General features: G+C 46.2%; 2 protein-coding genes across 5 annotated transcripts; one reads left to right on the plus strand and one right to left on the minus strand.

Moving 5' to 3' along the window:
• Window positions 1–69,667: 69,667 nt before the first annotated feature.
• LOC147689340 (large ribosomal subunit protein eL15) lies at window positions 69,668–85,285 on the minus strand. Its single transcript, XM_086942147.1, has 3 exons — window positions 83,806–85,285; window positions 70,611–70,747; window positions 69,668–70,024 (listed from the first exon to the last, which is right to left on the minus strand). Exons 1-3 carry the CDS (start codon window positions 83,975–83,977, stop codon window positions 69,719–69,721), a joined length of 615 nt encoding a protein of 204 aa, XP_086798273.1. The 5' UTR covers window positions 83,978–85,285; the 3' UTR covers window positions 69,668–69,718.
• A 746-nt stretch (window positions 85,286–86,031) lies between these two features.
• On the plus strand, window positions 86,032–242,235 carry NKIRAS1 (NFKB inhibitor interacting Ras like 1). 4 transcript variants are annotated; one of them, XM_086942150.1, is made up of 4 exons: window positions 86,032–86,159; window positions 201,088–201,215; window positions 226,626–226,867; window positions 241,188–242,235. In XM_086942150.1, the coding sequence occupies exons 2-4, from the start codon at window positions 201,122–201,124 to the stop codon at window positions 241,428–241,430; spliced, it is 579 nt and encodes a 192-aa protein (XP_086798276.1). In that variant the 5' UTR covers window positions 86,032–86,159; window positions 201,088–201,121; the 3' UTR covers window positions 241,431–242,235. The 4 variants fall into 4 exon arrangements, with proteins under 4 accessions (XP_086798276.1, XP_086798279.1, XP_086798277.1 ...); XM_086942153.1 differs by lacking the exon at window positions 86,032–86,159 and adding an exon at window positions 176,279–176,355; XM_086942151.1 differs by lacking the exon at window positions 86,032–86,159 and adding an exon at window positions 196,281–197,609.
• The last annotated feature ends 1,558 nt before the right edge of the window (window positions 242,236–243,793 follow it).

The following is a 243,793-nucleotide window of genomic DNA, read 5'->3' on the forward strand; positions in this document are numbered from 1 at the left end:
ACAAAACTCCTTGGTGTCTTCAGACATGTGAGGCCAGTGAAAGTGAGGGACAAGCCTGTCCCAAGTCTTATTCTGGCCTAGGTGTCCTGCTAAAGGAATATCATGGGCCAAGGTGAGAAGGAAACCCCTAAATTGCAGAGGTATGACCAACCTCCTGGTTGTACCAGGCTTGGGGTCTCTAGCTTCTGTATAAAGGAGTCCATCATCCCAATAAACTTAATGGGCACCTTGTGCATTCCCAGCAGCCTCAGCAGCAGCCTGCTGTCTGAGGGGTTCAAGAGAAGGACAGGTTTACTGAGCCTGCCCCAAGTCTGCCCTAGAAGGTCCCCCTGTCCCCAGAAACTCAACCTGGTCAGGTTCAAGTTCTTCAGAGACAGTTCCTTCAGGGGTCTCAAGACCAGCTTCCTGTGAAGGCTGATCCTCACTTGTAGGCAGTTGGGAAGGCACAGCCTTTACCCTCCTGTTCTTCTTCTTGGAAGGTGCTTGGTCCATTGTTCCAGGATCCAAGACCTGAGGTTCAGAGAGGCACTTTTTGGCCTGTGACCTGGTCACAGCAAGGACATGTGATGATATCCCTAACATCTCTGCATGAGTCCTGTACTCAACTTCTGACCATAGAGAGCTCTCCAGGTCATTGCCCAACAAACATTCAACTGGGAGATCAGCACTAACCTCAACTCTTTTTAGGCCAGTTACCCCTCTCCAGGAAAAGTTAACAATTGCCACACTATGGGTAGTGGTGACATTGCTGGCATTGGTCACCAGGTAATTATCACCTGGCATGTATTGTCCAGGGTCCACAAAGTTAGGTGTCACCATAGTGACACTGGCACATGTGTCCCTGTATGCTTGAGTCACTTTGTTATTAATCAAAGGCGTCTGTCTGTATTTGCCCAGATTACTGGGACTGATGGTAGGGATCAAATCTATGTCCCCCTCACAAATCAGAACAGCCTGTGTAAGGGTTCTGACTAAGTCAGAATCTCCTTCAGTTCCCAAGGTGATACCCACTACCCCAGTGATTCCCAAAGTGTGCGCCGCGGCGCCCCGGTGCGCCGTTATGAGGAGCCAGGGGCGCTGCGGCACGATGTGGAAATTGTAGCACTCGCTGTTGGAGGCCAGCTCATATTTCTTTGAAGTGCTAAAGAGGCTTCAACAGCTCCTCCCAGACCTGCAGTCTATCAATTAGCCCCATTGTCATTCTGTCTGTGGCGATTCTGTCACACAGAATGACAATGGGCCATACTGCAGTTACAGAAGCCTAGCGCACGCACAGCAGGATTGCATTACCTTGGGGAGACATGGAGACTTGTTATTTCGATTTTTCATTATTAAAACTGTTCTTGCTATCCCACATTCTGTCCGGTGTTCAGAAGAATTAATGATAAACAAACTAATTTCAACGTATGTGCCACTGAAACAGGAGCCATGCTTTGGGGTTCAGGGTGCGCACTTTACTTTCAAATACCCGGCTAATGGTAACGACTTCTGAGTTATTTACATGCCTGCAATTATAAGACCATCATACAAAAAGTCAGTTTAACTCTGGCGATTAATGTATCTCCTTGAGAGATATCTAAACGTTGACTAATCCAAGTTTTGACTCATCATAAAATAGAGCAGATGGACATGTGCCTCTTGCAAATCACAGAGTGTAACATGCTGCTTAAACAATTGTTTTTATGTAGATGGTTCAGGGTTGCTTTGGAAAATAATAAAAAAGTATTAGTAAGGACAACCCCCAACCACAATGTTATGTTTTGAACCCTGAGTTTGTATTTCTCCAGGCTAAAACGCTCTTAACATATAATTAGGAATTGAGCACTTATGTGGCTGCAGTTTTTTCCTCACAATTATTGATTTGCCACATAACCCATTAACTGTTGCATAATCTGCAGATTTAAGCAGAAAAAATTAGTTTCTAGCACAAAGGATCAAACGTTTCTAAAAAAGTGGCGAAATGTATTCACGCGCCATGTGAATGGTAGTGTATACGTGTGTGCTCTCTTGTGCTTTGCTATGATGACTTGAATATGCTCTGCTGCATTTGCTATTTGGATGTGCGTGTACTCCGCATCTGCAGAAATAATTTGTGCTTTGCTGCAATTGTAGCTACAGCTTGTCTCTGGTTTGCTGTATTTGCATTATTGCAGTCATGCGTGAACTCTGTTATATGTGCTGTATTGGCATGTTTGTGCTCCGTTTAAATTTACTACATTCATTAATATCCTCCTCTTTGTGGTTCAATATGCTTGATTAGCCTTTTGCGGTCGCAAACAGCATGATTCTGCAAATCAGACCGTTTGCAATTGAAAAAGACTTTGTACATATGGCCCTAAGTTCCTTTCTTGTTTACTGCACGGGGAACTCAATACTAACTACATACTTGTGGGGTCGGTGGGTGCAGGGTCAGAGGCCTGGTGGAGAGCGTTGGGTGGGTGCGAGGCAGAGGGGAGAAGGGTACAAGGCAGAGAGGAGAAGGGTGCAAGATAGAGAGGCGAAGGGTGCAAGGCAGAGAGGCGAAGGGTGCACGGCGGAGGGGAGAAGGGTGCAAGGCGGAGGGGAGGAGGGTGCAAGGAGAAGGGGAGAAGGGTGCAAGGAGGAGGGGAGGAGGGTGCAAGGAGGAGGGGAGAAGGGTGCAAGGCGGAGGGGAGGAGGGTGCAAGGCGGAGGGGAGGAGGGTGCAAGGCGGAGGGGAGGAGGGTGCAAGGCAGAGGGGAGAAGGGTGCAAGGCAGAGAGGAGAAGGGTGCATGATAGAGAGGCGAAGGGTGCAAGGCAGGGAGGCGAAGGGTGCACGGCAGAGGGGAGAAGGGTGCAAGGCGGAGGGGAGGAGGGTGCAAGGCGGAGGGGAGGAGGGTGCAAGGCATAGGGGAGAAGGGTGCAAAGCAGATGGGAGAAGTATGCAAGGCAGAGGGGTGAATGGTGCAAGGCAGAGGGGAGAATGGTGCAAGGTAGAAAAGGGTGCAAGGCCGAGGCGGAGGGGGAGGGGGCGAAGGGTGCAAGGGGAGGGTGAGAAGGGTATAAGGCAGAGGGGAGAAGGGTGCAAAGCAGAGGGGAGAAGTATGCAAGGCAGAGGGGTGAATGGTGCAAGGCAGAGGGGAGAATGGTGCAAGGTAGAAAAGGGTGCAAGGCCGAGGCGGAGGGGGAGGGGGCAGAGGGTGAAAGGGGAGGGTGAGAAGGGTGCAAGGCAGAGAGGAGAAGGGTGCAAGGCAGAGGGGAGTAGGGTGCAAGGCAGAGGGGTGAATGGTGCAAGGCAGAGGGGAGAATGGTGCAAGGTAGAAAAGGGTGCAAGGCGGAGGCGGAGGGGGAGAAGGGTTCAAGGGGGAGGGTGAGAAGGGTGTAAGGCAGAGGGGAGAAGGGTGCAAGGGGGATGGTGATGAAGTTAAAAATTCCCCCCCCCCCTCTGGAAACATTTCTGCGGACGCCCATGATCAGAGCCCACCCCACGTAAACTTCTTGTAACGCCACAGAGCTCCTTGAGCTTTTCTCTACTCTGGTTACTTTTAGTGGGAGTGCTTTATACTACTCTATGAAGGTGTTGTATGCATTGAGATGTACTTTATAAGATCTTTGTGATTGCAAATAATGTTTTATGATAGTGATGGCTACTCTCTGAATCCTTCATCACATCTAGGCCTGATTCTTTATGTAGACCAGTGGTTCCCAAAGAGTGCGCCGCAGCACCACAGTGCGCGGGTAAAAAATGGTGGGGAGCCATGGGCAACTGCCAATTAGGTCAAGGGAGCCACGGCTCAAAAAAGTTTGGGAACCACTGCACTACCCCCTTAGTTTGTGGACCAGCACTGCTAGCTGTACTAGTGGGTGCAGGTGACTTGGGGGCTGCAGTGCTGGGGTCTCCACCCTTTTTACACTCACTTGTCCAGCGAGAGGTGTTTTTACAAGTACTACACCAGGGTTTTCTTTGACCTTCTTTCTTCTTCTTCTTGGAAGTTTGGGTCCCACCCTCTGTATTAGTTTGGGGCCCTGTTGAAGACTTCTGGTCTTTAGCTTTCTGCTCCCCACCCTTCTGGTCTGTTTTCTTCTGGTCACCACCCTGGTTCTGGTTCTGGTTCTGGTTCTGGTTCTTTTGCTTAACTCTGGTTCTAACCCATTTATCTGCCCTCTTTCCCAATTCTTGGGGAGAGGTCAAATCTGAGTGAACCAAATGTTGATGCAACTGCTGGTTCTGACAATTATTTTAAATTTGTTCTCTCATAAGCAAATTGTACAATCCTTCATAGTCTGTAACCTTGCTTCCCAGCAACCATCCCTCCAGAGCCTTAGTGGCACACTCAACAAATTCAGACCAGTCCTGAGTCTGTGTCTTCTGGGTGTCTCTGAACATTAACCTGTACTGTTCAGTTGTTAAACCTAACCCATCAATCAGAGCACTCTTCAGGACCAGGTAGTTTCTAGAATCCCCATCACTAACTGTGAGGAGTCTGTCTCGGCCTCTACCTTCAAAGGAGAGCCACAAGATTGCTGCCCACTGCTCCTGAGGGATCTGCTGTACTTTGCAGGCTCTCTCAAGTGCAGTCATCCATTTGTGGATATCATCCCCAGCTTTGTAGGGGGGCACAATCTTACTCAGGTTTCTGTTATCAAAAGACCTGTCTTTATCCTTGTGGATAATGCTACCACCAGTGGGTTCTATTACCCCACTCTCTCTAGGCTGTCTTGCTCTAGCAAGTTTCTCTTGGGCCAGGGCAACTTCTAATTCTTGTCTCTGGATCCTAAGCTCAGCCTCTCTCATTTTGGCCTCATGTTCCCTTCTCTGAGGGCTAGTCATCTCCCTTCTGGAGTGACCATGAGAACCTCTAGAAGCCTGGGAGGTATTGGATTCACCTGAGTGATTCCTCCTCCTCCTACGCTCCTGGTTAAGTCCACCTGGGTGCCTGGGCAAGGTCATCCTTGCTTCAGTCCCAAATACACTTAAGTTAGCCTGGTTAAGCCTGCTGACTAGCACCTGACTATTTCTGCCATCATCAGAATCACTGCTCCCCCCTTCTGTCTCCTCTTCTTCTTCCTCCTCCTCCTCATCTAACTGAGGAGCTCCAGTGACTTGGTAATCCTCATATACCTGGACTATGGGGACAGGGGTATCAGTATTGTCATCTTCAGTGGGAGAGCCTCCATCAGCATTCCCTGTGGGGTCTGCTTTAGAGGTCTTTAGAGCCTCAGACTGGTCTAAGAGCTCTCTAAGGTAGTCTGTAGTAGGGGATGGCCCTGTCTTCAGACCTCTTAAGGCAGGGTTCTTCAAACTGTGGGGCGCGCCCCCCTGGGGGGGCGTGGCACCATCCCAGGGGGGGCGCGCGCTCCACTCCGATCTTCCCTTTGTGCAGCGCGATGTAGAGACTCTCTGTGAGGGCGGGCGATTTCTGTCAGAGTGGGGCTGCAGGGGCCTAAGAGCTGAACAGAGCCTCATTAGCATGCAAATGGTCTCTTAAAAAGGTGTGAAGTGCTCGGGTGCGGCTGGCTGGCTGAATGTGTGTGTGCCCAGAAGCTGTGTCAGCCCGGGCACACACAGGCATAGTGAGAGGGAGAGGGAGGAAGGAAGGAGACAGAGACAGACAGACAGAGGGAGAGCGAGGGGGGGAGGGAGACAGGCAGACAGAGGGAGAGCGAGGGAGGGAGACAGGCAGACAGAGGGAGAGCGAGGGAGGCAGAGTGAGGGAGAGCGAGGGAGAGAGACAGAGGCTGACAGAGCGAGAGCGAGGGAGAGGGGGGGAGGGAGACAGGCAGACAGAGGGAGAGTGAGGGAGGGAGACAGGCAGACAGAGGGAGAGCGAGGGAGGCAGAGTGAGAGAGAGCGAGGGAGACCGAGGGAGAGCGAGGGAAACAGAGGGAGAGGGTGGGAGGCATAGCAAGGGAGACATAAGTAGAGCGAGGGAGACAGAGGCAGCTAGAGGGAGAGCAAGGGATGTCGGGTGGAGCCGGCCACCAGACGTCCGTTATGTTGCCATGTGGGTGAATAGATGTATGGGTGGAGTGGTGGGTGGAATGGTGGATGTGTGGGTGACATGGTGGATGTATGGGTGGGGGGGTGGATGGATGAGTGAGGGGATGGATGGATAGGTGAAGGGGTGGCTGGATGGTGGGAGAGAGGATGGATGCATGAGTGGAGGGATGGATGGGAATGGATGGATGTGTGTATGGTTGGAAGGGTAGATGGATGGGTGGAGGGATGGATGGATCAGTGAAATGGTGGATGGATCGATGGGGGGTGGATGGTGGACGAGTCGGTGGGTGGATGGATGAGAGAGGTGATGGATGGATGTATTGATGTATTGATGGGTGAAGGGGTGAATGGATGGATGGATGAGTGAAGGGGTGGATGTGGGGATGGATGGAGGAGTGAAGGGGTGGGTGAGAGGTCAATGGATGGATTCATGAGTGGATGAGTGGATGGATGGATGAGTGGGTGGATGGGTGAAGGGTGGATGGAGGGATGGGTGGCTGGTTGAGGGGGGAATGGAGAGAGAGGGGGAGGATGGATGGATGGATGAGTGAGGACATGGATGAATGATTGGCAGAGTGGATGGGCAGGTGTGTGCATAGATGGGTGAGGAGAGGAGCATGGAGATGGATGGGTCAGAGAGTGCATGCATGAGTGGGGGGAGGGTGGAGAGCGGGAGGGATGGATGGGTGGGTGGATGGATTAGTGGGGGGTTGAGTGGGTGGGCGGATGAGTGACTGGGTGGATGGATGAGTGGGTGGGGGGATGGCTGGATGGGTGAGAGGGTGGGTGGGTGGAAGAGTGGATGGATGAATGGAGGAGTGGATGGATGGATGAATGGAGGAGTGGATGGATGAATGGATGGATGAGTGGATGGATGAGTGGGAGGATAGCTTGGGTGAAGGGGTGAGTGGTTGGATGGATGGGTGGAAGAGTGGATGGATGAATGGAGGAGTGGATGGATGGATGAATGGAGGAGTGGATGGATGAATGAATGGAGGAGTGGATGGATGAGTGGGAGGATAGCTTGGGTGAAGGGGTGAGTGGTTGGATGGATGAGTGGATGGATGGGTGGAAGAGTGTATGGATTGGTGAGGGGATGGATTGGGTGAAGGGATGGATGGATGATGGATGGATGGGTGAGGGGGTGGATGGAGGGATGGATGGGTGAGATGATGGATGGAGGGATGGATGGTGGATGGGTTTGCAAGTGATTGAAGGGGTTTGGATGTGGATGGGGCACAGATGGAGGGAAGGAATGAATGGTGGGGGAGTTGGTGGATGACAAGGTGTACATGATGGATGGGAAGGGTTGTGATGACTTCCTTTGCCTTGGAGGATTGTGTTTTGAGCTGTGTGGTACACCTCTGTCATTCTGCCACACCCACTCACAGGCCTGCAGTTTGCTAGGCACTCTTGTTGTGTTGAGCATTGTTTGCCGGATATGGCCCGTGGTGTGCGCGTTGCAGTCGATCATGTGGTGTGCCGGATTCCCGAGGTTTCGGTCGGGTGGTGGGGGGGCCCAACATTTGGGGGAATTCAGCTGGGGGGGCTCAACCTGGAAAAGTTTGAATACCTCTGTCTTAAGGCATAAAGCTGCCTTAGTTCCTTAAAGGAGAATATAGCAAATTTGGATGGTGCCTTTGGGGGTCACTCTCAACATAGACATTCCCAGTGGAACCCTCTGCTCCAGACATTGCTCTAGTGTGGGTGGATATGTTGCAATTTAGCTACACTGGTGTTTACCTACTAAACCTATCTAGTAGTTGTAGTCAGGGTGTGCTACTCCCTATCCTCTACAACAACTAAGTTCAGTAGAACTTAAGTATACTAGTCTTGTTTTATATGTACCTAGCAGGTACCTGTATGATCTTTCAAATGATACTCTCAAAGATTGTAATGGTAAAACAAACAGCAAGCTCAGATCCCAATCCGCTGCTCACCAATGTGAGAAGTTGGCCTGGTATATGATGCTCACTAGTTCTAGTGATCACCTAGTACCATGCAAAGCAAACCTTATGTAAGTCAACCATATAGACCAGTTATCCTAGTGGTAACGTGGACAAAGCAGTCTTAGGCTAAACTCTGAAAGGCATGTGAAGCCAGCTATATTACCATACACAACTCCCTTGAATACCAAATGAAAGGACACCACACAGATATATATTCAAAATATATATTAACTACAAATATCCCCTAAACTCTTTATGAGCACAGAAGCACAAGCGTTAAACAAAACACAGTTTAAAATACACAAAAGTTGCACAATATGGATGAGCCCTAGGGGCCACCTAAACCATATACTAAGAAAGTGGTATAAGAGATGCCAGGGCCTTGGGAATCGCTGGAGCTGATCAGGACCAGCAGTGACTAAGTCTGGAAAGGCCCGCGGGACTCGGGTGCAGTGTTTAAAGTGCACGCACTCACCAATGCAATGTCTATGGTGCGTAAAAGTTATAAAGTTAGTTAGTTAGGAACCTTCCGAGTGACCTAGAAAGCTGAAACTTAAGACACAGGCCCTTGAGGTGTGTACCAGTGTGGGAACACCGGCGTTGCTGAGTTACCTCACCCACAGGACGCGGGTGCATAGGGTCAAAGTAGTGTCGGGTTTCGTCACGCTGGTCGATGGTGCTTGGAGCTGAAAATGCTGCAGGCGGCTCGATGTGAAGAATTCCGGTGGATCCAAGGGTGGATCTGAAGTTGTGAAGACCTGAAAGCAGAGGGGACAGTGTTCAAAGTCACTAGCCAGTGACTACCGTGGAACCAGATTGGAACCAGGCGATGTCTGGTGCAAACAGGCGATTAGGTGTAGCTTCTCTCTGCAGCCACGTGGACACGAGGGGTCGAGGACGCCCAGGAGTCAATCACGAGCTGTCCCACGCAGGCTTCTCGCTGTTGGCGGTGTCGGCAACTTGATTGGAGCAAACAGGACTTGGCTAATGCAAGCCACGCAGGAATCGAAAAAGGCTTATCACTCGGACCAGCAAGGTCAGAGAGGGTGCTACCTTTTACAGGAGCGAGGGCCAGTCTGGAGCAACCAGACCCGCAGTGTAGTTTGTCGGTTTCGTCACCAAGATGGCCGCTGACCACGTGGCTAGTGGCCGGGATGGCGCGTCGAGTGGCACAATGCAAAAGGGCCCCACGCAGATCGTGGAGATGCTGGGGGGCTGATCTTCGGTGCAAGGGCTGCTCGGTGGTGGGGCTTCTCAGTCCCCAAAGCACAACGTCGAGGGTGCCTCGGATGCTGTGCAGTCAGCTTTTCGGGGGTCTTCCAAGAGGTCCAGTCCCACGTCTCTCGGTGCCTCCACGGGTCCCTTCTTTGCAGGGACTGTGGATCGGGCTGTGAGAAGTCTGGGAGTCTGGGTCTTGTCAGGCTCTGGGCTCAGGCTCCGACGGGAGGCGGCAGCAAAGCAGACATCGAGTTGCTGGTTGGTGCCTGTGTTCACAGGGTGGCCACTCCTAGGCCACAAGGGAGATGCTCTTCAGTCTTCTGTGCAGCAGAATGTCGAAGTCCAGTCGTCTTCTTAGTTTCAAGTTGATTCAGGATGATCTGAGGTGCTCTGGCACTGCTCCCACTCTTATTCCCAATCTGAGGGCTGGATCACCTGCTAGGTCCCTCCTCTGGGTGGGACCAGGAAGGGGGGCGGTTACACCCCCTTTCCTTTGTCCAGCTCCTCGCCAGGCCTGGGTCTGGAAAGTCCCAGGACCGGTTTGGACTGGCTTATGCATGGGGACACCTTGTGTGCCCCGGGCATGTCTCAATCTATTCAGCCCTGTCCTACCCAATACACAAAATCCTGTCTGGGGTGGTGCTCGCACCTCCCAAGGCAGGAAACCCTTTGTCCAAGCCTCTCTCGCTGGAAGGACTCCCAGCAGCAGGAGGTCAGACTTGTGTCTGTGGTGGCAGCGTCCATTTTGTGATGCTGAGGCTCTGGTTAACTTTAACCGGGGTTAAGGCTACACACATGTTGTGTCCCTCTAGAAGGGTGGAATGCTATCCCCGTCGACAGAACTGTCGAGGGGATAGTATTCCAAATCGTATGACACCTTACTTGACATGTTTTGATAAAGCCAAACCAAAGTTAGCATATAACTGTGAGGATTATAATGTTTCCTGAGGTGCCTACGCCTTACCAGAGCGACCAAGCCGTATGCACCGGTCATACCGCTGCTGGGCACACCGACCCCGGCGGGGATCCTCACGGAAACGCGCTTGGAAGCATGGACACGGGCGGGGGTGGACACGTTGAGCGACCTGTACGCTGAAGGGGAATTGCTTACCTTCGCAGCCCTGGCTGACAGCGCAGATCTTCCGGCTGGGCAGTTCTTGCAGCACGCATCGCTACTGCGCACGTTCACAGCTTCCTGGGGTGACGTGATGGAAGAACTCCCGATGCATTGCTATATCCAGTACCTGCATGTCATGGGCAACGGATCGCACATCATACATTGGCTGGCGCAGGCGTTACAAGCACACTCGCAACCTTCTACACAGCCACTGCGTGACAAATGGGCGGCGGACAGGGGTCGGGACTGGACCGATAAGGAGTGGGCGATGGTCTTGGCGGGACCGACCAACATCCCTGGAAACCCCCGCTTTAAGATTATACAGTACTATTTGCTCCAGCGCGCATACCTATCGCCGGATAAGATCAATAGGTATTTCCCGCTTGCGGATGCGGCCTGCCAGCGCTGCTCTCTACCGGGAGCGGACTTGCTACACATGCTGTGGCACTGCTCTGAGGTGAGGGAATACTGGGAAGTAGTCCTGAAACTCCTCTTACATGGAGCCGAAGAGAGGCTACCACACACTTGGGAAGCGTGCATTCTGGGGTTATATAAACGCACTAAGTCCAACAAAGTGCAAGCGCGCTTTTGGGACATGGGCCTCATCACAGCCAAACGCCTGCTTACCAAGCATTGGAAATCTGCTGCCCCTCCCCACACACAGCACTGGCGAACGTCCTTCACTAATTGGGCGCAAGCGGAAAGTGCTGTGCTCCTGAGAGAGGAAACGGCTGGACTACGCAAGTTCCCCATCGCCCAGCTCTGGGACGATCTCCTCAAGACGTATCAGGAGGCCTGCCAGGAACAGGAGATGACCTAAGGCACGGGTACTCATAGTACGGCCCGCGGGCCAGTGGCGGCCCGGCAAGCCGTCCCTGGCGGCCTGCTGGCCTTCTAGACATCGTACCCGTGTTGTATTTTTAAAAAAAAGGAAATCGTGTCTTCAAACACTGCTGGTTGCTGCAGCGCGAGTCTAAGAGACCCTGCTGCTCTGTGGGGGCTGGCCGCCAGGTGATTCCAAGGATAGTGGAGCTGCAGGGGTCTAAGAAGAGGTTAAGTACAGCAAGGCCTCATTAACATACAAATGGTATTTCTAAAGAGCTGTGAAGTGCTCGGGTGGGGCTGTGTGTGCCAGGAGGCTGTCTCAGCCCAGGCTGACACACGCAGGGTGAGGTGAAGAGGGTGACAGAGGGAGGTAGTGGGACTTCCCACGTGGCATAAACAAAAGGCACACTTTGCATTTCTACAGACGTTTTACATCGGGTATCCCAACAGAGGAAGCAAAATCGTTTTTAGAAAGAAGATTGCAAGAGCACTAGGGGTGTCATGGCCCGTTGTACTAGTTCAGTCTTAAATTCCACGTGTTATATTATTCGAGAAACCTTAAAATGAGACGTGTTTGACAGAATCATTGTTTATGTTTATACATTTGTTAAAGAATGTATGATTGTTTGACTGCGGTCTCAGAGAGGTAAAGCGTCAACACTGGTAAATAAAAACTCTGCAGGAACTTGCTAGCCATAATTGTACTGGCATATGATGATGAGTGTGTGCGTTTATGATGAGGCTGGACGTGTCGGCATTCGCAGGTGTGTGAATGGATATGTTTCTGGGTGTATGAAAGTGCTAGTCTGAAGGGTGGGAGTGGGCGTATACTTGTGGCTAGTAGCACATAATGGAACCTGAGTGGTCATATATAACTTTTAGTGGGCAGCTGTACGATGGTGAATGTGCTATCCTAAGATGTTAGGTGGACGCATCTACAGTGAGTGTGATGGCATACTATAGTAGTGTGTTGGCATATGATGAAGTTATTCATGTTTTATATTGTGTTGTGTGCTACATTTTGTTTGAAAAAGTGGGTAACATAGCAAGACTGTATTGAAGTTGTGAGAGGTAAGGTTAACTGAGTATGACAGAACTGTGATATAAATCAAAGGTAGAACCTTAACTCAATAATTTCATCACTTCTTACATTTTAAGAAGACACTATTGTTAACATATTAGCTACCTTTAATTCCCTTCTGACTTCACATTTTTCTGTGAATCTAGGAATTTTTTGTGCATATTTTTTCACTTTTGTGTGCTGGGTTACAATGTTGCTTTTGTGGACGTATGACCTTGTGTAGTTCTACATATATATGGTGGTGGGTGCTTTTGTGTATGTTGGTGGTTGTGTGGATGTATGAGGGTGGGTGTGGGGACTTATGTTGTTACACATGTTTCTGAGTTGCATAGACGCATTCCAAACTTGCCTGCAGTCAGTGCATGTTGAAGCGCTGGTGCGCTTCCATTCGAGTAATTATGTTATTGCTGGCAATTCCTGTAGTGAAGGAGTATTGGGACCACTCAGTCCAATGCAGGTAAGCAATTGAAGCTGCCAAAGTATTGCGGTCCTTCAGACAAGCAGCGCTAGTGCTTAGGGCAGTGTCTTTAGAAACCACATTGTTTTAAAAACAGGCAATGTTTCTCAGTCCCGGTGTCGCAATGAACAAGATGCTGGCACTCCCTTTTAAGAGAATTATGGTAATGGCAGCCCCTCACAGATAAATGTGCTGGGGCACTGGGAGGGAGTAAAAGGGAGGGAGATAGAGGGAGAGGGAGGGAAAGGAAGAGAGAGGGAGACAGACAGAGGGAGGGAGGGAGACAGACCGAGGGAGGGAGACAGACAGAGGGAGAGAGACAGACAGTGAGAGGGGGAGGGAGGGAGAGGGAGACAGAGGGGGGGGACAGAGGGAGGGTGACAGACAGTGGGAGGGAGACCAAAAGAGGGAGACAGACAGAGGGAGGGAGACAGACAGGGAGACAGACAGAGGGAGGAGGGAGACAGACGGAGGGAGACGGAGGGAGAAGGGAGACAGAGAGAGGGAGACAGAGGGAAGGAGACCGAGGGAGGGAGACAGGCATATGGAGACAGAGGGAGGGAAACAGAGAGAAGGAGAAGGAGACAGGGAGGAAGACAGAGGGAGACAGACAGATGGAGGGAGGGAGAGGGAGACAGACAGATGGAGGGAGGAAGAGGGAGACGGAGGGAGGGAGGGAGACAGGGAGAGGGGGAGGGAGGGAGACAGAGAGAGAGAGAAAGAGGGAGACAGAGAGAGTGACACAGACAGACAGAGGGAGACAGAGAGGGAGAGGGAAGGAGTGAGACAGTCAGAGGGAGTGAGAGAGAGGGAGAGGGAGTGAGTGAGACAGAGAGGGAGAGAGAGGGAGTGAGACAGTCAGAGTGAGACAGAAGGAGAGAGAGAGAGTGAGACAGAAGGAGAGAGAGGGAGTGAGACAGTCAGAGTGAGTAAGACAGAGGGAGAGAGGGAGGGAGGGAGAGAGCTAGAGAGGGAGGACAGAGAGAGTGATAGAGAGAGATAGAGCGAGATAGAGCGAGAGAGAGAGAGATAGAGAGAGAGAGAGAGAGAGAGAGAGAGAGAGAGAGAGAGAGAGATGTGTGTATGCGGGGACTGGTGGCTCAGTGGACGAAGGCGTCCGCTGCAGGGACCTGTGATCAACCTCATGGTCGCAGTTTTTTTGTTGCTCTAGCCCCGCCCCCTCCCCCACTGACCCCGCCCCCACTGGTGCGGCCCTCGGACACAAACCACACTGTAAATTTGGCCCCCGAGAGAAAGTTTGTGAGTACCCATGACCTAAGGCGACCACCGCCTGCCTCACAGACACGCTGGACGCACTCACACGCCGAGACCTTGCCCGGGTGTGCACCATCTCCCCCCCCCTGCACCCCCACCACACACAGCTTCTGTCCTCCTAACCCTGGTCCCCCTGGCTGCTTACCCCCCGCTACATCACACAATGATCTCCTTCATGCCCCCCTCCACCCATTCCCTGACCGCGATACATTACCCGACCCCAGTTCTCCCCTGCCACTATGACGCGTGGGGGATAGTCTACCCGCTGGTCAAGTTCCCCGACCAGACTTACACTTGGCTCTCGATATGGACACTGAGGATAGAGCGAACACTAGGCGGCAGCACACTACGAAACGCATGCTACACCTGGAGTACGAAGAGGTACTGACGCTTAGGGCTCCGGCGCAAGCAGTGGACATACACGCGGCAAGGCGAAGTGAGCCTGTCCTAACACTGACTGACCGCTGCGCTTGGGACCTGAGGATTAGTGTGCACGCCCAGCTGCCACACATGTGGACATCGCTTTTAGGGCTGCGAACTGAACTTGCGAGCCTTCACCGGTAGTTTTATGCCTCAGTGAGCTATACCACACACTGATTGTCATGTACGGTAGAGCATTGCAAACGCGAAACATACCCACAACCACCCCGAGACCCACGCATTGCTATGCACTTATACAGTTCTACACACACCTAGGTAAGGTCCCGGGGAATAGGCTGCGACGACCACGATGCTTGCCTGAATGACACATTTCTACTGTTGTTACACTCAAAAGAAAAAAAAAGAGAAAATTAGACTGATCACTTATTATGGACAATTCCAAATGACAATACTGTTTCCATCATGTATATTGCCGCTGGACCCCCGGGTTACCAGCTAAATGGCTGTGTCATCCATACCGAATAACTCTGTTTATTGACTATTTGATTCGCCCCTCTCTGGACCATGCAATACACCCTGTATGATGATGGACAAATGTGAAATAAAGGTCTTCCAAAAACAAAAACAAAAAAACAAAAAAAATAATAATGCACTTAAGAGTATATGGTATGGCAGTATCCCGGAACAGCTAATGCTAGAGCATCATCTCCCATATTTCCAAGCACTCTGCCTCCAGGATTGATGAGGCCTTCCATAGGAGTGGCTGATAGGAACATATGTGTCCAGTTAAGGTTAGATATAGGGATACTATACCTAAGTAAGAGGTGTTTACACCAACTTACCCCAGCTGAGTGATCAGCCAGTTGTGTCAAATATGGAGGCCAGGCCAGGGGTGGCAAATGCATGCTGCAGCCCCTGGTAGGCCTTGGATGCACCTATGCCCTGGGTACCTAGGGTACACTGTTACAGGGGCCAATAAGGTGAACCAGTTCCAATTCGTAATGCACCTAGAGTGCATTGGCAGTAATTTAGAGAGAGAACAGCAGGCTGTGGGTCTGATTAGCAGGCCCTGAAGACACATTAAGTCATAAACCAGTGAAGCAAAAAGCAAAAATTTGGGGTGACCATAGGATAGCAGACCCTACTCTCCTACATCCACCACAGATTCGCATGCCTGGGAAGGGTCAAAATATGCAGTGGTGGTGTCAGGAAAGAGCACATCCTTTATGGCTTGGAAGCTGTCTCAAAGCCTACGTCCATCCAAATTGTCTTACAGAAGACAATCTAGTCATGCCTAATAGGTGAATGTACGTTTATTAGCACAGTTGCTCTAAATAATATGTATTTGGCCATATTTATATTCACTGCCACGGCATAAACATATATACATTATGGCCTGCTAACATGTGAGGCCCCCAATGTGCATTGAAGACTCATGTAAATGCCAATGGCAGATGTCTCAGGCCGTATCAGAAAAGGCTTCTGTAGCTCCTCAAAACCTGCAAGAACGTGGAGCGCTTCACAGCCATGTCTGTATCCTTGAATGCAACCAAATAATTTGTGTGCTGGGCCATCCGCAGCTTCTGTCTTGGTGCCTGAGAAGACGTTGCTGTGTACAGGTTCATGGGCAGGGAGTGGCATAACAGGCGCTACCGTTTTGGCTCGAAGTTGTTGCATCACATGTAGTCAAGGCGGTGTGACTAGGTCATTCCTAGAGGCACTCCCCACCCATATTATGTGGTGCCAAAATTGGGTTGTGCTGGAACATACGAGGTCAGCAACCGTCACATAAATAAGTCATCAACCAGTAAATGCCTCAGTGCTGCAACCCTCTTTAAGACCCCACTACTCTAGTTCCAGGTCATTGAATAGAAGCTGCATGTGTGTATGTGTGTTTACCTAACATCATGTCGTAATGGAACTGCATGTATTTAGAATGTTTTGTTTATATAACACTCCCTCCACTTATTACCAAGTTATCTCTTGGCCTACTTTCTTCGCACCTTCCTAATTACCTAAATAATTCTGTATCTTTATTTTCTTTGTGTTATCTTTCTCCTGCTCTTTGTCTCACAAAATATCTTCTACACCTTTTCCATGTGTTCTTTCCTTTACACCTGCTGTGGCTCCCTGAACCCAAACCCTTCAGCACAATCTCCCTCTGTGCTTGCTGGTCGCACAGACATTCCTTTATGCCGTCCCATTGACTAAATGTTCCTTCCACGCCAATGCTTCAAACAGTACCAGCACATCATCTATACCTGGATGTATAACCCCTAAAGCTCCACCCAACCAAGATAAAGTTCCTGTTATTTGACAGTACCAAAAACAGTACAAACTTGGCTCAATAACACACACCATGATGGCTTTGAATGGCAAGTCACTTGGACTCACAATGAACACCAAACTTACACTCAAGGAACACATTGCTAAAATACAAAGAGAGCTTGGTACAGCTCTGTGTAAAGAAAGTGGAACTGTGTTTTATTTCAGAGAGCGACTTAAGAACGGCTGTTTAAGCCTTTTTATTCATGCAACTGGATTGTGGTAATGCCTCACTCCATGGCCTCAGACTTCACTCCGGGACATCTTAGTACATTCCACATGCTACAGCATGTCTCATCCAGGGCCTGAAGAAATATGATCACATCACCCTCATCCTGACGGAACTTCATTGTCTTTCCTTGCCGGCCCACACCATCTTCAAAGCAAGCTGCAGCATTTACAAAGCTATCATGACCAGCACTGCCCCCCAATATCTTACAGACAAGCTTACCATCTCTGGTGGGTCTAGCCAAAACAATAGCAAGGAAACCATCACGCAACAGAGTAAGAGTACAAAAAAAGACAACAGACCTTTCCCATGCATTCACCTAGGTTCTGGAACAAAATCTCTGTATCCGGACCTCCACAACGCTGCACCCCTCTAGAAAAGAAGATGCACCTCTTTAAAGAGCACTAAGAAACACTATGCATTTACAGTCCACAAACCAGCTACTTTTCCTATTACTTTGTGCTTGTCTTTGACCCTGTGCAGTGCTCCGCTGCCTTTTGGATAGGTGTGAGCTATAGAAATACTGCTTTCATGCAAACATCACTTCAATCAGATTTCTCCCCCCCCCACTCCTCTTCATCCAAACCTCACACCACCCCTTTCCATCACCGTTATGGCTAATCCAATCACATAAACATTCTTACAGTTCACACCATCACACAATCCTCACTTCAAATCTCCTCCCTCTACCCTACCAATGTAACAACTTTCTACTTCTTAACCAAAACCCCTTCCACTCTTCCCTTTTACCCACAAAAACCTTCTCTTTTCTAATCACTGACCGCCCTCCTCCTTTTTTCTTTGCTTTAGAGGAGTACCCTTTGGCACCTCCTATGGCAAGAGTATGTCTGTGCACTTTGGAAAAAAGGGGACCCCTATATACTAATAGTAATACACTTGCTATACATAGGGAAACTAATCAGTTTGAGAAAGGTCTATAGTCAAGTGAAAGTACAGGAACTGTAAAACACTATGTGTAGTAACCACCATTAATAATTAGTAAGTAAACGAACTACCCAAACGAACAGTTATATTAAATTATTCAATTTATTTAATCAAGAAAATACCTTTTTTTATTTTTTAAAGGTGTTTCATCTTTGTGTACATATAGATCTTTTTTTTCATTTTATATATTCATTTATCATGTGACTGGTTTGCAGTTCATAAGAATATAAATTTAAAACCATCAAACAGACATTGGACATAGAACAAGACAAGTGATATAGGCAATACGGCAAGGTAATTCACAACGCGCGTTTCGGCCAATTAGCCTTCCTCAGGTGGCCGTGTATTGCAGGGGACAAAAATATCCAACCCGTATGCTAGCAGAGAAAGGCTGCTAGATGTCACCATTCATTGCTTGAAGATAAAGCTAGTTTGAGCTGGAATAAGACGTGATGATCAGAGCCATACTTTGACGGTTTGTTAATTGTAATATCGTGAAAGATGAATTTTTTTTGTAGCGTGAGTGTTCAAGGACTCTCGGCGGCCTGATCATTGCACGCTTAGGACTATATTAAAATATTTGTCGCGCATCAGTTTTCTGAATCCGTCGCAAACCAAATCCTCAACATATCCGGAAGTCATTTGTATCCATAAGGGAGAAACATCAGGCCCGTAGTCTAGCTTACACGTAAAAGACCCTCAAGCGAGTCGCCGAGACCACTACTGGGAATGTTATCACGCTACAAAAAAAAATTCATCTTTCACGATATTACGCAGGCCTGTCAACAGTACGTAGCCTGGCAGTGCAGGCTTTAACTGCAAATTCGACCTGTTGAAATAATCCCTTTTATATATTTATAAGTCACTGCAAAGTAAGCCTTACTGACATTTCAAGCTAAGCGCATGGTATTCAAGTGTAGGACATGTAAAGGTAAATGTTACAGCCCCTCAAAACTAACCCTGTAGCAGGGTTGGCTGTTTCAGGGGAAAGTAGTGGCATACAATATTAAGTATAATTAATGTGATCTCAGCCTAGGAGACAGCTACAAATTTAATGTTTGGACTTTTTATATATGTTTATTACAAGCCAAATTCACTGGTGAAGTCAAATTTGTAATAATATTTTGGAAAGAGGAGTTTTAAAAAGTCACCTCTGCCCTGCCAGGAGTTCCTGGAAGCTAAATCGGCATTTTACCCTCTCCCTTCTGCCAGGCAGTAATTAGCATTTCAATAGGCGTGAGTGAGGTGTAAACTTATGCTGAGACCAGGGACAAAAGGTCTTTTGTTTGAGGAGGTGGTGTTGTGCAATTGACAGTATGGCCTGTAGGCTGAACTCAAGGACTTACTGCTTGGATATGGATTTACCTTGAATAAAGGAAAAGACGAGGCATTTGGCAAAACACGAACAATGTGGTTTACCTAAATGCTGCGGCCGGTGGAGCCTGGAATGCGTCTGCTCAAAATTTCTTGATGTACCAGGGGGCAAGGGGGGGTGGGGGGTAGGTAGTGTGGTTCAGTGTGTATGTGTCCAGATGTCCTGTGTGACGAGTGCATGATCACTACATGTGGTGTGCATGTCTAGTCCTGATTGGTTGAGTGTACCTATCTACATGTGGCATATAGCTTTGTGGTATTTTTGGGGAACACAAGCCTTTGGTCAAGTGGGTTTTATGGGGAGAGGATGTAGCCTTATGGCTAGAGCAGCCGACCTCGAAGCTGGGGAACCGAACTCGTGTCTCGGCAACGACTCTCAACATGATTCAGGGCAAATGACTTAATCTCCCCGTGCCTAACAAAAATATGAATGTGTCAATCTGTAACAAAACTGGTGCTCATGCAAAGCGCTCTGATACCCAATATCTTCAGGTCCAGTTTGCACTATAAAAAACACAAAAAAAATAAAACAAATTGTGGTAATTTAATTCGGACTTGTTTGTGGTACAACTATCTTTCTGTGGAATCAATCAGGGTTTTCCCTGGGTGTGTGTTTGCCTTTAAGTTATGGGGGACTTCACCAGTGACCTGGTATTTGATAATCGTGGGCATTGGTCACAGGATATGCCTGACTATGTATCTCTAACTCAGGGTTGATGGGGAGGTCACCTTGGGTGAATCCGACAGCAATGATATGAGTTCATTGGAACTCCTAAAAATAATATGGCAGCCACTGGTATCAATTTTATCGACATCAACATGGCGCATAGATTTGTCATCTTGTACATTGATATAGTTCTTATTAGCAACAATAATATTATCGTACAAGATGAATTATTACATACTTGTTTGCAGCGGACTAGGGTCCGGAGACCGGGTTTCTTTTTCCTTCTGCTGCTGCTCTACTGATCTCTTCAGCGCCGGGACACCTCTAGTTGAGATAGCTGTTGCGCTTTACAAGTGTCCGCATTATTATTATTGCTGATGTCGGCGACGCTATGCGGGCACAAGTTATGTTATACATTGATATGCTTCCTGAGACATGAGAAGACTGTACATGCTTTCCCTCCTGTACCCAAGACAAAGAAGTGGAGTCCAAGGGTTGTAAGGCTACCTCCTGTTAGAGCTGCACAGCAAGCTACAGGAGACATTTGTATGCACCGGCTCAGCTAACCAGTGGGCCTCAAACTGCAAACCTGTGAGTCTCTATGTGCCTCATCCGAGGTTCTGGGGTCTTTAGAAGTGTATTCCTTTTCTGGATTGGGACTGAAAGGACTATAATCAGAAAGTAAAGTCTTTGACCAGGATGAACTTGGTTAGTGTATCTGACCTGCACTCTTTTGCAGCCAGTGTCAAATTCTACCACATCACTGACTATCATCTGCACTTTGTGCTTACTAGTCCTGTTTCCACTTAAAGTTTAACAATTCCTATCTTCTTCTTCCCTAATTGGATTTAAAAAATGTTGGTGTCCTTTTACTTATTACATTTTGACTCTATTTTTCTAATTCCGTTTGAGATATTTATTGTTTTGCATTTCAAGGTTATTACTGTTTTAGTGCTGCTTAAGTACTTTACATATTACCTCCATGTTAAGTTAGCCTGTCTGTTCTGCGCCATAGCTACCAGAGGGTTGAGCTCAGGTTTATTTAGTGACTTTGGTGGTGCCTTCTGACAAGGATTGTGATTATTACTTGAGGAGGGTAAGGACCCCCTCAACTAATAATCCAATTTCTTACAATGTTCACCAGAATTGCTACCCTAGTGATAACTACCTCAAGCTTCGTAACTATGTACTCTGATGAGGCTATTCTTAGTTCATTTTGACTCTGTGCCTTTGACAAAGTAATTACCAGGCATTACTATTCTGAGGTGGCTTACTTAAGCAGTACATATATCAACGCTGACACCTCTTAACCTTACACCTAACTATATACACATTTCACTTATAACCATGACCTTGATGTGCAATTACTTTGTGTTCCTTCAGAGGTTCAAAGCCTACGTTTTAATTAAACTATTCCTCATGTTTCTAACCATGCTTAAAGACAAATGTTAAAAATATTTTATCGTTTTTTGGTCAACAGAGCTTGATTTTCAGAATCCTTCTCCGTAAAAAGAACCTGTGCTGCCACAACCTCTCCATTGAAGTAACAGCTTTTTGCAATATAGTCTCCTGACTCTAACAAGGTGCTGGCCACAGCAACATTGTAGCATGATTGCCTAAAAGGATGCTGTGAAACATGAGAAAAGCTATACATGATGATCCAAGATAGTGCAAGTGTGCACATTGTAGCATGATTGCCTAAAAGGATGCTGTGAAACATGAGAAAAGCTATACCTGATGATCCAAGATAGCGCGTATGCACACCCAGACACACCCACACCCGTCCCTCCCACCCCTGGGAATTTCAATGTAATGGATTTGACCAACGTTTACTATTCCTCTTCTGAGCCATAAGTGATAAGCTATGCTTGACAAGCCTCTTGACAAAATGTATGCTTCATTTAGGAAGTGCATTTCTTGTTGCAGAAGAGCACGTTTGAATGACGGAGTGAAGGACAAAGGACAAAGCGAAATCTAGAGTCAGGAAGCTGGTGATGCATGACTTGTGAATGCTTCATCTAGTACAGGATAATACACGTTTAAAGATACATAAAAATAGATATACTATAAGCAGATAATAAGTTAATTCTTTCTAAAATACTCAATTACAAGTAAACTAATAAAATCACAAGCACTAGATTTTTTTTTCTTCATTTAACTAAAATAAAGGCTATGGTCCCTATTTAGATCTCGGCGGATGGAATACTCCATCACAAACATGATGAATATCCTTAGTACGATCTCCATAGGATATAATGGGATCGTGATATGGCGCAGAGGATAACTGTCACGTTTATGAGAGAGTATTCCTCTCCACCAAGATCTAATTAAAGCCCTATATCTATTAAAATCCACTTTCCTTGATTCTATTCAATTTATGTGGTTCAGCACTGATGGAAAGTGGTTTTCTTGAATAAGACAAATGTGGTCCTAAGAACAAATTCAGTTGAGTCCTAGCCCTGCAAATGTATGTTGATGATTAAACTGTCTGGTATACGAAGAAAATGCTCCCCTTAACTTTGGGATTGTTCCTACTTACTCACAGGTATGTGTAGCCAATATAATTAGTTCTGTGCATGGAAAAGGTACACCCTCAATATACTATAACTATTCAATAATGTTTACAAAACTGTTAATGCTTGTAAAACGTGCCCTCTTAACCTTACCAGAGAAATAAATAACTATACTATTGTGCTCTGAAGTGCAGTATTCGTCCTACAATTAGAAAACAATTGCATACTAAAAATACCGCTAGCATGGTCCATAAACCGTATACCATGAAAAGCCCTGTGATTATATAGTACAGGGTAGCCTAAAGCCTCCTCCCCTGCCACTGAAGCTAAATGATTATATATCAACGATCTCTGGGATTTCTGGCGGACCTAGAACCCTAGCATACACAGATGAACAAGCTACATTTCAGCAGACCTGGTGTTCTTGTCTCAGAACTCTTGTTCCATGTGTCATTTTTTGGCTCCTGTACTCATCTATAGGACAAGACGTGTGCTAATAAACAACAGCTGCATTCTTGTGTTATGTCTAAGTGCTAGTGCCTGGCCAGAAAGAATAACAAGGGAAATTGTTGTTTGACCTGGTCTGTTAAGTTCAGACTAAAGCCCAGGAAAAGAACGGAAAATGAAAACATATGTAGGTTCCATGTGCAAGTATAATGTGGCATAAAGCAAGCATGTTTATATAGTAAAACATGCAAAAAGAAAATGAGGTCTATAACGTGCATAGTTAGGCTAACATAGGGAAACTACAATGGGCTATGCAGGAAACACAACACCCTCCCTATGGTCAGGATAATAGCACTAGAGAGGACACTAAATATGATCATTTTAATCAGAAAGTAAACACACCCAAAGCATTGTTTCAGAAAGAAATTGACTGTGAACAGAAATGATAGGGAAATGACAATTTGGAAAAATAGTAAAATTAAGGTGCTTCAGAGAAATCCAGAGTGCCACTCGCCATTTCATAGACCAAAGACTACATGAAGGAATCAGACTCCGCACATGAGGAATGGTCAACAGCCCAAGTCACGCACTTCAATAAACAAACATGCTCTCCAATCTCAGCCGATGCTGAGACAATTACCGGGCAACATGCATCCGTGTTAATAGAGCCTGTGCCTTGTAGTCCATGTGCCGATGTACACGTTTCCTCATAGGCCAAATGCTCAAACCTTGCATTGTGATGAAGTCGCAGGGCCAAAAGACAGTTCTGAAAATGGGTCACTAAGGGACTCATTAGCAGTCCAAAGTCCAAAAGTCCAAGGCAGCGGGTGTTTGCGAAGGGGCACCAGAAGAAGTGGAACACAGGTTGCAAACAGATATGCCAGGCAGGCAGATAAGCTAAAAGAACAATCAAGATACAGTTCCCGTAGTAGAAGCATTCCAAAGATTTGAAACATACCCTCACGGTTCGCAAAAGGAGCATCCATTGCAGAAAAACAGGAACAGGATGAGAATGCCACAAATTAGGAATAACTGCAACGGGAATCCTCCGAAAACGCTAGAGAAAATGGATTGGATAAAGGCGGGATTACTCCAAAAATGGTCTGAAAAGAACTAACAAGGCCGGAGCCTACAACTTAAAAAAAGTGGTGCAGGGTCGGCCATACTAGTGGCATTAGAGATTTGATACAGTAATTCTCTGAAATGCAGGGGAAGGTTTGTATATAATAATGATTGTATTTCACTAGAAGTTCTAGCCAACTCTGATTCGAAGGTCTCACAACCAGATGTAAGAGCTACTTCTTGCTGACCAATAATGCTTTTAGTCTGCTCAATTTGTTGAAATCTGGCTTCAAAGTTGGAATGGAAGGCCACAAGGACCTATTTACATTCTCATGCGGAGGGGGAAACAAGACATTGTTGCAACAAGTGACTGACTGGTAAACTAACAAAATGTACGGGACTCCAGCCTACATTCCGCAACAGTCTTGCTCACTAAGCATAAAATAACTCCTGTTAGAGAGTATCGTAGCGAAAAGGAGAATTGTGGGAACTGGAATTCCTTTTAAATTATAAGCCAAATTAGGTACAGAAGTGTTTCAAAAGATTTTTTGGATCCGCACACACTTATTCCCAAAACACAATTCAGTTTATATGTGACTAATGTCTTTCATAGGGTTAAACGTTACAAGAAATAATATTCTCGGACATATGTGGTGGAATTTTAAATGATTCTTTATTCTTTTACTCCTCACAAAGTAGCCTACTGGGGGTGAGTATACTGGGGATGAGTGTCTGTCATCTCCTTGTGTTTGCCTTAAGTTGGCAGGGTATGCCTAGACGTGGGCCCCTTGCTCACTTTGCCACTGGATTCAATCTATCCTGGCTGATGAGGGGTGAAACCCCGAAACCGGTCCTAGGATGCTTGTTTCCATCCAGGGAGGACCTGGCATGGCAGTTCCGGCTGGACTGTTCCCATAGGGCACAGGGTCAAGACTGATTTGCATATGGCTGGGTTCAAACTGGAGTGGCATGGTGAACAAAAAACGATGGATTTAGGCCCAGATCTCTGTACTAGGGTTAATGTATGACATTGTTCTGCATTCTGTCCATCAATTTTTCTTTTTTCATTTGTCAGCCCAAGTGGGACAGGTATGCTCAGACGTCGGTCCCGTGCTCTCCATGCTTCTGGAGTCAAGCTTTCTTGGCTGATGAGGGGGGAAAACCCTGAAACCGGTCCTAGGATGCTTGTTTCCAATCCAGGGAGGACCTGGCCTGGCAGTTTGGTATGGACTGTTCCCGTTGGGCACAGGGTCAAGACTGATTTGCATATGGCTGGGTTCAAACTGGAATGGCATGGTGAGCAAAAAAACAATGGATTTAGGCCTAGATCACTGTACTGGGGTGAATGTATAACATTGTCTGCTTTCTATCAATTGTTCTTTTTGCACTCTAATTTAGAAAGCATAGAATGTACAGTGTTCACATCCCAATCACCTGAATGTAACCCAGGTAATAATACATCACCCATAGAAACTTCGAACACATATGGTATCTGCAGGTTTTCCATACAACCAAATATGTTGAAAGGAACTTTATCCCAAATAAGTCTATCAGTCACTGGAATGGCTGCAATGTTAGCAAGGGACAAGTCTCTTTTCAGTTTATGTGATGAAGAATGAGGGGACAACACCTTGTCAACTGGTCAACATGGCGTAGCCATGGAGAGGGAGGAGTCGAGGGTGAATCCTAGGTTGCGTGCATTGTCGGTGGGTGTTGGTGCTGCTCCTAGTGTGGTCAGCCACCAGGAGTCGTCCCAGGCTGAGGGGGTGGGTCCGAGGATGGGTACCTCCGTCTTGACCGAGTTCAGCTTCAGACGGTTGCTCCTCATCCAGTCGGCGACGGCCTTCATTCCCTCGTGGAGGTTGGTTTTAGCGGTGTGTGGGTCCTTGGTGAGGGAGAGGATGAGCTGGGTGTCGTCGGTGTAGGAGATGATGTTGAGGTCGCGCTGGCGGGCCACTTGTGCGAGGGGGGCCATGTAGATGTTGAACAGCGTCGGGCTGAAGGATGAGCCCTGGGGGACGCCGCAGATGATGTCGGTGGCTTCGGATCGGAAGGGTGGGAGGCGGACGCTCTGGGTTCTGTCGGAGAGGAAGGAAGTGGTCCAGTCAAGGGCCTTCTCTTGGATTCCGGCTTCTAGGAGGTGTTTCTTTAGAGTGCAACGGCAGACCGTGTCAAAGGCGGCCGACAGGTCCAGGAGGATGAGGGCTGATGTTTCGCCATTGTCCAGTTGGCGCCTGATGTCGTCTGTGGCGGCAATGAGGGCTGTCTCTGTGCTGTGGTTTCATCTGAATTCAGACTGGGGCGGGTCCAAGATGTTGTTGTCTTCCAGGTGGCAGGCCAATTGCCTGTTGATGATTTTCTCGATGACCTTTGCCGGGAACGGGAGCAGGGAGATGGGCCGGAAGTTCTTGAGGTCCTTGGGGTCCGCCTTGGGCTCCTTGAGGAGGGTTTTGATTTCGGCGTGCTTCCAGCTTTCCTGGAATGTCGCTGTTTCGAAGGAGATGTTGATGACCTTTGGTAGTTGGGGTGCGATGGCTGCGTCTGCTTAGTAGAATACGTGGTGTGGACACGGGTCTGATGGAGATCCTGAGTGGATGGAGTTCATGACCTTGCGTGTCTCGTTGACGTTGGCCCAGGAGGTCAGGCGGATGGTGCTGGTGGTGTTCGCAGGGGAGGTGGAGTCTGGCGTAGTCGGGCGGTTGTGGTGTTGAAGCTGTCGTGGATGTTCGCGATCTTGCGGTGGAAGAAGATGGCTAAAGAGTTGCACAGTGAGATCGGGATGTCGTTGGCGCTGGGGTTGGAGAGTTCCTTTACGATGCTGAAGAGCTCTTTGCTTTCGTGTGTGTTGTTATTCAAGCGGTCTTTGAAGGAGGATCTCTTGGCTAATCTGATGAGGTGGTGATGTCTGTGGGTGGCGTCCTCGTAGGCTGCGTTCGAGGAGCCATATTTTCTCCAGTTTTCGGCATGCGCATTTGGAGGTCTGGAGCTCGTTGGTGAACCAGGTAGCTCTCTTGCTGGCATGGCTGTTGGAGGGTTTCTTGAGTGGGGCGGGGGTGTTGGCGCAGTCGTCGATCCACTGTCTGAGGTTGCGGGCTGCGGCGTCTGGGTTGGTGGGGTCGTGGGTTGGTGGGTGGGTTCTGGTCGAGGGTGGTGATCAGCCGGTCTTCGGTGACTTTGCTCCAGCAGCGGCGAGTCAGCTGTTGGGTGCGGTGGTGCGTGGTTGGTTTCTTGAAGGTGAAATTAATGCAGCGGTGGTCAATCCAGTGGAGTTTGGTGGTGTAGTTGAAGGCGACGTGGGTGCCTGTGGAGAAGACGCAGTCCAGCGTGTGGGTGGGTGCGGTGTCGAGTTGTTTGAGGCCGAGGTTGGCAAGGTTGTCAATCAGGGTGGCGGAGTTGGCGTTGTTGTTGTTCTCGAGGTGGAAGTTCAGGTCCCCGAGGAGGATGTAGTCCGTGGAGGCGGGTGCGTGGGTGCTGGCGAGGTCGGTTGTGGAGTCGCGGAACAGTGCCCGGGGTCTGGGGGTCTGTAGATGAGTGTTCCTCTGAAGGTGGTGTTGGGGTCGGTGTGGATCCGGAAGTGCAGGTGTCCGGCGGTGTGGAGGGTGTCGTCTGTGTGGGTTGCGGCCTTGAGGATGGACTTGTGGACTATGGCTATTCCTCCTCCGGTTCCGTTGGCACAATCCCTGCGGGTGATCTTGTAGCCGTCCGGGATGGCTATGGCGATGTCGGGCGCCGAGGAGTCGTTCCAGCAGGTCTCGGTCAGGAAGGCCACATCTGGGGCGGAGGTGTCGAGCAGATCCCAGGGCTCGACTGCGTGTTTGCGTGCGGAGCGGGTGTTGAGGAGTATGCAGAGGAGGTGGTTGGTTCCAGTCCTTGGAGGTTTGGTGGTTCTGTCGCAGGTGAAGATGCAGGTGCGGCAGGAGAAAGGTCCTTGGGTCCGTTTTAGGGTGGCCTGGAAGCAGGTGTGGTTTCAGCCGGCGTTGAGTGCGTGGAGGCAGCTGGCGTCGTCGTGGAGTCTGGTGTCGTGGTGTTTGTGGGGTTCAGGGGTTCTGGCGCTGGGGGCGGTCCAGCGCAGACGGGCTTGCCCTAGGCGCGCCTTTGGCACACCAGCGGCGCAGCCGCTGCTATTTGAAGGGGTGCTGGGAGGGAGGAGCACCTGGGAGGTAGGAGATGGCGAATGGGCAGGGGGCCGCAGCGGCGGGAGGTGAGCAGTGGGTACGGGGGGGGACGAGGGAAAAATCGGGGGCAGCGAGGGGGACAGAAGGCAAGAAAACTAGCACAATTAGGGGAGCAGAAGGCAAGAAAACGAGCACAATCAGGGAACAGAGGCAAGAAAAACGAGCACAACCAGGGAACAGAGGCAAGAAAAAAAGAACACAATCAGGGAACAGAGGCAAGACAAGCATTTGCAATGCAATAGGTCTCGCATTAGGAAAGTTTGAGCTGTTGGTATTGTAAATGACAAATTTTTATTTATGTGTTGGTTTTGAAAATAGCGAAATTAATAGCTTTGTCATTTACAAAGACAGTACTTTTAACTTTCGCAAATGTGACACCTATAGCATTTGTAATGCAATATGTGTTGTATTACGTGTCTTAGATGTATTGATATTACAAATAACAATTGCTTTTAATTTTTTTAAATAATTAATACTTAAATAAAAGATATTGTAATTTATAATGGAAATAGCTTAAACTTTTGTAAATAACTTTTGTGAAGATTATGTTAAGTGTATTTTATTGTGACGAAAATCCAAGAACAGAAGTGAAATATTAACATTTTTTTGTGACATTTGTAATAAAGCTCGAAACATTGAAAGAACATATTTGAACCAGTTGTTGTTGAATGGTTGCACAGATTGAAGCTGTGGTGGCGCTGAATGATGTTGTGGTGGTGACGAGTGATGCTGTGGCATTCAGTGATGCTGTGGTAGCGTATAGTGATGTTGTGGTGCCCGAGTGTTGCTGTGGTGGTGCTGCGGTGATGCAATAGAGTGTAATTATGTGGCGTGTAACTATGTGGCACTGAGTGGTGTTTGGAGTGTATGTTGCGTTGAGCACACTGTTATTATGTAGCATATAATTATGTGGCACTGAATGGTATTGTGTAGAGTGTATGTTGAATTCAGTAGAGTAATTGTGTGGCATGTAATTATGTGGCACTGAGTGGTATTGTTTGGAGTGTTTGTAGCATTGAGTGCATTGTAATTATGTAGCATATAATTATGTGGCACTGAGTGGTATTGTGTGGTGTGTGTGTTGCATTCAGTAGTGTAATTATGTGGCATGTAATTATGTGGCACTGAGTGGTATTTGGAATGTTGCATGGAGTGCAGTGTAATTATGTGGCGTGTAATTATGTGGCACTGAGTGGTATTTGGAGTGTATGTTGCATTGAGCGCGCTGACATTTTGTATCATATAATTATGTGGCACTGAGTGTTATTATGAGGAGTGTATGTTATGAGTGTAATTGTGTGGCGTGTAATTATGTGGCATTGAGTGGTATTGTTTGGAGTGTATGTTGCATTGAGTGTAGTGTAATTATGTAGCATATAATTATGTGGCACTGAATGGTATTTGGAGTGTATGTTGCATTGAGTGCAGTGTAATTATGTGGTGTGTAATTATGTGGCACTGAGTGGTATTTGGAGTGTATGTCGCATTGAGTGCAGTGTAATTATGTGGCGTGTAATTATGTGGCACTGAGTGGTATTTGGAGTGTATGTTGTGTTGAGCGCAGTGTAAGTATGTAGCATATAATTATGTGGAACTGAGTGGTATTGTCTGGAGTGTATGTTGTATTCAGTAGAGTGTAATTATGTGGCACTGAGTGGTATTGTGTGGAGTGTGTGTTGCATTTAGTGGGAGCATTTCTGAGAGCCCCTACTTATTATCTCGGCCAAAGCATTGCTAACACAATGCCTTAGACGAGACCTAAAAATTAAGGACTGGTTATAATAACTACAAGCACTTGAATATATACAAAATATAGGCGTTAAAATAGTGAATCCTGCACCATTAATGCACATAAACATGGCAACCAGAGAATGAAAACCCGAGCAGTGAATAAAGTAGCGTGCCTCGGAAATAATCCAAAGAGACAACACTCAACACCACCAAAAGTGAGCCAACAACAAAAGAACGCTCAGATTGCATCTCAAGGTAAACACTCAATAATATGAACTCCTGCACCACTGTATTGCAGACCAACCAAGTGAAACACAAATGCATGTTAACTGGTAGCTTACGTGCTGAACACCAAGATCTAATGTTGAAGATGTGAACTGAATGTTGCTATCTGAACAGAAGGGGAAATGAAGTATGATTGTTCAAACAGACATAAATGAACAAACGCTGGTACCCATAATACCAAATTAATGAAATACCCTACCTTTCTGAGCATGTACGCAAAGACGCACCACTGAAGTCTCAATACCCCGCGTACAAGGAAACGTCTGATGTCGTGAGGTAAAATGGGAATGGATCCTATTACAACAAGACCTATTGCATTTCTTACTTGAAGAGAGCTGCAGGCAGCAAAGCGTGCTTCCAGGAGCTGTCCTCGTCTCCATTGTGACACTCTCACCCATCCATTCATACCAAGGTGCAGCTTCCTGATACGTCCTGGGGACAGGGCCATCCACCAAAGAATGTAAATCCAACTTAGATTTGTCTCTCTTTCTGTTCACCTACTGTATTGTGTCAAATTAACTAACACTCGGGTCAGTCGTGAAATATGTAGGTGTAATTCAGTTCACAACACTGCACTCCCTCAGTCTCTATTCCTATTTTGCTTTTTAATCCCCCTCTTCTTGGTCTTCCAGAGTCACTGCTTTCTTGTTTAAGTTGCGTAACCAGAGGAGATAAAAGAGACACCAGCCGTATCTGAACGCTGCTCTCTGATACCTTGCGTCACTTCCACCTGCGCTCCGAGACAGACAGATCTCAAATGAAAGAGAAGACAGCCTGACTCTTATCTTATTGACTCCATAGGTCCGCCCGGCTTATCAAGGCAACAGGTCATTCAGTAAATGTTTTCAGTTCCCTAAAATCCTTTCTTCCTCTAAGTGCTCACCCGTGTTCTCTGATTGTGTGCAAATGCGGTTGTATATGTTTGTGGCCATGTGTGTGTGCTGCATGAGCAGATGCATCTATAGCGCCACAGAGATAGCTCCTGGTGATGCCCGCATTGATTTCCTATGCAAGGACAGGATGGCGCTCGCAGATCCCAAGTATAATTAAAGCAAAATCTGGGTTGCTGCTTCTTCATACTCAAAATGTGTCTATAATTTCTGCATCTTGCATTCTGCGAGCTAATGTAGAAACAATTGCCTGTCTATCTTTTCTATAAGTATTCGGAGACAAACAGCTTCGTAAGGAGTCGGTTTTGGTCTGTCATTTGAGTATTTTTCACATGCTCGATGGTTGCAACGTTTGAGTCACTGCCTTCTCGGAACAAATCTGTAAAAACAGATTAAAACGAGGCACCCGAGAAGGGCACCGCAGGTAAGACTGCTCCCGGAGGAGGAAGGCAAAGCACTTTCTCTTCTGACGTCCGCTTCCACCAGGCCGTGCACTGCTCGGAATCCGGGCGTCGCTGGGAGGCCTTGGTCAGCTTGCGACAGGTGTATCTGGAGCGAAGTTGACTACGAAGTGAGTAGACACAGGTGTGAAGGAGTAGAAGAGAGTCCAGGGCTAAAGGGAACCCCAGTAGGGAGCGCGCTCAATTCTGTCCATACATTTGGACTCGTTAGGATTGGATAATACCGTCAGCACAGCTACCACATTTTCAGTTTGTTTACCAATGATATTTCCAGGTTTTTAGTGCGCATTAGGGAACATTTCATTGCATTACGCCTGCCCATGACTTTAAATGGGACAAAAACACCAAGTTCATATTGTAGAGTGCCGCCGCGCTGCCCGCGGCGACCCGGAAGCTCTTGGCCGGCCGGCCAATCCGCTTGCGGCCGACCAGAAGTCCCGCCTCCCGAGGTCCACGAGCTGCCGGCGCATGGAGCGCCCTGCCGGTCCGGGGTAGCCCGGGTCCCCAGGAGGGGGCCGGGGAGAAGGAGGAGTGTGGCGCCTGTTGCGGGGCTCCTCTGACCTGAGGGAGCCCCGATTTAGAAGAGGAGACGCGCTGTGAGGAGCGGAGCGCGAGAGGAGCCCCGCCGGAAGAGCGCAGTCGGTAAGTGGGGCCCAGGGCTGATGTGAAGTGCGTGCGTGCCTGTGTGTATGCCTGTGGGGGAGGGGAGGGAAGGGAAGGGGGGGAGTGTGTGCGCGCGTGTGTGCGCGAGGGAATGTGTGTGCGCATGCGTGACTGTGTGTGATTGAGAGAGAATGCGAGGCGGGGGATAGTGTGCCTGAATGTGTGCCGTATGCCTGCATGTGCATGCGCGCGCCTGTGTGTGTGTGTGTGTGCGTGCGTGCATGCAGAGGGGTGGGGGCTGCCTGTGTCTGTGTGTGAGCACGGGATTTGCTTCGCGCATGCGCAGCTACCAGACGCTCGCTCCCGAGGTGAAATCTGACCTCGTCAAAGCGCGCGTCTGGTAGCTGTCCACATTCCTAAATACGGGCCACAATAGGTCTGAAGCAGACACCTTCAATGCTCACGCATTGAGGGTTAGGTCTGCTCGACCTAAAAAACTAGCACAATTGGGGCAGAGGCAGGAAAACCGATCACAATCAGGGAGCAGAGGCAAGATAAACAAGCACAATTAGGGGAGCAGAAGGCAAGAAAACTAGCACAACCAGGGGAGCAGAAGGCAAGAAAACAGGCACAAATCAGGGGCAGCGAGGGGGCGCAGAAGGCAAAAAAACAAGCGGGAACAGGAGGCAAGAAACCGGGCACAGATAAGAATGTAGGCACAGGGGGGAGACAGGCAACGGTGGTCACAGACACCAGAAGACAGTATGGGCAGTACAGGGAAGACAGACAGACAGCGACAGTGATACAAACCTAAGGCCTACCACTGGCCACCAGGGATGAGGCGCAGGTGGTAGCCTGCGGGTGGAGGAGGGCCTCAACTTCTACAGCAGCGGTGGCTGGGTCAGGACCCACAGGCGGAGCTGTGTGGTGGGGGAGCGACCTACCAGCAAGGTCAAGGGTCGCTCCCCCAGCAGAACGTTCTGGGAAGTAGTGGCCGTTGATTAGTAGGAAAAAATAGTCACAAATCCAATCCACATGAACAAGAATACCAAGGAAAGTTAGAGAAAGACATATATCCAAGGAGGGTCTAGATAAGTGCATTTTAACCATAAAATAAAAACACAAGTCTGTGCTGGAGGTGGATGCAAAACAGAAGAATTATCAGAAGAAAAAGCATCTTGATCCATATAGTACCCAGCGGTACTCAACTGAAAAACAGGAAGTTGGGACTTTTCAGTAGGACTTGAAAAGTCCAATTCATATGGATTCAATAACGGTGGATCTTTATAAATGACGTCTGTTGTACTAGACGTGATGGTAGAAACAGGTATTGTGTCAAGGAAGCTGTCAGTGGAGGACTCAGCTCAGGACCGGCACTTAATCGTCATTAACACAGTTATAACACTCTGCCCCATGGTGGCGCTCCTCATCTAATTTAGAGATGAGAAGAACAACAGTTGTTTATACATTAATAAATACTCATACCTGCCTCCCCAGCCATTCCTTGAGCTTTAGTGACCTGGAATATTCTGAACTGACGCATTGCAGTCGAGAGAGATGGATAGTTGTTGTTTTGGTACCATCATTGACAGCGATGACAGGGCAATGGGTGGTGCAAGCTGTAGTGGCCTCCTGGTCAGCGTCCTGGCACTTATTATTTTACAAATTAAGCACTGCCCGGGGGCATGCAAGAAAAAAAGGGGGAGCCAATCGACCTCCGCCAAGAGAATGTCATAAGATGAAGTTAAGTTGTCCCAAAATATTGCTTTAACGGTGCGCTTTATGTCACCTTAAATATGAATATCCAAGTGATAGGATCTATGTGGTGAGGTCACGCGGGTGTCCGCAGTCTCAACTGTAATGTTTCAGTTGCTTTCGCTACCAGAAATTGGTGGGGATTTCGGCATAGTATGGTGACTTCTGCCACACTGTCGAGGAGGGTCACCGCCCAACTTCTGTTCAGGAGGGAGGGTTCTCACTGTCTGTGGCATGTTTAGCTGTTAAAGCCGCAACTTTGTTCTTCTGAAAACGGCTTTATAAGGAGAAGTTCTATCCTCTTTGTTTATCTTCAGGTCAGACAAGCGTTGTGTCTCCCTTTTTGGTTTCACATACTCTTCTTGTCTGTGGTCTGATCACCCACCTCTGTCAGATGAGTCCTGAAAGGAATGAGGGGAACGGGGATCAGGAATCTGATACCTGTCAGGAGTTTAAATTTTTGTGCGATCATGAAAATCGAATCGACTTTCAGAGGCCTCTGGGGGCAGAGAACCTTTGCTTAGTCTACTTTTCTGCTGTTGTGGTTTATATTTGTCCCAGGGATTTTCGTAGGAAACTCATGGGTCTCTTTGGCATCCTTGTCCGAACTAGGCTTGCCAATCCGTACAACTGAAGGTCTGGTTCCCAAACTAAACGTCCTAAAGACGTATACACAATAGCAATGACAACTGCCACCTCTGCAAGTCGCTGGGGTATAGCCAAAGGCGCTGCATAACCTTTAATATTATGAAGAATCATTTTACGAGACAATGGGAAAATCCCCAACAACTTTCATCTCCAAATAGAGGGCAGGATCTGCCCCATGCTCATTCTATATTTGTTTGAGGGTATTCGGTAGAACAGCCATCGAGGGAGTGCCATGATAAAGAGTGTAAACATTGGCAAAAATAGTCACCCCAGGTATTGCAGCCTGCTAGTGGGGGAACCAGGCCATTAGATAAGCACAGCCAAACTTCTGTGCTTGTCTTGTGGTCCTGTACGGAGAAACACAGCTTCAAGTTATGTATTTTTTGGGAAATCCAAAAGGGTATTTCTTCAAGATCTGTGGGTCGTTTCCCCATAAACGAATGAACAATTACAGGACAATAGCATGAGCTGCAGGCACTTGAGGTTGTCCTTGCAGGGTAACTAGCTGGTCCGGCCAGCAAGGCACATGCAATTAATTGGGTCAGGCGTTTATATAAAACTAAAAGGACATTGTATAAAGGGTGAGTCTGCACTAGATTTAGATTACCTAAATCTGGATACAGGGTATAGCCCGCTAGTGCCTGTCATGTGGCCCCATCAGTACTTAAGGGGCATATTTAAACAGTGCCAAGCCCATGGGGAAGGGCACCATTAAACCAAGTCTGATGCTCCCAGACGGTAATAGGAATTTCTATATGTGTCTATGGCTGATAGACATTAGAAACCACTGGGGGTATGGTGTAGTCATGAAAAGTATTATCATTAGCATCGACAGCCGGGAACGTGACCCAAGAGTAGAAAACCTCTAAGCGTAATGCTGCGTCTGCTTCAATTACAAAAATCACAGCAGCTCCTACGTTAGGAACTATGTGCTGCGTAAATGTTGAGTTACTGCTGGGCGGCAATTAGCAGCAATAGCTACGGGTTGAGCCATAACTAAACCAACATGATTCAAAGAGTAGTATAATCAGGGTGTAAAACCTTTTAACTTTCAAGCTTGAAAAATCAACAGCACTAGGTGCACCATAAAAAGTGTGGAGGAGAAATCTCTAACACCGTGGACGTCTCCGAGAAAAAAGTGTAAGGGTAGTGCGGAAAAGCACAAGCACTACTCAGGGTTCCCTCAAATAAGTACCTCATCAAACATTGGTGGAGCCATGTTGTAGGGATACTGCTCAGAAACAAAACTATATTTGAGACCATAGAATATCAGTACCTAGGGACTGAGTCACCACACCACTTCAGTATATTGCCCTCCTAACCTCACAGTTATATTCCATATAGGTAGCCCCTTATAGGCTCAGGTAGTCACCTAACCTTTTACCTATATTCTCTGCTTCATAACGGTTCTTAATACTGACCTTTTACCGATTTACGGTAATGCCTAAAGAGGACATGGGGTTTTCTCAAAAAAAGCTTAAGCCTCATTCATTATGCAGGAGGATTCTTCGAATCACAGCAGGTCTACCATCTCCTGCATAATAACTATGTATAAGGATCATTTCTTCCATCATCCTTGTTCGACATGACAAATCAAGGTATATCCCCAGGGGGTACCACTTTGGGTATATATACACCATATCTTGCTGAGGTAGTCAGAGGAGAAAAGGACTTCCATGCTGACACACTGACGCGAGATGCTGAGGTTCCTGCACGCAGACACTCCAGCTCGCAGTGGTCTGACATCCCTTGCAGGGTGTCCATCTCAAGACCAAGACAGGGTCCCAAAGTGTCTCACTTCAGGTAATGGGTTGACTTTATCCTAGAGGGATTCTTGGCTTAACACTCACATACAAGCTAGGTACACTTAGGTACATCTAGTTAGGGTCGCATTGTAGGAGTGCGCATTCTACTGTCATGTATTTTATATACTTGCCTGTATTCATTGTTTTAGCATGATGGTAGAAATCTACCATCCTTTTACTCAATTAGGACTTGTAGTCATTTATATCTGTTACTGTCTAATGGTTATTTCAGCACACCTATTTCACACAAGAATGATGCTGGTTCAATAAATGCGTATTGAAAAATGTCCCCACAATTTATCCTGCGTATCTCTCTGAGGCAAAGTGAGCATGAGTGACTGAGCAAAAAGTAATATCCTGTTTCAATGATCCCTGAGGGATCAGGGTAGTCATGTTCGATAGTTGCCAAGAACTATTCTCTCCTTGGTAAATGGGATTTCTAGTGGCACTGTGAGTTAGCTGGTATACAGGATAACATACCCGATAGAAGTGTCTAGAATCAGTCGGACACCAATCCTATAGTGTATGTTGTCTAAACGCGCAGATCCTATATAAGTTTATATGAAACAACAACACCAGAGAAACAATTGAATTGGCACCCCACATCACTCTGGACCCACCCAGGGATCGTGGTAACAGGACACACCAAATCACTTCTCACATGTACTGGTCCACAATAAAACAAACAGGAGACACAATGAAAGTTTAGAATATTTATTTAGAAGGGGTTGGGAGCACTCTGCTTCACCTCCCAGCACAGTTCACCCTTTAGCATTATGGTAAATGCAGTTCACTTTAAACGCTTACTTAAAGTTTTGCTGCAGTGTTTCACCAAATTTGGTGCAGGTAGTGCTGTAAACCTCTAGACACGCGTTTCTGGATAGTATCCTTCATAAGTAGAGATTTTTTTTAAATGTATTTAAACTATCATGCTCTGAAATGCAGTATTTGTTTCACAATTAGAAAACAAATACATACTAATAAAACAGTTAGCATGGTTAAGAAACCGAATACCATGAAAAGCCCTGTCATTATATAGTACAGAGTAGCCTAAAGTCCCTACCTGCTACTGAAGCTAAATGATTACATATTAAAGATCTCTGGGATTTTGGCGGACCCCGTACCTTAGCCTGCACAGATGAACGTTCTACATCTAAGCAGACGCTGTGTTCTTGTCTCAGAACTCTTGTTCCATATGTGCTTTTTGGCTCCTGTACTCATCTATATGACAAGACACGCATAAACAACAGCTGCATTTTTGTGTTATGTCTAGGTGCTAGTGCCCGGCCAGAAAGAAAAACAAGGGACATAATTGTTTGACCTGGTCAGTGGTGTTCAGACTAAATCCCAGGAAAAGAACGGAACGCGAAAACATGCAGGTTCCGTGTGAAAGTACAATGTAGCACAAAGCAAGCATGTTTATATACTAATGTGTGCAAAAAGAAAATGAGGCCATATTGTGCACAGTTAGATTAACATAGGGAAAACTACAATGGGCCATGCACGAAATCCACAACAATAACACTGGGTTGTACATGCATAAAGATGTCAGTAACGGGGTGAAAACAGCATTTGAAACACTACTACTGAAGAAGATGGGCTTAAAGGGGACCGTTCTCTATATGTATGCTCTTCTTTTGTATGCATCTAAGTGCCTAGTCTGGTCTCACATGAAGGGCTGGGAAAAAGCATTATGTAAAGAGATCATACAACAACTATGGAAGGGTAGCTACACAGGTATTCTGTAAACAATTACAGGTGTTCTGTAAGCAATTAAAACAAGTAATTTCACTATAAGATATTTAATGGATAGTAATGTAGACCAGTCCTCCAAAACGGAAATATCCCACTACTGACCCAGGTTCTTGGAGGGCTTGTGGGGCCCGTTGCACGACAAAAAACATACGGTGGGAATGCCTGTCATTTGCATTTCCTTTTCCACATTTGACTGGGAGAGTTGCAGATGCTGCTTCAGAGGAGTGCCCTTAATCAGCAAAGTTGAAGGGACGATTGTGTTGTCAGTCCTTCCAGTTTAGGTCTGCGTGGCCCTTGCAGCACTCATCTTTTGAGTTTGGGGAACAAAAACTAGATTGCTAGAGCTAACCCCAAGAGAGGGATGGGTTGACTAAAATTAGAGTTTGAGACCAGGAGAGATCAGCACAAGGAATGTTCTTAAGCCTCATGTGTTGCCCCCTCAATGTGAACTGTTACACCCTGGAGGATTTGAAACTCTCCGTCATTTTATCTCTGCATTCTTCATACAGGACTCCCACCTTGCACACGAGCACTGTGCTCCACAATGCTGGTCTCAGAAGATTTGTCTCAGAAGGAGCTTCTCACAATCAGTCTTTTTCTGAGGGTCAAAGTGAAGATTGAGTGTAACCACACCACCGTCAAATTGTTTTCTGATCTTGTACTTGAAATTGTCAATAATATCCGGTGAATCCCCCTCTAAAACATTAACAACTTTTCTTTCATGGTGGATTGCATATGGTTAGCCCGGGATTCATTTTGGAGACCGGCACTTGTTTTTAGGTCTCGCCTGTCAATGTGCATGCGCATTGAGCTTGCGAGACTATGGGGGCTTAAACAGACTTTAACCAACTTGCGATTCCATGGCGATTACCTTGCAGTGCCCGTCAAATTGGAACTCAATGCGCAAGCGCATTGACATTAAAAGCGCGTGCACATGAAAGCGACAAGGCTCCCTCCCACGGCAATCCCCAACCCCATCCGCCAGCACCTCCCCTCTCTCTCGCACATGAAAGCTACAAGGCTCCCTCCCACGGCAATACCCACCCCCAGCCGTCAGCACCTCCCCTCTCTCTCCCCGCACACAGACAGGCTCGCATTCCTCCACACCCAGGCTGCCATTTCTCCTCCCCCTCCCCAGGCAGCAGCTCCTCCCCTCTCTCTCCCTTCAGTTTCACGGACGTGTCTCGTCTTAAACCCTCCAACATGCACAACTCACATACTGAAACACACTCGGACGTGTCTCGTCTTAAACCCTTCAACATGCACAACTCACACACTGAAACACACAATTTTTTAAACAAAATTCGGCAGCCTTCGACATCTGTTCCCCAGCCCCCAGCCGCCAGAACCTCCCCTCTCTCACCCCGGACACAGCCAGGCTCGCAATTCTCCTCCCCCTCCCCAGACGCCAGCACCTCCCCTCTCTCTCCCTGCACACAGCCAGGCTCGCATTTCTCCTCCCCCTCCCCATCCGCCAGCACCTCCGCTCTCTCTCCCTGCAGTATCACGGCCGTGTCTCCTCTTAAACCCGCATTTCACATCTTCGCATTGAATACTAAAACATGTTGGAAGCATCATGTTCTTAAAAGAATTTGTATTAACTAACACACATTATTTTGCCTTGTACCGAAAACAAAAAATACACTATCTACATGTGTGGTAGTGAACGGCAGCGTTCAAATGCTGGTTGCAAGTTGCAGTCCGTTCCTTTCTGCTGCTACTCCGTTTGTATCGAGTGCCAAGGCTGCATATTTAAGACCAGGGCTTCAAACAGAGCCTGCAAAGGGAAGCCGCATTGAAAGCCCCCTCAGCCACCCACCCCATCAAGCCACACGAAACAGATAGAGGCCTGCCATTGTATTTTGATTTTGTTGGGGTCACCAGCATTTGATAGCTGGCTATTGGCATTGTAATTAATTGTTAATTATCTAAACAGATAAATGAAAGGCATTGTCATTTACAATGGCAATAGCTTAAACTCTTTCCAATACAAGACCTATTGCCCCCATCCGCCAGCACCTACCCTCTCTGTCCTTGCAGTATCACGGCTTTCTCTCGTCTTAAACCCTTAAACATTGTCTCGTCTTAAACCCTTAAACCTGCACAAATCAATTTTTGACCACTGAAACAGACTATTTTTTAAACAAAATTCACCAGCCTTCGACATCTGTTCCCCAGCCCCCAAACGCCAGCACCTCCCCTCTCTCTCCCCGGACACAGCCAGGCTCGCAATTTTCCTCCCCCTCCACAGACGCCAGCACCTTCCCTCTCTCTCCCTGCACACAGCCAGGCAAGCACAACACAATAAACAAAAGACTTGAAACTGAAATCGCCGCCAAAAAACAAACGACTTCACAGACGAATTACAAATGAAATCGCCGCAGGCCCGTCTATACCCTCATGCCCAGCTCTCAGCATCCATTTTAGACATTCATACTCTAGGCCCGCATCACAACTTCGAGTCACTGTAGGGGGGTATAACTTTCAGTACAAAAAAATTGTGTACAAACAGGCAATGCAATACAGCCGTGCTCACATTCAGCTGCATACATCAGCTCATATCATTTAGCCACAACTTTCACAACCTTTACGTCTTACAACAGAAATCAACAATCCTCTCTCCCATTCAGCAGCATACATTGGATACATTCAGACTCTAGCCGCAAACATACAGCCTAAACATTTAAAAGAAGACGTGCAAACTCCTTAAAGTCCTCATCAGCCAGCCTCTCTACCATTGAGCAGCATACACTCAAATATACAGCCCAAACAAAGGAAAGAAGACGGGCTAAATCCTTTAATTCCTCTTAAGCCATCCTCTCTCCCATTTAGCAGCATACATCAGCTCATACCATTTCGCAACACCTGTGTATAGATTTAGGTATTTACACAAAAATCATACAGCAGCTCTCTCATTCAACATCATATATTGGATACATTATTTGAAATCCTAATCATCCAGCCTCTGTCCCATTCAGCACCATACATCAGCTCATACCAATTCGCCACACCTGTGGCTACGTTTCTGTATTTATACAAAATACATCCAGCATGTCTATCATTCAAAAGCATACATTCTCAAGACATACATACATTAGCTCATAACATTTAGCCACACCTCCAACTTGATTTAGGTATTTATACACAAATCATACAAATTCTCTCACATTCAACATCACATATTGGCTGCATTCACACTCTACATTCCATGCTTGCATCATAAGGGAACAACTTTAAGTCACAGTAGGGAAGTATACGTTTCTGTACAAAATACTTGGCCACAAACAGCCAATGCAATACATCTGCTCATACATACCATTTACCAACACCTTTGTATACATTTTGCTTTTTACACACAAATCAATCACCATCTCTCTCACTCAACATCATATATTGGATACATTATTTACAATCGTAATCATACAGCCTCTGTCCCATTCTGCAGCATACATCAGCTCATACCATTTTGCCACACCTGTGTCTACATTTCGGTCTTTACACACAAATCATCCAGCATCTCTCTCATTCAACATCATATATTCGATACATTATTTTAAATACTATTCATCCAGCCTCTGTCCCATTCAGCAGCATACATCAGCTCATACCACTTCGCCACACCACAAACAGAAAAATGAGAGCAAGTTCGAGGCACAGGAGGGATGGCTAGCTTTACTTTCAAAATCCACCCTCCAACTACTAATCCACCCTCCAACTCCAAAAGTAAATAGCATTAGGCAACATTTAATTCAATAACAAAACATCGGATTATACACTTGTAGGTATTCAAAAAAGAAAACGTAATGCATCGCGAGGACAGTGCACCAATTAATACATAAAAACGCAGAAAAGGATTGTTAAATATAACATTTTTTAGAAAAAAAAATTACATCCAAAGAAAAAAGGGAAACATCTAAATACACAGCGAGTAATACATCAATTTAAAAGGGGACAAAGACATCTAAAGGACACAAATTCACAACATAAAGCAGTCACTAAAGTAAGGGGAAATAAATAAACCATTAAACAATGGTGGAAAGAATCCACAAAACAAAGAAAGTGCGTAATCACAAGAGCACGAGACCTCACATCCTAATTGCAATTCTTCCATCAGTACAAGAAAGTATTCCACTCAAAGTACACAACAAAAAAAATACAATTTTTAAAGGTGGCTTCATACTTATACTTTGCCACAATTAATGCACATCTGTACTCGAAAATTTAAAAGGAGGTAAACATTGTCTCTAATAAGCAAACACAGACAAAATCAATGCGCATCTATGTTAATGCAAGCCAAGCTTTTGCAGTGCAAATTGATGTGTACCTTACAAAAAAATGATAACTTTTTACATGCATTATATAAACAAGCATTTGCAATGCAATAGGTCTCGCATTAGGAAAGTTTGAGCTATTGGTATTGTAAATGACAATTTTTTTATTTAGGTTTTGTTTTTGAAAATAGCGAAATTAATAGCTTTGTCATTTACAATGCCAATAGTTATAACTTTCGCAAATGTGACACCTATAGCATTTGTAATGCAATATGTGTTGTATTTACGTGACTTACGTGTATTGATATTACAAATAATAATAATTTTAATTTTTAAAGGTACCGCTGGCACCTAACAAACAGGGCACCTTTATAAAATGTATTGTTTGATTTCATTTAAAACTCAATGTTTTGGATTTAATTAGAATTATGTTATTACAGTACTACTAAAACCATAATGCACTCTTGGGCTACCACAGGAAATGATGTCATGTAACGAACATGTGAGAAATGTAGCCAAAAACTAAGGGGCGTTACCGTGATCAATATCTCAGGTGAGATCGAAACTCGTTGGTGTGTGTTTCACATTTGGAGTTGATGGAATAAATGAGCGAAAGTTTTGAAAAGCATCATCGGAGAGCGACCTATTTTTTCTCCCTAGAGAAAAAGTGTGATGATTATTAGCGGCATGGCTCAGCCGCGAGGTTCCGCACAGCTACAAGCAGCGCCACACAAAAAGAGATACAGGATGTTTATTAAATGATATCGGACTTGGGAGATCACCGACGGAAAGAACTATAACAAAAAGGATACCGTACGGCAGAAGAGGCAGCGAGACGCCGACTGAATTACCGGTGAGGATGCGCTGAAAACCGGAGGGTGGAAGACGCTGTGTCCTCGCTGCGAAGACCGGTAAGCGCCCGTGTGCCTGCGAGCTGCAAAAGGATAAAGAATGTGATTATTGTTTGAAATTACACTTGGTGAACGTCGGTCAGCGCGTGACATATAGTGACATTGGGGCTCAAATAAAGATTACCTACTTGACAGTGTTTCATCGGAAACCGAGGGGCGATTAAGAGTGAGCACCATCGATGTGTTAAGAAGAATAATAGTAGCCAATATTCAAGATCTTCTTTTATTTACATAACCCCGAATCATAGAGGAGATGCGGACGCAGCCGCTGACCAGCTCACACCACTCGAACTGCCCCCAACTACCTCCCACACATCAGGGAATCCCCACTACAGTTTGAACCACAACACATAGGCAGAGCGAGGGTGCACGAGCACACGAACACAGCTGTGCAGTGTTCGAGCATAGGAGTGCAGGCAGCAGGTTCCTGGCTCGAGACACAACACTTCTCCCCCCTTTACAATAACAACAAAAATAACAACAAAACAGGCTGGGTTCAAAACCCAAGACTCTTCTCCCCCCATTACAACAAAAAAATAATAATAATAAATAAATAAATAAAAGATAAAAAAACAATGCTGTACACACCTTTTATATTACAACTTCAGTTATAACCTTGTCAACATTTTCCTGCATGGTATAAGTGCGAAAAACCTTGGACCAAACCATGGTTTCTCTTGTTACACTTTTTCCCTTACTTTGGTCAAAATTTCTCTTGGTCTGAGCAGGAGTTCAGACAATTTTAATCATTTCATCACTGTTCGCATAACTGGCTTTGTTTACAACAGCATTACTATCACTCCCTCCAATATAATTAATTGGAGTAGTTGCCATATTGTAAACAGACAGAATAAATGCACCAATTACTTTTTAATGAAAAGAAAAAAATAAACCTTGCATCAGTTTGTGCACAATTAAATCAATTTTCCTATAAGTAATGAGGATGCTCCTTAACGTTTTTTAAAATTTCACAATATAACACTTAAATATTTTATAATTTGATTTAGCACCAAAGAATTTATAGCATGTGTTATATCTATCTGAATACTTATTAACTTTACAGTCTAATTATTACTAGATGGTAATTATAATAACATTTTAAGATCGATTATAGTATAACTTTAATATGCGATAGTGTGCGTATCAACACGCAATACCTTTTCTTCAAAAAACATGCAATCTGCTTGTCACTGATGCTTTCTTGAAATGACACAAGTGTCACAGATGGTTTGTCGAAATGACACGCAGTGTGCGTGTCACTGATGAGGTAATGTTTTCCGGAATGACACCTTGTGTGCGTCACTAATGGTTTGCCAAAATGACACGCAGTGTGTGTGTCACTGATGAGTAATTCAGCTTTGTTAGTACTTATATTTATTTAACGGAAGAGTTCCGATGTGCTTCCTGTATGTTGCTAGGTTACCGGTTTTACAAAATGGAGTTACGTTTCTTGACCCCCTGCGTGACCTTGCACCGGTGTCTACGTGCTTGACGTCGTCAATTGTGACGATGTGCTGTAAATTGCGTCCATTCTTCTCTCCAATGCAGCTCAACTGGAACGTTCCAGTCTTCATAACACGCCAGTTTCAACGTCAGGTTATCACTTTTCTTATTATTTCAGCTTCAGTTTCAGAAACGTTCATTCCACAAATTTCAACTAGGTGTTACTAATTGTATCATCAAAGTTCAGCGACATTAGTGTTCAAATCATAAACGTATTCCATGACACATTACGGTAACACAGTTCCTTCCACATACACTTTTAATATGAAATTCCGTCAGCATCTGTGCCCAATTTCCCCGACTTTCGGTTTCAAGTCCAATAACTTTACGTTAAGTCAAAATATATTTGTGACCTTTAACGTGCAGACGACACACGCAGTACGAGCTTGCAACATTCAGAGATTGGATGACTAACAAGTTCATGCGTGTCAGCATTAGAATGCAGAAGCACCAACAGTTGAATGTCAGGTTGAAAGATGCACAGTGAGTAAAACGATTCTCAAGAGCTTAAATATCACGTGCATACGTTTAAAATTTGCAAACACCTACCTAGGTGTGTAAATCCTCGTTGGATGCAGTATACCATAGTCACGAACCTCACAAATGATTTAACTGTTGAGATAACTTTGACAGTAACCATGACACGCTGTTCCTTCCTCTGTCGTTTTAAAAGGACAACTCAGTATGCATTCGTGCCAAATTCAATCGACTAGCAGAATCACTTTAAATTCAAATCAGTATTTGTAGTTCCATTTACGAATCAATCCGACTAGCGGTATCAGCGGTATCACTTTGCAATTCAATTTACGGGTGCAGTATCAAATCCAGAAACGTAAGCCTTTTAACAGTATCAGGTATCACTTTGCAGCTCAATTTAGGGTGCAGTATCAAATCCAGAAACGTAAGCCTTTTAACAGTATCAGGTATCACTTTGCAGCTCAATTTAGGGTGCAGTATCAAATCTATAAACGTAAGGCTTTTAACTGTATCAGTTCCAATTGCGCTTCAATTGAAAATACGCTTCACTTTTCACTCAATTACGTAAGCATTAATTTACAAACGTAAAATGTGACATACACCCTGTCAGTATCAATTTCCAGTTTCTGAAATTCACTCCGTGTCAATTCCGAATTCAATACACGGTATCATAAATTCACTCCGTGTCAGTTTCATTTTCAAACTGTTGTATTATATTCAATAACGTATCCTTCACGGAGCGTTAAATCACTTTAACCTTTAACTTGCAGTATTAAATTCAATAACGTAATGAGCATTCACTTCACCACAATATCAGTGCATTCACATATACGCTTCTCTTCCAGCTGCGCTTTAAACGAATTACGTTAGCTTAAGCTTCCAACCGCACTCAGTGACTTACGTCGGATGTTCTCAATTGGTGTTCTTCAATTTCACCTTCTTCCTTGAATTCATCATTTCTCCTCTTATTAACTTGAAATTCGCCTTCACAATTTCTTTAATAAGTTTCTGCTTGCGTAGGTTCTTCTGGGGTTATGTACCATCGTCGCCATTGTTAAGAAGAATAATAGTAGCCAATATTCAAGATCTTCTTTTATTAATTACATAACCCCGAATCATAGAGGAGATGCGGACACAGCCGCTGACCAGCTCACACCACTCGAACTGCCCCCAACTACCTCCCACACATCAGGGAATCCCCACTACAGTTTGAACCACAACACATAGGCAGAGCGAGGCAGCACGAGCACACGAACACAGCTGTGCAGTGTTCAAGCCTAGGAGTGCAGCAGCAGGTTCCTGGCTCGAGACACAACACGATGCACAAGTTACGGCGACAAGAGAGCTTTCAAAGTTTACAAATTCCAAATTATTAACAAAGCGGAAATAGGACTCCAAAAAGGAAAACATTATGGAATCCCTAAAGGCAAAAAGACTAATATTGCATTACGAATTCGAGGGTGCCTACCGCTGTTGCCCCCAAAAGAAATCACCGCCGCAGCCCTGCTCCGTGAAAACCGGAAGTCAGGCACTTTTGGCCGAGACGGGGGCGGGGCCTGCAATCCAGCAGGAAGTTCCGCCCGCCGCCGCCGAGGAAGCAGTGAAGCCGGCCGACTCCGACCAGCGCTGCAGAGGAGACACGGGGAACACGCCGAAAGAGCCCGGTGAGTGGGAGTGGAGGGGAGGGGGGGCCAGGGCTAATGTGAAGGCCTGTGTGTATGCGTGTGTGCGTGCGTGTGTGTGTGCATGTGTGTGCGCATGCGTGACTGTGTGTGATTGAGAGAATGCGAGGCAGGGGATAGTGTGCCTGCGTGTGCATGCGCGCGCCTGTGTGTGTGTGCGTGCGTGCATGCAGAGGGGTGGGGGCTGCCTGTGTCTGTGTGTGAGCGAGGGCTTGCGCCTGTGTGTGTGCGTGGGTGCATGCAGAGGGGTGGGGGCTGCCTGTGTCTGTGTGAGAGCCAGGGCTTGCACCGCGCATGCGCAGCTATCAGACTCGCGCTCCCGAGGTGAAATCTGACAATGGGAAAGCGCGCGTCTGATAGCTGTCCACTCTCCTAAATACGGGCAGCATAAGTTGTCGAGCTGATGCATTCATGCTTCGCATGAATGCCACATCAGCTCGACCTAAAAACGTTACTGATGTGTTTGTTTTTTGATTCAGCGTTAACAACAGCACAAATCAACATTACATAGGGCAGGATTAGCTTCTCAAAAAACGCTTCACAACATTAATACATTTGAAGTGTACAATATTCACGGAGAAAAAATAATCACTTATAGGCAACATCACAACCACTCACCCACCCTCACCCTCAGCCTCACACACCATCACTCATCCTCAAACTCCCTCACATCACACACCATCACTCAACAACACACCCTCAACAACCTGACCCTCACACACCCTCACTCACCCTCACCCACACTCACACACAGTCACACACTCAACCTTAAAACTCGCACACCCTCACTCACCTTCACACCCTCACAACACTCGCCCTCACTCACCCACACCTGGCATCACACACTCACACACCATTACCCTCACCCCCTCATCTTCAGACACCCTCACCCCCTCACCCTCACAACCCTCACACCCTCACTCATACTCACACAGTCACCCTCACTCGCCCTTACACACCAACAAACACCCTCACACCCCCTGACCCTCACAATCACTCACACCGTCCAAGTCCACCCTCCAACTCCACCCTCCAACACCACCCTACAACTCCACCCTACAACTACTAATCCACGCTCCAACTACTAATCCACCCTCCAACTCCAAAAGTAAATAGCATTAGGCAACATTTAATTCAATAACAAAACATCGGATTATACACTTGTAGGTATTCAAAAAAGAAAACTTAATGCATCGCGAGGACAGTGCACCAATTAATACATAAAAACGCAGAAAAGGATTGTTAAATATAACATTTTTTAGAAAAAAATTAAATCCAAAGAAAAAAGGGAAACATCTAAATACACAGCGAGTAATACACCAATTTAAAAGGGGACAAAGACATCTAAAGGACACAAATTCACAACATAAAGCAGTCACTAAAGTAAGGGGAAATAAATAAACCATTAAACAATGGTGGAAAGAATCCACAAAACAAAGAAAGTGCGTAATCACAAGAGCACGAGACCTCACATCCTAATTGCAATTCTTCCATCAGTACAAGAAAGTATTCCACTCAAACTACACAACAAAAAAAATACAATTTTTGAAGGTGTCTTCATACTTATACTTTGCCACAATTAATGCACATCTGTACTCGAAAATTTAAAAGGAGGTAAACATTGTCTCTAATAAGCAAACACAGACAAAATCAATGCGCATCTATGTTAATGCAAGCCAAGCTTTTGCAGTGCAAATTGATGTGTACCTTACAAAAAAATGATAACTTTTTACATGCATTATATAAAAAACGTTACTGATGTGTTTGTTATTTGATTCAGCGTTAACAACAGCATCAATCAACATTACATAGGGCAGGATTAGCTTCTCAAAAAACGCTTCACAACATTAATACATTTGAAGTGTACAATATTCACGGAGAAAAAATAATCACTTATAGGCATCATCACAACCACTCACACCCTCACCCTCAGCCTCACACACCCTCACTCATCCTCACCGTACATCACACCCTCACACTCTCACAACCTCACACCCTCAATCACACTCATACCCTCACACACCATCACTCACCAACGCACGCTCAGCCTCACTCACAACATCAAACGCCCAGACACTCACATCCACTCACACTCACAATCACACCGTCCAAGTCCACCCTCCAACTACACCCTAAAACACATAAATAGCGTTAGGCAACATTTACCCTCACCCCCTCATCCTCACACACACACTCACAACACTCACACCCTCACTCATACTAAAACAGTCAGGCTCAATAACTCTCACACACTGTCACACACCCTCAAACACCCAAACACTCACATCCACTCACCCTCACACTCACACCGTCCAAGTCCACCCTCCAACTACACCCTATAACTACTATACCACCCTACAACTCTACACTCCAAATACAACTCCACCCTCCAACTCCACACATAAATAACGCACAATGCACCAACACAACAACACTCAGCACATTAACATTGTCACACTGCAACACTACAACATTGCTCAGCAACACCAGAACAACACCCAATAACACCACAACATCACTCTCAAGGACCACATCATCACTCGCAAACACCACATTAACACTACACAGCCCCACACCAAGACTCCAAAATACAACAGTACTCAGCACCATCACAACACCACTCTGCATCACCACATGGACAAAACAACAACACCACAATGATACTATTGTTTAATAATTAATGCGGCTGTGTTGGTAAGTGTTGCTAGGCTGCTGGAAAGTGATGCTGCATGTGTTGTTAGCTCTCGCCCTCAATATACCTATCTAACTATCTATATAAATCACAAATTAACAACAACATCTATACAATAATAGGATTACACCACATTTAAATAAATAATAAACAATACAATGTATTCATGTAATGATGGAATAAATAACACAGCAAAAATAACACCTACACAATAAGATCTTGCTAACACATAAAAAACTCTTGTACATTACAATTAAAATACCATTCCTGTAGATACGCCAAAAAAACAAATCAATTTACACCCAAAATATGCACTTGGAAAAAAGGACGGAAGTAATACACTCATGTTATTAAAAATACAAGACCAATACTATACATACGATACCTGAAATAATAACCCAACACCTACTTAATATATACCGATTCTATCGAAGCATGACAATACTTTAATACATTACATTATTAATAATTAACAACTCGCAAACAAAGGGAAATACTATTAGCAAAAACAAAAAAGTACACAAAATCAATAAATGCATACAATACACACTTTGACTATACCTTAAAATCAATACATTGCTATACATTACATAAAATTACATTACAACATTTCACACTCACAATTTAGAACGTTCAATACATATTTAATAATATACTAAGTACATACGATAACGTAAAAAAAGTTGTGATACACAAAAGTCTAACATTAATTTTAAACTGAAAAATTTAATCAAATACATCTCTACATAGTCTACAATACATTCACATCATACATTAAATAGTTGTAAAAAAAACCTACCTGTCAAACTACGCCGGAAGAAGACAGGAACAACAACACGCCGCCCCCCACGAAAGTTCCCGAACATCTGGGGATTTCCCAATTAACGCATGTCAAACGCAACGCTAAGTCACCAAATGTAGCCCCGCGATTGGCTAAGGATTACGTCATACATCAAACACACTCAAAATACACAAAAAGACTAGAACGCTAAACACTTAACGTAAATCACGTAAAGGAAACACATAGCGCCCGCCATTTTTATTTCAATAAAACTTTATACACAACGTTAAAACAAAAAACATTACAACACATAACACATACTTAAAAATAAATACATACAAGGACATGTTAGAGAAAAATACATACATGCAACACAATAACACTCACACATCACATCTGACAATTGCTATAAAACAACAAACACAAAGCATAACGCTACAACATATAATACACAACATAACAAACATATATACAAAACTATTAATACACACCATCACAATAACACAACAACTCAACTATGCAAAACACAAACAACACTCAGCACCAACACATCAACATGTCAGCAACAGGACAGCACCACTCACAAATAATCCAGCATTACTCCCCGTCAATAACACATAAGTCAGCACAACGACACCAACACTCAGTTACAACACAAAAAGACTCAGCAAAAAACATGCATCCTTTAACAAAACACCAACATTACTGTACAACACCACAGCAACACTCAGCACCAGCCCAGCATCACTCAGGGGCACCACACATCACTATGCGCAACAACAGCATATTTCAAACACCACAGCATCACTTGTACACAAAACAACATCACTCAGAGCAACAACATCATCAATCTGTCCAGAAAGATATATATCTATATATTCAAATATATACTACAAATGTTTCAAACTTTATTACAAATGTCAAAATAATATGTTAAATGTTTTCACTTCTAATAATGTTAACACTTTAAAAATTGTGAAGGCAACACATGTAAGACCGGGGGGAAATATATATTGTAACTTTACTAATGCTATACATGTCACATGTGCAAAAAAAAAAAATATTGGCATTTAAAATATATTAAATAAGAGTTTTATTTTGAGCAAATAATAAACAAAAATGTTCAACACTAAAAACTCAAACTTTCCTATTGCGAGACCTATTGCATTTCCAATGCTTGTTTATCATCAGACTATGACAGAGTCAGAAAGAGAAAGGCAGAACAAAGAGAAAGAGAGAGCAAGCGAAAGACGGGACACAGTGACAAATGGAGAAAGCATGGATGAAAAAGAACTTGGAAGAGTGAGATCAAGAGACACAAAAGTGTAGGCTGTGAGGTTTATCTTCTAAGAAAAGGTTTGGCCACTGTACTTATTTTTCTAAAAGTGAAGCACTGCCCAATGACCGTTCTGTCAGCTGCAGCAAAGGCTTCAGGGCCCAGCCATTATCTGCTTAATTACGCCCACTTCATTGCATGCATGCAAGCAATCACATTTTCAGCTTATTAAACTCACTAAAGAAAAACCTGTTTCTGCAGCTGTGTTGTGCATTAAACCATTTCTGCTGCAGCATCTTTAGGGCCACTGGAATTATGCGGCAGGGGAGGACCAAATTATGCAGTAGGATTGACTAAATTATGCAGCAAAAATAAGGCAAATGATGTGGTATAAAAAAGCACATTTTGTGTTAGCATCTCATTATTTTGACATTTTACACACTTTAAAACTATCTGGGCATAGGTTTGGCCTCAGTAAAACCACTTAAACAACCAAATACAGAAATAAGCTACAGAAAGGCCTTCCTCTGCGTGATAACGTGTGTCCATGTTCTTCATAACTTATGATCTGTTTGAGCTAGAAACACATTATGTTTGCTGAAGTCTGCTGATTATGCAGCAGACTATTGAATATGTGGCATCTATAACTAAGCGGAATCGCCACGGACGCAAGATTGCCTAATTCCAGTGGCCCTGACCGGTCTCCAGTGGCCAGTCTCCAATGTACACAAAGGATGCCCACTCTTAGGCTCTATTACTTGTAAATCTGGGGCAGCGTCAAAAAGCAATGGGTGTTGCGTTGGAACGCCACAGCAATATTCATTGCACATCCTTTTCACTCAGATTCCTGCATGGAAGGGTATCATATTTACAAAGAGGCGTTAAGCCATGCAAAGCAGTTTAATGGCACTTTGTTAATATGATGCAGGGCATTTTCAATAGTAACGTTAAAAAAAAATTGACGTTCCGGTGGCGCAATCTCCTTGTACATATGCCGTCAGGTGTCATGAAAACAATTAATTGAAAATAGATTTTTTCCCCCAGAGAACGCCAATGCACACTTCTCCAACACCCAGGAGTATGTGTCCTGTGCCCTCTTGCAGTATATTTCTAAGGGTGTACTTCTGTCCGCCCATGCTTTGTGTCTCCCTTTTAGGATGGTGGATCTACACTGTTGTGACGCAAGCGTCCACCAGATAACTGTGACATAAGTGGATACACCTAGTTGGGTAACTCCACATCCTGACTAGGCCTCTGAGTGGGGAGTATATTTCTGATTCTATCAACACTCCAAAAGGTCGCACAGGCAACTGTTGATTAAAATAAATATTGAAATGAAGATATGCCGTGCTCCACCATCCAAAAAAATGATCAAAATTGTGGATTTATGTGGCGAAGCCGCCTGGGCAAAAGGCAACGCATGTCTGCGAGTGGAGCACTGGGCATCTTTACTTAAGAGTTGCTTAATCGGCAGTGGTCAGAGGGACCTGCTTTGAAAGGTCGATGTGTGGACGGCAAATATGTGACCTGTGCCTTGACGGTACCAAAACCAGGGGAAATATTTCAGGTCTTTATTTGTGCTTTAACATTTTATCTCTAGGTGTAAGAGACTTAGGGTCATGGGATACGTCGCTGGAACCACCAAGCACCATCAAGGTCCAGCCTACATTTCATACTTCAGAGATACAACTGCTACCTAAAGTGGTCATTATTTTAAAATGGCTTTCTGGCCATAATACTAGTGTAAGGGTGTCCAACGTTGGCACACAAGTGACTAGACTATTCCAAGTTTTCAGAAACTCAATGACTGAGTTAATAAAATTAAAATTCATTATATTTAAAGGTACCTCGTTGGACAGCTTGAATCTCTGCCGTGGTCCTCAGACAAATGCTGGACACTCCATAGTAATCATGTGTGTTTAAAAGCCTTTGCTGTATCTATTCTACACCACCTTTTCTATCTCAAATTGCGCCTTGGATGTCCCCAGGGTTCCTCCCATGCCTAGTTCTTCACTGACCCCCTTTCCACAAGTGTTCTGCTTTAGGATGTTGTGTTTGCAAATGCTGGAATGACAGAAGAAGCCATATGTACCTTTCTCCTCACACCCATTAGTTCCGTGCAAGCCTCTTCTTATGACATTGTTTCATAATTACCCCTGAAGATGACGTCTATCCAGTTAGGTAACTGGGGCATCCCAGGTCAGCCTGGAAGCCCACAAACTTAGCCACGCCTATCGCTGTACCTCCTGCCGGCCCCAGCACACGTTATGTAACTGTGATGGTTGCAGGCAGCCAAGCAAGTTGAGCAAGGACAGAATGAACAAGGACTGTTTGATTCTCCTGATGCAGCAGATTAAGTGTACACGGCAGCTTATTCATTTAAACATGTGTAACATAACCTCAAGTGCAGTCTCACTTCTATCCTTTCAACCAATCGGAGGCAATCATGATACGTGCCAGTTTTCAATGTGTAGATGCAGGAACTCCAAGACAAGCTAAGCTCAGAGTTTACCCACACCCACAAAACGTGTGCAGTCAGCACACTCTGATGTCCTTCAAAGCAAAATATCTCACTGGCAGCCTTAAGTGTAGGGAGGTTCCAGGTCACTTATTATTATTATTATGCAATTTGTATCGCGCAAACTAAACCCGAAGGTGTCAAGGCGCCTATCAAAAACAGATCAGAAAGTTAGCAGAGCACCACTACAGGTATGCGCGTACAAAGAGATGGGTCTTTAAAGCAGATCTAAAAGCTTGGAGAGTGGGGCGGGACCTTACTTCAAGAGGGAGAGCATTCCACCATTTTGGGGCCAGATTGGAAAAGGCCTTGCCCCCCCCCATCTTGTCTTCCTGACACGAGGCACAGAGAGAAGTTTATGTGAGGAACGAAGATTCCTGCCAGGATTGTACTGAGACAGGATAGATCCAATGCCCGTAGGGCTGGTTTTAGCTAAGGCTTTATACACCATGCACATGGACTTAAAGAGGATACGGTCCACGACGGGAAGCCAGTGGAGCGTCTTCCGGGCATCGGTGGCAGAGGCACGTTTAGGTAAGTCGAGAACAAATCTCGCTGCCGCGTTCTGGACCACCTGCAAGCGCTGTAGCTGACTCTTATTCAGTCCAGCATACAGCGCATTGCAATAGTCCAGACGACAGCCCAGAAGTGCAACGGCCAGTTGCTTTCTTGCCTGAAGGGACAGATAGTGCCTGATTTTTCTTAATATATGGATGATCCCCCAACAGGTCGATACAGTCCTGTTGACCTGTTGGCACATACTAAGGGTGGGATCGATCATAACCCCCAGATTTTTTGCTGAGGAGGTAGGATCGGGGCAGGCACCCAGTGAGTTCGGCCACCACTCAGCAGACCAGATCTCTTCCTTTCCTCCAAACACCATCACCTCAGTCTTCTCCCCATTCAGTTTCAATGAATTGTGAATCATCCATTGGCCGACTGCCTCCATACAAGATCTAAAATTGGCGGCAGTCGACGTAACTGACTGGGAGAGAGAGACGAGGATCTGGGTGTCATCCGCATAGGAGGCTACCTCCATCCCGAAAGATCTAATAAGTCTGGCAAGGGGGGTCACATAAATGTTAAAAAGGGTAGGACTAAGAGCTGACCCTTGCGGGACCCCACATTAAACAGACAGGGATGGAGATAGGAACGGACCCAGCATCACCCTTTGCTCTCTATGATCGAGAAAAGAGGAAAGGAGTCCCTGGACCGCCCCCCGGACCCCAATCTCCCTCAGTCGAGATGTTAGCACCGAGGGGGATAGGGTATCGAAGGCAGCCGTGAGATCTAAGAGGTCACTCATTCCAACAGACTACCTGGACACCCTTGTTACCCTTCACCGCAGCCCAAGGGCAAGAACCCAATCACAGACCAACTGGTACATAGAGGAACACAGGCTGATGAAACGCCACTGCTAGCAATTGCAGTGCAAGTGGTAACCAGTCCCACACAACAAAGTTGTCTTCAAATCCACCTTAAAATGGTACCACCAGCGGTTCAGAAAAAACAAGCATTTACAATGCAATGGTCTCGGCATTATTAAAGGTAGAGCTATTGACATTGCTCTTGACTTTTTAAAAAAAAATCATAAATGGCATTGTCATTTACATTGCCAATAACTTAATCGTTTGCATATGCGAGACCAATTGCATTAGCACCCACACACAGAATAAGTAGTAGAGTGAGTAGTTGATAGTGAGTAGGAGAGAGTTATTAGTAAAGAGTATTAGAGAGCGAGTAGTAAAAAGTGAAAGAGTATTATATAGTGAGAGAGTGAGGCAGGATATAAGTCCCTTGTAGGTTTATATTAAACACAATTGTTTTCTCAAGCACAATGCAAGTGCTACACAGGTGAAACCTAAAATGAGCACCAGGCATTAGCAAACGATCACCTGAATGGAAATGTACAGATTTGCACTTAGGCCCTGACAAATTTGGTGGAAACCGGATACTGTAAAATATCCAAAATATATATGTTCACAAACCGACGCACTTACTGCCCTCAACACTCTGCCCTCTGCCCTCAACACTCTGCCCTCTGCACTCAACACTCAACACTCTGCCCTCTGCACTTTGCCCTCTTCCCTCTACACTTTACCCTCTGCCCTCTACACTTTGCCCTCTGCCCTCAACACTCTGCCCTCGACACTCTGCCCTCAACACTCTGCCCTCTGCCCTCAACACTCTGCCCTCAACACTTTGCCCTCTGTCCTCAACTCTCTGCCCTCAACACGTTGCCCTCTGCCCTCAACACTCTGCCCTCAACACTTTGCCCTCTGCCCTCAACTCTCTGCCCTCAACACTTTGCTCTCTTCCCTCTGCCCTCTACACTTTGCCCTCAACACTCTGCCATCAACACTCTTCCCTCTGCCCTCAACACTCTGCCATCAACACTCTTCCCTCTGCCCTCAACACTCTGCCCTCTACACTTTGCCCTCTGCCCTCAACACTTTGCCCTCTGCCCTCAACACTCTGCCCTCTACACTCTGCCCTCTACACTCTTCCCTCTACACTCTGCCCTCTAGACTCTGCCCTCAACACTCTGCCCTCAACACTTTGCCCTCTGCCCTCAACACTCTGCCCTCTACACTTTTCCCTCTGCCCTCTACACTTTGCCCTTTGCCCTCAACACACTGCCCTCAACACTCTGCCCTCTGCACTTTGCCCTCTGCCCTCAAGTGTGCCCTCAACACTCTGCACTCTGCCCTCAACACTCCGCCCACACCTCATCAGAGCTGTGTGAATAATAACTGCCAGCCCCGTGCGTGAGGTGCATCATCAGAGCTGTGTGAATAATAACAGCTGTGAGCCCCGTGCCCAAGGTGCATCATCAGACCAGTGTGAATAATAACAGCTGTGAGCCCGTGCCTGAGGTGCATCATCAGAGCTGTGTGAATAATAACAGCTGTGAGCCCCGTGCCCAAGGTGCATCATCAGACCAGTGTGAATAATAACAGCTGTGAGCCCGTGCCTGAGGTGCATCATCAGAGCTGTGTGAATAATAACTGCGTCAGCCCCGTGCCCAAGGTGCATCATCAGACCAGTGTGAATAATAACAGCTGTGAGCCCGTGCCTGAGGTGCATCATCAGAGCTGTGTGAATAATAACTGTCAGCCCCGTGCCTGAGGTGCATCACCAGAGCTGTGTGAATAATGACTGCGTCAGCCCCGTGACTGGGGTGCATCATCATAGTTGTGTGAATAATAACATGCTGTCTGTAGATCCACCGATATGAACCCCCTGTAACCCATCCTGGAGATTGATATATGCCGTTTCCGGGGCTCTTTAAGCTGCCCCTTGAGGAGCCTGGCTGTTGGTTTTCGCACTGCAGTGGTGTTGGGGGCTTTGCTTTCCTTGTGTATGTGCTCTGATTGGGACTCGTCCGTGTTCGCTGTGCCCCTTGTGTAATGTTCGCTGCTGTTGAGTTGTCTTTGACCTTAGGTGTTCCTTTGTACCTTCTCTTGTTCTGTTGCCACAAACGTGTGCAGGTGGGAGTCCGGCATGCAAGCCGGTCTCAGTGGGTGGTTTGTCGTTCGTGGCATGTGAGCCGGCGGAGCCCGGTCCTTTGACTGCTCTGCTGCTGGAACGTCTTGCATTTGCTTCCATTGTTTTATGGCACCCTGGGCATTACTCGTGCCCTCGACCGGGTAAAGGCATCTGACTCCTCACCTCAGACCCCTGTGTTCATGGTTTCATGTCTGTAACTCCGAGCTCCGCCTGGGGTCTTCTGCTGTTTGGGGAAGCTGGCGTGGGGTGCCCACACTTCCACTGGGAATTGTAATGTACTAAATGACGCGAACAGGAAACTAAACTATTTTCAGTAGAGAAAGTGGTTGAAAAACTGAAGCCTTGAACTGGGGTGAAAGAGGGACGTGCGCTTGTCCTCGGGGCACGGGTCTGTAGGGCTATACTTTGGCTGCCCACTCTGAATGGTGACGCGGTGCGGGCAGGGGGGACATGCTCGAGCAGAGAAGTTGCGCTCTCGCATTGGTGTTGTGCATGTATTTCCCAGTAAGTAATACAAGTGGATGCATACATGGAGCCCGTCTCCCCTGCCTCTGAGGGCGGAGGTGTGCAAAGATGAATCTGTGTGCTCAGCGTCTGTGCATTGCTCCGTCAAACAATTTTGATATTTTTTTTCACATTCTGGAACTTCTCCCTTGACTTTTTTTTTTAGTAGTAAAAGCTTTTATTCGGCATTTTTTGTCATAAAGCCAACACACATATAATACACATACTTATCGTTTAAAAATTAGTTACAATGAATAAGACTTTACAAACATTCATATTGAGCAAAAAACGCTGATCGGTGCAAAATACAATTATGGGCAAATTTGTTAGTCATAAGTTTTAAGGGGAATATACTTACCAGGGTTTTTTTACTAGACCAAGTCAATTTTTAAAAACAGTTATATATAATTATAAATAGTTAAAAAGCCAGAAAATAAAATCAATTAATCCTACAATGGCATTCCAAGCTTCTTTCTAATTATACAAACACCATGGAGAAACCTACTCAGACCAAATACTATTAGCCTACTGTTCGAGGATCTAACTATACGTTCTGCCTCTTTGTATGAACGTATCCCCAGATTTTTACACAGAGGTATGATCCATTTTTTACGAGATGAAACATACAACGGACAAAAAAAAGAGGATATGAGCCTCATCTTCTTTCAGTTTTAAGTCACAAGAAGTACAATAAGGATCTTTACTTGCACCTCCCCACCGGCAAGAATTCGATTTAATCTGTAGAACTGTAGAATTTGAGGAAGACAGATTTAGCCAGGGGTGGCTCGATTTCGTCCATAAAAGGTTCAAAGGAGGGGTGATCCTTAAATTGCAAAAATGTGGACGTTAATGATCCAGTGGCACGTTCGTATACGTGACTGTTCACATAGTTCCAGTAGGCAGATTTTACTTGGTTCTTACAGCTATTTGGCAAAGTAATAGATATAGCTGGTGTTTCCCAGAGATGTGATAGACCTATTTCTATAAACCAGTAAGATACATGTCTCAGCCACTTGATTGAGTTAAAAGAATCCAACTCCCTAATTTCCAGTAAGCCTGCTCTATAGTCAGCCAGTTCCGGGGTAGACCATAATCGCACCCAGTAGAGCAGTGGTCGCAACCGGCATATAAAGTCAGTGCGCTTTACACTAATATCTAGGTAGACCGGCACTAAGGGTGTGCTTAAGGGCAGTCTTAATAGGCATCTAAAAAACATTTTCTTCAACGTCAAATGTTTTTTGGGAGTGAGGCCCCCAAATCTCGGCCCCATACAAGGCAGCGGATTGAGCTTTTGCTTTGAACACATCAATCGCAGGAGTTATAGCTTTAGATGTACTCCCACCGTGAATCTTTAAAATGGGGAGTGAGTTCTGTGTAAGTGTTAACCTGCTTTTGTTGAGTTGGTTTGTCCAAGACATTCTGCTATCCAGCCTAATGCCCAGATAGTCAAAAGAATCCACATACTCAAGTTTGTTATTATTTAGGGCCAGATTCTTCTTAAAAGATTTGGAGGGATTAATGGCCATATATTTCGTTTTGGATGAATTCATTTCTAACCCCTTCATTACACAATAGCTGTTAAATTTATTTATTAAGTTTTGCAGGCCTTTAGGAGTTTGGGATATTAGGATGGTGTCATCCGCAAATAGTAGTGCTGTGACTGCCTCGTTGCACAATTTAGGTGAATCATGGTTGCATTGAGCTAAGTAGTGGGGAATATCATTTACAAACAGTGAAAAGAGGGTTGGGGCCAATACGCACCCTTGTCTCACCCCCCTTTTCACTGGGATGGATCGAGTAAGTGCTCCATTTCTACCCCACCTTACTTTAGCAAAGTTGTCTGTATGCAGTTTTAGGAGGTTAACCAACAATTCATCCGGGACACCCATCTTCTTTAAACATTCCCATAATAAGTGGCGGGGAACAAGATCAAACGCTGAGCGTAGGTCCATAAATGCAACATATATGCTACTCTTCTTTATCTTAACATATTTCCAGCATATACACATAAATCTGTACACTTGATCCACAGTGCTAGTCTTAGATCTAAACCCTGCTTGGTATTTGGAGAGAATTTCAGAATCATCAATCCATATTAAAAGCCGATTTAAAATGTGTCTGGCAAAAATTTTCTGTAAGATATCGATTAAACTAATCGGTCTGTAATTACCTGGGTTGTAGCGATCCCCTTTTTTAAAGATGGTTATTATTTCAGCCCCTTTCCACGTTTCAGGGATCGGGGTTCCCAATAAAATCGAGTTGCACAAGTAATTTATATAAGGGCACCATACCTCAATATTATGGGTGAATAGATCACCAGGTAGTTTGTCCGGACCTGGAGCTTTACCTGCCTTTATTGCTTTTATTGCACACAGAGTTTCATTGGTGCTAAATTGCACAGGATTAGTGCACTGGGTAAAAAACCCAGAATCATTGTATTCGCCAGGGGACCCTGCTTGATCATACAAAACCACAAAATGGTCAAACCAGACCTTTTCGTCCAGAAAGAAATCCCTATTGGAACAGCCTTTTTTGTCCCTTGACTTCTCCTTGCTGCTCGAACTCTAAATCACGTGGAAGCTGGTGCAAGAATTGTTCAGACAGTAAAGTACATGTTTTGAACATCAGTACATGTTTTAAACTGTTCGAGGCTTTTGTTGTTTCTGGTGTAAGGAAGGTTTTAATATGTATTCCTTCTCGTGTGCGCGCCCAGTACATGACCACTGCTCCGGTTTAATGCCACAAACGCAGTGCCAGTCATACCCCAGCCCCCCCCCCTCCCACGAGTTTGGGGGAGAGGGCTCGTGCCTTGTAAGATCATGGCAGTGTTTTCCTGCCGCACCGATGTGCGTTTCACTGTTGCCTCACCGCGGATCCCCCCATCCGACTTGGGGTTTCGGGGCACACTCTCCATTGCTCTACGGTAGCAATGCCAGGCATGCCTCTTCCTATATTTTAAAGAGGTGTCTTTTTCACATCAGTGGCCGCTATCGTGAAGATGCCAGGAGGAGCCTTGCAGCGCTGCTTTGCTGCAGGAATGTTCGGGGGGCACAGAGTGAGGGAAAGCACATATGCCTTTCTCCGAGGTCAAGAAGAAATGCCTCGGAGAAAGGCACCGTCATTTTGGGATTCGGGGGTTTGTTTTTAGGTATGAGTGACGGATGACGTCACAGGTAGAAAGAACCTAAAAACACGCCCCCGAATCCGAAAGAGACAGGGCTTTATTGGAGTGACTCCCTTCTCCTCCAATGGCTGGCCTCAGTTTAGGAAGCCAGCCAATTGAGGAGAGACGAAAAGAGAGGCGGGATAAAGCTGCCACTCTAAGAATCAATAATTCTCCGGACTTCCGGTTTTGGCCTACGGTCCCTCGACCTAACAAGCGCGCAGCTCTTGCAGAACGTGTTGATGCCAACACAAATAGCAGCAAAGAAGGCTTCACCATTAAAGAATTCACTATGCCTCCTGTTGTCTCCAGTAAAATCACCCCCATCTCAAGACCTCTGCAAACTATTGGAATTCTTCTGTTACAAAATCACCTCCGTAAACAACAACTTCAACCCTTAATCAGACCCCTTCACTCTAGCAACTCAACTTCCCACCACGGCTGAAGAACAAACTCTGACCTCACGAGCTACAATCACCTATGAGGAGAATGCAGCTACAATGAAGACCATTCACTCGAGCCCCATCGGTCCTCTGCCCACACCACAATGTCCCCGAAAGACTCCGACTAATAAGCAAAGTACAAACACCCATTCTAAATGCCTCCATCGACTCAGCTACTTTCCCGGACACCTGGAAACATGCCACCGTCATTTCCCTCCTCAAGAGGTCTTCTACATACCCAGCCATGCTCGCTAACTGCAGAACCGTCTACGCCTACCATACCCAGCCAAGGTCTCAGAGAAGCTAAATCAACGCCTTATTGGTCATCTCAGCAAAACACCAGCTCCTCAACACCACACAGTCCAGACTCCGGCCCAACCACAGTACAGAAACAGCACTCATCGCCACCACCTACACCATCCGTGTGCTCCTTGACAAATGAGATACAGAAGACCTCATTTTCCTAGGCCTCTCAGCAGCATTTGACATGGTCTCACACCCCATCATCATCAGGTGCTTACAGAAGATCTGCTTCCATTGACCTGCAGGTTCTGCTCCTTAATGGATAGAACACAAGCTGTAGGCATGGTAGCCCACTGCTCAGAAGCCAGCAAACGCATCTGTGGGTTCCTCAGCCTGACCCTCTTGAACACATACATCATCACTCTGGCCAACGGCATTTGTGTAGATATCAACTTCCTTTCCTATGCTGATACGCAACCTACACTCTCCCTCTCAGCCAAGACCTCCAACACAAGAAAAAGGTTCATCACCTGCATGACCGAAGTCACAAACTAGATGAAAGCCCTCTGTCGACAAGACAGAAGTAGTAATCTTCGACAATAACACCACCATAGATCTCCACATGGTGGCCAGCTGATATCGGACCCCCAACAAGCATTCATGCCAAAACCCTCAGAATGATAATTGAAAGAAAACTGGACATGACCTCCCAAGTAGATGCTGTGACCACATTCTGTTTCTACACCCTGAAGATGGTTCAGAAGAGTCAATTGGTTTCCAAGTAGCACGAGAAAAACCGTTGCACACTATGTCTTCACCAGCAAACTAGACTATGGAAAAGCCCTCAACGCAGGAATCCCCAAGGAACTCCCCAAAAGACTGCAAACCTACAGAATACAGCAGCCAGACTTATCCAAAGTGTTCCACACAGAATCCACACCTCCGGAAGATAAATCTTTACCCCTTCTCTTGCGATCTGGCTAGTCCATTCTTCCAGGATCCAGAGCTCCTTCAGTGCTACGTTGTTTGGCCTGAGCCCTACTGACAAAGGCACTGGATGAGATTCCCAACCTTTCTGTATGCGTCCTAAACTCCACTTTGGACCAGGTAGACCTTTCCAAATCATTACCCAGTAGATAATCCACAGGTAGGTCTAGGGATACAACTGTCTTTGGGCCAGTTACCCGCTCCCCAACTGAGATTTACAACTGACATGGAATGATCTGGCCTGACACTGCTTGCATTGGTCACTTTGTAAATTTGACCAAGTAGGATTTGTTCAGGAGACACATGTTTCTCTGCCACAATAGAGGTACTGGCCCATGTCCCTGTAAGCAACAAGTTCCTGACCATGATGAGGCTGTTGTCGGTCTTAGCCCAAGTTAGTGGAACTTACAATTAAGGTAGCAAGCTCTATACCACCATCACAGACTAAAACCGCCTGTGTGTGCCAGAACTTGCTTCAGTACCCAAGGTTAACCCTACTAAACTCTTGCTGGAACTACTATCGGCGCTATTGCTAGGGACACTAGGTGTCTTGAGTAGCAGTGGTATCCGTACTGCCACACTTAGAGCAATTGGCATCCTTTGCCCTATGGACTTTCTCCTTACCTTAATAGCACCAGGGTTTCTTGTTGGAAGAGGCTTGGCACCCACCCCAGACAGATTTTTGGGGACTTCGAGAAGACTCTTTATTGTTTAACTTTCTCCTCACCCTTCTCTTGGGTCACAAAAGAATCTTGCTTCTTCTGGTCACACCACCATGAAATTTCTGATTCACACTGGTGCAGATCCACTAGTCTGTCTTCTTTCCCAATTCTTGGGGAGACGTCAGATCCAAGCCCACTAGGTACTGGTGCAGTTGTTGATTTTGACAGTTAAGGATGTGATCTCTCATCAGAAAATTGTAGTCCGTCATAATCGTGCACATTAATTCCATGAAGCCAGCCTTCCAGGACCTTACCAGCACAGTCTACAAAATAGGAGTGTGTGCCTTTTGTATGTCCCTAAACTTAACCCTGTATTGTTCAGTGGTTAAACCAAGCCCATCTATGAGGGAATTCTTCAAGACTAATTATCTTCATCTCTTACAGTGAAAAGGAGGTCTCTACCTTTGTTAGCAAAAGTGAGCCACAGGATAGTTGCCCACTACCCCTAAGGAATCTTCTGTACCTTACAGACTCTCTGAAGCAGTGATCCATTTATGGATTTCTTTTCTCGCCTGGTAAGGAGGGAATATACTGCTCATAGTATCAAAGGAATTCTCCCTAACTCTAGATTCACTAGTGCTGCCACCATGGGATCCTCATCCCAAATTCTTCCTAGCCCTCTCAACCTCTAGGGTCTCCTTATCTAGGCCAAATGTTCCTTCTTGATTCTGAGCTTGGCTCTCAAGCTTGAGCAGATGGCATTCCCTTTCCAACGTGTCCTCCCTCTAGCTAGAGGTGGAGGTCCCTAGAGAAGTGTTAGAGGAGGTAGAATTAACAGAGGGCCTAGACCTCCCCTGAATTCGTTGCACCCTCCCAGGAGGAATAAAGGGGGGTCCTACCTCTAGGGCTTCCCTCGTCACTAGAACTATTCCCTTGGGGATTAGAGTTTACCAGTGACGGGTCTTTAGACTCCTCCTGGTCAGGCTCATAATTGAGGTCACTGGGGTGAGACAGCCCTGACTTCTGGAGACCTCTCATACCCACATTTTGACCTACCTGGATTCTAGAGGTCATCCTGCAGGAGCAACTCTACAAGCTGCTTTGTGTTAGGGTTGCTACCCCAGACCACCGAATATGGAGGGTTGAGCCTCACTGGACTCGCCCACTAAAGACCCGGTGCTAGGTTTAGCACTTACCTACCCTAGTGAAACTAAGCTAACAAAGATTGGAGAAAGAGTTGTTCTAGACCCTCAACTACAAATTCAAAAATATCAGTAGAACTTACTTGATCCCAGTATTTTATATGTGCCTAGGTAGGGGTGTTTTTTCATGTAACCTTCACCTTGATTAAATGGTAAAACAGTGCAGGCTTTAATCTCAACAACTGCACACCAATGTATGAGGCTTAGTATATGGTGCACACTTATTCGATTGTAAGGGTAGAAAGATCAAAGTGGTAGCTCTGGGGAACAGCCTTCAGGCTGAGTGTAAAGCAGCTTGTTTTACCAACTATTAATCAGTAGTGAAAGTTAAATGAAAACAAGCACAGGCGTTGCCAATAGGTCTCGCAGTAGGAAAGTTGAAGCTATTGGTTTTGTAAATGACATTTTATATTTATGTTTTGTGATTTACAATGCCAATACTTTTAACTTTAGCAAATGTGACACTTAGCATTTGTAATGCCACATGTTTTGTATTGACGCAACTTAGATGTATTGATATTACAAATAACCATGGCTTTTAATTTTTTTAATTATTGAAGGGTGTTTGTTTTATTGCCCATCCTGCTATGATGTTTGTTTCATTGCCCACCCTGCTCCCTAATAAACAGCCTTTTTACACCCTTCTAGAAGGGGAGAAAGTAAACTGAGATGGGTGGGAGAGAGAGATAGGGAAGGAGTGCAAGAGAGAAGTATAATGGAGGGTGATGAGGAAAGGTGATGAGTGCAAAAAAGTATGAGCGAGACACGAAGATATAAAAGACGAGAGGGTGTGTTAGTGAGAGAAAAACGAAAGGAAGGGAGTCTGGAGACAGATGCGGGCAGCATGGAAGACGGGGGATGCAGCGAAGCAGAGAGGATAGAGAGCAAGGCAGAGAGGAAGGCACAGTGATGGAGAATCGGAGAGCATGGAAGTGAGGAGTGTGGGCGGAGAGAAGGGGAGATAAGTAGAGAGATAGAGAAAGCAAAGGAGACAGAGAGGGAGAGCGAGAGAAGGAGAGAAGGAAAAAAGTGGAGTGAGGGAGAGAAGGGGGAAAAGGATGGATGGGAGAAAGATAGAAAGAAGGAGAGAAGAGGATGAGAGAGAAGTGCAGAGAGGGAGACAGGAGAGAAGGGGATAGAGGGAAGGAGAGAGAGCAAGAGAATAGGAGAGAGGAGAGAAGGGGAGAGGGAGATAAGGAGAGCAGTGAAGAGAAGGATACACCCTGAGTTAGGAGAGGGGAGGGGTGCTACAGAAAGAAGTCTTCCAAGTTCTGTTCATATTAGAGGTCCTACTGGGACATGCCAACAACATAGAAGTAGGACTATTATTTTGTAGCGACAGTGGGACACCGTGAATTGACTTGACAGGACTCACCAACATATAAAACACATGGACCAATTTAAAGTCTTCAGCTTTTCCGAAGACGAATTTAACAAATTAGTTAACGGTAAAAATAAAACCATTAACACCGTGGTAATAACAGACAGTGAGGAAGAAAAATGGAAAGACCTATGGAACCTAAAAAAGAAGACTATTTGTGTTGTGTAATAAAATTGATAATAGTTTTTGTTTTATTTGACAAAAGTGTTTCTTGAAAAGGATTCTTAATTTTTAACTGTGAAAATTGTTTCATGTCTGTGGAGCATAATAATGCAACAGTAATTGTTTTTTTAAACAATTTTTTTAAACAACCTTTTAATTGTTGAGTTTCTTCTGAATTATGTAATATGAATAGAGAACAATAAAGAATTGTTTTTATAAATAAGTGTTTACACCATTATTAATTTGTTATAATCCAAGGGAGGCAAAATGTTGTGTACTAAATGAAGCTTTAAGTGAATGTAAATTTGTTGATCTCTGAACATCTTTGATACGTGTTTTGGCTCACCATATAACCCCTTCTAAAAAACAATCTCCTGAGACTAACGTCTCTCTCTTTAGACTACACGAAAAGGGAACCTGTCTTTTTTGTCTGTTCTAAGAAAACCCCTCCCTTTTCGATTAAGGGTTTCTCCTTCTAAGATTTGAAGCAGTGCTACAGAAAGAAGTCTTCCAAGTTCTGTTCATATTAGAGGTCCTACTGGGACATGCCAACAACATAGAAGTAGGAGTATTATTTTGTAGCGACAGTGGGACACCGTGACTTGACAGGACTCACCAACATATAAAACACATGGCAATGTGTCACTAGGAGGAAATTAAATGCAGCTTAGACACATCATCATTTGTGTTACTGAAACTGCTTTCTGGTCCGGATTCCATACCAATCCCGCACCGCGACATAAGGATATGTATCACCTTTTGTGTGTTTCACTTTCACCAAAAATGCCAAATATTTTCGAGGGCAGTCGTTGACTATTCGGGGCTCTCCTGGTAAACCCGGGACGTTTGCAGCGCTATATAATCCCCGTTCATTCATTGTCCAGGCTCTTACCACCAATTAATGTTGGCGTCACTTGTTCCCACAACTAACATCTCTTCACAAACCTTACGCATTCGTTGGTTTGTATTTTGGTGTGAGACGAGACGGCGGGGTATTAACTATATGTTGTGATCATTTTTGGGGGCCAACAAAGGGCAGTATTTTTTAATTAAATGTCAACGCGAAATGTCGAAACGGGTTCAGAATATTAAGATTGATAACAGTGGTACAGATTGTTAGGTTTTGGGGCCACGAGTTGAGGGGCTAGCACTGTACCTGCCGTTTAAGATCCTATTGTAGGCGTTACGTACATTCCACTCAGCATTTGGCCTTATAATCTTTATGGCATTGCAGCCCGGGGGTACCGAGAAAAGGTAAAGGCATTGCAGCCCGGGGGTACAGAGAAAAGGTAAACAGTCACACCTACCCCACAGTCGTGCTTTCCTCAGCAGGGGGGAGACACATATGCAAGAGGAGAGGCAGGGGGTGCCCAGTCCCGCAAGCCCTCACCTCTATCCCCTCTCAGAGAAAGCTTTGTAAACACAAAGTACTGTGTGATATGCAGAGCCCCCAGGGCACAAACAAAGAGGCAGAAGGGGGCCATTTGAAGCGATAAAGGGATAAATATTCAAGGAGAGGCAGGATGAAGCGGAGGGAAAAGTTTGAACTGTTAAGAGGATTAAAAGCGGCCGCCTCTCTCTCATCCGAGCCCCACCTCCCCTCCAGAGAAAACAAACCTTCAAAAGAGCTCTGAGCCTGCTCGGCGGACCTCTTAAAATGGGCGGGAGACCTGGCCAGATAAAGGAAAGCACACACAGATGAGCTATTAGGGGGGGGGGGCAAGAGAGGGAGGGCTGGGTGGAGACGTGCGTGGGTCAGAAGCGGAGGAAGAAAAAGGAGAGGGAGGGTGAACAAATGGCTCAGATATATTACAGAAAAGCTTGAGATGGTGAGAAAAGAGGCAGACCAGTAAGTGTGTGAGAGCCCGGGCTCACGTATGCCAGAAATCAGGGGGAAAAAGGGGTCACCCCAAGCAGGGGCAAGGATGGGAAATTTGTAAAAAAAAAATTAAAAAACGGGAGATGGTGCTAAGGAGCACACGTATGACAGTTACTAGAAACAAGCAAGGATGACATTTTTGTGACAGTTCTCCTTTCAACCCATTTGAAGGACTCAATTAGTTCAAGTTCCTAGTGGCCGTTTTCAGTTTTTTGTATTTTTTTTGTTCCTCAAATCACGGTCCACCGCGTTACTTGACGAGAAAGAAACTGGTGCCGTTGCATTTATCTCCCGCCCTCCCCTTCGAGGAGAGCCTATATTTGTTAAAAGTCCATTAATCCCGTATGCGTGTTTATGACCTGCATTGTGCTCGTGCCGGTAATCGCAGTGCTGCGCGAGAGACTGCTCGCTCCCTGACAGACTGGCCCAGACAAAGCCGGAGTGCGGCTTCGAGGAGACAGCACGCCTCCGGGCAGGCCCAGCCTGGCTCCAGGATTTGTAAACAGCCACATTCCAGGCTGTAATCACGCAGACAGCAGCTCCTGTCTGATCCGAGGCAGGAAGTGCCCGCTTTGTGCTGCCAGCCATCACAGTGGCACACGCAAGAAGGGTTTAAATTTAGCCCAGGCTTTCCTCTCAGCAAATTATGGGTGGTGGTTTCTCGAAATGCAAGCGACCGTGACAGCCCCATTATCAAGCACTCGCACATTCTTCTGATAAACAAGTAGGTGAAGGAGGCCGAAAACTGCCAGTGGAATTATTAAATGACGGCTTCTCTACTGTGAGCGTGACTGTGCATAAACTATTTATGTGCTTTTACTACGTTTTACTTGCGTTTCCAGTTGTAAATAAACACGTTAAAAATGTTTGAAGCGAAAAGGTGGGAGGGAACACGGCCTGGGGGAAGCTGGCGGGGGAGGAGAAATCCAAGTAAGGCTGTGTGCAGGGAGAGAGAGGGGAGGTGCTGGAGCTGGGGGACAGATGGCCGTGAAAGTTAATGGCCCAAAAGCGCGTGCCTGTGGCCACGTGAACTCGAAGAAAACCGCATGAAAAAACCTGTGGTTTCACGAGTATTTTGAGCACTTTAATTCTCGCCATTTCCCATTCCTTCGGAATGGAAAAGGCGAGACCTAAAGAACCACACAGTAAAATTGCCCCATTAAACAAGCATTGCGACCCTCAGAGTAACCGCATCACTGGTCACTCACGCATGACCCCCAAAAGACTTAGCACAAGGGTCTCACTGCAAGCACCATACACCCTTCAAACCAAGCTTCTCAGTGTAGCATGCTACCTGTCCAATAATGCACTTTAGCACCTTGCAATGGGATATGAAGCGCTGCACAAATTGAATTTTATGCGGAATGAAAAATTATGCACATATTTTCATATTTCCTTGCAGTGATTTGCTTCTGCTGCATACGCTCAAAGGTTAAATTATATGCTAGACACTTAAACTTAACTACTGCACAAATACAACAAAGAAAAGGCCTTTCAAAACCAATTTTATTCGAAATATCTTTAGAAGCACAATAGGGTTTAACGGTAACGATGGAGCTGAAGGGTGTTGCGTCTCCTCCAGGCAGCACGACGTGAGCCTCCAATGGTAAGGTGGAACTTGTGTCCCTTGCCCAAGCCACGGCTCTTCTTGCCAGCTGAAGTGAGCCCACGCATCTCCCTGTGCTTGTGGACTGCTTTGGTGATCCATTGGATCTCTGGGTTGCGTCTGATGGCTTTGTGGAAGGTATCAATCAGAACCACTTCGAAGAACTTGTAGGTGGAGTCTTCTCCGACCCAGTATGAGCTCAGCACTCTGAGACCTCCACAATGGCGACCAGCACGCTCCTGCAAGTGATAATAAGCTTTAGAAATTGCAGTGGCTCTCAATCAACCAAAGTCTTTTCATCATAATATACATACAGTGGAATATATAGTCAGCTCGAGGTACAGTCAGGTCTCCTCCACCTCAAAAATACATTTCATGTGTCTAGGATCTATGCTAGTATGAAAATCTGCTTGAAAATGTAGTTTCGAGTTGTGAAGAGAAAATAAACAAGATGAAGAACCACAGGATTGAATAAAGAGCAAAAAACTGTTTTGGATTATTCAGATTAAATCTTTTAATATTTTGCATGCAGAAAGCTCCAGATGATCAAGGTGCACATCTACCCGAGATAGTATACACTACAAGTGCCAAGACGTGGGAGACTACAGTAAAGAATGGCAGTGATTTATTTTCCCATACGGGCTCCATATGCAGTAGAAATTAGATTTAAAAGCCTTGACAACACCTGCAAGCCTGAACAAGAGTTCCAAGAAGCCCAGAAGCAAAAGAAGTTATACAACACAAAAATGGCTTTAGACAAGTAACAGACTTCTGCCTAAAGAACAGCTCACATTAACTCTTCTCACAAAGGGTACCGTTTCTTACCTCAGCAACAGACTGAAGGCTGCGGGCAAACTTGATCTGGTTAACACCATGGTGCACAGGTTTGCCATAGGTAGCACCCTTGGGGACAGGACGTTTACGACCACCACGGCGAACACGGACACGATAGATCACATAACCTATAAAAGAAGAGATGACAAATGCATTATTCAAAATATTGCTGCGAATTTGAAAAAGTCTATACTTACAATCTACGTAGCCTTTGGCTCACTGTTCCCACCCCTTTTTAACAGTATATGTGTGCTCCACAGCTTTTAAAACAAGCATTTACAATGCAATGGTTTTGCCTTTGTTAAAGTTAGAGCTATTGGCATTGCTCTTGACACTCTGAAGCTCCACTCTGAAGCTCCACTCTGAAGCTCCACTCTGAAGCTCCACTCTGAAGCTCCACTCTGAAGCTCCACTCTGGCTGAACATAACAGTCTGCAGTTTCACACGTTACATTTGTGTTAGCTGCATTACGTCATAATTTATTGTCAAAGGCTGGTTCAAATATGTTCTTTCAATGTTTCAAGCTGTTTTCAAGCGTTCACGCTTTATTACAAATCACAAAAAGATGTTAATATTTCACTTCTGTTCTTGGATTTTCGTCACAATATAAAACTCTGAATATAATCTTCACAAAAGTTATTTACAAAAGTTTAAGCTATTGCCATTACAAATTAAATACATTATTTAACAAAAAAAATAAAAGCCATTGTTATTTGTAATATCAATACATCTAAATCACGTAAATAAAAAACATGTTGCATTACAAATGCTATAGGTGTCACATTTGCGAAAGTTATAACTATTGGCATTGTAAATGACAAAGCTATTAATTTAGCTTTTTTAACAAACACATAAATAAATAAAAATGCCATTTATAAGACCAATAGCTCAAACTTTCCTGATGCGAGACCTATTGCATTTCCAATGCTTGTTTTTGTTTCACTTTTACTTGCGGCGTTACACAGTGTCCTTGATAAGTCAGTAAGCACTATGTTTTTTGAGTCAGTCGATTTTGATTGACCGGCAGTCCTCAGCTAGTCATAAATCCATCATTTAGAGGCCAACCCTTCATTTGCAAATAGCCGTGCTATTCGAAGGTTTCTGACTACACAGTTAATCAAGTACTAAGGCATCTTTTCTTGACCTGGACTTTTCAGCGCTCAATATGGGGGAGTGTCACAGTGATCATCAATTGCCAGTGGCGCTTCTGTTTATTGAATGTGGCAGAGCAGCCCCGTCTGTGCTCTCCACGAAATAACTGAGCTGTCTGGAAGACTCAAGTAACCAAAATAGTCGCTGCTAACATTTTTTGTTTGCACAGGTCGTTATTTCATATCCGGACTGGGCCGACACGGCTGTTCAAACTTCTGAGGTCGATAAACTGAGTGCTGGTAATGTGCTGCTAATGTGTGCAGTTATTTTCCAACACTTAGAAAGGGACGAATTTGAGATTTTAGGTTCACAGATGCCAAGAAGGTTCAACGTGGAGGCATAATCGTAAGGTAGGTTCAACAACATTTTGCAGCCCACGCCCATCTGTCAGTCACGTTCAGCAATCAAACACATTATACCCTGTGCGGCTCATCTGTGCGGTACACTGGTCATGCTTTCAGAATAAACAAGCATTTGCAATGCAGTAGGTCTCGCATTTGCTGGGTCTGAGCTCTTGGCATTGTAAATGACAATGCCTTTGTTTTGTTTTTTTAAATCTAAATAAAAGACATTGTAATTTACAATGCTAATAGCTTAACCTCTCGCAAATGCAGGACCTATTGCACTAAATGCTTGTCTTGTTTGCTCGCGGGCGCTGCGGGGGAGGGGCATTGCTGCTTAGTGCGATAAGTTTCACTTCCTGCTAGTTCACCGTTTCGGCATGTCGAGGGTCCGTGAGTGGAGCCGGATATGGAGGTAAGTGCGCCTGGTAAGACCGCAGCCAAGGGTCACTCCGCCTAATGCATATTTGCTATTATCACAGCCCTTCCCTCAAAATACACTTGCTTGAATCACTGTGCCAGCGATGGCTTTGTGCCGATACTAAGGATGTCTGTTGTTCTGCTGCTCTGTGAACGTTCCCATGAGAGGTCATGGGGTCATGGGTTATCAGCCGTTTACAAGTCACAGACTCCCATGGCTGGAAGCTTATGACCCAGCTTTACTTTGATATTCATGGCAGCCCTGGCAGCTTCTTTTCCCCTCCCTACCTCCTTTCGCTTTTCTTCTTGGTTCCGACAACTTCCGTTTTGTTTGTGTGAGTGGTAAGGGGGCGGAGGGCTTGGTTGAGGGCAAGTGTCTGTTACGGAGCTCTCGCCACGAAGCTCCGCCCCCTCCCCGGCTCCACTCCTCAAACGGTGATTTCAGATCTGTATGCAATATTAACAAAGCAACGCATGGCCGCCCGTGCTTTCCTCGTACTCACTAGTGTTAAGAGGCGGTGGCTTCCGAGTTTCGAACAGCACTTCGCGCTGCAGGAGGTCATTGACAGTCACTAGTCAGCCCACTACCGAGCAGACTGACCCGGACCCAGCCCAGTCCATCCAGGGCTTTCAGTGGCATTCATCACAGTGTCTCACCGGAAGGCGGGCATCAGAGAGAAGCGGGAGGGGGCGGGAAAGGGGAGGAGAGAGCTGACGACGGCCGGCCGGAGCAGAAGACAGGCACCAAAACAAGCGGGAGGGGGCGGGAAAGGGGGAGGAGAGACGCTGACGACGGCCGGCCGGAGCACGAAGGCGGGCACCAGGAAACAAGCGGGAGGAGGAGCAAGGGAGGTGCCGGCAATGCCGGAACAGAATCGGGGGCGTTCCCGGCGTCGCGTGACGTCGGCAAAAGCCAAAGAATGTCGGGAACGCCCCCGTGTCTGGTCCGGCATTGACGGACAGGCCCCTCATCCAATGGCTAGGCTCCATTTATGGAGCCAGCCAATGAATGACGAGGGCTGACCCAAAGCCACACTACAGTTCTCATTAGGTTTTTGCTGCGCAAAAAAGATGCGCAGAGCGCATCTTTTTGGCGAGGCAAAACCTAAAAACGTAGACCTATAGTTGAGGCTGTCCTTACCCTGACATACTGGTTGGCTCCAATCTGTAACAATCCTCTCAAACAAGAGGCTCCTTCAGCAGTATACAAGCAACTGTATTTCTCTAAACATCTGTTCGCTGCACCCGTTACTATGGTCATTGGACCATTGTAGATATAAGGGAACAGTGAAAGTGCCATCTACAACTGGTTCCTAACCAAGTCAAACATCTGGTGGGAGATACACCAAGACATACTTTACACGTACAGAATACTAAGACAAGTGAGTTTCGAGCTAAGGTGGGTCACTGGTGAAGGGAAACCCGCAAGAGTAAAACGCAAGTACACTATGGCCTTGTGGATTCAACTTGCATCTAATACTACAGCGCAAAAATAAATACGCAAACAAACACAAGTCAAAATAATTTCCTAGATCGTACGATACCTTATGTACCCCTGAGAAATAGTTAAAAAACTTTATCATGGGAATTTTTCCCTTTCAGTTATCAAAAGCCTCCTTTCCTTCAGATTTACTGTTTTGCTGCTGGTTCTGGGGGCAGAATTTAAAGCAAGACCTTCTGACCTTCACAAAACTTTTTCACATAACACAGCATGCAAAGATTTAACTTATTGCATTTATGTTGTGCATACTACCATTGCCAAGGCAGTGAAGCGGTTTACCGCGAGTAGCACGCTACTCCGGTACCCAAAAATGATTAGTATAGTGAAATTTGAGTAGTGGACATGTGATTTAGTTGGATTGAAAAGCATTTCAGATGCAATATAGTTCCTCATGCATTAGAATGCAAAAACTTCAGAGGAAACAGCATATTCCTAGGTGAAGCCAAGACGCTTTAGACATTTTATAGAAGATTTAACGTTCATACAAACGGCTGCTTTATTTCATACTCAATGCCTTGCTCCAAACTAAGTTTTTTTTTTACCAACGCCACTGAAGTTACCAAGTAAAACTTTGAAATGAAGCTTTAAGCACCTGTGTAAACTTCTAGGTGGTCAATGGAGTAGTAACTGCCGCACCGAAATTGCGTTATCGCCTAGCCTTACAAAATGGTGCCAAAGCAGAGGTCTGACGACTTCTAGGCCACTCAAGATGGACGCATTGCCATTAGAATAACAGCGCCTCTTTTCCACAGAAACACTCCTGATCTATTTTTCCTTTGAATTTTAAACTGCTCCCTTCCTTAGCCTGGAGCTCTACCTTGTGGCCTGTTTTTAACAATGCACCCACCTTGAGAATCTGTGCAGATAGGTAACCCGATACTTTTAATCCTGAATCTAGCGATCCTCACCTTATGCAACCTTCCCCCTCTCTGCTCCTACTCTTTCCAGCTTCTGTCCTCTGCCCCCATATGCCCTTGCCCTCACCCTGTTTTCTGTGAACCTTAGACAGACTTCCTTTTGTCTCTATGGTTGTCTCTTCCCTTATCCTCACTCTCTCTCCTTCCCTGCCCCCCACTTCTTTCTCGTCTTTCACTCCTCCCCTAATTGTATTGCTGATGGTTTGATTTAATGTTTACTTGTTGATCTTGTATATTGTTGAACTACATTGATGCACTTCCTGTCGTCTCTCCTATCGTCCCCTACCGCATCCTCCCTCTATTTAGGTCTCTCCCTCCCTCCTCTCTCAATGTTTTGAGACTGAACTATTGTGTCTGCCTGATGGAGCTACTTGGTTTAGCTATAGGGGAGATGGGCCTTTGATTCCCTCCTTGGTCGTCACCTACCCAGTCAGTCTTTAGGCAGACCTTTTTGTCTCTCCTTATTATCTCTTCCCTAGCTCCTATCCTCTCCTCTGAATCTCTCCCCTTGCCTGCTACTCTGCCTACCCCCTGTCCTTTGTGCCCTTTGACTAAGCACTCCTTCTACACTTGTTGGGTAAAGATCCAATATTTATACTCTGGAGTCTCAGCGAACCCGCTGAGTGAGTCCACTGCGCCAAGGGAGTCACTCACACTTGAGGTATGGTATGGCACCCCTTGCCAAAGCACTCCCTCTCCCCTTTTTGGGGAAGGATCCAGTATGTAGGCCTTGGAGTCTGAGACCTCTGAGAGTCCACTGCGTAAAGGGAGCCTCTCGCAATAGGGAAGGAATACCACTTCCCCTGGGATCACAGCTTACTGGACTTGACGTTGCCTTGACTAGTCTACCGGTTTGTGTCCCAGTCACCCTTGCCCTCTTCTTCCCATGCTGTGGCTCACCCTTCCCTCCCTCTTTCCCACCTTCCTTATCTGTCTACTTTCTCAACTCCAACCCCCCCTGAATATCTCACCTTGCCTTTTCCCCTTACGTATTTGTGCTTGTTTATCTCGACCTTACAAGTAACTATGTTGCCATGCTCTATGAACTGTGTAACCTTTGTAACTATGTAATCTGTAACTAGGATCTGATGCTCATGTAAGGCGCTCTGATACCTCCGGGTCTAGCCAGCGCTATTTAAACTTTTTAAATTAAAATTAGAACCCTGAAGCAATCATTCCTAATAAAGTTTCTTTAACAAAAGTAATCAACTGCATGCAGCACTTTTCTCAGGCAACAGTGACTAAACCTTCTTTGGAGCTTTGTGAGTAAAAGTTTATGCAAGGAAAAGATCTTAAAGCTGGAGTACATATTACGAACTTGGCAAGTAAAGTTCCCATTCCGCACACCCCTCTGAAACAGAATCGGGTGGAAATTTCTAAAGAACAGATAACCTTGAGTACTAAAGCATGGTGGCTACTAGCACAAATGGGTCAAAGTCTACAAAAGAAAATTTCAAAGGCTTGCATGTCAAACTGGCCACTACGAACTGGATCACGAAACCAGACAAAGCAGAACTAGGATTGCCACAGGAATATTCCATAAAAAAAAGACATCTTTCTGATGGCATTCCGAGTGCCTCAAGTAACTACTAGGCAACCCTATGACAAAAGTAAACCCAAATCTCGAAACTAAACTGTCAACGTAGGGAGCAAACCAACACCTGCATCCCAAATATTAGAAACACTAGTAGACATCCAGTAATATTAGATACAATGAAAGCTTTTGTTAGGTAGCATTGCCAGGTAGTTGATCAAGCACAGTAACAACCAAAACCAGCAAGATCGGAAGGAGTCTATCTAGCAAACCTTACTTTCAACCCTACTTCTCACACGAGGACGTCAACAAGACAGAAGCAGCTACAAAAACAAGTTGTGACCAAAAGCAGCCACATCCTTCAACCTCCGAAGGAGGTTTCAATTGAACCGGCGATTTAGTACAGGATATATAATTGTGTGTTCTATTCTGTATCGCAATACTGTGGTGCAGGGGTCGCAAATGTTTTCCCAACAGGCTACAAGTTTACTCATTCAACCTCTCACTAATATGCAAGCATTCACTCTGCTATTTCTCTCCTAAATACCAAAACACATGAATTACTCACAAGCGGGAGAGAATGGAGCAAGGTATAAGCAAGTACACTTAAAGCTCTTTTTGACCTACCGCTCATACAGCTGCTCTTTTTAGCTACAAAGAATAGAAGCCAATTATCAGGGTGAATGAAAATGGCATACAAAAAGAATGCCATAGGAGCTTAACTCCAGCCGAAGGACACTTGCATCTACAATGATGCAACCACCCTAAGAGCTACATCTGTAGCCTAAAACTGCCACTGGTCTGATAATGTACATGTAAATGAGCTTTGCACTCAAGTGACCAACAACCAACCAATGAATAGTGCTCCAGATCCCATACAGCACATCCTTCTATGGAAACTGGGCATGTGGACTAGGAACTGGCTGTGAAAGGACGTTTTTGAAATCGTGAAAATGGACTGGCTTAAACTCCCTTTACCCACCAAAATAAATATCATGCAGGAAAAGCTTATGTATGCTTGTTCAAACCAGACATGTCCTAGGGAATATTTATTGTAAACTATCACATAACAGACATGATTCATCCAGAGTGAGGAATGGCCGAACTATAACCTGTGAGAGCTATGGCCATCCACTGGGAGAACGCGGTTGATCAGACCATCTTTACACTTGCTCTTTACCCATCTTTCAGGCTTATGTTCTGAAACTGCTTATGTGAAACTCTACTAAAGAACATGCATGAAGTTTACACTGCCACCTAATGATATGAAATGGGGCCCTGCCGTCACCTGGTCCTATTCTCTTGCCTGCCAGATTGTGCTCCTTTCTCTTCCCACAGGTCCCAACACCATCTCTGCCCAACCGATATGAACCACTCCCAACAGTTCTGATCTCAGGTACCCGCAGCACTTCCAAGTGTCCCTACCTTTTCCACAACTGTTCACAGCATCCCAAAAGCCATTCTTTCACCTGTGACTCCCTTTCGCCGCTATTACTAACCCCCTACTAATAACCCTCCCATACAATATCCCAAACATTTCAGCTCTGAATCTCAATCTTCACTGCTGCTTTCAGCTGCAGACAGAACACTACACAGAACCAGCAGCTTGGCATCACTGCATGAACAAAAACACTTCTGAAATCTCTGTAATTCAGACTCAATGGCAGATTGACCTATATGCAAATGCCAGTAACATAACATGGGCGGAGATGCGAAATCTGGATGAAAATTGTCAAGTCTAGCTAAGATCAGTCCACGGGGAAAGACTGGGTTGGTCAGGGGATTAAGTATCCGCTTATATATATATATATATATATATATATATATATATATATATATATTAGCTACCACAGGTAATGTGCTGATAGAGCAAAAAAACGCTTTAAGGATAAACACTAAACTTGGCAATAATGTAGAACTTTATTCAAATAACGTGTTTACCCCTCCCCCTCAATTTGGTATAAATCCATTCAGTAGTTGAAAATATAAACATTTGAAAAAGTTGCACAGCAGGATTAAAAGAGTAACTAGTGTACATAGTCAGTTTCAAAAGCAATTTGTTAATTGGCTTAGAACTTTGGCTAGGTGTGTCGAATATGCCTAAAATACGGCATACACCATGTATGTTCAAATTAATAATGATATTCAAATGTGTCGTCCAGGTTTATGTTCATCTGCTAAATTGGTACTGTGATGAATATGCACAAAATGTGTTATAAGCCAGAAAGAATTCGCTTTCGATTAGTGTGCCAAACATTTCACTAGACCATAAAGACCAGACAGTTAGGAGAGGGGGGAATTCAATTTTCATTTGCTTAGAACTGACACTGATCAATCTGTCAAGTTTGGCAACTAGTTAGCAAATGTACATTAGATTGTGAAGATCCAATTTTGAGCTGTAGAATATTTTCTTTTGTAATATATTTAGCACAATTTGACGGACATGTATGAAACTTAGAATGAATTTAGAGTGTCTAAAATTCTAATTATTTTTATGTCCTTCAGGATCCACCATGGCATGGCCAAGATTGTTCCTCTACCAACATTGGCACTGTTTCCCACATTAAAATGTCACAAAAGCGTGCACGGTTTGGTTTCTGAAGCGTGTGTGATGAGTGAATGTGTGTGGTGGGGGGATAAAATATTCAGTTTAGAACGAACATGATTTGGCGAATTTGCATCAAATGTGGCATGCAGTTAGCAAATTACACCTCAGTGCAGGTATTTCAGGTTTTATTCTGATACAATGTGTGTGTGGTGGGGTGTTAAATAGAGCCATAATTCACCTTTTAACTGTTATATATGTGAGAACATGCGGTAAAGGGGATTATGTAGCACTACACTAGATAATTCCCTAACAAATCAGAACATTTATGTGCAGTGCTAATAGGACTGCCATAAAGTTTGATTTGTAATGGTCTACACTCAACTGCTGGTTTTGTATTCAATCAATTTTCTTTTCTTCATTCTGGAGAGTAATGGCAAAGTCAGACCTTGCCAACACGTGTTTTGAGGATGTGTTTGCTTTATGCACCAAGTGGAGTATGCCATTTGCAGCCACTTGAGCGTGGGAAGGGGCCATATTTATGAGGAAAAGCATCAAAGGGCGCAACAATGACACTCATCCCTTAACAATGGTAATAGCACAGAACATAATGAATGTCCACCTGATTTAAAATAAGTTAAACCAAGATATAAGAAGTTGCATTTATTCATGGTAAAACGCAGCCACAACGAAGGTGCCTTGTGGCTATTGAGGGGTGTTAGATCATGGTAACATGCAGTCCAAACAAACCAGTGAACACTAGTTGCTGCACTGTGAGGCAATACACGGTTTACTGTATTGTGGTGATATGGGATATTGCCCTTTGTACTCCTGTAATGTACGACTACATCAATAAGCACAACTGCTCTATATAACGTTATTGAGACTTATTTTCGCTGCAATAATATATAGTACATGTTCACATACATCGAGGTTGGATGTTTTTATTGCACAACAGTGGTAAAAAAAAACCCTTAAACATTTCGCAGGGACTCATGAAATCTGGCTTTCAATCGCCATGACCGTTCCTAATCCTGGTGAGACCTACCGTTTAATCGACATTCCATCAATCAAAACCTTAAAACTCTAATCTAAATTATCACAACTTGCAGAAAACCGAATCAAGAATCTCTCCCTTCTATGTAAGGGTTTTTAAAGAAGGAAACGTTTTTCAAAAATTCAACGTACTAGCAACATTTAGTATTTGATCGTCATTATAGACCAACAGGACAGGTTTCCACAGGTGGTTCCTTAAAGCAAACTACTTCAAAATCAACGTGATTTACTACTCACAAAAATGCTTCCAATATCAGAAAAGGGGCCTCATCCATAGAATGTACAATTGATAGAACATGTCAATCAACCCATCTTACGTCTAAGTATAGAGATAGGAAGTTGACAAGGGACTGTCTAAACAACCAGCCAGGTAATGGACAACCGTTCAACCTTGAGGAACTAGACACAGATTCCAAGCAAGCCCCGACAAGCACACTGCTGGCCTTCACAACCAACCTACTGTCACCATCTATGTACACAACTGGCAATAAATAACTTGGGTCGAGGGAATTTACAAAAAAAAGGGTCCGACATTAAAATATGTACTGAGAGTGGGGAACATCAATCACCCTGCGGTTTAATACACACCACAGAGTTGAGCACTGGACAGTCGTGCAAATTGATGGATTGACAAATGAACGCTGGACTGGTTGACAAAGCAGACAGCTTAATGACAAAACCAACCCAACATTAAGGCTATGTTGAACAGTTCATTTAGGATTAACATCGATGAAATGTACCCCGCTCTTTATTTTTACTGTACTTTCATTGCAAAGTATTTCTAGTAGTGCTGTGCATTTTTAAGCTAATGTCTCTGCAAATGTGTTACTACCCCTATCTTCATCGCGTGGTATACAAGGGGGGCACATTGTTTGGGAGCTTTGGCGGTTTAATTTTCCATTTCAGTCAAAGTACCTAAAAGGAGTGACAGTCTGAGCATCGATATTTAATTTTGATAAAACGTTGCTAGGTATCTAGGAAAGATAGGGAACGCTACTGTTTAATAATACATTTGGACTGAACTCCTGAGGCTTGGCGCACTACTAGCACCGGAATAGAAGGGTTAAAAATAAAGTTAAGTTTTGCTGTAGTCCACGGGTACTCGTAGTACGGCCCGCGGGCCAACAGCAGCCCGGCAAGCCTTCCCTGGCGGCCCGCGGACCTGCACATATCGTACCGGTGTTTTCATTTTTTTTTTTTTTTTTTTAAAGCGTGTCTGCCAACACAAGTTGCAGCAGCGCGACTTGGAGACTGCTGCTCTGTGGGGGCTGGCCGGGCGATTCCTGCCATACTTAAAGTGGAGCTGCAGGGGCCTAAGAGGTGAACAACAAAGCCTCATTAACATATTAATGGTCTTTTAAAGACCTGTTAATGCGCTCGGTGCGGCTGTGTGTGTGTGTGCTCCGAAGCTGTTTCCACCCGGCCGATGGAACTTCACCACAATCTAATTTGCACCTCATCTTTTTTTGTAAATCTTATACGGTGTATCACAAAAAGTACATCCTCCCGCTTATGGAGAAATATAAATTCACACGATGTCGCACTGCCTTATACTTCCTTCCAATGTTGTCTGAATATTATGTGTGCTATTGCCTTGCGTCCTACCTTTGTTTGCCATTAATGAGCAGGAGATCTCTTAATGATATTAATCATCAGTTGTATAGATTGCCCCAAGACATATAATGCTACCATGCGCCCGACAAACATTTAAACATATCACCTGTAGGAGCGTTGTGAACCCCCGCTTTTGCAGTTACACTGGGAGTGGGATTTTTGGGGTGTTTCTTCTGTCTGAAACTCAGCAGACAAATGCTCATAAATAACGCAAGCAGGAGTAAGGAAACAAGAAAGATGAGTAAATGCAAGAAGGAAGGAATATTGAAAGGTGGATGAATAAATGGATGAATGACTGGGTAGATGTATGGGTGAAAGGTTGAGTGAATTGATAGGTGGATGGATATGTGAAAGAATGGCAGAGGGATGGATGAATGAGTGACTAGATAGGTAAATGGATAGGTGGACGGACAGGTGAAAGGAGGGAAGAGTAAAGGGTTGGATGGGTGAATGTATAGGTGAGTTAATGGATAAGTGAATGAACAGGTGGAAGGATGGCAGAGTAAAGGGGTGGATGAATAGATGGATGGACAGGTGAAAGATCAGAGAATGAAGGGATTAATATGTGGATGGACATGAGATGGGATGGCATAGCAAGGTGGTGGATGAGTTGGTGAAAGGATGAGTGACTAGATGGCAGAGTGGAGGGATGGGTGGATAGAAAAGTAGATGGATGGATGGGTGGATGGAAGAGTGGATAGATGAATGAATGAAAGATGTATGGCAGAGTGGATGGATGGATGATGGACAGACAGAAGGATGGATGAGTAGGTAGATGGATTAGTGGCAGAGTGGATGAATGAATGGAATGGCTAAAGATGGAATGATGGATTAGGAGAAACTGGGTTGTTGGTTAAATGTGGGTGGCCCCTGTTCGAGTAGGCGGATAAAGTTATCACGGAGCATTACGAATTTTAAAATGCTTATCTTTACTCATATTTAACCATGTGAAGTTTAGGAGGGTGTCATGTGCTTTACTGCAGAGTCCCTTACACTTGAGTCTACTGCATTCAAGACCCTATTAGCTTTGATTCAAGAATAGTTTCTGCCTAATACTAATACACTGGTAATAAATGTGAATTCTTCTTACTGCAGGCAAATTATGGAACAAATCAAGGAGTGACAAAGTGAGGGAGGGAAAGGGAGACTGGGTGAGGGAGTGAGAGGGAAGGAGGGAAAGGGAAAAGGAAAGGGAGGAAGGGAAAGGGAGGGAAAGAGTGACAGTGAGGGAGGGAAGGAAAGGGAGTGACAGAGTGAGTGAGAAAGGGAGACAGAGTGAGGGAGTGAGAGAGGGAAAGGGAGGGAGGGAAAGGGGGTGAGGGAGTGAAAGAGGGAAATGGAGACCGAGTGGGGGAGTGAGAGAGGGAAAGGGAGTGACAGAGTGAGGGAGTGAGAGAGGGAAAGGGAGACAGAGTGAGGGAGTGAGAGAGGGAAAGGGAGACAGAGTGAGAAAGGGAGGGAGGGAAAGGAAGGGAGGGAAAGGGGGCGAGGGAGAGAGGGAAAGGGAGACAGAGTGAGAGTGAGAGGGAAAGGGAGTAACAGAGTGAGAGAGGGAAAGGGAGAAGAGTGAGAAAGTGAGAGAGGGTAAGGGAGACAGAGGGAGGGAGACAGAGTAAGGAAGAGTGAGATAGGGAGGGAAAGGGAGGGAGGGAGAGAGAAAGAGGTGGGTATACCGGGTCTGGTGGCTCAGTGGACGAAGGTGTCCGCTGCAGGGACCAGTGATCAACCTCATGGTCAGTTTTTTTTGGTTGGTCTAGCCCCGCCCCTCCCCACTGGCCCCGCCCCCACTGGTGCGGCCCTCAGACACAAACCACACTGTAAATTTGGCCCCCGAGAGAAAGTTTGTGAGTACCCATGCTGTAGTCGATACTACAGTCGTAGTGTACCCAGTACCCTCGTCTATTACTTAAAACAATACACTGCGGATTGGAATATGCAGCTGAAAACTGCATGGAGTACAACCATTTGTTGGGCACTCAGTTTAACTTTGCTTTGAGCTAGCCCAAGAAAACAGACATGAAACCTCTTCAATGCTCTCTGAAAACAAGAAAGTCAGTTAGAAGGGGTATGTTAAACGAACATGGAAACAAACATTTAATCACGTACCCTGTTTGGCCTTGTAGCCTGCCCTGCGAGCCTTGTCTGGGCGGGTGGGACGGGGTGCCCGGTGGAGAGCAGACAGCTGGCGATACTGCCAGCACCGAACACGCAGGAGGAACCGCATGACGTCCGACTGCTTCTTCCTCCATAGCTCCTGCATATATTTGTAGGCACCCATCCTGGATTATTCTGTTAAAAAATACGCATTAGTGAAAATTAAGGCCTACGCAAAACTGAAATGTTTCAATCAAATGCATAACAGTAGTCGCCTACTAAATTCACTAATTTCCAAAGTAAGACTAGTAACATGCAACAGTGTTCAGGACCTCCAACACACAAGTATGCATGAGACACAAGTAATTGTAAATCAAAATCACAATGAGTGAAAGGATGCCGGATGAATGTGCTGCTCTCGTTGTGGCTGGGCAGCATTAGACATTACTGCCAGACACTTCAATGAATACGCATTAATGGCGCGTTTATCTAGTCAAGCCCAGGTACAGCTTTTGCACTGCTTCAAGTATTTGGTCCACATTTCCATAACTGATGCTCCTGGAAAGTCATTTACTAGGATTCACAAGCACTTGTCTGGTAGGGTGACACAAGAATGTGGTTCTATGTTAGCACAAAAGCTGCACTGCAGAGACACGTCACGTTGTATATGACCACTTCCCCACAGTAAGCTAGTCTACCAGTGTATGGTAGCATCTATCTGGAACACCGTACTACGAATTTGAACCAGTTATGACACACCTAATGGGTGCAGGCATGGGGCAGGTAATCAAAGATATACAGAACTGATGCAAAAGCAAATTCTATTTAGGAAAAATTCTCCCTAAATACACAAAGTTTACATTTCCCCTTATTTAAAAGTAGATATCCTTTACATATAAAAGGATATGAAATGCCTCAAAAGTGTAAAGGCGCTCATCTATAAAAGCAGCGAGGAACTCAACTCCAAAGCAACAGCAGTGTCAGTCTAGCCCCTCCATAGTACGAGGCACTAGATCATGTGTGACTTTTGATCATTTAACCGCTCTTAAATTTATACTGAAACACAGTGCAATTACGTAAGAGGCAAATTTGAACACCCTTGCATTGAAAATGATGGTGGCTAAAATAAGAGCAGAGTTATGGTCACACATGACCGGGAAAGGGGACACAGGATAGTTTTATACGGGACACATCAACATGAGAAGAACGTCCGCGCGTTACAGCACAAGCAGGAGGACCGCTTGAGTTTTTTTTTCATTTACTTAGCTGTAACCCCTCCACAACGCTCCCTCACTTTTGCATTCCGCCTGAACAGCTTCGCGCACCCCGACTGCAGAAAACCACCCAGACCTGCTTCACTAGGACGTGATAGCATGATGGTCAAGGAGCGCACAGCCTCTATTTCTAGGTTTCGATGACCAATAATTCGCACGGATTGAATAGGATTTCTCGGCTGCCATATCTCAAACCCTCCATTACCTGAGGCTCACCAGCCGGAAAGGAAGAGACTGTTTCCCAGGGTGCCATATGATGACGGAGTTCCGTCACTTCCTGTTGGGAGAGATGGGAAATGTAGTCTCAATTAAACATAAGCGCAATATACAACATATATGTGGCGCAAACAACCATGCACTATAGTAATGGGTGGGCCTGGGTATGATGAAGGCATTATTTTCATTTGGGGTCCAAAAACAACAGTTATAGACAGGTGAACAGACACAGGCCATCACTTGATAGCTGGGGCATCCTTTGCGTTTCAAGCCTCGCTTTGAATTTGCCTCCAATACGTAGAAAGCGAGAGAGGTTTGGTACTTTAGGAATATAACGCAATTAACGTTCATTCAATAAAGGCTTTTGGAAGACGACGCTTTCAAACAGCTTCTATTAGACGTGTGCGGTGTGCGCTCTACAGAATCCGCTCTGGGCAGAGTTTGGGACCGCTGTGTTGACACAGGAACCATTTTAGATGGAACTTTGATGTATTGGATGCGAAGGGGCTATAACGTGGAAAAACACAGCGGCCATCTTGGAAAGGGAACGTATGTTCCTTATCATGTAAATACTAGCTTTATGTTTTGATGACATTTTGGGAGACTCTGAATTCGGCACATTTATTGCGTCCCTATTTTATTGCTGACGTTTAGTCTAAGTCATGTTCATCCCTGTGCCTTTTCTATATCGTGTGGGTCTCCTATACTTTCTCTTTTTCCGGTGTTGTCTCTTTTCTATGTCTGCGCTGTCGGTGTGTAAATCCCTCGTTGATCGGTCAGTCAGTGGCAGAGCTGGGTACGGTTCAGCGAGCTGGGTACGGTTCAGCGGGACGTGTCCGGTGCTGTTGGTTGCTTGGCACCTCCACTGGGCAGGAGGTAGGTTTGTTTTTCATTCGGCAGTTTTCAGGGTGGGATGGATGTATTTTAGGATGGTAGTAACTCAGGATTTATGCATATTTGGGGTCAGAAAGTTCTCCGTGTGTTCAGAACTACGCATTCGGTAAACAGGAAAAGGTTAAGCAGAATACCTAAACTTATTGAGGGCAAAAGGCTATATTTCATAATTAGGGCTCCCGGTTTTATGCTATATATTTTTTTGGGTCATTTTCGTCTGTATTTATCCATATTTCTTTTTTGTCAACCTTATCTGTCTTTATCCATATTTATGATGAGTTTTGTGAAAAAAGTAAAGCTGAAACTGGTATGTTTCCACATTTATTTACCAATAAATATACAGTCATGCTTGAATGCCTGCCAGGTTTCAGTGATATGAACATCCACACACACATACATGCCAACATTTCAGGAGAGCAAAGTGGGAGATTTAAAAAAAAAAATCGGGAGAATGGGACTTTGAATCGGGTTACTGGCATGTATGGGCTTTGGAAGTGGCTGCTGCAGGATCGGACATTTTAAACGCAAATGCACGTTTTTTTGTTACCTTTCAGAAGCATGGAGCATAATGGCAGGCAGAGAGGGTGATACAAGGGTTGGGCACGGGCCTGGCAGGTTGTTGGCAGTGCATGCACCCCCCACCCCCCTGTGGCAGCCTGGGCTAAAACAGCCCCCCCTCCCCCACCCACTACTTGGCAGGTCTTTAAAAGACGATTCCCTTGTTAATGACGCTTTGTTGGTTTTTCACCCCTTCGAGAGCCCCTGCATCTCCACTTTTTGCTGGAAGTATTAGCACTTAACATAAAAGGAATCAGGTTTTTGCTTGTAGGAATCGGGAGGCGGGAGACTAGCCTTCAAATCGGTAGTCTCACGCCTGAATCGGGAGGGTTGGCATGTCTGCCCACAGAAGATAAATCCATGCACTTATCTTAAAATACCAACATATCTGCAACCATGAAACTTACCTCCGACTGTATGAATAGTTAGAAATTACTCCATGTATTTTTAAAAAGGTTTTATTGAATGAAATAGTTTTACTGCAATTGCCAATTTTATTGAAATTATGTAACATTTGGCTGAAACATTTTAGATTATTTTATGGACATGTTTTATTATGAAATCTGTTAGATTTGGGGGTCTCTGGTTGGCACAGGTAGGTACTTGTGACAAGCAGGGACCCTCTCCTCCAGTCAGAGAAAGGGGATTACACTACTAAAATAACCCCTGCTCCCCCTCAAGGTAGCGTGGCGAGAGAAGCCAAGGCTTTACTTCAGAGGCGATGTAAGTTAAGCAGTTGTGACCACATACAGTAACCCAGTGACAACACTACAAATGTACACAACACAGGTTTTATATAAAAAATAAGTAGACTTTATATAGAGTTACCACAAGACCATAAATGACAAAAATGCACACTATGATTACTTTAAGATGGTAGATTTAAGCTTAGTTCAGTTCAGTTCTTAGATGCGACACTCTGCGTCAATGTACCTTAAGTTGCGTTGCGCTTCCACGACAAGCAATGTTGCAGTGATGGGAAATGCGGCAAAGTTCAGGCGCAAAGAAATAAAGACGTGAAGATCTTACAGATGCGGCACGCCTCTCGGGGATGCGAGAAGCTTTCAGTTCGATGCGTGGACTGCAGCGGCGACACCCTTACGATGCGACGGCAACAGCTCCAGCGGCGACGCTCTTCTTCACGATGCATGAAGCTTCCGCTGGATGTAACAACTACAGCGGCGACATCCAAGATGCGATGGCAGCATCTCCGACGGTGGCGCGCTTCTCGGGGATGCGAGGTGCTCTTGGTCGATGCGGTGCAATGTGACCGTTCCAGCGGCGGCACCCTCCTTCTTCGGAGTTGCGATGGCAGGTACAGCGATGCCGAAACGCTCCGACGTTGTTGCGAGATTCTTCCCCTGATGCGGTGCAGTGCGACAAGAACAGCGGTGACACCCACCTTCTTCGGAGTTGCGACGGCGACATGCTTCCTCTTCATTGCGGCACGCTTCTCTCCAATGCGGTGCAGTGCGACAGTTCCAGCGGCGACACCCTCCTTTCTCCGGAGTTGCAGCGGCAGGCACAGCGACGGCGACATGCTTCTTTTCGTTGAGTCGCACTTCTAGCTCCTTGCGACACGCAGTCCCTCAGAAGGCCCAAAACAGCAACAGGCACTTCCACAAGAACTCTGGGGAGCTGGGGGTGACGTCTGTTGTCCCTGAGACTTCAGCAGGAGGCAAGCTCTTTTCCAAGCCCTTGGAGATCCTACACAAGTTGAAAGCTAAGTTGCAAAGTTCCTTTCTCCTTCCTTTGGCAGTAAGGCAACCACTGCAGGCCAATCCCCCAAGCAGCACTTCAGCTTGGGAATAGTCTCTCCTCAGTTTCTTTAGGTTCCTCTCCTCAGTAAAGGTTTCTTCTTGTAGTCCAAAAGTGATCTAATTTCATGGGAGCAGGGTCCCAATATTTTTACCCTAAAATCCTTTGTTCTCTGAGGGGAGATGGGCCTGTGCCTAGTCGAAACCAGTTCCTGAGCGCTATGTTTTCCAGACCTCTCCTTTCCTTTCACAGTGCAAGGCAGAAACATCAGACACCCAACAGGAGGTGGAGCCAGCATTGTGGAAGGCAAGTACAGTCTTGGAGCACTCTGTTGATAGTCTTCCTTCTCTTCTTTCAGTGTGTAGGGCAGAGACATCAGCCACTCCCCATGGGGTGGAGCCAGCATTGTGGAAAGCAGGCACAGCCCTATTCAGAGTTCAGGTGCACTCCTCCCTCCCATCAAGATGCAGATCTCTCTATTCACCACTGGGTGACTCAGCTTGTCTCCTGGAATTCCCCAGCCCTGTCACTCACAGAAACCAGACATAGGAATACACAACCTAGCAGAGGCAGGTTTGAATGGTTAGACAAGCAAAGATCTACTTTCTAAAAGTGGTATTTGCAGATGCATAATATTAAAGTAACCTTCACTAAAATATGTATTTTATTATTCTGAGATCAAGCATACTAAACTCAAATTTCTACCATGTTCTCTGAGCCTGTTAGGATTTTAAAATGTAAAGAACACCAAAGGGGTGCTGTTGGTCAAAATGGAGTAGAGAGTGTCTGCTTTCTCCTCAAAAGTGTGTGTATGAACTGAAGAGTAGTAGGAGAAGAGAAGAAAAAGAATACCCATCAGCCCACCCGTTGGCAGAACTTCATCATCTGGGATTTATTGAGAATAGGTTGGTATGCACTAGATTGCTCACTGTTGTTGTTGTGAGTAGGTTCTAGTAACAGATCCACCAGAGATGGGACAAGGGGCCCAAAGGAGTGATGGTGTGAAGAGCTGAGGGCAGAAGCTTGCAGTGCTCAGGGAATATGTGCTAGTGAAAAAAGAGTGTATTAAAATTGACTAACATGGTGCCAAGTAATGACTTTTATTCTGGTGGTCACCATGGTGACAATGTTAAAACACAGAGTGTGGATAGAATTTAAGCAAATATTACTATCCAGGTGGAAGGTTAACTGGTCGATATGTTTCAGCCGGAATTGACTTTCTTCAGGACCTATGGTAACAACACTACTGCAACTATTAACCAAAAAGTGTGAGTTACATACCATGCATAGGTAGCCTACCATCTGACAGATCAGTAAGTGGTAGCTTCAAAGGTCATGGATGTAAAATCGCCTCTCCTAGAAAACAAAACAGTATATACAGACACACAGTATAACAGTAGAAAGTATTAACCAAAAAGTGTGAGTTACATACCATGCATAGGTAGCCTACCATCTGACAGATCAGTAAGTGGTAGCTTCAAAGGTCATGGATGTAAAATCGCCTCTCCTAGAAAACAAAACAGTATATACAGACACACCGTATAACAGTAGAAAGTCGCTAAAATGCAATCAGACATCTACACATCCAACGAGACATTACTCTTTTATTGTTTTATTAAAGTAATCACTCACCCAAAATTTGCTTGGGAGTGGCCTCACCTCGCCTGGCACTCGCTCAGGTAATGAGGCCCGCTCTGAAGAAATGAAAAAGAAATACCTTAGGAATCTCTTCTCTAATATAGGTTCCATTTCATAAGAACCCTTGGTGTGAATCAGTGGGCATGAAAAGGACAACGGTACTCGGCTAGCCCAGCAAGCCTAATTTTGTTAGGATTTTAAAATGTAACAATTCTAACTGTCCATTCTGGCCTATGGAGAACAGGTAGCCTTGCAATAGTGAAAATCGAAAATGGCTGTAATTCACAATTAGGACATGCCACACACATCAGGACTTGTTCTGCCTTATACTTACAATGCACCCTGCCCTTGGGCCTACCATAGGGGTGACTAATATGAAGAAAAGGGAAGCTTTAGGGACTGGGAAGTGGGTGCACTTGCCCAGTGAGCATGACAGTACAAAACTGCACGCAGGCTCTGCAATGGCAGACCTTAGACACATTTTACAAGGCTGCTTCTGTGGGGGGCACAACCAGTGCTGCAGGCCCACCAGCAGCATTTGGAGTACACGCCCTGACACTCTCAGTGCACTAGACTAGGGTCTGACGAGTAAACCAAATAGCCAAATATGGAACCACTGAATAATACATAAATTTACAATAGGGAGCACTTGCACCGTGGCACTGAATAGCAGTGGCACAGTGCCCAAAGCAACTAACACCAGCAAAAACACATGAGGCAACAGAAAAAAAATGAAAGGGAGACCCACGCCAATGGTGCCAGGTCTAACGCAATCTTTTATGGCCTTTGGCCGAAATAAAGTATTTATAAGAAATAAAAAAATTAAAATATACACATTTCACTATCTGTTTAAGCCTCTTTTGTAAAATTCCTTTCTTTTTTTAACTCCCCTATCAATCCACACAGTTATTGGCCTGGCAGTCATGGCAAAGTGTATCTAGAATCACTCAACAAGCACCCAATTTCCGTTTTTTTCCAAATGTAAAAATAAATACAGACAAGAAAATATGGTTTTCTGTCTATTTATCTTTAAAAATCAGTAAAAACCGGGAGCCTTTGTTATTATATGTTCATTTAACGAATGAGAAATGTAAATCTGTATAAAAAAAAAAAACCTCACCATTAACCTTAAATATCAGTGTTTTGTATAAAGGTTAGAAGTCCTTGGCGTAGTACTCCTGTACTGGTTGAAGAGTACTGGATTGAAAGTTTCCTGTGAGTGCTTCATGGGTTATCTGGAGGTGGCTGGATTGGAAGGCCACTGGATATGCTACCCTGCTGGTTCTCTCTTGGTGTACTAGTATGCAATATCAGTGTGAGCCTGAGAATTTGAGGACATGGGGTGAGGTGGATATGTCTAAGTGAGAGCTAACATTTCATAAGTATAATTAAGTGTGGAAAAGAAGGCTTCTGGAAAATGTATCCGTTGCATACATAGATGTTTATTAATCTAATAAGGGAAGGAGGGAGAGCAGGTTGCCTGTAAAGGCATTTTTTTGGGTCTTAAACATTGCGTTCATGAGACATTAATTTTTCTTCAGAGCACTTTTACCGTGAATCGATAGTTAGTATCCCTTATAACCTTATAGTTGAAGATATAGTGCTACTCATTAAAGAAACCACTTTTAAAAACAGATTATATTGTGAAGCACGCTTAACACACTGCATAATGATGGAGATGAATTCAATAGGTGGAAAGAAGAATGATGATGAAATGGATGATGCTGTGTGTGCTGTAACAAATATGGAAGCAAAAGTTATGTTGTATCTGTAAAGCATTGCCCTGCAACTTGGAGACAATGCAATCGTGTGGGACATCTTGCAAAAATTGGTAAAATTAAATAGGATACGAGTGGGTGTGTTCATAATGTAAAATATGTTGAGTGAGAGTGATGAAATTCATAAAAAGTGTTAGAGAAGGGTGCACTTCAGCTAATGTTCTAGACCTGTACAATCTCCTTGTTCAGAACTTGAAATCTGCAATAGGACGGTGCCTGTCTTGTTAAGACTGACTACCATATGTGTTGGCGGCCATGGTCCTGTTTCAGAAGTTTAATAAAACTCTGGCAATGTTCTTTGTTTTCATTTTTTTGTATGAACCATTTTTTATTGTTTTCAAATAGAAAACCTAACACTAAAGTGCCCATTGGATATCATTTAGCCTTATGGTGCTGCACCACCCCTCCGCTAATTCCCCTTGGCCATCTCCTCTGTGTCGCAACTCTCGTCCACTCTTGGGATTGCATGGGCATCTGTTTAGGTTACCTCATTGAGGGCTCGTTAGTCCACACAGAATTACAAGTCCGTAGACTCTTGCTTTGGTACTAGAACCACAGGATTATACCAAGGACTACAAAATCTCTCAATAGCCCCCTAGGTCCAACATCTTGTCAATTAATGTATCCCTGAACCCATTCAGACATTAAGTACATTTTACCCTTTACTGGTGGACTTTTCCATCCCAACAAACACACCTGCCAGATGCGAATACCCTGAACCAGCTCCCAACATGGGGAGGTTGTGTGGTCAGATCGGTAAAACTAGTGAGAAAGTCCACCAGCTTCCCTGTGACTCAATCCAGCTCTGTACTCCCCTATAAAGTCTAACCATGTCAGCAACTTGGGATTCCCCTCCCTTCAAACCCATTAACTATGTTCTAGGAAAATTTGAGACAAAAGAAGACCAGACACAATTGGCAAAGTAATAACAGGTTTACTCCGTATACGGCCGAGGAAATCAGTCAAGTCCTTGGAGTTAAAACCATGCAGGCAGTGATGTTTATGCGCTGTTACCGCAAACTGACAGAGTCAAACGTTCAGTACATTTAGAAACTAAGACAAGGGAAATCTCCCATGTGGGTGACTGTTCTCGGAATTCAAGCAAAGCAAAAATATGTTTACATGACCGCACAGCACATGGTTATATCTTGCTAAAGGCTAATTGGTCCAAGCTATCTGACCTTTACGTATGGTTTTCTTTTGCCAAGCTACCTGACCTTTACGTGTGGACATTTGGTTTTTGGCAGAAGCGTGCACATCTCTGTATATGTTCTATGGCAGGATAAGATACCTGGTACCTCGTCCTCGGCACATGCTCAGTCCAGGCTTGTCTCATCCTTTGTACGTGTTAAGACAGGTGTTAGGAACCACAGAGGGGAAGTGAACTCTTATGTGGTTGGTGCATCTCAGCCCTTTCCCTCTGATGGATCCCTTGAGGAGGTGTAGAGGGTGACCAGGTGCTACTATGGCGTCTACCAGGCAACCGGGCGGCGAAGGTGAGGTGTGACCGAGTAGGAGTGATAACAAATCTATGCATGTATGGTATAAGGAGGAAGCAGATAGTATTAGATTTACAAAAATTGAAAAAGTTAGACATACCCTTACCTTATGGAAGACATGCAGAACGGGAAACAATTATTAATTTGTATATCACACTAATCACCTGAGAGGGTATCCAGGCTCTTGGGCAGGTGTGTATATTTGTGGTCCCCAAGGAGCCTATACGAAGAGCCAGGGCTTCAGCGTCTAGCAGAACTCAAGAAGTGAGGAGAATGCTCTGATGTGTTGAGGGAGGATGTTCCATGTCTTGGGTGCAATGTATGAGAAGGAGCAACCTCCAGTTTTATTTTTGCGTATGTGTGGAATGTGTGCAAGTGAGTGAGGCAGAGCATAGATGCGAGGCAAGATGGCGGACGCAGCAGCGTCCGAGTGAGCAGCAGGCGTGGTGCTCTCGCCTAAAATCGCTTTCCCATTGCAGTTTCTTTCTGTAACGTGTGGAAATATGGAATACGGAGCGCTGAATTGCGAAGCAGAATTTGAGACCCTTTAAAGCTGCCTGGGACTCCGATATCGTTCGGTAGCAGCGGAGAGTCTACAACGGACCAGAATCATACCTGGGTGGAGTGAAGTTCCGAAGCCGCTGCCCCAAGTTTGAAGCACCTGGGCGGATTGAGGCAGCGAAGCTCCGGGGCGTGTGGGAATGCAGCTATCTTCCGCGGAGATACGTGCGGCTGGCTGAGGCTGTTTGGACCTCGCCACACGGTTTGGAGCAAACTTTGAGGCAGGGGATTTATGCGTGAGTGCGGAGCCTTGTTTTGGAGGAGAGAGCCCACAACGGAGTAAAAGCATACCTGTAACTACGGAGCAAACTTTGAGGCAGTTCGAGGCTGAGACTGCTTGTGACAGCTTGTAGGGAGTGAGCTCACGACAGACTCTAAGCACACTTGGTTCGAGGTGGAAACTGGGCTGTGGAGAGTCGGGGGAAAATAGCGGAGCAGTGTTTGAATATCGGAGCACCAAATACTGAACATTGATGTTGATGGACTAACACTGAGTTTGATTTGGCACGATATTGCACGGAGCAAGAGAGGTTTTAATAACCGGGGATGCGGTTGGATCTCTGGTGTAGCTTTCGACGCTCGCAGCTGCTGGCGTGGCGGTTCCCCCCCACTGTTTCTGTTCGGAGTTGGACTGCGGAGCAGGGTACTGAAAGGGGGCTTGCAGGATACCATCAAGAGACGTCCAGAGGCTTGTGCTCTCGGTCTCAGCCTTGGCCTCACCACCATCGGGGAAGGAGCTCTCGAAACAGGAAGGCTCCCAAGAATCCCACTTCTACCACAGCATCTAAGAGCCAGAAGCCGAAAACGAGAGCAGCGACAGCGGCAGCTGTGGAGTCTGGGCAAAACACAGGTAGTGCTAATTCAAGCTTAGGTGATATCATGGCTACTCGGAAGCAATTATCAGCTCCAAATATAGGGCCAAGTTTAAGCTCTCTCCCTGCCGAAGTTAGTGATTCCACTCCAATTTTCGACAATACAGGCAGTAATGGGGGATTCTGGGGCCTGTAGATCTGGTGCAATACCCAAAATACCGGGGATGTTTAAAAAAAAAAATCAGCAGGTTGATAAGACTAGTCTAGTATCCGATGACAATCTGATTGCTCGGGACATTGAAACTATGCCTCAGAATAGCCCATCCACTCAGATTTCTGCCTCTTTATGTCCTGGTAATACTGGCAATATACCAGAGGCTTTACTAGTGGGAAGTAACATACAGGAGGCACCGACCCCATCGGGGGGACACGGATTCCATTGATTCAGCAGGGAACTTCTACTCTGATCTGCCCAATGCACTGGAGTCAGAGAGTTTAGACGGAGATGAAGAATGGAGGGATGATGTGAGTGCGAACAGTGCGAATAACTCGACACATGAATCATGGAGCTCAGCGGGTGAGGAGAATGGCAGTCCGGAGTGGGCCGGGGAGGAAACTACGGTCCTCACATTACAAGGCGATGATGTTTGTTCACCAACAACCACACCCGCAGATGTTGTAGACGGGCCACAGATTCCGGAAGTCACTTTGGGTACATTGTATCAGGTCATGCTCCAGCATAGGGAGGATACAAGAGCAGAGAACTTGCGCACTCAAGGTGCAGTCCGTAGGCTGCAAAATAACCTAAGGCGTGTGGCCAAATCTTGCAATGAAATCACCGCTAGAGTTGTGGAGGGCGAAGGTAGGATTTCGGTGATTGAAGACACTTTGACTCAGTAAAAATCACAGCTATCATCTTTGGAAGGCATAAAGGATAAGATGAACTGGAAACTGGTTGATCTGGAAAATAGATCTAGGCGTAACAACCTGCGAATTTTGGGCCTACCCGAGGGAAGCGAGGGGGGGAAATATCAGGCAATTTGTTAGTGAACTGTTTTTGGAGGCTTTTCCACAACTCTCCCACTGGAAATGGGACGTGGAGCTCCAAAAGTCCCATAGATTCCCTTTTCAAAAGAACACTAGACCGGATGCAAATGTTAAACCTAGGGCCATACTGATTTGCTTGAACAACTTTTTGGCCAGAGAGGCGCTTTATGATTTGGCCAGACTGGATCGGAAACGTAGGGGGAAAGGCCTGGAGTTTTTTATTCGCCCTCACTACTGCCATGCCACTGTCCAACAGCGCTGGCAATTTCTCCAATTAATGCCACTTTTTCAGGCTAAGGGCGCCCAGGCCTTTCTTCTTAACCCCTCAAAGTTGAAAGTAATATATAAAGATAGATCACACTTTCTAACATCTGAGGGGGCGGCTCAAGACTTATCAGCCTCATTATAATCGTTACTCAACTTTTCTCTATCTGCTATGGTTTTTTAAGTGTTTGTTCTCTTCTTCTAGTGAAAAAGAAAGGAACGTATTTTTCTCTACTTATCATTTACGTCATAAAGTGAAAATGTAAGTGTGCAATGCAATGGGAAGCGACCCGCGAGGCACTAGATGCTTCTCACATCATCAATGTTGGGGACTATTCAGTCCCTTTGCCCTTTTTGGGGAGGGACTGCGGGCGGGGAGGGAGGGGCAGGGGGGCTACTGGGAGGTTGGTGGGGGTTGAGGGTGGGAAGCAAGGTCAGAAAAATTGGAACCAAGAGCAATTTATGGTGTGATGTGAAGTTGAACATGAAAATGAGTTTGTTGATGATATATAAAAAGCTTTTCTTTTTCTGTCCTAAAGAGGAGATTCAGATTAATATATGTATATTAGGGGGAGACCATGTTTCTGTGACCGAATAAATTACCAAGATGGGAAAATTGAGGATTTGTTCGTGGAATATATGTGGACTTAATAACAAAAAGAAAAGGGAGGGTCTGTGCACAAATAATACAGAGCATGAAGATAGATGTATTATGCCTCCAGGAGACGCATCTTACCTGGAAGGATAGGCACCTATTTAACGAGTTGGGTCTGCATGTGTTAGGGTGCACTCGACAAGGCACCACTACAAAGGGAGTGGCGATTCTTATGAGAAGAGGACTGGGGTGCCTTAAACGTATTAAAGTAGGCCAGTATGGCAGATGGGTGATTCTTGAGATTAGCATTAATAATAAAGTTTGGACAATATGCTCAATTTATGCTTCAAATTCTGACAATCCCGACATTTTGAATTTTTTAAGCTTAGAGTTGGCTGATTGGCCATCGCCCTTAATAGTCTCTGGAGATTTAAATATCCACCTGGATTTCGGCTTCGATATACGGGGCGATTTAACTTACCCAGGTCTAAAAAAAAAGACTTATAAGGCTTTGAGAGGTTTAGTGGTGGACTATGGTCTCTGTGATGTGGGGTTTGTTAAAAATTCTTCCTCACCCGGTTTTACATTCTTTTCTGCCCCGCACCAGAAGTTGGATTATTTTTTTATTCCTGTTGGACAAGTCAATATCACTTCATGTGGGATTTTTCCTCGATAATTTCAGACCACAATCCGATCCTGATATTGGTTAAGATAGAGGCGGGATGTATGGCAGAAGTAAGACCCTGGTCATTCGAGCGGAAACTCCTGGCAGACCCGCCCTATATAGAATACATGAGCAATTGGATTAGGGAATTTTTTGAGTTTAATAGAGGAAGCGCCTCGGTTCAAAATGTCTGGGACGTTTTTAAAGCTGGGGTGCGCGGGGAGACTTTATCTTATTCGATCAAGAAGCAAAAGGAAGTTCGGAATAAACTTGACTCCTATTATAAGGCGGTACAGGAATGGGAGGGGAAGTTAGTTAATGCCATTCTGTTATCACAAGATGCGGAACATATTAAAAACACTCTAGCTATTCACAAAGCAAGGTTATACGATATATTTGCGACCAAACTGGCGGAGCAGGTTGCAGTCTCTAGGTCGCAGGTTTACGAAATGGGGGAAAACTCGGGCAGGATCTTGGCGAAAAAGATAAAGCAAAAAGAGGTATTTAACACCATTAATGCAATACAAGATGAGACAGGCCATGTCTATAATAACCCTGAGGAAATCATGGAGGTTTTCAGGCAGTTTTATGCTAACCTGTATGAGCAGGATACTCTAGTTTATTCTAGGGGTTCTATTTTGAATTTTACTTCTTTAGTTAACACCTCAAAACTATCTGTCGTGCAAACTGAGATTTTGGACGCCGATATTACATGGGAGGAAATTGAGATGGCCCTGTTCTCTCTTGCCGCTGGCAAAGCAATGGGTCCTGACGGTATCCCTTTGGAGTTCTATAGGCTATTTAGACATATATTAAAACAAGATCTGTTGTCCACCTTTCTGGAAGCACAGAAAGGAGTAGCTCTAGCCTCTTGGAGGCATTCAATTATAATGACGTTCCTTAAAAAAGATAAGGCTTCTCTAAATCCAGCTTCTTATAGGCCGATTTCGCTGATAAACGCTGACAGTAAAGTCTTCTAAAAAATCTTAGCCTCGCGAATTGCAGGGATAATTTCTTCTATAGTGTCACGTTGGCAACATGGGTTCATTCCCAATCGAGATACCACGGATTATGTCCAAAGGGTTATTGCTCTTATGGACTGCGCACAGGGTACTAATACGCCTATAGGGGTCACCCTGTTGGATGCCGAGAAGGCATTCGACAGGGTGGCCTGGTCGTATCTTTGGGATCTGCTTGCTATGAAAGGGTTTGGCCCACGTATGATTGAGTCATTGAAAGCTCTGTATGATTCACCAACTACCTGTATCAAATTCGGGGCAAATAGGTCTTCCCTGTTCTCTATCCATCGCGGTACAAGGCAAGGGTGCCCGTCCTCGCCACTTCTTTTTGCTATCTATATTGACATCTTTCTTAACGAGTTGAATCAAGCGGAGGACATATCCCCATTGGAGGTGGCGGGCACCAGGTATAGAGCATTGGCCTATGCGGACGATGTGGTGGTGATCACCACAGATATCGCAAAAGCAGTCACAAAGATCGAAGAGATTGCAGCTCAGTTTGGTGCTTTCTCCGGGTAGAAATTGAACATATCCAAGACTCCAATCCTATTTGTTGGCCAGAACCCCCCTGCGCATCTTAATATAGTCTCGGTGGCAACATATTAGGAATCAAGATCACCACCCCGGTCTCAGCTATCCCAGAACTTAATTTTAATCCCGTCCTCAAAAAGGCTAATTTTACACTGGAGCGGATTGACCATCTCCATCTGTCTTTATACAAGAGGAATAATGTATTAAAAATGCTAATACTCCCGAAATTGTTATACTTATTTAGAATGGTGCCTCTCGAGTTTTCTATTACCTTTTTAGGTCTCTCCTTTTCCATTGGAAAATGGCGAGAATTCAAGTGCTCGATCCACTAGTCAAACCACTGCAGTTTCGACTGCAGTTTCTTCACAGTGCATGTGAAAAGCGGGAGAATCACGTGACCACAAGCCTCTCGTGAACGAGCCCAGCCAGCCCATTTCCCCACAGGCTTCCCCATTGCATCACCACATCAAAGCCAGCCATCTGTTGTTTCCCCAGCGTGGTGCCGCCAGCAGCTTCACTTCAGGCATCCACTCCCCCCTACTTCTCACGGTCACCAGGCTGTGTTTCGCATTTCCCCCCCCCCCCCCCTCTCTCCCCCCCACTATCATTCTGCTATGCAGATCGTTTCTTTTCTCTTAATTCTAAGAATAATAAGCGCAAACTCGACCAACGTAATTGGAGTGCTTTACTTGTCCTAAAATGCCGTGTTGTCTGTCCCTCGAGCTTGCCGTTTTTTTCCTCCAGGTATCCTCCCTTGTTATAGTAGTGTAGCCACGTGTCTCTTCTTTAAGCAACTTCCGGGCCAGATCACATAAATTTGGCACTGGTGCAAAAAATAGCGCACATGCTTGTTTGCACCCCTTAGCTGCTTATGTTATATAAATTGGAGCAAACGCACTCTGCAGTCCATATTACATAAAGGCTCCTCCTCGCCTTTCGCCGTTCTGGGTTCTCCATCCCCAACGTAACCTCACCCCTCCTCTTTTCGCCGTTCCATCTTTGCTCTGCCTCCATTTGCCCTTTCTCTGCCCTCTGCCTCTCCTTCCCCTCCAGTCCACTCCACCTCAGTCTCTCCTTTCACGTATCCTAAGCCCACCTCCTCTGTTTTTTTCCTAAAACCCCAGCGTGCGCTCGGCCTCATGCCAGCATTTCTCCTCCCCTAATTATTCACTGCACGGCCGGCCAGCAGATCAAAGGCTGCTGCTCTCCGTGCGTCTCGTCACCGGTCCTCCCTTGTAATTATTTACTTCACTTTAGTTTAACAGTTATTCTTCCTCATCTCTGGTACACGCAGTTGAGTTTCATTGACCTTTTTTCCTCTTAAACATTAGTATAGCGAGAACAATCCCAGTGATTTTCAAAATGTGGGCACTTAATGTTTTGTTCTCGTCAAAATCCCAATGTGTTTTTAGCTTTTACTGATCTAACAGTTGCTTGTTTTAGTTATAAAGCCAATAAAATGGGCTATTGTGGTAATAATTCCTGTTCTTTACATTATGCCACAGTTTTGGATTTGAGGTTTTCTACAGTGTGGTCCGTCGCATCTAGATGCCAGAACACTTAGTTTACACAGTTGTTTAACAAAAAAGTATAAGCAAAGTATAAAATCAGAGCCACACCAGTTATATTTACATTAAATTAATATTCTAGAACCCAGTTTATTGAACTTGGTGTATACCTTCATGTTTTAGTGAAGGAGGAAAGTGTTTTTTAAAGGTCTCGTGCTTTTCTTCCAATAGTTAATTAGTTTTTGTTTGATCTTGGGTTATATAATCAAGAACATTTCAGGAGTTAGATTATCCCTTTCAATGAAGGCAGCACACGCAACGCCACTCAGACACCCAACGCCACTCAGACACCCAACGCCACTCAGACACCCAACGCCACTCAGACACCCAACGCCACTCAGACACCCAACGCCACTCAGACACCCAACGCCACTCTCGCACACCCAACGCCACTCTCGCACACCCAACGCCACTCTCGCACACCCAACGCCACTCTCGCACACCCAACGCCACTCTCGCACACCCAACGCCACTCTCGCACACCCAACGCCACTCTCGCACACCCAACGCCACTCTCGCACACCCAACGCCACTCTCGCACACCCAACGCCACACTCGCACACCCAACGCCACACTCGCACACCCAACGCCACACACCCACACTGTGCAGTGTACAATAGGTCTCGCAGTAGGAAAGTTGGAGCTATTGGTTTTGTAAATGACAAAGCCCTTTATGTTTTTAAAATGAAAACAAAAATAAAATGCATTGCTATTTGCAATTGTAATAGCTCCAACTTTCCTACTGCGAGACCTATTGGCAACGCCAGTGCTTGTTTAAACAATTGGAGAGGATGGCTACTAGATTTGTATGGGGCTACAAACGCCAGTCATATAGCAAGATGATTCTTCCGAAGACGAGAGGGGGGTGGGGAATCCCACATTTCTTGTTTTATTATGTGGCGTCTGTATTGCAGTTCATTACCCCTCTAATAATAGGCGTTAAAACCCAACTTTTGGAATCCCATGCTCCATCTATATATGAGTTTGCGCTAGCGGTTGAGGCACGTGGTTGTCTGTTAAAAAATGTAGAACCCAGCTACTATAAGAAAACAAAATTTAAGACCTTAAAAGCAGCGTTATGGGCCTGGAAGCTAATAAAGCGTCATGTAGGGATTCTCAAAATCTTGAGATATACCCCTTTGACATCAGTACACACTTTTCCTGCTATTTTTAGAGATTCTATAATGCTGAGATGGCGCAATTGTGGTATTAACTGTCTTGGGGATATTTGGCAAGATAATCATATGATATCCTTTTTAGATCTCAAATTGAAGTTTAATCTTACAACATCTAATTTTTTTAAATACATCCAGCTACATAGTTTTCTTAATACTTTAACGCCTCTGGAATGCTCTGGGTTACACAAGATTCCTCTGATTGATAGCTTATATAGCAAAAAAAGATTGTTTTTTTCTATAATTTACTAATCTCAATATGCCTTGATGATTTATCAACGGTGCAAAATAGATGGGTTGAGAAGCTGGGGTCTGAGAATACTATGATAGAGGATTCAATCTCTATGGCCAACTCTATTCTCTTGACCGGTAGAACCCGCACACAGCATTATATGGCCCTCTTTGATCTTTATTACATCCCCCAAAAATCGCAAAGTGGGGAACAGCAGGGGGTACATCATGTAGTAGATGTGGGTTGTTCGCTGCTGATGCAGCTCATATGTTCTTTTGTTGCCCACATCTATCTTCTTTATTGTGTGCAATTGAATCTTTTATTTTCGTATTGTTTGGGTCCCCAGTAAAATTAACTGCGGAGGTAGTACTGATAGGAGGTGGAGGGGACAATAGGGCCACAGGTACTATGGTGGGTTATTTTGAAAACTCCTTCGTCATCACTGCGGACCATCACATGCACAGACCGGCAGGTCTGAGCGCCTCTGAAAAGAGGAGGTGGGAGGGGGGGTTGGAGGGGTTGAAGGGGGGAGGGGAGGGGAAGTGAGGAGGAGGGGGGTTGCGGGGGAAAGAGGGGGGGCAGTGGGGGGAGCAAAAATGAGACATTTAGAGATGGAAAAGGGTTTGATGTCGGTTTATAGTAGATTCATGGATAATAGACAGGCTAGAAGCAAAAACTAAGTACATATCTTAATGTATGACATTATTGACAATCAATGTAGGGGGCTTAAATGACTGGAAGAAACGACAGAGATTGAGCCACTTTGCTAAGTTAACAATATTGACATATTGTGTATACAAGAAACCCATCTGCCTTGGGCTAAAAGGAAGCAATCATCTACAATAAGAGGGGTGGCCATTATGGGGAAATCTAATCTGGGGGGGGGGTCAGACGTACCAAAACGGATGGGTCTGGCAGATGGGTTTTGGCGGAATTGGATCTAGGCATTACATTGTGTGTGACCTATGGAGCAAATGAAGATGAGCCAGCAGTATTTGATGAGTTAGAAGAGGAGTTGGCTAACTGGGGTACCCCTTTGGTATTGTGTGGAGACATGAATATTTCGGCTGATTGGAGGCAGGGAGGCAAATATATAGGACGCAAACATAAGGTATATAGGGCATTAGGCTCTCTTTTACGGTCTCATGGTCTGTCAGATGTTTGGGGGGAAAAAGTACCCAGGGACCCGGGTTTTACTTATTTCTCATATCCAGCTCAGAAATATTCCAAGTTAATTATTTTTTTGTTTCGACGAGGGAACTATGCAAAGTTAGAATTGCCAAGCTCCCAAGAATAGTCTCGGATCACAATCCCCTGATAATGACATATAAAGTAGATAATATACCCAGGAGAACAACTAAATGGACATTTGAAAGGAAACTTCTAAACGATGATAGGTTTGTTAAGCACATCAAACAGTGGGCGATGGAGTTCTTTGACATAAACAGATATAGTTCATCTCGGAACGGAGTTTGGGAAGCCTTCAAGGCATCTTTAAGGGGGGAGGCGATCAGCTGCTCCGCCAGGCTAAGGAAGGAGGATAGAAGCAAGGTGGAAAAGCTTAATTCAGAGTTAGTAGTTTCAGAGAATCGGCATACAGAGGAAATAGGATCAGGCAAGGATTGGAGTGAAACGGCTAAAACTATGGCGCTGATCAAGGGAGATATCTTAAAAGTGGTCACGCAAAAGGAGACTAGAGAATATCAGACGTTTCGAGCAAAACGGTATGAGACAGGTAAACAAGCCAGTAGAGCACTAGCGCTGCGTATAAGGCAAGAAACCAATAAAAACAACATTCATAAGATTGAAGAGAATGGAATAGAATATACGGATCCGAGAGAGATAATGGGTGTGTTCCAAAAATTATATGATCAGGAGGCCGGGTGTGTACCATCTAGGCAACAGTCCGGACTTGCATGTCCGGCATTAGAGGATAAAGATAGGGAGCAGTTGGAAAAAGATATATCCCTAGAGGAGATAAGGACAGCACTACAGGATCTTGCAGCAGGTAAAGCTACAGGTCCAGACGGGATACCTATAGAAGTCTATAAGACCCTAGGGGAGGAAATTCTGCCATTACTCTTAGATCTTTTCAATGGAATAATTAGCTCTGGGAAGATCCCTGACTCTTGGAAACAGACCAATATTGTAGTATTCCATAAAAAGGGCCATGATCCTCCTAGATGCTGAAAAAGCCTTCGACCGTGTGGTCTGGGAATTTATGTGGGAAGTTTTGGTCAGTAGAGGTTTCGGAGAGAAATGTAGGAAAGCAATAAAAGCTATGTACGTAGATCCGGTAGCTAGAATTGCAACTATGGGATTACAGTCGGAAGAGGTGGTAATTAGGAGAGGCACTCGTCAGGGATGTCCCTGCTCTCCTATACTCTTTTCACTTTATATAGATCCCTTAATTAGGGAAATTTTAGCCTCAGATAAAATCTCCCCTGTCATATTAAATGGGCATACTACCAAATTATTGGCTTATGCGGACGATTTGGCAATTGTCACCACCAACCCGCAGACAGCTATAGTAGAACTGAGTCAACTGGCTAAAGCATTTGGAATCCATTCTGGGTATAAGTTGAATGAAGAAAAAACCATAATAATCAGCACTAATAATATTTATAAAGTCGACCGGAGGTATGTGGAATCTGCAGTTTATCTTGGGGTGAGGATTAATGCAAATGTGGAGAAAATCATACAGGAAAATTATGTACCCTTGATCACAGCAATAGATAAAGAGCTAAGAAGAATAGATGTTTTACACTTATCTCTGATTGGCAGAGTGAATGTTTTGAAGAGGTCAATGTTTCCGAAAATACTGTACCTTTTTCGTGCCATACCTCTGAAGAGGGTCTCTTGAAGAAAATGGAAGCTGTTTTCTCACAATTTGTGTGGCAATATGGGAAAATACGCAGATCTTTGGCTCGACTATCAGTACCATTGGAGGGAGGGGGCCTGACTGCACCAAATTTGAGGCTGTATCACTGGGTGTGTCTAATGATGCAAATGAATGTGCTTTTTAAATATGATGACATTGATGTACCGAATGGTTTGGACAGAACCCCTACAATTTATGAATTGCTAATAGGAAGAAAAGCATTGGGGCTCCTTACACGAGAAATAAACTGTAGGTATTTTAAAAGGGGTAAAAGCAGAGTGATGCTGAGTGTTTGGGGCACATGGAAGTCAATAATGAGATTCCTGAAAATTCCGAAAATTAATAGCATATTAGACATGTGGCGGTCAAATCCTTTTGTGCATCTTGGACAGAACAGTAATAGTAGGTTATGGAAAGGAGCTGGGGATTAGGTGTCTGGGAGATGTCATGTTTGAGGATGAACTACTGGGATTTGACATGCTTCAGCAAAAATTTGGTATACCTGCTACCCAATGGCTTTTATACAGACAATTGGAACAAACATTTAAGTCTATCAGACCTAGGATTTCAATTCAGGAGCCTAATCCAATTGTGAAGTATGTTAGGAATGGCGGCAAGAAGATTAAAATTGAATATAGTTATCTCTTGCAGGGTTTGGGGGATGACATTGGACAAATTGAATCAGATTGGGCGGAAAGAATTGGGGATCCGGATATAGATATAGACTTCGCCCTAGCAATGAATAAGATATTAAGAGCTTCAAATTTAAAGGCACAGCACTACAAGACTATTTTTAACCTATATTACACGCCTGCTAAGTTGTTCAAGTGGGGTAAGAGAGAAAACGATAGGTGCCCTAGGTGCGATCAAAGCCCTGCAGATTTACCTCACATGTTTTATAATTGTTAGAATCTTATTCCAGTACACAAAGAAATCGAAAGATTTTTAACGGGGCTGCTAGAGCAACAGATCACTCTATCCCCTACTACTGTTTTGATCGGCAGGGACGAAAACCTAAAATTAGAGTACGAGGCTGAAGCATTCATTTTTATATCTATGGCTGTTTTTAGGATTTTAATATCGGTTGGTTGGAAAGACTCTGTAGCTCCCACTTTCCAGATGTGGTTAACTAGACTGCTGGGAACTCATAATATAGAGGAATGTTTGTACGACTTTAAAGGGAAGAGGTCGAGAGAATTTGGTAAGAAGATATGGGCTCCGCTTAAAAATTGGAGAGAAATCAGATGAACAAGAATTTAAAGACCTATCTGTGATGCTGAACGTATTCCCTTATGTACTATTGTCTGAAACAATCTAGGTTTTATGATTCCTACAAGTGTATTTATAAGATGTATTTTGTACTTCTAATGCCTGATTTTATCCTGTTGATTAATGTATTTATGTGATACCCGGAACCATTTCAATAAAAAAAATATTTTTTTTAAAAAGGTAGTACTGATAGGAACGTCCTCTGCTTTAATGACAGATGAAAAGAGAAATCTGATTTTTATTTTTATGGCAATTTTGTGGGCTTGTATAACAAGAATGGATAGCCCAGATCCACCATCTTTTTGCACCTGGAAGGCTCGTTTGCTAGCTATGTATAACCTAGAATTTGCAATCTATAGAACAAAAGGGCGGGGAAAAAAAGCCTTGGGAGGGAAAATATGAGCGCCAATTCTGAAGTGGATTCAGGGAGAACTAGCGTAGTCAAGCGCCTGATGGCTGGTGTGTTTTGTTTAACTGTGTGGTTCTTACGGACCGATACGCCTTTTTTTCTGTATAATCTGGTCTCTATTGCTTTTGATATTGATTGTTTAATCTATTATTTAATTTATGCTCTTGGATGTTCTAATTTATATGACAAAATTTATTGTTTCTCTTTATTATGGTGTACCAATTGAATGCTGTATGTAATCTGACCTGCTTGCAATAAATAATAATAAAAAACAAGCATTGGAAATGCAATAGGTCTCGCAGTAGTAAAGTTTGAGCTATAGGTGTTATTTATTTTTTTGTTTTTTATTTATGTGTTTTTTCTAAATAGCTAAATTAATAGCTTTCTTCTTTACAAAGCCAATAGTTATAATTTTTGTAAATGTGACACCTCTAGCATTTGTAAAGCAACATGTTTTGTATTAACGGGACTTATATGTGACTTATATGTATTGATATAAAAAAAATCAATGGCTTTAAAAAAAAATTAATAATTAATACGTAAATAAAATGGATTTTATTTTATATTGCCAATAGCTTAAAGTTTATTAAATATATTTAGTGACGATGCTGTGGTTGCGCTGAGTGAGGGTGAGGGTGAGTGAGGTGAGTGAGGGTGAGGGTGAGTGAGGGTGAGGGTGAGTGAGGTTGAGGGTGGGTGAGGGGTTGAGGGTGAGTGAGGGTGGGTGAGTGAGGGTGAGTGAGGGTGAGGGGTTGAGGGTGGGTGAGGGTGGGTGAGGGTGAGTGAGGGGTTGAGGGTGAGGGGTTGAGGGTGAGTGAGGGTGAGTGAGGGTGGGTGAGGGTGGGTGAGGGTGGGTGAGGGTGAGGGGTTGAGGGTGAGTGAGGGTGAGGGGTTGAGGGTGAGTAAGGGTGAGTGAGGGTGAGGGTTTGAGTGAGGGTGAGGGGGAGGGGTTGAGGGTGACTGAGGATGAGTGAGAGTGAGGGGTTAGGGTGAGGGGTTGAGGGTGAGTGAGGGTGAGGGGTTGAGGGTGAGTGAGGGTGAGGGGTTGAGGGTGAGGGGTTGAGGTTGAGGGTGAGTGAGGGTGGGGGGTTGAGGGTGAGTGAGGGTGAGTGAGGGTGAGGGTGAGGGTGAGTGAGGGTGAGTGAGGGTGAGTGAGGTTGAGGGTGAGTGAGGTTGAGGGTGAGTGAGGGTGAGTGGGGTTGAGGGTGAGGGGTTGAGGGTGAGTGAGGGTGAGTGAGGGTGAGTGGTTGAGGGTGAGGGGTTGAGGGTGAGTGAGGGTGAGTGGTTGAGGGTGAGGGGTTGAGGGTGAGTGAGGGTGAGGGTGAGGGGTTGAGGGTGTGAGGTTTCGGGTGTGTGTGTGAGTGTGTGTGAGGGTGATTGAGGGTGAGAGAGGTGTTGTTAGGCAGAGGGTGTGTGACGGTGTGTGAGCGTGAGGGTGTGTGAGGCTGAGTGTGAGTGAGGGAGTGTGAGTGAGGGTGATGGGGTGTGAGGGTGTGTGTGTGTGTGAGGGTGAGGGTGAGCGAGGGAGTGTGAGTGTGTGTGAGTTGTTGAGGGTGAGAGGGTGTGTGAGGGTGATGGTGTGAGGGTGATTGAGGGTGAGGGGATGAGGGTAAGGCTGTGTGAGGCTGAGGGCTGTTGATGGTGAGAGAGTGTGAGGGGTGTGATTGGGTGCGGCTGTCCGGTGTAGTGAGTGTGAGCTTGTTGTGAGGGGTGTTATTTTTTGAGGGGAGTGAGGGGGTGTGAGTGTGTGTGAGGGTGAGTGTGGCGGGAAGAGGGCATCAGCTGGCAAACCAGAGAGCTCCCTCAGACCTTGGAGCGCCAATTGGCTCTGAAATGAAAGGCCACTTCGCCACACACACAGTGTACACACTTCCAGCTGCTGAAACGTTGTTCATCTGTGCTTTCACACTTGTAATCAAAAGCCCGGGCCAACCGCGTAATGGCCCGACCACTCACGTCTTATTCCAGGCCGAATTGTAATGCAACAAACATTGTGGGGGTTGATCGTGTGTCTTGTTCTGCAGAGAGCTTTCTGTTTTCACAAGCTAGAAAGAAACCGGGACCGAAAAAAAACTTTAAAGTATGTGCCACACAGCTGTTCAAAAACTGATACGCATGGTTTCATTCTTCTTGAACGCAGTTATCATTTGAAAAACTGTAGTTTTCTTGAAAATCCAATATTTAAAATGGGACGAGTCGCAAAATACATAGAATAAAAAAGTTAATTTTCGAAATGCATTGCTTTACACATCTGTTTTTCACACGACTTTTAACGTGCATACCCATTGATGCAATTTAGGGTTGCATGCATGTCTGTGTATATATTTATATATGTGTACATACATGTTTACATTCATGTTTATTTTCCTGCAAGCACACTCACACGCTTAGACAACCTTCATACATGTTAATGTATCCATCTACTACGTCGAGTATGTGAAGCCGTGTCTTGCAGGCAACGTGAACAGTCGTAGCGTGTTTGTAGACTTTATGGTAACCGATTTGTAATGTGACCTTGAAGTCGTGTGTAATATATAACAGGCATGATTCTTTTTTTTTTTTTTGGTTTGTCTGCAAGAAAACGTTTATCACCTCCACGTGGTCGATGCAAAATCATGGCCCGTTGGCTTTTGAAACTTTTAATCTTGGAGGATTCGCTGGTTATAATGGCGCGGTAGCATATTTTTTTTAACACAGGCTCTCCATCCGTGAGAAAATATAATCTAAGATTTGGATCTCAGGAAAGCATATAGTGTAGCTGGAAACTACATCACGAGAAGCGGAAAGTGCCTGTTATTTAGAGCAGGCCAAAATATTGTTGTGGGACAAATTGTACATTCACTTTCTCTGGATCCGCGAGCCTCCTGTGAGCGTTCGGACTATCGCGAGCAGCTTACTGGGTGAAAATTCGCCGGTCCGAATGGACGTGCGTTATTTAATATACTGCTGTAAATTGCACACACAAAAAATAACAAGACGGCAACATCATTCTGTCTCAGGGCTATAAATAGGAGTAAGTGCACGAAGAGAACCTGCTAGGGTGGAGGGGGAGTAGGGGGGAGCAGGGTATGCATTTATCTTTGTGATTTTCCATTGCGCGAACAGGGCGCCAGAGAGCTTTACAAAACAATCAGCGAACTCAAACCAATGCAATAACAAGAGAAACACCGAGCACGGCGTCAGTGTTGGCATTGCTGGGGGGTAGGGGGTAAGTGGTGATTTAAAAAAAAATGCGACACGGTGGGCAGGGGAGGGGGCGGAGCGGGGAGAGGGAACAGACGGAGGGAAGGCCAGATAAGGGGAGGGGGGAGGAGAAATGCGACACGGCGGGCAGGGGCTCAACACTTGACTGTCCCCAATTTTCAGAGTCAGAGCATGTAACAGCTTTTTTGGCTTCGAAAACAAGTTTGGGTTGACGGCCATTTGGCTTACCCATGATCGTAGGAGCAGTTAGTACTGGGGACAAAGTGTCCAACAGGAGTGGGAAGCGCACATGTGCTGGCTCCTCAAACAGAAGGTGGAATGGCGTCCGAGTATCAGCAGCAGCGGTGGTGCATCTCACAAGCCCAACAAGTGAAGGGTGCTTATGTATCTGCGTCCTTACTATGGGTGGAAGGTGGGGCCCTCACCTGCAAGAAGGGTGATTCGCACAATGACGTTAAGGATCAAAGTACGAACCACTCAAACAAAGGGAGTACATGCCCCACCATGTCCAGCAGGTACATTAAATTTATGCACAACCACTGTAGAGTTCACAGGAGATGAGCAGTGCAGGGATGCCAGCCTGGAATGAGAGCAGCTAAGCACAAGGTAGTGCAGTATCGCAGGCCCTGGAGCAATGATCAGACGTCTCAATTCAACAAGTTATTACCCATGCGTTGTGGATACGATGCATCCGCTACTGCGCTTGGAAAACGTGCGAACGAGTGCCAATGGCGTAGGGGCAAGGTCTAATATCTTACAGCAGCCACAATGCAGAGGGCCCAGGACGTCAAGCTCAGAGGAAAGTGGCACTGTGCTGGTGAAATGCCCTACATGCAGTGTAACTGCTGCACCCAGCCCCCTCCGCAGTAGAGGAAACGACTCCATGGGCGTTCAGCACCAAACTTTGCCCGCCAGACTGCAGAGTTCAGGGTAGCGGAATAGTTCTCAGCGCCACAATTGCGATGGTGTCGGAGCGGCCTAGATAGCCCAGAGTGACAGGAAAAGTGCGCTTCAGGCAAGGATGCAGGCAGAATAGCTCGGGGTATGAAAGAGGTGGATTTATAAGCGTACTTGAGGTAACCCTGATGTAGCGTGGGGCGCAGTATGCTCAGCGGGGGTTGCTTGGGCCAGACAGCGTCACTTTATGCAAGGCTTTGCCTGCTCTCGATCCCCGCAATCTGGTAGGGCACGAGCCGGCGAGCAGGTAGTGAGCGATCCGCTCCAGAGGTACCAAGCCCGGCTTGCAGGGTGAAGTAACTTACTGTGGAGGCCCGCCAGGGGCCGGTGACGTGAGGATTTCCCGGGGCCAACATTTTGGAAGTTGCGAGGTCGGGCCTCTGTCGCAGAGTTTCCTTCACCACGTGTGCACAAGGCTCTTGCTAGGAGATCCCTGCTCGTTACAGGAATGCGTACGCCAGTGTTTGGCAGGATATGTGGGCACTAGCGGAGTAGGCATATTGGCTGACCGGGAGGTTCAGACTGAAGCGTAAGTCCATTGAGGCCTATCGCCATGTGGAATCCCTGGGGCTCATGTAATAGCAGTTGCCACTCACCAATGCAATAACAAGAGAAACACCGAGCACGGCGTCAGTGTTGGCATTGCTGGGGGGTAGGGGGTAAGTGGTGATTTAAAAAAAAATGCGACACAGCGGGCAGGGGAGGGGGCGGAGCGGGGAGAGGGAACAGACGGAGGGAAGGCCAGATAAGGGGAGGGGGGAGGAGAAATGCGACACGGCGGGCAGGGGAGGGGGCGGAGCGGGGAGAGGGAACAGACAGGGAAGGCAGATAAGGGGAGGGGGGAGGAGAAATGCGACACGGCGGGCAGGGGAGGGGGCGAGGGGGGAGGAGAAATGCGACGTGCGGATGAGGGAACTGATGTGCACGCGCTTTTAAGCTCAATGCGCATGCGCATTGAGCTTAAAAGTCACGGGCACTGCAAGGAATCGCCACGATTCCTTGCAAGTTGGATAAAGAGTGGATAAGCCCCCATAGTCTTGCTTGCTCGATGCGCATGCGCATCGACAGGCGAGACCTAAAAAAAAAAAAAAAAAAGAGCATAGATGTCTGGTGGGTTGGTGAAAGTGTATGCAACTGTTCAGGTATTCTGCTCCTGTGTTGTGTAGGGCTTTGAATGTGTGTGTAAGAAATTTGAACTAGCTGCACCAGTGAAGCTTCCTGAGGTGCGCTGTGATGTCGGTACGGCATGGGAAGTCGAGTAAGAGTCTTGCAGTGGTGGTCAGGCGTCTATGTAGGAGTGGTTTGGGGATTCCGACGTAGAGAGTGTTGCCGTTATTCATCTTGCTGGTGATGAATGCTTACATGACTGTCCGTCTGGTGTTCTGAGGCAACCATTTGAAGATTTTTTGCAGCACGTTCAGGATGTGGAAGCAGGAGGTGTACACTGCATTGATTTGAGCAGTCATGTTGAGCTTGTCATCTAGGATGATCCCTCGATTTTTTTTTTTGCGGGGTCTGTGGTCGTGGGTTCTGGCTTTCAACGGCCATCCGGTGAGGTCCCATGGGGAGGTCTTGTTGTAGAACGCAAGTACTTCAGTCTTGTTGGAGCTGAGCTGCAGGCAGTTGGTTCGCATCCTGTCTGCTCCCATGGTCGGGAAGGTGGTTCTGGCTGTGGTTGTTTTGTCCGTCAGGGAAAGGATGAATTGGGTGTCATCAACATAGGAGATGATGGTGATATCTTGTGACTGGATGATGTTGGTGAGTGGAATCATGTATATGTTGAAAAGGGTTGGTCAGAGGGACGATTCCTGTGGGACTCTGCATATCTATTTCTTGGTTTTCGATGTGAAGAGTGCAACCTGACCCTTTGGGTTCTCCCCAAGAGGAAGGAACAGATCCATTTGAGCCCAGATACTTGTATGCCAATCTTGTGGAGTCTTCTGATGAAGGTGTTATTGGAGACAGTATTGAAGGCTGCAGAGAGGTTGAGCAGGATGAGGGCCGCTGTTTCTACTCGGTCCAGGATGATTTGAATGTCCTAGGTGGCCGCCTCGAGTGCTGTTTCGGTGCAGTGGCTCTATCTGAATCCTCACTGAGATTTGGTTAGAAGATGGTGACGATCGAGGTAGTTTGCGAGTTGCTTGTTGAAGGCCTTCGCAATCACATTGCCTATAAAGGGAAGCAGAGAGATGGGTCAGAAGTTGTTCAACTGATTTGGGTCAGCTGTGAGCTTTTTAAATAGGGTGTTTTCTGCAAGTTTCCATTTATCTGGGAAAGTGGCAGATGTGATGGAGGTATTGATGATGTGAGTGAGGGTGGTCTGCTTGGTGCAGTTCCCTGGTTGTAGATCTGTTGGTGCCCCTGAGTAGATGGTCTGCATGATTGCCAATGTGTTTCTAGTGAGGGTTGTCCATTCGGCGAGGTAGCCATCTTGGTTGGTGATGGGTAGGTTAGCAACAAGTTCTCTGGGGTTGGGTTGGTGTGGTGTCTTAGTTGATTGTTGGATAATGAGATTAAGGCCCTACAGCTTAAGCAATGGATTTTAGGTCCAACACACAAGCCAGGATACATGTTAGATCTACTCTTTTCCAATTTGTATTTACTAACAATCCAATCTGTAGAGCCCATTGGGTGGCCTGACCACTTTTAGTACAATTCCTTTTTTTGCTTAATAGAGATTGGGATGGGAAATTCTAAATCCATTGTTGCCAGCAGGCGATCCTGGAGGAAAGTGAGCCCTCATCTTTATATTATCAATTTTGATTCACCAACAATGCGAGAGATTTGGTCTGTGGACAAAGCAGTCGGGGAGTTGGGAAATTCTATGTCTACAGCTTTAGACATCTGCACCCGGCAAGGAAAAATAGCTTCCCAAACAGACACCCAACCGGGAAGTGTTATACAGGAGACTTGAGGAAACAAAAAAAGGATTGTAAAGCTCTTGAACACAAGTGGCGGCACACTAATAGTTCGGAGGACAGAACGGTTTATAAAAATGATCAGAATGCCTGTTTATAAACAACTAAGGAAAACCAGGAGACAATATTTTGTGAAAAGACTGAATGAAAACAGTAGTTCATCTAGAGAGCTGTTCAGAATTAGCTCAACCTACGGTGCTGAGTCAAGTAATCAAAGCTTCAGCATCTTTTTGTGAGGACTTATCCACATTCTTTAACAATGAAATCATGTCCATAGATTCATCATTTGGGATTCAACCACCCTCGGAAAGTGAACTGAAGATCACTACAGTACACCCGGAAGAAACTTCCAACCGGGAGTAGTTTGTGGATTTAACAGTTGAGATGGTGGAAAGGACGATGGGAATTGTAAGGTCTGGATCAGCACTGAACCCTTGCCCCCATTTTATTCCCCGTAATTGCACATCAGGTAACGTTTCTCCTAAATAAATCTTTGAAGGAGGCAGAGTTTACAACAAGTTGGAAGCAGGCCTTAGGTGTTCCATTAGCTAAAATAGGAGTGGATGCTTCCAAACTCTCCAACTATCGCCCCATCTCATTAACACTTAATTTGGCTAAGGTACCAGGGCGATTAGTTAACACTTACTTAACTCAATACTTAGAGAGTAATAACATCCTGGATGCAAAGAGGACTCTGGGCAATGAACTGCCCAAAAACGACCTTACTTACAGTGACTGACAGCATCAGGTCATAAGTAGACCAAGGGAAATCGGCAGTACTAATACTATTATACCTATCGGCATCCTTCAATACGGTGTCTCGCCATCACTTTTTTTTGGGATGGGGGGGGAGAGGGGTTATATAGTGCAAACTTGACCCGAAGGTATTGGAGAGCTTTACATGAGCACTAGTTTCGTTACAGATGGGACACATTCATTTTTTGCTAGGCACGAGGAGATTAAGTGATTTGCCCAGAATCACAGGATGTTGAGCGTCCCGTCGAGACTGAAACCTGGATCCCCCGCATTGAGGTCAACCGCTCTAACCATTAAGCCACATCCTCTCCAGAAAGCCTCATGAAATTGGTCTACATTTAGTCACTTTTTATTGGTTCTATTCTTTCCTAAGTAATAGATCGGAATCGGTACAGCTTCCACCTTCCAGATCTAGCCCCAAAGATATGCACTGTGGAGTTTCGCAGGGCTCTTTCATGAGTCCCACATTATTCAATGATTATCTAGCACTACTGTCTAACGTTGTTAAAAAAAATTATTGGATGTGAGATCATTAGGTACACTGTTGATACTCAATTGCTTACCTCTATTGACGATAAGTGCGATGAGATAAAGGAAAATCTAGTTGAGTGCCTTTCTATGGTAGCAGAGTGGCTGTACATCCGCTGTCTAAAACTAAATTCAGTTAAATCGGAGATTCTGTGGTTTGGAGGAGCTGAAAAATGATTTGTGGTGGCCAAATATGTTAGGCTCTGCACCTAAACCTAAGGAATGGTTAAAAACCTGGGCGTTCTTACTGATAATGCCCTGTCGCTGCATGAAGAAGTAACCAGGGTTCAAGTGATTTGTTTTGGACTGTTATGTACCCTTTGGAAACTATTCTGATGGATTCCAGTAGCTTGGAGAAGGAACATAATCCAAACTTTAATCCTAAATAGGATCGATTATGGAAATGCAGTGTTTGCAGAGATGGCCGAGTATCTGTTCACATGGCTCAAGATTATTCAAACCGTAGCTGCTAAATGTATTTATAATAAAAGCAAGAGGATCTCAGCATCAGCCTGCCTTCACCAGCTCCATTGGCTTCCGGTCCGAAAATAAGACGTTTTAAGTTAATGTGCCAATACGAACAGAGCACTTTATGGATATGGCCCTACATTATTGTTGAACAAAGTACATTTTCACAAACCTGTAAGGAACCTCGGGTCCACCAATAAGGTTTTAATATCTTGCAAAAGAATAAAAAAAAATCCTGTATGGATGAACTTTCTTTAACTTTTTAGCCTCTACTCACTGAAACAAGCTTCCTCAGGATTTATGCATTGTCAGATTTTCTGACATTTCGAAAAATACTGAAGACATGGCTATACCGACTTTGGGTCTATAACCTCTGAGGGTGAGTTGCGCCCTTTACAAATACCCAATACATACATACATTCATACGTAGTCCGGAGCTCTCAGTTCTAGTGCAGTGCTTAGTGCCTTCTTCAGTTCCTGTGATGCTTTCTGACACTCCTCAGTCCATATCACTTTTCTGCCTGCTTCTTGTAAGTCAAAGCAGTCAATGGGGCACCTGTAAATCCATAGTTTGCCACAAATTCCTGTAATTCCTTGTGAGCTCTAAATAGGCCCTCACTCAAGTCTGGATAGTAAGCACTTCCCACTCCATTGCAGGCTGAATCTTGGCATCCAATGGGCAAATCTTCCCATTCTCCACCTCATGCCCAAGGTACACTACAGAGGACAGCCCCACCTGACATGTGGTTGCCTTGATGGTTACTTTCACTTTCACCTCCTGTATCCTAGCCAACACCTGCTCGAGGTGCCTCAGGTGGTCCTTCCAGAAGTTGCTGAACACTGCAATATCATCCAGGTACTCTTTAAGCCCCGCGAGAATATGGATCATCAGGCATTGAATAGTGGGAAGAGTTTTTTTTCAACCCAAAGGGCATCCCTTTAAAGTAATACAGCCCTTCTGGTATAGAAAATGTAGTCTTCCTGACATTTAGTGCCAAAGCAATCTGCCAATATCTGCTGGTCAGATCCAAGGTATGTATTAAAGTACTTTGCACCACCAACCAATCCATAAACTCATCCACCCTTGAGATAGGATGGGCATCGGTTTTGGCTACCTCACTGGGGGCTCATTAGGCCGCACCGAATCACAAGGCAGTAGACCCTTGCTTTGATTCTAGAACCACAGGACTAGATCTATGAGATCTCTCAATTTCCCTCCCAGGTCCAACATTTTGGCACCTTCTGCCTTAATGCATCCCTGGTCAGATATTCTGTTCATTCTGCCCTTTAGCGCATATTGTCTCTTGTATTTATGTCATGCACACAGACTGGTGTCAACCATTGCGTCAGCAAAAAGTGGTTGGCAGACCATCCCAACACCTCTCTACACTCTGTCTGCTGCTCCGGCATTAACCCAGGGGCTAACTGAACCCCGTCCACAGTGCCATCCTTCATGTCCATATGCAGCAAGTCAGGAATAGGTTGCACTGTCTTCCTCAGCCATAGCCATGATAGTCACTGTGTAGTTTCTATGTAGGCAAGGCCTCAGCCTATTCCTACTGAACACTCTCTTGGGTTCCTTTGTGACATTGGTGTCCACCAAGTACTTTACTTCAGAAACTTTCTGAAATACCTTGTATGGCCCACGCCATTTGTCATCCAAAGCCCTTGGACAAATGGGCTTTAGCACCAACACCACCTGACCTTCCCGATACCCAGAAAGCATAGTTTTCAGGCCCTACTATTCCTTCATCAGAGCTTGGCTAGCCTGAAGGTAGTCCTTTCCCAGACGCATAAATTGCACCATCATCTTGCTTAGACCAATCACATAGTCCACCACATCCTTTTGCGGACACTCTGAGGTTCCCTCCCACCCCTCTCTAACTAAGGTGAGTGTGTTCCCCGCATTGGTGTCCATACAGAAGTTCAAAAGGACTGAACAATGCTTCCTTCTGCGGAATCTCTTGGTAGGCAAACAAGAGGCATGACACAAGAAGATTACGAGCTGTGAATACGAGGGGTCGCATGCAGCTACACTAAGGTACAATGGCCACATGACTAATGGGCCGTTTGAATGCACCTCATCATTTGATATTATGATGCACTTCCTTCTCTTTGATTTGAAGACGTGGTCCTGTATTTTGGGCCCTTTGAGATTTCTGACTCCCTGAGGGTCTATTATTATCCTCTGAGATTGTTTGTTATCCCCTCCCTCTAGGATAACTGGGCCTGCGGGTTGAATTATACAGAGCAGGATAAAGTTTCTTACCTATCTACGATTTGGGCTGTGATAGTCCACAAGTGAAAATAGGAGGTACTCGTTCTGGAACTAGGGGACACCAGTGATGGTGATTGATGTTATAGAAGCAGTTCACTTCTTTGCTCCCTATGCCAATTTTATAAACTGACATATGCTCTAGGCCCGTGAGCCCGAATCGGAGGATCCACGGTCCCTTGCGAATATATAGATGTACCTCCATCCTTTCTGTACACAAAGATTGAGTGAAGATTAAAATATATGAATTTTCGTGGCCTACTTTGACCTGGGACCCCTTGTTCCCAATTTTCACGAGATCTTTGGGCCCTGACAAAGTTCAATCTGAACGAAACGCGGTGGCTGGGGCTTTCTTAAAAGAAAGATTTGAAAAATAAAGTTCTTAATAATTGAAGATTTGAAGACCTGTTGAACATTGCTTCTTTGTGCACCGTCCCTTTTGGATAAACGTATGGATAAACGTATGGTATCTGTGGAACAGTGGAGCATAAGTGTGGCAAGCTCAGGGCTTGTGTTGCACATTATCAGGACTGATTTGTGATACGAAGAAATTGAGGTGCCTTTCCAGGGTCAGCCACACTGTTTGTTGTTGGAGATGACACAAGAAGATTCCACGTCCTCCTGAGGTTCTCTGGCAGAGTTCTCATCATGATCTTCAGTGTTTTGTTAAACTGTTCCATTGTGGTATGTCACACCTGTTTGCTCCTACAACTCGGTCTTGTAAGAAGAGATGAAGTTGGTTCCTCTGTCAGAAATTACAGTCTTTGGACATTCAACCCCAGAAAAGATCCACAGGGGAGCTCTTGCTACTTTGCAGTCATGCTCATCAGAGGTACTGCTTCAGGGTACGTAGTGGTGTGATTTAACACAACCAACATATATTTGTGGCCTGACTGTGAGAGGGAATCGAATTGACCAACTATGTCTATTCCCACCTGCTCAAATGAGACCACTATGACTGATAGAGACACTAACGGTGCCTTAGTGCTTCCTCTTGTCTTACTGCTCATCTGGGAAGCAACACAGATTCTGCAGAATCTTTGTGTCTCTTCACATCTCTGGCCAGTAGAACAGACCTATCCTGGGGTTTTCGAATACAGAAGTGTACTGCTAAGGGCACTACATGGGCCACTTACCGCAGTAAGTTCCTGTGCACTAATGAAACCACTAGCCTCTTCTTGGCTCAGGATTTAAGAGTTCACTATGAAGGAGACCATCCTCCCAGCCAACATTGTGTTTCCTGACCTCTCCTTAGCTGACCTGTTCCTGCGATTCCTTCCGAAGTCCCACTATCACAGGGCACTCAGTTTGTGCCTTGCAAAAACCTTTCAGGGTTGGCCCTTGCTATGGAAATATTGGCCTTAATAGGAGACTCCTTTGCAGCAGCAACACATTAGATTGATCACTGACTCCATGGCCTAGGTAGACAATCTGCAGTGCTGTGGTCCCAGTTTTCCAGCGTGTTCTGCACTCACAAATTTGTCAAGGTCAAGAGCCTGGTGTTCAAAATGTTCCTAAGTGTCTGCCTACCTAAGGCAGCTTTTCAGTATGGCTGGCAGATCGTGTCCAAGTGTGATTTATAGAGTCCAAAGATGCCAGCGATCAGCATAGTCACGGAAAGGTTTTGCTCCTTTGAAATAATCCTTCCGTGCTTCTTTAAGACTCTCTTTAAAACTGGCAGGGAAAGGACTCGCTGAGTTATGCTTTGCACAATTAGACTTAATGTTACAGCACTGTGAAAGTAATGAGTATGCATGGGCTGAAAATTCGTTCCGCTCACGGAATTTGCAAAATTTTGGCAATTTCACGATCCGCGAATCACGTGAAATTGCCTAACAATTTGCAATTCGCGAGTTGGCGTTTTTTTTTTTTGCTTGTTCGCTCTTCAAAAATACAATCTTGCGCGCGGCGTTGACTTACCGTGATTCTGAGTTCGCCGAGTTGTTTCCCTCCCGGTTTGCGTGCGCTGCAACATTTTGGATCTGGCTGTATGATCTCGCAAGACTTTTCGACTGCGAGTATGTCATGGAGTCCCGCCATCTTGCACTGCAAGACTTTTAGTTTATTATTTTATGCAATTTGTTGAGCGCACGTATACCCAAGGGTGTCTTGGCGCTTTGACAGAAAAAAATTGAAGGTTGGGCCCAGGAGTAAAGGGATTTAATAATTGAACAGCCACGTCTTCAACTGCTTCCTGAATGATAATAATGTTGGAGCATTTTTTAGATGTCCTGGCATGGTGTTCCATAATTTAGCGGCAGCTACTGCAAAGGATCTATCTCCCCAAGTTGCTTTTTTAGTTTTAATTACTTTCAGAAGATTTGCATCAGCAGATCAAGATTGCGTAGAGGTCGATAGGGATAGAGGGCATCTTTAAGAAAGGCAGGTGCTTTTTCATGAATGCTCTTGAAGGTAATGCAGAGGGCTTTGAATTTAATGCGTTGTCTGATTGGCAACCAGTGAAGCTTACGGATGGTATTGGAGATAGGCTTGAATTTTGGTATACCTGTGACGAGTCGTGCCGCCGCGTTTTGAACCAGCTGAAGTTTGTTGACTACTTGTTCTTGGGCGTTAAGCATGAGTGCATTGCAGTAGTCGACTCTGGACATTAGTAAGGTAGAAATCAAGGTATTTATGGTATTTAAAGGAAGATGGGGCTGGATTTTTTTAAATCATTTTAAGTATGAAAAAAGAGGCAGAAACTATAGAGTTGGCTTGTTGAATAAATGAGAGTGTGATATCCAAGATAACACCAAGATTTCTAACCTTGGTGATAGGATTGGGAGCGGGGGCCAAGATCTTGCGGCCACCATATAGAGTACCATGCAGGGGTGAGTTTCCCAAACACCATCACCTCGGTTTTATCCGAGTTGAGTTTCAGACAGTTTGAATTCATCCAATTACATATGGCAATTATTCCTTTTTGGAAGTTATTGGCAACCTCCGTTCCATTGTTGTTAATAGCCAGGACAAGCTGTGTATCGTCTCAGTACGATGTAACTGCTAGACGATGAGCTTTGATGATCCTCGCTAAGTCCGTCACATAAATGTTAAAAAGTGTTGGGCTTTGCGAGGATCCCTGTGGGACTCCACAAGGTAGTGTGAAGGAGTCCGAAGAGAATGTGCCCATGGAGACTGATTGCTCTCGGTCTGTCAGGAAGGAAGCCAGGAGTGAGAGTGCATCAGATGATATTCCAGCTTTTCCGACATGGTCAATCAGAATGGAATGATCGACCGTGTCGAAAGCCGCAGACAAGTAGAGTAATATGAGCACCGCGGCGCCTCCTTTGTCAAGGATCATTCGTATCTCGTCTGAGGCTTTTATTAATGCTGTCTCCGTCCCGTGTCCCCTCCTGAAGCCAAATTGGGAGGCGTCCAGACAGTTGTTAGTCTATATATTCAGATAATTGAGTGTTCATAATTTTCTCAATGATCTTGAATGGATAGGAAATGCATGCTATAGGTCTGTAACTGGTTACTTTGGAAGGGTCTAAAGTAGTTTTCTTGAGTAGAGGCTTAGTTACTGTTTTTTTCCATATGGTAGGATAAATACAGGATGAAATCATGGCGTTGAAGATGTTTGCAAGAGCAATTGAAATCTTCTCTGGAGCCATTTTAATGACTGAAGGTGGGCAGGGATCATCGGGTGAACCAGAGTTGGTAGACCTCATGAGTTTGTGAATCATCTCAGGCGAAATGTGACTAAATGAAAAATTGGGATGATTGGGGGTTATGGGGGGGGTTGGAGAGAGTGGATTTCAGTGTGGTGTGGGTATAGGTCTGGTGTGTATCGTTAGTAAGTTTGTTAAAGTTGGAATAGATATCACAAACTTTTTCTTGAAAATAGGTAGAAAGTGCATTGCACATAGGTTGGGAGGCTTCTACAGTGGAACGTTTGTCATGGCCGGAGAGATGGGAAACGACCTGAAAAAGTTGTTTAATTGAATCTTGAGCTGATTCAATTTGATTATTAAAAAAAATACTTTTCTGATTAATGATTGATAATTTGTAATTTTTTTGTTTTTCTTTAGAACAGCTTTTCTCGTGGGGGTCGTAGTTAGAACGCCACTTGCGTTCCTGGTGTCTACAGCTTTGCTTTTCTAACCTGAGTGCTTCAGTGAACCAAGGAGCAGAGTTTGAGAGTCTGTTAGAGGAACGTTTTTTTATGGGAACAGAGGTGTCAATTGCGGTCTTAATACACATAGTGTTATGAATGGCTGCGGCTTCTGGGTCAGCGGTGTCGATTTCTTTCAAGGCGTCTAGTTTGTTAGTAAATTCGAGTACATTTGAGATCGCCAATACCTCAGAAGGGCCCGCGTTCACATATGGCGAGAGTAAACAATCACGAATACGTAGATGCGACGCGCAACTGACATCCGGCGGAAGATTTGACAGCTCGCTTTCCTGAACTCGCAAAAATTGCAATTCGGCACAAGAAATCTATTGCAGGCAGCATAAACCTTCTAAAAATGATGATTTGAATCAGAATAACTCCTCAGATTGACATTTGGCTGCACTTTTTTTGTGCAAGGAGTCCATTTTGGGGGGGGGGGAGGGGGGGTGGGAGGAAGGAAGTGCCCCAGAGTTTCCAACTTCCTGTTCATGTCCAGCAGGCTCCTCCCAATCCTTTGTCCATGTCCTGGTCACTTTCATTTGGATCTAGAACTGGAAGGATTACTCTTTGTGGCTGCTGCTAGGATATTTGTATTTGAGGACTGTTTGTTTGGATCACTTTTGGATTTGAGATTTTACAAGTAAGTTGTTGTTGTTTGTTTGAGGCATTGCAGTTGCTGCAACTACAATTTATAAACTTTTTTACAACTTAAAAAAATATATATTGTGGGTAGCCACAGTATCCAGTAGGCCCAGGGTTAGTCATGGGTGCATGATACAACTGTTTCTGTGAGTTTTGTTGAACTTAAATATTATTTACGGCATGGATGGCATGGAATTGAATAGCTCACTGTTATATGTGGAAGTTTTTTTAAATTTTGGAGTGCGTGTTAAAGCCTCACTAGCAAGTGGGCCCAGGGGTAGTCAGTGGTGCATGGACCAAGTCTTTCTGTGGGGTCTCTTGGATGTAAACATAAACATCATTTAGGGCATGCAAAAGAAATGGTAACGGCTTAAAGGAGCGCACAGCACAATTCAAGGTATATGTAATACAAACAAAACAATATCCAAATATCAATGATGGTGCTCAGGAAGAGGTGGGGGACTGGTTACCACAGTCGCCAAGACAAACCAAGGTTCCAAACATTAACTGTGTTCTTCCGAGCACTCCCACGTCCAAGAAGGTGATTTTCTGCCTGTCATAAGCAGTTGTGAATCTCAAATTGTAAGTATTCTCATTTAGGTAGTCAAAGAACCTTTGAGTTTCTCTACTGTGCCTGTCCATATCATCAAGCAGTCATCAATAAAGCGACCCCAGTAGTGTATATATGGGGTCCATTCAGTTCCTTCAGGGCCCCAGATTCGCTCCGCCTCAAACCAACCCATGAAAAGATTGGCAAAAGACGGAGCAAATCTGGAACCCATCGCCGTCCCAAGGCGTTGTCTGTACCACTGGCCATCAAATAAGAACACGTTATTTTCCAAAACCAGTTTAGTCATTCGCAAAAGCATTTGAGTATGGTCAAACATTTCAGCCGGTCTCTTGCTGAAAAAGTGGTCCAAAGCACGTATACCCATATCGTGATCAATAATGGTATAAAGGGATACCACGTCTAGTGACACTAGTAACATCCCATCCTCCCATACGATGTCCTCAAGTAGGTTCAGTATGTGCTTGGTGTCTTCAATAAAAGACGGTAAGTTATAGACATACTGCCTCAAAAAGCAATCTATGAATTCAGACAATCTCTCTGTAGGGCCACCAATGCCGGAGACAATAGGCCGCCCTGGCGGTTTGTCCCGGCATTTGTGGACTTTTGGGAGAGTATATAGACACGGTGATCTTGGTGTACTCAGCATGAGGTAAAGATACTCATCATAATCTAACAATGTTTGTTCGTACCATGATTTGATTTCACCATTTATGTTTACAATTATTTCAGGAATGGGATTAGTGACCAACTTCTCGTAAAACAAGGTATCATTGAGTTGGGAGTAGATCTCGTTATTGTAATCTATAGTGTTTAGTACCACTATATTCCCTCCCTTGTCTGCACTACGATACGTAGGGAGGGAGGGAGGACATCGTATGGGAGGATGGGATGTTACTAGTGTCACTAGACGTGGTATCCCTTTATACCATTATTGATCACGATATGGGTATACGTGCTTTGGACCACTTTTTCAGCAAGAGACCGGCTGAAATGTTTGACCATACTCAAATGCTTTTGCGAATGACTAAACTGGTTTTGGAAAATAACGTGTTCTTATTTGATGGCCAGTGGTACAGACAACGCCTTGGGACGGCGATGGGTTCCAGATTTGCTCCGTCTTTTGCCAATCTTTTCATGGGTTGGTTTGAGGCGGAGCGAATCTGGGGCCCTGAAGGAACTGAATGGACCCCATATATACACTACTGGGGTCGCTTTATTGATGACTGCTTGATGATATGGACAGGCACAGTAGAGAAACTCAAAGGTTTCTTTGACTACCTAAATGAGAATACTTACAATTTGAGATTCACAACTGCTTATGACAGGCAGAAAATCACCTTCTTGGACGTGGGAGTGCTCGGAAGAACACAGTTAATCATTTAGGGCATGGATGGCATTGGATTGACGTTATTTTTGTGTCCATTTCGATTTTTTTTTTTTTGTGTTGTTGGGGCGTGGTCAAGGGCCTGGCCATGTGGGTGGGGGCCATTTTGAGGCCTGGTCCAGTGCCTGGCCATGTGGGTGGGAGTCTAGGGGCCATTTCGAAGCCAGGCAGTGTGCTTTGAGCCATAGGCCTGCACACAGTCTGCCTTGCTTTCATCCATTATGCCGTGGGGTACTCAGTAGTGCATGGACCAAGTCTTTCTGTGGGGTCTCTTGAATTTAAATAAACATAATTTAGGGCATGGATGGCATTGGATTGAGGTGATTTTTGTGTGTTTAGGTTTTGACTAGTGAGCTGCGCACTGCGCAGCTGCAGGGAAAACCTTATGAGAAGAGTAGAGTGGCTTTGGTCCCCGCCTCTGTTTCCATTGGCTAGCTCCTAAATGGAGGCTAGCCATTGGAACAGACATCTGCTCGTCATCCTGAGAGCAGATTCGGGGGCGTTCCTGCAAATTTTAGGCTTTCCGCCCCTTTCGAAATAGTCATGCGGCGGTGGGCGGTGTTTATTTTTTTGTCACGTCCATGTTTATTTTGTTCATTCTGCGGCCGACCGCCGCCGGAGGAAGTCCAGATGAGTGCCTGTTCCCACCCCCCCCTCTCGCTGACAGTGTGCCTTCCCGCCCCCCCTCCCGCTGACCGTGTGCCGTTCCCCCCCCCCCCCCCCCGCTGTCCGTGCCTTTCCCGCCCCCCCCCCCCCCCCCCACCCCCCCCTCCCTCTGTCAGTGCCTTTCCTGCCAACACTGACCTTCAGTTTCCCGGATGTAATCCGATATTAAGGTCTGTGGTAGAGGATTAGCAGTTGATAATTATTTCGTCTGGAGCGCTCTGCCACTTATTCCGTCTCACCGGTGCTCGGGGATGTGGGAGACTCTGTTCACGGCGACTGCTACTTCGCGGGTGGGCATTGCACACGCTGGGTTCCACTGCCGCTGAATGGCTCGAATGTGGATAACCAGAAAACCAATCCAGGAACCACTGTGCGCTACATAAATGGCTAAATATTTAAGCCGCCTAATCCGCACTCCTCTCTCCTGACCCCTTCACAACTCGGGACTGCGGGCCATGCCGTGTTGCCCGCAGCTAACCGTTCTGCTTCAGGCTCCAATCCGCCTGCAGTTCCTGATCCCTTTGTACGATACCAGATTGGCAAATCCAACGGCGGACTGACGGTGCCTTAGTTTTTTCTCTCTGTCTTTAAAGGACTTGAACGTCAGCAATGGTGTTCTCAATGAGGCTGGACACCTATTTTGAGTGTTTGTCATCTCCCTTTCAGCGTGGAGTGGATCCCTGTTTTATCCCTGCGCAACCAGGCCAGACACGCATTTAGACATCGGGTGATGCTCAGGCGCTTGAAAGATGTGTGGAACCACTTGCTTATTGGCTGTAATCACCACTAGTTGAGAACAATAACAGTCCATAATAAAAAAGAACTCCTACTGCATTGCCATCGTCTTAAACGTAATCCCGGCCCAGGCATTTTTTAATGGCTGCTCACCGCCTTTTGGTGATTATTGCTGAATCGTCCTGTTAGTTTTCAGCGATAAAATGTGGCTCTGTGCAATCAGATCACATGGAATGAGATAGCTGTCTAGCTCATTTCCTTCCCTACTGTATCTGTTTTGCTGCTAGTGCACTGTGACTTCACACACTATAATGGTATGGTGTTAGCATTTATATAGTGTTTATTACCCCTGGTGCATCTCTCTCCCCAGTCTGTCACCTTTGAAGTCCTTTTTACACCTGTTGGTTACCTATGCGGTCGGTTCATCTCTAACAGTGTATAACTTGCACAGGGGGGCTCTCAGTGTGTGGGGGGCTCTGTGTGGGTGTGTGGGGGGGGCTCTATGTGGGTGGGCTCTGTGTGGGTGTGTGGAGGGGCTCTGTGTGGGTGGGCTCTGTGTGGGTGTGTGGGTGGGCTCTGTGTGGGTGTGTGGGTGGGCTCTGTGTGGGTGTGTGGAGGGGCTCTGTGTGGGTGTGTGGAGGGGCTCTGTGTGGGTGTGTGGAGGGGCTCTGTGTGGGTGTGTGGAGGGGCTCTGTGTGGGTGTGTGGAGGGGCTCTGTGTGGGTGTGTGGAGGGGCTCTGTGTGGGTGTGTGGAGGGGCTCTGTGTGGGTGTGTGGAGGGGCTCTGTGTGGGTGTGTGGAGGGGCTCTGTGTGGGTGTGTGGAGGGGCTCTGTGTGGGTGGGTGTGTGGAGGGGCTCTGTGTGGGTGTGTGGAGGGGCTCTGTGTGGGTGTGTGGGGGGCTCTGTGTGGGTGTGTGGAGGGCTCAGTCTGGGTGTGTGGGGGGGCTCGCAGTGTGTGTGTGGGTTCTGTGGGTGTGTGGGGGGGCTCTGTGTGGGTGTGTGGGGGGGCTCTGTGTGGGTGTGTGGGGGGCTCTGTGGGTGTGTGGGGGGGCTCTGTGGGTGTGTTGGGGGCTCTGTGTGGGTGTGTTGGGGGCTCTGTGTGGGTGTTTGGAGGGGCTCTGTGTGGGTGTGTGGAGGGCTCTGGGTGTGTGGGGGGCTCGCAGTGTGTGTGAGGGCTCTGTGTGGGTGTGTGTGTGAGGGGGCTCTGTGTGTGTGTGTGTGTGTGTGGGGGGGCCCTGTGTGTGTGGGGGGGCTCTGTGTGGAGGGGCTCTGTGGGGGGGGGGCTCTCTGTGGGTGTGTGGCATTTGCGAGAGATTAAGCTATTGGCATTGTAAATGACAATGCCATTTATTTATCGGTTTTCAAAACGAACACATAAATAAAAAAATTGTCATTTACAATGCCAATAGCTCTAACGTTTCCAAAGGCAAAACTGTTGCATTGTAAATGCTTGTTTCGATTTTTTTTTTTGGGTGTTGTTGGAGCCTGGTCCAGAGCCTGGGCATATGGGTGGGGGCCATTTTGAGGCCTGGTCCAGGGACTGGCTATGTGGGTGGGGGTCTAGGGGCCATTTTGAAGCCAGGCAGTGTGCGTTGTGTCATAGGCCTGCACCCAGTCTGCATTGCTTTCATCCATTATGCCGTGGGGTACTCAGTGGCGCATGGACAAAGTCTTTCTGTGGGGTCTCTTGAATCTAAAGAAACCTCATTTAGGGCATGGATGGCATTGGATTGAGGTGATTTTTGTGTGTATTTAGATTTGTTTGGTGTTCCTTTTGGCCTAGCCTTGTAGTTGTTGTTGGCCTAGCCATTTGAGTGGGGGCGGGGGGGGGGGCATATTGAGGCTAGGCAGTTTTTGCTATAGGCCGGCAAGCTTGCTGGCCAGTAGGCCTAGGGTTATGAATGGGTGCATGAAACAACTCTCTCTGTGTGGTCTGTCTTCTAATAATTTTAACATCCATTTTTTATTAGAATTGCAATTTTTATTTTGTGTCTTTCCGTTTTTGGGTGTGTTGTGTTAATAATAATAAATGCCTAGTTGTAATAGTATTAATTGAAGCACGACGTTTGCAACATTTATTTAACTGATGTTCCACTGGCTTCTTTGTTTTTAGGTGCACAAAGACTGAGAACCAGGAATCATCCTCATCATCATCACTTGTTGTAGTGCCAGGAAGAAGTCCTGCTGCGGTGTGTGCACAACGCCACATGACCTCACGTGTGGCCACAGACAACTCTGCAACTCGTGCAACTGCGTCCTGCTGTTCTGACATCTGAAGAAGATGGGCCCAAAGAAAGGTAGCCATAGCTCCTCTACCAAGAAAGTTGCCAGTGCCACTGCCAGTAAGAAGGAGCAGAAGAAGCAAGTGGCACCACTTACCAAGGAAACTGGTGTGCCGACCGCCACTTTTTTGGGGGGGAAAAAAACTACGCCTGCAGCAGCGGTGTCCGCCGGGGCCCAAGCTTTGAGCAACACCTCCGCTTCATTGGTCTCAGTGCCACCACGCCAAGTTAGGCCCAAGCTCATGAGTGCCGCAGAGGCAGCCACTGTAATTGCTCTTTCACCATCGACCAGTGATGTTGGCGTTGACTCATCGCAAAGTAGCATCCAATCAATGCAGGTTGTAACTCACCTGACAAGTGTTCAATCACCGCCGCAACGACCACCACAGATGCAACAAGCAGAGGCACAAGGAGAGCCACAACTGCCCATAATACTTGTTCCTCCAGAAGTAGCGGCACAAATGGAAATCGAGATTCATGCGGAGGTATCAGCCGAGCAAGCCAGTCCTGATTACCCATTGTCTTCCAAATCCCCAGCAAGGAAAAGGAGGGCTAGTACAACTTCTTCAAGCCCCCTTCCTTCTGATGATCTAGATCTTGATTGGCACCCACCAATTCAGTCTGAGAGGGAGGCACGCCATAAGCCGACAAAGTTAGGGAAAAGAAAGGTTCCCGCAAGGCTTTCAGTTATGGGTGATGAAGAAGAAGAAGTAGAAGTGGTGTATTCTGCTGTTGATGAAGAGTCTGACGATGACGAGCCAGTCATCACAGTCGTCACTCCAGCCCCAGCGGGCATGCAGCAGACAGACATTTTTACCCTATCCGGAAATGCTGCGCTGGATGGGGGCAGCGTGGTACTGGTACCACCACCAACACAGGTAACGACTACACCAACACGACCTACAGCTTGCATATGTTCTCTTCAGAAGGGCTGGCAGGGACCTCCATCCAGCTCGACCTCCATTACCTCAAGTAGTGGTGCTGTAAGTGCACAACAGAGTCAAATTCCGCCACGCCCATCCTCCACTTCATTTGGCATTGAAAGTGGCACCTCCACCACCACCAGAAATCTCAACTCCCCAGTTTGGGACTTCTTTAGTATTAGCAAAAAGGCGGAAAACCAAGATATTTGTTCGATTTGTGAACAAGTAGTTAGTCGGGGTAAGCTTGGTACCAACTATGGTACCGTAGGCCAGAGAGGTCATCTCCAAAAACACCACAGCATCCAGTGGGAGGCACACCTAAGTAACATCCGGAAAGCCAAAAGTACACATCCAAATTTAGCCATTGATATTGCATCTGATGACGCAGATCTGATCAGGCAGGGGGGAGGTGAAGAAGCGAGAGACATTTTTTCTGCTACACACAGTAGCCTTGGCAGCAGCACTGCAGTGGTAGCGCCCACACCCTCTACCCCAGCAACATCTAGGGGGCTCAGTAAGAGTGTGGTAGAGACACCAATGCAAAAAAGTACATCAATGAGCCTAACTGGGTTGAAGACGTCTGGATCATCATCATCACATAACAAAACGGCCCAGACCACCATTACAAGCATGTTTTGGTCGGATGCGCCATTGGAACGCAACCACCCACCGGCACTTCTGTATAATGCAATGCTGGCTAAAATGTTAGCGCTGGACCTGCTCCCTTTTTCTTTCGTGGAAGGGGTGGGTTTTCTAGAATTTGTGGCAACAGTCTGCCCTAAATGGAAGGTTGCTAGCCGGTCCTATTTTGCCAGAGTTGCGGTTCCAGCACTACATCAAGATGTGCTGGACATGATTGGGGCAGCTTTGCAGAAGAGTGCTGTTCACACTATCCACTTGACAACAGACATGTGGACCAGTTGCCAATCCCTTGATTACATGTGCATCACTGCACACTGGATCTCTTTTTCAGGGGTTAGAGACAAGTTATATGCAGGTGTTGACAGTGACATAGTTTTTCAAGCTACTCGGAAAAAAGCAACATTAGCCATGTTTGCCATGGAGAAATCTCATACTGCAGTAAACATTTTGGAGGAGTTTAACAGTAAGGTCTTTGAATGGCTGCAGCTAAGAAGGCGCATGATTGGTTTTGTTTCCACGGATAATGGCAGTAATATAGTTAAGGCCATGGCTGATGGTGGCTATTTCAGAGTGCCGTGTTTGGCGCACAGCATTAACATTATTGTTCAAGATTTCTTGGAAAAAGAAAACACAGTCAGCAAGTTACTGACCACCTGCCGAAGAATCTGCACACATTTCAGTCATTCTTTTAAGGCCCGGAAGCAGCTGAGGATCATTCAACGTGACCGTAGAGTGCCAGTCAGAGGACTCATCCAGGAGGTGGCAACACATTGGAACTCAACCTTCTACATGCTTGAGCGTCTGTTTGAGCAGTGCTTGGTAATTAATGAGTATGTCTTTAACACACAGGGTGCTTCTATGAAAGACATGAGGCTAGAGGTGGAGGAATGGGACCTAGTTAAAAGCCTGACAGACATGCTTCGTCCTTTTGAGGTCTTCACGCGTTTAGTCAGCAGGGAGGACTGTACTTTGGGCAAAGGTATCCCATTGTTGTGCATGCTAGAGCACCAACTGAAGGCGGTGTCTTCAACATTCCGAGTTGATGCTGAAAAATATCAGTTGGCAGAGAGCTTATTAAGCCGCCTAGTTGACAATGCAAGGCTTAAAGCAATACATTCAGAACAACATTACATTTGTGCCACTATTCTGCATCCACGGTACAAAAAGGCACTGGCCAGCAATACATTCATTCCTTTTTCTGAAGCAGATGTTTCCAAGTACAAACATTGGCTAGCTCTGTCAGCCACACAGTTCGAAAAAGAGCGGCAGGAAATTGAAGGAACCACCACAAGTACTACTGAAGCAGCAGGCCATCCGGCGTCAAGGTCCACTTCTGTGGCCGAAGGCAGTCACTTTCCCTCAGAGCAGTTACCGACACCAGCAACCGCATCATCACCTGCACCAGGCCCAGCCATAATATTGTCGGAAGCGGATTGGTTAACTCATCTAGGGTTTGCTCGTTCCAATGTTGTTACAGAGGCAACAGATGGTACGCAAAGTGGAGCATCCCTGGAGGATCTTGAGTGGATGGTGCAGGCCTATCTGGATGACCCAACGGAGGTGTTCTTTGATCAGAACCCATTGGTGTATTGGTATGGAAAAAGGCATCAATGGCCACTGATCACCAAGCTGGCTATAAATTATTTGGCTTGCCCACTCGCAAGTGTGTCTTCTGAACGTGTTTTCAGTGCTGCTGGTGCCATTGTAACTTCAAAAAGGACCCGCCTCTTGGCCAAAAATGTGGAGAGGTTAACAATGATCAAGATGAATCGGCATTTCATACCACCAGATTACAAAATATGTGAATCGATGCAGGAAGAAGAGGACACCGACTTAATAGACGGAAGTTCTTCTCTGTTAGCTGACCTACTCCCGGTTCAATTCAAAGAGTTTGAGGAAGAGCTCTATGTTGGGTAATAAATCCATTAGGTTGGGCAATAAATCCCTCCAACCCTCCTCAGAGCGACGCAAAGCAAATAGACCCCAACTGCCTCGCAAAACACAGGAAATGTTCTTGCACCTTTGTCCGTTTATTGGCATGCCAAGGCAGAATGCAGACACAGTGTCACGTCTTGGAACAAGCTTTTTCTGCCCCTCATGGATAGTCACAGAAAAATATATTGGGCAGAAAGTGCAGCCACCAGTAAAATCATAAGATGTGGCCAAGGCCAAATACGGTTGTACATATACAAATAGAAGTGTCATGCAGGCCCAGGACAGAGAGCAATATAAGGGCACAAGGGAATAGAAAGCAAGTTTAAGCCAACCTGCAAGATTCAGAGGCTTTCACAGCTGTTAACCCATGACGTGTCAAACAAGGCAATACAGGGCATGGAGTCAAGCTTTAATAGATCTGTAAGGGGAGGAGTGTTCAGGAGCACGGAGCAAGCAGCTTGGTCAGAGCGGTTAGCTCAGTAGGTCTAAGATACTTTAGAGGAGAATATGGGATTGATTCACTTATTTGGCTGATGCAAACATATAGATATATATTTTTCCCCACAATATCCCTCCTTTTTGATAGCAATATCTAATACCATTGTAAGAAAAATATGAATATATACATATGGTAGAAATATCGAAAACGTACTTATCTTTGACTAGCATCACACAGTGTTTAAATAACATGCATATATTGAGGTAGACCCATCCAAGAGGTATTAATTTTTCAACATAGATAAAAAGATATCCTAATACTCAATGCTTTTATATTATAACTATATAGCCATTAATTGAAATGTTTCTTTGTGTGCTTTCTCTACATCCTATTGTATTTGGAGATATTTGTAGGCTAGCTCCTGCTCTGTAGGAGGTAGAATTTTAACTGCGGTAATTGAATGGATGCTTTTACTACACCATTGCTGTACCATGTAGCAGCAACACTGAAGACAACACAAAAATATCATTATTGTTAAAAAGACACCCAGTAGCGCTAAAAGTAAGTGCTTTAACCATCCTGTTGGGAGCCATGACCATAGCCAGGACCAGTCATCAGAATCTGTAATTTTCCCTGCTCCACTGAATATTTGAACTGCATTCTTAATTTGTGCCACATCCCTTGCTATGTTTCCACTTTTGTATAAAAAATAACAGCAAGAGGAATTTAATAAAACGCACAGTCCTCCTTGTTGTAGCGCCAGGAGGACAAGTACAATTCGATGTTGAATAGTCATGGCAGCTATGAGTTAATTTCCATCTGCAACTGTAGAGGTGCATCACTTGTTGCATTGAATGCTACAACTAGCTCAGCAGACATTTTAACTAGAGCCAATTCTAAATCATATACCCCATATCCAGGAATAAAATATACACATTAGTTAATAGAATAGACCTCATCTAGTTTCCAGAATAGGTGCATGTATATCTTTTATATCTATGGGCAAAACTCCCCAAATTTAGTGGCTCATGGGCTGCAATGTGTGGCATGACTGAACTGTTTTGTGTAAGGTAAGAAAAAGCACACATGCCTTCCTAGTGCCGGGGAAGCACCTTGTATGCTTTAGTGCCACAAACAAAATACATTCCGCCCTGTAACTGTGTGTCTAATGTGTGATATTTACTGAGCGGAAGGCCTACCCCTTCAGGAAAAGTGTTTTGGAATTTATCACACCATTTGTAATCAATCCATGAAGAATTTATAAGCGTTACATTTGCCCATGGTGCCATGTATGAGCAGCGAGCTGACCATAAGGGTTATTCTAATATTTTAGGAATCACATTTGGTGCCCTAGCATGCTTATTGGTTTGCTCAATAAATGGATCATATAGAAGACCATCAGGTGTTATTAACAGTGTCTCTCCATCTACAGTGAGGTTCCAGTAATGCAAAGTATAGTTTACTTATTTTCATCGTACCGTAGCTGTCCAGTTCCTACTTACTGTCTGTCTTTTATGTTCCAATTTCCTGTGATATTATCAAATTCTAATATGTTAGGACACTGTCTACTTTTTAAATGTCCTAAGTATCGTGAAGCTGGGTTATATCCTGAAACACGATGCTTTAAACATACAGAAAATGCCTTTTTAGGTCTCGTGACCTACAATGCGCGCAAGCGCATTGAGGGAGCGAGAATTCAAGTACTCAAAATCCTCGTGAAACTACGGGCTTTTTGCTGCGGTTTTCATTAAGTTCACGTGGCCACAGGCACGCGCTTTTGGGCCATAAACTTGCATTTCTCCTCCCCCTCCCCAGCCAGCTTCCCCCAGGCCGTAGCAGCACTCCTCCAACACCTTTGAAGTGAAGCTTAGCTTCACTTCAAAGGCCCCTGCTGCTTCACACCGTGTTGCATTTCCCCTCCCCTTCTCTGCCTTCCCTCCGTCTTGTTTCATTGGCCTGCCTTGTAGTGAGAAGCGTCCGTGTTTTGTTTACTGTGTGCAGACTTTTTGCTCACAGACACCAACCTCGTTTCTTTTTTTAATTTACTTTAGGCTGCCATGTTAATATTTTATTTTACCCTTTCTTGTTTTATCTGTGAAAGTATTGAGCATTGAACACTTCCATGTGCAAAGAGAGGAGACTTTTCGTTTTTGTAGGGAACCTAAGCAGGTATGGAGCTGTAAAAAACTATAAACGAGTGTGAGTGCAGCACCCTTTGGGCACTCACTCATCATATCAGAAGTTTCCCATATTGCACTGGTATGTGGGTGGAAGCAACCAATGAGTGAACCCTTTGGCAAGCACTGAAATATTAGTGTTGACTTTTATTTATCTAGTGAAAACAGACCCGCAGCTGTTTTTGGAGCAGAAATTTCTATTTTCAAAGAGTGTCCTTTGAATAGACAGCTGTGAAGGTCAGCGGCATATGGCAGTTCACAGGGTGCACATTTTTCCTTGAGCACATTCATTCAGGGTGACTGTAAAGTGTAGGCGTTGCTGCAGTTTGTGCCGAAGAAGTTTGACTCCCCTTTTAGTGAGGGAAAGCAATACTCACGCATTTAATTTGTTTTGTGTAAAACTATTGGTGTAGACACTGAGGTTCTAGAGGCGCAACAGAGGTCGTTGTTCTACTACAGCGGGCCGTCCGCCCACCAGCCTCAGTCTCTGCCTCTCACTGTTTTCCAGGGTGTCTTTCTTTCTTTGCCTGTTAGTCTTTTCTGTTGTCTGTCTCTCAGTGGCGGACAGTGACATTTGCAAGTGGTGGGGTGTAAAATGATTGATCCATCCATCGAATTTGGAAATTATTTCAGAAAAATACAAATAAGAAGGTAATGACTACCAAACAAGGAAAAGAGCTACGGATTTGAAGAGAGCGTCGTAGAATAGCTGTGTTAATTATAGGCACACAAACTGCTATGTTCTTTTCACTCTGTTCTAATGTGTCTGTACAGGACTCTGACGCCCCATTGACACGGGTTCGTCTCGAACAAAACTACAATAAATACATTCCCATAGCCATAGCTACGCTTTCATTTTCCTTTTTATTTGTAAACTCATTTTCTGGATGAAAACCAGGACTTTGCAAATCTTCTCTGCAAACATTGAGTGGTTTGTAGAACGTGACGCCTCACAGGCCTTCACTGACTGTTGTTGTTACTGGCTCTGACACAGGACCCGCTATCTAACGTGCGGTGCATAGTAAACTCTGTCAGGGAAAACAGCTCCCAGCAGGTCAGACGCCAAATGGAAGTGGAGGGACAAGGGAAGAAGTAAGAAAGGAGAGGGCATTGGAAGTCGTGTGAGTGGGACATCTGTTCGCATATGCCCTCTGCGCAGCAACCCCACACAGGACGAGACAGTAAAACCGAGGGACTCTGCAGTGGCACCTACTCCTCTTAATCACTTCACAAGTGCTTACCTGAAACTGATTTGGAGGCAGGTTTGGGAGTTTGTTCTACCGCTGTGTGTTCGAGATGGGTCTGCACTGTAAGAATGTCAGCTGTATCTGACCGTATACGTAATTACACTAATGATTTGGAAAGTACTTACCAATTTATTTATTTTATTTATTTAAGAGCGGCAGCGCTATGCATCAAACACACAGACAGAATGAATCATGCAAGTGGTCTAATTTTATATTCGTTCACGTATCTGACTGCTAATATTAGCATTCACACCCACATACTAACAACCTTAATGGTATTGCCATGATTTATGGGCTCCCTTAAGCAAAATGCCACAGCTTATCATTACATCCAGGGGACTATTACTGTCTACCGGAGTTTGATCAGCAGTGCGTTTCTATTGATTCAAAACATGAACCGGAAGGCATGCCCTGGAAACGCACGAGGCTAAGAAAATGCGCGCAGCATAAGATATGAGTGGATTTTTAAAAAAATGGTGAGGCAGTTGCTTTGGGATTTAAAAAAAATGAAATGTGTTTTCTGCTCAACTATCACATTCGATTGGTGTTTCTGTGGCATTTTATTATGGCGCGTGGATCAAAAAACATGAGGGAGCGATGCCCTCATTATTGTGGAATGTGTCAGAAGGCAACAGTTGGTGCATCCCTTAACAAGCATTTACAATGCAATGGTTTTGCCTTTGTTAAAGTTAGAGCTATTGGCATTGCTCTTGACATTTTTTTTATTTATGTTTTTTTTTTAACATAAATAAATGGCATTGTCATTTACAATAGCAGGGTACAGGGAAGGGGGGCGAGGAGAGACGAAGGAGAGCTGCGTGCTCTTTGTAATGCTTGCATGGATGAGTTGGTGGATGCATGCATGGGTGCATGCATGAATGGGTGTATGGATAGATGCATGGATGGGTGGATGGATAGATGCATATATACAGCCAATCCCTCAACAATTTATGCAATCCACCAACCCATCCAACCAACAACCCATCCATGCATCCATCCATCCATACATCCATGCATACATCCATTCATCATGCATCCATCAACCCACCCACTGTGTCTCACTCCGACCCCTCTAAATATAACTCATTTTTTCGGTATATAGAGATGACTGTATTCACTAGTATATGCAGTAGTGTGTGGTGGACTTAGTTTGAGTGTTTGTTTCCTACACATTCACACACTGCTCACCCTGCACACTCACACTGTTCACCCTGCACACTCACACAATGTGCACCCTGCACACTCACACACTGCAGTCATTGTCACTCTGCAGTCACTGTCACTCTGCAGTCACTGTTACTCTGCAGTCACACTCACTCTGCAGTCAGTCTGCACTCACTGTCACTCTGCACTCACTGTCACTGCACTCACTGTCACTGCACTCACTGTCACTGCACTCACTGTCACTGCACTCACTGTCACTGCACTCACTGTCACTCTGCACTCACTGTCACTCTGCACTCACTGTCACTCTGCACTCACTGTCACTCTGCACTCTCACTGTCACTCTCGCACTTACTCTGCACTCACTGTCACTCTCGCACTCACTCTGCACTCACTGTCGCTCTCGCACTCACTCTGCACACACTCATTCTGCACTCAGTCTGCACTCACAGGCACTCGCACTCACTCTGCACTCACTGTCACTCTGCACTCACTGTCACTGCACTCACTGTCATTCTGCACTCACTCTGCACACACTCACTCTGCACTCGCTCTGCACTCAGTCTGCACTCACACTCACTCTGCACTCACTGTCACTCGCACTCACTCTGCACTCACTGTCACTCTGCACTCACTGTCACTCTGCACTCACTGTCACTCTGCACTCACTGTCACACTGCACTCACTGTCACACTGCACTCACTGTCACTCTGCACTCACTGTCACTCTGCACTCACTGTCACTCTGCACTCACTGTCACTCTGCACTCACTGTCACTCTGCACTCACTGTCACTCTGCACTCACTGTCACTCTGCACTCACTGTCACGCTCGCACTCTCACTGTCACGCTCGCACTCACTTTGCACTCACTGTCACTCTGCACTCACTGTCACTCTGCACTCACTGTCACTCTGCACTCACTGTCACTCTGCACTCACTGTCACTCTGCACTCACTGTCACTCTGCACTCACTGTCCCTCTGCACTCACTGTCCCTCTGCACTCACTGTCCCTCTGCACTCACTGTCCCTCTGCACTCACTGTCCCTCTGCACTCACTCTGCACTTACTGTCACTCTGCACTCACTGTCACTCTGCACTCACTGTCACTCTGCACTCACTGTCACTCTGCACTCACTGTCGCTCTGCACTCACTGTCCCTCTGCACTCACTCTGCACTTACTGTCACTCTGCACTTACTGTCACTCTGCACTCACTGTCACTCTGCACTCACTGTCACTCTGCACTCACTGTCACTCTGCACTCACTGTCACTCTGCACTCACTGTCACTCTGCACTCACTGTCACTCTGCACTCACTGTCACTCTGCACTCACTGTCACTCTGCACTCACTGTCACTCTGCACTCACTGTCACTCTGCACTCACTGTCACTCTGCACTCACTGTCACTCTGCACTCACTGTCACTCTGCACTCACTGTCACTCTGCACTCACTGTCACTCTGCACTCACTGTCACTCTGCACTCACTGTCACTCTGCACTCACTGTCACTCTGCACTCACTGTCACTCTGCACACACTGTCACTCTGCACTCACTGTCACTCTGCACTCACCGTCACTCTCACTCTGCACTCACTCTGCACTCACTGTCACTCTGTACTCACTGTCACTCTGCACTCACTGTCACTCTGTACTCACTGTCACTCTGCACTCACTGTCACTCTGCACTCACCGTCACTCTCACTCTGCACTCACTGTCACTCTCACTCTGCACTCACTGTCACTCTCACTCTGCACTCACTGTCACGGTCACTCTGCACTCACTGTCACTCTGCACTCACTGTCACTCTGCACTCACTGTCACTCTGCACTCACTGTCACTCTGCACTCACTGTCACTCTGCACTCACTGTCACTCTGCACTCACTGTCACTCTGCACTCACTGTCACTCTGCACTCACTGTCACTCTGCACTCACTGTCACTCTGCACTCACTGTCACTCTGCACTCACTGTCACTCTGCACTCACTGTCACTCTGCACTCACCGTCACTCTCACTCTGCACTCACTCTGCACTCACTGTCACTCTGCACTCACTGTCACTCTGCACTCACTGTCACTCTGCACTCACTGTCACTCTGCACTCACTGTCACTCTGCACTCACCGTCACTCTCACTCTGCACTCACTCTGCACTCACTGTCACTCTGTACTCACTGTCACTCTGCACTCACTGTCACTCTGCACTCACTGTCACTCTGCACTCACCGTCACTCTCACTCTGCACTCACTGTCACTCTGCACTTACTGTCACTCTGCACTCACTGTCACTCTGCACTCACTGTCACTCTGCACTCACCGTCACTCTCACTCTGCACTCACTCTGCACTCACTGTCACTCTGTACTCACTGTCACTCTGCACTCACTGTCACTCTGCACTCACTGTCACTCTGCACTCACCGTCACTCTCACTCTGCACTCACTGTCACTCTCACTCTGCACTCACTGTCACTCTCACTCTGCACTCACTGTCACGGTCACTCTGCACTCACTGTCACTCTGCACTCACTGTCACTCTGCACTCACTGTCACTCTGAACTCACTCTGCACTCACTGTCACTCTGAACTCACTCTGCACTCACTGTTACTCTGAACTCACTCTGCACTCACTGTCACTCTCGCACTCAATCTCCACTCACTGTCGCTCTCGCACTCACTCTCCACTCACTGTCGCTCTCGCACTCACTCTACATACACTCACTCCGCACTCACTCTGCACTCACTGTCACTCTGCACTCACTGTCACTCTGCACTCACTGTCACTCTGCACTCACTGTCACTCTGCACTCACTGTCCCTCTGCACTCACTGTCCCTCTGCACTCACTCTGCACTTACTGTCACTCTGCACTCACTCTGCACTTACTGTCACTCTGCACTCACTCTGCACTTACTGTCACTCTGCACTCACTGTCACTCTGCACTCACTGTCACTCTGCACTCACTGTCGCTCTGCACTCACTGTCCCTCTGCACTCACTCTGCACTTACTGTCACTCTGCACTTACTGTCACTCTGCACTCACTGTCACTCTGCACTCACTGTCACTCTGCACTCACCGTCACTCTCACTCTGCACTCACTCTGCACTCACTGTCCCTCTGCACTCACTGTCCCTCTGCACTCACTGTCCCTCTGCACTCACTGTCCCTCTGCACTCACTGTCCCTCTGCACTCACTGTCCCTCTGCACTCACTGTCACTCTGCACTCACTGTCACTCTGCACTTACTGTCACTCTGCACTTACTGTCACTCTGCACTCACTGTCACTCTGCACTCACTGTCACTCTGCACTCACTGTCACTCTGCACTCACTGTCACTCTGCACTCACTGTCACTCTGCACTCACCGTCACTCTCACTCTGCACTCACTCTGCACTCACTGTCCCTCTGCACTCACTGTCCCTCTGCACTCACTGTCCCTCTGCACTCACTGTCCCTCTGCACTCACTGTCCCTCTGCACTCACTGTCCCTCTGCACTCACACTCACTCTGCACTCACTGTCACTCGCACTCACTCTGCACTCACTGTCACTCTGCACTCACTGTCACTCTGCACTCACTGTCACTCTGCACTCACTGTCACACTGCACTCACTGTCACACTGCACTCACTGTCACTCTGCACTCACTGTCACTCTGCACTCACCGTCACTCTCACTCTGCACTCACTCTGCACTCACTGTCACTCTGTACTCACTGTCACTCTGCACTCACTGTCACTCTGCACTCACTGTCACTCTGCACTCACTGTCACTCTGCACTCACCGTCACTCTCACTCTGCACTCACTGTCACTCTCACTCTGCACTCACTGTCACTCTCACTCTGCACTCACTGTCACGGTCACTCTGCACTCACTGTCACTCTGCACTCACTGTCGCTCTCGCACTCACTCTCCACTCACTGTCGCTCTCGCACTCACTCTACATACACTCACTCCGCACTCACTCTGCACTCACTGTCACTCTGCACTCACTGTCACTCTGCACTCACTGTCACTCTGCACTCACTGTCACTCTGCACTCACTGTCACTCTGCACTCACTCTGCACTTACTGTCACTCTGCACTCACTGTCACTCTGCACTCACTGTCACTCTGCACTCACTGTCACTCTGCACTCACTGTCGCTCTGCACTCACTGTCCCTCTGCACTCACTCTGCACTTACTGTCACTCTGCACTTACTGTCACTCTGCACTCACTGTCACTCTGCACTCACTGTCACTCTGCACTCACAGTCACTCTGCACTCACAGTCACTCTGCACTCACTGTCACTCTGCACTCACTGTCCCTCTGCACTCACTGTCCCTCTGCACTCACTGTCCCTCTGCACTCACTGTCCCTCTGCACTCACTGTCCCTCTGCACTCACTGTCCCTCTGCACTCACTGTCCCTCTGCACTCACTGTCCCTCTGCACTCACTGTCCCTCTGCACTCACTGTCCCTCTGCACTCACTGTCACTCTGCACTTACTGTCACTCTGCACTCACTGTCACTCTGCACTCACTGTCACTCTGCACTCACCGTCACTCTCACTCTGCACTCACTGTCACTCTGCACTCACTGTCACTCTGCACTCACTGTCACTCTGCACTCACTGTCACTCTGCACTCACTGTCGCTCTGCACTCACTGTCGCTCTGCACTCACTGTCGCTCTGCACTCACTGTCGCTCTGCACTCACTGTCACTCTGCACTCACTGTCACTCTGCACTCACTCTGCACTTACTGTCACTCTGCACTTACTGTCACTCTGCACTCACTGTCGCTCTGCACTCACTGTCCCTCTGCACTCACTCTGCACTTACTGTCACTCTGCACTTACTGTCACTCTGCACTTACTGTCACTCTGCACTTACTGTCACTCTGCACTTACTGTCACTCTGCACTTACTGTCACTCTGCACTCACAGTCACTCTGCACTCACTGTCACTCTGCACTCACTGTCACTCTGCACTCACTGTCCCTCTGCACTCACTGTCCCTCTGCACTCACTGTCCCTCTGCACTCACTGTCCCTCTGCACTCACTGTCCCTCTGCACTCACTGTCCCTCTGCACTCACTGTCACTCTGCACTCACTGTCACTCTGCACTCACTGTCACTCTGCACTCACTGTCACTCTGCACTCACTGTCACTCTGCACTCACTGTCACTCTGCACTCACTGTCACTCTGCACTCACCGTCACTCTCACTCTGCACTCACTCTGCACTCACTGTCCCTCTGCACTCACTGTCCCTCTGCACTCACTGTCCCTCTGCACTCACTGTCCCTCTGCACTCACTGTCCCTCTGCACTCACTGTCACTCTGCACTCACTGTCACTCTGCACTCACTGTCACTCTGCACTCACTGTCACTCTGCACTCACTGTCACTCTGCACTCACTGTCACTCTGCACTCACCGTCACTCTCACTCTGCACTCACTCTGCACTCACTGTCACTCTGCACTCACTGTCACTCTGCACTCACTGTCACTCTGCACTCACTGTCACTCTGCACTCACTGTCACTCTGCACTCACTCTGCACTCACTGTCACTCTGCACTCACTGTCACTCTGCACTCACTCTGCACTCACTGTCACTCTGCACTCACTGTCACTCTGCACTCACTGTCACTCTGCACTCACTGTCACTCTGCACTCACTGTCACTCTGCACTCACTGTCACTCTGCACTCACCGTCACTCTCACTCTGCACTCACTCTGCACTCACTGTCACTCTGCACTCACTGTCCCTCTGCACTCACTGTCCCTCTGCACTCACTGTCCCTCTGCACTCACTGTCCCTCTGCACTCACTGTCCCTCTGCACTCACTGTCACTCTGCACTCACTGTCACTCTGCACTCACTGTCACTCTGCACTCACTGTCACTCTGCACTCACTGTCACTGCACTCACTGTCACTCTGCACTCACTGTCACTCTGCACTCACCGTCACTCTCACTCTGCACTCACTCTGCACTCACTGTCACTCTGCACTCACTGTCACTCTGCACTCACTGTCACTCTGCACTCACTGTCACTCTGCACTCACTGTCACTCTGCACTCACTGTCACTCTGCACTCACTGTCACTCTGCACTCACTCTGCACTCACTGTCACTCTGCACTCACTGTCACTCTGCACTCACTGTCACTCTGCACTCACTGTCACTCTGCACTCACTGTCACTCTGCACTCACTGTCACTCTGCACTCACTGTCACTCTGCACTCACTGTCACTCTGCACTCACCGTCACTCTCACTCTGCACCCACTGTCACTCTCACTCTGCACTCACTGTCACTCTCACTCTGCACTCACTGTCACGGTCACTCTGCACTCACTGTCACTCTGCACTCACTGTCACTCTGCACTCACTGTCACTCTGAACTCACTCTGCACTCACTGTCACTCTGAACTCACTCTGTACTCACTGTCACTCTGAACTCACTCTGCACTCACTGTCACTCTGAACTCACTCTGCACTCACTGTCGCTCTCGCACTCACTCTCCACTCACTGTCGCTCTCGCACTCACTCTACATACACTCACTCCGCACTCACTCTGCACTCACTGTCACTCTGCACTCACTGTCACTCTGCACTCACTGTCACTCTGCACTCACTGTCACTCTGCACTCACTGTCACTCTGCACTCACTGTCACTCTGCACTCACTGTCACTCTGAACTCACTCTGCACTCACTGTCACTCTCGCACTCAATCTCCACTCACTGTCGCTCTCGCACTCACTCTCCACTCACTGTCGCTCTGGCACTCACTCTACATACACTCACTCCGCACTCACTCTGCACTCACTGTCACTCTGCACTCACTGTCACTCTGCACTCACTGTCACTCTGCACTCACTGTCACTCTGCACTCACTGTCACTCTGCACTTACTGTCACTCTGCACTTACTGTCACTCTGCACTTACTGTCACTCTGCACTTACTGTCACTCTGCACTTACTGTCACTCTGCACTCACTGTCACTCTGCACTCACTGTCACTCTGCACTCACTGTCACTCTGCACTCACTGTCACTCTGCACTCAGTCACTCTCACTCTGCACTCACACTGCACTCACTGTCACTCTGAACTCACACTGCACTCACTGTCACTCTGAACTCACACTGCACTCACTGTCACTCTGAACTCACACTGCACTCACTGTCACTCTGCACTCACTCTGCACTCACTGTCACTCTGAACTCACTCTGCACTCACTGTCACTTTGCACTGTCACTGTCACTCTCGCACTCACTCTGCACTCACTGTCACTCTGCACTCTCACTTTCACTCTCGCACTCACTCCGCACTCACTGTCGCTCTCGCACTCACTCCGCACTCACTGTCGCTCTCGCACTCACTCCGCACTCGCTGTCGCTCTCGCACTCACTCCGCACTCACTGTCGCTCTCGCACTCACTCCGCACTCACTGTCGCTCTCGCACTCACTCTACATACACTCACTCCGCACTCACTCTGCACTCACTGTCGCTCTCGCACTCACTCTGCACTCACTGTCGCTCTCGCACTCACTCAGTCTGCACTCACACTCACTCTTCACTCACTGTCACTCGCACTCACTGTCACTCGCACTCACTGTCACTCGCACTCACTGTCACTCACTGTTGGACAGGCCCCAGAAGGGGGCTCGCTCCCTCCCCGCATGACAGAGCCAGGACACCGACTCTCCAGAAGCCACCCGTAACCCGTCCCGCACGGGACGCCTGCCCCCGAACAGTTCCATATCACCGGCCTGGGCATCCACCAGCAACATTGCCCGGGCCCGGCCGCCATCTTGGACACTGCACCAGGAGGCCGCGTGGCCTCAGCTCGACCCTAACCCTGGGCCTGGCCAGGCCCCGACATCCCGGCACCACCATCCACCCAGGAGGTGAACGGACCACTTGGCAGGTCAATGGGAGAAAGAAGTGTTGATGGCTCTCCCCCCGCCAGGTGCCGTTCGCCCCCGGCCTCCCCGGGCGCTGGCTCCACCCCCCCTGCTGGGTGTCTGGACTCCCTCATCCCGGACCTCCCGACCTCCAAGTGCGAGGGTCCGGACATCAAAGGGCGCCAGACCTATAACTGGGGCAGCTCCAGAGCAGGAGGGCAGTTGTATCCTGGAGTCGAGAGACACCGCGAAGAACTCATCCTTGACGGACTGCTGGCGCTGCCGCAGCCCTGCCTTGTGAACTGTCGTCCTGCCCGTTGGCGCTGCCGCGGCCCTCTGCAACCTTCATCCTCGTCGGGACCTGCTGCCGCAGCCCGTTGTAACTACCATCTTCGTCGGGACCTGCTGGCGCTGCCGCGGCCCATTACCACCTTCGATCTCCTCGGGACCTGCTGGCGCTGCCGTGGCCCGTCCTCCTAGAACGCCGAGCTCGAGGATTGAGAGCTGCCCATCATCTCATCGCTACTGCAGATTGGTAACAAGACTGTCCCGCTACCCCCTTTTCCCTTCCAAGAGACTAGAATCGAGGGGACCCCTGAGTCCTGACCTCCTTGTACCATTCTACCGTACTTCAAGATTGCCTATAAAGAACGTTAAACCTTATCTTTGTGTGGTGTCCATCTGTGGGGGGGGAAGTTACTTGTCTGTGCGATCGCTGGAGACGGCTCTCCCCGGAGACCTCTCCCCTTGTCCTCGGCCGACCCTCCAGGTCCCGTCTAACATTGGTGGCCAGCGGCGCGATCCGAATCAACGCGTACCGCACAGAGAGCAACTCACCCCACGACTAAACCACGATGACAACCAAAGAGAGCGGATCCACGGAGAAATTCCAGATGGAAAAATTGGAAGAGTACAGCCATCGAGAGTTAAAACAGTTTTGCATAGAACTAGGCATTGCTACCACCGGTCTGAGCACGAAAGACGACTTCAAGCACGCCATAGAATCTTGGGCGGAAACCGGGGCCGTCAGACCCCGGGACCAAAACGTCGAAGCATCAGAGACCAACACCACTTCTCCCGAAGAACGGAGAGCGGGTCTCTCACAGGAAGAGATCCAAGAAAGAGAAAAAAACAGACTCCACGAATTAGAGTTGGCACGGCTCAAATTGGACGGAGAGCTAAAACTAGCGGAACAAAAACTGAACTTAGAACACTTACGGCTCCAAGAAGAGCGGGAAGAAAAGCAAAGACAAAGAACTCGAAGAAAAGAGACTGGCATACGAACACGAGCGCAAACTAGCTGAAATCGAACTGCGAAAACAAAACAAAGAACTAGGGGTGCCCGAGCGACCGCGCACCCCGGGCGCTACGGAACAAAAAGTCCACATCCCCAAGGACGTCGTCCGAGAATATTATCGGAACGACGACATACAACAGTGGTTCAAGGCCTATGAGATCGCCATGACCTCCCACCGGATCGATCGAAGTGACTGGGGAGCCGGTCTGTGGGGGAGGTTCGTCAATGAAGGCCGCGATGCCCTGCTACAGCTCCCGGACCATCAGATGACGTCCTATGATCACATGAAGGCCGCCCTCCTCACTCGATATGGACTCACACCCGAGATGTACCGCCAGAGGTTCCGCGACTGCACCCGGATCCCGGGTACAACTTGGGTGGAATATGTGAACTATTTTAGCCGAGCTTTCGAGGGGTGGATCAAGGGTAGCCGAGTCACCACCTACGAGCAACTCTTCAACCTCATTGTATGGGAGCACCACTCCAACAACTGCTTCGTCGAGCTCAGGCAGCACCTCCTCGACAGTAAACTGACTTACCCTCGGCAGCTCGCCGCTGAGGCTGACCGTTGGGAGAGCACCCGCGTGGCCCGGAGTGGGCCAACCAGGCAGAACCGGAACAACCAAGGTCATCATCGTCCCCGAGGAGGAGGAGGAGGAGGCCAGGGCCGGGGCAAAGATGCCGCCCCAGCAGCTCCCATCAACAACACCCCGCCCTCGGCTGGGCGGGGGAACCCCCCGATGCGCCCAGGGTTCCGAGCCAATGTCACGTGCCATCGGTGCCAGCGGGTCGGACACTATGCCAACGACCCGAACTGCCCCAAGAACCAGACTCCCGGGCCCCGCCAGGTTGCGGCCGCCGCCCTAGGAGAAGAACAAACTTTCGAAGAGCATGAAGAATACGACCAGGAGCAGCCCGAGTGGGAACCTGCCGCCATGGTCCTGGCTTGCCTAGGGGGAAGAGACATGGTCCCGCGGGTCCCCCTACCCGCAAACACCAGAAAATACAGCCAGTGGGTGAACATCAACGGACGCAAGGCCAAAGCCCTGCGTGACACCGGAGCCAGTGTGACTGCCGTCCGCTGTCACCTGGTGACCCCAGAACAAATCCTGCCAAATGTCCTTTGCCCTGTCCGATCAGCTGACAATTCTGAGAGCCTATGTCGGATGGCCTGTGTCCCCTTTGAATGGGGAGGAGTGTCCGGCATGCTGAAAGTGACTGTCCGCGATGATGCCCCCTTGGACTGCCTCCTGGGAAACGATCTCGAGAGTTCCCCGTGGGCGGCCGTTGAGAGAAGAGAGCACCTGGGGATGCTGGGCCTCCCAGACTGGGCGTGCGTAACAACCCGGTCCATGGCCGCCCGTGCCATCCCCAGACCCGAAGAGCCCGAATGGCCAGCACCTCCTCCCCCGATCACTCCAGAGGAAGATGCCGGCCGCCCTGGCCCCCCAGAACAAGCCCCGGAAGAGCCCGCTCAGCCTCAGGACCTTCCAGACCTGGCTCAGTGGCGTCAAGAGGGGGGGCCCACCCAAGAACAATTTCGACAGGAGCAAAAGACCTGTCCCTCCCTTGAGGGACTCCGACAGCAAGCCCTCGCCCAGAGCGCGGGAGACGCCGCAGGGGCGCACTGGATCTACTGGGACAACGACCTATTGTACAGCGAGCAAAGAATTGCAGAATTGGGGGCCAGTTGGGTACTGGTGGTACCCCTCCGTTTCAGAGACTTCCTTTTAAACTTGGCCCACGATGTCCCCCTGGCTGGGCACTTGGGGCAAGATAAAACCTACAACCGCCTGGTGACACACTTTTACTGGCCCAAGATGCGAAATGACGTTTCCAACCACTGCCGGGCCTGCCCCACCTGCCAGGCCAGCGGCAAGAGCGGCCGAAAACTCAAGGCCCCCCTGCAACCATTCCCCGTCGTCACCACCCCGTTCGAACGAGTGGGAATAGACATTGTGGGGCCCCTGGACCCCCGAACAGCACAAGGGCACCGATTCATCCTGGTCCTGGTGGACCACGCCACCCGTTATCCCGAGGCCATCCCCCTTCGAACAGTGACAGCACCAGTGGTAGGCCGAGCCTTGATGGGGATCTTCTCGCGAGTGGGCTTCCCCCGGGAGGTCGTCAGTGACCGGGGCACGAACTTTATTTCGAAGTATATGAAATCCCTCTGGCAGCAGTGCGGGGTCACCTACCGTTTCACAACCCCCTATCACCCGCAAGGAAACGGACTGGTCGAGCGGTTCAACCGCACCCTCAAGGGAATGATTATGGGGCTGGAAGAGCCCCTACGCCGCCAGTGGGACGTGCTACTACCGTGCCTCCTCTTCGCCTACCGAGAAGTCCCCCAGAAGTCCCTCGGTTTCAGCCCTTTCGAGCTCCTGTACGGGCACCCCGTTCGAGGGCCCCTCAGCCTAGTGAAAGAAGAATGGGAGATGGGCCCCCTGAAAACCCCTCCGGATGTCTACAAATACCTCCTGACCCTCCGCAACCAGACCAGGCGATTCAGGGAGATCGCTAAAGCCAACCTAGAGGCCAGTCAGGAGGACATGAAGAAATGGTACGATCAACATGCCTCCTCCATTGAGTTTGAACCTGGTCAGCAGGTGTGGGTGATGTCCCCCACCGAACCTTGTGCCTTGCAAGATAAATGGACAGGACCCTTCAAGGTGGTCGAACGCAAGGGCCCTGTCACCTATCTCATCGACATGGAGTCCCCCCGAAACCCCCTCCGGGTCCTCCACGCCAACAGACTCAAACCACACTTTGTGCGCTCGGAGCTCAGCCTCCTGATGGCTACAGACAGTGGGGCGGAAGAAGACTCCGAGCCCCTCCCTGACCTGCTGAGGACCCGTGAGAGAGATGGTTCCGTGGATGGAGTCTGACTCTCCGATGCCCTGACCCCAGAGCAGCGCCATGGCTGTCGGACCCTCCTGTTGCAATTTGCGGACCTGTTTTCCCTCACCCCCGGGGTCACCCCCTGGTGCCTTCACGACGTGGATACTGGGGACAGTCCCCCTATCCGACACCGGGCCTACCGAGTCCCGGACCGGGTGCGTGCCTGCATCCAAGAAGAGGTCACCAAAATGCTCGCACTCGGGGTCATCGAGCCCTCAGACAGCCCCTGGGCCAGCCCGGTCGTACTGGTACCCAAAGCAGCCGCCCCGGGCACCACCCCCGAGCTCCGGTTCTGCGTTGACTATCGGGGTCTGAACGCTGTCACCCGAACCGACGCTCATCCTATCCCCCGAGCAGATGAACTGGTCGACCGCATGGGGGCTGCCCGCTACCTAAGCATCTTCGACCTGACAGCGGGCTACTGGCAGATCGGCCTCACCCCCAGGGCCCAAGAACGATCCGCTTTCTCCACCCCGGATGGGCACTACCAGTTCACTGTGATGCCCTTCGGTATGAAAAACGCCCCAGCCACTTTTCAAAGACTTGTGAACCAGGTATTGGCAGGCCTCGAAGACTTCAGCGCCGCCTACCTGGACGATATCGCAGTATACAGCCGCCACTGGTCAGACCACCTCTGCCACCTCCGAGAGGTCCTCCAGGCCCTTCAGCGAGCTGGCCTCACCATCAAGGCCAGCAAATGCCAAATCGGCCAAGGGTCCGTAACCTACCTTGGACACCAAGTGGGGAGCGGTCTGGTGGCCCCTCTCCAACTCAAGATCGCTGCCATCCAGTCCTGGAAGCCCCCCGTCACCCAAACCGAGGTACGAGCCTTCTTGGGGCTCACCGGATACTACCGGAGGTTTGTGAAGGACTATGGCAGCATTGTGGGGCCCCTCACGGAACTCACATCCAAAAAGCATCCCAAAACGGTCAACTGGACCCCAGACTGTCAAGCGGCCTTCGAGAAACTGAAGGCCGCCATGTGCACCGCCCCGGTGCTCCAGGCCCCCGACTACAGCCGTGAGTTCATAGTCCAGACCGATGCCTCGGACCATGGCATTGGGGCCGTCCTCTCGCAGCTCAACTCCGAGGGGGTCGACCAGCCAGTGGTCTTCATCAGCCGACGCCTACTGGCCCGAGAACAGCGCTGGAGTACCATCGAGCGGGAGGCCTTCGCAGTGGTGTGGGCCCTCAAGAGACTCTGGCCCTACCTCTTCGGTACCCACTTCCGGGTACAAACAGACCATCGCCCCCTGCAATGGTTAATGCAGATGCGGGGGGAGAATCCCAAACTGCTGCGATGGTCCATCTCCCTGCAAGGGATGGACTTCACTGTGGAGCATCGCCCTGGTCAAGAACACGCCAATGCGGATGGCCTGTCACGCTTTTTCCGCCTCCACGGAGAGAGTCCCCAAGAGGATGGGTGACTCTCCCCACCTTCAGCTGGGGGGGACGCATGTTGGACAGGCCCCAGAAGGGGGCTCGCTCCCTCCCCGCATGACAGAGCCAGGACACCGACTCTCCAGAAGCCACCCACAGAAGCCACCCGTAACCCGTCCCGCACGGGACGCCTGCCCCCGAACAGTTCCATATCACCGGCCTGGGCATCCACCAGCACCATTGCCCGGGCCCGGCCGCCATCTTGGACACTGCACCACGAGGCCGCGTGGCCTCAGCTCGACCCTAACCCTGGGCCTGGCCAGGCCCCGACATCCCGGCACCACCATCCACCCAGGAGGTGAACGGACCACTTAGCAGGTCAATGGGAGAAAGAAGTGTCGATGGCTCTCCCCCCGCCAGGTGCCGTTCGCCCCCGGCCTCCCCGGGCGCTGGCTCCACACCCCTGCTGGGTGTCTGGACTCCCTCATCCCGGACCTCCCGACCTCCAAGTGCGAGGGTCCGGACATCAAAGGGCGCCAGACCTATAACTGGGGCAGCTCCAGAGCAGGAGGGCAGTTGTATCCTGGAGTCGAGAGACACCGCGAAGAACTCATCCTTGACGGACTGCTGGCGCTGCTGCAGCCCTGCCTTGTGAACTGTCGTCCTGCCCGCTGGCGCTGCCGCGGCCCTCTGCAACCTTCATCCTCGTCGGGACCTGCTGGCGCTGCCGCGGCCCGTTGTAACTACCATCTTCGTCGGGACCTGCTGGCGCTGCCGCGGCCCGTTACCACCTTCGATCTCCTCGGGACCTGCTGGCGCTGCCGCGGCCCGTCCTCCTAGAACGCCGAGCTCGAGGATTGAGAGCTGCCCATCATCTCATCGCTACTGCAGATTGGTAACAAGACTGTCCCGCTACCCCCTTTTCCCTTCCAAGAGACTAGAATCGAGGGGACCCCTGAGTCCTGACCGCCTTGTACCATTCTACCGTACTTCAAGATTGCCTATAAAGAACGTTAAACCTTATCTTTGTGTGGTGTCCATCTGTGGGGGGGAAGTTACTTGTCTGTGCGATCGCTGGAGACGGCTCTCCCCTTGTCCTCGGCCGACCCTCCAGGTCCCGTCTAACACTCACACTCACTGTCACTCGCACTCACTGTCACTCGCACTCACTGTCACTCGCACTCACTGTCACTCGCACACACTGTCACTCGCACACACTGTCACTCGCACACACTGTCACTCGCACACACTGTCACTCGCACACACTGTCACTCGCACACACTGTCACTCGCACTTACTGTCACTCGCACTTACTGTCACTCGCACTCACTGTCACTCGCACTGTCACTCTCGCACTCACTCTGCACACACTCACTCTGCACTCACTCACTCTGCACTCACTCTGCACTCACACTCACTCTGCACTGTCACTCACACTCACTCTGCACTCACTCTGCACTCACTCTGCACTCACTGTCACTCTGCACTGTCTGCACTCACTGTCACTCTTCACTCACACTCACTCTGCACTCACTGTCACTCGCACTCACTCTGCACTCACTGTCACTCGCACTCACTCTGCACTCACTGTCACTCGCACTCACTCTGCACTCACTCACTCGCACTCACTCTGCACTCACTGTCATTCTTCACTCACTCTGCACTCACTGTCACTCTCGCACACTGTCATTCTTCACTCACTCTGCACTCACTGTCACTCTCGCACACTGTCATTCTTCACTCACTCTGCACTCACTGTCACTCTCGCACTCACTCTGCACTCACTGTTGTTCTCGCACTCATTCTGCACTCACTGTCGCTCTCGCACTCACTCTACATACACTCACTCCGCACTCACTCTGCACTCACTGTCGCTCTCGCACTCACTTAGTCTGCACTCACACTCACTCTTCACTCACTGTCACTCGCACTCACTGTCACTCGCACTTGCTGTCACTCGCACGCGCTGTCACTCGCACGCGCTGTCACTCGCACGCGCTGTCACTCGCACTCGCTGTCACTCGCACTCGCTGTCACTCGCACTCGCTGTCACTCGCACTCGCTGTCACTCGCACTGTCACTCTCGCACTCACTCAGTCTGCACTCAGTCTGCACTCACTGTTCTCGCACTCATTCTGCACTCACTGTTCTCGCACTCATTCTGCACTCACTGTCGCTCTGCACTCAGTCTGCACTCACTCACTCTTCACTCACTGTCACTCGCACTCACTCGCACTCGCTCCCTCTGCACTCAGTCACTCTGCACTCAGTCACTCTGCACTCACTCTGCACTTAGTCACTCTGCACTCACTGCACTCAGTCACTCTGCACTCACTCTGCACTTAGTCACTCTGCACTCACTGCACTCAGTCACTCTGCACTCACTGCACTCAGTCACTCTGCACTCACTCTGCACTCACTCTGCACTGTCACTCTGCACTCACTCTGCACTCACTCTGCACTCAAGGTTTAGATGGAGCAAGGGCATTTACTGTCCCGATCGTGAGACAGAGATTAACTAAACACCTCACAAAGTCTACTAAACACCTCACAAAGTCTACTAAATACCTCACAAAGTCTTGTCACAGCAAAAAATAAATGATAGAGCGAATAAAAAATGCTACCACCGGCCTACAGTTTGCAATGCATGTGCGCGCGCTTATGAGCAGAGGCGCCACATGGCATTCCTCATGCTCATTAAGCACATGGCTCGCCGCGCGCTTGATTGCGATCGCGATCCCTTTCAGTTTCGGTATGCATGTAGGTTGGAAGTGAACGCTGGGGTTCATTTCTTTTTAGTCGTGCTGCATAAGCCTCGTAAAACTCCAATAAATGCAGATTAGCTGTAATAGGTCGACTAAGGTCTGATGGGGCGAAAGGGTTATGTGCATGGCATGCACGTCTCAAAGCATTTGGATTAACCGTACAGAAATATAGTGGCTTACTATAGCCACTAAATCGCTCACTGACTCACAAGCGCGCACACAAACATGTCATGCTTCGGCAAGGGGTACTACGGTATTTAATCTTGTACCCATGAATACCATGACAGAAGCCCTGGCCCGTTTCATTAAACTGTGTCGGAGGGGCATGGAGCCAGTTATCTCCATTGGCTCGCCTTTTCCGTGGTTAATAAGAACGAAAATAAATGGGGCAAGGCATTGTTTTTCTAGGACTATGTCGAATACCAAATATGTGTAATCTTCTTTCTAACTCGTGCCTCTCCCGTCCAATATCTTACACTTCCGTCGCTTAGATCACTCACCCTTGTAGCTTCTTTTTCCACCCACACTTTTTCTGACGCCGTGTTCCCTTCTCTTGCAACACCCTTCCCCCCCCCCCGCCTCCATTTTCAGTCCACTGTCTTGCTCTGCTGTATTCCTGGTACGTGTGATTGATATCATGCAGTCATCTGATACCATAAAGTAGGTCACACACGCTGCACCTGGACTCTAGTCACCTTCATTTTTTCGCCGTCGTTGTCCGGGGTCCGCTCTCGGAAGTCCACCCCGATGGTGTCCTCTGTGGTCTCCAGAAGGGCTCCCCGCAGAAACGGTAGCTCATGCAAGTCTTGCCCACGCAGGAATCACCTATGACGATCTTGAAGATGCGCTGGTGAGGGGCGTGGCACTCTGCCGGTACCGGCCTGCGAGAAAGTGAAAATTGCATAACTAGTCAGTAGATCAGAGTAACTTTGATTGCTCTCCTCCTCTCGAGTGTGCGTGGGATAGGAGGGTACCTCTGAATGAAGCGTGTCCACTAGTCCTCCAGACCACGTTAGGTACGGGAGGCGAACGGGTGGCGTGTTCGGCGGCCGTCATGGCCCCTCTGAGTCCGAAGCCCATGCGTCGGGTTAGGCTGTTCCCCCTCTTCTCTCTGGGGTCACCTGCGGGGGGCCCTCGGTTCCATCTGATCCTCCTCAGCTTCCGCTCAGTGCGAGTGGGCGTGCGCTGAGTAGCCATGAGACTTCCTGTATCGGGCGCTTGTTTCAGCTAGCCCAGTGACAACAGCAAATTCCGCTAGGTTACCTCTAACCTAGCGGAATTTGCTGTTGTCACTTAGCGTGTAACCAAACGCGTGTTTCTTTCAGAAACTGACCGCGCTTGATAAATACACCAGCCGAGTCCTGCTGCAAGCCGACAGATCTCCGGTTTACACAGCAGCCCCACGCTAAACCGACCCAGCAGAGTATCGAAGCTGGAAGCAAAGGTACTTCTTCCAACCCCACGGGCCATATTATTAATCATGAATCTTTTGAATGCGGCACATTCATTACCGTTTTCTCTCTGGGCAGGCATCCGGGATACATGGGATTTTTACAAACAATGGGCGAACTCATCCACTGAATTATAAACAAAAAGAGTAAGGTGGGATTTAAGTGTTTGCTTTGTGACGTCAGGAACCTGGGGTTACTTTTACTTTTGAATAGACACTTGAACCAAGGTTACCTTCCCTCATAGATACCACGACGAGGACCCCCGTAGACCATTTCTGAACCCCACCTTCTGGTCATGATACTTGTAAGGTAACCATCTATCATTTTAATGTACATAGGAGAACTACTCATTGAGGCTATTAATAAGTATAGAAATTGAATTTCCCCTTTATTCATATTTTGCACACCCCCCTTGCAGGATAAAGTGATAAAGCCCTGACGAGAACTCGCCAAGGAAAATAGCGAGTTCGAAACGCGTCGGCCAAAATGGAGACCAGCATCTGATGGGAACTAGCAACAAGTTCTTTCTTGTGTGACTGAGTGTGAGATTGTTTCCCCAGTCCTTATAGAACTGCTTTGAATATTTATAACTCTCTCCATTTGATCTCTTCTCTATTAGAGTGTTATTGCACCTCTTTTTTTTTAAGACAGTGCAAACAATGAATATTGATGGTGATGCACAAACATTTGTGTAAATGTATATATGATATGTTCAATTCATGTTTTGTTATATTTAATGTTGTTTTGTATATAATTTTTGATTAATTGTATGGATATGGTATGTTCTTTGTCGGACAATTGAATCTTATAAAAAAAACAGGAAATGGGTATAAAATAAATAATACCAGACAAATTTTGATAAATTTTCTCTATTTGTCACTCCAAACAAGGAGATCAAATTCCCTGTATGGTCAGCAAAACCCCCCCTTTTTTGAAAAATGCTCTTAAGGCATGCAGCATTAAAGACAGCATCTCTGGCCATTTCAGGCCTGTTGCATCTGTTGTTTTGGCTAATTTATGTTTTATTGTGGAGTTCGTTCTCTGCACCTGGCCTGAACTTTGTGGGTGGTAAGGGGCATGCAGTTTTTACTCTATTCCCAAACAGTCACACATCTTTTCCACAATGGCAGCAACAAATTCACCCCCTCTGTCACTGTTTATGCTCTGTGGGACCCCAAATCGGGGTATTATGTCTTTCATCAAGTATCGCACACAGTTGCTGCATCATTCTTCCTAGTGTCAAACGCCTCCACCCATTTTGAAAACTGATTCACACATACCAGCAAATATTTGAATCCATTCACTGGGGGCATATAGGCGAAGTCTATTTGAAGGTTGGTAAAGGGACCCTCTGGTACTGGCAAGTGATCATGGGTAGCGGAGGATTATGCTTCTCTTAACTTTACTGCAAATCACAGCAGTCAATAAAAACATACAATTAGTTTAGTATGTTGGGGACAGACAAGACATTGGGAGCAGAATTGTGCAGTGAAAGTTGTTATCCCTTGTGCAAACCATTCTTGTCTAATCAAAGCATTCATCCCTCCTTGAGCCATGTGAGTGGGTCCATGGGCAAGCCTTGTAAGGGGTAGGAACATACTGCATGGGGCCACAGGCCTCCCATCATGGTGGACCCACAATCCCTCATCATTTGGCTCACATCCAGCATCAATCCACGCTCTTTCTTCCTCTGGTGGTGCAGCCCATTGATCTTCTTTCACATCAGCTAGCAACAATTGTCTCTGAATCAGCTGTATTTTTGGAATACTTTTTGCCATTAAAGGCCCCATCTGTACTGGTTGTAACATTTTCTCTTTTGCTGCTGTGTCAGCCACAGCGTTACCTCTGGCTATCACAGTATTAGCTCCTACATGTGCCTCACATTTTATTACTGCTATTCTGTTGGGCAGTAGTATTGCATGTAGCAAATTCTTTACTAAGCGGCCATTGTGAATGGGGCATCCTGCTGCTGTTATGAAACCATGATACTGCCACAGCTGGCCAAAATCATGGACAACTCCAAAGGCATAACGTGAATCAGTGTAAATATTAACATATTTTCCACTCAGCTAGGATGCATGCTCTTGTTACAGCATACAGCTTGGCTTTCTGGGCAGATGTGCCAGGTAGGAGGGCTGCACTTTCAATTATGGTGTCTACTGTTGTTATAGCATACACTGCTCTGTAATCAGTGTCTGTTAGTCTGCTGGAGGAACCGTCAGTCTACCACTCATAGTCAGTTTTTTCCAATGGTGTTTGCTGCAAATCTGGTCTGATTGTGGTGCATGTCTCTACAACTTCAACACAGTCATGGTCAGGGGTCTCATCTGAATCACCTAGTGGAGATAAATTTGCCAAATTAATTGGTGGGCATCTTTTAATGGTGATATTGGTGTTAGACAACAGAGTGACCTCATAACCTGTTTGCCTGGCCGCTGAAAAATGTTGTGTTGCTGCAGATGACAACCACAACTGTACCGAATGTGGCACATAAACAATACAATACAAGGGTAGTCCAACACAATGGGAGCTGTCCTTTCTACAATCACAGCTGCTGATGCCACTGCTCTCAAGCAAGCTGGATGCCCAGTTACTGCTGCAGGCAAAGTCACGGAGTAGTATGCCACAGGACTTTTTCCAGAGCCATGCTGCTGTGTCGGCACACCATTTGCAATGCCATTTTGCAATGACACATAGAGATGGAAGGGGTTTGTAATCTGGCACGCCCAGGGCTGGTGCAGTACACAAAGTCTCTTTCAGTTTCTTGAAACAGTTTGCAAGTTAATTAGTCCATAAAATGTTGTTGGGAGCATCTTGTAGTGTACATTGTTGTAGGATGGCATCATAGGATCTGTACTCAGAGATCCACTGGCGGCAGTAGTTCATCGTCCCCAGGAATGACAACATTCCTTTCTTGGTGGACGGAGGCTGCATGCCCTGAATCATTTTTATACTGTCGGGTGATATGCGGCGTGTACTTTTGGATACCACATAACCCAGGTAAGTCGCCTCTTTTTGGCAGCACTCAAATTTTGAAAATGAAGCTTTGTGTCCTCCTGGAGGTGATTCAGCAGCGCTACAGTGTCTTTTTCACAAGCTTCAAGGGATGGAGATGCCACAAGTAGATCATCAGCGTACTGCAAGATGATGCTACCTCCTTCCAGGTGTAGGCTATCCAGGTCTCTTTAGTGCCTGCGCATAGACCGTGAGACTCTAAGTATAGCCTTCTGACAGTCTTCTGAAAGTAAATTGGGTATCTTTTACTGTGAAAGCAAAAAGGTACCCGCTCTCTGGATGGACTCTAATACTGAAAAATGCAGAGGAGATCAATGACTGAAAAGTACTCTGCCTCTACAGGTATAGAAGCTAATATAGTATTGGTGTCAGGCACAACAGATGCTAAGGGAACCACAATGTTGTTTATCTGTCGTAAGTCCAGTATGAACCTATACTGCCCAGTATTGCCCTTGGGTAAAGGAATTATAGGACTATTACAGGGGCTGGATGTCTTTTTAATGATACCTTGTTGCAAGAGAGATTCAATCACAGGTTTAATCCCTCCTCAGCCTGAAGTGAGAGCCTGTACTGACGGATAGAAGGTAATTCAGCATTCTCTTTAAGTGTCACTTTATGGGGAGGGCATGTTTTCAATAATCCTGCCTCATTTTTGTGTTTTGCCCAAACCTCTGAGTTCACTTGCTCTAGGACCTTGTTTTTAGTCAGCTGTAAAGCCATATTCCCTTCAAGTTTGTCAAAAACTGCAGTCTGTCCTTTCTGTTCATACACAACGTCCAACACCACCCTTCTCCATCTCCTAACACAGACACCATTCCTAAAGGAAATGTAAAACCCTTAGTTCTAGGTAAGTCCTGAAGGCGTTTGACCATGGGGCCCAAATCCTTAGGGTAGTGACCTGGTGCTACAGCTATGGATATATGTGGTTCAGAATCAAAAATTTGCTAGCATTCGCGCCAAGAATTTTAAATTCTATTAAGGACACGAAGGCGAGGATTATGCTTCTCTTAACTTTACTGCAAATCACAGCAGCCAATAAAAACATACAATTAGTTTAATGAAACTGCAGTGCCCATGATGCTTGTTCATAAGCCACACCTCCACAGCCCATAAGAGCCGTCTGAGCAGTCCCATAATCCTCTTTCTTTGCAGAGAACAAAGTCCAGTCAATAACATGAATAAGTCCATAACTTCCTCCAACGTGGAGAATAATCAGGAACTCCAATCTAAGACACCTGCGACCATCGGTCGTGTAGTCAGACTTCTTATCTGATCCTGAAACAAAGGGAAATGAAAAACCCGTAACCACTGCACAACAAGACATGTTATAATAATTCATGGGCGGGCAAGGTTTAATACAAACAGTAAAGCCGGGTGGGATAATCCTCGCCTCCGTGTCCTTAATAGAATTGAAAATTCTTGGCGAGAATGCTAGCAAATGTTTGATTCTATTACAGGACCGGAGACTTCAGATTATGCTAGTTTAACGCTTTCCAAATACCACAGATGTAATATCACCCACCGGCTTATAATAAAACGTTTTGAATGTAGATTCAGAGGACCAATCAGCACAATGCATGATATCCTGAATGTTAGAATCCAACATGTAAGACTTTGCGCCCCTGACAGAGTGTGCCCCAAATTGTTTGCGGTCAATACCAGCCTCCTGCATGATAAATCTAAGCCATCTGGCAATGGTGGCCGCCGCCACTGGCTTGAATGGTTTCTGCAAGGAAATTAACAACTGCGAACAACCTTCTGGTCTTAAAGAACTCTTACATGTTTCATACACCTTTAAACAATGCACAACACATAACTTCCCATTATCCGGAAAAGCATTGTAGTCAATATGTCTTGATAATGTCTTGGTACGTCCAGTAATATGAAAAGCAACTCCTTCAGGAGTAAATACTCTACCTGTAACGTCGAGAGCTCTCGCATCCGATGAACGTCTGCACGCTGACAGGCACAGAAACATAGCTAACTTGGCCGATAACTGCTTCCTAGAAAGGAGGTCGTTGGTGGGCCAACGATTAAATTAGGAGATGACCAGGGAAACATCCCACAATCCTGTATATTTGGGTTTAGGTGGGTTAGCGACCCGAATGCCCTTGAGGAGCTTGCATATACCGGGTGCATGCCCACTGTTTTTGGAGGCGAAGAGGTATATCTGAAATGGACCCCAAATGATCTGTATCCACTGAAAGACCCTGGGAAGCAACTTCCAGTCGCTGTAATCCCTTATATGTCTCGAGTTCCAGTCTGCCACCTGATTGGACTGGCCCGGAATATACTCCGCAATTACCGAAATCTGGTGGTTGAGGCAATAATGCCAAAAATTCTTTGCTTTCTCGACCAACAGAGACGACCTCGTGCCTCCCAACTTGTTGATATACCTCACCGCCGACACATTGTCCATGCGGAGGAGGATGCAGCATGAGGTCTGCCTCGGGGATAACGTCCGAATAGCAAACGAACTTGGAAGGAGTTTTAGGCAGTTTATGTGTAATGCCAACTCTTGCGGAGACCATCTTCCATATGTAGAGACTTCTCCGCAGTGCGCTCCCCAGCCCCAACGACTGGCGTCCTATTCGATTACCACCTCTGGTTGTGAACCGAAAATAGCTCTGCCGTTCCACGCGTCCACGTGGCCCAGCCACCACTGTAGTTCCGTACTTCCTGAGTTAACGGAACGGCGTCCGCGTAGAATAAACCCTATTGAAGATGTTGGATTTTGAGACACTGCAAGGCCCTGTAATGCAGAGGACCTGGAAATATGGCCTGAATCGACGAGGCCAGGATCCCCACCAGCCTGGCTATGGCCCGTAGCGATACCATGTTCTTGCCTAATAACGTCATGATCTCTTTCTTGAGGTCCTTCAGCTTTGTCTTGGGAAGGCACAACTGAGCTGTCTGGGAGTTTATCGTAAAGCCGAGGAAGTCTATTACCTGAGTCGGTGAAAGGACTGACTTGGGGACGTTGATCACAAACCCCAAGCTCTGCAGCAGCTCCGCCGTGAGCTGCAAGTGCTGAAGAAGGATGTCTGGACTCCGAGCCATCAGTAGAATGTCGTCCAGATAAATGATCAGCCGCACACCCCGTTCCCGCAGGTGTGCCACAACCGGCTTCATCACCTTGGTGAAACACCATGGCGCTGATGAAAGCCCGAAAGGAAAGGCCAAATACTCGTACCACTGATTGTTCCAGCGGAACTGAAGGAACCTCCGATGAGGAGGAAAAATAGGAATATAGAGATAGGCGTCCTTGAGGTCTAATCTGACTAGCCAATCCCCCTCCTGCAACAAGTCTGTGAGAAGATGGATCCCTTCCATCTTGAAATGGTTGTAAGTCAGAAATTGATTGAAACTTCTCAAGTTCAAGACTAACCCGTTTCCACCTCCCTTCTTCTGCACCAGGAAAATGTTGCTGCAGAAACTGTGAGGATCCTTGTTGCCCAGAACTATTGTGTGTTTCTGCAGCAACTCTACAATTTCTCTGTCTATAAAATTGCATTCTTGTAGGGAACAATTGAGTTGCGCGGGAAGCTCTAGCTGCCAAGGCAGAGAATAGAACTCTAAGTGAAAGCTCATGACTGTCTGCAGTACCCATGCATCTTCAGAGCCTGCCAATTGTGAGGAAAGTGTTGTGTGCGACCCCCCCAAAGGCAGATGAGAACTGTCCATAACACTCACCTGAGGACTGGGCTTTGTTACCACCTCCTTGGAACCTTCTGCGGTTAAACCTGCGATGTGAGGGGTAGAAGGTGCCTCCACGGTGGAATCCAATTCCCCTCTGCCACGTCCAAAGTCGCCTCTCTGGGGGCCTTGATTGAAGTTGCGGCCTGACGAGCGACCCCTGCCTCGTCCGGCCCTATTAAAAACACCCTGGTGAAAAACCCGTTTGATGCCTGTTTGGGCTTTGTCAAGGGACGTAAAGGTCCTGACGTATTTGGACTCGTCCTTAACAAACCGCTCCCCGAATAAATGACCGCCGGCTAGGGGTCCTGGTTCTGCATCCGCCAGTTTCGTGAGGTTGCTGTCCATGCGAATTGGAAGCGACTTACGTCGTTCGGCCAAGATTGCACAATTGGCGTTTCGAGCAGGCAAATCGCCCATTGGGTCCAGCTTGCGAGGATGTCGGGGTCCACCGGGGTAGAACTGTCTTTGACCACCAGGGCCATCTCCAATTTTTTCGCCAAGGGCCCGGTTGCGTCTAGAAGTTTATCTTGGCATCCGCGCCAAGCGCGATCAATGCCTCTCTTCGGATCTTTGGAAAACGTTTTCAAAAAAGTGAGTAGACTAGCATCAATTTCTGGCATCTCAGCCACCTTTTCCGGGAAGTCTGGTCTAGGGCACTCCGATCCGAAGTCGGCTACGCACCTCCCGAGAAAAACCTTTGCGCAGATTATCATGAATGTAATCAGAGACCTCGGGCGGCGGGACCCAGTCCGAAGACCGGGGATGCATGATATCAGAGGGGTCAAATGTGAAAGGACTGTTTGTAGGCTCCAAGCCTGATGGCGTGGATGTCTTGGCCCTTTTTGGTGGAGGAGGCTCCTCCGAGGTATCCGTATCAGAGTCCGTGCCCGTAGTAGTGGTATCTGTATCAATGTGCACTTTTTGCTTACTTTTGGCTTTAGCGCCAGCATAAGAATGGTCATCAGAAGCGTTGCTAGGCAGCGCCGACAAGGCCTGAGCATGTGGCCATTTACGGCCTGCCTCCGTTCTTCCAGAGGAAGTAGAAGCATCAGCTTTCTTCTTTGCAGGTTCTTTGCCATACCCCTGGCGATTGGCGAAATTTTCCAGCTGACAATGCCTCCTCCTCCACCACCTCCTTCTCAGGAGGGCTAATTTACCGCCCCCCAGGCACTGCAACTAAGTTTTTAGAATCACTTCGCGATTCCCTAGGCCAGCTTCTTCTCCGTTACCCGCATTTCACACTTCTGGGAGATTTCAATTTACACTTGGAATCTAAACTAGACACTCAGGCGCTTAACTTTCATCAAACCCTGGAGATTTTCAATTTACAACAAAAGGTAACTAAACAGACACATCAAGCAGGCCATACCCTGGACTGGATATGTACGAATTTTCCCCTTCTGAATATCCACACACCAATCCCACAAATTCGGACAGATCATAGTCTGATTCCCTTTAGCATCAGAACATCACGCCTCCAAAACTCATTGAAATTGAACAAACAGTTAGAAAATAATATTAACTGGACTAAGGTCGAAGACAGTTTTAAGCTTCAACCCATAATACAAACTCAGATTCCCAACTTGTCCGGTAATGCTGAACAAGGTTCGATACACTTTCACAGCTGGATGTAGCAAGAGATTAAAAAACGCGTTTCACCGAAACATCCCCGCAGAATGGAAAAAAGAGGAAAGAGGAATGCCCCCTGGTTTACACCAGAACTGGCAGCGCTCCACCTATTATGTAAGAAAGGTGAACGCAATTGGCGTAAAACCTATGATCCTACCCACAGAATCCTTTATGTCCAACAGAGGAAAATATATCTAGGTACTATTAAAATCGCTAAGAAGGAGTATTACACTAATGCCATTAAGGAAGCAAAACAAAAACAAAAAACATTATTTTCCATTGTAAAGACCTTTACACGTCCGAAAACCCTACAGCCGGAAATTCCACCCTCCTTAGAACTTTGCAATCAAATTGCAGATTTCTTTGTGGAAAAGATTGACCTTATACAAAAGGATTTCCCAGTCCCGCAAGTCTATCAGCCCTCGGTCCCCCCTTACCAGGGAGAAAATGCAACTGGTATCTTTACACCAGTGTCATTACCCCAAACCAGGGAAGTAATTCTTGCTTGTAAATCAGGTGCCCCTTCCGATTCGTGCCCCCCACGAATTCTTCATCAGATAATCGAAGTGGTCAATCCTTTGATAAACGAGATTGTAAATACCTCTCTCAATACAGGTATAGTCCCATGCCAATGGAAACAAGCAGTCGTAAAACCCCTGATGTAAAAACCCAATATATCCCCTACAGAGGTGGCCAATCTACGTCCAATTTCTCTTCTCCCAATCCTGGGCAAGATTACAGAACAGATGGTATACAAAGAACTAAAAAGATATGTAGAAACCAACAATATTCTTCATCCTCAACAATCAGGCTTCCGGCCTCACCATTCCACAGAAACAGCCCTGATTGAACTCACTGACTCCATAAAAATCTTGCAGGACCAAGGAAAGAACGCTGTTCTGATTTTATTAGACCTCACAGCGGCGTTCGACACCATCTCCCATACAATATTGATAGGGAGACTTAGAGATATTGGAATCTCGGGGGTAGTATTGACGTGGATCATCTCATTTTTGACGGACAAACAATTGCATTGGGTCCTTTCCTTTCTAAAGAAAAAAAGTTATTGTCCGGAGTTCCTCAGGGCTCTATTCCTCTCATCTCCCTCATTGAATCATACAGCATAGTTGTAACATCGTATGCCGATGATACTCAGCTCATTGTACCTCTTGAGAAGAGCTCTACCTATGCTGAACAAAACCTCAAGAACTGTTTGAAGGATGTGTTTCTCTGGATGGATAAGAACCATCTTAAATGCAATGTAAATAAAACCGAGATTCTCCCTATGGGAAAGTCCTAGCATTTTTGTCCCAACAAATGGTGGCCGGAAGACTCTCCTGCTCCCCTACAAACTGTGGTATCAGCAAGAAATGTAGGTGTCTTATTTGACACCGAGCTTTCATTTGACCAACATGTGAGGAATGTGGCAGGAAGCTGCTTCAGTATTATTAAATCTTTAAAGAAATTTTTTTACTTCCTGCCCATTGACTCACGAAAAGCTGTCACTGTGGCCCTAATCCTCGCACGTTTGGATTATTGGAATGGTTTGATGGCAGGTGTTAAAAAAATCACACTAAAAATACTCCAGAGCGTACAACACGCAGCGGCCAGACTTGTTCTTAAACTGCCAAGGAAATCCTCAGCGTCAGCCGCCTTAAAGACTCTACACTGGCTGCCTCTTCATAAGAGGATTTTATTCAAAATCTTGATTGTCGCCTTTCGAGCATTCAATGGCGCCGGCCCAAAGTATCTCATTAGGCGCTTCCCCCATTACAACCCTACCAGGACATTATGATCTGCAGGAGAAAATCTAATTAAATTGGCCAAATTTAACTATAAAACCAAGGGGGGTAAGACCTTAACCTTCCTGTCATCCAAAGCCTGGAATGCAATGCCCAAACACCTTAGACTGCTGACTCAGGAAAACCAGTTTAGGAAGCTTCTGAAAACCTGGATCTTCAAATCTTCCAGACGACTACGTAATGACAACTATTTAACTCTGCACTTGTAATTGTATGCACATTGTCTTATTAGCGCCAGGATGCTCCTTCCGGACCGATAGTTGCGCTCTACAAATAACCAATACAAATACAGCAGTTTTTTAATTGGGCGAAGCGCAGCTGCTAACGCCTGGTGGACGGTCTGTGGGACCGTATTCTCAATAGTCCTATTCACAGATGATTGTACTGAAGCATCCAAGGCCTCTACCAGGTTATCCTCCATGACAGCATTAGACTGTCCCTCATATCCATCCTCCTCCTCCTCCTCCTCATCATTGGGATACTGCACCCAATCCTCCACGGCGTGCAGACATTTCTTATGCAAGTAGTTGCAGTCTGAAAACCAGCAGGATCTGCTGTAGAGGGAGGAGTATGGGGGGGGGGGGGGGTCCGGCCACGTGCACACTAAGCAAAAGAACAAGATGTTAATAAATGTACCCCCTCAGCAAAGCTGTATTCCTCAGGCCAGTGGCCTATGCCAAAGTATGGGGAGTGTGTGCGCACTCCAAAAGGCAGGTTTATGCAGCCAACCAAGGTGATCAATAAATTACTAACTGCTCCGGCGATCGTGTGAGTGCAGGCAATGAAGGGAACTTTGCGCCGGTGTGCCCAGCCCAATAGCACCCAAAATCTGCCCAAATATAGCCCAATTGCGCGCTATTTGGTTGCGCACACCGGCCGTGAGCCACTCTGCATTTACGGCGTTTGCGGGCTACGAGGGAGGCCCAGACGCTCGTGCATAAGAGCATCAGGGGAGAAAGCTGAGGAGACCCATCAAGGCTCGTGAAGCACGGAGCACCCTGGTCAGTGACCACAATCTTAAAATATTACAAGCACGAGCCGCCCGCCGCCTCGTTAATTACTGGCGTGAACACCGGCCGAAAGCACGCGCGAGCAAAGGGCCTAACTGCTATCGCGCCACAGACACCAGTCAAGAAAAGCCACAACAGCAAATATAATTCACCAAAAGCACAATAAGGCACAATGACCCTGAAGTAAAGGGAAATAAACAAACAATGATGAAATTGCATGAAATACAGACTGAGAAAACCCCAGTGAATATCAATAAATATCGAAAAGGAGATCATGAATAGTGCACTTAACTCTTGCTGTGAGCAGCAAAGAAAGAGGATTATGGGACTGCTTAGACGGCTCTTATTGGCTGTGGAGGTGTGGCTTATGAGCAAGCATCATGGGCAATGTAGTTTAATTAAACTAATTGTATGTTTTTATTTGCTGCTGTGATTTGCAGTAAAGTTAAGAGAAGCATAATCTGAAGCCTCCGGTCCTGTAATAAAATCTGGCACTTGAAATAATCTCATTTCCTGTGGTCCTAGTTCAATGCTCACTGCACACCCTTCTTTTCCTGCATATAATGTGTGCTCAAGCAACTCCATTGTCCAGTGCAAATGGTTGTCTGCCCTGTAGGCGTACCATTCAGGCACTGTTCCTGTGAAAAGTGCTGCAGTACAGTATATGGGCTCAGGTACTAATGTCAACTGCACTAACTGAGTGACCAATTCACTCTCAATGTCAGGGCTGTATGTAAACAGTTCTTGAAACATGTTTTCATAAAAATCTCCATGTAATGGAGTCCATTGGTAACGTGTTGGAGAGAGAGACAAGACGGGGGGTGCACATAACCCAGAATCCTCACTTAATTTGCAAGCAGTAAGTGCTCTATTAGCCAATTCTAACCTGTCCTCAGGTATTTGTAAGTAAATCCCATTTTGTGAAAAATATAATGTTGCATGCAATTTACAGAGGAGGTCTCTCCCCAGCAAATTGATGGGTACATCTGGTGACAGCAAAAACTGATGGGTCATCAACATAAACTGGTAGGGTTTCTGACAATTCTTCATGCATCATCATTCCATTTACTGCTATAGTAGTGACTGTTTCACCACTACCAGGACCCCACTTGTTTCTTACTGCGGATAGGGGTGCACCACTGTCTATTAGGAAATTGATCTCTTTTATCTCCTATCTTAATTTGAAACATGGGATTCTCCTCTGGTGTCTCTGATACCTTCATCATAAAGCACTGGGCTCTGGTTGCTGCAGTTTGTCCCATCTCTCTCTCTCCGCGTTGTCCTATGCTGGTCCATGTTGCTCCTGGAAAGGATTCCTCAGGGAGTGCTGGCTTTGCTTCAGGTCTCTGGGCATGGGTGGTGCAGATGGCTGGGTCTCATTTCTGTCTAACCTTTCATTCCTGTTTCTATCATTTCTATTATACTGGCCACTTCTCTCATTCCAGTCCCTTCTACCTCTATTATTTCTACAATTGCGTCCCCAGTGCCCATACCTCTGGCAATTATAGCACTGATCCATACTCTTGTCTCTCCTCTGGTATCCTTGTCCATTATCCTGTCTTTGCTGTGTCCCCTGATAGTACATTTCCTCTGGCTCCTCCTCTCTTTGTACTTGCTGTAACATCATTCCTTTGTCATTTTTAGCGATGTCCTTCCGTACCTTAAAAATACCATCTCTTTCCATAGTTATGAGAAGCGTGCTCAACTCGTGATATCCTTTAGTGGACCAATCGGGGTGGCATAGTTTACAACTGTGGGCCACAGAAGCTAGCAATCCATTAATAAGGGTTTGCGTAGCCAATACCTCTGTGGTGCGTGGTACCCCTGCACTGTTATCCCATGCTTCATTGTACCTTAAGATGTAATCAGCCACTGGCTCACCTGGCTTCTGTAACGTGGCAGTGACTTGAGAAAAATCACCATGTTTAACTGCTAGGCCATTAATTGTGTCCCTGATAGACTCTGACCAATTAATCAATCTATTTTCTGTGACATCCATATTATTAGTCAGTGTGGTCCAATCCCTTTCCTGTGGAATTTGGAATGCACTTTTTACTAAAGACCATCTGCTCCTATATCCTATTTTTAATAGCATTTCTACATCTCGAGGGAGGAGGGTATAGGCAATACATATTTTATGAAGCCACTCATAATATTTTACACTGGCAGTCAGTGGGTCAGACGCATCCTTAGTCATTTGGATTGCCTCCAAGGGGGTCCGAGGTTTTTGAATGGCTGTCCCCATACACTATTTTTGGTGCAGTTAGTTTAGTGTATAATAGTATGTCATCAGTATATGAGTTCTCACCCTTTCCCTTTAGGGTCCGTGTTCGTGACCGTTCCCTCCTCTCTAGCTTATCCTGTAGTTTATTAATGGAGCGTTGTATTTCCTCCCCATCAGTGTTTACTTCTTCTTGGAACTCATCTGCCTCTTTCCTCAGGTGTCTCAACTGCTCATGTTCCTCCTCATCGTTTCTCTCTTTTGCACTCAGCCCTAAATCATCCCTCAGACCAAAAGTGGAAGGTTGTTCTGGGGATTCAAAAGCATGTAGCATGTCCCCTCCTAAGGATAAGTGCCCATTCAGGACTGGTGTTCTAAAACTACCCTCTCTGGGGCTATTTGGTATGTCCGGTAACCCTACGTAAATCACCTTCCAGGGATATGTGGATATACGGTACACGTGCTAAGCTTGGTTGTGAAGCCAGTGCTTGCTCAGGTGTGTTATGTTTTTCACACTGTATGTGGGGGCCTGAAAGTGATGGGTAAATTGAAGTTGCTGGTGGGGGGGATGAGAATTGAGGTGCAGGAGAAACAGGCCCTGCAGGCTGGATGTTTTGTCCATATGTTTGGAGGCTTTTCTCATTGCTGGCTCTATCTGAGACCCAGGAATTAAATTCACTATTTGCATCTACTCTCTGTCTTTTCCTTTCTTCCTCAGTAAGCAATAAAACCTCCTCCTCAGTCAATGCGCTACTAGTTATTTGCTTATTGTCTGTTCCTTCCCCCAGTTTGACAAAAAGGCCTTGATGCTTGGAGGCGATAAACCCGTTTTTTCAACGTGTTTATATCAATATTTACTTGGCGGTGCGTCTAAATACATAGTAGAGCAGCAGCCCATCTAGAAGTAGTGGCATTTGGTGTTTCTTTAACCCAGTCTGCTTCCATTGTTGAAAACCCACACCTTTGCCATAGTGACAACAAATACTGTTCTGTTTGCACATAGTTACTTAATTCTAATAAACACTGGCTATAAGATGTGGGCCAATCTTTTGCTAATTCTAGCTCTTTTTTAGTAGGCTTCTTGCACTCACTATTCACCGTTGCTGTCAAGCGTTCAATATCATCTATCTCAAGAGAACCAAACCTAGGCCACAGCCCTTCATTCCCTTTCCAGGTCCATACTAGTGCGCAGAAAGGAGTTACATATTCTAAACAATTTGTATCTTTTACAACCTGAGCTGCAGGGCTATCTGCTGGTAATTTAAAATCCTTCTCTAATGACAGTTGTTTAAACAATTTCTTTGTCTTTTTCACCATGCGAGGCCTTACCACCTCCATAGTTCCTTTAGACTTGCCGGTGCCCATTGTGCCCTTCACTTACAATTTTTAAACCCTGAAAGATAAACACATTTGTCTCCTGGTAGGAAAAATTGTTACGATTTGGATAGAGAGACTTGATAGAAAAAATATACAGTTGTGGAACACTCAGACACCACATAAAACAATTTGACTTCTCTGATGCAATTTATTTGATATCACTTAAAGAAGCATTTCAAATAAACATAACAGGACAATACTTTTTAAAGATCAACACATAAACATAATTAAATACAGTCATTGATCAATGACCGAACAGTGCAAAAATGAAAAACATTTCCTTGTGTCCTGCAGCCAGCTAATAGTCAATGGTTCCCACGCTACACTCCGGGAGGGTTGTTTTTATTTCTTCGTCCCTCTGCTCTTGGGTCATAAATTATTCTCGTGCCTAGGCTCTCCTGTTGCTTGTCGCATATCAACTCCACGGTATTGAGAAAGATTTCAATGATGATAAAAATGTCAATCACTTGATGGAAAAGAATGTAATCAATGATGAAAAAAAATCAATCCATGTTTCTCTACAGTCCCCTAGTTAGATTAGATGCCAGTTACTACCTCCTCTCTTTAAAAAAAAAAAAAAAAAATACTATGTTCTAAATGAGCATTTGAAACACTGAAAGGTCACGCCAGCAAGTTATTTTAGCTTTACAGCCTACTTACCAACTGGTGACATTACAGTCCTTCAATACTTCTCACTTCTGTTGGGTAATAAATCCATTAAGTTGGGCAATAAATCCTCCAACCCTCCTCAGAGCGACGCAAAGCAAATAGACCCTGGCTGCCTCACCAAACACAGGAAATGTTCTTGCACCTTTGTCCGTTTATTGGCATGCCAAGGCAGAATGCAGACGCAGTGTCACGTCTTGGAACAAGCTTCTTCTGCCCCTCATGGATAGTCACAGAAGAATATATAGGGCAGGAAGTGCAGCCACCAGTAAAATCATAAGATGTGGCCAAGGCTAAATACGGTTGTACATACACAAATAGAAGTGTCATGCAGGCCAAGGACAGAGAGCAATATAAGGGCACAAGGGACCAGAAAGCAAGTTTAAGCCAACCTGCAAGATTCAGAGGCTTTTCACCGCTGTTAACCCATGACGTGTCAAAGAGGGCAATACAGGGCATAGGGGCAAGCTTTATTAGATCTGTAAGGGAGGGGTGTTCAGGAGCACGGAGCAAGCAGGTTGGTCAGAGCGGTTAGCTCAGTAGGTCTAAGATAGTGTGGAGGAGAATATGGGATTGATTCACTTATTTGGCTGATGCAAAAATATAGATATATATTTTCCCCACACTCTACTTCCCTGACACCTAGGCTTGAAATACTTACGGCTACCACTTCCTTATTCACTTTTATTTCTTTGTGTCTTTCTTTGTTTTGCAACTTTTAGCACAACAAAACTTTAATCGCAACAAATCCATCAGCAGCACTGCCTTTGTCTTATTTCCATATTGAAGGTGCCGCTCTCTGCATTCCTGAAATCACAAGTTCACAACTCAGTCATGCTCCTCTATCCTCCTCCTCCAGACTCCCCCTATCCATTTCCCACAAGGCAGATGGCCGGATTACGCAGAATCAAGAAACTGTTGCTTCGTAGACGAGTCCCCTCAAAAGAAGTGGGACTGGAATGACTGACTATGCTGACTGTTACTTCTGAAATTGACACGAGAGGCTGCCCTGTGGACCTTCACTTAAGAATAAGATGCTGAAAAAAAGTGGAACAGGTAATAAATGATGAGATGGCATGCAGTGTACATCACTGGCTGTCTGGCTCTAATGAAAGCAATTGCTGTTTGTTTGTTGTGAATGAAATGAATCCTATGTGCTTTCTTATTATTTAATCTTTTACACACTAAATGTAACTCACGTCTACTCTGTTTACCTTGTTTAATACAAATTGTACTTCTACGGCAGGGGCCACTACGTTGCATTTTTTAATATGGAAAATGTCCTTGGACTCACTGTGTGTAGACTGTGACTGCATGAACAACACTGAGTTTGCCAACACCATGATGATAATGAGTCATGATGACCAAAGTTACATAATATCTTCACAGTCATTCACTGGGATGGATGGATCATCGTCGATTTACGAAGAACTATGGCCATTTCGTGAGTAGCAAACAGGTAAACAAGTCAACAACAACCACAGCAGAACTACATGTCTGTCTAATCGTGGTATGGAGTGGTCGAGCCAGTGTAGTGTTATGCCAGCGCCAGACAGCGGTTCATGTAAAATTGCGGGTATGTGGCTTGCTGTATAAAATTAGATCTGCTTTGTCTGTCTGTGTCAAAGAGGTATGCTACATGGAGGCTGGTTCAGTCAGTGGTGCCTGCCTTGACCATCTGCATGGCCCTGGCCTGCTGTGTGCTAATTAATTTCCTGGAAACAGAGATTCAGAGTAGGCACTTTAGAAATGATGCATGTATGTAATACTTTCGCCTCTGAAAGTGTTATTTTTGCACTACCAGTGTACCTTATATTTTTCCGATGGGGTGTTTTAATATCCCTTTCTGTTTCTCCATTGACAATTACAGGCCGGCACTCACCCTGTGCGATGGGAAAAACATTAACTCAGGCTTACCATAGCAATCCGCAATTCCGCATCCGCCAGGCAGGCAGTGGACAGTGTGCTCACCAAGATTGATCTACGGAGCGCCCGATGGAATGGAGGAGTACCGCGAATAAGAGGAATGGCTGGATGCATGCAACTTTCCAATTTGACCAGGACAACTACAATATACAGTTACAGTATCCACTTCACTTGTCCTTATCTTTTAAATAATGTTATTGTTGTGAACTTCTATGAGTGTGACTCTGTGCGTTTGCTCTCTGCTTCAAATTCATCCCTACAGCTATTTGATAAGTTTCTTTGCTATTTTTAAAACTGATGTAATTTACTACTAAGTGTTTATGCTCTCTGAGGGCAGATAGGCAAGTGAAATTGTGTAATTACTGCAGCCCTGTATTGTCTAATTGTTTAGTACTAGTTCGTAAGTTGTAGTAAGTACTACTTTTCAGTAACCTAACCATCCATTTAGCAAACCACTTCATGCATGCACTTCATTTATTTCCCTTAAAAAATGTGTGCATATCTTCGTATCCAAAGATTAGTTTTTCTTCATTTGTTGTTTGTCCATGCGTACTGTGGTTTTTTTTTCTCTCTCTCTCCCAAAAACTTTCTCAAAAACCCCCATTCCCATCCATTTGTCAAACCCTAACCCTCTTCCCTCGGGCTGTGTGATTTTTATTGAGGTGCGACTAAATGACACTAATAATTCCACACGCTTGCTGGGGAGGATACGGTCAAAAGCAACAGAAAATAATTTTCAAGGCAGGTCAAGGAATCAGAGGATATATTCTTATTCTGCTTGACACACACCCATGAGTATTTGCAATTCAATTCAGAATTTCATGTCCTCCATCGAGTGGATTCATCATCAACAACATCCTCCTACACGTGACTAAACCTTACGCTGCTGTGTCCTTCAGTACTAGTTCTTGTAGTAGCCATAATCCACGCAACTAGTAGTTAACTTTTGATTGAATACTTTAGCATTGCTTAGGCTACAATTTATAGCACTGTTCTTGTGTACTGTACTATTGTACTTTTCTAATGCTCCTCTCAGGCCACTAAATGTCTCATTTCCTTTTTTTAGGTCGAGCCTAGCTATTGCGTAAGCAATCGCTATGCGAGATTATAGTAAGGGGAAAAGAAAAGTCTACCAACAAAGACCTCTGTAATGCGGTTTATGGACAGTGCATGTGAGGCATTCAAGCACGAAGCTGGCATCTGGTTTCATATGCTGCTACTGCTAGTGTGTACCACTACTACTACCACCACAACGATGCCATTTCATCCATCCATGATTCCATTGCCAACCTTAATCGCCATTTGCCATTCAGCCAGCCCTGTGCCTAGCCCTATTCTCAGCTAGCGCATTTATTGCCTGCAACCCGTTTGACAGCAGACTCCCGGTTACGGCCCACAGCCCTGATTCAGTCAGGCCTCGCCAGTATTACTCGCTGCCCAGACGGAAGAAACATTCAGTAACCTTGGACCATCGAGTCTTAAAACAGGATTTCAACTACGTCTCCCTACCAGAGCTTAAGTCACTGTTCCCATCGACAACCCCGTCCTGATGACGATCCCGACTAATGGGGATCGAAACGCCGTCGACTAGACAGCTTGAATTTTACGACGCATTTCACGTCTTGTGCTCCCATACAAATAATTGTGTTTCAAGTGATTGTTACTTGTCTCTGTTGGGGCCATTATTTGAGGTTTATACCTTGATTAATGCGTCGCCTTTGCTGTTGTTTTTAACACTTGCACACCCACTTGTCACTGATTGTATATAGCACCTGCACCAAGTGTCACCGGGTTGTCACAAGATCCACTCTGTACAGTGCTGCTTTAACTGTATTGACCCTTGAAAGTTTTTTCCTTTTGCTTTTGAAAATAAGATTACCCTTTCTGAAAAGCCTTTGACTCCTTGGTTTTTCCTTTCTTTGTAATGCATATTGCATACATTTCCAAAACTGTCTTCGCATAATACCTGTTGGGAACTGTCTTTACTCACATGATACACCCATCCCAACGAGGTTTATGGGTCTTCTCCTGTTGTTCTCATACATAGCCCTATTCTCAAACACAAATCACAGGTAAGATAAGCATTTTGGGGGAGGAAGAATAATGGAGTAGGAGGAGAAGAGAGACTGACGGTAGTACTAGTAAAGTAGTAGGACAATTGAATTCACTAACTGTCAGTGGCACTTTTGTACAAATTTGGGCGATTACTTAGACAATTTGAATCAACCAGCCAGTTAAGTTTCAGGAAAACAAACATACTGTTAACCCCCCTGCCTCCCCCACAAAACAGTAAAAACGCATATGCTATGTTTAAGTGGAAAATAAATATTTATTTAGACCCTAACAAAAATAAACTATCCCACAAGACCCGACCCACCCCCCTCCCTAACCCCAACCAATCTTCATGAAATAAATGTCCCCAAAAGTTCAAAAGCCCCAACTCCCAATTCCCACCCCCCTCCCCCACAAGTCTTAAATAAAGGGGCAAGGGACAGTCTCTACTTTGGCCGGTGGTGTCCTGTGGCCAGGTGGTCCCGCAGCTCTTTCCGGAGGGCCTTGAGCGGGACTTTCTGCCTCTCCACCTCCTGCTCAAGGTAGGCCACTCGCAGGGTTAGGCGTTGCACGCACGCCTTGCAGGTACTGTGAGGGGCAGCTGTTGGTTGCACTGCTCGGCGGCGGGTGGCGGTCGGACCGCAGCGCCGTACCGCTGGAGGATTGCGCTGGCTGGATGACCCAGGGGCAGTGGAGGAGGATGCAGCTTTTGTTGTTGAATCCCCCTACTCCTGAGCCACCAGCCGCCGATATTCGGCCACAATTGCCTCCAGCTTCCGGTACCTCCTTCCTCGATGGTTTAGAAGGAGTATCTATATGAAGAAAGAAAAAATACTGTAACCAATACTCTTTAAGATTAGCACAAAATAATTCAACAGAAAGATGTGTCAACAGTAGCACTAGCAACTTACAAGCACAGTACATAACATTTGTGGCATGTATCTATCTAACCTCCCACTTCGTCGGCCTCTGCTCTAATATTAGTGGGAGTTTCAGGAATTCTACTAGCACTATAGACTCACTACATTAGACTCAGACAGTACACCAGTCTTCTTATTCTCTCTTGTTTAGCGAAATTAGTACGTATACTTGTGGAAGCTAGCATAATGCCAGCGGAGTCAGCTTGCACCCAAGAAAAACCGACGCAAGCCATGATGACGCAGACTGCCTTACTGTTACTAGTACATGCAGGTGGGGAAGCTCTTACTTTTCTATTACGGGTGGCACTGGCCATACTCTGTTACAACAAGAGCTACTGCTCAATTAATTTAACTTTCACCCTGCCCTGCCCCTGACTACTGCAAAAGGAAAATGAAGAAGATAATATGATCCTATATCCCTTCACGTGATATTTGCTTATATAAGGGATGACTTTAGGTGCTTTGTTTTTGATTGAGTGAACACTGATAGGCCACACATGAATGACAGAGTTGAAAAAAAATTATTAACATGGGTAGTCGTATTCGCCGGAGGAAGGCACTTTTGACTTGACTTGATAACGTGAACTATACAATATAGATACACAATATATGTTGTGCTTGCAAATTACTGTTAGTCAAGGGAGTATTCTGAAAAATTACAACTTCGACTTTCCTCAGCTTTGGTACTCTGGCACGGACGTGCGGTGTTACATGCTCTTCAAAGTAACACTCTTCATCCAGTGACAGTCTACTCTGGCTACTCTACATACACCTATGCTATCAATGAGAAAGATACCATCCAGGCATCAATCCATTCAAAGTAAATGTCAATCATTCTTCTTAATGTCTAAACTGGACAAACCTTACTTTTTCTCACCGACAAACACCCTTTTTATTTTATTTTGTAAGCCACCACCCATGCATCCGTGCTTCACTTGCATTTGAATTTGACCCAAAGAATATATTGCGCACACATACAGTTTCTGTTTCACCTACCCAGGCTGTCCTCTTTACTTTCTCCTTCCACCCATCCTTGCTTCAACTGGCCATGCATCAGATTCCTACCAGCCACCTCAGCCTGCATTCAAAAACGCGTATCATTCTTTGCCAGTCATTAATTTAACTCGCTCATCCTTCCTCCTTCCTTACACCCTTCTTTCCCTTTTCGTTCATCCCATCCATCAAGTTCATCTCTGATCTGAATTGGCTTCTCGATAAAACTTTCACAGCTGAGTTGAAATCAAATTTAGAGGAGGCCATTGGTTACTCGTCCACTCCCGCCACTAATGCAAAGTCAAGGGTGACTGTCTTCTACCTGGTTGACAAAAACTTAGTTCTAAATTTGTAAGTCTTCTTAAAAGTAAAGTGTACTTGTACTGTACAACATACACCCCTGCAGCAAGCCTACTCTGCAATCTCAATAAGTAAGGAACATAATAGCTTACCACTGCCCGCCACTACCAAGGCATCCCCCCACAGCAGTTCCTACGGCCACTGGTGGCACCGCATCCGCCCCTGTATTGACCACCTCCGCGCTGGCCCCGGTGGTTGTCTGTGCTGATGGTGTTCCGCCTAGAAAAAACAGTTCATATTTTTTAGATACCATATACACCCCTCCCTATTTTGTCTAGGAATGAAAAAAAAGGTAACTACATAAACAAATTTAATTATTTGTGACTCTCTAGTCTAAACTAAAAATTCCCCTTTCGGAAGGGGAGGGTGTTTTTATTTATGCTTAGCCATAACATGCTACACTTTTTGGCACAACTGATGAATGCTAGCTTTTTAACGCGCACCATTTTTCTCATAACAGACAGAAGATTCCCTTCTATGAACAAGAGCAATATGTTAGTCATCATCATCAACACCAGTACTTTAAATTCCAACAAGGTGAGGGGTCTCCCACAATTAATGTGTAAATCAGCCACTGTTCAGTTTTCATGAGTTCACCGTTTCTCTTTGTGACGGGGCACGGGTGTCGGAACCTCAGACTACTGCAGAATGGTGGACAGCCACACCTCTTTTACCGTGCCCCTTGTCCCCACAGAATACTCCTGCGTCATGGACCGAAGAGGACGAGTCAGTCTGGATCCCGATCAGTAATTCAGACGGTCCCTTTAAAACTTCGGACCAAGGAAACGAGTCTCCTCCCCCTGAGAGCGTAACGGCGTCAAAAGCCGGAAGGACAGAAACCTTGTCGGACGGCGTTTCCCCAGAAGCGGAGGTACACGTGGGAGACGACGGGAGTTACCAGGACTCGGACCAGAAGGAGAACGACACGCCTGGAGGCCAACGGTTCCACGCTTCGACCCGCCACGTTCCCACGGGAGGAGCGTGGCTCCAAGAGGTACGGGGCCGGGTAGCGGGTTGGGTCGGGCGGAGGAAACAGCAGTGATTTTTCCTGTAGAAAAGGCCTAAACCCTCTGCCCCTGCACGAGCACTTCCTTTCCCCACCTGTTAGGGGTATATTTAATCAGTGCACGAGCTCACGGCGGTTCTTCCCTCACTCCCGGTCCCTTGAGAAGTATCACTTCATTACTTTGTCCTGACCCTCGTTTCCTTTTCTTTGCCGGTACCGGAGCGGAACCAAAAAGACGACTCCCGGTGTGGAATACGGCCCCCTGAAGTCCCGAAGCCAAAGAATCGACGCAAGAGGAAAATACCTTTTCTTTGCTCAATTTTCCAGGACTGTGTTTCATGAAAAAAACTTACGTCCCAATAAAGCCTTCGTTAAAACCGCTACTGAAGGCGCCTGTCTTCCTCTTTTCATCAGCTCCAACTGTAGAACCGCCAGTACCCAGTTCAAATCCCAACGTCCCGACCCCCACGGGACAACTGGTGTCAGAAGTGGGATCACCATCCGTCTGTAAAGAAAAGATGGAGGCCCTAATTGACCATATCATTAAAGGACAGGAGAAATTGGAAAAAGCGATGGAAAATCAAATGTCGTCCGCACAGGCAGACCGGGATATGTTCACAACAACGATAACCGCTCAACTGGAAAGCCTGAAGAGTATTACACCTTCGCCACAGGTCGTCCAAGGGGAGGTTAGAGTACATACCCCCATCCCCCAGGTGTGGCCCTGCAGAAATACTTTTCAGGTGAAGATCCGGACGCCTTCCTTATAAACTTTGAAAGGGCGGCACGCGCACTGAGTTGGCCAGAAGAGAAATGGCCGTTCTTTCTAGCACCTCTTCTCACCGGCGAAGCCCAGTCAGCCTATCAGGCTGCTAACCCCCTCAGCACAACTCCTTATGCCACCATCAAAATGGTGATCCTGGACCATTTGGGTTTGGATCAGGAGGCCTATCGTGTGCGGTTCAGGAAAGAAAGAGGCATTCAAGGTGAGAACCCAAAGACTCTCTTTTTTTAGGTTAAAAATGTCAGCCGACAAATGGCTGCGCCCGGACCTGTGCAGTAAAGAAGACATACTAAAGAAAATATATCTAGAGCAAATCATGGAAGCCTTGCCTTACGCTACACAGCGCTGGTTGCGTCAACATGTGGGACTTACTGTAGAACACGCAATCGAAATGGCTTCCCAATATGCTACAGCTCAACCAAAAACCCTTACATGGGAGCCGGAAAAAGTTCAGAAAGGGATTCCGCCATCTAAAATGGAGAAAAAACCTAAGGGCGGAGCAGAACTGCCTCGGCTGCTACGCCCCACAAGTATGATCCTCCCACCAAACAAAGGACCCCAGTGCTTCGAATGCGGAGAGTGGGGCCATATCGCGAGAATGTGTCCCAAACGTAAGCCACCGGAGGAACCGATGGAGGTCGGCTATCTCCCAAGGACAGTGATGTACTCCGCCGAAATGGGCAGCACCTTCTACGTGAGTATGGGGATGAATGGTTACACTGTAAAAGCCTTGCTAGATTCAGGGTGCAGGCAATCAGTAATTCAAACCCAGTTTGTTAAGCCAGAACAGATGAATCCAAAAGGGCCCGTTTATATAAGGTGTGTACATGGAGATGTAAAACCGTACCCTGTAGCATCTATTACTATAGCCCTTCCAAATAGGAAACCCTGTACAGTGTGAGTAGGGGTGGTTGACTCCCTTCCTGAAGACATGATCTTAGGAACAGACAACCCTGAGTTTGTGTCCCTTTTTAAAGAGACCCTATCACAAACATAACAGAGTAATAGTCTTCCTTCATACCTGTCCCCCGAGCCTTGGGTTATTGATCGAAGCTTTCGTTTTGCTCAGAGTGAGGACAGGACTTTAGTCAATGCATGGGAAGCTGCACATGCCACTGGTGATCTAGCCTCTCCCTCTTTTCCTCGCTTTCTGATTAAAAACGACCTACTGTATAGACAAAACAGAGCGGAAGGAGAATTAAAACTGCTGGTACCCCAGTCCTTTAGAGAGCAGGTTCTTTTCTTAGCGCATTCCCATCTGACGGCCGGTCACGCAGGGAAAGAAAAAACTACGGATAGCATAACCAGACATTTCTTTTGGCCAGGGATCTATAAAGACGTGCAGGACTATTGTGCGAAATGTGAAGTTTGCAAACGACAAAATACCCGTCGACCATCCATGGCCCCGTTACAAAAGATGCCCATTATTGGAGTACCATTCGAAAGGGTCGGCATGGACATCATAGGCCCCTTGCCCAAGTCGAGTCGAGGATACCTGTATGCCCTCGTGATAGTCGACTACGCCACCAGGTTTGTTGAAGCCTTTCCGTTGCGAACCACCACAACTGCAGCCATCGCTGAAAAATTTGTGGAATTATTTTCAAGAGTAGGATTTCCTAAAGAAGTGCTGACTGATCAGGGAACTCCATTTACTTCAAAGTTGATGATATTAAACATCTGAAGACCTCGGTGTACCATCCACAGACCGATGGTCTAGTGGAACGGTATAATTAAACCCTCAAAGCAACACTGAAGAAAATGCTGTCTGCCGAGGGACCCTCCTGGGACAAGCTTTTGCCCATAGCCCTATATGTTATTAGGGCCCAGAAACAAAGCAGTCTGGGGTGTTCCTCCTTTGAGCTCCTATACGGAAGGATACCACGTTCCTTGTTGGAAATCACCAAGGACATGTGGGAGAATGAAGAAGCAGAAGAACAGAAGACAATGTTAGAATACACGACCCAATTAAGAACCAAACTAGGGAAGCTACAAGAGCTAGCCTATTCTAACTTGGAAGTCCAGCAGAACAGGTACAAACGAACCTACGATAAAGGAAAGAAGTTGAGAAAACTGGAAAAAGGAAGCTGGGCCCTCGTGCTTTTGCCTTCTAGCATGAACAAGCGGAAACATGAATGGCAAGGGCCATTTCAGATAATTGATACCATTGGACCTACGACCTATAGGCTACGCCTGTCCCCGTCCAAGACCCAAACATACCACATTAACATGCTCAAAGAATGGCTGGGACCAGCGCCTCGGAAGGGACATTTTGTAGGACAGACGGCTGTGGCCCAGACTTCAACCCTGAACCAACTAGTGGTGGATACGGAGCTGTCCACTCAAGAAAAGGAGGAGTTATCTGAGACGCTGAAACCCTTTGCTGACGTCTTCTCCGACCTACCCGGAAGAGCTACTCTTGCTGAACATCGCATAGAGACTTTGCCCGGTAAAGTCGTGAAACAAAGACCGTACAGGATCCCGGCTGCCCGAAAAGATGCGGTCCGAAAGGAAGTCCAAGATATGCTACAACTAGGGGTCATACGGCCATCCCAGAGCCATTGGTCGTCACCCATAGTGATGATCCCCAAACCGGATGGGTCCAAACGGTTTTGTATGGACTTCCGTGCTTTAAACGCGGTGTCGCATTTCGATACCTACCCTATCCCAAGGGTTGATGATTTGTAAATGTAAATGTAAATGTATTTGAGCTTATATAGCGCACAGCTACCCACAAAGGGTTTCCCGGCGCTTGCTTAGGGAACCCGTCCTGGTATTCCCCGGCAGGGTATCCACAAGGTGAAAGCCAGGCATCCCGCCGCGAGGGGCCGTTGTGGAGATTAAGCAAGCTATTGCCCAGAGTCGCAGAGTGTGAACCCGTGAGTCAAGAAGGCACCGGAGCGAGAATTATCGAGTCCGTGGAATTTTTTAGCCCAAGACCCGCCGAGGCGGGGAATTGAACCCTGGTCCAGGGCCGATCTCAGCTTCCGGGTCTGCCGCCTCTAACCCCTGAGCCACACTTCTCCACATATTTTTATAGAGAAGATATGTGAGGCCCGTTATATAACAACTATCGACCTCACAAAGGGGTATTGGCAAGTGCCCCTTCGGGAAGAAGATCGGAAAAAAACGGCCTTTGTAACAGATGATGAGGCTTACGAATTTACGGTTCTGCCCTTTGGGTTACATGGGGCTCCAGCGACTTTTCAACGCTTAATGAACCTAGTGTTACAGCCCTACACTGTATTCAGCTCGGCCTATTTAGACGATAGTTATTTACAGTCGAGATTGGAAAGAACATCTATTGCATCTGACAACCATCCTCTCTGCATTAAAGAAAGCGGGACTTCACATTATTGCAAAAAAATCAAGAGCCGCCTTTCACACTGTAAACCACCTGGGTTATGTCTTGGGAGAAGGGTCCATAGCTCCCCAAAGTGAGAAAGTAAGAGCGATAGCAGCCGTCCCTTTTCCATCTAACAAAAGAGATCTATGAGCTTTTCTAGGACTGGTGGGGTACTACCGTAGGTTCATACCTCACTTCGCTGAGATAGCAGCCCCTTTGACTGACCTCCTTAGAAAAGACACAAAACCTAGTGAGTTTAAGCAACCCTCACCAGAGTCCTTAAAAGCCTTTCAGTTCTTAAAGACCACCATGACTACGGCACCAATATTGACCTCTCCTGATCATTCTAAACCTTATATTCTAGCTACAGATGCCTCCAACGTGGGTATCGGTGCTGTACTGTCCCAAGTCAGCAAAGATGGCATAGAGCACCCTGTTTTGTATGTAGGTAGGAAGCTGTTTCCTAGAGAATGCAGGTATTCCACTATTGAAAGGGAGGCCCTGGCCATAAAGTGGGCTGTAGAAAAGCTTAGATATTACCTGGAGGGAAAACCATTCATCCTTCATACAGACCATGCGCCCCTGAAGTGGATACATCAAAACAGTAGCCATAACCCTAGAGTCTTGAGGTGGTCCCTGTCCCTTCAACCGTATTCCTTTACCATTCAACACCGTAAAGGAAAAGACAATGGTAACGCGGACTTTCTTTCGAGGGTATTCCCTCTCCCCGAACGGGAGAAGCCAGGGGGGGAGGAATGTGACGGGGCACGGGTGTCGGAACCTCAGACTACTGCAGAATGGTGGACAGCCACACCTCTTTTACCGTGCCCCTTGTCCCCACAGAATACTCCTGCGTCATGGACCGAAGAGGACGAGTCAGTCTGGATCCCGATCAGTAATTCAGGCGGTCCCTTTAAAACTTCGGACCAAGGAAACGAGTCTCCACCCCCTGAGAGCCTAACGGCGTCAAAAGCCGGAAGGACAGAAACCTCGTCGGACGGCGTTTCCCCAGGAGCGGAGGTACACGTGGAAGACGACGGGAGTTACCAGGACTCGGACCAGAAGGAGAACGACACGCCTGGAGGCCAACGGTTCCACGCTTCTCCCCACCACGTTCCCACGGGAGGAGCGTGGCTCCAAGAGGTACGGGGCCGGGTAGCGGGTTGGGTCGGGCGGAGGAAACAGCAGTGATTTTTCCTGTAGAAAAGCCCTAAACCCTCTGCCCCTGCACGAGCACTTCCTTTACCCACCTGTTAGGGGTAGATTTAATCAGTGCACGAGCTCACGGCGGTTCTTCCCTCACTCCCGGTCCCTTGAGAAGTATCACTTCATTACTTTGTCCTGACCCTCGTTTCCTTTTCTTTGCCGGTACCGGAGCGGAACCAAAAAGACTACTCCCGGTGTGGAATACGGCCCCCTGAAGTCCAGAAGCAAAAGAATCGACGCAAGAGGAAAATACCTTTTCTTTGCTCAATTTTCCAGGACTGTGTTTCATGAAAAAAACTTACGGCCCAATAAAGCCTTCGTTAAAACCGCTACTGAAGGCGCCTGTGTTCCTCTTTTCATCAGCTCCAACTGTAGAACCGCCAGTACCCAGTTCAAATCCCAACGTCCCGACCCCCATGGGACACTCTTCAATAAAGTTGATTTTAATAATGTTTTTATATAATGCACAATTGAAAATGAATATACAGAGTACACACAGAGCTAGTGTTTCTACTTTTAATTAAGCTTTAAAACTTACATAGACTCTGTGGTTCTTGGTCATGAGTGAGTGAGCGAAAGGGTTATAATTTGCAAGCATGATTCCGTGACTCTGAGAGGTCAGGACTCTGACTCCGTAGTCTTATGTTCTGAGTTGTATAATCATTGGGGATGATCGCTGCATTCGGGAGCTGAATAATGACTCTGAGACTCTAGCTAGTCAGTAAGGAGAACATAACTTCTGTTATGACTGAGGTATGTGGAAAGTCTAACTGCGCCTATTATCACCAATGCCCTATTTCTTGTCCATAGTTCTGTATGTGCAGAATAGTCCCTGCAACAGTAGTAGTATGTCCTATCCAATCAAAAAGTAAACTAGTATCTTTGTTAATATAATTGTCAAAGCATAAACATTAAGAAGACTTCAATAGACATTATGGACAACCCAGAGGACTGCACTCAGTGCCTAGAGCTATTGCTGAATAGGAGTTTTGTTTAACACCTTTTGCCAACTGTGCAAGCTTGGCTAGCTACACAGACAGACTAATAATAATAAATAGTAGTAGCACAGAGAATCATAGTAGAGGCAGGATAAGAAATTAGAAACAGTCTACAGGAAGATCAAATACGATTCAGGAAAAAATAGAATTATGATGAACGTTTGGAATAAATAGGTGCTGTAAAAGTTAGGGAAGTATAACTATTAATATTAACAGGAAAACTTACTGGAGCCATCAGAAGAGCCCTTGTGGACCGATCCTGGCCTTCCTGCTCCGCCGGCGCCGCTACCTCTGTCCTCTTGCCCCTGGGAGGTGCTGAGGTACATGAAAGAAAGACACAAACATGGATGATTGTTGTCAACAAAATCAAACATTTCAAAAAAACAATAAAAAATTATTTCGGGGAAATAAACAACAATTTCACTAAATGTATTGACCTATCTGATGTGGTCTACTAGGATATTAGTATTGCTGGATTTGCGGACCGTCTACTTGGAAAGTTATGTAACTCACTAAACCAACTACAAGAAGGATCTACTAGGACTGGCAGCACTCAGCAGCAAGCGAAGTGACAGACTCCGGCCGTCATGATTGCTGACCACTAAAAAAATCTCTACTAAATAACAAGTCACAATATATTCAACCTATCAATCCACCACCACTATCTCTTCTTAGTGGCAGGAGTACAAAGGAAGGACTGGACTTGAGTCTCTAGTCTCTAGCATTACGCAGTTCTGTAAAGTACACTCCTACATAATCACCCAGGCCAAATGAGCACAAAATTGAAAACAAGTAAGCATAGTAGCACCGCCAGTGAGCAGGCGAGCCCCTGCAATCACAGAAGCTTTTGAAACATAATTTACCTGCTATGTAATCAGCAGCAATCTTGCTATTCGGAAAAAACATATATTTGCAATATAACACAGAGCAGAAGAAAACAAAGTAATTATTAAATAGCTGCTAGTAGTCACCAAGCCCAGGGATCTCGACGCCAAGCAGGTCGAGCAGGTCTTGTTCCCGGTCTAGTATGTCGGACCACCGGTGCGTCACCTGGTTGTAGGTGCGTTGGACCCCTGACTCCCGATACGTGGCCCGGCACACCTTACCCCATAACTGGTGACACTACCGGAGGCCGTACCCGGTACCGAGCCTGCCGCCTGCTGCGATGGTCTTGGGGAAGTGGCGCTGCACAAAGAAGACCAGTGCGACCACCTCCACGAAGATCTCCCTGGGACTTAGACGCCCCCCTTAAACGCCCGCAAGGGAGCCGGCTGCGAGGTGCAGGACTCTTACCCTTGGAGTTTTTGCCGGCTCCCTTTGCCATGGTGCTGGGTTAAAGGAAAAATAGGAAAGAATAGGGAAAAAGTAAATACAAGAAAAGAGAGTTACAAAAAAGTAGTTATTAAAGCAACAAAAAGTAGAAAAAAACACAAAATAAAGATGTACAAAAATTGAGAGATAATGAGTAAAAAAAGATTCAAAAAAAGTTCAAACAAAGGATTACAGAGATTCAAGCAGGATAGAAAAGGCATGCCCAGAACCATAGCAATGAATGAAAAACAAGATGGCCGCGCCCAACGCAACCGCATGGGTAAGCTTGCGTGATATTTTCTTTGAGAGCACGCAAAAACAGACGCGAACACGTAGTAAGCGGTCGCGAACAGGAAAATCAATCGCGAGCACGCAACATGCGACTCGGAACAGGAAATGCGCAATGCGAGCATGCAACTCGCGACCGGAAACAGAAATACGCAACGGGAACAGTGAAAAACAAGATGGCCGCACCCATATGCGACCTCATGGGTAACTTCGCGATCTCCGCAATGAAAAAAATCTCGCAAAAATAAAAAATCCGCAATCTTGCGAAAGTTCACGTATTTTGCGAACCATGAGTACGCTTTCGTGCGAATTTGCGTACTGCGAATTTGCAAAATTTGCCCTAGTAATGAGCCCTGCGCCTTTCCCGTCATTAAAAATAATGTTAAGTGCATATTTGATTTGTCCAACACCATCCCTGAGTACTTGATAGTAGTACTTTATAATGTTTTTTTACCTTCCATATGCATGTTTATCAGGCCAAAGTATAGCCATATCAATGTGTGCCTTGTACTTTTTGGAAGCCCTCAGATTTTCCTGTAGTCTTTTATGTGACCATGTTCTACAATGTATGTGAGTTTTCCAGGATGAGTGAGGGTGCCATAGCTTATTTTGGGCAAGAATTTGGCTTGAATTACATTGAGTATCCCATCTGCTGTTGGGCACTGAAAATTATAATGTAATTTAGCTATGGAGAATTTGGTTTTGGCGGGTTTGACCTCTATTGCCCTTCGAAGAGAGGCTTTGCTTGTGGTCGGCAACTAAACCCCAAACTCATTAAGGTGATATTTCACAAAAAGGAGTTCACCCAGATTCTCTGGTGATTATTTTCTGTTGCTTTGCGCTGTAAGAAATGTCCCTTTCTGTTCCTCAAAAGGTAATGTGTATTGGTACACAATTGGCAATATGCTTTAAACCCCCTTGTAATTCTATAGTACCTGTATCAGTGGTACCCAGGGAAAAGGAGGTAAAGGGGTCACCAGGGCTGCAACTCAGAGTGACCTGAGTAAAAGTAAAGTATGCAGGGCTGCTATCGAAGCCTGCTCAAGCAGCTTCTCTGCTCGAGTTCGACTGTGAACACACATGTGTGACAGAGTCCCCCTCACTGCTATGATATATGTAAGTCACTGCTAAGGAAGGCTCCCTAAAGCCCAGGGGGGGGAGGGTGCATTATATTACTGGTCAAGGAATATATGTTCAGTCTTCTATACCTCTACAGTACTGTTAGAAATTGGATCCCTGCCTGGCCAGGGCTTGCGCCAAAGTCAGTCAAAGACCACCACTCCTAAGTCAGGGCAAGGGAGTTACACGCCAAGATAACCCCTGCTCACCCTCTAGGTAACGTGGCGCGTGCAGCAAGGCTAAACTTGGAGGCGATGTGAGTTAAGTATTTGCGCACGCACCCCAGCAACAACACCCAAGGCCCACCACAAAGGAAACTCCACACAAGGTTATATATAAAGATAGCCTTTGTATTATACCAAAACACATTAGATAAAAACACACACTTTACAATGTGCCAACAGGCACGGGCAGAATTTACAGGGGATATGTACAAGACAGGGCCACTTGGACCACTGTCAGGAATCAGCACTTTTAGAACTTGGCACTAGATAGAATTAGCACTTAGAACATGGAATATAAATCACTGTAGCATAAAATAGAACATAAAGCACACAACCAGTAACTACTGGTAAAGGTTAAGTACCACCTACGCATTCCTAACCACCTTAGGAACAGGTCACGCAGGGAACCAGGACCTCACTAGCACCACCTGTACTAGCAAGAACAACCACCTAAGTATCACAATACCTGTAGGGGTATAAGGACATAACACATGATGCATAACATACATTCAGAGGTGTAAGGAACAAGGCACATGATGCATAAACACATTCAGAGGTGCAGGGAAGGAAAACACATGATGCCTAAAAACATTCAGAGGTGTATCAAAGAACACATTTGCGCAAAAATCACCATAGCAAGTAAATCACAAGTTGCGCAAAACTCACATAAGTCACCACCTGTGACTGTCCAAAGGCCTACTGGCCTTGCGGGGGCTAGGACGCCCTGTGTCCCAAAGTCAGGGGCCTAAACGTAACAGTTGCCCACAAAGTGCTGGGCAACTGGTGCAAACAATGGGGTCACACGTTGGAGCCTAGTGGGCTCAAGAACCACTCCGGGGCAAGGTGGGAGCCTCTCGGGGCTATACGGAAACAAATCTTGCCCCCACGAGCCTCTCAGGCTCTGAATACAAATATGGGCGGTGAGCCTCTCTCAGGGCTCGAGCATAACAATGCCCCTGAACGTGGGAGTCCCCCCTCGGGGGACTCGTGGTCTCAACCGGTTCACTGGGGCCTCGGGGCTTCAGGCACTTATGCCCCGTGAGCCTCTCGGGTTCTCTATAACCAAAACTGCCCCCTCGAGCCTCGGCTCGACATATGACTGGCACCGTCGTTGGAGTCCTTCACGGGGGACTCAGAAGCAAATGACTATGCCCCAAGAGCGTCTGAGCGCCCAGCTGCCAAACGGGGCCGCTCTCAATAACCACACCTTGTCCCCGCACTCACCGGGACCTCGCTCGTGCTGCGGGGGCAGGAACACTGCCGGCTCTCCTCGCGCTGCTCCTCTCCTTCAGCGGGGCCCGGGAACCCTCCCCTCCAGCGGAAGGACAGCAGTGCGGCACCAGTGGGGCTCTCAGGCAGACCGGGGCTCTCCCTCGCTCATGGGAGCCCCGGTCAGGACGTCACTACCTCGGTCCGGGGTCAGGCTGGGCTCCTTCTCGCTCTGCGGCGGCAGGGCGGGACTTTTGGGTTTCTTGTCTAGGGGCCGTGCTGCAATTGGCCGGCCGGCCCAACACTTCCGGGTCGTCGCAGGCAGCACGGCGGCCCGGCCGGGGTTGCACACACTCCTGGGCTGCGGCGGTGATTGTCGAGGGGCAATGACGGGTGGGCACTGGCGGGTTCAAAGTACACAATGAACCGAGGTGGGCACTTGATGGGAATCCAAAACAGCGCAAGGTCCCTGGCAGGGTGGGCACCTGCCAGGGGACTTCAAAATCGGCAAGAAGCGGCGTGGGCAGCCGCAAAAGGACAAAATACAGCGCTCCCAGCGCTATGGGTAAAGGTGAAGCGCTCTCAGCGCTATGGGCCCAAAAGCAAAGCTCCAACAAGGTCTGGAAGCAGGCAGGGGGGCAAGGCTGGGCCCAGAGCCAGATCACTGGGTCTCCAGGCAGGGAGACAATCCAAGTGACGGTCCTCCTGGCCCCAGCAACAGCAGCAGCCCCCTCAGCTAGGATCCAAAAAGCAGAACAACCTTTCTGGGGACACAGCCCCCTTTTTATACAGTTAAATCCTTTGTGTGTAGGTGCAGGGTGGGGGAGAAACCAGTCGCAGCTGGTTTTGGGGCACCCTTGATGGCTCAACCACTCCTTTCATTCACTGGCAGGACTAGGGTCATCGGTCGCACCACAGGGGGCGGAGCCAGCATTGTGTGGCGAAAACCCAGCCTCATTCAGGACACAGGTGCACTCCTCCCCAGCCATCAGTATGCTAATCTCCACACTCACCACCTGGCAGACCCATCATGATTCATGGAGCCTGGCATCCCAGCCAGCTCCAGCCAATCACACGCCAGACACATTTCACACTAATATGCCAATAGGTGAAGTAGTGTGGCTCACTGGTTAGAGGCGGCAGACCCGAGAGCAGAGGACGGCCCGGGACCAGGGTTCGATTCCCGGCGCGGCAGGTTTCTGGACCAGGGTCAGCGGACTCGATAATTCTCCCGCCTCGGTGCCCACTCTGATCAGCGATCACACTCGGCAACTCTGGGCATTAGCTTGCCTCATCTTCACTAACGGCCCCACCAGACCGCCGGGGATGCCTGGTCTCACCCTGGAGATACCCATTAAGGGACCATCTCTCAGGGAAGCCAGGAATGGTTTCGCAGCGGTCGAAGCGCCTTGGGACCCTCCGGGTAAGTAGTGCGCTATATAAATGCCTATACACAACTCCTAGAAGTGGCACTTACGCACAAGACACACTCATGCCACATACATCATTGCAAAGCATTCAATCACACGAGTTCGTACATACCACACTCGAGCATGCACGCCTCACGCATCAGGAACTACCAGGGATACAGACATTCCCCATGCATTCCTATGGGAGGGCAGGCCAACCTAACTCCACGCACTCAGAGTGCGCACACACTTTCCTTTTTTAAAATTTTTTTTTATTATTATTTTTATTGAAAGTTCACATCAGCAAAATGTACATTAAAATCATCAGCATATATAAATATATCAACGTAAAATATAGACATATATAAATACACTTGATAATGTAATAAATACAATATAAGCAGCATTATCCAGTAGCAATATTTGACGGGAGAGACAGAAATAAATAACAGGGTAAAACCAATCATACAAAGCATTGCCCATGACATCCCGCGATATAATCTATGGGGCCGCACATCTTGACTTCCTCCAACTAGCCACTGGCGCCCATACACGTAAACCCATTTCTCTGGATTTAATTCCTTTGAGGGCATAAAGTTCTGATTCAATATTGTGAATCCCTAACAACCTACACATCCACATTTGGAAGGTTGGAGGCTCCACATCCTTCCATGCAGCAGCAATTAATATCCTGAGAACAGCTGTCGAAATAAAAACCAGCGCCTCTATCTCTATGCTCAAACCTAGCTTTGCATCATAGCCAAATATTAAAAGTGTAGGGGATAGGTCAATTTTAACAGCTAGCAGCCCCTCTAAAAACTTTTCAATTTCATTTTTAATCGGTCCCAAGTTTACACAACTACAAAACATATGTAATACGTCTGCTGGCCCATTACCACACCTAGGACAATTGTGGTCTAGTCTCTTGCCCCATTTAAACAATTTAGCTGGTGTATAGTATAAATTAAAAAGAGCACACACTTTCCACTGGGACACAGTGAAAGTGCGCAGAAACCAAAAATCACTACCTCCAATTCACATTTAAAAAGCAAAAAGTTTAGGGGTGAACCTGCCAGAAGGGCCAAGTCCAACAAGTACCCTTGCCATTCAAGTTTACTGTAAGGGAATGGCGGTCCGTAGGTTAACGTGAACCGGCTACCTGACAAAACTAAGATAGTCCGCTCTTTGATGGCACCTCTGAAGTTAGTAGTGTTTGGTATCATACACTGTGCTTTTTCAAACCTGACATGATTGTTGTGTCGGGGTGAGCAGGCATGCACTCAGGTGGCACCACCAAAATACAGGGTTCCCTTATGCTTTGGCAGGCCTTCTAAGCCATTTTTCAGACCTCCTGCTGGTGAGTGCTTTCACTCCCAGAGAATGTGATACAACAGGCCTGGGCAGGAAGGAGGTCTCACCTCTGCCCTACCAGGACGGCTAGTAAAAGATCAACCAGGGGGGTGAGCCTCCAAGGCTTCACTCCCTCTTGATATGCAAGTGACATATCTCCCAGTATAGACAAAGGCCCCCCCGTGCCCATAGGCACTTGTGTATGCGAGCAGGCGGGAAATTAGGTTGTCAGAAGTTATATCTTACTGTTAGATTTGGGGGGTCTCTAGTTGGCACAGGTAGGTACTTGTGACAAATGGGGACCCTTGCCTCTAATCAGGATAAGGGGATTTCACTCCTAAAATAACCCCTGCTCACCCCCTGGGTAGCTTGGCACGAGCAGACAGGCTTATCTCAGAGGCAGTGTGTTAAGCATTTGTGACCATATACAGTAACTCAGTGACACTACAGGTGGACACCACACAAGGTTTTATATCAAAAATAAGTATACTTTATATAGAGTTACCACAAGACCATAAACGACAAAAATACACAATACTGTTACTTTAAGATGGTAGATTTAAGCTTAGTTCAGTTCTTATGATGCAACACTTTGCGTCAATGTACCTTAAGTTGCGTTGCGCTTCCACAACAAGCAATGTCGCAGCGAGGGAAATGCGGCAAAGTTCAGGTGCAAAGAAATAAAGATGGGAAGATCTTCCAGATGCGTCACGCTTCTCGGGGATTCGAGATGTTCTCTGTTCGATGCGTGGACTGCAGCGGCGACACCCTTGTTCCGCGATGCGACGGCATCAGCTCCAGCGGCGACACTCCTCTCCCACGATGCATGAAGCTTCGGCGCGATGCGACAACTACAGCGGCGACATCCACGATGCGATGGCAGCAGCTCTGACGGCGGCGCGCTTTTCAGGGATGCAAGGTGCTCTTCTTCGATGCGGTGCAGTGCAACAGTTCCTGCGGCGGACCCTCCTTCGGAGTAGCGACGGCTGCGAAGGCAACGCGCTTCCTCTTCATTGCGGCACGCTTCTCTCAATGCGGTGCAGTGCGACAGTTCCAGGGCGACACCCTCCTTCGGAGTTGCGACGGCCGGCACATCGACGGCGACACGCTTCTTTGATGAGTCGCGCTTCCAACTCCTTGCGATACGCAGTCCCTCAGAAGGACCAAAACAGCAGCAGTCACTTCCAAAGAACTCTGGGGAGCTGGGGGTTGAAGTCTGTTGTCCCTGAGACTTCAGCAGGAGGCAAGCTCTTTTCCAAGCCCTTGGAGATCCTTCACAAGTTGAAAGCAAAGTACACAAAGTTCCTTTCGCCTTCCTTTGGCAGTAAGGCAACCACTGCAGGCCAATCCCCCAAGCAGCACTTCAGCTTGGGAATAGCCTCTCCTCATTTTCTTCAGGTTCCTCTCCTCAGTAAAGGTTTCTTCTTGTAGTCCAAAAATTATCTAATTTCATGGGATCAGGGTCCCAATGTTTATACGCCAAAGCCCTTTGTTCTCAAAGGGGAGAGGGGCCTTTGCCCAGTCCAAACCAGTTCATGAGCACTCTGTTTACCAGACTTCTCCTTTCCTTTCACAGTGCAGGGCAGAAACATCAGACGCCCCACAGGAGGTGGAGCCAGCATTGTGGAAGGAAAATACAGTCCTAGAGCACTTTGTTGACATGACTCCTTCGCTTCTTTCAGTGTGCAGAGCAGAGACATCAGCCGCACCCGAGGAGGTGGAGCCAGCATTGTGGAAGGCAGGCACAGCCCTATTCAAGGTTCAGATGCAACTCGTCCCTCTCATCTACATTATTTAATGTGTATGTGGCCCCCCTTGCTGAGATTGTGAGGAAGTATGGATTCACACCAGTGTCTTCCGCTGACGACACTCAACTCCTCTACCCTTTCCATGCCCTTAACTCTAATGTTAGGGAAAACTTTGCGGAAGGTATGAGGGCTGTTTCAAATTGGACGGCTTCCAACTACCTCCAATGTAATGTCGGGAAGACAGAGGTGATGCTCTTTGGGAAAGCTAGCATACTCTGGTCTCCCGACTGGTGGCCTCTGGACTTAGGACCAGTACCCTTCCCAAAACTGACCGTCACAAATCTGGGTGTGAAACTGGACCAAAACCTAACCCTAAAAGAACACGCAAACGTGATTGCAGGAGCTTGTTTCTGCACCATTGGCCTGCTCAGGCGAGTTTTCCCTCGCTTACCGGACACCTACAGAAAGACCCTTGTACAGGCCCTGGTAATAAGTCGATTAGACTATTGCAACGGGCTCCTGATACAAGCTAACGAGGTTGCCATTAATCGACTACAGGTGGTTCAGAACACGGCGGCCAGATTGATTCTGAATGCTCCCTCAAGAACACCTTCTAGACCCCTGTTGAGAGAACTTCACTGGCTCCCAATACGCCAACGTGTCAAATTTAAGATCTGCTGTACTGTCCACAAGTGCCTGTTTGGAAACGGCCCCAATTACTTAACCCAAAAACTACAGCTTTACAAACCGGACCGAGATCTGCGGTCAAGCAATCAACTTCTGCTAAAACCCCCTCTTATCAAAAAGACCAGACAAGGCGGCCGAGCCCTCTCTTTAGTGGGGCCGACCTTGTGGAACAATTTGCCCCTTAGCCTCAGACAGATCACGAACCACTTATCATTTAGAAAAAGGCTAAAAACCAACTTGTTCGTAGAGGAATAATTAACTGTAGTTCCACCATTGTAACCTCAGCTCATCTGCAATGCCCCTGTTTTTCACCATCTTAGCGAGCAAAGCGCGGAGATACCCCGACCGGGGTCGATTCTTGCGCTATACAAGAAATTAATTAAATAAATAAATAAATAGATGCAGATCTCTCTATTCACCACTGGGCTGACTCATCCTGTCTCTTGGAATCCCCCAGCCCTGTCACTCACAAAACCAGACAAACTAATACACAACCTAGCAGAGGCTGGCTTTGGATAGTTAGACAAGGAAACACCTACTTTGTAAAAGTGGTATTTGCAAACTCAGAATGTTAAAACCAACTTCACTAAAATATGTATTTTATCATTCTGAGTTCAGGCATACTAAACTCTAATTTCTACCATGTTCGCTGAGTCTGTTAGATTATTACATGTTTATAATCCTAACAGCCCATTCTGGCCTATGGAGAACAGGTAGCCTTGCAATAGTGAAAAACAAAAATGGCTGTAATTCACTATTAGGACATGCCATACACATCAGGGATTGTCCTACCTTATTCTTACAATGCATCCTGCCCTTGGGCCTACCATAGGGGTGACTGATATGAAGAAAAGGGAAGGTTTAAGGATTGGCAAGTGGGTGCCTTGCCCAGTCAGCATGACAGTACCAGAGTGCAAGCAGGCTCTGCAATGGCAGATCCTAGACACATTTTACAAGGCTGCTTCTGTGGGTGGCACAACCAGTGCTGCAAGCCCACCAGAAGCATTTGGATTACACGCCCTGGGCACACTCAGTGCACTGTACTAGGGTCTGACAAGTAAACCAAACATCCAATCATGTAATCACTAATCCATACATACATTTTCAACAGGGAACACTCTCATTGTGGCAAAGGACAATAGTGGCACAGTGCCCAAAGCATCTAGCACCAGCAAAAATACATGAGGCAACTGCAAAAATAGAAGGGAGACCCATGCCAATGGTGCCAGGTCTAACACCTACCCTCCCCCAATGCTAGTCATACTTCTAGGGTGGACTAGTGGTGCCTAAAAATAGTTTATTATGGGTAGTTTGGTGACATACACCCACTGCATGTTGTCATCTCAGGGGCAGATTAGTCCCTGGACTAGTAGCCCATTGGCTACTAGCCCTCACAACCTTAACACCCCCTAAATCCAGGATTTAAGGGGCACCCCCTGACACCAGAACTCCAGATCTGCTCTGAAGAAGAAGGGGACAAAGAGAAGTTGTCAGCACAAGGCAGGACTACAGAGAAGAGGTGCGAAGTATTGCACTTGTGGCAGCCCCCTTTACCCACCAGACTATGACTTGTCCAGAACTAGACTGTTTCCAAAAGAAAGGTGAAACCCTCTGCATGCCAAAGACTTCATCAAGACTGCCTTTGGCTAGAGGTACTAGTCCTCTGCAGTAGGCAGACACAAATCGCACTTCCACGTTCCAAAGAAGGACCGTTCACCAGGCTGAAAGTAATAGGTCAGGTGCCTTCTGGGAAGCGTTGTCCTGAACCTCACTGAGTCTCATTCCCCTATACCATTCCCCGGAATTCTGGAAGAAGATTGACCCAGCCGTGACCTTTGCACTGGACCAAGGCTTGTTGGTGGTCGAGCTGACTACTAACTGCTTCACTTTACGCCCTACGTGGAGGGAACCTTTTGCAACGTCCCCTCTTCACTTCTATGGCACAGTTGTCAAGTCCTTGCATTCCAAAGATGGCTTTGTTGGTACACTTGGTAAAATGAGCACCCACAGTCCCATTCACCACCATAAATAGCCAGGCACACCTCTACATCTGAGAACCCCGAGCTAGATAGTGCCGTTCTAGCTGGTGATTCCTGGCCCAGGGGCCCCTCCAATCTTCAACTCCAAAGGGCTCCTCTTAACTAAACCTGCAAGCATCATTTTGGTAAGTGTTGTTTTTGAAAGCTCCTGTGGCTCCCATTCAGCACCAAGGACAGTCTAGTCACCTCTGCACACGGATTCCCCAGGCAAAGGACATTTTTTTGATTGTTGCAACTTGGTCTGTGGGCGCGCAAGACCTTAACTCTTAGTGCGTTCCCTTGAACTCGCCCGTGAGTGCCACCTGAGATTTTTTCCATTGGCCACAATGATAACGTTTGACAGCTTTAAAGTATTGATTTTATTGTTGTAATTGTTATTGCATTTATATAGCGCTTACTACCCTTGATGGGACGTCAAAGTCCTTTTTCGGCGAATAGCACGCTGTTCCAGAACCCAAAAAGGATTAGTGGTGAATTAGAATAGGGAAATATGAAATTAATTTGAGTGGTGGACATGCTAGTCTGTTATTTGAATTGCAAAAGGATAGTGGAGGGATAGAAGAGGGAAGGTTTTGCATTTATATAGCATTTGCTACTCCTGATGAGGTGTTGAATGTCTTTCGGTGAGTAGCACAATTCTCCGGAACCCAAACAGGATTATTGGGGAGAGGTTGTGGTCCGTCCGGCTACATTGCCGTCTTTGGTGCTGGAAACCAAGGTTTGAACCTCGGGGTCGCATCCACATCCTGTGATTCTGGGCAAATCACTTCATCTCCCCGTGCCTGAATGTGTCCTTGTGTAAAGTAACCGGTGATCATGTAAAGCACTCCAATACCTTTGGGTCGAGTTTGAGCTATATAAATCTGCATTAAAAAAAAAAAATGGAAATTAGTATAGGCAAACATAAATTAATTTGAGTGGTGGGCATGTTGGTCTGTTATTTGGATTGAAAAAGGATAGTGAAGGTATAAAAGAGGGAAAGATTTAGAAACCTTGTTTGGGGGAGCGAATAGCATTAAGAGAAGGTTTGGGATGAGTAAAGTAGAGGTGGAGAGGGGAAGAGTCAGAGGGAAGTGTTTAGAAAGGCTTGTTTTGGAGATATGAACAGTAAAAGAGGAATGAGATGATGCGAGGTGGGGTAGAGGAGGGAAGAATCTAGAAAGGGTTATTTCGGAGTTCATAGTAGTGGAATGGGGTTTGGGATGAGTGAGAGAGTGGAGGTTGAGAATATACTGAGATAGGTATATAGTGAGAAATAGATGAGAGTGTAGAAAGTGTTATTTTGAGGATCATAGTAGAATAGGGTTTGGGATGAGTGAGAGTGGAGGTAGAGGATTTATTGAGAGATATAGGGTGAGAATTAGGGTAGTGCATTGTAAAGAGTAGTAGAATGAAGTTTGAGATGAGTCAGAGTAGAGGTAGATATATTGTGAAAGGTATAGAATTACCCAACGTTACCAAGGCGTCAGCTCCCTAGAGGGCAATGAATGGGAGTCCTTGTAGTCGCACATTTGTCAAAGGTCTGTCCCAGCAACAACCTACTTGGTGCTCTGCTCCCCTGCCTTGACTACAAGTCCTCCCGCTCATGCCCCCTAGGGAGCTGATGCCCTGTTAACAAGGGGTAATTATTCTTCAGAATCAGCAGCAAGTATTAGATTTGTTCCTACAAGATTACTTAATGTGCCTTATGCAAATTGCAAACCTATAGTGCACTCATGTTTTTAAGGGAAGTGACCTCATCGCCTGGCGAAAGCCCAGGACCATTTTCTAGACAACTAGAGAGGCTGAAAATGTTGTTGTCTAGTTTAGGGTCATAGGATCATCACATCATAAATACCCTACTATAGTGTTTTTTTTATCCTTCCCTCCCACTCCAGAAATAGAGGATACTTTAGGAGTGGGTGAGGAATGTTCTCTTCAAAGTTACGCCCCCATACACCTTTTTCATAAGTGCTCCCTCAAACACGTTTGTCCCTACCTGGGCCTTTAGGAGTTGGGGTGAGCCCATTGATGAAACATGTCACTATAAGAGTGAGTGAGGGCTATATACACCGAGAGTTCCTATGTCCAATCGTTAACTGACCCATAATCTTGTGTTGGTGATAGATTGGACATAGGAACCCTTGGTGTGAGTTTCACTGAAGAGAGGACCATCATATCAACCCCCACTCACCAGCAGTGTTTAGTTTCAAGAAGTGTAGACTATTGTATGCCTGTGGAAATTGTGGTTGACGTGCTGGAACATAATTTAGGAAAGGAAGAATGACAAGGAAAAATCCTGTAGATGGATTAATGCCTCACCACTGCATCAGCATTTGGGTGAATGGATGGGGATGTACCATATGCCATTATTTAAAACTAAAACAAAGAGTGTCAAGTTTTGCTTTATGTAGGATCTGTAGGTAATTGCCCAGCCCATCTGCCTAAAGTATCCTTAAAATCTTTCAGGCCCTATTTCTCGTTGCTTTCTACTTATGCACACTTATGCACATGGGTATTCCCTTGCAGGTTTGCAAACTGGTTAGAGGATGCACTGAGCTCCTCCTTGTTTAAATCAAAATTCACATTGTAAAGCTTCCTCAGGCAATGCCGGATTAAGTTGAAATTTGGTTTATGCAAACAATTCTTGGCGGTTATGGAAAACCTGTCCAAATCTGCATCTGGGACAGAGATGCTATAAGGGTGATTCTAGCGTAACCCTAATTTGGACTGGTCTTGGCCGTTTTCTACTCCAAGTCAAAAGAGCTTGTGTTTCTGTAGTGAATGCTTTACAGCTTCCCAGGGTACATTCGATCTGTTGGAGGCTTTGTCGGTTAATACAAATTACTTAACATTCAAACAGTCATCCTTAATTTACATTGCTTTTGCCTAGCCACCATGTTTTTACAACATATAAGTCTGACTCCTTGTTTTAACCTTTCAGATAGGAATGCCCCACTCCACTTCTTTCCTGTATATGTCCTGATGAAGACCCCGATAAGGGACTTAACGTAGCCTACAGACAGGGGTCGAAACGTCGACGGCTCTTTTCTTGGACTTCCGGAGCATGCCCCTGACAGTTTTGATTTTAGTATGTGACCGTTGAATGTCATTAGTCTAACAGTTTATCAATGGATTCCTTGATTTTTGGCTTTTGTATCTGAATTGTTATGATTTTTTTGGAATATTGTAATCGTCACTTATTTTTGACTGTGCCTATTTTCTTTGACTTTACACTCCCTTGAGCACCACCCCCTCCCTTCCCTTCCTTTCCTCTCCCCGTCTGGGGCTATTTATTGAATGTGCAGTATTGTTAGTGTGTGTAGCATACAACACGCTTCCCTTGCGGGGACCCCCTTCTTACATGTACCATAGAGCGCCCAGGTCCCCGCGACTGCATGGGTTTAACCCCCTTTATTGTAACGTAGCCACCATGTTGGACTGATGCGTCCGCTTCCATTCGCATAATATGCTGTTGCGAGTTATGTTAATCTGAAGTCAAGACTTGTTTGTTAACCCCCATGCAGAAATGTACAGGTCAAATCCCTTCGGTTGAGGCAGATATTAATACCTCTGTTCGCGTCCAGGCTTTGCTGGAAGTACTAGGCTTAGAAGCAAAGCTTGCTCCATGTTTTGTGTTTGTACCCATGCCTTCTTAAGGAGCGATGTTTACAGTTTAAACCATACCATCTGGATTCTGAAGTGTACAATCTTAATTCAGCTGTTTTTATTTGTCTGAAAACCCCATGCTGCAAGTAATTTGAATGTGAAGATTTCAAACACTTTTTATTCAATTATTTTAACTTCAGGTCTTTTTTAGAGTAACAACAGTAAAGTTCAATGGATTGTTTTATTTGTTTTATTGTAATTCTCATAAAACCACACAGTTAGATTTTATGAGCAAATGTATTTAGTGACAAATTATTATAGTTTATTTTCTGTATATGAATGGCTTGTAGCTGTATAGATTGTCTTGTGTGATCAGTTAAAACCATTACAATATATTTATTCTGACATAGGCAAGTAGCACCAGTAACGGTAAGGTGACATGCGGTTAGGGTTACCAGAGACTCTACCACCAGGATGAATATATTCCAGTTCTGGCTTTCTTTTTTACAAGCTATTGTGTTCAGGTGTCTAAATAAAACTAAACAAACCCCAAAGTGCAGTGATTTTATTTTAAATTTTTATTGAAAGTCCAGGAGTGGCAGCGAGGTGTTCCGTGGACACGAAGGCCTGGTTGTAATCCTAAATGACCAAAACGTGGTGGGTGCAGTGCAAGATGGGTTCTATGTTGGGCCTTTTGATTCAATATATAGTGATTGGAGTCACAAGTGAGCATGGGAAGTAAGGTGTGGCTCTGGTACTTGAATATCACTTGGGAGGAAGGAGTGGCATGGGTACCCTATTTATTGGATGCAACAGTGCAACAGTGTAAGTAGCAATAAGGTGCTTAATAGAAGAGTGTTCTCTTTGCAGATAGTGGAAGTTCCTAGAGTGACGAAGAGGAAAATTGCTTTAGATATAGCAGGCCAGTTGGATATACGTGGCTGTAGGAAGAAAGATTAACAATATCTCTAGAATATTGCTCAAGATTGATAGTTTGTGAAGCAGGGGGCACTGGAGGTAGTTGTGGAGTTTTGAAGGGAATTGTCTTTTTTTAAAGAGCAGATGCTTAAAGGCGTTCAGACAATAGAGCTCAATTTGTGTGCAGAGCTAATCCAGAATTTCTAATGGGGTATGATATTGAGCATCAGAAGATGGTTTTGTATGTGTTGAAGGGAAATAGTTTGGAGGTGAAGAGTCTGTAAAGTGGTCACAGAGCTTTCAGCTGCCTATTAGAAGTGGATTAGATTGGCAGAAAGTGATTTCTGAGATAGTTAAGCCTTTCCAAACTAATGAAAATGCCACAACGGGCAGCTCTCGTGATATAAGAGGAAAGTTCATTGAATTTTGGTTAAATATAGAGGAAACGAAAACTTGAGTTGGTTGAAGAGGAGGAGATAAATTAGGGGAACAGTGACAATAATCTGGATATGCAGAGCTTGTAATCATGTGACATTGTTTCAGATGTATTTTGAGAGTGTGAGAGTTCCCTTTTGGAGGCAGCAGATATCTCCTTTATCTTTTTCGATAAAGTATGCAGGTAGACCTATTGTGCGGTCTGTGACTGATATATTTTCCTGAGTGCCCACGGCTGAATTGAAGTATAATGGATAAAAAAACATCCCTTTTCCTGTGTGCTCAAGCTTCTGGGAAGACCACGGGTCCTGGGTCAATAGCATGAAGATAGGTATGCTCTACGTGGGCCATCTAGAATTGTCCCTGCACAATAGTCTGAGCACTTAGCTTTACAGTAAAACAGAGAGGAGTGCAAAATACTTCATGGACATGACTGGTCCAGCAAGTCTCGCATTTGTAACACTTTACTATAGTTGGGGTGATACATATCTGATTGAGACCCACATTGTCTTGCACTTTTGGGTCTGGAGTGTGTCCAGATATATGGGTCTCCCGCTCGTTGTTCTTAAGTCAACTCTGAGGCTAATGTCAAGCCCAGAAAGCAATTATTTACAAAGTAGAAGGCAGAGGTGTGTTTAATGTCCTGTAGGAATGAAAGTAGGACTTGGAGCCAAAATCCATTTTTGTGTTTATTGGGACTTTACAGTAAGTCAAAGATTTACGGCCATATGTAGGAAGCCTAATTGCGCTCGCAAATGCTGAAATTCGCAGAACTTCAGCATTTGCGATCGCAATTGGGGCAGTGTGCTATGTAGCACACAAAAACCCACATGCAAAATAAGGAAGCACAAAATTTGCGATTCCTTATTTTGCTATTGCATTTAAGGAATCTCAAATTGTGATTCCGTAAATGCAATGTAAGAAGCACCCAAGTTGTGCGACTTTTGGCTTAAGGAATCGCAAAATAGCACCAACTTCAGGTTGGTGGTATTTTCCGATTTCTTTGAAAAATGCACTTTTTGGCATTTTTCAAAGTGCCATGTGGGTCACATACAATGTATGTGGGCCACATGTGTACCCATGTCAATTTCAGGGGGAATGCAAAAGGGTGTCCTATTGACACCCTTACAACCCTGAAATTGCATTCTCAATTTGCGATTCTCGAATTGAGAATTGAGAATGTCTTCCCACTCATTCCTATGGGCCTTCTAGCCCATAGGAATGAATGAGAAGGTATTCCTTATCTGCGAATCGCAATTGGCGATTAGCAAATAAGCGGGATTCGCAATAAAATTTGTTAATCCTACCTACAATTCGTTTTGCGATTTTCTAATTGCGATTCCCTAAAAATCACAATTTGGGAATCGCAAAATGAAAATTACCTACATATGACCCTTAGGACGGAGAACTTCATTTAGGAGCCATACAAGGGTTGTATGCAGTGTTTCTATGTTTATTAACAAAAGGTCTCCAGGATCTGAGTGCTGTAGCTCTTTTTGTACACCTTAATTTAATACAGATTCTGATTTTGTGTATAACTGTTTCTAAGCTCCGAAAGCACACATTGTGAGTGGTATGATATAATCTTATTTTTTGTGTTCGAACAGGTAGTTTTCGCTGTTGCTGCCGCTTTAAGTGAAGATGGGGAAGGGGTACAAGGTGGTGATTTGTGGATTGTCTAATATCGGAAAAACAGCCATCCTGGAGCAGCTTCTTTACGGAAACCACACTGTTGGTAAGGTCTTCTTCGGATTGTTTTTCGCTTAATCTGGCTTTACTGTCAGCATTTATTACAACACTTACTTTAACTTTTACTGTCCCTTTTTGATCTTCTAACGCGAAAAAAAATTAAAATGGTATGTACACAGTGTACAGAGGAAAATACAGCTTCTACAATATTTTGCAAAATAAAACAATGCCATAAAAGTGCGCTCTACAAATCAATCAATCAATCAGGAGTTCGTAAAGCGCAACTACTAACCTGTGAGGATCTCAAAGCACTGGTGAGGATGTGGGAGGCTCTGAGTGCTGGGGTCATCCGAAAAGCCAGGCCTTCAGGTCCTTCCTAAACTGAGGCAGTGAGGGAGATTGCCGGATGAGGAGGAAGAGGGTGTACCAGGCTTTGTCTGCAAGGTAGGAGAAGGACTTTCCTCCTGTTTTAGTCTTGCTGAAACGTAGGATGGTGGCCAGTGATATCTGGGCTTATCGAAGGTGTCTTTTGGGTGCGTGGAAGGAGAGAGGGCTGTTCAGGTATGTGGGTCCGGTGTTGTGAAGGGCCTTGTATACGTGTATGAGTAACACTAACAGCTGGGAAGGTATCTTGGCAGGTGTGAGTCTAGCCAAACCTTGGGCCTAGTGGGACTACTCTAAAAGCCAGGTCTTCAGCTTCTTGTGGAATTCAAGAAGTGAGAAGGCTCTTATGTGTAGAGTGATGCAGCAAAGCTCCCTAACAACCCTCAAACTCATCTCACTTAACCCAGGAGCAACTCATTTCTACTCATCGGCGGGGCCCATAGCACCGCGAGCCACACATTCACACACCTCACTGCCCCTGAATCAGTGAAAAAGAAGGCAAGCTGCTGGATAGCGGTGTACCTCATTAACTTAAATTCTATACATTATATACATTTCAGAAATCATTCAACTATTATAAGGAAAACAAAACATCAAGGTACTCCCCTATTTGGTTGATGGACCAACAATTAGAAGTCAGTTGATGGCGATTAAGACCAACTCAATCACAATATTCCTGTAACTTTAGCATTTAATTTTGTCATGACTTTTATTCTAATAAAAACAGACTCGAGTTTATATTTTACAATGGTTTATCTACTTTCATTTAGGAAAGAAATTAGCATATTCTTTAGACACGCACAGATTCTAAGCATTTATTTAATACATTTAAGAAAGAAAATTAGAAAGCATATTACCAATCTGTCATAGGTAGATCACAGGACTGCATTGAACAGGTTCCCAAACTGACTGACTTCCTAATCTCCTCAATACCTCCCTTCCAATATAAAATCTCCGCCATCATTTTCTCCGCCCCATCAAAGTTAAAGCCCAAAATTTCTCAAAGTCTCTTACACCATAACATCGTTCAAACTGACAGCATGTCGTGGTGCTAAATAAAATAAATGGAACCAACCACAACCCTCTTTGGGCAAGCTCTTTTATACCCTTTCTTACTAACTATCTAACTCAAATATGACATTTTTAGGGTCCGTAATCATTTCTTATTGGTCCATTAGAGGGGTGGTGATGATCACCTCATGTCCTCCTTGTTCAAACCAGTTCGAAAATTTGCCCTGTCATTCACAAGTTTTTCCCATGATTTAATATTCACAATTTGTACTTGTCGTTCTCTCCTTGCATCTTTTGTACATAATAAAGTTTTGTTGGCTTTCTTTCCCAGGCTTTTAAATGCAAGCATCCTTTGGCACATTTCCCGTTCATAGGCCAAGCTGACCTTGACATCTCTAGCTCCGAGCATAGGCCGTTCATTCACACTTCTCACATGCACATTGCGCATGCAGGGGGGCCATTTTTCAGAGTCCGCTTTCATTGTTTCACTTAAACAACCATTTTCAGTCTAGGCCGCGCAGGCCTCATTGGGAACTAATGCGAAAAGAAACACAACAGAAAATAGATATAGAATTTTAACCTTTCTGTTTACCTCCCAGTATTCTAATTTTTCCCGGTTAGATGTTACCTAGCAAAAGCACACATATAAGCGTCATTTTACTCACCATATGCATTCTTTATTGCCACAGAAATCCTCTAACATAAACACAAATACACACGTTTATTCTGTTAAATCTACAATATTGCTGCTCTATATTAGTATTACTCGTTCGTTATTAGTATATTTATTTCTGCAAAACAGCAATTAGTTTTCCCATGTGTTTGTGTCGACTTTACGTGCATTTTGTTGATTAGTTTACATGCTTCAAAATTAATATCACCATATATGATTTGCTTTCTGCAGGATATACAGATGGTTTTAATTATGTGGATCATTAATGGTAGTGGACACTGAACTCTGTACCAACATCTACTTCGTAGCATGTCCACTCCTTCACTGATGACCAGTATGTCAGATAATTAAGCATGATTGCATATACTGGCGCAAACAACTCCCTGTACTTCGATACGTGAGGGGTAATTTCTGAGACATAAATATGGAAAGATAGTCATTTTATCACAGGATGGGGTGAGGGGGGGATCGAGCGGTCGAGCAGTCAAAGGCTTACTGTTGGTGATGTAGGTTAAAAAAACTTAGATACAGTTAAAACATGAATAACTTTCTATAACTAGAAGGTTCAATTATGACCCTTTCTTCTAACAAAAAGATCAGGACTTTTTCACAACTGGATCAAAGGATGGTAAAATATGGTATGCATTAACAATGTTAACTGTGTGCTACTAGGACCTTGAATCTGAGCAGAACACTGAGTTCCATCCCTGCGGCTGCCTAAAAAGGGATGACCGGTGAAAAGAAGTTCTGATACAGCACTATTTTTGCCTCTCTCGAGTGTGTTCGGATATGCAGGCCTGGTTGAGTAAATGCAGACAAGAACAATTCTATGTGTGGCTCGTTTGGTCATCAATATTTTTGTTTGTGTGGATAACTGCCAACTAATTGGTACATCCATATCATCCTGGAAGTTATTGGGCCCTTTCTGTTTTGATGTCTAGCAGGTACATGAAGCGGCCAGATAGGATGTTGGTGCTAATGTTACAATCACAAACTCAGTGGATGTCCCAGGCTCAGTGGAGTAACAGCCACCCTCTACGCAAACAACAAGCCTCTCAAATATTGCAACTTAGCCTGCGGTAGCCTGGTGGTATGTTGGTTAGGAGTGTACATTTTTCTCCAGAAGGGTTTTCATAATGATGCAATCATCAAGGGTGCAACCTTTTGTGCCAAGTGTCCGAGTCTCTAACGAGGAAGGCTTTCAGAGGTTGTACACTCAGCGGCAAGTACTACTGCCAAAGTTGCAAGGGAGAAAGTATGTTTTGGACTGTGGGCTTTTGTAGAATCATTGGAGATGAAACAAATGCTCTCTTTTGCTGGGGGCCTTGGCGAGATCAGCAGAGAAACAATTCCTCTTCGTTCGAGTATGTTTGTCTTGGTCAGGCTGGCCAGCAATAGCAGCCCTCTAGGCTTTGCACAAGCTCCAGTCACAGAGTGCAGTAGGTCATAGCTGCACGTTTGAAGTTGCTGCACCTCTCTATTCTAGAGGTTGACTTCATACTTGTTCTTGATCAAAGCAACAGATGGCTTCCTGCTCAGTCTTCAAGTCTCTCCCTGGCTCCAAAGTAGGGCCGCAATGTTTCCCCCCTGCCCACGGTCAGTCATTCCCTTTTCAGAGAGCGCCAAGAAATCAAAGGTGAATTGAAATGCTGGTGTCCTGAACAATCTTGTGTTCCAATGTTGTGACACTTTGTGACAAACCACCACTTACCCGTATGCTGACCCATGCTTCAATATATCGATGAAACTGTCCATATGAATCTTGCTTTGTGTTGTCCAGTTCCATGTCGAGGCCGCCGGCAATACCTAAAACTGCGGCGGAATCCGTGGTGTTTAGGGACGTCACTGATGTTTTAGATTAATTCCAAATTCCCTCGAGTCAAATGGACACGGTTGTATTACTGGGGCTGTAGCTCATTTAAGTACGTTTGCACTGATTACCAGAGTTTTACATGGTCTTCCTTCTGCAAAATCTGTCCTCATGCAGGCCATAGTTTTCTTACTGGAACTTGTGGGGTGTTAAATACAAAGCTTTCTTCTCTTTGTAGATCCGACAGCTGATGGGCAGTAACCCATCCCCTCATTTTAATTTTATTTTTTAATTTCATTTTACACATTTAGTTAGTGTACCTGGAACTGAGGAGATGGGGTGCATCACATAGCACAACACTTATACATTGGAATGCAGCTGAGTGATAACACATTTATTGTTATAGCAGTGAATGAGAGTCCCAGGTAGGCGTGTGATCACTGGGTGTTGCAAATTATTGCAATTGATGGAAAAAGAGTGCTTTGAAATGTTTCCTGAAGGTAGTAATATGTGCAATCAATCTCTGGCAGCTCCAGAGATTGATTTTTTCCATGCGAGAAGTAGTCCTGGATTAAGGAACATCAAAGAGAAAGAGGGCCCCTGCTCCTCTGGACTCTGGAGCCTCGAGATGTCGAGTAGTTGTTGCTATAAGGTGGATAGACGTTGGGGTAGCTTTGTAGACTGGGCAGTAGATTTAGAATTTGTGATGTTTTTTATGCATGGGACGAAGGAGACGTTCTGGTGTAGAGTGATCCCCAAAGACTTGAAGGAAGATGAGACTAGGTAGAAGTGATTTATGTCTACTGCATTGATGACTGAGCAGTCACATTTAATAGTAACATGCATATGTGCATGGGGGGGATTATATAGTCTTCTCCAAGCTTCTAATACTTTTTTCCTAGTGTGCAATGTGCATAACTGTTCTATGGAAGACCTTCATAACAGGAAGACAGTATTGAGAGTGAAAATCCAGATAATGCTGCAGACAGTGATGATTCCTTTTTAGGGTTCAGAATACATAAGATGGACTTAGTATTTTTTTTCACTGCATCCTGCCTGTAAGGGAAAAGTGTGACTTCACAGTGCAACGTTAGGCATGGTCTGGCTACCTGAAATTCCTCACTGTATATTACAGGAAATTAGAATAAGACTTGTTGAGGCAGAGGTGTGTATGAGTGTTTCACCTCTTCATTGTCACACAGCCTGATAACATGATTTCTGATCCTGAAAGATTGCAAATAAATGATTTTGTTAGCTCAATTAAGTTGTTAATTCATTGCAATTTGTAGATAATTAATTGGTATGCACCTTATTAACATGGTTGGTGAAACATGAACTTCTGTGTACCTTCTGCAGAGTACAGCACTGTACCCTGAAGAACGCCAGAAACACCTAGTTCACCTCGCAAGGAACTCCTATCACACATGAGTAGTTGTTGGTTATTTTGTGGAGAGGTCTTCTTTGGTCTTCTCTTGTTTCATGTTGAGTGGTTGCAGCTCATCTAGTCTTGGTTTTGTTTGCCTTCCAGTATTTGTAACTTCTCTTTTCCCAGCACCATCGCCCAAACACATACACAAAAAAGAGAACTTGGTCTCACTTAAGTAGACTAAACGGAACACAGCCTAAGTTCTCTGGTTGTGCCTGGGTGTGTGAGAAATCTGGATGTTTTTTGAGTTGGGGGGGGGGGGGGGGGGGCTGAGCCCTTTTGAAGCAACAGCCACAATCCTTGTCCGGGTGAATCACACAAATCACTAAATGAACCCGGTAGCTTGGCACAAAAGTAGTCCGGCTTAACTTAATGGCAATGTGTAAAGTATTTATGCAGAACACAAATAGTAATACAGTGAAAACACAACACCTGAAAAATCTCGAACCAAATTAAAAATAGAGCAAAAGTTTATAAATTATTCGACACCATAACGATAAAAATCCAATCTGATGAACCTGAGATATGCAATTTTAAATATTTTATGTCAAAGTAGCGCTTAAAAGCACAAAGCCCCACTCACGGTTATCTGGTCGTGCGAGACGAGGTGAAATGAAGGTTTAGGCAGGGCAAAAGGCTTATTTTGCCAAGTCGATATGGCAGTTTATACTGCACACACAGGCGCTGCAATGGCAGGTCTGAGACATATTTAAAAGGCTACTTAAGTGGGTGCAATCAGTGCTGCAGGCCCACTAGTAACATTTGATTTATAGGCCCTGGGTAGATGTAGTAACACTTACGAGACTTGCAAGTAAATTAAATGTGCCAGATGGGTGGAAGTCAATTTTACCATGTTTTAAGCAGAGAGCGCAAGCACTTTGGCTCTGGGTAGCATGGTGAAGTGTGCAGAGGCCTAAAAGCCAACAAAAATGGGTTCTGAAAACAGGGGGAGAGAAGGCTAAAAATTTGTAGATGACCCTGCAGAGAGGGCCTGGTCCTCCAACGGTGTGCGCCTAGTTCGGCGTTTCGGAAGTGGTCACAATTCTTGAATGTGTTTGGTGATGTCGTGGTTGTCTATGTGTCCTGCGGTAGGGACTGTTAGTCTTACTGTCTGTGTTTTTAAAGGCTTGTGCTGCTGCAGTGCAATACGTGATCTGTAGTCCTTTCAAACAAGCTCCCCAACAGCAAGCATTAAAATGCCCTCATGACTACTGCAAGCATGAAATAGATCATCAAGGAAAGCTTCTGATGACCTTATCTTCTCATATTGGACAACTAATGGTGAATAATTGATCTCTGATTGCAGTTCAGTAATGATCATTTGTACTTCTGCTACCTCTTGAGCTCATTGCGTGATCCAGAGCTGGCGACAGATAATGTCGAATTAATACGGTGCGCAGTGACAGCTGAAGGATTTTCTGGGTCCAGAGCAAGACCCATTTTGGGGATTTATGGAACAAATTTTATTGCCCATTTTGTGCTAATTCATGCCACACAACATCACACAATACTGAATTATACATTAAGCTTTCTGACATGGGGGACACACGAAAACAGCCGAAATATGTCTTGTCCTGCATCCCAAAAATCTTTGGGGAGACACTTGATGGAGGAAGAGCGAGACGGAGACGGAGTAAGAGAAGAGAGTGAGAAATGTTGAGATAGAGAAAAAGACAATGTGTGAGATAAGGAGGCAAAATACCTCCTTCCAAAGCTTCCCCTTTGGAGAAGGGTGGTTTTGGGCTGTTGCCCACTATGCCTTAAAATGCCGCCGACTATGCCCACTTTTGTTTGCCGGACTTTCTTTTTATATATGGCTTGAAATAGTCTGCAATCGTGGTTTTGTGCAGGAAAACAGTCAAAAGGTTTTCTTTTGATAATTTGCAATTACTGGTATTTAGTGTTGGCGTCTCGAATCTGGATATTGAAGCATTTTGCTCTCATGCATCATGCACAAAATGGTGCTTTTATGACACCAGACTGTGTACTGTACCTGTGATATGCTGTGCATTCTTGGCCCATTGCACCTTTCGAAGCCCTTGGTCTTTTCAGCATCACCCTAATATGTGCATTGTACCCGCGCACGCAAGAAGAGCCACTGGATTGTTCAGTTGGGATGACCAGCAGCCCTGGACCTTAGACGGGCCCCAGAGGTGAATTTGAAGGAAGCCATGAAGCATCCACACACCCCGATTCAAATGCCAAACCACATGTCAATGGCAGCCAGTATTTACCCTTGGGAGTTCTCTTGTCGAAGACCGTTCACTCACGGGTCCACGGACCAACATCCCTAGACTCTCGAACCTGGCTGCCTGCATCTCTCTAACTGCACCACTTTGTGAGCAGACAACCATTCTCCATGGGCCGCGCTGCCTGCAGCTTTCTAACCATGGAGTCGAAGGCCACTGTTCAGACGTCTCACTGCCTGTATCTCTCTAACCATCCCACTTGAGGGCAGAGAGCCGCTCTCTTGGGGTCTCGCTGCCTACATCTTTCTACCCAGACCATCAGGGTGCAGAGCTACTCTCCTGATGTCTCTCTGACTGCATCTTTCCACCCAGAGCACCCGGGAGCAGAGAGCCACTCTCCCCGGGTCTCCCTGCCTGTATCTCTCTAACCACCCCACCTGGGGGCAGAGAGACACTCTCCTTGGGTGTCACTGCCTCCATCTTTCTATCCTAGCGACCTGGGGGCAGAGAGCCACTCTACTTGCATCTCACTGCCTCCATATTTCTGCCCAGGCCACCTGGGGGCAGAGAGCCACTCTCCTTGGGTGTCACTGCCTCCATCTTTCTATCCTGGCCACCTGGGGGCAGAGAGCCACTCTACTTGCATCTCACTGCCTCCATCCTTCTACCCAGACCACATAGGGGCAGAGAGCCATTCTCCTCAGGTCTCCTTGCCTCCATCCTTGTACTCAGACCACCTGGGGCAGAGAGTCGATCCCCATGGGTCTCACTGCTTGCTTCTGACAGTCTCTGGTGGTACGCCTTTCTCTCTTCTAACCCTTAGGCCCTCTTTATTCAGACCTCTGTCGTGGGCATCACTGGAGTTATTTGTTCGGTGACGTGTACCGAATGCATTGGAGAGGTTTTCAAAGGAAAAGGTCCGTGGCAATAGATGGTGAGGCGCCCACAGTCACAGGGAAAAACGTTCATTACGAAGAAACCAGTTAAACAACAGCGGAGAATCAAAATGGGCTCCTTACGAATTACATGGAACTTGCAAGACATCACGTAAAATTTGGGAAAAGTATGAAAGAGAGGAGATGGACAAACAAGAGACAATGGTAAGACTGAATCAAAAGACAGTAGCAGCTGTGCTTGGTAGAAGGGAAGGAAGAAATGGAGGAAGAGAAAGCTGGATAGGGTAAAAGTGCAAAAGACAGCAGAAGACCAGGAAAGTACACGTTGGAGGAAGAGGATCTAGAGGGAACAAGAAAGAGTCGGAGGGGAAAAAAGGAGAAAATTAATAGAACTTGCCTGGGAACTAGGTAAGCATCCAGACAAGTAAGTTGAACTAGAGCCAAGCAGGAATTGTCTTGGGGTGGGGCTGCTTTAGCTCATTCAAGGGGTGGTTCCAAGTCCAGCAGTAGAGAACTCAAACTTCTGTAAACTGCATTAAAAGAATGGTGTTATCCTGGGTTCCTTTTTAGGTCGAGTCTAGGTTGCGCACATGCGCTATGTGCAAGACCTGCTGCAATCGCTATACAGAGTGTAATCCCACCTGCTTCTTGCAATTGGTTCACTCCAGCGTTGCTTTTTTTTCCTGGCACCTTGTTGGTTGGTGCTCTTGAAACATCACTTCCGTTTTTAGCTCAGGAGCACCGGCCAACTACAGTTTCCTTACGCTGGTAGGTGTTCGAGTTCCTTTGGGGACTACTTGTTTAATTTCCTATTAGAGTTACTGTGTGGTGTGAGTGTCTGTTCCTAGTACCTTGCGCTGATTTGTTATCACCATGCCTCCCGCTTTACGGGCCGCCGTCCGCATAACTTGTATATACACGGGCGCCACGCTTCATGTTTTAGCATAGCGCCCGCTTTCACATTTCTTTGCAAGCGCATAATTTTTATGTACATAGGCGCATGCTTTATATTTAGCATGGCGTCCGTTGTAATGTTTTCTTTTTTTAATTACCATGGCGCCCCCTTCCCGTGCCACCACACACATAGGTTTTATGTACATGGGTGCCCCACTTTGTTTCAGCACGGCGCTTGTTTTCTTGTTTTTAACACTAATAGCTCTATCTCGCAATTGCGAGACCTATTACATTGCATATGCGTGTTGAAAGCTGGAGGTTGTAAGAGAAATGTTTCTGTACTTTTTAGGGCTCTGAGCCCACCAGACCTGTTTATCTTTGATACAAGGTACAGTGGAGCAGATATATCAAAAACTTTATGGGTAATGCAGATTGTCTCGTAGAGTGGTGTGGCTCTTTTGGGGGCTATTGAATGTTCGCAACACTAGTGTGATATTGCCAAATGTAGTGTTCACACCTGTTTACACATAGGGTGCACTATGTATGCTCCAGCAAAGTAATGGAAGTGTTCTAGAAGGTGATCTTCTTTGGTCGAGGGCTGTCAACTACATTGACGGAGACAGACAAACAGCAGATGTGAAAATGTGAAAAAAAGAGACAAAATAAATATGCTGATAGAGGTAAATTTAATTAAATCGTAGGGAGTGAGGAGGAAATTGTAAGGAGTGAGGAGGATACAAAACATGAAGATAGGAAAAATAGAGGAACAGAGAAAGGGTCAAAAAATTAAGATAAGGAAAACTGAATTACTATAGTAAAGAAATTAACAAAAAAGAAGGAAATAATTAAATGAAGAAAGACGAGGAGACTGAAAGAAATTAATGTGAGAAAAAATGGAAAAAGAGTGGTCAGTAAGAATTACAGAGAGGAAAATTGAAAGCACAACAGAGAAAGGTAAAAAGACAAAGAGGAAACAAATGGGAGAATGGGAAGAGAATGAAAAAAAAGAACAAAAGAAACCTAAAATATAAAATGAACAAAAGACAAAAGAAGGGGGAATGAAATATGAAGAGGGGAAAACAGTAACAAACTGTGTGGAAAAAAGGAGAATGGGGCATTTGGGAAAATGTGTAACTAAAAAAGAAAACTGGGAAATGGTAAGAAAGATGGAGCTATAGGGAAAGATTAAATAGTAAAGAATGGGAAAAATATAGATGGAAATAATATTAGCCAAGAGCAAAGGCAGAACAATTAAGGGAATACCTAAAGAAAGCAGGTTTGAGCAAAAATCGAAATTAAGATAGAAAAATTAAACGACAACAAGTGGAAAGGATTCGTCTGAGACCCAATAGGATGAGGTGGGATGACTGTGTGCATTTTTAGCATGACAATGACCTATTTTTATTGTATTTAGAACAGCGTGGGCTGCGTATGTACTTTAGAGGCCCAGCAGTCTTTGCATTTTATGGGCATTCATGTGTTTATGGTGAGCCTGGCATTAACTGGGTTGTCTTGACATATTGTGGCCATTGCAGTGATTACTGTATCACTGGCATTTGAAGACCCTCCTTGGCACATTGTGGTATTCTTGGCATAATTGTAGCCATCCTCTGCACATTTTCAGCATTTGTGGCATTGTGGTGGTCATTTGGGATCAAACTCTGCTTTTTCAGGAAATGTCAAGCTAATATGTGGGTGTTAAAATCATTGCATTTATAATATATTAAAAACAGCCATTGAAATGATAGCCCATGCTCTGTTGGGGACACGTATTGCTGATACTATTTCTTTTGTGTCACAAGAGCACTTGCTGTTGTGCTTGTTATTTCATGAACCATACAGGGCTATTTCATAATCTATTTTGATTAAGCTTTTTAAGTGTGTGGATCCTGTGAGATTGGCGTAAACTTATAGGAACCTCTACTACATAGCTTTGTAACATGAGGGGTAATTTACTCACTAAGCCTTTGAGCCATACTGTCTACTGACTGATGCCAGGATGGTAAAATACAAGGACGGGGATAATAGAAGTGAGGGAAAATAAGGTATACCTAAGGCTTTAAGTAGCCGGGTCTTGCCGATAGTTCTTAAAAGCAGGTGCTGAGACTAGTCCCTGTCGGGCTCTCTATTTTTGCCCTCCCCCTCATGATGAAAAAAAATCTCATCTCTGCAGCAGAACCACCTTTCAATCAATCAATCAAAACACTTGTAAATCGTGCTACTTACCGTGAGAGTCTCAAGGTGCTGGGGGGGGAGGGGCGCTGCTACTGATCGAAGAGCCAGGTCCTGAGGAGTCTTCTGAAGGCCAGTAGGTCTTGGGTCTGCCGTAGGTTGGTGGGAGGATGTTCCAGGTCTTGGCAACGAGGTGGGAGAAGGATCTCCCACCGTCGGTCGTTCTTCGGATGCGGGGGACTGTGGCGAAGGTGAGGCCGGTGGAGCTGAGCTGGCGGGTGGGGGGTGTAGAAGCTGAGTCATCTGTTGAGGTATGCTGGGCCGGTGTTGTGGAGAGCTTTATGTGGGTGTGTGTAAGGAGCTTGAAGGTTATCCTCTTGTTGATCGGGAGCCAGTGCAGGTCTCTTAGGTGGGGTAAGATGTGGCTGCGGCGGGGGATGTCGAGGATCAGACGTGCCGAGGCGTTCTGGATGGTTGCAGTCGTCTCAGGAGCTTGGCCGAAGTTCCTGCCTAGAGAGCATTTATGTAGTCCAGCCTGCTGGTGACTAAGGCCTGTGTGACTGTTCTTCTTGTTTCGGTGGGGATCCACTTGAAGATACTGCGGAGCATTCGGAGGGTGTTGAAGCAGGATGAGGAGACGGCGTTGACCTGCTTAGTCATGGAGAGGGTGGAGTCGAGAATGACCCCCAGGTTGCGTGCGTGGTCGGTGGGTGTCAGGGCTGTTCCTAGAGTTGTCGGCCACCATGAGTCGTCCCAGGCTGAAGGGTTGGTGCCGAGGATGAGGACCTCAGTCTTGTCCAAGTTCAGCTTCAGTCAACTGTTCTTCATCCATTCGGCGACGGCCTTCATTCCTTCGTCGAGGTTGATTTTGGCGGTGTGAGGGTCTTTGGTGAGTGAGAGGATCAGCTGGATGTTGTCGGCATAGGAGATGATGTTGAGGTTGTGCTGTTGGGCGACGTGGGCGAGGGGTGCCATGTAGATGTTGAACAGCGTCGGGCTGAGGGAAGAGCCCTGCGGTACGATGCAGATGATCTCTGTGTCTTCATAGCGGAAGGGGGGGAGGCGGACGCTCTGAGTTCTTCCGGAGAGGAAGGATGTGGTCCAGTCCAACGCCTTCTCTTGGATCCCGGCGTAGTGTAGGCGTGTTTGTAGTGTGCGGTGGCAGACCATGTCAAAGACGGCTGACAGGTCCAGGAGGATGAGGGCTGCTGTTTCTCCGTTGTCCAGCAGGGTCCTGATGTCATCGGTAGCGGCAATGAGGGTGGTTTCTGTGCTGTGGTTGCTGCGGAACCCGGACTGGGATGGGTCCAGGATGCTGTTTTCCTCGAGGTAGTGGGTCAGTTGTTTGTTGACGATTTTCTCTGTGACCTTCGCCGGGAATGGCAGCAGGGAGATGGGTCGGAAGTTCTTGAGGTCCTTGGGGTCCGCCTTGAGTTTCTTGAGTAAGGCGTTGATCTCGGCATGCTTCCAGCTTTTTGGGAAGGTTGCGGTCTCGAAGGAGATGGTGATTACTTTCCGGAGGTGGGGTGCGATGGCTGTACAGGCTTTGTTGAAGATGTGGTGAGGGCATGGGTCCAACGGATGTCCGGAATGGTTGGTGTTCATGATCTCGCTGGTGTCCTCATCGTTGATGCTGGTCCAGGAGGGCAGGCGGTTGGTGCAGGTGGTGGTCGTGGGGGCGGTAGTTCTCTGGGTGGTCGTGGCGTTGAAGCTGTCGTGGATCCAGTGATCTTGCGGTGGAAGAAGGTGGCCAGCAAGTCGCACAGATCTTGCGAGGGCGGGATGTTGTTGGTATTAGAACTGGGGTTGGAGAGTTCCTTCACGATGCTGAAGAGCTCTTTGCTGTTGTGTGTGTTATCTAGGCTGTCTTTGAATGAGGCCCTCTTGGCGACTCTGATGAGTTGATGGTGTCTGCTTGTGGCGTTCTTGTGGACTGCGTAACTGTCCGGTGTTCGTTCGTGGAGCCAGTTCATCTCAAGTCAAGTCAAGTCAAACATTTGTATAGCGCGCTACTCACCCGGAGGGTCTCAAGGCGCTTAAGGTAGATCGAACAGCCAGGTTTTGGGTTGCTTTCTGAAGGAGAGGTGGTTCTGTGTGAGACGGAGGTGGGTGGGGAGGGAGTTCCAGGTCTTGGCCGCCAGGTAGGAGAAGGATCTTCCTCCCATGGTGGCTTTCCGGATGCGTGGAATCGTGGCGAGGGCTTGGTTGGACGATCGAAGATGGCGGGTGGGGGTGTAGAAGGTCAGGCGAGTGTTGAGGTATCTGGGACCTAGGTCGTGGAGTGCCTTGTGTGCGTGGGTGAGGAGACAGAACGTGATTCTTTTGTTGACGGGGAGCCAGTGCAGGTCTCTCAGGTGACCGGATATATGGTTGTGGTGGGGTATGTCTAGGATGAGTCTAGCGGAGGCGTTCTGAATACGTTGAAGTCTTTTCTGCAATTTGGCTGTGGTTCCGGCGTAAAGGGTATTTCCGTAGTCCAAACGGCTGGTGACGAGTGCTTGGTTGACTGTCTTCCTTGTTTCGGTGGGGATCCATCGGAAGATCTTTCGGAGCATGCGAAGGATGTTGAAGCATGATGAGGAGACAGCGTTGATTTGTCTGGTCATCGAGAGGGAGGAGTCTAGGATGAATCCCAAGTTGCGAGCATGGTCCGTTGGTTTTGGTGCGTTGCCTAGTGCCGGGGGCCACCATGAGTCGTCCCAGGCAGAGGGAGATGTGCCTAGGATGAGGACTTCCGTCTTGTCAGAGTTCAGTTTTAGGCGGCTATTCTTCATCCATTCGGCTACGTCTTTCATCCCTTCGTGTAGATTGGTTTTGGCGGTGGTTGGGTCTTTGGTGAGGGAGAGGATCAGCTGGGTGTCGTCTGCGTAGGAGATGATGTTGAGGTTGTGTTAGCGTGCGATGGATGCGAGGGGGCACATGTAGATGTTGAAGAGGGTGGGGCTGAGCGATAATCCTTGTGGAACGCCGCATATGACTTCGGTGGCCTCTGATCTGAAAGGGGGGATGCAGACTCACTGTGTTCTTCCGGCGAGGAACGAGATGATCCAAGCTAATGCCTTATCCTGTATCCCGACGTCCCTGAGGCGTTGTACAAGGGTGCGGTGGCAGACCGTGTCGAACGCTGCGCAGAGGTCCAGGAGGATGAGGGCCGCTGTTTCTCTGTTGTCGAGCAGGGTCCGGATGTCGTCTGTGGCTGCGATGAGGGCGGTTTCGGTCCAGTTTTTGACATGTTCGTTTGGAGGCCTGAAGGTCTTCAGTGAACCAGGTGGCTTTCTTGCTGGTGTGGCTGGTGGAGGGTGTCATAAGAGGGGCAAGGGTGTTGGCGCAGTTGCCAATCCATTGTCTGAAGTTGCGGGCAGCGGTGTCGGGTTTGGTGGAGTCGGCGGGTGGGCTCTGGGCGAGGGTGGTGGTTAGCTGGTCTTCGGTGACTTTGCTCCAGCAACGTCAAGGCATCTGTTGGGTGCGTTGGTGCGTGGTGGGCTTACTGAAGGTGAAGTGGATGCAGTGGTGGTCGGTCCAGTGGGGTTCGGTGGTGTGGTTGAAGGAAACGTGGGGGCTTATGGTGAAGATGGGGTCAAGCGTGTGCCGGCGGCGTGGGTGGGTGTTGTTACGAGCAGTCTGAGGTTGGCGAGGTTGGCGATCTTGGCGATCAGGTTGGTGGAGTTGGTGTTGTTGTTGTTCTCGAGGTGGAAGTTCAGGTCCCCAAGAAGGATGTAGTCCGTGGAGGCGAGGGCGTGTGTGCTGACAACGTCGGCGATGGAGTCGCTGTACTGTGGTCGGGGTCCGGGGGATCTGTAGACGAGTGTTCCTTTGAGGGTCATGTTAGGATCGGTGTGGATCTGGAAGTGCAGGTTTTCGTCGGTGCTGAGGGTGTCGCCGGTGTTGGTCGAGACTCTTAAGGGTTTTCCTGTATACGATGGCGATTCCTCCTCCTACGCCGTTGGTACGGTCCCTGCTGGTGATTTTGTAGCCTTCCTGGATGGCTATGGCGATGTCGGGGGCTGATGTGGGGTTCATCCAGGTCTCCGTCAGGAAGGCGACGTCTGGGGAGGTAGAGTCAAGAAGGTCCCAGAATTCGATGGCTTGTTTGCGGGTGGAGCGGGTGTTGAGGAGGATGCATCTGAGGTTGTTGGGTTCTTTATATGGCGGTTTGGAAGCCTGGTGCTGGTGAAGCTGCAGTTCCGGCAGGTGAAGGGTCCTTGGGTGCGCTTCAGGGTGGCCAGGTAGCAGGTGTGTTCTCGTCCGGAGTTGTGCGTGGAGGGTGCTGGCGTCGTAGCGGATTCGGGTGTTGTGGTGTTCGCGGGGGCCAGGGGTTCTGGCGCTGAGCGTGGTCCAGGCACGGACGGGCGCAGACAGGCTTGCCTTTGGCGTACCAGCGACGTGTCCGCTGCGTGCGGCCGCTGCGCGGCCGCCATAAATGGGGAGGTGGGAGGGAGGAGCAGCTCGGAGGCGGGGAGGCCAATGGGAGACGAGGGGACGGGGCTGCAGGGGACGCAGCAGCGGGAACCGGGAATGGGCTGGAGCGGCGAGGGGAAAAATAGCGGCAAAAAAAGGGGATGCAGTGGGTTAACAAAAAACAAAAACCGGGCACAGTAGAGAGGAGAAATACAGCACAATTAACAAAGGCACAAATATCACAGCCTTTGATGTAACTTGAAAGAGACTAGTTTTAGTTCTTTCACAGTCCCATCATTTCAGAACTGAAGCATTTTCAATATTATATACAGCAAAAGCCATAATTGTTGCTTATTCAACTTACAACCATTGACAAAGCCAATAGTCCTGGCTTGTTGTAGGAGTATGGTTACCTGTCGTGTCATTTATCTGATTGCAGTGACCGAAACCGCAAAATACCAGTGGGCAGCACACTATGCGAAGCATAGATTTTTAGCTTATGCGTTTTTAAGCCACGCCCTTAATTTCATAAGCCATCACCCACCCTAGTTTTTGTATACCACTCAAAGCCCTGTGAATATCCCTTTAAAGGGGGCGTTACATGAGGCGTGGCTCATTGAGGTGTTTAAAAGCGCCTCATATGAAAGGAGCATTTACAATTTGCAAGATAAGGCCGACACATTTCTCCTCATATGGTCTCCCTCGCTGACGTGTTTCCGATGTGGGGGGCAATGGCTCAGGGCTTCCTGTCCCCTTCTTTATGGCCTCATCAATCTTGTCCCAATCTGTCATTGGGCAACCTGCTCCTTGCTCCCAGTGTGTGCTCACCTGTGTGTTGCCATGCCCCCTCCCTGTGGATTCCCCTCCCTTTTTTTTACTTTCTCTATACCTCTCTTCTCCCCCCGCCTTCCTCTCCCCCCCTACTCCGGGGCCTCCTTCTTTACAGCCCCATTTCTTGTATCCCGCTGCCTCTCTCCCCTCCTCTTCCCTGCCTCTTTGCCTTTCCCTCGGGGCTATCACGACTGGACCCTCCAGTTCCCCACTCCCGCCTCCACCTTCCTTGTTTTTTAGGTCTCGCCTGAGCCAGCGCATGGAATGGTCTGGCAAAACATTTAGTGAGTGGGCTTTAGAAATCCTACCACAAGCTTTTGCTTGTGGCATAAAGCTTGCGGTTACGCTTGTGAGCACGAGCGCAGCCGCCATCTGCCTTTCCTCTTCCTCAATAAGCAATTTCTCAAGCGCATCGCTCGCGGACTTCAAGCCTCAAACCCGCCCAGCTGCAAGAGTTGTCTTCTGTGTGTGCACAGGAGCACTCTCCCCACCCCTCCCACTTCTTACTTTTAGCAATGCAATATCCGGGCCTAACTCCATCCCATGACTTTAAAGCAACCTTAAAGTGCCATCTTCTATGCCGTGAAGGCAAAGGCAAATTACTCTCAGCGCCCTTCATTGTAAACATGTACATTCATTTCTGATATGTATACCCCTGTATTATGCTTGATTTTGCGGTTAATCTGTTACTCAACAACAGCTTTGGGCTTCACTTTAGTCATTAGATACAATTGTTAACCACCCAATGTGCCTCATGAGCCATTTACCAATGCTGGTCCGCACACCCAGGCATTCCCACCGATCTATACCTGACATTTCCCCTGCTCTGCGTCCGTCCATGGCTCCCTGTATCTTCTTGCCCAGCCGCTCTTTCCGCCACGATTCGAATCTGTTGATGTACACGCTATTCGCGCAACCAAACCCACTGTTAAAGTTGCATGAAGCGAACAACCGTCTCTGCAAGCAACAACACGCCAATTTCACACTACGACCTCTGCCGAACCAGATTTGAACCAGTCAGAGATGTGATGGGGCATGCTGGTTTGGAACAGTTTTTTTTTTTAAAGCTTGGTTGATAAAACAGGTTGTCAAGGAAACCGCTTCTCTCGGTATTCCAATGGTTTGTTTATGAGGTGGGTTTAACATGTGACATGCACAATGTATTTGTGCAATGAGCATCCAGAGGCTTTATGATTGACGCTTTACCTACCGCCTGTGATTGGAGACCGCTGAAGAGGAGGATCGTTGTGCTAGACCTCTTTGCAGTTGGGTTGGAGGGCGGAAGGGAGGGTCTGTCGTTGCCATGAGGATTGCGGTGTTAGCAGTTACAGCCTCCGACAAAAACTTGTGAACATGCGCTTTGTTTTTGAACTCGTATGCCTTAACCCCCATTTCCCTTTTAAATGAGATCAACCCACCCCGTATTTGTCTCTAAAACTCTTTGAAGAAGCACAATTTGCCAACAAAAAATAAACTTTATTGAACTCAACCCACTCTTTTGAAAATAACTTTCAAAACCACCCTATTACCTTTTGGCATTTACTTTACTGACTGTTTTTATGATACTCAGAATATGTTTCGGAGCACTTCCAAGGGACACAAGTACGGAGTAGTAAAGCCAGGAACGTGATTGTGGTAGGCGGTGTCATGGGGGTGCAGGCCTACGCTGAACAGTACAGCATACGTAAGTACACAACACTAGTGGTTTCTCTTCAGCCAGTTGTCCCGTGCGACCCTGACTCATTTATTTATGCCCTCGGACCGAGCCCAGTCATGAGCAGTGTGTGCGCGTTACATTTTAACAGAGAGGCAGGGTGGCTCTCTCCATCCATCCCTCCTTTTACTTTGGTATCAGCGGAGCGGAGAGAGAAGCTTAACAGTAGAGAAAAACAGAAAAAGAGGAAGGGTAGATCAAACAAGCATTTTCAATGCAATAGGTCTCGCATTTACGCGAGTTTGAGCTATTGGCATTGCAAATGATAATGCTTTTTATTTTTGTTTTCATTTTTAAAACATAAATAAAAGGCATAGTCATTACAATGCCAATAGCTTAAAGTCGCATAAATGCGAGAGTTTTAAAGTTGCTAGCCGCCCCTGAAACGTGTTTAAAACACTGTGAAAATATTGCAGTATTCAGGACTGACTGTAGAACCAAAACCTTAGGTTCGTAAGCAGTTTAAAAAAAAAAGTGCTGTAAATTGCTCAAAGAACTTTTTTCTCCAAAATCTTGTGGTGGGAGAGTGGAGTCTCCCTTAGCACCAGCGAGAAAGGCCATCCTTAAGAGTCGGTGCTTTAATATTTTGGTTTATTTAATCAATGTTCTTTAAGTTCTACCTTGAAAACTTTCCTAATTTTGGCTACGAAATTCCTTAGAAACCGATCTGCACGTGGCTTACAAAACCTATTTTTGAGCACTCTTCTTGGACAGAAACCCCTAACATCCCTCGGAACCATTCTACGAATGATCAGGCTGCTGTTTCAGTGACTTAAAATCATGGTTGATCTCGAAGTGAGATTTATGTACTCCTGATAAAAATGTTAATTAACTTGCTTGTGGATGTTGAGTCTCCAAATATTAATTAGTTCTAAAGTATAAACTTGTTTACGCACGATTATGGTTTAGAGCAAGTAGTGAGCTTTAGACATTTCTTAATTGAAAATCCATTCTAACTTGATTGATGACATAAATTCAAACCCGAGGGCCTCATTTAGAGTTTGGTGGATGGGAACCTTCATCACAAACATGGTGGGTATTTTGTCCACCATATTAAAAGTGAGTTTTAATAAGTGGCACTTCTAAAACGGTGGACAGGTTATCCTCCACGTTGGTGCTAAAGTATCTTGTCCGTCAAATGCTAGATAAGACAGTTAGTGGCAATTCCGCTTCCTGTCTGAGCCTGTACAATACCCCATCAACCCCTGAGATCTGTTGATGCCCCAATAACCCGACTGTTGCTATTGTGTATTAATACAGCCAACACTGACATTCGCCGGGTAACCCATATCCAGTTTGTCCATAACTACATTAATAGTTCCCTTCAGCATAAAAGGTGTCAATCGCTTGAATGATAAGTATATCCAATAAGGATAACTACATTTGTTCCTCAGTTAGTTTAATTCAGCAACCCATTTAATTACTTGATATTCCAATACTTACGTTTTATTCCAGTCTTACCTGAAAGATAAAGCAAAGAGCGTCTCACCTGCAAGTAACCTCTGCCATGCCTTGTGAGATATATAGAGGTTGCTCAAAGTAATAAACTTGTAAACAACCATGATGTCTTGATATTGCTGAAACTTATTTTCCGTCGCAGTTTCAAGGAGCTTTGTTGGTTATGGACTCATGAGTTTTGAAACCATTATTTGTAGACACATAGGGGTCGATTCCGATGTTGTTCTGAAAGCATTCCTACCGAATTGTTTCCGGAATGCTTTCCGGATGACTAGGATCAGGAGAGTCCGACCAAGCGATTTAGATGTATCTGGATGCTTCCGGATAAGATTCCTTCAGATTCCCATTGACTTCAATAGGAGCCGATGTTCTGAACGAGAACACAGGCTGCCATCGAAGAAAGAGGTGGTTGGAGAAAACCTTGTACCCCTTGGTACCCGCCACAATGTGCATGGGTGGAAAGGGGGGTCCGTTGGATACCCCCACGGGCCAGATTCGGAAGGCCCCGGGTGAAGAGTGACCTGCTATAGGACCCCAAAGGCAGATTCCAGCAGTCGATTTGTTCCAGAGAAACCGATTTGGAACAGCTGTCAGAATCAGTCATCGTACTCACTTGCTCGGAAACAAGAGTCCATACAGCTGTACGATTTGGCTCTGAAAGACCCAACCTGTCCTGATGCCTTTCGGAATCTATTCAGACAGCCCTACCTGTTTTCAGGCATCGTACTCAGTCATTGGTAAGTGTGTACAATTCGGTCATAAACAAGGGTTCCGGATCCGATTCAGCAAACACAAATCCGATTTGGAGCCCGTCTGAACGGCATAGTGTGTGAACTGTTCTCTGTAGGTCATCCGCCTATTTTCTGTTAATTTAATACACAAAAGAAATGGACTGAAATTTTAAAACACTACCGACTTTTTACTGAGGATCTTAGCATTGCATACTTAGTTTGGAAACCCTGTATATGTATCCTATGTATTTGAAATCCAGTAGTAATTGATGCATTTGCACTTTTTCACCTTGTGAATAATCATGCACTTTATTGTTCTCAAACAAAATGGGCGCTTGGTTCATACTGGCTAGAAGGAATACTCCCCAGAAAGCAGAGAAGGCGACCAATGGATTTGCACTTTTATAATTCTATGGCTGATTTTAAATTTCACAGTTCCATCGATCAATCAATCAATCAACCATTTGTAAAGCGCACTACTCAGCCCTGAGGGTCTCAATGCACTAAAGGAGGGGGGCGGTGCTGCTACTTGCTCAAACAGCCAGGTCTTGAGAAGTCTCCTGAAGGTCATCAGGTCCTGAGTGTGTCGTAAGTGGATGGGCAGGGTGTTCCATGTCTTGGCTGCCTGGTGGGAGAATGATCAGCTGCCGGTGGTTGTTCGGTGGATGTGTGGAATGGTGGCGAGAACGAGGTCAGCGGAGCGAAGCTGGCGGTTCGGGTGTAGAAGGTGAGTCGCTTGAGGTATGTTGGTCCGGCATTGTGGAGTGCTTTGTGAGCGTGGGTAAGGAGCTTGAAGGTGATCCTCTGGTTGACTGGGAGCCAGTGCAGGTCTCTCAGGTGGGAAGTGATGTGGCTGTGGCGGGGGATGTCGAGGATAAGGCGCGCAGAGGCCTTCTGTATGCATTAGAGTCTTTTCTGGAGTTTGGCTGTGATTCCCGCGTAGAGGGCCTTTCCGTAGTCCAGCCTACTGCTGACAGGGGCCTGGGTGACCGTCTTTCTGGTTCCGGTAGGGATCCATCTGTTGATCTTGTCCTGTGAACAAAGAAACATTGGAATGTTGGAGCTCCAGGCTTATACCAGCCATTATAAGCCCGGAGCACTCCATTGTTTTCAATGGAGGTCCCAACATTCCAATGTTCTAATATAGCCTTATAGCCCGCCGTAGAGGGCTATACCGGCTATTAAAGGCCCTCTCCAGCGTTAAAGGCCTGAGCCGAAGGCGATGGCCTTTAACAAGGGAGAGGGACTTTAATAGCCGGTATAGCCCAGCTACGAAGGGCTATAAGGCTATTAGAACATTCTGCACTAGAGGGCAGATTGTTCTAACAAAAAAAACAAAGCCTTATGGGAGTGTGAGGGGATTGAAATCCCCTCAGGCTCCCTGAAGCCTTTGTTCACAGCCAAAGCTGTGAACAAAGAAACGTTGGAATGTTGGAGCTCCGGGCTTATACCAGCCATTATAGGACCAGAGCACTCCATTGTTTTCAATGGAGCTCCCAACATTCCAATGTTCTAATTTGTAATATCTCTGGAAAGGTGAATTATTTTGATGTAATGTTTGTAACTCACGCTCTCACTTGGTGTTTTAAAGCGAAATCAGCTGAGTTACAGCCAAATCCAGGATCTGAGCAAAGCTGTTTGCAGTAGAATTTGAAATCAGATCTGTAATGGACAATCATCCAATCAAACATACACGCTGGGTCAAGTTGTATTTTCTTTTTAACCAGCTCCTCTGTCTTCATGGCTTACATTTTTTGTACTTTGATATAAATATGTAATTTCCATAATCAATCCTATTTTGTCATTTGTGATCTCACATGGATGGTTTTCTCATCAAAGACTGCAACCCCACCCCCTCCCTCCCAAAAGGACAAATATCTGCCCTTTTCAAGTTCAAGAAAAGTTTAATTAAAAATTAGGTTTTCAATAAGCAATCGGAATGTTTCCTTTTACGGTCTGGCATTAGCCATTAGCTTTTGATTTTACTAAATTAATATGTATGATATATTTATTTAAAAGGGCTTTCAGCCACCTCTCTATACCTGTTGGTCTATTGTTGTGTCATGTGTGCTTTGCTTCCACCCACATCAGCATACAGCATGGGGCAGTGGGTCAGCTTATGCAAGCCACTGGTTACCGTCACTTGGAGTGACTGCATGTTGCTCTTTCACAAGGTAGGCATCTGCACACAATGTAGTTCCCTTTAGTGCAAGTGTTACCTGATGTGATAGTAGGACATATTTGAGCACAGGGCACATTCCAGATTTATCAGTTGATTTTCTTCTTTCAATGGTGTTGTAAACTCCTTTTAAAATGGACTGCTGCATTTTCACATCAAGTATAATGGGGTGACCCAGTGACCCTCAGAAACTGGGTGTCTAGAGCCTATGCTAATGTTGGTTGAAGAAATTACTTTAATCCATCATAAACATTTATGCATGAAGGAAAAAGAACACACGGAGTTGTATTAGCGGCTTAATCTTTTCTTTTTACAATTTTATCTGGTTGTAACATAGTCAGGCTGTCACAAAAAGCAAAACATTATTGACAAACTATACAAGGCAAACTAATCGGTGATAAGGTGATGTAGAGGTGACAAAGTGCTTTAAGTGAATAGACTATATACAGTGCTGTACAAGAGTTACCTAACCTGTTCATTCACTGGACATCCGTCCCTCTACATATGAATCTCTAGTCCATACATTGCTTTCTCCACTTTTCACATGAAGTGGAGAGGGTAGGGAATAGATTGTACAGGTACATTGACGTTTCGACCCAGAAAAGTGTGTGATTTAGGAAGGAGTCACGGCGCGTCTTCTTCAGGACACGGGGGACAGCCAGTAGGGCTTGTAACCAAAAGCCAGTAGAGTATTTTCATGTGTGATCCACCAGGGGTTGGATTCTTGTCAGTGATGATGATGATGAATTGCATCAGTTTATAGTCCACCAAGGTTTGGATTCTTAAAGCAATGATGCAATGATATGGACTGGAGACTAGGTGTGTTCTTCTTTCTTCAACCATAAATGTTTATGATTGATTAAAGTAATTTCTTCTCCTGACAGAACCAACATTAGCATATACTCTGCTGCTATTTCACAGCATACCATATTTTGTTGCTGTCCGGAATTGGTTTCCCCAATGCTTCTTTAGTAAACTTTGCATAGGAAGCAAACAAAACTTTATCATATTTAATTTGCAGCACAGTTGTAACAGTTTTATTTAAACATAGGTGGCGTGTAATTTCTTTCCTTCTTCTTTCTTTCAATCATTTCTTTCTTTGCCTTTTTTTAATTTTGCCACCTTTTCTTCTTTTGTCCTTCTTTCCTATACGTTTTTTCCTCATTCCTTCTTTGTTTTCCTCACTTGACTCCTTTCCTTTCTTCCCTTCATAGCTTCTTTACTTTTTTCTATTTTTCTTTCATTTTACCTTTTTCCTATCAGTTTTTCCTTTTTGACTTCTTGACTTCTTTCACTTTCTTTTGTCATCTTTCCTTTCACTGTTCTTTTCCTTTCCTTTGGTTCTTGCTGTTTAGTCTTTTTTCTTTCTGTTTTGCCTTTCATTTGTCCTTTCCTTCTTTTTCTTTATTGCCTGCTTTCCTTTTTTCTTCACTTACTTTTGTCTACTCTCCTTTTTGCCTGCATATTTGCCTTTTTCCTTTCCCTTTTTTTTTTAGCCTTTCCTTTTGATTTTCATTTGTTCCTTCTTGCACTCTTTCCGTTCTTATTTCCTTTTGCCCTTTTTCGACTTATTTCTTTTTTCTTGCCCTCTTTCCTTACCTTTCTTTTTGTTTTCTTTCTTGTTTTTTTATCTTTCTCACTCTTTCCTTACTTTCATTTTTCCTTCTTTTCTTCCTTCTTTCCTTTTCCTTTTTTTCGTCTTCCCTTCTTTCTTGTTTTTTGCCTTCCCTGCTTCCTACCTTTTTTTTGCCTTCTTTCTGAGACTAGCAGCCAATGCCAGATAGAGGGCTTTTTAGGCCTGTTTTCACCAAGACCTTTGGATTTTACTAAAAGTATGTATAACATGGTTACTTATAGGGGTTTTCAGTCAGACTTCATCCATTAGTCTGTGATTTTTGTCATTCATATATTTCTTTCACCCACCCCAGCGTGCATCAAGGAGCAAAGTATCTGCCCACTCTACCCATTGACTGATTTAACTATGAGTTACGACATCCTGCCCTTTCACAAGGAGCACATCCCCACACAAGGTGGTTCTCTTAATTCCCAGATGTACCATGGTGAACACTTCTTTCCTTAGCCAATAAAGTTTTGCAGAAACCATGACAAAACAAAAATTGCCAAAAAGCTGGTAGCAAGCGCCAGATTTAACACCAACGCCGGACCTGTTGACCAATAATAATGCTATCTCCCCGGACTATCAAACTTGTTTTATTCCACATCGACTTCGTACTATTGTTCTGTAAAGTGTGTTGTCACTCTGCGAAGTGAATGTTCATTATAGCAACTAAAATAAATATGAAATGAATGTTAGTTTACTTCTCTCGCTCCTCTCTTCCAGACAATACATGGTGAACTCCATAAATTTCTCATAAGTTGGTATTTCTCCTCTTGACGGATACCTCATCATATTGCCTTAACGCAGTATCTGTTTTCTACTGGTCATACTTCTCCTTCTGCACCCCCAAATGCTGTTCCTTTCGGGTCGTTTCTACAGTCTCTGTTTGCGTAAATGGGTTGTCAGTTAAGTCCATTGATATTGGCTCAGGTGGGAGCAGATAGGTAAAGACTACCAGATTTAAAAAAAGTTAGATTGAAAGCTAGCATTTACCAGCTTCGTTGTTGCAATCTATTTTCTTTATTCTATGTTGCACTATCATTGTCCTTGTTTGTGTCCAACTTGTTGCCAGGTTTGGAGGCCAATGAAACTCAAGAAGACGTGTACATCGCCTCCGTGGAAACAGACCGGTCCGTTAGAGAACAATTGCGCCTGTACGATACGCGGGGGCTACAGGAAGGCGTAGACTTGCCCAAGCACTACTTCTCCTTTGCGGATGGCTTCGTACTTGTCTACAGCATTGACAGCCTAGAGTCCTTCAGAAGAGTGGAGATGCTGAAAAAAGAAATTGACAGATTTAGAGACAAGAAGGAGGTGAGAATTAGGACCTGGAGGAGAAATGTTTCCTTCCATGTAAAACATTCCACTTTGCACCAATAGAATCTTTACGGCAAAATGTTAATTCCCAAACTTTACTGTTTTCAACTAATTTTATCTGTTCATTTTTTTTATTTGAGAGAGTGAGGGTGTTTGTGGTATTTCTGAAACTCCCTCCAAACTCCATTGTGCTTTTTGCCATCCAATAGTGTGTGTTCATGTGGGAGGGGCGGAGAGACTTCATGCAGCACTGACCCCTAGTGGCTACTCTTGTTATGTCACCTGCTGGCAGCAAGTGTATAGTCTGATGTTAGACCTCAGAACCACATTACTCAGCTGTGTGAGCGATTAAAGAGACTCAGACAGTGGTCTTAGAACTGTCCACTACAAGAAAATTGGTCATTCTTCTTGAAGCAGAACATAGTGGACTTTCGGGAGTAGTTAAATAAATCCACATACAGAGAATGTATTTAAGTTTCTTTAAAAAGGAGATTTTTTTTACTTCAATCAATTAATAGATCTTTATTTGGAAATAAATCCATGAAAGATACATAAAAAAAACTGATTTTGGGTAAAAAGCAACCTAAACCTGTGTGTAAGATACATTTTCTAAATAGGCATACATTTTCCTTCACTTAATAGCCAAGGTAATAAATGTAGAAACAGCAAAACATAATTCCATTGTATCTGAAGTAAATAAATATTTAAAAGCCTCCTTAAAATTAAGCAGCCTATGTGTTTTAAATAACGGTTTAAAAAAAAGTTTCCTTATATCCTGGTAAAAAATACAGAACAATAAAGAATGCTCAGTAGATTGGGCAGTTATCCCAACCCATTACAAGGGCATCTTTTTCCACTCACCCATTTTGGGCTACTATGTAATGTAGTGTTCTTAATCTAAGCCTTGTAAGATAAAAACCTTTGCTGTGTGTTAGTTACAAGTAATAAATAACTTGGCATTTCGGTACACAATTTATTTCCAATATATCTTTGCCATGTTTCTTTAGTATTCTCGCTGGATTCCTGTGTCGCGTCTCTTTGGCCCATGAGAAGTATTTTTATTTCTTTTTTACTATAGTTTAAAATACTTGTAAGGTCGTCCAGAGAGAAATTATTTCCTATTACGTTTAGAACACTTTTCACATGTTTGAACCAAGGGATATTGTCTCTACAATCCAGGGCAATAGTCTTTAATTATATCTTTAGTAAACTTAGCTCCAAATGCTATGCCAAGTCAGAAGTGCACAGATATTAATGGTGCCCTCAATATAAGAAGTGGTTAGTGTATAATGAACAATAAAAGATGAAGTGGAACTGGGTAATGCCAATAATCTGCTTAAAGTCTGATTCTCCAATATTTGTAATACCCTACAATTAGACCTGCTCCACAAAGCGGCCCGTAAACTACGCTATTAATACATTTACTCTTATATAGTTGTAGCATTTCCCTAATGGTTTTTATTTCCAACTTTATAATCGAAAAATTGCCTGCAAGATTGTGATAAATTTTAGTCTTCGAATTTTCAAATGTGAATTCCATGAGCCTGATTTGGAAAATTGAGCCCCAATTAGGAAAAACTCTCTACTTCCGCCAATGCCTGACCATTGACATAATTAGTTTTCTTCTTAGCTTTTCCTGCACCGCAAGTCATAACATATGTTTTTGTTAAAAGTTTAGTTTCATGTCCTTGCCCTCCAAAAATGTAAATGCATCAATTAAGCGTTGTAGGCCATTTGATGTCATAGATATTAATAGTGCGTCATCGGCATACAAACGGACTGGGGTGAGCAATTGCCAATTTTAGGAATATCTGCTGGCAATTTTTGTAAGCACTCATCCACCCCATTTATTTACAATGAAAATAGAAAGGGTGTGAGAACACACCCTTGCAGTATGCCCCTTGTAATGCTGAACTCTGTGGTACACTGACCGTTTACACCATAGCATACCTGGGTAATTAAATATCCATACAATTGTGACAAAATGGAGATAAAATCAGGTGGCGCACCCATATCTTTCTATGTCTTCCACAGCTTATGTGGTTGACTAGATCAAATGCGCTGCTTAAATCAGCGAAGCATAAAAACAGGAGACCTTTCTTGGTTTAGCATATTTACTTAGGAGCAAGTTTAAATTTAAGCCTCGCTCTTGAGTGCCAATTTCACTTCTGAATCCATAATGTGAGTCAGTAAGCACCTGGTTAGCCTCTGCCCAAGCCTCTAGTCTTTCTAATAAAATCCTTCATAATAATTTAACAGATGTATCAAGTAGGGAAACTGGCCCATAGCACTGAGCATCCCCTTGTTCCCTTTTTGAAAAATCGGGACTATAGGGCTATCAGCCATAGTGGCTAGAATATAGCCTTTCATGGCTGCGGTCAATACTTGTGTAAAAATGGGTCCAAAGAATACAGGTAGCCTCCACGGGGACCCCATCTGGGCCTGGGCACTTCCCATTAGCTCTCTTTTTAAGAGCTTGTTTGACTTCATCAAGGGAAAATGCAATTAGAAAAGGAGGGCCAACCATAATTTTATATCATCATGCGGGGTGACCAAAGATTTATTATCCAGATTAAAGATTCTGGGATAATTGTTCTGCCAGTCTTCTGGTTAACCATAAGTCTCACTCGAGGGATCATTTAACTCTCTGAGAAATGGTTGATTTATAGTCTTCCAATACAAGGTTCTTCCTGAGTTTGGCTGCCTGCTTTAGGGCTTCCCAGACCTCTATAAGCAATTTAGCTTTTCTATTCTCTAAAGCATTTTTGTATAATCAGCGTTTATTTCTCACCTCCTCCCTGTTCCTTGGTGTTACCTGTAAAGCTTTTCTGAGATTTTGGTTTGCCTGCGTACATTGGTGGCAAAACCATTCCAGCTTAGGTGGGTGACTGGATTCAATTTTAATTCGTAGGAACTGTTGTTGCAAAAAACACTGTACAAATTGACTCCAAACATAGTGTGAAAGTAGGAAAGGTGTGTGCAGGCAGAGGTTTGGGTCTCAGTCTGTCCTTTCCGACTTTGGCCCTTCTAATTTGGAACATACCGAGTGACATAAATTATGTAGTAGGATATAGTCTGGACACGGTTTATATATGACGTTGCAGTACAAGAAAGCATGGCCATTGTGCATGTATTCTGGCAAATTGTTTGCCCAGAATGTATCCCTAGGAACTATGTCCAGGGTCACTAGAATTATGCAATTTTGCAGTGGCTGCTTTTTTATGCATAGTTCTGAACTGGTCACATTTGCCAATTAATTACCTGCTGCATAATCTGCAGTTTTCAACAAAAACATGTGGTCCTAGCTCAAACGGATCAAAAGTTACTAAAAGCTCTGCAACACATTTTGCCATGCAGCTGTATGCCTTTCGCAAATGGCTGACTGGTCACCGTTTTGTTGCTTATTCCTGTATTTACATGTGTCAAAGTAGTATTAATGAGTTGAATCCTTTGCTCAGATACTGATAACATGTATTATTTTCTTTTTTAAAAGAGGTCATAATAATGCATTACGCCGCATAATTCGCCTTTTCTTGCTGCATAATTTGGTCCTCCTCTGTTTATAATTCCAGTAGTAAAGACCATCTCCTAATACATTATTTATCTTCGAATTTTGTGCATTTAATAAGGTAATTTATCTATGATCTTTGATTATATAGAATGAGATCTGGGGGCAAAATTTATATAGTGGAACGTTTGCCCTGGAAACTTTTATATAGTGAAATAGATCATAGGGTATAGTTTATATAATTGAATGTATCCTAGAAAGTTATGATTGTAATAGCATATATTATCCTGGATCTTCAATTGCATAGATGAATGTCTTAGGATAAGGTCTATGTAGGTAAATGATGGCCGTGCAACGTTAATGTAAAGAATATATCCTTTGTTTATTTAATGGCATTTATATCCTGGATCTTTAATTGCATAGATGTAGATCTTGGGATTTTGTCTTATGTAGTTAAATAATACTCTTGCAGTATTTACGTAGTTAAATATATCCTAGAATGTTGTTTATGTAATGGCATATATAATCCTGCATCGTCGATTGCATAGATGTGTGTCCTATGATATTGTCGATGTAGTTTTTTTTACTACCAGCAGGTCGAGTCCCCTACCCACACATCTAGCTAAGACATATCTACCCTCCGTGTCTGCATGTATCGGGATCAGTTTCAATTGTGAAGAGGGATTGGCCCAGGTTAACACCCCCCGGGCGTGCGTCGTGAAGCCTGCTGCCGCTATATTCCCCGCCAACCCTCTGGATTGCAACATCCTACTGTTGTTAGGCAAGTGTGTTTCCTGCAGCAGGGCCAAATCGACATGGTGTCTGTGCAGGTAGCCGAGGACCTTCCTCAACTTACGGAAGTCGTTCAGGCCTCGGACATTCCAGGTTATCAGTTTCAGCATGTGTGGGGCACGAGTGGGAACATTCATAGCAGCATTAGACATTGCATGGGCCTATGAACCATGTGAGCACCAGGGATGGAGAGAACATAACACAGCAGTACACTTTCCCCCATTGTAGCCAGCCGGCATTTCCATACAGTTTCAGTTTCACAAAGCAGTCTACACACATCAAGCACGAACCCCTCAAACACCCCCAGGCAAAAACCCTCAACAGCCCAGTCCCCAAACCCCACCTCCCGCTCCCCCACCCACCCACAGCCGACCACCCCCAACCCGGTCAGACAGGTCCCAAAAACCACCCCCATCAACCCAAAAATAGCAGTGTTCGTCAGTTCGAAACTCGACTCCCAGGAGAGTCGCACAACCAAAGGCACCGGGGCGAAGCGCGCCTGAATAGTACAATACCACCAACTGTCCCAATGTAGTTGTTCAGTTCGGCACTCCATCCCAGCCCCGCGTGCGTACCAGTGTCCATCGTAAAGCACATCCAACAGCCCCCCCAACTCCCCCAACCCCCCCACAATGTAATATTGACCAAATCTCACTCCACAGCAGTACTAAGCGATCTCTTCACCAGCAACCTATAAAGCGCGAGTCCGAGCAGTGCGGTCACTGCCCCTCCAAACAGTACAGGCAGCCCCCATGTAATCCAGACTTACCGCCCCCAGGGGGGTGGCGCAGCTCTGCCATTTTGAGGGATCGTGTCCAGCCCTCGATAGGAAGAGCCAACTGTTTCGGTAGAGCCCCACTAGTCATACTCTCTAGTCTTGCTCTTCCAGGTTCGAGGCCGAACCAGCGTCGTCTTCCTGGCTCTGCCGAGTCTCCTTACGCTCCCGTGTCCATACCTTCAGGGATTTCTGGAGTTCTTTGGGATCGGTGAAGAAATATGATCGCCCTCCTGTATTGATGCGAAGCTTGGCAGGGTACAGCATCGCGTAGTCAAGGCCCAGCGTACGCAGTTGTTTTTTATACGGCGCAAACTGCCGTCTCTCCTCCTGTTCCTTGGCCGTAAAGTCCGGGTAGAGGGAAATGTCCATGCCCTCATGCTGGAGCTTACCCTTTTCCCTTGCCAAGCGCAAAGCAATGTCCCTGTCGCGGTAATTGAGTAGCTTCGCGATGATGGGACGTGGAGGCGCGCCCGGCTGCGGTTGAGGGCCCAAAGTACGATGTGCCCGCTCCACGATGAACATGGGGGAGAAAGCCTCCTCCCCGAGTAGTAGCTTCAGCAATTTCTCGACATAGAGCTCCATCTTCCCAGTCTGAGTCGTTTCCGCCACTCCCTTTATACGGATGTTGGACCTGCGTGAGCGCGCCTCCAAATCCTCCCTCTTATCACGGATGACTTGCAAAAGTCTACCGAATTGCTTCCTGTCCTTGTCCCATTCGGTCTGCGCCTCCTCAGCTTCCGTTAGTCGACGTTCCGCCATGTCCAGGCGCTCCGCATGTTTGTCTACTCGCTCCGCCATGCGGTCCATGCGGTACGACAAAGCGTCTATTTTAGAGCCCACAGACGCGATACTGTCCTGAATGCCCTTTTCCATGACGGCCAGCATGTCCCGGAGCTCTGTAGGCGCTGGGGCAGTCGCAGTGGCCCCCTTCGGGGACGCCTCCGGGGCCGTCGTGTCGGGTCCCTTAGTGCGACGCCGGTCAAAGGAGAGCTTCGCCTGAGTGGCGTCTTTTTTCCCCATGTTCTTCTCCTGCCGTAGGGGGACACAGAACCAGTAGGTACCTCGCCGCCACCAGTCAGCAAGGGCAGCGTGGGAGACACACCAGCCGGCGATCCACTGCCACTAGGTACTGGGTGTGTGCCGGTGGCACGATGCAGCCAAGATGGCGTCCGCTATCAACAGTCACCAAACACCCTGGCGATACCCACACTCACTCGACACTGGGCAATATTAGTTCAAAAGTCTCAGCACTGGGCACCGTCGTGCAGGCGTGGCGTGGGGGCGCGGGGACAGCAAGACACCCCAGGGTAGACTTGCCCTCGTGATCGCTCCGAAGTGGCGGCTGCTCCGGTTCGTAGTTCAGAGCACAGTATCCGTTGCGCTGAGGACCCACTGCGTGGGAGGGCAAGTCGTTCCGATATAAGGTGGCAGCAAAGAAGAGGGGGACGCCCCGGTGAAGGAAAAAGCCAAGTGTAAGTCCGGCCGGAGATCACCCCGCCCTCGCCTGACTCCGAGGCCGCACGTCAGGTGACGTCGCACGGTCTCCGTCCCAGGATAGTCCGTGGCGTCAGGCCCAGTCCGCCGCCGCCGGGTTGCCGAGAAGCCTCGCTGTAAACCACTCGGTGGGGCTCGCCAACCGGAGTCTGCAAATCACCCAGCGGGATCTAGGGGTGCCGGGGGGTGCAGGGGAGCCAGCTATGGCATATTGTACACTTCTAAGGATAACTTAGCAGGATTTTGCCGGGGCTAAGGCGAGGAGCCGAAAGCTCACGCGTCCGCCATCGACGCTGGCTAGCTCCGCCCCCCCATTGTCGATGTAGTTAATGATACTCATGCAATGTTTAGGTTGAGGAATATATCCTGGGACGTTGTTTATGTAATGGCAAATTTTATCCTGGATCTTCGATTGCATAGATGTGTGTGTCGCTGGATAGGCTGGATCCGAACATTTCTCAGCAACTCCCTTGCATGCCAGTAAGTGGCGATGTGCGGCTTTGCATCAAGTTTGTCCTGTCCCACTGCACAAAGTGACGTTGGGTTCACAAACAATATAACTACCACCTCTGCGTGTTTATGTCGGTTCCTTTCTTTCCGCCCCTTCCGACATGGATATAGAGCTTGTACCCGCAAGGGCAAACTTTACTTCACTGAACACCGTAGGAAATGGAAAAAAGTTGTGGCCACGTTCTTGGTCCCGAGGCCATTTTAGAGATCGATAATCATACTTCAAATTCTCAGGCAAGTCCAAAAAGAAACAACGTATGAAGTCCAAACTTGGCTCCCCCTTCTTGCCAGGAGATGCAGTGCTAAATTTGAGCCGGGGCTTTCCGGTGCTCGGCACCGACACTTAATTGTCAGCACCAGTGGTGCAAGCTGCAGCAGACTCCTGATGAGAGCCCTGGCACTTAATTTTTTTATACATTAAGCACTGTGCACAGACAACAGAGTACCTCCAGATCTCGGTCGCCCACCACGGAACCAACCCCCCACTAATACCACGTCCATTGACAATGCTGCAGCAAATTAAAGCCTTCAAAGAGACTAAGTTGCAGGTTTTTTGTACCCTTCAGAGCCCTCCTTTGGGCCCCATGGATCAGGGGACGCCTCCATTCGAGTTACCGCCAGCAGATCTGTCCCGGATGCCAACTGAGTCTCTTAACCACAATCTGATGTTTGCCTTAACTCAGAGAAGATGCCCACTCTGAGCACCTCTCATGGAATTAAATACCATTCCAGTCCTCTGTATGCTGAAAGAGGAGAGAGAGAGAGAGAGAGCCCATAGTCATTTTGGACTTGAAAATGAATCTGCAGCGACCTTGATTGAACTTGTTCCCACTTCGACCTCTTCCTGAACCCCATTCTTATTGAGACACTTACGCTGCCGCATAGTTTGCTTGGACCTGGAGCCACATGAAGGTGATTAATTGCAAATATATGATGATGATAAATCTTTTTCTGGACCTTCTGGAGGCCACTGGCCTTAACACATCTCCTGACACTGACCTCCGTTCTCCACCCGGCCCCTGTGCAGAGGAGTCTGCATCATTTGCTTTGCTAATCAGAAGGCTGGCAGTAGTTCTTGACCTCTACCTTCCCTCAGTGGAGGTTAAGATAAATGGTCCTGCAGCCAAGGCAGACCTCTTTAGAACTACTCCTTCCATTTAATGAGGCCCTCACAGAAACCCTTTTGGGCACCTCGATAAACCCAGGATCTGCCCGCCTAACCTCCCCACCTCCCCGGTCAATAGGACAATAGTCCTATGCACAGAGGCAAGCTTCAGGGAGTCCCATCTTTCTTTCTGCTGTCCCCAACACCAGAGAGCCTTGTGGTTCATGCTTCCATCAGCTAAATCCAAATGGGTTTCCAACCACCATGCCATACCAAAAGTCAAAATGCATGGATGCATTCAGGAAACATGTTCTCCTCTGCCAGCCTTGCCCTCATGTCTGTAAATTAGAGTTTTCTCCTGCAGCATTACTTGCACGCATTGTGGGACATGGTGAGCAACATCTTGCCCGCAGACTCAGGCGTCTTTCATGCAAACTTCCAACTAATAATTCAGGATGGCCAAGACACCACATCCATGGAATGATGTCCGGACTGGACACTACTGACTGCCTGGGTAGGGCCGTTGGTTCCAACATGGACAAGATCTTGGCGCTTCTCCAGTGAATCCCAATGGTCCCTAATGGGAATGCCAAGTCATAGCACCCGACTCTTTGGAGACCAGACAGACTCTACATTAGAGCACTTCAAAGAAAACCAAGTATCAGCGTGCTCTCTTGGCCTTGCACCATCCGAACAGACGTTTCCCTAACAATATGAGCCGTTTAGGGGGTTTGGAAGAGGCTTGCATCAGAGGCGATGGCATACTTTACCTCTGCAACAGACCTCTTAGTCTTTTCGAGATAGGCTTGAGGATCCAGATGACACCGTCCTGGCCCCAAGAGGCAATGAACTACCCAATCCCTCAGCCCCTCCCCAAGGGGCTAGGAACTACCCAATCCCCCACAGTTCCTCCCCGCTGTTGCAAAACCCCTTTAGTTTGCCCTCAGCTGCACACTGTCCCCAGTTTGAAGGCTGGATAAGTTATTACCTCAGCAGGTACCTTTGCCCTCTGAACTTCTTCCCCGAGAAAGATAAGTTCAAGATGCTCCCCTTGGCCCAAGCTTTGTCTTCCCTAGATCCAGGAGACTCGATAGTCTCGTTGGATTTGCAAGATGACTATTTCCACATCCCTATCCTAAAATCTCGCAGACGCTATCTGTGGTTTCAGATAGGCCACAAGAACATTTCATTTTCATTTATTTCGACTTATATAGCGCATTATCACCCAGGGGTCTCTAAGCGCTTTGTCGGGTTCATACCAGAATTCATACAGCCAATCCTCAAATTACAACACACCCCATGCTTGCTGGAAAAGCAATGTTTTTAATTTTCTACGAAAAGGCAAGAAATTGGATTCTTTGCGCAGTTCGATTGGTAAGCTATTCCAGACTGCTGGAAAGACATTAGAGAAAGCACAACCACCCAGGGTGGACAATCTAAAGCGCGGTTGGGTTAAAAGGGTGGCTTCCGATGAGCGCAGCACCCTACCAGGCCTGTATGGGGCCAAGCGAGCTTTCATATAGCTTGGCGCCTTTCCATACAGAGCTTTATGCGTAATGCAAAGCCCTTTAAACATTACCCTCTGTTTGACTGGCAGCCAATGAAGTTCGTGCAAGAGAGGGGAGGCATGCGTTCTCCTCGGGAACATTCAGTTCTCCCTGCTCCCTTTTGGCTTTACCAGTGTACTGTTCCTCGACAAATGGTTGATAAAGGCGGGCTAACCTCAAACAGTTGTGAACCCCCTTCAGACGACTGCCGACCTATTGGCATCCCTGGGATTTACCATCATCGTTTCTGACTCCTTCACAGAGACTCTTTCATTGGAGTCATCCTGTACACAGTGCTGTTTCTAGACTTCTTCCACTTTAACAAGTGTGTGATTTTAGGGCTATAATCTCAATCTTTCGGTCCTTCACTTTGGTCTCATTGAGAGAGTCTTGAAGGCTTCTTGGCCTCATGGATCCTGCTAGTGGACCACAACAGGTGGCACATGCAGGCTCTGCACCAAGGAAACCGCTCAGATTCCATCCAAGTGTCGGAGTGGTGGTTGCTGGACCGCGATTGGACCAGCAGCAGAACCCGCTCCTTACCCCATCCGCTGCGAACAGTCATGATGGATGCATTGTTGCTGGGGTGAGGAGGCCTTCTGGGATAGGATTCTCGTATCCAGCAGACACCCACCTTAATGTCAACAGATACCACCACCACCTCCACCATGTGGTACATCAGCTACAGCGGGGTGAGTCTGTGAATCCTGTACCGAAGTTCTACACCTTTAGAACTGGCTGAGTGGTCAGGGCATCTCCCTGTTTGTACTACACCTGGCAAGATCTTAAACCCTAGGTGGGCAAACTCAGACGGTGTTGCTTAGCGGAACACGAATGGCAGCTACACTTGACATGGCACTGGGCATCTTCCACCAATGGGAAGAACCATCTCAACCCTTTTGCCACTGCAGAGAATGTGCAGTGTCCAAACTTTTGCACATTAGAGTTCCCAAGGCAATTCTTTCTCGACGATGCCTTTCATTTGGACTGGAGTTCAGGACTCCTGCAAGTCTTTCCCTCTCCAGCCCATGTTTCTCTAGAAGATCAAGAACGACCGGGCCCAAGTCATCCTAATGACTCCATATAGGGACAGGAGAGCATGGTAACTAAAAGTTGATGACTCATCGGGAAGAGCTTCTGTTTCCGCCTCAGAGCAGGGTCTTACACCTAAGCCTGTACACCTCCATTTTTGGAGATTGTGCCATGCTTGAAGATTGATAGGCGACCGGTTACTGCTTTAGAAACCTCCCATGCCCCGAACCTCTCCTACCTGGAGGTAGAAAGTGTCCTTCAAGAAGCCAGGTGTCCCTCCACCAAAACCATCTATGCGGGACACTGGGAGAAGTTTGTTCTTTAGAGTTCTTCTAGGCATATCCAGCCACTGCGAGGCCAATTATATGCTGTCCTTCATTGCTCCCTTTTATTAACCCAGCAATGTCCACTGTGGTGACAGTTAAAGGTTGTTTACTGGCCTTATCAGCCTTTCTATGGTTACCTGATGCGCCATCTCTGTTCAAATCACCTATTGTGATGCAATTCTTAAAAGGGCTGACCCACATTTTACCACTGCAACTTTTTGGGATGCCCAAATAGGATCTACATTTGGTTCTCACATTTCGAATGTGAACCTCATTTGAACAATTGCCCACCTGTCCTCTAAGACTACTAACCCTAAGACGGCGTTCTTCATAGTGATCATTTCAGCTTGTCGCATGAAGGAACTACTAGCACTCTGTCCAATAACTGTACACCACCTACTTTCTGGGTAAGCTAGTGCTACGCACTAAGGCTGCGTTCCTCTTGAAAGTAATCATGTCCTTCCACATCTGGCAGCCTATCACCTTGCCAGCATTCTTTGCCTTTCCTCATCTATCTAAGGAGGAAAGACTACATCACTTAGACCCCAAGAGTGCTCTGAGTTTCGACATTTATCTCACCAGGGACCATCGGGTGGACAATCAACCTTTCATTGGGTTCTCTGGAATGAAAAAAGGAAAGGTAGTACAGAAACGGACCATCTCCAGAAGGATTGTCCTCCGTATTAAGATCTTTTATGGAGTGGCTAAGAAACAGCCTCAGGCTCATTCCACCAGGGCCAAGGCCGCTACCAGTGTGCTGCCATGTGGAGTGCCTGTCTCTAACATCGACTTAGCTGTTGCGTCTCCATCAGTCCACACAATTGCACTATGGTTTGGCACTATGGATTGGATAGCCATGTATAGCGGGAGGGGCATTTTCCCCGTTCGGTCCTGCAGAATATTATGGTTTGAGCCATTCCCCAGATCCACCACCTGGGAAGGTACTTTATTCACAGTTAGAAGTATTCATCATCAGAAGAACGTGTTCCTTACCTTCGTTAATGCTCTTTCTGGTAGATAGTCTAACTGCAAATTCCTCACCAGTCCCGTCCACCTACCCTTTCTGTGGAATGAACTTCCTTGGTCTGTATTAAAAGGATTTCAACTAGAGATCTGCAGATGTTTTGAACTGCTCACGTCCGATGGAGCAGAAATAAACTGACATTGACACAAGAGGTGGTAGTTCTATTGTGGTCATTAAATCATTTCCATATCTGCACACCACCACCCATCGGCACGTATGGGGAATTGCTGAGAAATGTCCGGATCAGGGGAACTTCTGCACTTGTGGTGTGTGGGCCGCACATGGATGCATCATGATATACTTGGAGTAGCTGCCAGAACATTTGGAACTTAGGTATTTAACGGTAACCGTGACCCAGATCACGCTTGTAATCCTGTACAATATGTACCTGACCCCAAGTATATTGAGTCGAGCTTCAGGCTGCTAGCTTTAGTATTACGCCTTAGAAGTCCTCAGATGCACCATGTCATATACATCCAGAATTAAAATAACTACCAATTATTTGGGTACTTGGATCAGCACTGCTGCACACAAAATCATCCTGTTTAAAAGCTAATTCAAATGTGATGTTTGTGTTGTGAATCGATGCACATTTTTCATATACATTTAAAGGGAAAATTTGAAAGAAAAACCTATTCAAACAAATGCACCTTGGAAAAAGCTTCATGGCTTATACAGTCGGAGCAAAACAGGCATGTTCTGAAAATCCATCCACCACAAACCAGCAATAATGAGATTTCCCTAATTCAAACTGAAAGCGTATCTGTTCAGATTGAATTGCAATAGAAGTGTCCTACAGAACCCATGAACTGTCTAGGGATGTTCTTTTGTGGAAATTTCAAAAAACACAGTTGATGGACAGAATGCAGAACAATGTCTTACATTCACCCCAGTACAAAGATCTGGGCCTAAATCCATCGTTTTTTTGCACTCCACACCACCCTAGGTCAGACAATGGCTATATGCAAATCAGCCCTGACCCTGTGCCTCATGGGAACAGTCCAGCCCGAACTACCAAGCCATGTCTTTCCCAGACCGGAATCAAGCATCCAAGGACCAGTTTCTGGCTATCGGCCTTCTTCAGCCTGGATAGCTTGACTCCAGTGATGTGGAGAGCCTGGGACTCACGTCTGAGCATACCCAGCCCACTCGGGGTGAAAATTGCAAAAAGCACAGTTGATGGACAGAATGCAGAACAATGTCTTACATTCACCCCAGTACAAAGATCTGGGCATAAATCCATTGTTTTTTTGCACTCCACACCACCCTAGGTCAGACAATGGCGATATGCAAATCGGCATTGACCCTGTGCCTCATGGGAATAGTCCAGCCCGAACTACCAAGCCATGTCTTTCCCAGACCGGAATCAAGCATCCAAGGACAGGTTTCTGGCTATCAGCCTTCTTCAGCCTGGATAGCTTGACTCCAGTGATGTGGAGAGCCTTGGACTCACGTCTGAGCATACCCAGCCCACTCCGGTAGTTCGGGCTGGACTGTTCCCATGAGGCACAGGGTCAAGGCTTATTTGCATATAGCCATTGTCTGACCTAGGGTGGTGTGGAGTGCAAAAAAAACGATGGATTTAGGCCCAGATCTTTGTACTGGGGTGAATGTAAGACATTGTTCTGCATTCTGTCCATCAACAGACTTTTTGGACCTCAACAAAGACTTTTTGGCTCTATTCCAAAGTACATTGTGCCCTATTTCTGGGTTGGAGGATCAATACTTGGAATGGGCATGATGGGAAACTAAAAAAAGAAGTGGAAACGAGAAGTGATGGAATAAGCTTTATACACTTTGAAAAATAACTGAGGCCAGCTTAAATTTTTATACCTAGAACATTTGAACACCTTGCCGATCATTTGGATTTTTAGCCAATGTCTTGGGGGAATTGTGCAATAACACACTCCATTTAATTAAATGTGTTTCTCGGGGTGGGGCGGGGGGGGGATAACCCTTGTCTTCAGCCTCATGAGTTGGTAGTAGGGAGAGGGGATCTAAGCTCTCTTGCTCCTAGTTCTTAAAAGATGAACCTTACCAATCTGAAAGTTAACCAACTGCTCCTGAAATTGGGTCCATCCAGTAAGACGACACTCCGGCACGAGGTGTTCTGGGTAGAGATAGTAGTTGACACCACTTGATTACAATGAGGTATCATCTTATACTGGGTAACTTTATACATTTTGTTTTCTCTTGTGCAGGTGAGCATGGTTATATTGGGGAACAAACTGGACCTCGCCGAGCAACGGCAAGTAGACCCTGAAATGGCGCAGCAGTGGGCTAGGTTCGAGAAAGTGAGGCTGTGGGAAGTTACGGTGACCGAGCGGAAGACGCTTATCGAGCCATTCACGTTCCTGACCAACCGGCTCTCCCAGTCTCTGAGCAAATCTTCCTTCCCGCTGCCAGGGAGGAAGAGCAAGACCAACACCATATCTGACAATTGATAATAAGTATACATAGGAAACACGTAGGCAACCAAGACCAGGATAGTCTGTTCTTACACCCGCAGCCAGAGCTGCGAGTAGTCAAACACTAAGCGCTGTAGGTAGTGGTAACACTAAGATGCAAAAGAAGCTAGAAATTTGGCAGCAAGGAAGAAACTGAAGCACTTTTGGTGGTTTGAGGCTGAGAGAGGGGATAGCAGGCATATCTAGAGGTTGGATCAACTGAAGCAGAAATGTAAGGTCTTTGATCACTCAGACACCAGGTCCATTGCCTGTCAGCAACAGTGACCACATCCCATCAGCTGAGTTGGCCACGTTAGATCCCGCATCTGTGTAATCTTTTACTTCCGTCATTCTGTGAGATGGTTGTGGTGGTAGTTTGCAATGTAAGCTTACCTTCAACTGGTTTAACAATTCACTTGAGAGAGAGGAAATATGTTTGGGTTTTCAATTATCATTAACTGCTCACCAGCCATATTATGCACAGCCGCTCAGAGAGGCTTTCTGTGCTCAGCCAACATGTTGAAATTGGTGACAACTTAAGCCTCTGTTGTGTAAAACAAATCCAAGCCTTGTCTTTCACAGCACGAGAAGGCGCACACACTGTCCAGCCACCCTTTTACAGAGATTGTTCTTTCTCCGTCACTTGAGTTCTAACCTTGTCTAGCTCTGGTCTTCTCCTTTTGAGAGTCCTGAAGACACTTTATTTTTGTTGTTGTTTGCAGCATAAATGTATCAATACCAATATTTGTGATGTTGACTATTTTATATTCCTGTATATTTATAATAAAGTTATGTAAATCATTGACATCACATGTTTCCTTCTAGATGGAGTTGTTCTTATCTTGGGACTTCTGATGGCATTTTCATCTTATAATGTTGCTTCAAAGACCATGGGGCTTTGCCAATTTTCTTTTTACCGCCACTTATGGTCTTACGTGATGTGTGTGATTCTACTTGTATGGAAGTACTTTCTGAATTCCTTAATTTGGCTAGTAAGATGACCCAGTGGGTTATTGTACACACTGCAAATGCCTGTGTCTAGCCCATATAGCACAAGTTAAAACTCCCGTGGGGTCCGCTTTACGTTTACATTTTTTTAGGCAAATTTAAATGATCACCTTTACGTACTGCAATAGTTACATTAGCTGTTACGCCTTTATTACATTTAGGTATTTTTTTTAAGTATGATAAAAAGTTATTTCCTTGTGTGATTCTCCACCAGGTTGCTGCCACTTTATATGATCTTGTGTGTATATAAATGTATCTTACCAGGACAGAACAGAGGCCTGCCACTGAGGAGATGCTAGTGACACTATGGGCCGATTCACAGACTCATTTAGAAGTATGGGAAGTTGTACTCCATGAGTACTCCTTTACAGAATTCTACATCCCTTTGTGAATCAGCCACAAACGCCTAACTTCATATTAGTAAAAATGCTTAGAGGACAATGTCCTTCCTATTTATGCTAATTATGTATTAATGCCTTTGTGAATAGACCTCAATGTGAGTGAGTGAGGTACTGGGAGTTGGTGGTTCTGACGAGACTGGCCTGCCAAGCACGGTAACTGGGAAAATCCGCGATGGGGTGGAGCACAGTTTGTGGCCTGGTCACTCTGCAACCCTCTCTAATCACCCCAGGGGCCTAGTTATGAGGAGGTTTGCGTTGCGTTTGCACCACGCAAGGTGGTGGTACATGCGCAACGCAAGCCTTAAGGGAGATTTATGTAGCCGTGCAAAGCCACTTTGCTTGTCCCAGAGTGGCATCATAAATCTGGAGTCGCACAAAGCGGCGCAAATCGCTGTGTTGCATTACTCTGCCCTTGGAAAGCGTTCCATGGGCTTTTTGTGGGTGTGGTCACCCAACTCCCATGGTCAGGTAAGGATTTCCCAGATTTACTGGTAAACCTGGAAATGCGCCAAAAAGTTACACCTTCTCAGGGGAAGTTTAACAAGGAGAAGAAATATGTTGCTTATCCTGTAAGCATCTGTTCGTGGCATGGGGTGCTGTAGATTCACAGGCTTTACATACTCCTGCCATCTAGTGTTGGGTCCGAATGTGTGCAAGTTGTAGATCTTCGAAGAAGTCTTTTGAGTCACTAGGTAGAGTGACTCCTCCTCTCGGTGATAATGCGCATGGGCATCGACTCCATTGTTAGACTGTTTTCTTGCAGTTGGGTAAGAATAGTGTGTAAAGTGAGTGTAAGATCAGAGATGTCCATGCTTCTAAAAGAGAAACAAAACTGCAAAGGCCACATGTGTCCGGTGAGTGGGCACATGTGAATCTACAGCACTACATGCACAAACGGATGCTTATAGGGTAATTAACATTCATTTCGAGGCATGTGTGGCTGTAGATACA

Source organism: Lissotriton vulgaris, chromosome 10 (genome assembly GCF_964263255.1).
Source record: "Lissotriton vulgaris chromosome 10, aLisVul1.2, whole genome shotgun sequence".
Taxonomy (NCBI): Eukaryota; Metazoa; Chordata; class Amphibia; order Caudata; family Salamandridae; genus Lissotriton; species Lissotriton vulgaris.

Bases quoted from the DNA above. Each gene is read 5' to 3' on its own strand.
- LOC147689340 (XM_086942147.1), bottom strand. From the start codon at position 83,977: ATGGGTGCCTACAAATATATGCAGGAGCTATGGAGGAAGAAGCAGTCG. The intron at 70,748-83,805 runs GTACGTGATTAA...CTTCTTTTATAG, and splicing joins AGGCTACAAGGCCAAACAGG to GTTATGTGATCTATCGTGTC. The intron at 70,025-70,610 runs GTAAGAAACGGT...TATCACTTGCAG, and splicing joins GCCTTCAGTCTGTTGCTGAG to GAGCGTGCTGGTCGCCATTG.
- NKIRAS1 (XM_086942150.1), top strand. From the start codon at position 201,122: ATGGGGAAGGGGTACAAGGTGGTGATTTGTGGATTGTCTAATATCGGA. The intron at 201,216-226,625 runs GTAAGGTCTTCT...ACTTGTTGCCAG, and splicing joins TTACGGAAACCACACTGTTG to GTTTGGAGGCCAATGAAACT. The intron at 226,868-241,187 runs GTGAGAATTAGG...TCTCTTGTGCAG, and splicing joins GATTTAGAGACAAGAAGGAG to GTGAGCATGGTTATATTGGG.